The sequence below is a fragment of the Anabas testudineus genome, chromosome 23 (assembly GCF_900324465.2).
Source record: "Anabas testudineus chromosome 23, fAnaTes1.2, whole genome shotgun sequence".
Lineage (NCBI taxonomy): Eukaryota > Metazoa > Chordata > Actinopteri > Anabantiformes > Anabantidae > Anabas > Anabas testudineus.
This window is the reverse complement of record NC_046631.1, coordinates 3008763-3297120: the sequence shown is the minus strand read 5'-3', so window position 1 is coordinate 3297120 and position 288358 is coordinate 3008763. Positions and strand designations below refer to the sequence as shown.

The 288358-nt window shown below is 41.7% G+C and overlaps 14 protein-coding genes across 24 annotated transcripts; 6 read left to right on the top strand and 8 right to left on the bottom strand.

The window, feature by feature from the left end:
- The first annotated feature begins 24411 nt into the window (after positions 1-24411).
- On the top strand, positions 24412-46204 carry ntf3 (neurotrophin 3). The gene is made up of 2 exons (XM_026361413.1): positions 24412-24546; positions 44429-46204. Exons 1-2 carry the CDS (start codon positions 24529-24531, stop codon positions 45305-45307), a joined length of 897 nt encoding a protein of 298 aa, XP_026217198.1. The 5' UTR covers positions 24412-24528; the 3' UTR covers positions 45308-46204.
- A 23825-nt stretch (positions 46205-70029) lies between these two features.
- Positions 70030-106672, bottom strand: ano2b (anoctamin 2b). The gene is made up of 27 exons (XM_026363120.1): positions 106636-106672; positions 103784-103977; positions 102678-102719; positions 100748-101131; positions 94127-94225; positions 93887-94038; positions 93729-93783; positions 93599-93650; positions 91530-91585; positions 91351-91398; positions 91037-91101; positions 90717-90851; positions 90149-90309; positions 89760-89842; positions 89271-89357; positions 88157-88240; positions 81122-81196; positions 80781-80982; positions 79873-79984; positions 79710-79767; positions 79501-79601; positions 77555-77697; positions 76240-76392; positions 76095-76147; positions 75422-75600; positions 70779-70884; positions 70030-70419 (listed from the first exon to the last, which is right to left on the bottom strand). The coding sequence occupies exons 1-27, from the start codon at positions 106670-106672 to the stop codon at positions 70036-70038; spliced, it is 3300 nt and encodes a 1099-aa protein (XP_026218905.1). The 3' UTR covers positions 70030-70035.
- Positions 106673-110762: 4090 nt separating this feature from the next.
- On the bottom strand, positions 110763-122061 carry pik3cg (phosphatidylinositol-4,5-bisphosphate 3-kinase, catalytic subunit gamma). 2 transcript variants are annotated; one of them, XM_026362791.1, is made up of 24 exons: positions 121890-122061; positions 120731-120947; positions 120457-120628; positions 120109-120371; positions 119837-119923; positions 119642-119742; positions 119218-119387; positions 118916-119103; positions 118296-118403; positions 118035-118119; positions 117516-117945; positions 117334-117432; positions 117112-117247; positions 115577-115642; positions 115199-115342; positions 114982-115063; positions 114698-114801; positions 114388-114534; positions 114214-114304; positions 113999-114129; positions 113416-113527; positions 112864-113021; positions 112558-112639; positions 110763-112324 (listed from the first exon to the last, which is right to left on the bottom strand). In XM_026362791.1, the coding sequence occupies exons 2-24, from the start codon at positions 120938-120940 to the stop codon at positions 112125-112127; spliced, it is 3366 nt and encodes a 1121-aa protein (XP_026218576.1). In that variant the 5' UTR covers positions 120941-120947; positions 121890-122061; the 3' UTR covers positions 110763-112124. The 2 variants fall into 2 exon arrangements, with proteins under 2 accessions (XP_026218576.1, XP_026218577.1); XM_026362792.1 differs by having other exon boundaries at positions 120731-120943.
- An 842-nt stretch (positions 122062-122903) lies between these two features.
- On the top strand, positions 122904-128616 carry LOC113164749 (HMG box-containing protein 1-like). Its single transcript, XM_026364200.1, has 13 exons — positions 122904-122941; positions 123909-124001; positions 124266-124373; positions 124522-124732; positions 124936-125059; positions 125155-125266; positions 125388-125497; positions 125674-125830; positions 125913-126057; positions 126198-126316; positions 126529-126709; positions 126799-126940; positions 127032-128616. Exons 2-13 carry the CDS (start codon positions 123923-123925, stop codon positions 127047-127049), a joined length of 1506 nt encoding a protein of 501 aa, XP_026219985.1. The 5' UTR covers positions 122904-122941; positions 123909-123922; the 3' UTR covers positions 127050-128616.
- A 180-nt stretch (positions 128617-128796) lies between these two features.
- On the bottom strand, positions 128797-184705 carry ptprz1b (protein tyrosine phosphatase receptor type Z1b). Of its 5 annotated transcripts, XM_026363131.1 has the most exons (35): positions 184629-184705; positions 183766-183906; positions 181078-181132; positions 163500-163568; positions 148756-148935; positions 147604-147755; positions 147406-147501; positions 147230-147296; positions 146471-146628; positions 145352-145502; positions 143957-144141; positions 142911-143037; positions 142784-142836; positions 141865-142335; positions 141453-141639; positions 140389-140598; positions 138037-139596; positions 137018-137162; positions 136833-136924; positions 136655-136740; positions 135698-135718; positions 135071-135167; positions 134889-134971; positions 134650-134784; positions 134066-134197; positions 133767-133924; positions 133484-133619; positions 133242-133388; positions 133037-133130; positions 132851-132924; positions 132609-132737; positions 132281-132433; positions 132030-132172; positions 131768-131903; positions 128797-131346 (listed from the first exon to the last, which is right to left on the bottom strand). In XM_026363131.1, exons 2-35 carry the CDS (start codon positions 183871-183873, stop codon positions 131203-131205), a joined length of 5934 nt encoding a protein of 1977 aa, XP_026218916.1. In that variant the 5' UTR covers positions 183874-183906; positions 184629-184705; the 3' UTR covers positions 128797-131202. The 5 variants fall into 5 exon arrangements, with proteins under 5 accessions (XP_026218916.1, XP_026218917.1, XP_026218919.1 ...); XM_026363132.1 differs by lacking the exon at positions 135698-135718; XM_026363134.1 differs by lacking the exon at positions 138037-139596.
- Positions 184706-184746: 41 nt separating this feature from the next.
- LOC113164040 (cytochrome c oxidase assembly factor 6 homolog) lies at positions 184747-185942 on the top strand. Its single transcript, XM_026363137.1, has 3 exons — positions 184747-184937; positions 185071-185226; positions 185387-185942. Exons 2-3 carry the CDS (start codon positions 185083-185085, stop codon positions 185483-185485), a joined length of 243 nt encoding a protein of 80 aa, XP_026218922.1. The 5' UTR covers positions 184747-184937; positions 185071-185082; the 3' UTR covers positions 185486-185942.
- A 647-nt stretch (positions 185943-186589) lies between these two features.
- slc13a4 (solute carrier family 13 member 4) lies at positions 186590-201347 on the bottom strand. The gene is made up of 16 exons (XM_026363136.1): positions 201175-201347; positions 196722-196850; positions 194549-194685; positions 194237-194412; positions 193876-193939; positions 193565-193607; positions 193370-193444; positions 193094-193278; positions 191100-191219; positions 190752-190853; positions 190136-190237; positions 189721-189833; positions 189182-189303; positions 188744-188905; positions 188202-188339; positions 186590-188000 (listed from the first exon to the last, which is right to left on the bottom strand). The coding sequence occupies exons 1-16, from the start codon at positions 201295-201297 to the stop codon at positions 187863-187865; spliced, it is 1929 nt and encodes a 642-aa protein (XP_026218921.1). The 5' UTR covers positions 201298-201347; the 3' UTR covers positions 186590-187862.
- Positions 201348-207268: 5921 nt separating this feature from the next.
- On the top strand, positions 207269-213075 carry zgc:162331 (CCP domain-containing protein). Its single transcript, XM_026361083.1, has 5 exons — positions 207269-207521; positions 211734-211925; positions 212244-212397; positions 212482-212667; positions 212739-213075. The coding sequence occupies exons 1-5, from the start codon at positions 207269-207271 to the stop codon at positions 213073-213075; spliced, it is 1122 nt and encodes a 373-aa protein (XP_026216868.1).
- A 1780-nt stretch (positions 213076-214855) lies between these two features.
- Positions 214856-231383, bottom strand: LOC113163394 (aryl hydrocarbon receptor nuclear translocator-like protein 1). Of its 3 annotated transcripts, none has more exons than XM_026361968.1 (17): positions 231186-231383; positions 224161-224272; positions 224004-224042; positions 223885-223926; positions 223579-223736; positions 223424-223506; positions 223239-223331; positions 221834-221951; positions 221553-221705; positions 219372-219606; positions 218778-218884; positions 218495-218645; positions 218231-218289; positions 218028-218139; positions 217802-217886; positions 217175-217265; positions 214856-216981 (listed from the first exon to the last, which is right to left on the bottom strand). In XM_026361968.1, exons 1-17 carry the CDS (start codon positions 231226-231228, stop codon positions 216824-216826), a joined length of 1839 nt encoding a protein of 612 aa, XP_026217753.1. In that variant the 5' UTR covers positions 231229-231383; the 3' UTR covers positions 214856-216823. The 3 variants fall into 3 exon arrangements, with proteins under 3 accessions (XP_026217753.1, XP_026217754.1, XP_026217755.1); XM_026361969.1 differs by having other exon boundaries at positions 224179-224272; XM_026361970.1 differs by lacking the exon at positions 231186-231383 and having other exon boundaries at positions 224008-224042; positions 224161-224264.
- Positions 231384-235242: 3859 nt separating this feature from the next.
- Positions 235243-246334, bottom strand: LOC113164391 (serine/threonine-protein kinase 38-like). The gene is made up of 14 exons (XM_026363680.1): positions 245989-246334; positions 242442-242581; positions 241947-241998; positions 241724-241846; positions 241310-241393; positions 241077-241200; positions 240683-240837; positions 240438-240540; positions 240237-240298; positions 239949-240066; positions 238578-238701; positions 238370-238465; positions 238180-238271; positions 235243-238088 (listed from the first exon to the last, which is right to left on the bottom strand). The coding sequence occupies exons 2-14, from the start codon at positions 242573-242575 to the stop codon at positions 237964-237966; spliced, it is 1392 nt and encodes a 463-aa protein (XP_026219465.1). The 5' UTR covers positions 242576-242581; positions 245989-246334; the 3' UTR covers positions 235243-237963.
- A 1703-nt stretch (positions 246335-248037) lies between these two features.
- Positions 248038-251005, bottom strand: med21 (mediator complex subunit 21). The gene is made up of 4 exons (XM_026361318.1): positions 250945-251005; positions 250416-250530; positions 249979-250079; positions 248038-248940 (listed from the first exon to the last, which is right to left on the bottom strand). Exons 1-4 carry the CDS (start codon positions 250984-250986, stop codon positions 248761-248763), a joined length of 438 nt encoding a protein of 145 aa, XP_026217103.1. The 5' UTR covers positions 250987-251005; the 3' UTR covers positions 248038-248760.
- A 52-nt stretch (positions 251006-251057) lies between these two features.
- fgfr1op2 (FGFR1 oncogene partner 2) lies at positions 251058-255000 on the top strand. Of its 2 annotated transcripts, none has more exons than XM_026362382.1 (6): positions 251058-251333; positions 252024-252160; positions 252546-252663; positions 252869-253011; positions 253180-253293; positions 253938-254997. In XM_026362382.1, the coding sequence occupies exons 1-6, from the start codon at positions 251309-251311 to the stop codon at positions 254073-254075; spliced, it is 675 nt and encodes a 224-aa protein (XP_026218167.1). In that variant the 5' UTR covers positions 251058-251308; the 3' UTR covers positions 254076-254997. The 2 variants fall into 2 exon arrangements, with proteins under 2 accessions (XP_026218167.1, XP_026218168.1); XM_026362383.1 differs by lacking the exon at positions 251058-251333 and adding an exon at positions 251394-251414 and having other exon boundaries at positions 253938-255000.
- A 143-nt stretch (positions 255001-255143) lies between these two features.
- tm7sf3 (transmembrane 7 superfamily member 3) lies at positions 255144-265409 on the top strand. The gene is made up of 12 exons (XM_026362381.1): positions 255144-255424; positions 257466-257620; positions 259632-259782; positions 260069-260189; positions 261584-261755; positions 261852-262029; positions 262141-262227; positions 263063-263143; positions 263333-263485; positions 263617-263717; positions 263854-264016; positions 264112-265409. Exons 1-12 carry the CDS (start codon positions 255334-255336, stop codon positions 264363-264365), a joined length of 1707 nt encoding a protein of 568 aa, XP_026218166.1. The 5' UTR covers positions 255144-255333; the 3' UTR covers positions 264366-265409.
- A 957-nt stretch (positions 265410-266366) lies between these two features.
- Positions 266367-287392, bottom strand: gas2l3 (growth arrest-specific 2 like 3). 3 transcript variants are annotated; one of them, XM_026363839.1, is made up of 10 exons: positions 287274-287385; positions 286727-286740; positions 277738-277794; positions 272754-272940; positions 271728-271846; positions 271301-271442; positions 270217-270280; positions 269971-270112; positions 268845-268949; positions 266367-268281 (listed from the first exon to the last, which is right to left on the bottom strand). In XM_026363839.1, exons 3-10 carry the CDS (start codon positions 277759-277761, stop codon positions 266908-266910), a joined length of 2157 nt encoding a protein of 718 aa, XP_026219624.1. In that variant the 5' UTR covers positions 277762-277794; positions 286727-286740; positions 287274-287385; the 3' UTR covers positions 266367-266907. The 3 variants fall into 3 exon arrangements, with proteins under 3 accessions (XP_026219624.1, XP_026219622.1, XP_026219623.1); XM_026363837.1 differs by lacking the exon at positions 286727-286740 and having other exon boundaries at positions 287274-287392; XM_026363838.1 differs by lacking the exons at positions 286727-286740; positions 287274-287385 and adding an exon at positions 279567-279876.
- Positions 287393-288358: the final 966 nt, after the last annotated feature.

The following is a 288358-nucleotide window of genomic DNA, read 5'->3' as shown; positions in this document are numbered from 1 at the left end:
ACAAGCACCCAGAAACAAGGGTGACTGGGTTCATGAGGTTTGCACCTTGGCAGCGGACAGGTGTTTAAAAGAGGCAGAGGGGGAATTGTGCTGACTAATAGGATTATGGGTTTGCAGCGCAAAGGAGCACGGTACGCAGTGCTGTGCAGTGCAATATGTGCGTGTTGTTGTTGTTTGCTTGTCCATGTGACAGGACAGGACAGGTGAAGTGATGTTAATCTTTGCTGATGTGCCTTCGCTGTGTTTGTTTGTGGGTTGAAATCTGCAAAATAAAACACAAAATAAAGGAAATGTGCAAAATAAACATCCAGATTTCCTTCCAAAATGCCTGTAATGTGCTTACGATTGCTGCTCTGGACCCGTTTCTATTCACAGAACAACGCTGATCAGTGGACTGCAACATGACCTCAGTTGACCTGCTGCTGTGGTTTGGCTTTGTCCAACTTTACTACAATTACGCCACCTGCAGGACGCTTCCATTACTGCAAAAACACTATTTCACTATTCCCAGTGTGCAGTAATTCAGTACTTTTCCAATAATTTTTTAAATCAAATTACATCAAAATACACACTTCCAACTTTAGTGCTTGCACAATAATGAATTTGGATTAATGCTTATTTGGAGTAAAGAGAAGACAGTGAACCAAACCCACAGGAGGGGGAAATAAATGCATGAGTGGTACTTTCTGGGAATTTAGTTTAATCATGCTGATATAGCCAAAGATCTTTCGTGACATAAAACAATCTCTAACCTGTACAGGTACAACACCAGATGGTTTGGTTTAGAATAGGGATGACTGGAAAGATATGCCTGTGAAATCAGGAAACAAAAGCACCTGCACTTGACTAAGTGCGTCACCCAACTACATACATGATTATGATTTCTGAAAATACTCTTAATGTTAAAAACCAACTTGGATTCTGGAAAGAACGCTGTGCATGATGTAGATTGAAGCATGATTTGAAAGACAAGTGTTAAAGCCGCAGTTGATTTTTTAAATTAAGTCATTACTACCAGTGTTCACTAGATGGTAGTACAGGCTTAGGCATTTGAGCACAGTTTCCATTAAATAAACACATGTGTTGTACTGCCTGGATGTAACTTAAAACAGATTAGAGAAACAGATAACAGGAAATATCATTTACTTTAAAAATACTACTAAATAATCAAAGATGATTAATTCAAAGGTTTTGAATGTCAACATCTTAACGTCAACATAACGGTGGTGTCAGGAAAACTAATTTCCAGAGGCACTTGATTCGCTGTAAGCAAACGTTAAATCACTGTGACATGATCAAGAGGTTCATTTCCAGAGGGACAATGTCTTACACACACACACACACACACACACACACACACACACACACACAGCTCCGCCTCTCACTAGAATGAATGTGCTTGCTATTTTTTGCGGGGATTAGCGCACGTACTGTAAGTTCTGGGCTGGGACAACCGGCCTGTGTGACAGGTGTGGTCAGTGCGGTGTAATAAGGACAACAGCATAGGTGGAAGTCGGCAGTGGGAGAGGAGGTATTCAGATCTTTCCCTTAATCCCTTAGGAATAAACACAGTGATGCCGAATTCCACCTATTTTACTGTTTATAGTTAGACAAAGGAGTTAATGAAGGGTTTAGAGTGACAGATATGAGTAGTAGTAGTACAGTACAGTACATAGAGATCTGCAGTAGGCACAGTGTTGCTGCTCTGACCTTTCACCTTGTAAATGATAATAACTGCACAACATGTTACAGTACAGTGGGCTTTTACTTTAGTTTGGACTGTACCTTAATTTATAACTGATTATAAACCTGTCACTGCTCACTGGAAACTCCTCTGCCCTCCTAAGTATCACATTTGTTGATGTAACCCTGAGAATTTGTGCAGCCTGTCTCGGATCACGTCACACCGTAAAACTGCGACGGGGTCACAGGACTCATGCTGCTTAAATCATTGCTTTAAATGTGGGTATGCTGCTGAGAAATGAAGGGCCACTTCAGTCCTGGACATAAGAATATACCAATATCACTGTGATGCAGCATCAGTCAGGCTGGAAAAGTAGTGCCAATATGGATAATCCTCAGGAATTGCTCTCAGCTGATTAACTTAGCACAGCACAAACAGGGAGACAGCTAATAATGCTGCAGTTTTACTTAGTTTTCAAAACTAATCCTGCGCCATGCATACATCTGTAGATTCAAATTTTATTCATATAGCTCGGGGCCACACAGACCTGAGCCACATGACCTCCTCTTCGCCATGACGACCTGGAGAGAGGTCAGACATAAACAGGCAAAGTTCAAGCACACCGCTCACACATCTGGAAAAAGGAAACAAACACACAGACGGAGAGAGACACACACGAGGACAACGTGAACATAAGGGAAAGAGAGAGATAGAGAGACAAGGGAAAAGGCTAGGACTCCTGGAGGACAACAATCCAGATGCAAAACATCTGGAAATGAGGCACTGATAGCCAGGAGAGAGAGGGAGAGAGAGAGGTCCCAGAATTTGTGTTGTACTAGGCTGAACAGTACAGATGTAATAAAGTAGATACATGGTAGATTTGGCTTTAAGGTCTCTAACAGTGATTATTCACTGTTGTGTGTTGCTCGTCAATTCATTATCTTAACTAACGCTTGTCCTCTGCAGGGTCGTGGGAATGCTGGAGCCTATCCCAGCTGGCAGTGGGCAAGAGGCAGGGTACACCCTGTACAGGTTGCCAGATAGTTGATATACTATCTAATATTTTTCCTCTGGTCTTCCTGTTCTTCATTATCCACCTCCAGACTGACTGATCATTTGATTAGCATTTGAATTCGTGCAGTTCCTGTGAGCTAGGACAGGCTACAATGATGTGACGGTAAATATGCTCGATTGTGCGTGTGCATATTTGTCCTGACGGCCTTATTTTGATCTCTTTATGTGCTTTTATTTTGGCAGGTACTTCAAGTGAAATGCAGCATGAGCTTAAAGAGTAGTTTTCCTTATGTTCAGCATAAAGGATACGAAGAACAAGTGGCACAATGAGCCTGTACTACTGACGGACATGTTGCCTTTGGCTCATAGCCTGCAGCCTCTTACTACTGTATGTTCCCGTTCAGTAGTAATCACTCAAACATACTTGAACATCTTCCAGCAGAAATAGCTGGACTATCTTCCCTTCTCTTCACATCAGTTCCAAGGACAGGGACCCAAACAAATTTGGGAAAATAGATTACTATCTGTTATTTTCATTATTTGTGTCTGTGTACAGAAGAACCAAAAAAAGATATTTTCCATAACTGGGCCTTTAGGATTATGGAGCAGTAAATAAAGCACATGGAGAATAGCAACAGTGTGAAATGTGAACATGGCAGAAGTTAAAGCTAAATAAAGAGAGAGCGCACTATAATTGGAAGAGAGGTCATCGAATCTCATCACCTTTCTGACTAGTTTATGTTTGCCACCATCAGAGAGGTCGAAGGCTGTTGTGTTCACATGATGCACAAGGATGAGATGTGTCATTTCGTGTCGGCCACCGTGGATGAATTACTGTTTCGATGGCGTGGCCTCGGCTCGAGTGCGTCAGCTCTGCGCGGGCGACGTGGGAAAGCTACGCTGGCACCGCGGTGCACCAGCTGCACCAGGCGTAGGCCCCTGTCACTGCTGGACGGGCCACATGGCTGCAGGTTGGAGCCACGACTTCGATTTCTAGGTTAAAAGCAGATTATTCTTCCTGTTAAAGTGACAGTTTATATGTGAGCACTACACTCTACATCTCAACAGCGCAGTGAACAGACTACAGAGTCTTGCTTTATTAAAAATATATTAGAGTAACTTGGAAATCCCCCATCAACAACAACAGCTTCTGTCCTCGACTGTTCCCCTGGTCTGAGGCTGTCTCCTAAAGGAGACCACAGTAATATCTCCTGCACCTAAAACAGTTCGGAGAGTACTGCCATGAGACTCTTTTTATCAGCCGGTATAACCGCAAAGCCTCAAAAAGCATTCCAGAGAACAGTCTTTATTAGCAACTGAAACCTTCATTATGTAACTCAGCGCCGTGCACTGTCCTCTGCATGTCTTGCAGGCATTTAAAAACTATGACCACTTAATTACAGACATGTTGGAAGATCACCCCAGCTGATATCTCATCCTGACCAGCTCCAGGACTTCGAGAATCATCATTTCATTCATCGCCGTTTTGGACGCTGAGCCACATAACGTGTCCCGAAGTAATGATGCTCCAACTTGAACAAAACCACCCGCCACTGGTTTTCTCTGGAGTTTGATGCCAGATATTTCAGTTTCCTTCACTGTGTGCATTTGGTAAAGAACCAGAATGATGCATTAACTCCAAAATCCAACTACCTTTATTATAGGGGGCAACAGCCCGTCCAGTCTAGATGCATTGACGTCATGTTAGGTAGGCCTCTACTGGGACAAATGCTAGAGGATATTCCACTGACGTGCAAACTACTTAATGAATGAACGTCTGTTGTTCAGCAAATGAAAAGGCCCAATAATCCGCACATCAGATTTTAAAGAGATCTGCTATTAAACCTGTCTCCATCCACTTTATCTTCCGCTTCCTCCGTCCCGTTCACGCTCTATTCCTCTCACCGTGTTTCCCCCCCCCCCCTTCGCTGCCCAGTTTTCCACAGTCCCACTTCATCACCGTTAGTGACGTTCAGCGTAAAAGCCCAAACGGATGTGTTCACTCCAGCGGGGACCAGAAGGGAGGGCGGCCCGTGATGGCGGGAGCTTCCCTGATGATGTTGTAGGAGGATTAACAGCTCAGTCTGCCACCTCTCTGCTGGATTATGACCTTCGGATTATGTCTGCATTTACCCAGAGGAAACAGATTTTTAACAGATTTTTTAAGTTATTGTTTAAGCTGTGCTCATATGTTGATGGAAAGAGTCTGACTGTATTAAAGTCAGCTGTTTTTAGGAAACCTAGTTTGAATTTGTTAATAAGTTGAAATGCATGTATTGGTAATTGCACGATAAAGCAGAACATATGAATATGAAATAAAACCATGCGTAATCTGTGCGCGCTGTCAGATGAGCAGTGATTAACACTCTTCTCCACTTCCTGCTGGATTAGTCTCCGAGCATCGTGTGTATCGTCACGACGACGGCAGAAGGATGTGACCCATTATATGGACAGTATCCCACACCTCGTCCCGCGTCTCTCCAGATCAGCGTGGTCTGTCGTGGTTCTGGCTTTATCATAACAGGACATGCTCATTACCAGCATTTGAGTAAAATAGAATTGAGCCTGTTTTGTCACTCACTGTAAAACTGGCTCGTCACAAGGTTTGGTAATGGCAGCCAACAGAGTCTTATTGTAACAGCTTTGCAGTACACGCCTGCTGTTTCTGCTGAACAGAGGCCAGCTTTTATGTTTGCAAGGAAAATTTATATGTTGTCTTCGTCGTCGCCGCCATCTCTCTTTTTCTTCATATCATGCACCCTTTTATAAATAGGGTTTTTTGTTACTTCATTATATTGCTGTGTCCTACAGGACAGGCCCTTGAACCAACCACAGGCGAGGAGCCGAAGGTTAAAAAGTAATGGTGAAATGCAGATGCACGCGAGACGTGTTGGTTTCAGTGACACTCAAACCTCTCTTAGCTCTATTGAGCGTTTAAATTCATGTAAATGTATTGTTTTGATTTGATTGTTTTGATTTTACCTATATTTGCTGCTATATGCTATACTTTTTGGCGTCATGAACCTTAGATCACCTCCGTCAGTGGACAAGTCTTCACAGTGTCTTTATCTATATATGTGCATGAAAGAGATTCTCTATTAAAAACCTGGTTACATAATAGGGACCGGACTGGCCAGAAGCACTGAAGACTAAGTCTTAGGCCTCCTTTATTACCCAGATGTCACAGAACAACGAAACACTTGGTATCAGCAAATTTAACAGCAAACTAACTTTGACATCGCACAAGAGGCTCCACAGAAAGTGCTGCGAAATGGTATCACGCCGTTTCAGGAGGCTTGAGGTCACCAGATTGTGACTGTGGCAAACTCTGTCTTCCTACTACTGTATATGTTCTGTTTGGAGTGTGCAGTATGGTGTGTTCAACCAGCCTGTACAATGATATTATTGTTGCCCTGACTGGACGCCTTTTGTTGGACCTAAGATCAGAGAACGATTTGCAGAAAAGGGCAGAAATTCAAAGACTTGAAGGGCACAGATGCTGACTGGAACATGGACTTGGATATCTCAAGAAGCATCTCTACTCCAAACCAGCTGCACACACCTCTGGCTGCCGCATACATTTGTTCCCAGAGATACTGCAGCAGTTCAGAGCCACATGTTCTCCCACCGGCCCGGGACTGAATCCCACTTGTGATTTTCCTGCTGTGACTGCACTTGTTTGTCTCTCCCTCTCTTTCCTTTCCCACTATCTGTATAAACAAGACCGTAAAGCCCACCCTCACAAATCTTTGTGGAAACGTAAAAGGTTTTCTCACGTATATGTTTTTTGCTGTATGAACATTGAGGCTGGAGAAGCTGCCACCAAAAAACCTGCTGTTTGCTTTTGATTCTGCAGATCACTGCAACGTTTCTTACTTTTGGAAGTGGAAAACCTTGGCATTTCCGCACACAAATCAGCAGACATGCTTCAGTGGCATTAACATGTTGAGCTAGAAAACAACAGCACGGCTCCCCACCAGTCATCTACTGTACATGGGAAAGAATTTAGAGTCTCTTCCCAGCCATGGTATTCATTTTCCCATATGTCACAGCTTGGATTCACTTGTGACTGACAGGGGTGAACCAGGGTGACTTCATCAAAATACAAATGAGAAAACCTCCAGGATACGTCTGATATCATATCTGATGTGATATGATTATTGCTGTATTTGGTCGGGAAATGCTCAATACGTGAACTCTTGATCTAAAACAGTTCATCTGCTGTTTTATGTCAGGAAGGTTTTGATGCAGATTCCACATGACTTTGCAAATGTAGGAAGACTAAGTTTAGCTTTTGGTTCCAAAGCTTCGTCTTAAAAACGCACGCTGAAGCAGAATTTCTCTCGTGGGAAATCGCAGTTTATCATTTTCCCTGTAAAACCGATCCAAAGCAGCTACTGTTGTACACGCTCGCTACAGCAGAAGCACATGCTTATCGGAGGGTGTGCAGTGGCTACAAAAAGTATGTGAACCTCTTGGAATCTCATGGTTTTCTATCTTTATTAAGAACAATCATAAAAACCTCATAGTGTGAGTGGAAAAAATATGTGATCAGTCACTGCAGGTTTAATGGACCCTTTTCCAAATGACTCTATTGCTTAGAGCGCTCCTCAAAGCACCTTTAAACTGACCCATATAAAGCAGAACATGTGGGCTAAAATTTGATGCAGTGCAGTGAAGGTGCTGTAGAAAGAGTTATTTTTAATATCTGTCAGCTACTAAGTGAAAGGACAAGCTTCCAGCTGTGAGATGGAGGAGATGTGGAGTGGCCCTGCTGTCCTAAATCTTTCCTTTCCGTCTCTTCATACAGGACAGGGCCGTGGAAATAATTCATGTTGTGTGTGTCTGTCCTCCTTGGAGGGCGGAAAAAAAAAAATGCTGCCGACATGTCTGGGATTGGGAGGAGACGGTCTGAAAATAGAGGAAGGGACGATAGAGGGAGAGATGGATGACAGGAGTAAAAGAGTGAGGCAGAACGAAGCGTGTGTGAGACTTGTCAAAACTTGGCCTCGTCGCCAACTCGCTTTTAACAAGCCGCTCCCACTCAGAGCAGCATCTGTGCTCGCGTGCTTTTCCTGACCTCCAGACTAGCTCAACTCCTCACGTTCAACTTCAAGTCAGGAAAAGGAAGAAAATAAGCAGGTGAACTGTTTCCTGTGCTGAAAATGAGATCATCCTGCATCAGACATCAGAGCTGCTGCTGCTGCTGCAAAAAAAAAAGAGACGCAGGTCTGAGTTGATTCTCAGGAATCCCCTGGAAACTTTTCAGAAGTATTTGACCCTAGTGACTCTGTAGTTCTTCAAAAACCGCTCTTGTAATTTTCTTAAGAACTTCAGGGCGCCTCTCAAGTGGCGCAGCTCTAGGGATGATAATGTTTGGTCTCATCTTTGTTCCAGTTTGAAAGATTTCAATATCTCCCGAATTATATATTTTATTTATATCTCATAGCCAATGCCCTTATGAATTGCTGCTTTCCCTGACATAAGTGGTCAAGCACTTTAGGGGCATCTTGATAGCTATGGGGTGGTTTACCAATGGGAGGTACAGATGCAGCCACAAGACAGGAGATGTTAGGAAATAAAAGAAAGCTATGGTATTAAAAAAAAAAGTGCATCTACACTGGAAATGTAGGGGCCGGATACTAAAGGCAACAGGTTTGTGTCACTGTTACTGAAAAAGAATCGCCTGGCCCTGGATACAGGCCAGAGTGTAAATGTTAGTATATTCACACACGTGTGAAGCTATTAATGCAAATACAGGTTGGAGCAAAAGGTTTTTCCTGCACCCTGAATGGACATGAACGTTTTTAGCATTTGTCAAAGGAGCAGGTTGCATGTACAGTGTAAGGCGGGTTATTATGGCGAGGGAATTCACGAGGGAAACGATAATGGAAGAGGGAGAGAGAGAGAGAGAGAGAGAGAGAGAGAGAGAGAGAGAGAGAGAGAGAGAGAGAGATTGACAAAAAATATCTCCGTTGTTCTGTTGCTGGCACTCCAGTCTGAGATGCTAATTCAGTAATTGATCCTGAGACACTGCGCTGAGGTTACCCCGCGTCTGTGTCTGGGGTTACACGCTTTTCTTGTTCTGAATCAGGGATGTGGAAGAGGAGGAAGGGTCACCCCCCTGGGAAAATAGAGGTGGAAATTACAGAACGAGAGTGAAACTGAAGTTTCTGTGACGGAGAGCTGAGCGGCCGGGGTGAAAGATTTAAAGTGAGCTCCTGATTATGGGCGGGAGGGATGAAAGTGACTGTGGGGATTTAAAGTGCAGACAGTGACCTGAGATGTCCCTCTGGCTGGCGTAACTATACGTTTGATCCTGCGTTTCTTTCATAGAATCAATCCTATCAATCCCACATGACTTGGCAGAGCGGGTTTTCATGTCGAACTTAATGATTCCCAGTGGTTTCCTCAGATTTATTCTCCCTGTGTGGTTTGGTGTGCGAGCGACTCCATCTGAAAGCATTTAAAAAGTAAGAGGGACAACTGTCAATACTCGTTAAACGAACAGAGATAAGACAGCTCAGTAATTCTGCTTTCAATTTACCGACCCCGAAAAATGTGGTTCTAGTGTTGCCCAACAGCTGTGTGCAAATGTGTGTGTGTGTGTTTTTGACAGGGTGAGAGAGACAAAAGAAAGAGAGAAACTTGAATCTTGACAGACAGCCGGAGTCGTCATGGAGGTCAGAGTTGAAAAGTATCATTTGGCTTATTCATTCGCTCATATTCAAGTATTCACATGCACGCAGTGGGTCAAGAAACCAACGCCACACACACACACACACACACACACACACACACACACACACACAATGTTGAACCATTTATCATCCTATCAAATCATGTATTTTGCTTTTTTTTTTTTCCTACAGTGAAGTTTTTACCTGGACTAAGACTCATTGTATGACTGTTTAATTTCAAAGTTATTTTGAAACTGGGTTTAAGATAAGAGCAGAGAGGCCGACAGCAGGGAAATCTGAGGTGCCGGTGTTCCTGTATTTGGCCGATGAGCCCCCCCCAAGCTGGGAAAAGTCTGTTTTTCATCATCTCACCTCCATAGTCAAAGCTTTAGTGCAGGTCGGAGGGTATAAATGTCAGCACAAGGCAGCAGCCGGTCAAATCATGCGGGACATCTGAGGTCACAAACATACTTTTTGTTCTTCTATTAAAAATAAAGCTCGAACAAGCTTAAAGACTAGAAAGTGGGAAATGACATGTAACTAATGTAGCTAATGAGTTAGAACTTCTTTAAACAGAAACGCACAGAGGCAGGCATAAACCGGCTAATGACCTGCTGACTAGCTGCCAAATAAAATTCATCAAAACCATTTGATGAAACAGCATATAGCATTGTAAAATGAGAACGAAGCGAAACGACCATACCAGCGCTTTTACATGGTAAAGCCCTATAAAACCTAAATTGCAGGTTAGATGAGTTCCAGCCAAGTTTCCAAAGAACTAACCGTTTCCTACTTCCCACGAAAAAGAAAATCGATGACAATGAAGCTTTGTTTAGTTAGAGTTACCTTATGCAGCCGTAAAACAACTGATAACCACATTTACACTGACCTTTCAACACTATTGTGTTGAATTCCATAGATTCCATAGAAGTGCAACATGGTCTCACACATGCCTGATCTTTCTCATTTCAGGTCTAGCCAGCAAAACCCATCAGCAATAAGTGAGAAAACCCTTCCTGTGGTGTAAATCCCAGCGCAGATTATCAACTATAATCTAATTTCGGCGTAACAAAAAAAAAAAAAAGGTTCCGGGCGGCAGACACATCATGAGGCAGACTAACTGACCCCATACTGACCCCTTATTATGGGTTTTGTCTCGACAGAGCTGATCTAGTGTGTGTGTTGCATGGAGATTACTGGCTATTGTAACTCAGTGGGATGGCAGCCAACAGGTTCTGAGACAGAAGGAAACGAGGGAGTAATTTGTTTATTAATACTTAGGCAGGTAGTACAGTCCAGACAAGCGGAACGAGATGATGGATGCCTCCAGCCTATTTACTCCGAGCACCACTCCCCCCCCGTCTTTGTTCAGCAACAATGTCAAAGAAAGATGAAGAGCTGCTGCGCTGTAGAACGGTTCCCCTATAAATTAGAGTATTATCTTTATTTCTATAGCTCTTGTCAATGCTTCTACATGTTTACGAAGAGCTTCACAGCCCAGATAAACACAAAACAAACAAAAACACTCTTACTGTAGATGCTGAATGTGACAGGCCAGCTATTAGATCATCAGAAACTACTGGGTATCTAGACGAGCTCTCGGACGTCCGAGGTTGAGCTGAACAACAGCAGCACATTTGGACGCCAGCTACAGGTTTTGGTCTGCCAAGCTGAGCCAAACACTGGCTCGCTGGGGAAAATAAATAAATGTGTAGTGAATGATGCCAGGCTGAAATTCACTTACCTTGTCTTGTTAAATGGCTCAGAATACATTTACTGTTTTTAATTTGTTTAATGGCAGTGACTGTAAATTACAGAGAAAACAGCAAAGCAAGGAAAAGAAAAGAAAACTCTGATCAACTTTTAGAAAATAGTAACACATTTGTCTATAACGGACTGCCAGACTAGTGCGCTTTTATTTGCATTTTGACAAAACAATGGCAGAAAAGCTGAAACCTGGACTAACGGTGCACCACTCCTCACTGCGGATTTTAAATAAGGCTACGAGGAAGGCTCGTACAGAGTGACTAAAATAAAACAGAGCCTAACTTCATCCATCTCTTGTCATTCCCCTTTCATTCACTCGCAGGTTTTAAAGTAAACTCCCCTAAATGCACCTTTTCTCTCTCCTTATCAGCCTCTCTGCCAGTAAGGAACCACTTTCCTCTCTCTCTCCTTATCGTGCCTTCCCTCTCTCTGCCGACTGCAATGAAACATTACACAATGATGCATGCAGGTTGCAGTCGCCTTGCATTTATCCTCCATCAGTCCCACTTTATTATTCTGGGCAGGCGTTTTTATTACAACACAAACAGCCAGTTATCAAACAGCTTTATGTAACATCAGGCTCCTGGAGAGAGTGAAATTATGTGTTGTGCTCCAAACCTCTCATTTGGAGGCAACAGCAATATCTAACACTGGCTGCATCTGGTCTGGTGTTCGTAACCCAGTTTTTCCTGAGATAACCTCGTCGCTGCGCTCGTCACTCCTGGCCGATGGAGCAGCGCGAGCTGACACACAATCCGGTGCACAAAGGTTCAGTGTGGTTTCTCTCTTTCTGGCTTCAGGGCAACGTGCATCACAGAGGAGTTCATCGGACAGAGAGGAAGTCACTGGAATCAACCTCACTGTCCCACACACACACACACACACCATTTTCACTGAGTGTTGCCAGTAAGTGCATCTGGGTTTGTTGGAAACTACTGTGTGGGCAGAGAGAATGACAGCTGCAACTTCCCTTGATTAAAAAAAACAAAAAACAGAGAGAGACAGAGACTAACAGAAAAGAGGGAAGAGAGAGAGAGAGAGAAGGGGAAGATGATAATACACCTAAACCACAGTGCCTCATCGCCTTGATCACAGATGAGAACAAGTGCTTCAGCTGAGTGCGTGCATGGGCTCAAGGTTGATCACTCTCCGTCCGTTCGCCCTCCTGACTCTACGTCTTTATCTCTAATCTCTAATCAACTGACATCCAGATGTGTATCAATTAATGGAACCCATCAGCTATCTCCAGAGGCTGGAACAGTGACACCCCAACAGGTCACCTCATGTAACAGAGTGAGATCAAAGACGTTTTGCGGTCACATCCTTGTAGCAGTCATTAGAATTACTTTCACTTTCAGCGATTTAGCAACACGGCATGTTTAGACAGATATCACTTCCTCTCTTCTTTTTTTTTTTCCCCCCCTCTCTCATCTCTGTAGGTGCAACCACGCCTGCAGAGATTCGTGCTGCTTTTGCACGGCCTGATGAAACAAATGCTCAGTTGTGCTTGCTGTACAATGAAGACATTTTGGTTTATGATTAAAACATGATAAGAGACAAACGCTTTTCTCCACAGAATCCTGAATGTGTGTGTAAAACTAATTACTAGGGCATAAACACTGCCTAAAAAAAGGGATTAAAACAAATATGTAAACATCAAATGTCAGATAAAAGGAGACAAATCATGAAATATTTGGTCTGATAGGAAACACCAAAGTCAGTAGTTCTGATGTTAACTCAGTAATGCCTTCTGTTTGGATTGAATCCTTGATAAATGTCATGCTACATTTATTTGGCTTTTGGCAATGCTGCATTATTTTCAACCTATTTTCAGTTCCCAGCTTTCAGCTTCAATGGAACCAGTGCGGACAGTTGTAGAGCCTTCACATAAAGCAGCTCCATGGTGCTCATTAGCTGCTCACGCCCAGTGGAGGCTCTGTGTAAGAAGCAGGGCGGTGCTGGAAAAAGTTCACTGTGCAAATAATACTTGAAAAGATATTTGACATTGTGACACACTCAAAAAAAAAACAAAAAAAAAACGCTCCACTGAGTCAAACACAGCAGGGGAGGGGGGGGGGGGGGGGCAGCGCTGAATGTGAAGGACCGGCCGGCTCTTTTCAGTAGCTGGAGTACTGCGTGCATTCAAAGGAGAACTGCGATTAGAGGCAAGAATAGTGCAAAGAAAATAAACTCGGCACTGCAGATTATCTGTAGCCAAAACACAGCAGAGAACAGAAAGTGACAGAGAGGGAGCCACAAAGAAGCACAGCCTGGTCCGATGAAAGCAGCAGCGAGGATGCCTGTCGAAGCAGTCGCCAGGTGTTTCACAGTATGTGCTGAAGGAATTCCTCAAACGCTCACTCACACTCACACACACACACACAGAGTTGGCACCTGCAAAGTGCAATGGTTGCCTATGATTGTTTCGACCTCATCACAAATATCAGATGAGAAGTTAATTTAAACTCTCTTTTCCACAACCACTGGGTCAAAGGGAGTAAACATTAACACGTGCACACTAACAAGTGACTCTGAGTCATTGAGGCTATAAATAATCATTAGTATTAATACAGAAGCCTGCAAATCAGTTGTGTTACGAATAATCACAAGCCAATGGAGATACAGGATAAAAAAAAAAAGGGTGTGTTACGCAATACTCAGGGATTTGTCAATGAGGCCTCTTTATAATAAGCTCGATGATTGTCAAACTGCATAGAAGTCCAAGCACGGCAGACTGTAAACAACTGAAAGCGACGGCTCTTCACACAGGGTTTCGGGGTGGTATTGTTCATCAACAGATTCCTGAGGTCAGATTCGGTACGTAAGGGGGAAGAACTCTTCCCAGCAAGTGATACTTTGATTTGCTGGCGTGGATCAGAAATGCTCTGAGGCGGCAATTAATCAAACTTATTGCAAGTAAGACTTTGCCAAGTCTAAATAAAACACAAAAAAAAAAGTACAGATGCTATATGGATCCATGTCAACATTCATTCCAGAATTGCATACCACTCACTGGAAAACTAATAGTTGATCTAATATATCAAAGATATAGCAGTCTTTCTATTGAGTTGCACAACTTCCAGTCAAGTCGTGCCAGCTTTCAGTTCGAGGTTTAACACAACCAATATTTTTGATTAGAAACATAATATAATATATAATGAAGTTATAAAACCATCCATTCATGTATTTGTTTGAAAATATATATTAAATAATTGCGGAGAGTAATGGGCTTCCTTCACATGAATGCACATAGGAACATTACAGCTCCAACCACACTGTTTTAATAAGTGGTCTGCATGAAATGAAGAACAGGAACACCACAGCTATGAGCACTTTGCGACAACAAGAAATGTGCCGATTAATAATTCAGCTGTTTACACGCAGATGTATGCATCAACAAACGCCTCAGCAATAATACAATCTGGGCGTTGGCTTCAACTCTGTGACCCTCCCCCTATAGCCTGAGAGGAAACTTTGTGCTCCCTTTGACCCTCCGGCAGGTGAAAACACGCGCTGCCGTGAGAACAAGACGCAGAAAGTCAAGTCGACAATGAGAGCCTGTTCGTTTCTCTCTTCCGTTTTTTCCTCCAGGTTGATGTTCAGGGTAGAGACCTCTCTGTTTCTCTGCTGTATCACTTTACTCTGTTATCTGGGAAACGTGCATAGCTGTTGCAACCTTTTCCCTCTATATGTGCACTGTAACAGCTTTGTCACCTGTTCACCTTGGTTTCTGTCAAGGATTTGAAGGAAAATGACAAGATGCATCAGGAGTGAAGTGTCATCCTGTCACGCATCAAGTCCACTAAATGACCTTCTGCAGTCTTTAGCTTCCAGTACAGTGATACACATCTCAGGTGTATGAGATAACTGTAGGTCATCTGTGTTGTGTCTGTGCGAAGGCTACTTGAATGTATGTGGGCGAACGACGAGTTTCATAAAGGTATGGGCAGCTTACATTGCTAATGGTTGTTTGCCTACACTCCCTGTGTATACACTTGACAATTCAGGTATTACTCTCCCTGCAACACTATGTCTCATGTCAGGGAAAGCATCAAAAATATTTCCCCAAAAGATCTGAATGGGTTTAACACAAGAGCAGATCTTTTTCAACGGTTTGAATGACCAAACGTGTCACGCTCAACCGACATGAATGTTAAATGAGCAACATGATTAAAGGTTTTTTTTTTTTTTTTTTAAAACACAATGGCAGCACACCATCAAGCTCCCTCAGGGTGGCATCCCACCCAGCCACACCCTGGAACAAAACCCAGATGGCCAGCATCACTCACCCCGAGGTGGGACAGAGCGACAGGTGCTTTATGTGCAAGAGTGGTTCATGCACATAAAGAGACGTGGCTACCTTTAATTAACATTATCGCCTTTCGAACTTTGAGACAAAACCTGAGGACTGACTTAAGAAAGTTTATTTCAGAACTTAAAATGAGGATTTGATTTTCCCATATAGCATCAACCTTCTGTTCATTATGTACCACCTGCTGCCCTGCATGCTACAGATCAACGCAAGAAACGAAACACATTGTTAGGTTGGTGGGAGAGGATATCCAATAAATCCCTTTCTGTCTGCCGTAAAGGACCAAGACTACGCAACATACTTTGTCCTTGTGTATACACCCTTCCTGTCTGCGTTCACCTCCACTGCTGGTCGCCTACTGTTTTGTCACACTAAATTCCCACTTAATTCTCCACAGGCCAACACCCTTTTCCTTTCTATTGTATGTTTTCCCCTGTTCTCAGCATGCACTTTATGGTTGTTGCTTAATCAGAAGCAGTATCTTTGTATGAAAGCATGGCGCTGTTTAGTTACAGTAATAGTACACACGGATGTTAATTCCAGTGTGGATCCGGGGGGACGGTTTTACAGCTCTGTTCTTCCTGCACTTTACAAGCTGGGGCCTTCTGCTTCTGTTACCGTTTCATCATGCATTCCCTATGTTTTCTTGATTTACCCAATTCTGTTACTTGATCATTTAACAGATTTACATGCACAGTATAACAGAGTATGCATTCCATTCATTTACTTTTCATACTAGCAGTCCACACAATTTCCACATACATAGGCCTTAGACATTTTAGAAAACTGTGGTAAATTGTATAACCCGGCTTTCGTGGAAATGAACTCTGCCAACAGAATGAGTCATGTTACAACCAATATTTTATCTCTATAACAGAGAAAAACAGGACGGTTGTGATGATGAGTCAAATGCTAATGGTATCTTGTTGTGCCAATATCAAACAGAAATTGTGTGTAAAAAAAAAAGAAAAAGATGTGAGTGGGAATATTTGTTGATTTCTTGCAGTCACTGAAGCAGAGACCAATCAGCCATGTGCGGTGTCCGCCCAGCACTGAGTCTCTTCATCTCAATGATAATAAAGAGGGTGAACGATGCCAGAAGGTTCTTATAAATGACTATTATTATTATAAATATTAGGGTTTCCAGCGTATACACGATTGCATATAAAAAGATACTGTAATTAGTGGTCATACCAATAAAATTTATTTATTACAACAGCTTTTTCTAGGTAATTTCTAAAGAACAGAAACAGTTGCTGATGATCAAAGACTCTGTTTTCTGTGAATTGGTTATTATCCACAATATTTCATAGAGGCTAGGCACAAGTCCACAGTAGTAACATTTTCATAAGCTCTGTTTTTCTTGGTTAAGACTAATATGTCAGTTTTGGCCCTTACAAGAAATGGCAGAGGCGTATAAACATTTCCAAAGCTCACATGTTGTAGCTTGGTTTAGTTTGTCAAGACTCAGTTTAAAAGGTACTGTGCACTTTACCTCCCTGTCTAATAGTGGTCCAAAATCCGCCATGGCTCATCTCATCATGAAAAAACAACATTTCAAAACGTGGCAGCGGGATAACAAATCCCGGCCGTGCTTTCTTTTATCAGTCGTCACTCCGACTGTCAAACACTTAAAGAAGCCGAGCGATGAAACCTCAGCTGAACAAACCCTGCTCAGCCGTGACTTTGGTCTGACTGTCAAAAGAAGTGGAAGCAGGTGGCGCAGGTTTACCTGCTGCAGTAAATAAATCTTACAATATCCACAAATGTGTGTGCAGACATCTTTGGTGTTTTACCCCCTGCTGTTAACGTAGTATTCTGACATGTGTGTACACTCCTCTCTGACACCAGACATTTTAACAGATGCTACTTGTTTAGTGCCACTTGTTTAAACAAGTGCTAATTGCTACAGTGGTAAAGCCTCCAAACCATCAAACCACCACAAAACCACACCATGACTCCACCCATCAACTTCACCCACCTTTTTTATGTTTTATCTTACTAAATAATATTCCTCCGGGAGTGGTCCCACACCCATCATAATGTTTCCACAAATGGAGAAAATTAAACATGCATGTATTGAGTCTGGGAGTGACGTGGGGGCGGAAGAAGACGTGCAGCCCGTCCCGAGTCCAGGCAAAAACAAAAAAAAAAAGCTGCTCATTCAAGTCACGTTCCAGTTGAGCTTCTCTCTTCTTAGCTCTCGGGGAGCGGAAGACTGCGCCTGGCTTCTCTCAGCTGGACCATCGCCGTGTAAAGTATGTGTCAGAATGTGAGATCACGGGTTTTGGAAAGTTTTGGAAATGTCTGGACACACAGACCTGCATTTTTTGACATTGGAAAGGTGCTGTTCCCCCTCAGCAAGGAAAAGCTTTACTCGTCTGCCTTTATCTGCATGCCTTGAATGGTGTTTGCACAGCATGTCCATGTTAAAGCTGGAGATAATGGAACAATCTCCAGCAGGGATTAATAAAGTTTTTGGAATCTTGAATCACTGTAAACACAAATAAACTTTGCTTGGGCTCTCTATCGAATTTCAAGATGTCTGAACTCCTAAAACTACCGTAGAGGCTCACTCAGCAGCTCCCTTCAGCTCGGTAAACGTTTCAACTCCCTTCTCTTTTCACTTTTCAGAGAAGCCTTTATTTATTCCAGGAGGACCACTTATTCTAGTGTTACCCGTTGCCTTCCTACTCCCATATGGGCACTGCAGACATATCGCACTGGGCAATCTAACCCGACAACTCTCTTGTGCTCTTGTACACTTTTACACACACATACACACACAAATAGAAAACCCCTCTCTCTCTCTCTCTCTCTCCCTTTCTTTCCTTCCCTCTCTCTTCTATCTGGCAGGGTGATCTAATGCAGCAGCTCTCCTGCCGTCTGGCTGCCATGGCAGGTAAACTAAACCTGCGGCCTAGAATTACCCTCCTCCTCCTCCTCCTTCTTCTCCTCCTCTCGCTCCTCCCTCCTCAGCCCCCCTCTTTCTGCCTTCTCCTGTTTCTGTGAATTGCTACATGCTTGCTTATGCGTTGGGTTAGTGATCCGTGGTATTGGACTTACAACAGACGGCCTGTTTGTGTGTTCATGCAGATGAGTGAGGGAGAGCGAGGACCCCCGCTCGGATGTTCAAGTTCATCTCCAGCAGCTGTCACTCATCCCACTGAGCTGCCATTCAAATTGAACCTTATGCCTCCGTTACTGTTACTGTTACTTCACAATATCTCAGACCCAAACATATGATCCATACGCACCCATCCGAGCTGTGGATGTTCAAGCTGGAGAGCAGAGGTGACACCAGGAGATGAGACGCTGTGTTCAAACACGCACACCTGGAAGCCATAAACCCTCACAGATCATTCCCATATGATCATACCAGCTAGTTTGTGTGTGTGTGTGTGTGTGTGTGTGTGTGTGTGCGTGTGTTTCATGTGCACCTATACGTGTGTGAAACTGGGGTAAAAAGCAAAGCGACGACCCATGAAACTGGGTAGAAATGTGATCCAGACAGGAGTAAAAGCCGTTCTCCTCCTCCTCTCTCTCTCTGTCCTTGTCTCACCTGTTTTCTCATCCCTCATTGACCTCTTCTTATCACCTTCCCCTTGCCTCCTTTTCTATACTCCTTCTTCCAGTGTGCTTCTTTCTTTCTATTCTTTCCCCCCTCCCTGCCTCTCCACATCTCCTCATACCTTGCTCCTCCTGTCCTATTCAGCTCCAGGCCAAGGATCACTGTCACATACTCACACACACATAGACACAGAAGAATGCAGTAAGGGGAGAAGATGGTTGGGGGGGAAAGTGTAGACGAGGTTTTAAAAAAGCACAAATGCGTAACTGAAGTTAAAGCACCCCTCTGGGTGGTATTGTTGTTGGGAGGATTGATGGACATGGAGCGTCCTTCTGTTTCTACTCCGTCTGTTTTTGTGTGGACAGAAGCAGAAATGAAGTAAAGTGAAGTTTGTTTGGAATAAAAAGGAGAAATAAGCTGTGGTGCTCCGACCCTGCCGCCCTGTGCTTCCATAACTCTCACTTTCCATTAGTCCTGTAGTCAGGCCATTTTTCAAACAGCTCATAGCTTTCAGAGCAGTGTAATTATGCTGTTAAAGAAAGTACAGTGATTAAACTGAAATGTAGCTCGTCAATGATTTATTTAAATCAATCAGCATTAAAGGGGTAGTCCAAAAGATCCCAATCCATACTTGTGTGCAACAAGGGAGGCATGTGGTTCCCTTAAACCTTTCCAGTCCCCCAGCTGGAGCTAGCAGTGATAAGGGCGACAGCTCAGGGGAACGTGTGTTATGGAACATAACAACAGAGGAGGTACATCAGAAAATCACTTGTTCATGTTCACGTGCTTATTCTTCCCTAAGTGTATCAACTCTCTTTCCTATGTGAGCACAAAACATCTTCCATATCTTCTTCCCGTCATTCCCGTCCACCCACCACGTTCAAATTCCACCACGGCTCAATGGGAAAAAGTCGATGTATGAAACGGAGTCTCTTGTTGCTGTGTTAACTGGCTGCAGATGCTGACTGACACCAAACATCCAGCATTAAACGCAACATATTTCCCATAGTAGAAGAAGGAAAACTCCCACACAAATACTAAACTAAGGCTGGGCAGAGCACATCAGCGTCCACTTGGCTGTTAATAACACTAAATTGCGAGCACACCCGGTAAAATGCTGTCCCATGCTGTCTATGTGATCTCAAAACTCACTAGATATTTGTTAATAAAAGAAACTTTCCCGGAGGACACGGGCACATTTTCACTCGTGTGATTTGTGAGCAATCCTGAGCAAAAGGAAAGGAGATGGTTATTGTCTAGTGAGACAATATGCACAGTAATAAAAAGTGCACTTTCATGTCTCCGCCTGTACGTTCTCAGTGGCTCTGAATGCAGTTCAGTAAAGGAGCATTCGTCCACAGACCAAATAATGCTTTAGTGACATCTCACGAGAAACGGCCTGCTGCAGCTCACTCATCCACAAAAAAAAAAAAAAAAAAAGTTAAGGGGGTGGACTTTTAAAAAATTCAAAAGACTTCATTAACCTTGGCTAATTCTTAATGCACCAGTGCACACAGGCTCTTTTTCTTTTTAAAGGATGCACTGTAGCATTTTTGGAATTCATCCTGTGAGCTTTTCAGCCAAATTGAATTTTTAATTTACAGACGGTGGTGTGACTTGTCTCTGCATTTAAAAAGTGAATTTATTGAAGGGATGTTTGTGTAGAAATATTATACAGCAGTCCAACCATTATCCCTCTCTCTTTCAGCCACTGTACATTCCTTCTCTGTGCGTCCTCTCATTTAGCCACTGTAATAACAGGCTCAGACAGGACAGACCAGCCTTACATGCAAATCAGATCCCATGACATAAGTGTCAATGAGTCATTTCAGTGATTTCTCAGATTTCTCATCATCATGCGAGGAAGTGGCGTTTATGTTTTCTCTCGCCTTGCAGTTTGAATTACCACGTGCAAAATGCGGCATGTGCAGTGTGGAGATGTCCTCCAACGCGACAGACGGGATTGAGATTAGGAACTATTTCTGCAGGTTTCTGCACGTATGCAGAATGTTTGAGAAGCAATGCCTGTGTTTGGCATTTATGTTGTGAACAGATAGAGACACTGAAAACACATAATGTGCAATAATCTAATCTTTAAAGAAAAACTTCCAGGTGGAACTTCCTTTCCCCATCTCTCCCCAGCTTGACCTCCTGTCATGCTTCTTCCCCCCACCCCCCACCTTGTCCACTTGTTCCTCCTGCCTCCTCGTGCTCCATCATTTTTTCGTGCACTCCGCTCTTTCATCGCTCACCTACTTTCTCCCTTCTCACACTCCATCACTCTTCCTGCCGCTGTCTTTCTTCCCCAGAGAACGAGATGAATTATGCAGTGTTCTGCTCTGATAATCATCATCATTGGTCTTTCCCCTGATTTCTCTCTTTTTATTCTCTGTTTTTTTTTTTTTTCTTTGACCGTGCTTGTCGACAAAAATGACTTCAGACAAGCACAAATCGAGCCGAGGCAATAATAAAATACCACCCCACTGTATAATTAAACTAAAGTTTGTGCTGGGAGTTTATTTCCTTTCTGAATTGAAGGCCACAGCATAAAGTGTGTCACTGGATGTTTAGATTGTAAAGCCCTAAGAAACAAACTTGTAAATTTTTGGATATTTAAATAAGCATCTGCAGCTTAGGATGCTGCCATTTTCCCACTTATATCCAGAACCTTCCAGACAGGCCAGGAGGAACCAGGAATAGAACCACTAAGTCTTGGGTTCACAGCCGACTGCTCTACCAACTGAGCTACTGCGTCATCATTGCTGTCCACCATGGCATCATGATGGATGGCACAGCAGCTATTTCTAAGATGATGTCTGGGAACGAAGAATCGTTTATAAAACAACTTGGAATGTCCCGAAAAAGAAAGAAACCACTGGTGTACTGAGCTTTTTTGTGCAGACTATATATGTGGTGTACATATCAGATTACATATGGATTAACATTCACTCCCAAACTTCTACTCTAACTGTTAAAACCTAAACACACACACACGCACAGTGACAAAACACATGCACACATTCCAACAAGAAAACATGTCCTGTACACACGGACACGTACACACATCTCACGCACTAAACACACACAGGACCATTAGTCCACAGTCAACCCCCCCCCTGAGTTTGTGCCTGCATTGACACACATGCACTTTCTCCCAGTGCGGTCAGAGACGTGTTGCACGTTCCACTCTGTCACCTTCACTGGTTGCATGATCATTATCCCACAGACAAACACACACGCTTTAATACAACGTGTGTGTATGTGTGTGTGTGTGTCCGCACTCTCTCCTTCCTCTGCTTATTTGTCTTAACGTCTGGGAAGCTATACAGCAGATTGAAAAACCCCTCATGACATTTTCCCCCCTTGACGTTATCACTCCTTCTCTTGCACACTTTCTTTTTCTCTCCTCCTCAACTCCTTCTTTCCTTCCTTACCTCCTGTCTTTCTCGCTCAGGTGTGTGTGTATTTTTTTAACACCAGCATGCAGATGTTTTTATAATTACAAGACTGTGTGTGTGTGTTTATTGACGCTTGATCAAACATGCATGTGCTGCATTTACCTCTTCTTTAACGTGCGTCCATCACTGCTGCTGTTTTATATTCCAAGGAACAGAGGGAGGCGACTTATGCAGAACGATGTGACACAGTTATTGTCCCATCAATTACTTTCTGCAGCAGAGTTTGCTGTTGGCGCTTGGGACTGTTTGCTGATGCCTATCAAAGTGCAAACAAAAAAAAAAAAAAAAAGGGAGACGTTTGTAGTGTTATTGAACAGACGTGCTTGGATCCGAGCATAAAGCATGTGGAATTTACTGAGCAAACAAATGGAGTCCGTTTCATGTAATTTAGGATGCTGCTTGTGATCTCATGTGGATTTAGCCTGTTGGAGCTTCAGTGTCCTCGTAGTATCGCAACGTGGCATCGTGAAGCATCTCCACGCTTATTATCTGGAATCCAGTCAGGTCAACACAAGTCATATTTATTTGCAAGTGTGTTTAAACAAATATAAAGACAGTTAAAACAAAAACGACACAAGACAAATAAGCAAGAGCAGCAGCAAGAGGAGAGTGCATGCGGGGTTCCCACGGTGAGCTAGTTTTTCTCCCTGTGGCAACTTCACTGAGTATGTTTACATGGGTGCCAGTAAGTCAGCGTTGGATCTTATCCAGGTTTCTGATCACGTGTGGCCCCTCTACCATACACCAACAAAGACAATTCAGAAACCTGGATCAGCTGTTTTCATGCCAAAGAATAAGAAAATGTTTACATGTGCAGAACTTAATGGTCAGCACACCGGTGCACACAGAAGAATGCAACAGCACGACTCTGTGCAGCCACCACGGCTGTCGATTAGCTCCTCTATAACCTGTATTACCTGTCTTAATGGAAATATGAAGCTACTGTATTAGTGGATCTGACTGACAGATGCAAACACGTCACTGCATGACGTGACAACATGCAACTTTCTTTAGTTCAAGCTGATGCAGTGGTCTGCTGCCAGTCTTTCAGCGTGCTGCCCATCTCATTTGATCCTTTCCAACTCTCTTAGTCACCCTCCCCTCTCTCAGCTGACTCCTTTTCTTTCCTCCTCCTCCTCCTCTCTTCCCAACTCGTTACATATTTGATGACATTGCAGTGGTCCACGATAATAATTACAGTTATCACGTCATGTGGGAAGCCCGCGGGATCTGCAGGAGATGCGTGTTGCCATTGTGCAGATTAAAAATTGATCACGCCCTTCACAGGGATGATGCTAAATGAAGAGCTGCTCTGAGGGGACCTCTTATGATGTGTGACTAATGCTTAGTCATAGGAGGGGAGAATACAGTGCATTCCTGTGTAACATCAGTGACAAGTGAATGTGTCAGTGTCTCAGCAATGACAGGAAGTGTTTTACCTGTTCCCTGATGTTGCAATTTGAAAGTTCTTCAAAGTCCACATGTGAACTGTACAGTTTAAGAGTAAAGTGCAGTAACTAAAGCTGACACACACACACACACACACACACACACACACACACACACACACACACACACCAAGAAAAGATTAGAAATTTCCTCAACTACTGCATGCAAGTACCATTAACTACTAATTCGTTTGTGTACTTTTTTTCCCCACCTCTCTCATTTTAACGTTACGCGTGCCACGCAGACGCACGCACGCACGCTACTAATTCGGGTGTCCTAGTTTAATGTCAGCGGCAGCGTGCGTGCAGGGTCTTTGCAGCAATGTGCGCCAAGAGCCATCTGTCCTGTGACAGAAAAGAGCGGCGTAGATTATGTCGACGAGAGGAGAGAGAGAGGGAGGGAGAGAGGAGAGAGAGAGAGAGAGAGAGAGGGAGCATTACGCACACGCTGATCCTCTCCACTCAGAACCAGTGTGGCGCACAGACAGGCGACAGTCCTCACAAACTGGGAAGTGGGAAGTTTTCGCCAAAGGATTCTGTGTAAAAATTAATCACCTTCATGTCGACTGTGTTGGATACTAACCCACCGATGCTATGGTTACCTTTATTACGGTAGGGAAGGTTTTGTTTGGTTATGTGTGGCTTTTGTCTTGTACGTGCTGCCTTTATGTCGCTGTAGAAACGAGTTGGTGAATCTGACACTCAACTGGGGTTCAAGGAATCACCCTGGAAGTGCTGTATCATGTGCAAGAGACGTTTGAAGATGATCAGAACTCAGTTGTAAGTCGAGTGCATCAGTTTATCACCTGAATACCGCTGGAGGTGCTGGACTTACAACTTGCATAACACTTTAAGAAGTTTTGGAAAACTGCAACGCAAGTTGGTTCTAAGCTTCTTTTGGGCGACGCAGATGAACTATTTAGCTTTTTTTTGTACAGCAGAGTGGTCACGTTATATGTCCAGGGACTTATTTCCTCCTCTAAGCTTGAGCTCTGACAGGTAAAACAAGGCGCCATGCGCCTTCTCAAGGTAAACCAGTCCGGACAAAGTCGCTTCTCCTACCCGTCTCTTTCTCTTTGTGAGTGAGCACAGGTAGATAACAGGGTTGGGTCTTTCCAGATCTCGCCTATGCACGCTAACATAAGAGAGTCCTGCTCTTTTTTTTTATGTGCACTCGGGAGCTCTGCTCGTTTCAGAGGCGTGTTCCAGGGAGCGGGACCGGCTCAGTGCGCACGGTGTACGGTTTAGATGTGGTGTCTTTGGATTACCGACGCGCTAATTGTGCCCTGGCTCGCTCAGAGGGAGTGAAAGCGGATATGTCAGAGTTGACTCCCAACACAAGGGCGGACTATACGTTGCATCGCGCTTCTTTCCCTTCCTGCCCCGTGTGCATGACTATTTAATGTAATGCCGACTCGAGCCCGTGTGCGCACGAACTGGAGAAGCTGCACGGCCTCTGTGTGCGCCCTCTCCAACTCCTGCAGGTCCTCACCGTTACCAAACTTGTCTTTGTGGGTTGAGGCATTCATAATTAATTGTTTCTGCAACATGTGAGTTGATGTTATCGTGAATTAGGACACGTTAAGTTGCAAGGGGGGTAACTTTTGATAGAGTTTAGAGAGTAGAGTCAGTTTTTACTCATTTTCCAGAGCCGAACTTTTATGAGCAGATGTGGGATTAATGTGTGTTTTTTTTATTGTGAGGGTACAGTTCATTTCTAAGAACCACACATGGTCAGACACCAAATGAATGTGAGAAGGGGGATGAGAGCCAAATAGTCCAGTAACCCAAAAACACTCAAGCTGTGTGCCTGCGTGCCTCTGTGTGTGTGTGTGTGTGTGTGTTCAGCCTGATAAAATAATTCTGCTCTTACCGGTGCTGTGGTGCAGTTGCACATGTAATACATCATGTGGCTTGTGCAGCTTTGCGTAATGGCGCACATCAGTGGGTGTCCTGATCCTTGGGTGGATGCTTTCCGGCTGCAGTGGGAGTCAACTTTATGGCTGCGTGTGTGTGTGTGTGTGTGTGTGTGTGTGTCGGAGTGTGCCCGTGCGCGCAAAGGCCGCAGAAGCAGCTGTTGCAGCTCCGGATTTGACGCTGGGCCCCCCTCCCTGACATGCAAGGACACACAACAACGAAATGAGGACGCAGCTAAGGAGGCGAGGGAAGGAGAGACCAGATCAAGTGTGTAGTTCTCTTCATGGGCTCACCAGTCAAAAATGGCCTCGCTGGCACCATGACAGAAGCTTTGTACTACAGCTGTGCATGTCTCTGGGTGCAGTGAAGCTGCCATGACTCAGGTTGAGTGCAAAAGAAGAGAGATAGATGAGGAGAGGGGGGTATTATTGGTTAAGGGTACACATTATAGGCTATATTGCTGCTGCCTCCTTCATTTCTGCATTCCAACCGGCTTCATTTGTTCCCCTTAATTGTCTAGCAACAGCTGATGAGAGAATAGACAGCATTAATCTGAGAGAGAAGCTTTAACGAACAGGTTGGACCTAAGGTTGCTAGTTTAAAACCCAGCACAAACTGAGAATATGTGTCTGGAAGTAAGTATTAAAAAAAAAAACCCACTTGCCTAGTAAGTAGCTGAAACATCTCCTAAGGCACCAGATTAACCTGCACTCACTCGGGCAAACGACTGCAGCAGTTTTTTTTTTTTTTTTTTTTTTTTTGGGTGTTGAAATCGACTGCGGTCACGCTTTGAAGCTCGCAGGTGTAAATGTTCACCTGTCAAGCAGGGATTGTGGGAAAGCGTGCTTAGGCCAATTTATTTTTGTAAAACAAACAAACAGATGAAATGACGTGAGGTAACTTTCCCTCACCGCTGTTTAACTTGTGACTAATCTTGGCCATTGATGAATCTTCGCTGGGTTAAAACATCAGCCACACTTAGTTGTTTCCTCAACAGCTTAAATGGATGCTTCCGCTGTACACTATTCCAAACGAGGACACAATAAGACGGGTGAAACGGAGCCAGGCGAATCGCAAACAATTGAAAACCATGTGGAAAACTTGGATAGAAATACTTCAATGTGAGGACGGTTACAGCCTCAGCCCTGCTCCACACACATCCTCCATACAGCTCTGAAACTGAAGCAGCCAAACGGAATTTAGCTGCATCCAGCGCACATCACTCTACAGCTTCAGAAGCACTTCACCATGTTTCTTGCCGTTGTTTCTGCTGTTCAGACGTTAAAGGGGTTTTTCTAATTTATGTCAAGTGCAGCTCAAGTACACTTCTAATACATTGTGCCTGTAAGACCATTAAGGGGGTCAAGCACCTGAAGTGGTTTTCGGTCTTTGCAGCTGGTTTTCCTAGAGAGCCAGCTTGTTGAACATGAGTGTCCCCGTTTCCAGGTTTTTATGGAGACACTGAATTCTGCACAAAGAGACTTCACATGCTGCTGAGTTTCAACTGAAATATCCTGTACAGTGATGAGTACACTGCGGGTTTATAAGGCCTCATTCCACAGGGATGAGTGAGAGAGAGAGAGGGAGGATGTTGGCGAGTGCAGCCTGTGTTCAGGACAAAGTTTTGGATTTTTCTCTACTTCTGTGTGGATAAAGCTGTTCCACGCTGTTCCTATATGCTTGCAAGCTCCGAGTTGGTTTACACATTTAGCAGAGTGTTTATACACTGCACATTCTTATGGTTAGTTAGAGCAAAACATACTATATGGACGTGGATGAGATACAGGCTGTTTTGGCCTCACTGTGGAGCAGAGACACACAGACCTGTGTCAGGGAATTTATTCCTTTAACCTGTAACCTTAGCTCTTAGCCTAATGTAAATAAGCCTAAATTTAAAGTGGAATAAAACTTTCTCTCTGTGTCTGTTTTATTGCTTTTCCCACAATTCCCTGAGCGACAGAGCAGATAGAGATCAGGCGCTCTCAAGGTGAGGCTCGGCCTTCCCGGCACCTCGGTCACATGACACGTCAGCCTTCCTCTCGTGTTCATTTTGACCCGATAATCTACCTCTCTGTCTCAATAATTTTCTTTATCTGCCTCACAACCGCTCTGTGGATCTGTAGGTGCCTCTCTCACTTTACATCGCCCTCTTCACGTCTGACTCTGTCCACCTCCAGCTGTATAAAATTACTGGAATGGACACCGACTAGATAAACTAGTGTAATCTTATTATATTAAAAAAGTGGTATGTTGTTCTCATGTAAAATTTGAACTTGAAATTAAAGAATAGCTAGTAATTACTGCTACAGTGAAACAGGAATATAATATAGATAGAATTGTAAAAGCTCCCTGTGGTGTTGAAGATGTGTTCTCATTAGTCCCTTATTATGATTTAGTAGATCCAACTTGTAAGTGGATTATATTTGGTGATCCGATTAAGATCTTGGACTTTGTTTCTCATATTTTACTATGAAACTACAGCCAAAGTCAAGATAAGTGAATTTCAAATTTGACATTGGGCTCCTATGTGTGCCAAGCTTCTCACTAATCATCTCCCAAATCTGCTAAATGAACGGTCGCTTATTTCACTTATTTTAGACTTTGACTACACGGGGAAGCTGCAAATAGCAGCTCTAAAGTCCCACTCAGTTTGAAATGGAGGGAGGTTTTACCATTTGAGATGCATCTTTACTGTCTGGGAATCCATACGTCTATAGGTGACACCTGCGTTGATGGTTCGGGTTAGTGGCCACCTTTGATATCTGAGCTGGTAGATGTGGAGAAGGCTGGAGGGGGAAACCTGCTGTATAGCGTCTTAACCACAAACTCACACACATCACACACAAAACCAAAGCCAAAGTTCCCTCTTTTGGTTAAACTCTAACCCTAACATGAAACTGTTAGCCTTACCCTGAAGCCAGAATCCTAACCCTACCCTTTTACCTGGAACAAGTGAAGCTTGTTGGACAATTATGTGCCCTGATTAGTCATTTTAATCCCAATCCAGATTTGTGGGTACTTTTCATTCACAAAAGAGCTGCTTGACTCTCTTTATTCTTATAATTTATTTTTAATTTTTTTACTTAATGGGTAATGTTTATACTTTGCCCCCCTTGGTTTCGCCCTGTTGAATGCTCATAATCATAATCTGAATTATCCAGGATGGTGGTTTACAATCAGGCTTTAAACTGAGATCTCAACGGAGCACTGAGAAACGTTACATTAAGCTTTATAGTTAACATTAGATTTTATTATTATCAAAAGAAAACAGGTAAAATAATAAAGGCACACAGAAAGCTTCCATCACGATGACTGATTGATTCCACCAGGTTATTTTCTTTCCGTTTTGTGCCAATAAAGCATGAATTGTGTCGGGCATGAATGCAAAAGTCTGACTTAAAGATCAGAAGTGAAATCGAGCACAACGTCTTGCAACGGTCCACGTAAAAGACAGTAGGTGGTTTGTTTCTTTATATCTAAAAACCCACAAACCAGAATATGTAGGGATTAGACTTTGTAAACCATACTCTACTTCAAATGAAGCTTCATTGCAAAATCGAATAAAGCCAATCATGTAAATGGATACGGTAAAGAATAGTCTTTTGTCACGAGTGGTGAATTATAGGAAATGCCTTTAATTGTTTTAGCAAATATAATATATCGGACTTTACGAGCAACTTTCCTACTGGAAAATAATTGGTTTTAATGAGGAAGTTCCTGATGCTGTTCCAGTAACTACTCTAATTGGCAGTTGCTGTCTTCACTATTACTTCACCGTATTATTACTAAAGTACTTGCACTAACAAGAAGTATTGGCATGCACCCGGTCTATTCAACTACATTATTTGCATGAAATATGATAATCACAGTAGAATGTGTCCAACTTAGTGGCATGCAAGAGGTAATTCAACCATTGGCTGGAGTGGGAGTAAAAACCAGATCCTCCAGTGGAACAAGCCTGTTATGCTGAACATGCTGACATTGCTTTTGGTGTCTGAATATAAAGAATGCATTTAATGACTTTTTTATTGTAAGTGTACATGTAGATATTCAGCCTAAGGTGTTATTTTTACTTAATGTGTCTGTGTTTGCATTGAATTTGCAGTAGTGTCCACGTGTAGAAATAAAGGTAGAAAAGATGCTGCAAAACTGTACTTTCATTTATTTTATTTATTTTATTTAAGTAGATATCTTATATTTTTGCATCTTGTTCACTTTTATATTGCAGTTATATATCGTGTTGTGAGACATGATGCGTCCTGGCATGACCAGATAACAAAAGTCGGGCCCGTTTGTGTGATAAAGTGCTGTTTGGACATAGAACGCTGTTGTGTTTAGTGTGAAAACGCTACATAAAAAAAGTGTGTGAGAGGACATCCCCTCTTGTAAAGTAATCATTGGCTGAAATTCAGGCAAAACAGGCGCCTGCTCCTAACAGTGAGCTGGAGAAAACGTGTGGGCTTGACAAGAATGTTGCTGCATTGCCAAAAAAAAAATCCTCGAAAAAGTGTAACTTCAACATCCTCAAAGTGTGAACTATTATTTTTCAGGCCGATCCTGACAAAAGTTGCAGTAAGTTGCAGTTTTGACCTACTGTGTGGTGTCAGGTGTTCTCAGTAATATGTTTTTGGAATGTAACTTATGTCTTTTAACAACATCTCGTCAACACTCAGATATTATAGAAATTCATGTATTTGTCAAACCAATATCAGACCGAATCTGAAGCCAAACTCAAACTCAATATCCTTCACAAGGCCAGTGAAACGTTCTCCCTGTGGAGTCCAATAACGTGTTCGAAACTGTCCCGAGGCCACAAGTGATAATGACAGAATAATGGTCAATGGCTGTGTTGTGGTAGTTGCTAGTTTAGAAAAGTCAATAGGTATGTGAACAGATTGTGCAATATCGTTTATTCAGCAAGCTTCTATGCAAATATTGCTAATGAAAGCCAACATCAGCACCTGTAAACTGCTGACTGGATGGACTCAAGAAGAGTTAAAATCTGGAAAGTGTTATTTTCTTTAAGTATAAAAACTAAATAAAACTCATATCGTACCCGAACGCGGCTTTCGGAGATTATAGCATCATTTGAGTCAACGAGTACAAGAAATACTCAGAGCCTCACATAGTTGTTGGACCGTTTATGGGTCATTATGAGTTTACACAGGCAGTGAAAACCTCATTTTAGATTCTCAGTCAGATGACAGTGCCATGACTTTTGTTGCAGAAACTCAGTAATTGTCTGTTCTTGTTGTTGTTGTTGTTGATGATGACATTTGGAAATATAGTGGTTTATTCTTTTTTCCCCTCTGTGATCATGTGCACTGAATGTTGCACATTGTGCTAAGGACTCATTTTTAGCCTTATCAAATCCGTTAATTAATGGTAATTGGCCTACAACGAGGCGTAGGGCTTCCATTGCTCACACTTGGCATCAAGAACTTAAAAAAAGTCAGTTTAAACATTTAAAAAAAGTCAAATACCTCTCCTAAAGTCATATCTTCGACAAAAAGCCCCAGGTCGGCCACAGGCCCTGACCACAGTGTAACCCAGTTCTCAAGTCTACTTGTTTTTATTGTAGGAGTTTCATTGGTGTTTCGAATTATTGGTCTGTGGAAAAGTTGCCCACTTTAGTTTAATTTAATTTAGCCATGACTCCTGGGCTGCTAATCCAGGAAATACTACAAAACTACACACACAGACATTCACAGAAGCAAGGTCAAAGCCACCGCTGAGCCTACAGTCTATTCCTGTGTGTGTCACTGTATTAGGATTGATGCCGGATTAGCTCCCCTGATCTCGGAAACTGATTTGGATTGGTTATAATAACCTATTGCTGCTCTGCCTCTTTCTCTTCACAACCTGTGCCGTCAGTCCAGTCCATCTACCAGAGTATTTAGATCACACAGTGTCAACCTGCACCTGTATTCATTCTTCCTTCTACGTGATGGTGTCTTATGAAGTGCAGTTACTGTAAATGTAACTCTAGAGTGCTTTCAATAAACAAATGTGTATATCGTGTGTACAAGAAGCAGAAAATTAGAAAACTCAAAGAGAGAGAGCAGGAATCACTGCTCAGGGTGCAGTTGTGTTTGTGGGTGTAATCATAGGCAGATTGGACCTTGTAAGATGAAGGGCATAATGGAAACCACATCAGAGTAAGAAAGGATTCTTTCCTTCACTCTCTCAGCAAACCACAGACATCCAACACTGTGGGCAGCGTCCTGTTGTGTCTGCCTGGCCTGTTGTGTAAGAAGGAGGACGCTCTTGTTTTATCCCTCGGCCTCTCTTTCACACACAAGGACTGAATAGGTGTGCGTCAACACCGCTGCTCCTCTTTCTCCAGTAAACCGGGTAGAGGCAAACGTGCCACTGAGGGGTGGGAAGCCATAAATCCGTCCAACATTGTAGTAGCGGAACATCAAGTAATTATTCAAATAAAACAATACGTCTGTCAACTTGTAACACGACTGATGGAGATCTACTATGCCGAAATGTCTGATGATGGAGATCAAATGTCTTTTGATGGAAAGAGGCAGCTGCTTTTATTAAAGCTAATTCCAAACAGCCATCTAAACAATATAAAAATGTCCTGTGGTTTTGTAATTACATTCATCTCAGTCCCTGAAAACACACTGAATCCATTTCCTTCCTCATCTGCAAAACTGATTTTAGTTCATAACCCACATATATCTGCTGCCACTTATTATTATTCTTTTTGCTCTATTTTGGGAGGTGAAACTAGTAGTAGTATAAATGATTTATAATTTGCATACTTCCAACAGGAATCATCTCGCCCTGGTGGATGTTGTCGAACTCACAGGTGTGTTGTTTTTCTCCGTCAGGTGAAGGAATGTGTACCTGGACTCTTTTAAAAACACACAATACCTGCTAACATGTGTATACGAAGTCTGTCACATGTCAGATTGTATCAACACACACGCTTTCACGTCACTTTCCCTCTCTTAAATGCACACGCAGCCACACACACACACCACCCCAAAACCGCTCGCTTTTGCAACCGCGCTCGGACACAAACTAGTTTTCTCAAGGGATCATCACAATGAACACAGATGACTCACCTGGCTTGAGGCAGCGAAACATTCAGAGGGTAATTCACTGTTATGATAGGAATTCGGCCCTTCCCTGCACTTACCTCAACTCCCCCGGGGGTGAAAAGAGAACAAGGTGGGAGGTGGAGGAAGATAAGGAGGATAAGCCACCCGTCTTAACAGTCTAAATCACTCAGTGGGGTTTCAGATTCACTCTGTTGGCATTTGGGGAAATGATTCATTTTTTTGTTGAGAGCTAGATGAGAAGATTCACCACTGTCATGTTTGTATGTACTGTATGAGAGAGGCAGAGATCACAGTGACCTTGACCTCTGACCACTGATCACTAGAAGATAGAGCAGCTATGAGGTAGATTGTGTTGTAAACCTCCAGATCGATCAGCTACAATCAACTCTCAACAACTTGTACTGCTCATGTACGTCTTTGCATTCGGCTTTTCTCGAGCCACATAAAAACTCTCCCTCCTTGTAGTTTGCAGTCACTCATTTCAGGGCCCCAGGAGCCGGTAAATAGCTGTGTAATGTGTGAATGGAGCCATTTAGCATGCTCCTGAATCCGAGTACATCTGTCCTATTGTGATTTTCCTTGACATCGTTTCTGTTTATGTTAACACCTCCAGCAAATTGTCTCAACTTCTAATATTTCCATTTGTTTTTCCTCTGCTGATAGATTCTAATTTGCAGAACAAATACTCGGCTGGTAATTGAGTTACACACAGGACCTCTCGCTGTTCCGTAACATCTGGAGCCAATTGGACACCGTTAGTGCTCAAACATTGTTGGGTCAAAAACCCTTTGGAGGATTTGCTGGTTTGGCACCCTGCCCCCCCCCCCCGGCTCGGCTCCATCTTTAACCGCCCTGACTGCATTATCACTGTGGTCTCCACGGTGTCTGCAATGCACAGCATCTGCGCCATGGTCTCGGATACGGATACATTTGCGGTTTCCTCGACCGGCAGGTTTCTGTTTGGAGATACAGGGAGAGAGAAGCTCTAACAAATCACAGGCCTGGGTTTATTCTAGTCTCCGCATATCGTTTTTGTGCCCTCTAAGTTTAGACTCCAATAGTTTAAAGTATTCCAGTTAAAATAGAGACACTGTTGGTGGTCCAGAGTGGACAGTAGATGTATTTTAGAGTGTGTGTTTAACCTCGGGCACTGATATTTATCATTAGGGACAAAATAATATAATTTATATAATTTATTTTTAATTGCTAATGTTTAATATTTTTAAACATTAGCACCAGACTCATCACTCATCGGAGTAAAGCACACCCACAAAAGAATGTTCTCCAGTAGCTAAGGCAGGAGTTGGCATGAGCATTTATAGTTGTGCTTGAATTAGAGCACAGTGGGAACCTGTTTTACTAATCCGATTGCTTTGCTCAAAGTGTCTGTTGTGTAACTGAGTCAGTAGAACACCTCAACACTTGAAGACATACTATAGGGCCTTCCTTGTCTAAAGGTATGTTTGTTGTCGCGGCTGGGATTTGGAAGATCTCAGCGCTGTTCGCTGCAGCGTTGGTCCACTGTTCCGATCTCAGGTACCATCAAATAGGGATGACTCAATGAATTTTAGGAGGCTGGGGGTTAATGCATGTCTGTACCGCTCCTGCTCCACATGCAAAAGGTGAATCTCCGATTAGTTCAGAGCTGATGTCCGTACACTTTTAGCTTGGCAGCCAGCACAAAGGTTTAATCGCTTGGCCTCAGACTCGGGGTCAGGACAAACTTATCTGTTTTAGTCAACAGCAAAAATAGTCAAATGTCCCTTCTGCGAAGCTGTAAGATTAAGCGCAGTGACAGAAAAGTACTTTCCTACCTCTATTAGCAAATGTCAGGTTCACAGTGTGTCACAAGATACTTATTTGGTGCCAGGATAATTGGATCAAGTTCAGCCTTTAATAACATCCTCCACTCTGCCTTTATTTGTATTATTTATGTCCATTTGGACATTAAGGCTGAAGTCTGAGAGACTGGGTCAAAACTCAGACCGAGCCGAACGTCATGTGTGTTTTTTCTCCTCGTCTCCTTCCCTCTTTTGGCATTTGACAGCAGTTGTCTTTCCTTATTAAGCATTACTGCCAGCAGATTACCAGGCGGGCGTCCCACTTACAATGAGTTCAGAGGTTAGACAGTGATTTGCTGATCAGTGTCGTTTTCAACTACTTAAAACAGATTAATCTTCTTTTTCCCCCCTTTTGGCCTCTTTTTACCCCGATAACATCTACATTCTTCTCTTTTCTCCTCATCCATCATAACAGTGATTGATAAACTGCTGTGTGCGTCTGTGGTGCTTCACTGGCACTTCCCCGAGACTGGTGCAGGTTTGGATGCTCAACGTTTGTAAAGTCTGCTCAGTCAGCTGGAGTTTGCCTTGTGTTCAGCACCGTTGCCACTAGCTGGACCCCCCTGTTGGCAGCTTTACAGCTGATTTAGCATGTTGTATTGGCACCCAACACTGACTGGCTGTGCAGTTTAGTGATTCACCACACGAGAAGAAAAAATGGACCCCAGTGACATTTAAACTTCCTATTAGACATAATCTCAATTTGAAATAGCTAGAAACCGCCTGACGTGAGTTGGTCCAATCACTGACTTTTTTGGATTAGTCAACAAGGTCAAGAGTAGTTTTTGGGTTGACAAACCAAAACAAGCTAAAAAATGCAATAAGACTTCCCTCCGTCTCTGCCTCCCTGCCAAACGTTGGTCAGGCTGCTCCAGTCATTACGTTGTGTTAATCATACAGATGGGCCAGTGTGTGCGTCTTCTTTGCTCTTGCACGATGTTGCTCTACTGCTGGGAAACTGCACTGTCCTCTTTGTGCCCTTTATGATCCGGAGTTTAACCAGGATGGCGTAGGCGCGGGCACAATTATTTGTGCAACACACAGGAAGCACATCATCGCAATCACGCCCTGATGAGCCCACACATTACGTCGGCACTGTCGTGGACACACATGAACATGCACATGCACTTTACTTCTGACATGATCTTTTAAACCATAGTTTGTATTCTATGAGTGAATCTTATGTGCGGTGCGACTTCAACACACCATCTCACTACAGTAAATATTGAAGGGCGATCCATGATCCTCCAGGTGCCATGTAAAACTCAACACGTGCTGCTTTTGAGGTTCACTAAAACCTGTGTACACACTCATAGCAGAATAGTTTCTAATTCTGACCCTTTGTGTTACACAAACCAGTGTGTTTGAGGCTGATCTTGAGCCCGCGATAGGTTTACATTCCTCATGGTGAGCCACATCACTCACACACAGAAACAGAACAAACCCGGACATGATCTGACATACATTGCCAGGGGCTCCATTGACATTTGCACAGGAGAACAACACAGAAGCACAGGCATGTATACACACACACACACACACACACACACACACACACACACACACACACACGGACTGTATACACTCTCCCTCTCTCGCTCTCTGCTGCCATGCTGTTGTAAAAGGTTGATACTGAATGGATCAGTAATAATCATATTCTCACAAATATCTTTTGGCAGACTCCAAGTGGGCTGTCACGTAACTTTTACTCCAAGTGTCTTTCAGCTAGTCATCTCATAAATAGAGATGGAGTGCTGCTGAGATGGTCATCTCACTGTTTGAGCGACTATTTTAGGTCTCGTCTGTGTCGATGGTTCCAATGTCACTGGTTAGTGACTCAAGTTCAGACACTGATGCCCACACTCTGCTCCATTTGTACCATCACACTTTGTCATTTCAACAATGATATGTCTTGTATTTTTTTTGCAGCAAGGCTTTGTTTACTCTGAAACTCGTGTTTTTCTTGCTGGCATAAGTCGTGGAAAGCTTCTTTGACGCTTCATCACTGCTGCGGGGGACAAGATTTATTTATTTATTTTTTTTGTTTAGAGGAGGCATGTTTCATCTCTTTCATGTGCACCCTGCTTGCTCTGTCCTGCACCGAGTTTGGTTTTACATGCACTGGCTTGCATTTTCATTGGAATTTAGAACATACTGCAACGTTACATGCAAGCAAAACTGTGGCATTGGTTAAACCTGACCTCTGCTGCACATACACTCATGGAAAAGTCAACTAGTATTTTAGCCAGCCATCAGTACCATTCCGATGTGGGGGGTCTGTGTTGACCTTGAGAGGTCGTGTCAGAGGCACCTGTCTGACCATCAGGAAAGGGGCTCACTTAATTATCAACAATATGCAAGGCTTCTGTATAAAGAGGCCTAAAAACTAAGAAGGTACAAGTGAACAGTTTCTACCTGAGGCTCTCACAGACGTGTAAGAGACATGTCATTTTGCAGATATGTCCTAGAGACAGTTTTTCTACCTATCACTTTTCTCACATTTGTGTATGCTTACTTGTGTTTCTGTGTGCAGCAGCTCTAAGCTTCTACACAGGATTGTACCAGATTAACAGCTTCAGTGAGTGTGTAGAGCAGGTGACGTGGGGATCTTGGCAATTTACCCAGCTCTATTTTATAGTGAAGAAGTGTCAGATGATGACAAAGACATCATGTAAGAGGGAGAGAGGACAGAGCGACAGACATTGGCTGAACTCTGAGCTTTCTAAATTGAAGTTATGAAGGGAGCAAATGAAAGAAAGGTTCTCAGTCACCAGTTTTAATTATCATTTGTCACCAAAACAATGCTTCTGATTTATCTGTTTTATATAGCACAGGCCTTGTAATGCTCCTTTATCTGTGTGTGTAGACACTAGGAATTATTTACCTTCCTAGTTGATGGGATTAAAGTGACTGAATGATGGCATTAATGCATTAATAAGAAAAATACAGAAAATGTAACTGCGTAAGAAGAAGATTTATGAGTATATAGGAAAAACACCTCTTCGTCGAGGCTGCACTGTTACCAGTGCACTAAACAAATAGAGTTTCTGTCTCGTGTCCTGGCCGATGCACTACACTGTTCATCCATCAGGGGCCAGCAAAAGTCACTGAACACAGTCACGTCAGGGACCTGTGCGGCAGAAACGAGGATAGCTTCGGAAAATTGCGTCTGCTAAATCCTCTCTAGCAAAAGAAAATATCTTCATGTATAAATCCCAAAAGGTCTATGAATAAAATGAGTGAAAGTTAAGTGGCGGGAAAGTTTATGGACAGGTCAACATTGCCTTGTGTACCATACTTTTTTCCATGCAAGTATTTATTAAACTCTACTATCATAGCTCGAAACACTGGGAGCAGCTGGTGTAGAGTCTAAAAATGTTTTTGATTATAAAAGTAAAATTGAAAAAACATAAAAAAATACCCACAAATGACCATAGCTATGTAGATGCATTTTGGACTAATGACTTGGGTTAGCATTTGCAGTAACTTCATCTGGCTTTAAGAGGGACTGGAGTGCCATAACAGGAGGACTCTCCAGGTTAGGGACGTCTCACATAACCACGCTATGTTGAGTTTAATATAAGCGCCAGATTTTGACAAGAATGAAGGATACTTCGTAAAAGACAGAAACTCTAATTAATTGTCTGTTTTGTGTCTAAAGGTTTTATACTGTAAAGGTAATTCAGTTAAATACTCTATTATTTAACACTCAAACCTTTTCTGTTAATTCTTATTATTTTTACAGCTTTCACTTCACACCCTCCATCTCTCCTACTTCCCTTACTAATTTATCCACCCACTCCTCTTTTCAACTGCCTTCACTACCAGAAGAATATTATCCAAATAATCCTGACATTTAAGACACTTCTCCTGCCAACAACTGCCTCACGAAGCCGTGACCCGTCTTGCGTGTCAGTGACCGTAAATCAGCCTTAGTCATATAGTGACTAATGTGTTGTCATAAAATGAATAAAACATGTAAAAATGCCTCACTGTGTGGTTCAAGCTGCGGCTTGGATAAAGGTTAGTTTAGTTAGGCAACTTCAGGTAGAAGGAAGAGAGGAAGGCTAATGTCTCTCTATCATGATCACACGACCAGTGTTCACATACTTTTTCCACTAGCACTATGAGGTTTTTATGGATGATCTCTACACATAAAAGATAAGACTTTTTTTTTTTGGTGTTATTATTTTAGGCACATATTTGTTAATACTGTTGCCTTAGATGAAGATCAGATCATGTTTTATGACAAAAATGCAGAATACCACAAAATTCCACCTACTTTTTCTTGCCACTGTACGTCATACGTCAGATAAACTGTTAAAAAAACACTGCTAAATACCAGAGACGCAAAAACCAACAACAACAAAACAAATCACTGCTTAAGCGCAGGCGCAAAACTCACAGGATGAACACCAAAGTTCATGGTCCAAGGGGTCGATCCAAGGTTCAAGAGGGGAAACTAGATTCAAAAATTTGAGGGCAAAGTCCAGGGACAAATAAGGTGAGACTAAGAGCTACAAAGACACTGGAGAAAAACGGTTACTAGTGAACAGGAAGCAACAAACTGGCAACTGGCGTTGAGTGAGGGGGACTTAAAAAGGAGGCTGGTGAGACTAACATGTAGACTGAGAGCAGGAACATAATAAAAAAATCAACTAAAAGGGTCGAGACGATGCAGGAATCGTAACGCTATAGAGCTTTGACACTTAAACATGAAGATGTTGGATTGAGGGATTTTGCAGGAAAGATTGACACTATCTCACACAACTGCTAGACATCATTTAGGAATGCAACATTGCTGTGGGTCGTAATAAGCTGCCTGCACAAATCGCCTGTGGGGTCGTTTTTTTTTTTTTAAAGGAAAGTGTAACAGCTTTCCAAACAGAACATCCGTTTGCAACAGTTTAATTCTAGCATATTTATGAAGCATTGTTGATTATGCATTATAAAGGAGTAATAGAGGATACCTGGCAACAACACCTCAAACAAGGGCTATGTTTCAATGACTACAGAAGATACCAGTAAATACTGTACTGCTATTCCCGTCAAATTAACACTGTGGTGCTGTGGGGGTGACAAAGCCCCCAGATCCCTGCATTCCAGTTTCACCCAGTTCTGCGACTATTTTCGGGCCATCTCACCATCTGAATGTCACATGAAAAATATATTTTCCTTGAGCAATTATCCATTTAAGTGTGAAGCGCAGCGGAGTCACAGGCACACGGTGAATTTCTTGTAAACATGCTTTTCTGCAACCCACTCTTGTTTGTGCGGAAAAGCCCAGTTTAAGTTAAATAAATAAAGAAAATTAATGAATAAGAAGACATGTCTGTTTTGTAAGCTCACTCTGAAACAACTGGCTGGTAGTTGGCAGCAGTTACAAAATGTCATGTCCTGCACTGAGCACGACTGTACAGAAGAACATGCGAGGAATCCTCTGACAGTTCCCCGAGGCCTCAGATGTTTGTTCTTGCCCTAACCTGCTGCTTTAGTGATTTACAGTGTTTACACGGAGCATTTGCTCAGATGCACTGGGTGCGAGGCATCGGCAATCGTGCTTTCTTTTGCCGGGTGGGAAACTAGATCGTAAGAAATTAGGCATTTTGGAGGAACGCTGCTGTTGACTGTAGGTTGTAACCTCATCTGCCACTTTCAATTGACGGCACAGTAAACACGCAGAGAAAGTAACGCTGGAGGAAGCTTAAACAAACTGGTTCCAACAAACTGTATCCCGGCGTGTCTAAACATGTGTTTACTGTATACCTGTCTGGAACGGCCACATTTATATGCAAAGCGGAAATCATCATCCAAAAAGCCGTCATAGGAGTTAGAAGATGAGTTGGATTGCACGGATGGCAATGTGTGCATGTCCTTAACTACATGCAGACAGGTGGTCGAGTCCAGAGGATGGTGACAATGCTGTTTGCGAAATGATTCAACCAGACAGACAAGCAAACAGGCAAACAGACAGAGTTCATCATCCATTATCAGTTCATAATGAAACAATTAAAGAGTGCTTCTGAAAATAGATTCACCCTGATGACTTTCAAACAGGTGGACTCATAATATCCTGTCATGCACCAGTATATTTTATTGCATTTTATCTTGCGGGAGCATTAACATCTGTCCGTGTTGTTCCCGTTTTCCAGGTACTTTGACTTTCAGTAACTTCACTTATTATAAGCCTAAATGCTAGTGTGCGTCCTCAAAATAACTTCTTGCAGAGGTGAGGACGGACGGCGTGTCCTCACCAGGGAGGCGTTTCCTCATTTACCTCTCCTTGTGCGGACATTTCCTATGTTAATCAGCCCTCTGAGGAAGTTATCGCTCAACCGCCAAGCACTGTTAACCTCAATATCAATGTTATAAAGTATAACGACTGATTTTATGGTTTTGATTGTGGCAGCAGGAGAGGAAATTAATTTGTCTGACTGGACGCAGTTTCACGGACCAGGCGCCCGATTTACAAAGAGATCCTTATTTGCCAATTTGGATTTAATAACCAAAGCAGAGGGGAAAAAGTTAATGAAATGTCAGCAAAATGTCATAGTTGTTGACTTTTATAAACTGTCTCCTCCATTTAAAGGCAGGGAGATCAATCTTTGTTAATGTCGAAGGTACTTTTAGTAGAATCCAGCAGCAGCATGGGACAATATGGATTTCTGTCTATTTAAAGATAAACTATGTAAGTTTTAAAAACATTTTTTGTCTTTTGTCTGTAAAATCATAATGATGACTAACCTGAAGGGAGAAGGGAGAAGGGAGAAGGTGGGCTGGGTGGAGCAGGGCGGACCGACTTTGAATCTTTTGCAGCCCAGCAAGTTGCACATGGTATTCTTAAGCAGACTTTAGTGCTAATGCTGGTTTTCTATTGTAATCTTCTGGACCTTGCAATTAAAAAAAATGACATTTTAAAGGGGAACTGCACAAATTTGTTGCTGTTGGTCCTAATACTACTCTATATGTGAGATAAGACTGGATTTTGTTTCGACTTGTGACTTTGAGTTTTGACTGCTCCATCCATTTCTCTGGACGGAGACTATAAAGATGAGCAGGTATGATTCAGACTAAACAGTTAATGTTTGCACTGGCGATGTGGATGATGTGCCTCTAATTGTAAGGTGACATTGCTGCTAGACAGATGCCCTGCCCTCCCCCTCTCCAACAGCTGCACCATCCAGCCAGAACAATGCTGATGGGAACAAGTCACCTCCGTTTGTTCGCAGCAGTCTGTCAGTCCTTTACCCTACACCTCTTTTCTCCTTCTCCCAATAAAAGACATTTATACTTTTACTTCTCCATAAAAGTTTTACAGAACACGTGTGCGTGCACTTGATTGCAACAGCTGCTTATATATAGGAATACTATAATTACACTGGGTGACACAAAGGAAACATATATTGGTGTCTAATGCTGTTGTTCGGCTTTGTGATAGAATGTATTCAATTCTCTTAAAGGGAATAACTAGCGTCTATTAGCCAGGAATGCATGTTTAGGTGGAGTTTGACAGCTCATATCTTGGTTTGTATACTGGTGATGGGCATGTTACTTAAAGCAGGTAAATATTGTGACGTATACATATTTTTTATTTCAATAAACTTCACCTAGACTACAATCCTGTTGATGCTGTATTAAAGTTCAGCTGTCCACATTACACAAATCCCACAGGACCTGTTGGTCTTCATTTAGCCAATCACTAGACAGACAGTCTTGTAGAGTTGATGATTTAAGGTTTCCCCTAAGTCTAGCTTCACATGGGCTTTGCTGTGTGAATCTGAACATTCACATTAACACTTAAAGGTTAAGATTTGAAATCATTATAGTGTTATGTTGTGGCCCACTTCTCTGACTACATGTGAGCAGTGGTTACACAACAACGTAGAGCATCAAAGTATAAGTACATCTCATTTTTGAGGAATGTATAGTAGCTGAAAAGCTGAGATGGAAGGAGCATGTTTGCATTAAATGTTGAACTTTAAACTAACTACATGTACTATGGTTGATGATCTGTTGCCACTGACAGTGTTTGACTCATGCATCTAACTGCACTTTAATTGAAGTTCAACAAGGGGCCAAATGGTTCTGAAATACAATGTTTTCTCTTTTGGGTCTGCTGGCTGTACAGAGATGAGAGTGGATGTTTATCCAACTCTCAGAAAAAGTGAAAAGCTTCAGAGTTTGGCGGAATATTCTTAAAGTTTGAAAGAAGAAGTGAATTAAAACTCCCAACAAGTTATAGTAGCTGTTGGCCAATTAGTGGAAAACTGCAGTTGGAGGCTGTTAATATGCAGAACTGTATGAATGAGGGTTAGTCAGTCAGCTGAAAAACAGCTTTTCTGAGAATTAGGAAGTGGCAGTAACATTTCCCTAAAGCCAACACCGCTGCTAAATGACTATAAGCATGTGGTGTGCACATGCACACACATACATAAATAGTCAAAATAGTAAAATGCTCTCTGGCTTGATGTTAATGCATGTAATATACGGAAATCCTACAGATAACACACAGGGTTTTAAACACTTCTTAAAGAGGTCCTATTATGCTTTTTGTGTTGTGATGTTACATATATACTTTTGTGAAGTTAGGCGTCCACGAAGTCCCACAGTTCGAGGTGAACATGTGTTTGTACGCTGGCTGATGGCGAAACGCTCAGCTTTGACCAATTTATTTTTCCGAATGCTAGACCTTTTTATATCAAGTAGTGGGGAAATCCCTAAATTGCCCTCCGTTTTTGAGCCCTACATAAACTAAGTAGGAAAACGTACTTTGTTTACAGATCCCTAAGGACTATACCAAACCATAAAGCAACAATGGATACAGTTACTGGGCACATGCAGAGCAATGTTTTTATTTATACAAGAAGTCTTTAACAAGCTGTCAGATTGAGGCAAAGGAGGCTTCAAAACAAAGGAACTCGAAGAACAGAACACAAGCCAAAAAAGTAGTATATCTTCCTAATGCGTGCTGCGGCAGCATTTTCGACTTCTGATTGAGCGGCAGGCAGTACGGAAAGAAACGCCGCACGGCAGCTATAGGGTGCAATACAAGCTTTAATGCTGAAAACATTCCTCCTGCCTCCTTGACCAATTATTTAATTTCTCTGTGGATTCATTGTTCCAAAACTCAGTGGAAGTGATTTGGGGCGCTTTTATTTATCTATTGAAGGATCTGATTGATGTGTGTTCAGTTGTGTGCTAATTGAGCTCAAGCTGTGCTGACAGTATTAAATGCTAGTGATTTCAAAATGACCACATTATGTACACAATAAGAAATTAAGGGATTTGTGTGCAGAGTTCTGCTGTGACAGCTCAACAAATCTGACTCATGTGTTAAATCCGGGAGTAGTGTTTAGAGTTTAGGGAATAGTAGCAGTAGTTTAACAGATAGATCTCAAAACTTCCTTTCTACAAAGTAAACTATATACTTTACTACAAATCTACTGCAAAATCACTTTTGACAGCTGGAGGGTCCTGTTTTGTTGTTCACATGAAAGTAATTGACTTCATAAAAGTTCTAAAAGTACTGACGCACCTTCAGGGGAAACATGTGTCTGAACAAGGATTCACTCCAACACCCCTGTGCAGAGTGTGTCCACATAATACTCGAGACAAAATGATGGCTGTTAACCATCCCCTTCTTTTTCTTTTTTGCAGATCTTGCAGGTGAATCTAGTAATGTCCATCCTGCTGTATGTGATGGTCCTCGTGTACCTCTATGGTATCCAGGCAACCAACATGGACAGCAGTCACCAGGGGCAACAGCAGCAGCCGAGTCCAGACCCTCTAAACTCACTCATCATCCAGCTGCTTCAGGCTGACCTGACCAGGGGGAAAACCAGAGGGAACCAGAGCCACCAGGGGAAAAGCAGGACCGCAGAGCCCCAGCACACACTGCCCCCCCTCCTCAGCGCAAACTTTCCTGCAGAGGAGCAGCGTGATGCTGAGCAGTGGGCTATGGAGGGCCGCAGCGGTGGGAGCAGCAACGTGATGGGAGACCCGCAGGTGATGCTGTTAAACTCGGACTTACTCAGGCAGCACAAGCGGTACAACTCGCCTCGAGTGCTGCTGAGCGACCGGCCACCGCTGCAGCCGCCGCCACTCTATCTCGCAGACGATTTCGTGAGCAGTGGACTAGAGGGCGGGATGGCGGGAAACAAGACGCGAAAGAAACGCTATGCTGAACACAGGAGCTATCGTGGGGAATATTCTGTGTGCGACAGCGAGAGCCAATGGGTGACGGATAAAACCCAAGCAGTAGACACTAGAGGGGACGCTGTGACTGTTCTGGCCAAAATTAAAACCAGTGCCACGCAGGACATCAAACAGTACTTTTATGAGACACGATGTCGGACCGCGAGGCCCTTCAAGGGTGGCTGCAGGGGTATCGACGACAAGAACTGGAACTCACAGTGCAAGACGACACAGACATATGTCCGAGCACTGACGCAAGTTCGCAACTCAGTGGGCTGGAGGTGGATACGCATAGACACATCCTGCGTCTGCGCATTATCTAGGAAACGTCACAGGACGTAAACAAACAATCCACTACCTGTTTGGAATTCTGCTTCCTGTATAGGAGTTTTTTTGTTTTTTTTTCTCCTCTTGTTCACAAACCTCACCACCACTGGATGCGTCATTGTGGTGAAGAACAACACTCTGCTACAAAATGGTACTTCTACTGAAGAAACCCTGGGTCCATTTAAATATTTCACATGATTGTGCTGCAAATCCACGAGCCGCTGCAGCACTGCTGTTATAGGAAAAACTCACTTAAGAGGGTCTGGGGAGGGAGGGAGTGAGTGTGTGAGGGGGAACTGTACATATAAATTATTTAAATTATATGAAATGCATGTAGTTTATACATGTTTATCTATCTATATATGACGTATGAATATGTTTGTGTTATTTATTGAAAGAAGTCTTCTTCAAAAGGAAAAAACTATGTCTATAAAAAGGAAGGAAACAAGCTATTAACTCATTTTGAGACAATGATACAGAGCTTGGGCTGCAAAGGTGCTTCACAGTAAAATGACTTTACATGTGCCTTGACCAGTGTAGCTGCAGAGCACAGGTAGGACGTGGTAACTCACACACAGCAGTTACCGCGAATGTTTCCGGGGTGAACCTATAAAAGTCTGTCCTGTCCCGTGGACCAATGCGAGGCCCGAGTCCCTGGAATTACCACTTAACGACACAGATAGCTTTATGAGCAGGTGCAGGGCTTCCTGTGACCACAACACCGATTTGAGATTCGTCACCACAGTTACACTGTTGTCACAGCTGTCGTCATTTCATTCATTCCTCTGGGAGACAGTTTTGTCAAAATAAAAGCATAAAATCGTCTTGCTGGCAGTGACGGACAGAGATTCAGGAAAATGCTGTTCACCACGATTTACTCTCAACTGGTATCATGAGCTGTTTTTGTTTCTTCCTATTAATAAAAACCTATATTTCTTAAAGCTGTAATCTTTTTATTGAGAGTTTTTTCTCACAGACCTCACGTTTGAGAACAAAGGAGGAGATCAGCAAGTTCAGAACGACGTAAACGCAGAGAGACACGTCGGACAGAGCGGCAGAGACAAACTGAAAGATCTAATTAGGCAAATCCCCTGAATGTGCAGTGAGACAGAAACAGACCAGAGGCAATGTGATTGATGAAGATGAATCGGTTATGATCAAATTCCTTGGAGGTCATTGCAGACCACGGGCTTGTGTGTTCAGAAAAGAAGAATGTGTGTGTTAAGATGGTATGTGAGGAGACAGGCGGACAGCCAATCAGAAGACAATGAGACAGCTTCTAGTTATACACAACATTTGACAGCAGCACATGACCTGGGCTACTGCTAGAAATGAGTCATTATGCAGAAAGTTTCAGTAAGAGAACTAATACTTTTCAGAATAGATCACAGAGAGTGAAGTGTTTTTGGAATGAAGCAATCCCAGTGTCAGTGAAGGGGTCAGAAGACTGTTGGATTGAGCAGGGGAAGCACATATACTTTGTCCAAATCATTATCTAGGGAGGACGGACCTCCCGATGTCTCGTTGACATGTTTTGTGAGTGTTGCCAAAAAAAGCAGGCCTGTAAGTGCTAAAGCTGCTTTTGTGCCTCGGTTTTAGCAGAATACATGAGGGGAATATGTTGTGCAAAGGAAAAGAGGCCAGTGAGCAACGCAGCAACCTTGTTGGGTAAGATCTGACCACAAATACTTAATGACAACTTAACAAATACAAAACAAATTAATTCCAAGTAGATGACACAGTGCTACACTAACCATCACACTGAGCATCATCCTCATTCTTATCATTTTAACACTCGTCAGTCCTTGAATAACTTGTCACTTTGTTCAAATGAGACGGGTTCTTGATACTAAAGACTGGAATCACGGATCGAGACAGACAGGAAGCAGCTAAGTCCAAAAAATGTGAAATGGCCATGATCAAATCACGTTCATAATCAGCCTTACAGTTAAGTGTGTGCAGGCCTAAACTAAACTGCAAATGCGATTGCCAGAGAGGACTAAATGCCAAGGCGGATCTTAATAGTGATAGACATATTGCCTGATCCACAGGCAGGGTCTAACATAAAAGAAGTCCTTGGTGCAATTAACAACAAACACCACATCAAAAGTTGAATTTCACACATACTCTAGTTGCAATTTGTATTAATTTTCCTGACCCAGATTTTTTCCAGATGATGTGCCCTAGCCTACAAAGGGTGGGCCAAACTTTATAGTTTGGGACCTATAAAGTTTGGACTTTGTCTGTGAGGCAGCTTCTAGTTATATAGTTAATGTGGACCAAAACTCCAGCACTGGTTCCAGGCATTCTGAAGCCCTGAACGCGTACTTGTGAAAAAGAAATTAGAAATAATAAAAGTATGATGAAAATGTTCTTCTCAAAAAGCCTGACGATTTCATTATAATATATGCTGATGAGACTGCCCTCTTCTTAGACTTCTTAGAGCTTTTCTTTGCTAAATGTTGATGAAACATAAAGCTTGACCACCAAAGTCAACTCTTCAAACAGTCTAGATCAAGTCATGAGGTCACCCATTGCCAATTATCTCTCTCCAAAGCTCGTTACAAAATGCGACCACATCAATTAAACCTCCCGTGACTACCGACCAACTCTCTCTGCCTCAATGTAACTCCATCTTCCTCAGGCAACACGCACAGTAGTTTCTCCACACCGTTTACCCCCACCTGGAGGTGTGATCCAACCCGTATCAAACCCGTACCCCTTATGGAGGCGCTCTATTCGTAAGGAGAGAGCTGCAGAATGGGCCATCTCTAATGACCCAGGGGGTTTTACAGAGGCTGAAGCTGACCTAAGGAGATGTACATACATGCAGAGCTTGGATTTGATGGGGTAATCTCCTGTTCTAAGAGGGGCTTACCACTTGTCAGGCTGTGGAGGAGAGCAGCAATGCCTTCAATGTGCTGACTGCAGCAGTGAATGAAGGAAACTTAACCCTCAGGCAGCCTGGTGATTTCTGAGTAGAACCAAGCAGCACTAAACAAAAGAAACAAGAAAGATAGTTCTGAAGCTCACAGAAAGACTAAACAATTATTACTTTTGTCCTTGTAAGTATCCAATTATCCACACTTTAGCTATAGGTGTATAAATTGACTAATTATCATAGGAAAATATCCTCCAGCTCATTTTTCATATGCTCTGTTGTCTCTCTCTCCTGTCTCTTCTTCTTTCAGTCAGACCTGAAAGTGCAGACATGGCCAACCTCTCTAATCTGTGATGTCACACCAACGTGCAGATCCAGGCAGCATTAGCAGGAGCCCATGGCAAAGAGAGTTAGTAGTGAAACACTAACAGACGCACTCCTACAACTCTTTGACTCTTTGTTTTGTGTACGTCATATTTTATTTCATTTTCTTGCTGTTGTTGTTGTTGAGTCTCTTTTTGTGGGTTTGCATCAATACATGTAAGCAGATCATTCAAAGAGAGATGTCATGGCACATTTGGTAATAATGTGGGTCAGCCATTCGGTTTGAATGCTTTTAAACAGCATTACTGGTCTCAAACCTGCAAACATTCAAAGATTTTCATGGCGTGTGGGAATCGTGTAAAACATATAGTCCAGCCTGCACTCATGCCAAAGGCTTTGAGTTTCTGAGGATTAAACCACGATTTAGAGGGCCAGAGCAAGAGCTTCGTTCAACATCAGACATTCCACAAAATGGCTTTAAGGACCCACTAATACCGTGTTCTTCTACTCCCAACATTTGGAGACACAGGTCCTAATATGGTCCTAGGGGAGACCAGCACACGTTCATTTTTGCCATTAATAGTTATGTCCTGCAATATATTTTAAAAATGTTTATGCTCTGTGCAATTAAACATTTGCAGCACAAGTGTTTATTAATGTTCGCAAAGGCAAAAACAGAAATAGGTTTTAATAAATTATAAGAAAACGCATTTCAAGGCTGCAGACGACTGAAGTACTGTAAATGTAGAGTTTACAAAGCTGTGCAGTAAAATGTTTAGCATGTTTACAGTAGCATTTATATGACACATTTCAAAGATATGTAGAAAAGAAATAAATGGTTAAAGATAAGTAATCTAAAGAATCTGCACAATCAGAGAACAGGATCTACCTCATATGAGCATCAAACAAAACACGAACCACGTTTGTGCCCGGTGATCGGCCTGCAGTGTGTTTTCCTCTCAATCAGCATGTCACACGCTGCTGGTGCTGGCAGAGGTCCTTGACACTGACAGGCAAATGACAAAAGCACAGGCGCTGCCAAAAGCTTAAAATAAAAGTTTAAAATCTTAGGAGATTTAAGAAGCTACATATTGACACTGGCAGCAGCTGAAAGAAACCACATATAACTGATTGACAGTGCAAGGCCAATGTACACAGACACACACACACACGGGGCATCAGATAAAGAAAAGAGAGGAAACCAGAGGCTGCTGATCAACATTGTGAAAATTTAGAGTGAAATGCAGCACTGCCCACCTACGGCGTCCGTGTATTTATGTGCAAGCGTGTGTGTCTGTGTGTGTGTGTGTGTGTGAGCAGACAGATCATGTGGGCAAAGACACATTGCTCTGTAAAGGGGACCTCAGAGCTCATAGAGTGCTGTTGTTTTAACTACAAAGATTTCTTAATAGATGAGAGGTGGAGGAACACACCTACACTCCCACAGGTTTCTTTTACAGAATCTTCTTTTGTGTTGCAATTTGGAGCTGCAAGGTGTCATTCAAATGGACAAATGCTGTAAACATTTATTCACCGATATTCAGAGACCGATCTGAATACCCTGCTTGTCGGGTAAATCTGTAAATCAGGGTTTGTCTCCTAAAAACCAGTGATCGGTCACACTACTGGATAAATCCAGCCAAACGTGCTCCTAAGACATTCACAATTAAAGGAATGTTCCAAAAGGGAAAAAACTAATCAAAAGATGTCTTTGTGCATTCATCTCCTCACTGTTTCCTCACTGGCCCTGAGCCGTTTAGATTAGTAATTGGTGAAATCAATGTGACGGGTTTCTATTTTAGTAAAGCATGTTTGTCTGTAGTGTTTGTTGTTAAGTAAAGCTGGTGCTTGTTTGTCTGTGAAGCCTGCCGCCTGGTGATTCACACACATCCTAAAGCTTCTATGTGTTAGCACTGTGACAATATGAAGAAAGCAGCTTTAACTAATGGCCGCATGGACAAAGTAACATCAAAATATGAACCACGTGTCATAGCAATGCGTCTAATACCTGTAGGGATATTTCATTACAGCCTCAGCCTCAAGTTTGGATCTTAAGGTGGATTACCAAAGTCGCCAGAAACCATTAATGTCTGCAGAGAACTCAAACTCAAGACAAATCAGCACGTAGATGTTGCAATATTGCACAGGAGAAGTGCCAACTTTGACCCACTGCTGGCATTATAAAGTCAGGATACCACAGGATAGCAAACTTAGAGGCAGTATAACTTGTAACTATACATTTATAATACAAAACGCCTGTGTGTCAGTGAAAAAAGAGCACTGTGCGACAGCACTACTATTCGATAAATACAGGCTAACACTCTATATCAAGGGAGACATAACGCCTACTACTTTATGGTACATGGGGAATTTAATGGCTATCACTCTTGTTTTTATAATATCTCTTAAAGCCAGACCACTCATTCATCAGACATCTCAGATTGCCTTGAATAATTACATTACATGCTGTAAATAGTTTTCACTGAGTTTTTCCCCCTTCCCTTAAGCCCGTTATGATTTTAACCCTCTGTGGAGCCCTTTGCGTGCTTGTTGTTTTAATACGCTTGAATATCCATATTAAGATGTTTTTGCAGTTCGTCATGCACACACCTAAATCCCTCGTCTTTTTCCCATGTCTCATCACATCCTCCCTCACGACGAGAAGTGGAAACGCGAGCTCTGAAAGAGACAGATACACTCTCCTTAGCACTCCTGTTCCCATCCCACTCTCTGACATAATGTTATTTTAGTTCCCATTCAAGTGGAGTCACAACCCAGTCACTTTAATTCTCGTACAGCTTGAGTGCCCCACTTTTGGTCATAAAACCTCATGTTTATATTAGTTGATAATAAAAAAATGGTGAGTCCACAATCTCAGGCAGACAGATTATATGAGAAATGCCAATAATTTTACTGCTGTTCATGTAGGAATGGTGTCATTAATCACTAAGTCATACTGCCAAACACGGATATTCTTCTTCTTGCACACATCGAGTCAAATAAACACACTAATCGCATAAGTTGAGTTACATGTCAACAGCAAAATGCTAGATTAATCTGTATATTATTCACAGCACCTGTGTTATGAAGGTATGCTGGCAACATGGCACTTACAGTAAAACAGTTTGTTGGTAACTTCACTGATTCCATGACATTTCCATTAGCGCCACCATGAGGTGGACAGATGTTGGTGTTTTTTTTAATATCTCCTGGCCTGATGGTTAAGAAACATACCACATTACTACAACCATTCATGATTTCCAGTTGAGGGACCTTCTTTTGATGTCACACTGCTTTTTCTCTGCCCTTGTTTCCCGTCTCTATTTAGACTAAATCCAGACTAACCCTTCAAAAGATGATTAAACAGGAATTACAGCCCTCCAGTTGCATGCCTCTGCCAACCAGTCAAGTTTACATGGACAGTACATTTTTCCAGACTCATATTTTAACCAGTTCTCTCCAGGAGTTCATTAGATACTGCACTCCAGCCATGGCGGTCACCACTGGGACCAATAGTGAACATCATACCTGCTAAACATCACCGTCTTTTCATTGTTATTTTGGGAAATTCATCCCAAGCACCACTGTGCCAAAGTACAGCCTGTACTGGGTTTGTCTGGACAAAATTAAAAATACCCTTTTGATGCAAAATTCTAAGCTGAAGAAGACAAAATAAACATGTTCACGTTAGCTTAGTCTTGTGTTCCACCTCATAGTGTGAAAAAATAGATTAATATTTGAACTTTTCAGGTTGTGCAGGAAAAAAGGGCTCTTCAAACCCAGAATTTACACTCAGACTGTAATGAAATGTCTTGGATATAAATGCTTAGATACATGTTTGTTTGGTGCAACCCAAGTTTTTTTTTTTAGTAGGGTTGGGTACAGTGTTAGATGCAGCTTAATGCATCCAACACACACACACACACACACACACACACACACACACACACACACACACACACACACACACACACACACACACACACACACACACACACAAATGCATCCAAATACACATACACTCTCTTGCCCCAAGAGAGATTGAGGTCAGAGGATTGTCCAAACAGTGTCACTGCCAACAACGGTTTCCTACGGCACTTCACAACACTTCTCTGCCTCAAATAACATGGGCAAGATCTGCAGGCACAAACACACATTTGCCTAAAAAAGGCAAAGAAGGTCCAGACCCCATCTGCGGCCTCACACAAACACACGTACACTTGCACTACAATCAGTCTCCCATGGGTGGAGCTGCGTCTCATGAGGGCAGGAGCCGTGCCGGACAATGGGTACTGATGGGAAGTTAAGCCTCCTGCGACTTAGTGGCTGAGGGATCAAGCATTAGGACACAAAGCGTGTTAGGAATCCTTCATGATAAGAGCTTTCACAGAGTCACTCCAGGTCACCACACACCATGTCACTCATGTCGGATGTCAGGGAGTGAATTAGCTCCTTAAAATGAAATAGTTGTCAAACAGGCATCGCGTCACAGCTGAGATGTTCTTTGCATATGCTCTTTACTCAGTGAGTGTGTCTGCAGCTGTGGAGGAAGTGACAGGCCTTTAAAGTGTGGGTGATTTATAAAGTCTGTCAAAATGTACACGATTTAGGTACAGTCTGATCTTAGAATTTATTCAGGAGTACATTCTTGAGCCTCCCTCGGGTTATAAGATTAAGATGTGCTAGGAAAGGTTAGAACAAAGTGAAAATAGAATAAATCCAGTTTAGGCGTGATCTTAAGAACAAAGTCGTGTTTAACACTGTTGATTTTGGATGCTGCCTCCTGTTGCTGGAGACTTCCAGGAGACAGTAGCGTGTGTCCCATTTAGAGCGTTTAGATCAGCATCAGCAGCACCTTCATCAACCGTTCAATCTACCTTGAAAACCTTGTCTAGAGTCGTGAGCGTGGGTCGTGCGTCATGCCCAATAGAATGAGACCCACAACCTAACTAGACTCAGTTTGTAGGGTGGCTGCACTCACCTCAGAGATGGAGGATGAAGAGTTTAGCCATCCGAAACGGGGGCAGCAGCTCGTGGCAGTCCTAATACCATGGGGAAAGGAGTCACTCCAGGCCAGATTTCTGCACCATGTGTACTGAGGAAAGAAATTATATTTATATTATTTATTCAGTTTACATCAGCATAACTAACAAATTACCAATCATTTTGTTGTGGATGTGCACAAATGTTTTTTTCCAGTGGGGATCAGTGGGGTTCGGAACTTTTTCACTCAAATCATCATGAGAATGCAGCTGTCTGATTCCCACTGGGAGTCCGGGAGTCACACTGGGTACTTGGGCAGATGATTACCGTGAAATCAGTTATCTTTGTGTCACATGGCATTACATCAACAACAAGTGGGAGCTGACTGAAAGGAGTGGCCAGTAGCTGCATTTTGATGAAACAGGCAGGTTTTGAACTGGGTGAGAGACATTTATCAATGTGTGGGCTCAGGTCTGGATTTGATTTAGAGACTTTTGCAGGGAAAGGGTCATTTTAGGTTCAGGCATCGGGGGTAAGGATGCCTCCTGGATGGCTGCCTTTAGATGTTTTGCTGTTAAGGTAGGAGGAACTTCATGGTCACGGTCATGCGGTTAAGGTTATGGATCAGTTGTGGTCACAATAAAAAGAAACCCAACGTGACTGATGACTGAAAATGGTTGAACTTTATGCTTTGTTTTCCCGGAGGAGAAAATAAATGATGTGACTGAGTTGAAGGTAATGTTGGCTACCTTGAATAACCAGCTGTCAGTCTCACATTGCCGACCAAATAATTATAAATGGAAAAAAATCAGTGGCACTAGGAGATTCTGACTTGGAGCTAAGGTAATTTCCGTTTCTAAGAACACACCCAGCCTTGAGACCACAAACATCCTGAAAAGCCTCATGTGAACTCTTCACACTGGGACTCTCCCAATTGATGTAAGTTTGAGTACTGGGAATTCATCCTGTGGATGGGACTTGAATTTTGTCACGACAGCAGTGTGTGTCTTGTCTGCTCTTTGTCCCACATGCCCAAATAAGACTATGTGAAGACTTGTGTGATTAAAAACTGATTACAGTAGCATGAATGAGTCCAGCAGGGTAATAATGTCTGCGCCTGATACACATGCCATATATGGAGCTTAACACTATACTCTGTGCCATGTAAAGTAGTGACAAGTAGTGTCTAGAATAGAATAAACCCAAACAAATGCTCATTAATCACTGGAAATGAGCTGTATCACCTCTAATGCGTCACTTTAAATTTAAAACATCTACAACAAACCGTCACTGTTTGCTAAAGGGTTCATTCACATATTTAACAAGGGGACGTATTTGGAGGCTGAAGCTGTTTCCTGTTAACGAGCGAAGTGATGAGCGATGTCGGGGCTTGAGGGGTGTTCAGAGGTCAAAAGTCAACGGTCAAAGTTTGTTACTCACTCTAAGGGTGCTGAATGTGCAGGGGCCGTGCGATAGCCAAACGCGTCAGTGTGTGTGTTCTTGTCCGTTTCGGAGAACATGTGCAAGCCATAAGTCAACATGTCGGCTTTACTTCTCACTACCTTCTTACACATTTATATTTTCTGCTTATCGCTTCATACCACCTTTATATTCGGGTATTTAGAGCTCACAAAAACGCATGCATTCACACACAAAATGAACATAACATGTACAGTACATGTGGTTTCCAGGCGTACCTGGAGTTCTGAGATTGTTCACTTCTGGGGTTAAACCTGTTTAATCTGTGTTTATTCTGTTCCAAGTAATTTTAGAGTGAAAGGATCAAAACGTCAGACTTCATAAAGAACAAAGGGCAGAGATAATTTGATTTCCCTCACTAACCTCAGAATGTCCCAACAGAAATACTCTCTCACTCTTGTTGATGTATTATCTACAGTATAAATATTCAAGTATGTTGAGTGCATATTGTTTTATAACATGAAATAAGGTGATAACAAATCAGTTAGGTCTGCCTGTCATCAGAAATGTGCTGAGACTATATATATACACACACACAATCTGAAAAGGACATTGTCAGCACAAGGTTTACTCTGCTTTCACTTTTCTCGGTCAGTCCCCGCTCACCTGCTCTGATCCAGCAGCACCGCGACAGCTGTTTTTCATATAGCTGATGTGCCGACGCCGTGAGAGAACGAGTTCATTGTGCGTCCCTCACACAGCTGTTGACGTGGGTTTTCAGGCTCGATATTAGCAGCCAGTTAAAAAGGGCGATTGATTAAGACGAGAGGATGTGATCAACTTTTCTGATTCCACTTTAACTAAGTTAAACTTATTTTAGTATTAGCAACTCCACAGGTGACACACAACACCTTTGTTGCCTCTGACTAGTATCTGATATCAATTTTAAAAATATTCGGAACTATCCATTATGGTTTGACTTTTTATTAGTGTGGCTGTGGCACTTCTGTCACTGTACTGTGGAAATGACCCGCATGTACTCTGTGTGCCGTCACTATACAAGGGCCTCTATAACTGGGATCTGAAACTTTCTGTGGACACTTTCAGCTGGGGAGGGACGCCAGGAGTATAAGCGATTTTTATGAAACGTGAAAGGGAACAATTGCTGAACAATAGGTATTGATCTGCACACTGGACGTTGGGGAGTCAAAGAAAGACCTGATAAGACATAATTAGTGTTGACCTGGAGGTGAGTGTTACTCAAATACTTGGACTTATTTGCAGGATGTAAAATGCCACGATGGAGGATTGTCTCAATAAGATGTGTATAAAACTGTCTAAAAATCTGTATGTCACGAACAGCAGACCTGTGTTGGACCAAGATGACTCATGTGAAGCGGTTTCAAGGAATTCCCATGTCAAAGGTACGTTATAAACAGTTTTTACCAGTGGAGTGAAATGATAACTCAGGGAAATGCATGTCAATCAATGTACTGTAAAAGAATAGAAACTAATGAAAACCTCCAAGATACAGTTACAGCCTACCACTTATAATTGCACCCATACTGCCTGTGCTGGGTGGGACTATCACATCCACTGTCAACCGTGCAGTACATACCAAGCACTCAGAGTCTCCTTGGAAATATTCTAGTTTCAATATTGTTTTCTGCTGTTTGAGGTTTGAGTAGCACTTTATAAATCCAACACCATCTCCTAAATGGGACGTTATTATGCGATGTGTAGTGAACTGTATAATCCTTTTATTATGTTGTGATGCTACATAGTTTTTGAATGACTGAAGTGCAAGATTTATTAAAGGAAAGAGAGTTCCAAGGCGGGTGGTTGGGGTGTGTACTAACAAACCGCAGACTCAATGTTGAGTCCACACTCTCATGTGAGGTTGGGTTTTGGCAATTTTTTTTTTTTTAAACAGATATTGTGTGTGAAGCAACTGTTGGATCTTTCTCTATTAAGCCAGAACACTAATTGTCTCCGACCTCAACATTGGAGTCACAAGTCTGGATTTTATATTGTAAGATTAAATATTTTTGCACAAAAAAAAAAACTGGATGTTGTAGGTGAGATATTTTAGCGGACATACTGTAAACATGTTGCAGGTGTACATAGAAATAATATGTTAAGTGTCAACGTATTTGTGTAATTCAGTTGACATTAAAGGTATTTTCTGTTGATAAGTGACAAAAAGCAACAGTGGATCTACTTAGTCTGTGTTATACAACACTAAAATATGACCAGGGGGAACCCTTTTAATAGTTTCATTAAAATCAGAATCCATAGAGTGAGTTGATGCGTGCAGTACAGGAAGGCTTGGGGGCAATTTGGCGAATAAATATCACATCTGATGAATGTTCGTCTCTCTGGTTCCAGTCAATGAGAGGTTTGTGCAGAGAGGAGGACTATGAGTTTCTGGGAAACTCAGAGAAGACACAGAAAAGAGCTGAAGGAGCCGGCGTTCCGGAGGACGACTGGAGAGACAAGAAGGAGGAGAGGGTAAGAAAGGAGGAGCCGGCTTTTTTTTTTTTTTTTTTCTTGAAGTATTACAGAACGCACGCTCAAATTATTAAAGAACAACAAAAAACAAAAACAATGTGTGTGTGATTCAGGTCCGCAGGCAACTGGAGTGTGGGAACAGCAGGAAAAAGAGAGAGTCAGAGAAACGGAGGAGAGTAAGAAGGTGATGACTACACACACACACACACACACACACGTACAAGTCTTACTATGTTGGACGCCTCTTTACTTCCAAGCGACAACAGAAAACACACACACAGCTAGCTCAACAGTTCTCCACACTTGGCCGGCACGATTTCTCTTCACCAACACACCACACACGGAAATATATTGTACAAGTAGTAAACGAGGTCTCTTGACTTTAGGTTTGGAAGAATGACACTAATAACAACTCACTTAACGTGTTTTCCTCTCATCACACGCGGTTTTCTCCCCCCAAAAACACAACCACACACCATCATCATGGCTGTGACTGGTGCCTCTTCATCATCATAATTCAAATCATGTTTAGACATAAATTAAAATATTGGCATCAGATAACTTACACTGAACTTGAATAATAGATTTTCTATGTACAGTGTTTGTGGTAATAAATATTAGCAATTAGCACAAGTCAAACTCAGTTTACTTTCAGTTTGTGTTTGTGTTTCCTCCTGTTAATCTGTGCTCATTGCTCGTTTTTTGGTGCTTTTCACTACACGAGAACAGGCTGTTATAATTAGCCTAATGGAAAAAAGCAGTCTGAACAATCAGGCAGACAGGCAGCAGTGCGACTCTGGATCGATGAGTGTTAATTTGCAGTCGAGGTTCACTTCATCGCTCCTGGCAAAATCAGATACACTTCCATGGAAACCACAGAGCGGGGGGAAACACAACTTTGACACTCGCTCGGTGGCTGCCAGGCTTATCAGTCACTTCAAACCTCACTCACACTTCACAGCGGTAAACACAGGCGCACGGATTTAGCGATTTGGAAACACAAACTAGTTGTGTGTTCATGCTGGAGGTTCATTCAAAAACACGCAGTTGCCAAAACAGATGGACATCATCATGGACATGGAATGCACACACACACACACACACACACACACACACACACACACACAAAACAGCTGTGCTTTTTAGCAGCCGCCCCGTTTCTGACAAGAGGTCGACGAGGGACATGGGCTGTTGTTGTTGTCAGTGTTTCTGCTGCACATGCACACACACACACACACACACACACACACACAAAACAGGCAGGAAGCCGATGACAACATTCACCCTGATAGAAAGGACAGTCACTCTCACCTCGGTATGGAATGTACTTTCCTCTGAACCCTAACTTAACCCCAGACAGACACACAAACAGTGGACATGCACCCAGTCCGGGTTTTATGAGTATGACCCCGTAACACATGCATAGACGCACCCTAAATACACATGCGACGTGCAGATCAAGCAGACATGCTGCTTGAACATGAACACAAACACACAAATGCAGTGTTAGTTTTGGACAGCTGCTGAATGAGCATGACTCTGTGCACACACATACTGATGCCAAATCCCGTATAGCTCTCTTGGTAGAAAACACGTGAAACAAATCAAATAGTGAGTTCTCAAAATACCCTCCAGAGGCAAAATAGCTGGTTGTAATATGTTGACATTATTGACAGAGTGGAAAAAAACAAAACAGTGAGCAGAAAAAGCTTTTTTGTGTAAGTACTATAATTAAATTCTTACGTAAGTAGCTGGCATCGAAGTTAAGGATCATGTTACCAAAAGTTTCCAAATCTTCATCCTTTAATTCGTCTTAACTAAATTACATAGAGGCATTTTCTGTAAACTGAAGGTAGATAAGACTGTCTGTGGGTTTTTACAAATCCAGGCAGTGCAGTGCACTAGTCATGAACGTATTGCGTTACATAAACCACAAGATTTTTAAAAATAACTGCAATCGTCATGTACCTGAAGGTGGCACAAAGCAACTGCCCAAACAAAGCAGAAGTACAAACTTGCCAGAGGCCAGCTACTGTAAACAACTTTGTGTCAGTGAACGCACCATTAGTAATGAATACTTTCGTCACCCCCCCCCCCCCCCCCCCCCCCGACTTCACCTGTAGCACCAGGAGCAGGTCAGAGCTTTCACTACTCCAGTGAAATATCTCAACTCCAATGGTTGTATATTATATATACATACATATGTATATACATGTGTGTGTGTGTGTGTGTGTGTGTGTGTGTGTGTGTGTGTGTGTGTGTGTGTGTGTAGCATGTAATTGGGGAGGTAATGGTTTAACTGCTTTCACCTTCACTCCACATGTGTCAGCAAGGCTTCCTCTTTCCTCTGACTGACATTAAACTAAATGTCTCCCTTGCTCACGCCAGCTTCCTCCCGACATTGCTCCCTCGACACACACGCGCTCACACAGCGTGTCAGAAATGTTAATTGACGACAGGCGCTGTCCGCTGAGAGCAACTGGCCTTGGCCATCTCACATGTAGCCCATATGAAATGTTAAGCTTTCCATACACAATCACTTCTGCCTCTCTCTCTCACACACACACACACACACACACACACACACGGAAATCACATATGAAAACATACACAAACACACAGCGGGAAACTGGATCCAAGAGAATAATAGTGACCCAAGTCTGAGTTCAGGGATACAGAACCAGCAGGCCCAGCACTTTTCATCACACACACACGAACACGCCTACTCAAGGCTCCAGAGGTGCAGCTCCAGCACAATGTATGTACAGATACATCATTGTATCAAGGGAACTTTACGACCCTCAAAATTATTTTACACAGCTCAAAAGATATTAAAGAGGATCTAGTGTGAAGGATTGTGAATGTTTGCTTTGTCAGTTGAACGTTTTCCTGTCCAAAGATGGTTTGCAGCTGTGAAATTGAATTCCTGTATTTCTTTGTTCCTATGGAGAAGCATATGTGTGCTATACCGTGTGCAGGGAGGTGTATATTGCTAAATGATTGATGACAGGAGTATTTTATGATAAAACAGTGACACTAAGCATTTACAAACCAGCTCAGTCCTAGAGATTTATAGGTACCCTTAAGTAAAAGCTGCCCAACATACCATTACCATCTAATTCCAATCACCAGACACGTTCTGTACATGAATAGATAGCTGCAGATAGTCATCACCAGTGTGCAAAATGACAACATGGAACATGCCAAATGATGTTAAACTACTAGTTTAATTATGTGTACTGATGTTGATTTCTCCTCAGAACTGATCACAAAAGGATCATCTTCACTCCTAGCACATGTAAACCGCTTCTTTGCATCTCAGTTGCATTAATAACACTTTACAAACAAGTCATGGCAACCGGACTGTCTGAACATAGTTGGTGAGAGACAACGAGTTTATCCTCCAGACTGGTTTCACTTCATCAGCCTCAGATGCAGATAACAGAGCCTCATCCCGGTCAGCCAATGCTGCGTCCCACAGTAAGAAGCGACAGAGCAGACATGACCCTTCAGAGGGCACAAGAACATCTGCTTAATGAAAGGATAAGACAGGTCCATTTCCAGTGCACAACCACCAGATTCCAACTGCCCTGACATCACTTAGCAGGGATGAAACAACACCATCCTGCCTGCGGACAAAGGAAGATGCACCATCATCCTTAACGCTGCAGATTTCTGTGAAAAAGTCATCTCGCTTTTGGAGGACAAACACAAATATTAACTGAAAAGAGACCCCACCAGCAACTACATAAAGAAGGTAACGCTTACCTAATGCTGCTTAAAATTATCAATGGAAAGAGGGAAGAGAGACAGAGAAAGTGAAGAAGCGAATTGGATGAACAGTCAAACGTCTGGACCTCCAGCCGCTATGAGTCAACTTCCAAATAACTTCACCGGGATGACTCAGAATAGACATTAGACGTTCTTATAGGAAGGAAAGTCAACCCATCAAGTTAAACTATCACAAACCCCCCTATTCCTGATGAATAAAAACAAAAGGAAATTTAAGAATGAGTGTTGCCCTCGGGTTCCTTAACTTTAGAAGCACCATGTTTATCTGGGGAGGATCATGATGATGTGAATGCTGATTGATATAAAAAAGGTGCAAATGTGAAGGTTTATGGATCAGATGCCTTTTTCCAGATAATTCAACACCGGCCTTGTGTTTCAGGAGAAAAAGCTGCAGTGGCAGACTCACGTGGCAGAGCTGACCTCCGCTCAGGAGAAGGCTGTGCAGGACAGACTGGCTCGACTCAGGAGTTTCCGGGTGAGGATCGTAATTTGCGCCTGAGCTCGGGCCCAATAATTGATGTCAAATACACAGCTGGCAAATCAACCCAGCAGCTGCTGCCGTTTGACGCGTCTCACTCGCTAAGGGTCACTGTGACTGTGAAGATCCAACACCAATACGTGACAGCTTCAGCAGCCACAAGGCCTCTAATGTTTCAAAGCTCCTGTAGAGTAAAAAAAAAGCTTTTTAAAAAAAAATCAGAGACAAGCTATTTATCAGTGGGTTCCTGGACGTGATCATCAAGTTACACATCAGGTGATTGATCAGGCATCAGTTAAAGGGGCTTGTCAGGAGCTCTTCTGATGAATTTCTGCTTTGAAGCTACTCGAGCTGCTTTGGTAAAGCTGTCACCGTCTGGTGACAAACATTTCTCAGTGTTCTCTCCCACATGGGAGGCGGTGATGTTACCACTACACTAACCAGCCGCATGATAGATCGTTTAAAAAGGTTTAGTTCTCACTTTTTCTTTATCTTATAGGAGTTTCAGAGGAAGGTGCTGGTAGAGGAGCTTGGGAACGAGGGTGCGGCAGCCGACCTCGCAGTCAACCAACTCCTCACCAGGATGTAGATGGACGACACGAACAAGGCATGCTGCTCTCGCCATCACAAGTGTAATAGTAGTAAAACAATTAGCAATTTACTAACTCATGGTTACATCACTGTGTGGTAATAAAGGATCTGAGTATTTCTCCTTCTGCTGTCAGCTCCCTCTCTCCTCTGAAATATGGATCATAAACCGCCACCGATGTAGAACAGCCAAGATCCAAATGGATATTAAACTCATTTCAGATCTGGCAACAGGAAGAATTAATAAACGAGGCATTGTTTCTAATTTTAACAACGCAAAACGCAATCAAGGCTTAAATCTGCTTTAACGTCTTCAGCATTTTTACAGTGCATGTTGCACATCTGGGGGGGAAAAAGGGATTCCAGGACCAGACTATACACAACAAACATTAAAAAACTTCATACCAAACTGGCACAGAAGGAAAAACATTCTCGTCAACCATAAAAAAAAAAAGTTAGTTTCACTCAAATGGTTAAAAACATATCACCAAGATAATTGTATGATTATATTGGGTTGGAGAGAAATCGACGCGCGTCGTTCCGCCTCATTTCTCCTCTGCTCTGTGCAGCGGGGAAGCGGACGAGGCCTGCATCAACACTGTGGAATCTGTCTCTAAATGTTTTATAGACAGAGAGCACATAATGGATAGTGGTGCTCGGCTTGAGGTTCTGAGTGATTAACTCGGCCGCACTTACTGTAAATCTGCTGCCTGGGTGAGAACGAGCCACTTGACTGATGCATTCCAGCCGATGTTCACATCGGCGTGAAAGCTTGCGTGTCTTCGGGCAGGGTGTGTTTGTGTGTATTTACACTTGCAGCTATGTGACTACATGCAAATATTCGTATGGCAGAAATGCCTGTATGTCTAAACAAGATTTAGGAGCTTCCCGAGACGTCGGCTCGCTGTGGCCTTCTACGGTAAATGTGAGAGGAGACGAAGAAGAACAGGAACCAGCATTAATATGTGTGTGGGTGTATGGTACAGTTATGTGTGCACATTTCTACACATCAGTATGTTTGTGTGTGCAGATATGCATATTTCACCAATGTGTGTTTCAACTCTTGTTAAGTTTTTTCGTTGTTTGGCTGCTTGACTGCAGAAATACGACCTGTGTGTGTGTGTGTGTGTGTGTGTGTGTGTGTGTGTGTGTGTGTAAGGTGTGGCCTGGGGCATATTTCAGAGCGACACATGAAAGAATTCACATCATAGTTCTATAGATGTCTTTCATCTGTACGTTAAAGAGGGAGAAAGACAAAAGCTGTTGACAGAGATGAAAAGAGGGGGGTGGGGGGGGGGGGGGGGGTGGAGCAGAGGTGAGATGAGGCGGAACAGGAGTTTCCAGTGTGTCACATGGAGAATGAGGAGAAGAAAATGGAGGAGTGTATGGCTCACAATGCAAAGTGCAGGACTGCCCGAGGACACAGACGCACAGCAACATGAACTCCCTCTCCTGACGTGTCATCGTTCCTCCTCACCGGCTCTTTCAGAGCCTCAGTTGGTGCAGTAGTTAATCTAACCAACAAAATTATGAATGTATAAGAATCAAAAATGAGCAAATAAGTTTGTGGGAGAGGATTTGAAACACTTGGTGTTTACTCCTAATTTTTCTCCTCACTTTGAATTACGACCATTTTTACTGATACAGTTTACACAGATGTCTCAAATGATGACAGATGAGTCAACACTGGTTCGGTCTGAAGACTTGGTCACTTTCTTGTTGTTCTTGAGAATGTCTATACTGTAAAAAATGAATTCCTAAACTACAGGTAAAAACCACAACTCTATTGTGGATCATGCACTGGAATAATAAACTCTCCTTCATACACTCAGACCAAACACATCCACAATATTCAACCTAATGCAGCTTTCAGAGCATCAAAAATGAATGTGAAAAAAAAAAAAAAAAAAAGCATTTGGCACAGCTGACATGGATTCAACAAATCAATTATTAATTTAATAAGAGTACTACACACCTCACACACAGCATCAAACAACTGAGACTGTGTCAGAACCATACAGCCATTGAATTAGGAGTAGAGCACACTGCATGGTGCAGGTAGGCAGTTTAACATTAATATGGCATTTTTCCAATCTAATAGTGAGTGCGTTATTTGAGCTTTTGCCCCCAATATCATCTACTGTATTTACCTTTGTGGGAGAGTAGGGTAAGTAGAGGCAGGACAGTTAACAGATACTTGAGAGAAATGAGGGCAGGCCAGGAATTAGCCACAGGCACGGTACGAAACACATAAACAACGAGGTGTAAGCTATAGAAAGACACCGTGATACCATGTGAAATAGGTCTACCTGCACAGAGCTACAGAAAAAAGTATATGCATTTTTCTGGCTTTATAAATTGTCTTCATAAATAAACGACACTACCAAAGCAGCGGGAACCGTGAGGGTGTCTTCGCTTCAGTTGGTGGAGCATTTGTCTGTGAATCAAATCCAAAGCGAACCCATGAGCACGCATAAACATATACACAAGTCGGCAGTGATCTCAGGCCAGAGCCCAGCTGCACAAATTAAACATTCATCAACTGACAGCAACTGAGGTCTGCATGTGACATCATGTGTGAGGTCACCCGGTAGTGGATGACTCAGCGGTCTGTCTGCTCTGATCTTGAAGATATAGAAATTATAACAAGCGTTTTCTTTTACATTTTATAGATAAAACTACATTTCTGATAAAGAGATGAGAAAAATAATAATCTATAAGCCTATGCTATGTTTTGCCTTCATAGGAGAAAGTGGAGTTTGTCTCATGCCACACACACATTGGAGTAGAATCAATTATTAGCTTATGCTCTTAATGTGTCTCCTGCTAAAGTTGAACGTTTGGAAACCCAAATATTCATGTGCCTTTAGTCCCTGAGAGCAGGCTTTGTCAAATGGCCAGTCTACAGACTAATAGTATACGATCATTGATGAGCTGCGAGCCTACACAATCTTCTTTGAAAGCCCACATATGCTCAGCAGATCAGACAGATTTGACTGATGAATAGAAAAAAAAAAAAAAAGGTTTAAAATCTGCAGCACATCCGGATTTGGCCAAGTTGACAGGAAATTTCCACTCAGCATATCTGAGGTTATAACATCATCATCATCAGAGCACAGCAGCTTTTCCTAGAAAGACACGAAGTGAACCCACGGCCCGATTAACAGTGTTTAGTTGTTCTCCAATCCGGTAAAAGCCATTGTGACCATAATGTTTTCATCACATATGTAAGCAGCTTGTGATCGTACACAATTACATCAATGAATTGTAAACAGACACGTTATTTGTGTGTGTGTGTGTGTAGTGGATGGGATAAACCCAACAGAGATAACTTAGGAGCTGCACCTACAGTGGCAAGAAAAAGTATATATATATATATATATATATACATACACACACACAAATATAAAGTGCCTTAAATAATAACACAAAATATTTCATGTCAATAAATACATGGTGCAGATGGTACATTGTCTTGTAGCATCACTTGACTTCTACAGAGTTTTTTGATACACTTGGGAATTCATCTCTAATGCAAGCTGCCCTGATGCAGCAGTAGTTTCATCAGTCCACAAAACATTTTGCCAGTACTGCTGTGGAGTCTCAGTGTGCTCTTTGTCAAACTTCAGGCGTTCAGCAATGTTCTTTTTAGTAAGCAGAAGCTTACTGGTGAATTTCTAAAGTCTTTGACATCACTCTGAAACAATTCTCGATCGTGGATCCTCTGAAATGTTTCCTTCACATACACGTATTCTTCTTCAAAAAGTGTTTTTTGTCAGTTGAAGTAGTTCTAGTCCACCCCTCCAAACCAATTAACTTATGCCAACACCTGACTACAATTAATTTACACTATCAGGTTTTATGGTTGTTCTCAATAAAGACACGAAAGATCAACATTTTTTTTGTTTTATTACTTTAGGCACATTATATTTGTTAATAATCTTGACTTAGATGAAGATCAGATCAGATTGTAATTTAATCTGCCTTTTCTTGTTAGCAAAACTCTGGACCACTAGGCCTGAAAACTGCCTCATACAAACATTTTAATAACAAGCCAATTCTCCAATCCGCCAACCTCCCCCACCTTAACGATCATCATCTGGTACATAATCTGGACACATGTTGCAGTTTACAGTTTATTTCACTTACCCATCTTTGACCCCGATCACACAGCTTTCTTTTTCTTCACACCCACTCATCCACTGGAGCTGTTTGCACTGGCTGCCATTTTCTTTTTTATACATATATGAATATTCTTCTTCTTTGGGTTTTTTTGGCAGCTGGGATCCCTAATGTTGCACTGCTGCCATCCTCTGGATTCATAATTTTCCTACGATTTCCATTACAGCCATGTTTTTCAGGCCATGCTTCAGGCGTCTCCTTTTGAAACCTAACGCCACCAACATAGGCAGCTTTCGTGCTGCTTATTACGTTGCAACAAGAAAAGGAAAATCACCCTAAATGGAGTGCAGGAGGCACATGAGGCTGCTGATATGATGCTAATTTTCATCAGCTGATAAGTGTAATGTATAAATGCTGTTTTTCAGCATTAGTGAGCTCCTCATTCAATTAAGTCATCACTTTCGACCATTCATTTCCACTGGCTTTGATGACTGCAGTGAACTCTATCCACTGTGTGTATGTTCTTAAAGACATACAGCACTGTACTAATCACATAGTTAAAGTTAAAAATGCAATAAAGATATATATATATATATATATATATATATATATATATATATATATATATATATATATATATATATATGCAGATGAATTTAAAGCTGCATAAAAAATGTATATGACCACTAGGTGGCAGACATACTTTCACAAATGCAGTCCTGACAAACCATTTTAATATGTAATGTAAGTAAAGTTCAGGTTTCTTGTTTTATTTCAGTTTTGGTCACCAGTACATTTACGTAAATGTTGCAGGTTTATGGGCAGGTCACTTGCCTCTGTATTGGTTTTTTTTACAACCAATAGGGAAGCTGAGATTGGAGAAGGTGGGAGGGGGGGGAAACAGAAGATTTTGGCAGGATTCATCACTGGACCACCTGCCATTTTGGTGTACCAAAAAAAAAAAAAAAAAAAATCCAAGCAGGATCAACAAAACTCACAAAGAAACAATTCACCATCACCTCACCTGCTCTGGTTGCAAAAGACGATAAGGGTCCACAAGAAGAGAAACATACAAGAGGAAACAGATACCTGAGGCACAGACAATGTTTAAGTTCATTTAAGAAAGCACTTCCATATCATGTAGACATGTAGAATCATCGGAATATATTGCTGTTATGCTGGCTGCAATGTCGCAATCCAACATGCACAGAAACCTGCTTCAGCCGTTACATTTATTATTTTCTGAATATTTTTCTTTTGGTCAGGTAATCTCTACCTTGGACTACCTGGTCAAAAAGAACATAAAAAAAAAAAAAAGAAACAAACCAATGATGTAAAAGCAGATCACACGACATGTAAAAATAATTTCATAATCCATTTAAACCTCTACACCAGCTTAGGAAAAGGGAAGCATCGGGTAAGATTGAACAATTCACATCTTAAACAACAGAAACCAGTATAACACCACTATCACAATTGTCTTGTCCTAAAATCCATGTGAATACGTTTAAAGTTAACAGTCTGTCACTGAGCCCTAACTGAGCAGACACACGTTGCGCTGCAGCGGAAATACAAGAGCAGTCTGTAACAGCACTGAGAGTTTACAGCATGTCGACAAGTTAACGTCATACCAGAAACTGTACACGGTGTTCTGAGATGATGCCCATTCATTCCAATAAAAGTGTGTATCACCAAATGTCTGCACATCATAACCAGATGTTTTGACCCATCTGTAGTCAGAATTGAACTGAAGCTAAGAAATAAGCGTCCAGCATTTATTGTTTTTATTAATCTTTTGCACTTATTAGGTCAAACTTAGAAATACCTGAATAATGTTTCTGCTATGGTAGCAGCCTCTACATCACAATATATTACAAACGTGCTTACTGGTAATTTCAGTGGTCCAATATCTTGTGCAGGCACCAAAAATGGTTTGTAATATCACTTAAACGAATTTCAACAGCCTTACAGGAAACTAACATTAGTTGCTCCGTGCCGTGTTTCCTATCACATGCCTCATGTCACAACTGGACCAAAAAAAAAAAGAAAAGAAAGAAACATATTTCTGTAATTTAGAGAAAGAACAAAAAGGAAAATCAAGTGGAAAATGTTGCTAAAATCTAATTCGTTTCCACTGTGTGGGTAAAAAGCTAGTCAGGTTATTGTCCAGATTCCAAGTGAAATACAAACTTCACAGTACAGTAGGTCCATCCAAATATTGAACGTCGTAAACAGCCAGTACACAATCTATGCCACGTGGGCTTTCTAAGAAAGTAGGTAATTGTTTTGCTTCAACTTTAATAGTTGCACCCAATTGATAAAAGAACTGCTACTCCAAAATCCTAAAAAGCTCAACAAGTCCAAATACCTGCAGAACCAGTTCAGTTTATGTTTCATTTCACAAAAAGGAAGTCATTCAGCGTCACTCCAGTTTAGTTGGACTTTAACACAAAATAAGATTTTAATTAGTATGCTAATAAGATGCTATTACAGAATACAGAAATAGTTCAACCAGATGGCTAACAAGCTGAAATAATATAACACAAAACCATCCACACGTACCAATGTTGAAATCGCCCAGTTGTACAAAATAAAACATGTTTCTGATCAGCTGAAGACCTTTAAAATGCAGCTCTTCTATTGGGGCTGTAGGAACCCTGATTTAAGCCTCACCTGCAGGAATGTCGGAGTATACAGTGTGGTATTTCAGAATGAATGAATGCTGATGAAATATCTGTAAAGTTTTTATGTCATTCTACAGTCAGCTATAAAAGCCTTTAATGAACTAATTGTAAAACTAGAGTATGGACCAGAATCTACAGTATGAGTGGCGTATAACAGTGTGCCACATTGGCATATGCATCCATCCATCAATACATAGGGAAGGGGTGTGGAGAAACAACGAGCAGCAGCTGTGTATTGACCGACAATACAGTTCTTCAGAAAGTTGATGCGAAGCGATTCCTGAATAGAACGGATAATGACGAGCTTGAACACAGCAAATTGTGCCAGGAAGTGATTGCTCTTGCTCTCTCGCTGTGTGTGTGTGTGTGCTTTCGGTAACCTACCATGCATTGGTAGGTCCGGGATGTGTGGGATGTTGGAGCCGCTACAGATTGGGTTAATGACAAATACGCGTAAAGAGCATAAGCACATAAAGATTTTCTGAAAAGTCCCCAGCGCTAGAAGTGAGCCACACTGTCCGTCAGTCAGTTTATGATGATCAAGTGTCCATTACGGAATCTGTCCATGAGAATCGTAGTCCTTTCCTTATCGCCAGCATCTTCCCCAGTTCTTATAATATTTGATTGTTCAACCTAATATAGTAATTATTGCTCGTCTACGCTATGAAGCTATTGTGCCTCGCTAAATGATTTATTTTTACCAAAAAGTAAAAATGATAACACTTAATTAGGTGAACAGTCGGTGTGAATATAAACAGCGACACATCCGTTCAACCAGTGTGGACATACGGTAGCACGTTCAACCACACCGACACCAGTGAATTCCAATCTCATGTTCAATGTTAGGGCGTGTGCTTTTTTTTTTTTTTTAAAACACAGTACTGAAAAGACATACATGGACCGAATCGTCTGAGTAACACAGTCTTGAGGCCCCGTCGAAGCAGCCCTGCGGATGTGTGCGTCACACTGCCGTGTGTCTCGAATTCTCATTCTCATTCATGGGTGATGAGGGACTTTTCCGGGTGAACTGGCTGAAGCTGGCGGCCCTACACCTCGCCCTCGGCACTCCTCCTCCGTCTCCAACCAAGGCCTGAGTTTGGCCCGAGGGCAGAGTACTAGAGCGTCCCGGAGCTGCGATGCCCTGGGCTTGTTGGAGCAAGTGGCTCCCCGCTTGTAAGGGGTTGTCCTTGGAGAAGAGGCTCTGGATGAGCTGGAATTTTTCCTTCTCTTCCTGCAAGAAGACGTCAACCAGGAGCTTCTTCTCCCGTTTAAGCTGCTCCACAATGTTTTTGGGGACGTCCGGGATCACCCAGGCAACCACGAGGCTGAGGAACATCACCAGGTTCTGGAGGAAGGAGAACAGAGGAGAGGATGGTGATGAAGATGAATAAAGCGAGATGTATGAGAAAAGTGGCAGGTGAGAAACAATAAAACAATTGTAGGAATTCCTTGAATTCAGTTCATGTATTTGATATTAAAGAATCATATGTCCTCAGCAGTAATGAAGTGAAACGTTTCCAACAGCCCGGGTGCTGCAGGCAGACATTTATTAGACACACTTCAGTGAAGCATCTGACATGAAATGAGCTGTTTATGAGCTGGGTGCTATCTGCACACAGTCTGTCAAAAAATGATGTGTATGCACCTGTTAAAGAGCTCTAGTTATTTCCTTTGTACGATGCCTTTCTCTTTGTCTGAACATACCTGAAACAGTATGACGAAAGCCAGTCTTGCAGCCAGGACACACCAGTACTGTTTGGAGAACTGGTACGCATCTGTAGACCACGGAGGTTCCCTGTAGTCTTTGTACCTAGAACAAAAACACAGGTGTGAGGAAGAGTTAGAGGAGCGATGAGTCAGTGAGTGGGAAATGACAAAAAGAAGAAGAAGATGCTTTGTTTGTGGCTGGCTTCTCAGACACCACACAAGCACTTAAGAACTGGGCAGGTCGAGTGCTGTTGGTGCAGACAGCCTGAAGCCATAAAAATGAAAACCTGCAGTGGTAATGTAACCTGTGGCAGTGTGACAAATTCAGACGCCAAAAGGTGTTGCAGCTGAATCTGTTGGCTCGAGTGCAACAAGAAGGGATTAGAGAGCAAAGTGAAATGATGTCAAGCTGTTTGAGATTCTGATGTTTTATGAAAACAAGGGAGTGTCTCCATGGCCCCGCCACTCCGAGGGGCCGATGTAGAGCAAACCCTGGAGGATGGAGGAGCACATCTTTCATGCTCTTGTTGTTATTTTCTCTTAGTGTGTGCTCTACTGTGTACAAAGGAGTAAGGATATCCTGCCTGGGATCAGCTGCATTACTTACTGTTATTCCAGCTATGACATTGTGGTGATGCATTTAACTTCTATTCGTTTCCTGTCATGTGACGTGCTGAGACACAACCTACTGTAACAGCAGTAGTCAGTTGATGTTAGTTGCGCAGCGACAGGGAGTTACTCAGCTGTAGTCACTACACTCCCTATAGAAAGTACAGCACAGCATATATCATTCCTTTCAAGGCAAGCTGGGAGATCATCCATCTCACTGTCAACCTTAATAACATCTTTAAGCAAATGTGTCCTTCCAAACCACTGAATGTACAATAGACATTAAAGAGAATGTGATTTACAAACAGCAGTGAACGGAGCCATGGATCAGTCTTCCAGTCAGCATTAAGCCAGATTAGTAAATCATGACATTAAGATAGATATCAGACAGGCAAGTAAACCGATGCAGATACAGAAGAATTAAATCATTGTACGTCCCACCTTCTGTCAATCACAGCTCTGTCAGACAAACACAAATGTGACACTTCACAAGATAGAACCAGGAAAATAAAGTAAAACATCAGCATGTACAGTACGAGAAAACTAAAAAAACTAAAACCACTGTCGAGACTCAGCAGTGAAACGTGTTCGGTTAATGTGGTTGATCAAAGTTTTACACTGAGAGAGCTGACCCAACAAGCCTTTTCCATCTACACACACACTATCATTAAAAAAATTCCTCTGAAGCCAGAAGAGATTAAATGGCCTGATTGAGATGTTGTAAGTACTTGACTAGCGCTATAGAAATAACACAGAGGGAGGGTAAAATGTGTGTGTGCGTGTGTGTGTGTGTGTGTGTGTTGGAGGGGTCTATCGTGTCTGACTCCTTCTCCTTATACAGTCATGAGTGAGGAATGCTGCCTGTGAGAGTCAACTCATCTGGCCCTCCCTTTTGATCTATTCATCTCTCCCTCATTCACTCACCACCAATTTACACAAGTTCGATGTAGATCAACTTCCAAGCGTGAAGCAAACAGTCGAAGAAGACCTTCTGTCCTGTCATCCTCCACTCAGTGGGACTTTTCTGTGTGGAATTAAGGCTGTAAAACTATCCAAAGAACATTTTTCTCCCTGACTTTCTCGCCGCTTCCAGTGTGTGTGTGTGTGTGTGTGTGTGTGTGTGTGTGTGTGTGTGTTTTCTAGACACTCCATGTTTGGTTATAATAGAGCAGCTCAGCAGTAACTGGAGCATCTAACTCAATATTCTTTCATAAGACCTCAATGAGATTATGGTGAGTATGTGAGAGACTTCAGAACATCTTCAGCGTGTGTGTGTGTGTGTGTGTGTGTGTGTGTGTGTACTTCCCCAAGACTTACTTCTGCCAACATAGTGCCTCCTGGGATCCAGGAATACATTTTAAGACAAACGAGGGTCAGACCATTCCCATCCTCAACAAACACACAAACACCCTCCGACCCCTCGTTTACCAAAAACATGGGTGCTGCCAGGTAACATTATGGGAGGGGCCCAGTAGTTTGAAACAATAGCATCCCTCAGATACTCTTCCTGTCTCTGTGTTTCTCACTATTTCTATAAAATTGTTCTCATCATTAAAGGAACATGCTAGTTTCATGGGACATCTTTAGAACTGAGGGACGCGCTGGCACAGCATTTCAATCTGTCTCTGATATTTACATTTACTGGATTCCTGAAGTGTACGTCTGAACCAAGTGCACTGAAGAGTCTCCTATTGATGCACTAAAACGAAACAAGCAAACCTGAAATGACAATATAATCCGTGACATATAGCAACGCGCTGGCCCTCACTTAACCTTGTGGCGATAAGAGCGTAAGTGCAGCCAACTTCCTGTCAGCTCTGGAAACCAGCGCTGTCCTGACATGAAGCAGGTGGAGGCCACAAACTCACACTATTATAGGACTTTTTCAAATCAACAAACTGTGCGAAGAGACGCACAGTTTGTTGTTGACGCTCCCTGTTTTTATATTATTGGTGATTTATCTGTTTACGTTACACTATAGGTTTGGTCTTTGTAGATAACTATAAAAAAGCTCTCTGACTTTAATCTAATTTGATTTAATACTGACGTCAATAGATGGATGTCAGGACTGCAGAGAAATAAAGTGTACTCCTGTAGGGACGTTCTCTTTTCTCTTGACCCCCTCCACATGAAGAGCAGAGGTCAGCCAAATCACAGCGGGGACTGGTAAGGATTTAATAACTGACTCAATAGAAACTCTGCAGGGACTTGGAAATAAATCTACTCCTGTGAAAGACTAGATTTTGTGAGATCTGGTCTCTTGGTAAAATGATCATAAATCTATTTTGGGCACCTTACCCACTTGATTGGTCAGTTCAACTGGGTAACGTGCAATGTAAGAATGTTTTTTTTCTGCTACTTGTATCATATAACACATGGCGTGAGCACATTTTTATATAATGCTACTATAAGAGCTTCCAGGTGTCTGCTGACCTTACATGTATATGCAGCACTGCTGTAACTTTAAGAGACTATTTTTAGACCTGTTTCTCTTCAGATTATCATAACGTTTCATTGGCCCCTGGTGTGAAACTCACAAACCACTCAACAGCATGTAAAAGTATTGGATTGAAAACATATGATCATCCAAACAGTTGAAAAGATGTTAAAATGAGGTCACATTAATGCCTTAATAATCCAATGATGATGACTGCAGAGACGTACAGTGATGCTTCTCCCACCGATGCAGCAATTTCTCAGCTCACTGCTGTTTTTGAGCGTGCTGAAAGATTTAAAAACTCCGTCATACAGTACCATCCAACTACAGGGCCGCTCCTCTTTTACTCTTCTTCCTTTTTCCTCTTCTTGTTATTTCTAACATCCTTCCATGCTGCTCTTTTCTAACTTGTCTTGAACATTGTGACCCTTCCCCTTTCAGATTCTTGCGTCCTTATCTGATCATCTTGTCCAGTGACATCACCCCTCATCTCATCCATCCATTCATGCACTCCTGACCTCTTTTCTTCCATCCTGCGTGTATTCATTCATACGACTTTAGTCCCCAAATTAAGTGGGTCAACAAGAAAGACGGCAAGAAAAGAGGCAGAAGCGACCTGTCTGGAGCATCTGACATAATCAGAATCACATACTGAGTTGTATCGTTTGAGTAGAGCCCAGAGGCGTTGCCCACAACATCAGCAGTCTCTACATCCACCAGACACACTGCAGTCTCACACATACTTCTTGAAGCATCTTCGAGCTAATTTCACGCCTATACGCATTGAAGGCGTACATTATCCTGTCTCGGTTCGGACATGACGTACCACGCTCCGCTGGCACAAAGGCCGTATTCTTGCGTCGTAATTCTTTACTGGCTTATGTAACAGCAGGTCGGCCTCAGCTGTCTGTGGGCGCCGGCATCCATGACCTTTCCGTCTACAGCGCTTTATATTGATGTTATGAAAGAGATGTTTGCTACTGGCATGGGTGAAAAATCCACAGGAGATACAATAGCGCCTTTGACCATGAGCTTGTGGGGCTTGGTTGGCGTGACAGTATGTGTCATATCTGTGGACACTGACATTTTATGATTGCAAAATGTGTTTGAATCATGGTTCAGCGTACAGCACATGTGCACCTCAAACTAAAAACTACCTGATAGCTAGGAGAAAAAGTTAATATTGGGACACAAAGCCAGTTGCGCATTGGATTCTGCAGCCTTGCCTGTTTGTCGTTAAGTCTGTTATGACAAAATCAGAATCTCTTTGGTTAAATATAAAGGTCTGAAAGGAAAGGAGGGCTGGAAATGGGATATCATCTCCATGAACACAGAAACAGAGACATTCTTTTGTCAAGCCAAGTGGATAGTCTCCTTGAAATAAGCATGAAAATGCTAGTTATTCATTGTTGACACAGAGACTGAAGGGGAGATTATCTATTGTTACAGTCAGATCAAAGTTATAAGCTATGAAAAGTCCTACACTTTCATCCACTAACGCAGAACACCTCAAACTAAATTCCTCGGATATAAAAACGCATGAATCGCCAAGGCACGTTATAACTTTTCAGCACGTGCATGCCAGCGTCTTTACCTGCAGAAGCTGATGTCTTTGTGTGCGGAGCTGTGTGGTGCCGTGCCGGGCTTAAAATTGGACACGTTGAAGTAGGAGAGCGTGTGGTCGATGAAGCCGTGCATGGTGCCGTTCGGACTGTACATGTACTGGTAGACGAGCCGGGGGATGAAGTCTGACGTGAAGGAGATCACGAAGGCCTGCAGAGAGAAAGAGAGAATCAGATGGAGTGAGACATTTTTTAAAGAGGTGCACACTATTTCATATGTTCAACAGCACAGTTCTGGTAACTATCATTATGTTAATGCTTTATAGATTTATTTAGCAACACTGATAATGGTGCAGATTCAAGTTCTATGCACAAAAGGAGAAGTGTGATCCCAGTTTTCCGTTGCCTTGTCTTTCTCCCACGCCAGCTTAATTGCATGTATGTGTGTCCGGTGCCCCATTGCTCCTGAAAACATCAAAAATTCCTACCGCTTGTTTTTCTAAATCCTCCGCAAATCTGTTTAGTATTAAAAGTAAACGGAATAGGATTTTGTTACGCTACCCGAGGACAAATCTCAAGCAGAGCCTCCCTGTACTCCTACACATACACTTTGACCTTCAGATAAGTATGTTTGGCTTCTCGTAAAGTCACGTCATGCATGCATTTAATGAACATATATCACTAATTTAATATTTGAATACTTACATTTATAATGACTGAGAATTTCCCCATTCCACTCAGTATGTTGTACCATATACCTACAGAAAGAAAAACAGAAGTGATTAGACGGAAAAACTGAGATTGGATGAACAGGCTCATCCCTATTTTGCGTGTTCCTCTTTCATCTTACCGATGTCTTTCGCCCGTATGGCCACTGGCCTGCGTAGCTCTGTAACAAACTTCTTGGCATCCAGTCTGATCTCGATGACATTGTTGAGCAGGGCGAACAGAGGAGCGAGTGGGAACGAAGCCACAAACAGAGAGACGAAACCGAACTGGATAACTGCAGGACAGAGATATAATAATAATGAAAACTGGTGCATTAGTCTTGTTAAAGTCAACCAACAATATGGAAATGTACATTTGAGAGCATGATGTCAGATTGACAGGGGCAAACTGTAAGCAGTGTATAGGATGCTTCATCACTGAGATCTTCTGGTGAATGGACAAGGCAGTCTGCCTGACTGTGTCTGATCCGCAGCTCTAATCAGAGCAGTGGAACTTTAGCAGTGTGGGAACGGGGATTTCCAGCCAGCTGAGACGGACGGCTTCACCTCGGGATGCCGCACAGAGACAAAGAGCGGCAAGGACGAAAACACAATGGCGGAGTGGCAAACGCTGAGGGGCAAGCTCAGAATAACTTTGCTATGTACCTGTGCAGAGGTTGATGGGTTCAAGGCCACCTTACACACACAAAGAAGACACACACACCTCAACACAAGCAGGACGTCTTGCTGGCAAGCATGAAAACTAAATAATAAATGACTTAGCACAATCCCAAAACTACCAATTCACACACAACACTTATGTTTAAGTCTATGTTTCCATGTAGGACACACACATTTAGTCCGTAGTCGTGCCCTTCAGTGCCATCAGCCTGATCTACCACCTTCATCTGTTCTAATGCAAGTCATATCTCATGAAATCCCATCATTATTATATCACAACAAGTCTTTAATGACTGTTCTGAACTGAACCACTAGGTCCTATAGCAAATAATACAGTGAGCAGCTACAAATGAAGCAGTGAGACCGTGTTTCCAAAATCACTTTACAGTTTAATACTGTATGTTTATTCACAATATGATTTTGAGGCCTCCCAGCTCATTTGTTTGTGTGCAAGGACAGCACAGACATGACAACCCTACATCCTATCATGAATTTTCCATCACGTCTCATGTTGTCTCTCTTTTTCTGTCTCTTGTTGTTGCCAGTCTTTGTCAGGGTGAAATAGAATGAGCCTGACTTACCGACACATGATGTTTTTCCATCATGTGACAGTGACAGGACAGTAAAGACAGACTTGCCCATTCACCTGAAAGGGTCATATCAATACTCACCTGCCACAAACTGATGGCTTAACACCTCTCAGTGAAGTCATTTCGGTGCTTAAATAGCTAATCATTGTCCCCGTGACTATTATTCTGTATGTGCATGCGGACTCACTCATCTCCATGTATTCAGGCGTGAGGCCCTCAAAGGCAGCCAGTGCGTAGTCGAGGTTCCACTGCTGTGGAGGTTTCCCCTCCTCCTTCTCCTTCTCAGTTGATCCTTTATTCTTTATTGCACGCGCCAGCTTTTTCAGCTTCCTGTCAATATGGAGGAAGAGATGGATGAGATGGCGGTGGAGACAAATTACATGCGAATATAAACATATTAAAGTAAAGACATGTCCAAAAGGATAAATATAAATATTATATGTGACCCGGTGTTGAGAATTCCTATTTACAGCATCTTTGTGCACAGTATACATGTACAAAACATAATTAATGTGCACAGTGTGTACATGGATTTATATTCATGTGAGCGTGTGTACTGCTTGTAAACAACGTTAATAAAAGCAGCTAATTGCCTGACAGCATTTAATATGTGGTTACACAAACACAAGGGAGTTACAGTTTGTACAGTACAGTACATGCCGGGCAGCAGTGAACTCATAAAGGTTTACACGCACACACACACACTCACACACAGGTTAACCATATCGGTGTGAAAGCAGGTTAGATGTCTGGTATTAGTCAGAAAACGTCAATATATTTCTACATCTTTCATTATTGCTCGTTAGGTTGAATGTGAAACAGACCAAATCACCTATACAGACAATTATCAGCCCGCTCTGTAGCTCTGTGCTCTCCATGCAGATTTTGACCAACCCCGAGCTAAAGTTTCCAGAAGTTAGAAACATAACAACTGATTATTGAGACGCCAATTCCACATGACACTGCAAAAACACCGCCTTATTATTCCACAGAACATGACCGGTCTCTAAGGGTGGGAGCTCACAGTGACGCTCCTGTCAATTCTCTCTAGACCAGAATCCTCTTTGGGAGGATGTGCAGGTTCAGCCCACCATCCCTCAGTCCTCTTAAGGATACAGCCCCTGGGAGCCATCTAAGGCATGTTTTGGGGAGTAAGCCAACCTTAAAGAAAGTCGACCAGACAATGCATTCTCAGGTAATTAGCATAACTACCACACGTTGCAACTTCAAATCCATAAAGGAGCAATCGTTGAATTTTCATCAGTTACATATTTAGATAGGAAATAGGAAAGGGAGTCTGTCCAAAGAAAACTTTGATATCATTGAATAATATTAATATTTGAAGTTCACTGCCGTCACTCAGCAGCTCCTGAGCGTCCTCATAAAAGGCATACTGTACTGGCCCACAGTTTAAGACTGTGGTTTTACTGGTCTCCTCCCAGGTGTGAACTCTTTATAGTGGCTGAATGTGAAGCAGATGAGTGGCTGGTATGTAGATGGTATGATAGTATGTGTCGTGGCTCGCTGATCCCTCAGGATATTCTGGAGAATCAAAGCATTTGAGCGTGAGGCTCACCTCACGGGTCAAAAGGTCAAGCTGCGCTCACAGCAACAGTAACAGTTCAGCCTGAAGCTGAAGCTGAAACACAGGTGTTTTCTATGACACTTCAGCTGACCTCTGACCTTTATGATTTGAATGTATGTAAAAGAGGAGCTAATACACAAACTGGAGTACTGTTGTTCAGACATGTTAATAAATTGATGCGTTCCTTGATATTAGGATGCTACAAGAACAAAGGGGAGATGGAATTTTATGATCTCATGTCTAAACTGAAGGTGTCTCCGCTGTGTTTTTCAGTCTGACAGAACAGAAACATTCATCCACCCATTTTCAGCCGCTTATGGAAGCAGGTTCAGACCAGACGGCCCATACCAACTTCCCCAATACCCCATAGTCCTGCAGGACACAGTCTTCAAATCCATGTAAACTGGATTGGAAAACTCTCATGACCCCTCAAGTAGTCTTGTAAGAGTTGGTATGGGAAACATGGAAACCATCCTCAGTAAGGCTGTGTCTATATGTCTTGCTAAGTGAACACATACAGCTCAGACAGAAGAAGGTGGTGTACTTACGGGATGCCGATTTCAAAGATGTTGTTCTGAATTAGCTGTTTGCCCAGCATGATGATGCTGAGCTGAATGCACAGCTCAATGAGGCAGCCTCCTGGGGCACACTGAGGAAAAACACACACTTCATTTGTGCCGCTGATTTATTATCACACGATAATTCTACATATCCAGCCAACTAAAAAGAGTCACAGATATGAAGACGGATAACAAACCTCTTCCATCCTGTAGTTGTTGAAAACATACGTGTAATTTCCAGGTCGTCCCGCAAACCTGCAGAAACAAAAAGGTATCATGAGAATTCACCAATGATAACGACATTTATTTTGGTTGTAAGCAGGTTTTTCGCACCCCCACCTACTTAGACGCAGGACTTACCTTCCCTTGAAGAAAGCCACATAAAAGATTGGCGCATACGCATTCATGAACTTAAGCAAGAACGCTTTCAGGATGAGGCGCTCCTCGAAGTTAGTATCTGTTTTAGGAATCTCTGAAAAATAGGCAAAGTGAAAGAAAGACTTTGTTTAATGAGGTATGAGAACAGCAAGGCGGCTGGAGAGAGAAAAAACAAACAAACAACAAAGTAGAACGTATGTACATTATTTTAGGTTTGGCTAGGTTTAGAATTTTCCACAGCAAATCTGCTGATGAGAGTCTGACTCTTGATTTTGAGTTTTAACATGATCACTGTGCTGGAAGTAGGTCAAAATACTTTTTACATGTCACATCCCCTCTCTCTCTCTCACTTTTAGGAGGATTTTAATATGACTGTTACTGTGTCTGAAACCCTTTTGGGGTAAATGGATGGGATGATTGGGGCATGAAACATCAAAATTTCATTCAACCCTCCACAAAGAGACAGGAAGACTCTCTATTTCTCAAAGTCTTTCAACTGAGACATGCATGTGTAGATTTTTAAATATGTACACTATACTTATATTTATTACATTTTCATTGTTGGCTGCTTTTGAAACACATGTATGCTGTTCATATTTATCAAAAGTCAATATTGGAATGAATGAGAGCATGAGAAAGTTTCCATCTGCTTCTAGTCTTTGCACTAAACATGTCCTGATTCTAACTTCATATTTAGCAGGTGCTGGAGACTTGAATGTCTTATTATCTAAGCATTTTGAAGAAAACTAATAAAAAAAAAAAAGCCAAACTATTCCTTTAATTTTGCAGATAGAATGACATGAAACTGTAGCTCTTGATGTTCATGTTAAAATTGTTGATTGCACTATTTTATATATGTATATAAAATATATATGTATATAATTCTGTACCTAGCTCAGTCAACCAGACTGCAACATTCCCATAGATTTCATCAAGGATCAGAATAACCACGAGGTTGATGATGACTGCAGTGGCCGACACTGTCACCCGAACATTGGACTTGATCGCTGGGTCGGGGCTCATTGCCATGAGGGCCGAGATTGTGATGCGGTAGATAATGACACTGAAAACTGCAGAGAACGTCAGGCCAAACTAGGAGGAAAATGAAAAGAAGAAAAAAGTAGTCAACTACATCTGTTAATCTTTGAGGAACACACTGTGTTTCTATGTGAAGTGCTTTCATACATATGCAGAGAAAATGTGATTCCCAACCTGATTTTTATGTACTGACCATGAAGAGGATAGAGGAGATGTTGATGAAGTATCCAGGAAGACGGTCTTTCCAGGTCAACTTGTCTATGGGAGCCTGGCAGGAAGTATGAGGGCAACATGGGAGAAAAAGAGAGGAAAGGTTTGTCAGTCATTCAGATAACGGCTGATGCTTCATCAACTTTTATTAGGAAACCTGTGAGGCAGAACACAGAGCTTCCTACTGACACACCTCCAGAGAAGAGAATAGGAGCAGCTGACTGCTTACAGTTTATAACACATAACTAACATAATATCTTCAAAATAAAAGAGAAGTAAAGACTTTCAGAAAAACAGATCTGGAAAGAATCATCACAGCTCACGTGATTCATTTTTCACGGTTTGTAAAATGGAACTGGACATTTGGACCAGCAGCAACATTCTGGACTTGTTGCTTTAGTTTTAAAATGAAAAGTATCAATTAACACTAATTAAATTGAGTTGTTTTGCCACAGTGACTAAAAGGTTGTATATTTGAGTAAAGGTGAGATTTTCAAGCCCGAGAACACTGCAACAACTTAAGTACAGAGGAGGCGGCATCATGTCCAGGAGCTCTTTTGATGCCGGTGGAACTTGATACAGTTTCATCCAATGGAGGCCACAGAAAAGTGACAACTGAATGAAGCCGTACTTGGGGATACTTTCCTCTTTCCATCGTTTTCTGAATTTCCAATTCAAACATCCTTAGATCTAATTAAGAGTATTATTTCGGTGTATCTACTTTGGTGGCTGTGGCTCAAGAAGTAGAGCAATTGTCTGCCAATCATAGGATCGGTGGTTTGGTTCCCCGCTGCCATGTCACCTGCCGAAGTGTCCCGCTGAGTCAGATCAGCTGCACAGCAGCTCTGCCGTGAGTGTGTGTGTGTTTAAATGGGTGAATGAGGCGAAGTGTAAAGCGCTTTGAGTACCAGTTAGATAGTAAAGTGCTATATAAGTGCAGACCATTTACTATTTACTGTGCACTGCTCATTTAAAAAGACAACTCAGCCTCATCGTCTATTGTTGTTCATAAAATAACACTGAGATGAAACACAGGTGCCAGAGCAAGCATCTGATAACATTTGAACCTTTGCAGTCTTTGTGTAGGATCACACAGAGACAGACATCACACTGTGAAGCACAGAGAGTCTGAGAGCTGAGCTCATTCTCAGGACAATAGTGCCACCTAGTGAAAACTTCGACATAGTACATGCTGCAACACAAACTGCAATCTTGACTGCACTTGAACGCTGTTTGGTTTTAAACTGTTGTATATAATCTATTTTAAAATATCTTATATTAAATACAAATACACAGTATGTGCAGAGAACTGTCATTGAGGTTCATTTTCTGCAAAGTTTAAACACATTATAAAGTGGAAATGAGAACATGTCAATTAAATGGTGACATAGGAAGACAGATACACATAGTTTAATGAATATGTACAAGTGAATTTTAATGAGTTACTACAGGAAACATGTGCAGCTACATGTCTTCAGGATTCTGGTGCATGTTCTTTGCTCCAGTTGCTCCAGCTTCCTTGTAAAAGGATCTGTAAAGGAAGAAATTCATTTCAAAAATTAGAGAAAAAAGCAAACCACAAACATTTAAAAGCACACATTCCTGAGAAAGAAACACATCCAAATTCCAAACCTGTTTATGGAAACTCGAGATCCAGATCCGGTTGTGGCCACGCTCTTTTTCAGTCTGTGTGGGGAACACAAAGATGAAAATGTCTGAATCTCTAAATCTGAATGTTCTCAGTAAATCATCAGTACAAAGATGTTTTTTGACACTTACCGCGTGTTCACAGCCTTCCATCTCCTCCTATTTTGCGGGGCCTCCTCCTCTGTATGAGTCTTTGCGACCGTAGCCGCGGGATCTCTATTTGTGTCCCCATAGCAACTGGGGAGAATAGAGTCCCTCACAGAGGTGTTGTCCTTCTCCAGGGCCTCCAGTGGGATCTCCAGTGGCGAGCTCTGCTGGCCTTGGAGGGATCCACCTTCACCAGCCCTGGGGGAGCCAGGAATAAAGCCCTCGCTGGGAGAATCGTCCTTCTCCTTGGGGACGTCGGTCTCTGCCTTTGACACCTTGGCATCTTTAGGCAGGCTAGGATTCCTGGAAGGGTTGTCATCTTCCTGTTGGGCCATCAGTGGGTTCCCCACTGGCACAACTTTTCGAACTCTGAGACACACAGCTTCAGCTGGCCTGGAGGAACCAGCACTGAAGCTCCCGGCACAGGAATCCTTGTTCCTGTCGGCCGCCATGGATTTGCTCTTTGTCATGGAAATCCTGGCGTGTTCCTGCATGATCCATTTGAGCATGTTGGCAACTCGTTCTTCGTCGCTCAAGGATTTGGCAGGGCTGGGATTCGTCACTGGGATGTTTACCTCCTGCTGGACCTCTGGTGGGTTGTTACGTGGCAGACTTTCCTGAACTCTGGGAGATTTAGCTTCAGTAGCCTTAGAGAAACCAGCACTGAATGTCATCCCAGGCGAATCCCCTTTACCTTTGGCCTTGTAGCTCACCGTCAGTCTGGCATCATCCAGCCGACGCCGCTTGGATTTAGGGAGTTCAGTATCACTGGCTGCTAATAGACTAGCAGGCTCCCTTTTCCTTTTGCGCAAAGGTTTTTGTTGGTCTGCCACCTTCTTTTGGTCTTGAGTTGGTCTGGTACTGATGGTGCTTGTGGAGCATGTTGGAGGACTGGGACTCCTCATGTGGATATCCATGGTCTCTTGTGCTTCCACAGTTGTAGCACACAAGTTTCTTCTTTTTATAAGAGTCCGACCAACTCCGGTGGATTCTCTTTTAGTGCTTCTGGAGTATCTTGGAGGAGTGATACTCCTCATGTGGACATCTTGGATCTCTTTTGCCTCTGGCGCCTCAGAGATGTCCATTTCCTCTTCAGGCTCCAGTTGAATCCTCAAAGGCACAGTCTGCTGGACTTTGTAGGATTCTCCATCGACGTCCATCGGGGTCTCAGCAGTGCTCTCTGCACTTATACTGAGTCTGGAAATGGCTGCTGTGAGTTCAGCAACAACAGGATCCTCGGTGGGAACTTTCCAGTCAAGTGGACGGAGGTTTTCACCAATTTTGAGATTGGCCATGGAGGCTGTGAGTTCAATGATGTCAGGATCTTCTGTGGGAATTTCCCATCCAGGTGGATGTGTTTGGTCAATGTTGAATTTGGCCATGGTGACTTCTTTGACAACAGAATCGATGTCGCCTGTGTAACTCTGGTAGAAATAAAAGGACAGTCATTTAGATTGTCTGATGTATAACAACAAAAACACGTGAAATATATTTAAATATTTGAAATTGACATTGAAATATTGTTTCTTTACAGTAACCAAATAACATACATGTAGCATTAACAACTTTACTTTCACCAGTTACCATATTTCTTAGTGTAATTACTCTTCTGAGTTTACATAGGGGCTTATCAAGACACATTCAATTAATCTAATCTGTTATTTTACTAAAAACATTTAAATTAAACAACGTTTTCAGTAATTATCTACTTAATGGTCTTGTCTAGATTAAATGTAAGTGTTTAATGGATTAAGGGAACCATTTAAAACTGTTCACATTGCAACAGAAAGTGTATGATCATTTGCTTTTGAGAGGTGTTTCAGTCACTGTTGTGGCCAAACACTAGTGAATAATCACATTTAATCAACTTACCAGGTTGTCACTGTGCTGCTGCGAGGTGTTGAAGCTTGTTGAAAATGTCTTTGTTGAAGTAGAAACAATCGAAGGCTGTGTACGCTTTCTCTCTTTCTCTCTCTGTGTGTGTCTGCACTCGAACTGTGTAGATACTGAAATGATGAACTCGGTTCCGACGTTCTTCCCTCTACTTGTCTCTGATTCCAGAACCATTCTAGAATCATGGTGATGGATGGAACATTCTGACCACAACTACTAATGTTTACAGTGTTAATGGTGTATTAGATTTAATCCCTATAACTTTGCAAACAAGTATGATTCCTAGTATTTAGTTGAAAGAAAACTACAACACATTCATCTACACACATATTTTTCCAGTATTCCATCACGATTGACAGTTTTTATGTGTTTTCATAGACTACGTTTTAAATGACCAGTTGATTACATGACATGATCATGTAGCAACAAGTGGATAGAAACTATGACTTGGCCTTTCTAACCCCCTCAACCCAATTCACATCTGCATGTGGGTTAACAAGCCTGAGGGATCCACTTATTCAAGGACAAAAAGCCAGATTCACACCTACAATTTATGATCAAGCATCATAAGCACCAAGTGCGAGTGTGTGTGTGTATGTGGGCAAGTGGGAGGGGGGGTTAGTAGGGACAACCATCAGAGACAAGAGTAGTAGTAAATGGGTCAGGTTTTATATTTGGCTTGTAACCTCCGTTGAGGAAAGCCCAACATGGCTTCATCTTGTGACAGCGAGTCACTCGTAATCTTTATTTCTCTCTATGCTCCCTCTGTTCCCTCTCCCACCTTCCTAAGTGTCTGTCTCTCTCCACAAATTTGTCCTTGTGTCTAAATCATAGTTAGTACAACAGAGATTTCCTTATAATAATCTTTGACATACAATTTGGCAACAAGTGAGAATTTCTTCTATTATTGATCAAGTAATGATGAACGGAACATAAAGATTTAATATCCAGTCTCTCCTCTAAATGGATTACTGTATGTGTAGAAAATGAGTACATCATTTTTAACATCATTAATATTTGACTTCATTAAAAACTATTTTCATTTCACCTGCCATGGCAGAAAGGCTACACTATACAGTGTACTGAAGTATATTTACCCATTTTACTTGAGGGTATCATTAAAGCCCTATATAGTACCCCCTAAAATTTACAAGGGGACAAATAAATAACAGTGTTAATGGCATCAATGCAGCCACACAATAACAAACACTGCATTTCTTAGGTGTGAAAATTACTAATGTGTGACTAAGTGCCAGAAATTAAGTGTCACAATGTAAAATGTACAGTAAATTATGACACACAAATTGCAAAGGGACTGTTTCTATCTGTCTTTTACATGCACATACTATATAATTTGAGAGACTGTTAATAAAGATCTAATGATTTGTAACTGGAAAGAGTGGAAATCAAATGCAAAACTTTGTTTTTGTTTGTACATGTCTCCAGTCACCAGCATGTCATGGCCCTGGCATGTCCTAATTTAAAATTTTAAAAATGATTTGAGAGGCTTTGACAGAGAATTCTCTGTCACTCAGGATCAGTCATGGCCTCAGATAAAAGACAAACCAGCAAAAAAGTCGTCTCCATCAGATGATGTCAAGACACTTGAAGGATGTCAGGTGAATGATGTGTGGTTTGTACAATGAGGATTCTCAAACGCATGAAGGCCGTTCTGCTCAGTTTCCTGGATCTCTATTAATGACCAGTGCAACACACACTAATAAATAAATCAACCACCTCAGTTATAGTTTTGAAATATAATCTCTAGATTTGATTCTGCTGGACATTTCACTGTCTCAGGTAACAAATGAAACGGTTCAAGTAAGTGCGCCCGTGTGTGTGCGAAGTGAGAACGAGAGTCGATGTCGCCATAGTGATGGTCACTAATCTTACCCCTGGCTTTCTGCCCAGAATGCATCACTCCCACTCAGCCCTTTCTCTCCATCCCTCTACTTCTTCAAGTCTGTTTATTAGCATCTCTCTCCTCTCTTTTTGTCCAACGATTGCTTTAATTAACTTTCGTTTTTTTTTTAAGCAGATGATTGGTTTGACAGGGGGCGTTTGAGAAGAGAGGTGTATTAATAATGGTTACTGTACGCCGCTCAAAGCAGCTGTGTCACGGTGGACGTGTTGACTTGTCGTTGCAGAGAGGGCACAGGTGTATCTAATGACATTAATAACAGCTGTGTTCCTGCGGGCATCACCAGTGAGCAGCAAGCATAACAAGTCATTGTTGTTATTTGTTACACTAGCGCTGATGCAGCAGAATGGCCCCCAGTAAGAAAGTATGTGTTATTCTTATATGTTCTAAACAAGTCAGTTTCTTAGTAATTTCGGTCTGTCTCTATGTGTGTGTGTCTATTTTTTAACCTGAATGAAGTGAAGCAGTTAAGCTGAGTACACGGTTGGCAACACAATAAGACAGCCAGGATGATCCGACCACGTGGAACACATGATGAGAGCTAGTCGAGCTCCCTTGAGTTCAGGTAAGGTCTGAATCCTCACTTGCTGTTGACTCCCAGTCTATGTTGTTGCTTTGCTCATCTATGAGGATTAATAAAAATCAAATCTACTATATCCAAAACCAAATCCGTTTACCAGTGCTACCCGTCATATGACACCATAAAACATACCAGCATGTGTTACGGTGGAGGGCTATATTGAGCATTGGATTAATACACCTTTAGTTGTTAGTGAGTATTTTCGGTGGTTGGATGGTGAATGTGAGATTGACTCAAAATAAACTACAGCGCTCTCTCTCTCCAGTGTGAGATGAGTGTTATCCAGAAAAAGGAAGCCCAGAGACTGATAATCCCTCATTAGCATGGGCTGTTAACTATCAACAGGGCTTAATAAAGGATAGAAACAAACTGGTTGGACCGGTGAAACGTCCGACCTCTCGTTCGTTTTATGACCCACATTCTCTCTGCTTTGAAACACGCTGCTGACTGTATCTGTTAAAAAATAGTATAATAAAGTACCATAAGCACATTCTGTCCATTCTGTTTTTATTCCCACAGAGAGGCTTAAAAAGACCACTGAGACCATCAGAGGTCTGAAAGAACGTTAAAAAAAAAAAAAAAAGCGCAGAGAGTTGCACAAACGAATACCTGACGAGCTGAAACTGCAGCAGCCAGAGAATGGGACAGGAAGAGAAGAACAGATAGACAGCAGCCTGCAGGATAGGAAAAGGGAAAGGGAGGTGAGGAGGAGGAAGAAGAAGAAGAAGAAGAAAAGGGAAGAGGGAAAGGAAAAGGTGGGTGAAAGGAAGAGGAACAAGAAGGTGAGAGGAGGAGGGAGGAGAGGTGAAGGACAGGAAAGGAGGGGTTACCGGTACTCCTGCAGCCATGGCAGACAGTAGTTTTTGTCTCCATCTGTCCTTCCCTGTCACTGTCCCGTCCTCCTGCTTGTCTGGCTGCAAGACAGAGGGACAGGTTACACACAGACAGACAGACATACACACACACTGACACCCACAGAAACCACGTTCATGCAGACAAACAACACAATCATGCACAACAATGCCAACTGCATCCCATCTTCTTATCGAATAGACCATGAAGATGATTGTTGTACTGGATTTTTCATCAAAACTACTGCACAGCATGGCTTCGCCACCAGTTAACTGGTGTACTGCACAGTATTTACTGTTAATTAGTTTCGCCAAATCAGCAATCCACTTAAACGAATAGAGAGTTTAATGTAAGAGATCGATACGTTCATCTGTTCCGTCACCACTCAATCACTTAGACAATTTTATGACGCTGCCTTGTAATGTACCTTCATATTGCTAATTGTCTGATGTAAGACAGTCCAAGCTGTTTACGTAAGATGTCCCAGGACTGAAGTTGATACCCAGCTGCCAATCAGACGGGACTGTGAAGCCAATCAGATGGGAGACTTGGCCGTGGCCACTGTGTCAGCGTGTATAGCTATTTAAATCCCCTGTGTGAGACTGAATGGTGCCCTTTTCTTCAAACACAATGACCGCATGGTACACTGTATACCTTAAATCACCTAAAGGATGTTTCACGTTTCCTACTTTTAACACAGGATGGTGCAGCAGTGATCTTGTATCGGGTAAATTAGTTCCACTCAGTCTCACAGGCCGCTACACCACAGTGTACGTATGTGGGCCAACGGGACTCAGTGTGATTGACCCATTTTGCACAGGGAATCTAGATCATTCCCAATTATTAGACCGTCACACTAATGTTTGTAGCACACTTTAGAAATCAGATTAGTTCTGTGAGACACAATGAGAATGTATGGTGTCATCATCTACTGTATATTACTGTGAAATACCTTTCCATTAGCTTTGTTGGCAGTCCGGCCAAGCTAAGAGAATGAAATTCATATTTTGTTGACATTTTAAAATGCAGACATTCATGAGTTACGTAAATAGCCTTTATGGTTAAATTAAACGACACTGAATTGTTCCCTACCTCACTCTTTTTCTTCTTTTTCTTATTTTTTTGCTTCTTCTGTCTCTTCTGAAGGAGGATGGTCTCATATTTTGGCCTTGGATGCTCCTGAGGGAAAACCAAAGAACACTTGAATGCGAGGTTATTGTGCGCATGCTTGTGTGTGGATCTGTGCGCTTTCTGCAGCCGCTGTGCTGAAATTCTAAATTTCTGTGTTGTTATATGGTTAATTAGTTTAACACACTGTTAGTTATGAGTGTTCAGACTTTCATGCCTGTGCCTTTTTGTATTAGTGTGTACAAAAGGTCGACAGGGGTCAGAATGGCATGTGAGACCAGCCTATGGCTGTGATACATTGTGTGTTCTGACACCTATTGATCGTGGTTAAGCCCTGAGCTTTTCCTATGATGACCTCTGTTTACCACAACCAAACCACCAGGTGGTGTTAATGTTGTAACTGACTGATGTATGTTCAAGACTTTCTTTGTGTGTGTGTGTGTGCGCGCGCACCTCGTCGTCTTCTGTGCCCGTCAGACCCCAGTTGAAGCTCAAACTGATCTGGCGCCGCTTCCAGTGCTCCAGGAACAGCACCGCTACACAGATACACCAGGAAAAAAACACTGTCTTTAGGATTCACATCATCTTGAAATACATGAGCTTTTAGAACAGTTTTAATGTAAGATGCTAAATAAAGTAGATAGAATATGTGCATCGTGCTTTAAATAACCCTTTCATATTTTTCTATATGTATTTTCTGCACCTTTATTGCGTGCTGTTTCAGCCTGCTGCCCTTGGTGGAAGACATCATGAGATATTAATGAGCAGCTGCACATTCATCCCACCTGTTCACACACACACACACACACACAAATGCACGACCGAGCGCGCGTAAACCTCACCCCACAGAGACATGAAGATGGCGAAGAAGACGGTGGCGGGGTTGTCGAAGAGGTGCGAAGCTCTGGCCGTGCCACAGGCGGTGCTGAGGTGCCAGAAGTCACAGGCTCCGTCGCAAAGGGGACACATGGTGAAATTGAGGCTCTCGTCGCACATCTCCAGACTGAGGAGGGAGAAGATCAACATCTAAGTCACAGAGCACCTACATAAAATTGAATGGCTTGCATCTTAATAAGAGCAAAATGACATCGAGCTCTGCATTACCATCTGCTGAGTCAGATCCCTGTGTCTGTAACATTTAGAAATGAATGGAACTTTTAGCACATAACCACCAAGCTTTTCTGCTTTGACCCTATTCATAGTCAGCGTAGGCTGAATTAGCAACCTTTCGCTTCATGACACACTGCCAGCCGTACCTTCTGTGTTCCTCCCACAAATCTCTGACTAAAGCCAGATACAGCAGGTATCTGGGCAATCCCTGTCTGGTCTGTGCATGTGTGCACACATGTATGATTTGGGTATTCAGTTTGTTGCTCATCATTTCTCCACACAGTGGACTTGTGTGTGTACCTGGGTATGTTAGTGTCCACTGTCGCCACCCCATAGCCAAACACAATGATCCCCACTATGGAGGCTGGTATTAGCAGCTGAGTGTAAACACCAAGCCATGCAAAGTAGAGGCCGATCTTCTCTCCAAAGTACTTCCTGTGGGTGTCAGAGGTCAGAGATTAACATGGCATCATGGTCATGGCAAAGCAGACTTAAGTAGCATGCAACACAGGTGTGCAGTACTGTGTTTGTGCTTGAAATAGAGCGAGTAGAGTGTTAATGCTTTACTTAAAGCTTTCATTCATTGCAATTTTCCACTTTCAGTGCTGTGGTCCCATTACCTGACAAGATCAATGGGCTGGTACTTGTAAAAAGCTGAGTATCTGGCCCACTCTTCATGCAGAATCTGACCACAAACAGAAGAGAGAGACACTGTGGGTGAATAGTGTCTTGATGAAAGTTTACCAGTTGTAGAGGATGAAGGCAAAGAGTTGTAGTTTAAATTGAATTCCCGTGAACAGGGCAAGGATAATGTTATGAAGTCTTACACTCTTGATGCTGATAGATAATACAGCCACTAGTTTAACAGCCTGATGGATACAGAGAGAGAGGCAGAGAAAGGAGATGAATAAGAGATGATAAGGAGGTGGTCTACCTGTCTCTCATTCCTCTCCTCAGCCTGTCCGATGATCCTAAAGTCACCCTGAGGAGGGAGGGAAGAGGGAAACCATGAGTGGGCAAAATATATATGATTTATGTTTGACAAAAAAACAAGAAGATCCGACTGTGATCCACTCCCTGCAAATTCAATACTGCTGCTGAAAGCGCACTTACATCGTGAAGAGGGAAGGCAGCATCATACACGCCTTTAGCTATCAGTGTGCTGATGCCTGGAAAAGAGAGCGAGAGAGCAGAGAAGTAAGACAAACTCATGAGAGCATCACTGATTAGTATGATCCAACTAATCAACTGTTGATGAAATGATCAGGTTTGGTTTCTTTTTAAAACACTACAAATACTGTACACAGCAAATACATGGAACAGTCCCAGACTGTATGGAGAGACTGATATACAGTATACTGAAATACAAACAAACTGAAAGAATAGAAAGAAATCCCAGTCTTCTTCTCCCCCCCACTCTTCCCGGTGAATAGAACAGGAGAGTTTGTTTATTTTAATGAAAAAAAAAAAAAGTTGAAACCAAAAATTCTAGCAGCTGGTAACGTCTGAATTATTGGCGACGACAAACAACCGTGTTCACTTTTACACTCACACACAACTAAGAAATGAGTTTATGCCAAATGGCTCCAAGCTGTGGCATGGAATGAAGTGGATGAAGTGGTAGCCATTGTAAAAGAGCACCTTCTGTTATTTATTTAACATCGAGTGCTGCACGCTGCACTTCTAATGTGATATTCCTTTGATTCCTAAGAAGACGTCTTCTCATCACTTGCTCAGATTAAGTGAGTTATGGTGATGAGTGGGTTTGAACTTGGATCTAACTAAATCCTTTTTGTGTGTGTGTGTGTGTGTGTGTGTGTGTGTCCAAAAATGAAACTCAAAAGAAATTTGTCACGGAGGCTACAATTCAGCCACTGTATTGTCAATTGCTTTGTGTGTGCAGGACAGACTTTACCCTACAGCCTGCACCATTTATAATTCTGTTTTTCAGTGTCAGGCAGGCTGGGATTATGATAGGTGCCACTTTTAGTGTTTGGAAAATGTTATGTGGGACGTGGTGGCCGTGACCTGTCAAGGTCAGGGTGGACACTAACACATCAGATGACCTGGCACACACAACTGGCTCTTTCATCAAAGTAATGAATCAATTAATTATCAGCGCCTCAAAGGGGGCCGGGAACCATGTAGTGATTAGCTGGGCTATTAATGAGCGTCATGACCGACTCTCACACAAACTCAGAGAAACGCACACATGTCCAAATGCATGAACGCTCACTTAACCAGCCAGAAACGGCCACAACTCGCACAGGTCCCCTGCCTCCCCGGCTCAGCCTGACCCAGGAAGTGTGACCCACTTGTAGAGGAGATGGAGAAGGAGCGACAGAGAGAGTAAAGAGAAATCAGAGAAGTCAATCCACGCTTGCTTTATCTTTACCGCTATTTCCAAGGTTGTCAGGGGGCCTGGAGCTGATCCCAGCTGACATTGGGCGGGGACAAAGACAAAATAGAGGTTAAAAAGATGCTACTCTATTTTCTCCTCTCTTGTCGCCCTGCAGCTCCGTCAGCACCCGCTGGCTGAGACCTTCTGCCGTGACGGGGAAGCCAACCAGACATATGGTGGACGCTCGACATTGAACAAGCGTCAGCTCATTTCTATATAGGACCGATAGGTCTCGCAAACACAGAGGCAGGTGTTATCAGCATGTTGTTAAAATGTACCTAAGGTGAGACCTGCGCTAACCTGACACAGCATGCACTGGGTGACACGCTGTTCATGTAGAAAATCCCCAGGGTGGATCATTAGTGGGACATCTTTTTCTGAAAACACATGATGAAGTCTAATTGACACACTTATTTCTTGTACATATTGGGGGGAATTTGTTGTTGCCACTCCAATCAAGTGTGTACAGCTTTATGCACAAATATCATAAACAACTGACACGGCTGCTGAGGTAAGCTCGGACTTTTAATTGCTCATCGTCCCAATGGACACCCGTGTTAGCGAGTAGTCTCTTTCCAGGAACAGGCCACTGGGTACAGGGTGTTGCTAGAAAGCCCAAACAGCCTCTGTCAACCGTTCCCAAACAAATTAGAGTTTAAAAAGACGCTGGTCTCATCCAATCGCTGCATCACTTCACTTCACCTCTCTACTGACAGTTCACCTGGAGTGTCCCAAAACAAAAACTCAAACCACATTTGAGTGTAATAAACTCAATTCTCACCTATGGTTTGACAGGTTCGAACACACACTGTCCGTCTCAGGATCTCGTACACCTAAGAGATTAACAACGTTATTAAATCCTGGACAAACAGTACAGCATGAAGCAGATTAAGATCTCAGTGAGCACTTACTATTCGGCCCCTCGTAGTGTTGTCAAAGAATGTCTCCTTAGACGTGATGTTGTACCTGAAAGAAACATCTGTTAGAAGCTGAGTTCTGCATGTTCTAACAGAAAGAGAGCTCTGTAGTTGGGTTTGTGAGTGTGTGTGTGTGTGTGTGTGTGTCTCACAGGTGGAGTTTTTCCCTGGAGAAGGAGTGTGAGAGAAACTTGGTGCGTCCCTGGTCCTGACGTGGCACTTTGGGCTGGAAAGGTTGGTTCAGTTTCCTCCACACTGTGCTCATACTGGACCCAAAGCCGCTTTCCTCTTTAAGTTCATAACTCTGATGAAACACACAAGAAATCATTCAGAAGTTCTCAAATTTTAGTACACTGGGTCTCTCATGACGAGCGTGGGTGCTCTGATACTACCGTTTTGGTGGGGACCCTAATCTTGAGAAACTCAGCCTCTCGACACAATACTGGCCAGGGAGCGTGGAGGCGGGTGAAGCTGGGGCCGTGGGCCTTTATCTGCAAAACAAACAGCACATCTTGATGTATGTGAGCTCCAACAAGACACAATGCACACAGTTACACCCTGAGTCCTTGTACTTTGAAGTGTCTGAGATGAAGTTTACTTCTAAAAGTCTTTTTTTTTCATACCCAAAACTGTAATGTATTGGGAATTATATTACCAGATTGCTTGGCTGAAACTACCTGCTGCATGAAACTGGCTTAGCAGACCATCTGTCAGCACAGCTTTGCAAATCCAATATAGCCGACAGACTGTGTTTTAGCAAGAGAGACCTCAGTGTATGCTGGTCCTCACTGTAGTAAATGCTCCTCAGCTGCCTCCAGACTGGAAAGCTGGTGTGTTGCATTAGAGGTACATAAAACAGTGCTGAAATCTACAGCATATTAACTAAATGGCAGTGACACTGGCCTGCTGAACTAACTCTGGCTAAGCAATAAGGCCGGAAGCGTCACTCTGGTGTTCATAAAACATAGATGGAGCCTGTGTTCCTAAAGCAAAGCCCGGAGCTCTTTCCTTCACTCTCTGTTGTTGCAGCCTGTTCCTGACACGTACTGCAATCTTCTTGTTCCTATCATCGTCAACTCTACCCCAACAGATAGGTATGTAACAGCATTCAAATCAAATCCTGACTCATCTAGCTTGTGCTAATGAATCACGGCCCCAGTGCCCACACACTAAATTATTATTTTATATTGAGATGCATTAGTGAAATTTGATAATTGGCAGCATCAAGGTAAGCGACTGGATTCTGACAACGCTTCTTCTGAATTTATAGAAACAGAAAAGCTGCACATGTTGAGTTGTGCTGTCTTCCTAAACATGCACGCTATGCAGCCACTATGCAGGCAGGTTCTACCGTGAGTGCGACCAGAGCCAGCGGGGGACGACAGGACGGCAGCCAGGTAACCTTACCCTCCTCAGACCCCCCACCAGCTTCTGTAAGTGGGGGGAGTGAAATGAGAAAGGTGGCACGGCAAACAATGGAAACCTGAAACGCTTCCCCTTCTCCTCTCCTGGTTCCCACTCTCCTGAGATCTTTCAGTGCCTCTCACCTCCGCCCCTCTGCACATATATTACTGTACCTTCTGCTGCCCACTGGACACTGTTTCACTGACTGATTGATTGATCGGTCGACTCAATAACTGCCACTGTCCTTTGTCCTGCTCGGTGACACAGTGGAACACAGAGTCACCTGAACTTTACGGCTCTTTTAATAAAATATAGTCACCCTTCGGCTTACGTTAGACGCCTCCTGTGTTCAATGGAAAACTACTACCACTAAAATCCACAGCACAAACTCACCGATGCACACTTCTTATTACATCTGCAGTTCCTGAGTGATTATCGCGGCTGCATTGATTCCTGTTTTCTCAAAACTACTACGGCGTTACGACAAATGAAATTCTGGTAGATACAACAGCTGAGCTCTATGCCCAGCGGTATTGTTAGAGGGTGTTTCGCCAAATTAGAGTTCTCACATTGCCCGTAAGCCCTGGAGCTTGCTTTTCCATTTCTCACACCTTGAACGACATAAACATGTTGGAAATGATTGTTTTTAATTAAGAGGAACTCGCTGCAGACCTGATGTCTTTTTACACTTGGTCTTTGAGCTCTTGCACCATGTGCCATCACCAAAAACTCTTGTGCATGGTTTGTTCAGAACAATATAATGCTGCTGCCGCTTTCTTGTACCCACCTTTCATCGCCCTCCACTATGAATTATGTATAATAATTTTTCTGCTGCCTCTCCCCCACACCTCTCGTCCCTTCTTTTCTATCGCTCCATCAAAAAGCAGCGGATATAAATACCTTTCAGCCTGGAGAAGGTTAATTAGTGGAGGGATTTCCAATTAGCTCTTTATCTCTGTAGGGGTGGTAACTAGGACGCAGCCAGGGGCATCGTTTGCTAGGGGAGGGCATGGAGGATGAGGGGATGATTGGTTAGGTGATGCAATGGCTGGGTAGAGAGTGAGATGATGGGTGGAGAGATATCAAGTCAGTGTGAGTGAGAGGGAATCAGAAAAAAATGGTTCACACAAGACAAAGGTGGCTGTGAACTAGGGTCTTGACCTCCTGCAGGGGGCCACATGCAGGGATCAGGCTATATTGCCCAGCCAGACACTTGCCTTAGGTGCAGGTATTATGACAGATGGACGTGGATATGCAGCCGTGCTCCTTGTTTGCCTCACTGGACACTGACGGTCATGCTATGCTTTATGCTTTTATGTACTATAATCCATCCATAGCACTAGATCAAAATGAAAATGGATGACTGAGTGGACTAGAGTCAGATTTCATGACATAATGTTTGCTTACACAAAACTTTTCATGATGATATATGATTTTTTGTTAGTTTTCTTAGTTAAAGTAAATATATATAAATACTGTGAGAAGTTAAATGTAAAGCCTAATTTCTATGTCATGTATTTAAGCAATAAAGTGTAATAGAAAGTCATTCTTCAAAAGCTCCAGCTCTACAACGTGAATTAACATCTCACTCTGATTTAATTAAAACGCCCTGTAAGGGGATGCCCCCCCCCGAGAGATCAACGGTCAGCTCAATAATCCTCAGGCACAGTCAACAAGTTTGACATTTAAACCACACTTTTCTTTTTTTCAAGCATCCAATTACTCTGAAGTCACACAGGTTGGATAGGAGCAGGAGAATTTAGTTCAGCACCACGTTCTCATTCGTTTCAAAGTAAAAGGTTCAAATGTGGACGAGGATGTTAAGTCGTTAACTTGGATTAAAAATTTAGGGCAAGGTGATATTTGGGGTGGATTCAATACCCAAATAGTGTCAACCAAGATATTAGAATAACCTTAATCTCTCACAAAGTACTTTTGGTGCACATTTAATTCCCCATAAGCCAACGTGCCAACTGCATAAAATGTGTGGATTATAGTGTGACATCAAACAGCCTTACTTCATTATATTATGTTATATCTAAATAAATGACTCATGAAATGTTTTTAAACTGTCTCTAAGTGATTAAACGACCTGTAAAACCAGCGTTATCATCAGACAATGTTCCTTCTCTTCGCCAGCACCTCCTACAACCGCGTCTAGCTACACGCTGATGGACAGAGTGTAATTATGGTTGTCAGTCATTTTGTAAGAGTAGCCGTCACTATATTCAGATGCAGGGTAGTGGAATGCAACGCGCTCCTCTTTATGCCGGCTTCTCTCAGCAGCAGATTCCATCTACCCCTCGGTCCATGAGGAGGAGATAAGAAGCTATCAGTCAGTCAGCTAATCTCATCCTGGCTTAGGCTCTGTGGCCACACTGTCAACAATCTGATTAATACTATCCTGCAGGCCGCACACACTGCCAACTGGCCACCAGCCAAAACATGCACACCGTCACATGTATGTAGTTAAAAAGGTATCACACACTACTTTAATAGAGCTGCAGACACTTCTTCCTTTCTCCATATGAGAGACTAAAGTATGAGAAGCTGTGTGAGTGGCTGTTATTTTGTATTAGGGATGCAACAATTCATAAAACTCCAAGTTTTAGGAAACAGCTGAAGTGATCAACACTTAAATTAGCCAAATGATTTCACTTGTCGTTGGCAGTAAAGAGCAACAGTAGTTCATTTGGGAACTTTAACAATAACTACATTTGTCCAACTCTGTGGCAGTGAGCCTGCAGCGCGCGCGCACGCGCCGAGCCTGTGTTCAGCCAAGCGCCTACCAGACAACACACTGCACGCCCTGAACAAAAAACAGGACTCCACTGCGCACTCTCGCGCAAAGGAGCTTGGTTGCCATGGAACGCGCAGTCACAGAGTAAAGCGATTTTGTACATGTCAAAAACAAAATTACCCGTTTCAGGCTGAATCTGCAAATCGATACAAAGAGGTCAGCGCAGCAGCTGTGTCGGCTGACTAGAATTAAAGTCTGCCAGCACGGATGAAACAATCAGGCCCTGGATTCTGACTGTAAAATAAATAGAGAGTCTTAGTCATATACTGTGGCTTCAGAGACTATTCAGAGCACTTCCTTTTTTCCTTTTTACTGTATTGCAGATTTAATTATAAATGCATCTAACAGATATTTTCTCCAGCATTCTTCACTCTACGTCCCATAATGACATGAAAAGATGTTTTTATATATATGTTGACACGAAACAGCAGATTGTAGGTAACTAAATTGTGTCTAGCACTGAAGGAGTGTTCATGAAACCACTTCCTGTTATTTGCTCAGCTGTGTCATCAGGACAAATACTGTAGCTTAACATGTTCATTCTGCAGTGGACGTAAAGGCACCCATTAAAAAGCATACACTAAAGAATGTCAGGACACTATGAACAGACAAAGCATTATGTTTGATGTTGATGATTCTCCCAGTCATGTTTGAAAATGGTACTGCAAACAGGACTGGGAGAAAGGGTGACGTGAAGCCTGCTGTAAACTGAGAACTTAAACAACGAACGAGCAAACAATGAACAGAACTGTAATATAATAAAGCTGTGATATAACGTGGCAAGAAAAAGTTTGTGAACCTTTTGGAATTTCATGATTTTCTGCATTAATTTCTCATAAAATGTGAAATTGATCTGCATCTAAAGCTGGAAAGGGTTATAAAGTGATGTCAAAGACTTTCACCAGTCTAAGAAGTCAGTCAATGAGGTCAAGAAGCAACCTCGAGTGACAGCCAAAGATTTGAAGGCATCACTGGAACAAACAGGTCGTCTATGGCAGGACACCACGGAGGTACTAAACACTGCTGCACATCGCAAGTTTGCAAAGAGCATGTGGGTGGTTCTTGTCCTTGCTGGTATTGTTGTTAGCAGTTGTTCTTGTTGATGATTTATTAGCTTTTTTTATTATGACGTAATATTTACTTCAAGGTTTTAATCGATGGCTGAGAGATTCATCCACACTGGAAATCAGCTGAAAGTTCCTCAGTGTTTGAAAGTATTTCTGACGTCTGACTAAACTGACCTGACTGTTTTTGTTGTTGTTTGGCCGATCCTGGGAGGATCTATTTAAATAAATAATCGAAATGCCATTGTGATTTAAATTCAAGTGCGATACTGGAGTTCTGAAATGCGTTTTCAAATAATCTAATGTTCATGGAAACATTAACTGGTATTTGCTCAGCTGTGCGCACAGGAGACATACTGAGCAAATAGGTTGGCATGCTCGTCCTGTGTGGGCATATACGCAGCCATTAAAAACATATATTGAAGAATGTCAGGACACCATAGGACAGACAATAATCTTAAAAGCACTATCGTCGCTGACGCCTCCAGTCCTGTTTGCAAATGGCACTGCAAACAGGACTAGGAGAAAGGATGACTTGAATCATATTGTAATCTGAAAGCTCAAGTAACAAAGAAGTAAAAATATGCTTTTCTAATTAAAACTACAAGTGGTCCATGCACGACTCGTTCTGAACTATAACTATAGAGGAGCTAATGTCATCAGAGCAAATATGCACACGGAGTGAACAAACATGAAGTATATCCATTACAGAAAACCGTGACTAATGTAATAATAAGCTGAAAAGCATTAGGGTTGATAGACAGATGGAGATGTAGTGTAATAGTATTACAGGACTCATTCTTCAAACAAATTAAATGGCAATGTTTTCAATGAATTATTAAGAAAGTTAATAAATTGAGAAAAGGGAGGTCAATCACAGATTTGATATATTAAACAGATAACACGGATCCAGTCACAATCTTTGAATAAATATCGTTGTTTGAAGGCTTCTTTTGTGTTTCTAGATGAAAGGAGTAAGGCTAAATGACTCATCAGTGTTTATTCTTTCCATTACTCGGGTCTGCTGTAGTTTGTACCGTATTGTCTTATTTCAGTGAGTACACACTGTTTCTAAAACAGAAATATTTAAAAGATTCTTCTGAGGTTTCCGGTTCAATTATTCTGCAGCATTCGTTCGCATCAGCTGCTGCAGTTCGAATTGTAACTTACTTACTCTCTTTACGTGTCGAACAGCAGCTGATACATCAAACGGAAATGGGAAATAAAAGCCACATTTCAAAGTTTAATGGCGACCTCCTAATGATACTAGACTCTTGCTCTTTAAGAGACACCTTATATCCTTAACAACACACCGAGTCTCACACAGCTCTTCCCTCCGCCGTCTGAGCCGGGCTCCTATGTAGGCACTCATTGAAATAGCTCAAAACAGAGTTACATCAGATCCTGTGTCATGATTTCTCTTTAAAGACTACAACATATAGTCAATCGTTTTAAACTAACAATGGAAAAAAATGGGTCACTGTATGTGCAAAGTGAAAATCGTCTCTCAGAGGGGGTTAACCCACAGAGAATTACCACCTGACTCTGTACTTCCTCCTCGCTCCACAGTGACTGGCAGCATCTTTCAGCTTGTTGTTTTGGTTAACTCTGATTCTGTTCTTTTTCCAGCTGCAGCAGACTATTAAAACTTCTCGTATTAAGTGCACTTGCAGCCTTTTTAGGTGTCAGTATGATGGCGAGAAAGAGGACAACATGAACATTAGTACGGCCACACACACACTCACCTCTTTGTCTCGCTCTATCTCCAGGCCAGCCTCCTGCAGGTTGGCCTCGAATTCTTGCCTGATCAGGCGCATCTCATGGTCACCAGGCTCCATTGACTCATTCCCTCCAGCGTATCCAAGTTCCATGAACACCTCGCCAACACATGCCTCCCCGCCCGGCATGCCCCCTCCTCTTCCTGCTGCCAGATCCGAACCCGCCGAAGGGGGAAAGTTGCCATTGGAAACTACAGATAGGCGATCGTGTGAGACCGAGGTGCTGGCAGGAGAGCGTAAGGAGTTGTGGCGTCGCTGATGGAAGACCAGGACGTAGTCAACCTTCCGTCGGCCGTCTGAGAAGTAAAGGCCTTCACCGTAGCCGTGAGGGGTTGAAGGTGAATCCACGACCTGTAGTGAAATAAGAGAAATCAACAGGAATATTTACAGTACGCTCACAGTAACAGTGCAATGATCTCCATCATTGAATCATTTGTTTACACTGATCATCCAAAGGTAGCACACTTGGTGTTGGACGGCACCCAGAGCAGCTTTAAGCAGCAGTGGAGTTACGTAATAAGTATCTGAATGAACTTAACCATCTCCTGCACTGTCAGCGCACACAAACACAAGTGGGTTTTGGCAGGTTCTCAAAAACACTGAAGTGAAAAGCTTCAGCAGCAGAGTGGGCAGTCAGCTCACCTTTGACAGTTGGATTCTTTATTTAGACAGAGGGAAAGCAGAGAGGGAGACTAAACATGGAGGACACAAGAGGGAGCGAGCTATAGGGTTTATTACTTCCTACAAGCATGTGGTTTTATGCTTGTTGGACTTTAATAGAGAAGATGTTGTAACATATAAACCATTTGTATGACACTATGGCCTATCAGCTGCTATATAAATCATATTCATTATCACACTTTTAAGAGTGCAATGTACTGTTTCTCTGCTTTAAACCGCGGCGTGTTAATAGAGCGTTAATAGTTAATGAGCACCAGCAGTGATGTCAGACACAGCTCCAGGCTGGTGACCTCATGCTGGTACCAGCTGAGCCCCGCACACCTGTGTGAGTGTACGGGTGCTTTTTAAACAATGCGCCGTCCACGCCGACTAATTAACTGTCATATCATATTGTTCTCCATGTGTGTTTCAGATGCTGCTTTCTAGTATTCTCCCTTTTGTTTGTGTAGAGCCTGAGAAGCACTATGGGGCCAACACTGTTAAAAATTGATGCTGGGTGTCCGTTTACTTACTGTTTCATAATCACAATGTGTGTAGAAATAAAAGAATCCATAAATTCATAGTCAATTCAACAACACACACACACACACACACACACACACACACACACACACACACACACATATATATATATATATATATATATATATATATATATATATATATATATATATGTGTGTGTGTGTCCAGTAAAAGAAGATTACAAGCATATAGGAAGTTGGGTGTAGGGCCTACATGGACTGTACAACAGCTGCTAAGCTACCACCCAGCTCCTGGAAGCCTCCCTGTGGATTTCTGTTTGCTGACACTCCTCTACGAAGAGGACTGTTCTTAGAAGGTTCCCCTTTGGTTTGACACAGCTGATTCCAAGAAGCCTCCCCAGGAGCTCGACCAAGCCCAGGGCGACGGTCCCCGGAGGATGTCAACCTCCCTTTTACACCCTTTTAAGTTAAAGTGGAAAACATCTTGCCTTGCAGTGCAGAGTGCAGGTGTATTCAAATAATAGGAATAAAATGCTGCATGTTGCATGAACACTGAATCAAATAGAGTCCAACAAGTAGCTGCTGGGCAGCAATTCACAGTAAAGTCCCTGTGAAATGTAACATGACGACTGGAAACTATTGGCAGAGGTCGTGACACCCGTTGCTCACAGGTGTGTAAAACTAAACTCAAGGCGCAGAGGAGAGAAGCAACAGCTTGTTGCTGTGGTACTTACCGGGATCTTGTCCTCACTCGGGGAGATCTGCATGCTGTTGTGCTTCAGACACACACAGAGCAGTGGAAGGAGAAACGCAGGGGCGAAAGTTGGTTTTCAAAGCTCATCGACATCACCATGATCACCATCTCCATCCCCATCATCCCTACATGCCACCTGAGGTCACTCGGGTTAGTCCGCAGTTAGGAGCAAGAGAAGCGAGCCCTCATCTGCGCCACGTCGCATTGTCTTAGCTACAGAGAGGGGGGGATCTGTCAGGACAGAAGAGGCTGTCTGTTCGGTCTCAGCAGCCTGATCGCGCGCTGGTGAGACTCATCCATCCGACTGTGTGATCTGGAGGCTGCCTGCGCACCGACGGCGCTTTTTGGCACAGAGCGCGCCACACTGCAAAAGATGTCCGTGTGCGATGCGCGTCACCTGGACTCGGCTGCAGAGTCTTAGAAATGGATTAATATAAAGATAATCGGCACGTCTGCTTCCAAAAGAGCAGCACTGCATCGCTGGAGTTATGCACCCCCCCTCACAGGAAGCGCAGCTTGATTTAGTTTCATTGAAAACAGTCTTTGCAGTCGGCGGTTGGAGGTGGATATTTTTTGCAGTGTGGAGAGAGAGAGAGAGAGAGGAAGCAACCCTGGTTGCTTAGATGCAACTTGGAGAGAGAGAGCTGTGTTTTCCCAGTGTTTCTTTTATCCCTGTTAGAATTCTGTCTTTCCAGTGTTTCAAATAAAACTCAAATAAAACAGCTACTGGCTCATCACAATGTTAAGAGCACAGTGTATTTCAAGCTTCCTATTTTAGATTTGGAGAGGGATGAAGAGGAGGTTGTGAATGAAAACAGCAAAAATAGACTAGAAATAGATTTACCTAGAGACTCTTTGAGGAGGGGGGGGTACATATTTATTAGGAAGGAAGAATACTTCACATGCACAGCTTGAGAATGTTTCAGTGCAGTTTCTCAGTGTGAAATTGAATGTGTACAGTAAAATGGTGGAGTGTTAATAGTTAATGAGTAACACTAGGAGTGATGTCAGACACAGCTATAGAGGTTGGTGACCTCACCTGTTGGTTTTACACACACATATATATATATAAAACTCTTTATTCACCTGTAGCAGACTTTGGGATTCTTCAGGCCATGGTTCGAATTTGTAAGGTTCAGGTTCCAGGATACTGTAGGACATGGGATCTAGCCCCATCCCAGACATGTCCCTGGTGAGGTGGTACAGGGCGTCGCTGTGGATGGAGGAGGACTCGCTGAGCGCCGTGGCCACTCGCATGAAGCCCGCACCGTTCCATGACTCTGAAAGACATTTATGGTGGAAATGAAGTGGAAGTACGAACGAAGTGCAAATGAGACAACTTCAACCTGAGGTGTAAGAGTTTCTAGGTTTGCCAGAAACCTGGCAACTTCCAGGAAGTGAGTCCAGTTTACTCCCGCCCAGCACACACTATACACAAAAAGAGCTTCTTAGATGATTCAGTCGTACTGATTCAGGTGTATTTTTATTTTTTCTTTCATTTATCCAGGCAAAATTACTTTAAAAGAACTTAGCATACAGTAGCATGCACATTATTATGCATCATATTGTTTCTCTTAATACTCTTGACTTAGATGAAGATCAGATCACAATCTATAAAAACTAATGCAGAAACCCACAAAATTCCAAAATGTTCACATACTTTTTCTTGCCACTGTACATTCAGTCCAATAAGCCACCGAAATAAGCACAGTTGTGCACTTCTACCTACTGAACTGTTGCAGTTTTGTATTCTAGGGTCTTGTGGCGTACAATCACAAGCTCTCATTTCCAAGCTAAAACTGGGATTTAATCGGCCAGGGTGCATTCTCATAATTTGTGGAATTCATTTACCGCTCATCGCCATCTGGAGAGGCAAATATGCAAAGTGGCCTAGTGAAGCTTTGCGAATCGATGCACGTGTCAGTCACTTCACAAAAGGCAAAGCCTACGTCGAGCTGCCTTCTCAACAATTGGCCTCAAAACACAAAAAGAATTGGCTAGAACACACGAGGGAAACAAAAGAAATGCTGTAAACCATGTGAAAGTGTCATTTCTCACACAGCACACAGCACATCACCTGTTGATTTTCCCAAACACTCATTCTTCGGGAGTTTATGCGCAGCAGTGACAAAACAGAGATTTCCTCTTTTTATCAATGTGACTGCAGGAGTTGCAACAGATTGCCTTTTTTTTTTTGTAATAAGGTTACTGTGTGTGTATGTGTATATGGTTATTTTAGGCATAGAGACAGCTGTGGCCATAGTAACGCATGGGACCACGTGCTGCGCTCTCATTTCAGCACCACGGACAGCTCCCTCTCTGATCCACACATGGTTGTGTGACACAGAAACGTACTTCACTGTACGTCCACGGAAGCGGGGAAATGTTTTTTTTTTGATGGTGTGTCTCTTAACTGAATGTATGGCAACAGCCGTGTTTTCTGGTTCTCGCAGTTCCCTTGACAGCAGCACAGTTGCCTGGAGGTTAGAGAGGCAGGCCTGTATCTGGAAGGTCGCCAGAAGCTGGTAGGAGGGGAAATGAATGAGAAAATCCCTCTTGTATAAATATAAAGCATCAGATCACCGAGAGCCAAAATGAGGTTTGGCTGAACGTCTCCAGATGCTAAAATGGACGAGGTTCAGCTGATAAAATGGGTCTTAAATGCTATGTCAATGTAAAGACGTGGCTTTATGGAGCGTTTTGGAATCTCACCCACCTTCTGTTTGTCAGAATGACAACTCTCTCTATCTCCACACTAATTTCTACTGTCACAGACAAAGGGCATGTTGCAGGGGACAGTTAATGGGCAGCAGCACAGACTAAACGCTGATGCTCTTATCAGACGCCGCCTCAGCTCTGGCTCGCTCACTGTGTGGAACACACTCGGTTTCATGCTATTGTTATTATTGTTAGTTTGTGTTGCAGCTAGAAAGATTTTGCACACACACTGAGAATGGAGAGTCTTTAACCAGGTCATTGAATTTTACCAACTGTAATTCCAAGTATTTTTTCGTATTTCTACAAATACATGTAGGGGGGTCTTTAATTTCCAACACATCAGCACTAATTGAACTTTCCACATGTGCTATTTTTGGGCAACAGGCTACTTAGAAGCCTGGCTTCTAGTGGTACGTGCAACAGCCGGAACATCATTATTGGTTATCAATTGGCCATCTCCCATCATCAAGGATTCTGTGTTTTAATTACTTTGGAAAATAAAACCTCCTGGAGGTTCAATAGTGAATCCTGATGTCCCAGAATCGTCCAATCATTCCCCAGCTGCAGTCAATACTGTCCGGCTGCACCATTTCCAAAGGCTTTGCAGCCCGTTCCAGTGTTCCAACATGCCGTGGTGGATGTTTCCAAAGCTTCATTTTTAGCTTGAGTGTTTCAAGATTTATGAGTTTGTTAACAAAAGCAAAACAATCTTTTCAATTAGCCCCAACTCTTCGCTCGTCTCACTTACAGTAAAGCACAGCAGCAGTCAGCCATGCGGACTAACCCGGATTACTGCTCTGCCCGAGGCTTACTGAGCGCGAGAGCACACGTCTGCCATGAAGTCAACTTTAAAAAACGCACTGGTTGTGTTGGAGTGCGGTAAAACAGCTCCTCCAGGACACAAACAAGTACACGAAGACTATATTACCACAGAGAGAGAGGTCTGAATGCATAATCGAATTAAACTGCAGCAGCCTCGCATGCAACTGTACACCGTGCCTGCTGTAAAAAAGCTGCCTGTTGACTTTGGCCCCACGCAGCCTGCTGACACACACAAACGCACACTCTGGGGGAACAGTGAAGGGACAATAGGATGGTTATTCCACAGTGGTCCTGTCTAATGTGTCCTTTTTGTTGGGTGAGGATTTAGGAGGGACAGACCGGACAGGCCACACAAAGGAGCCAGAGGAGGGTTTCCTACAGGTATCTGTGACACTCACCTGCATAGGTGGAGGAGGGGGATCGGCGGAGAGCCATTTCACATCAACTCCGAGGCACGCCTTGTTTCCTCCGAGTTTCCACTCGGCCGGTCAGTCAGCCATGCCGGTTTGCTGAGAGCAGCAGGTGAGAGGAACAACAGCAACAGTCTGACTCAGTAGTACAGTCCTCAGCTCAGCAGAAGCTTAGCTCTGCTGGGATAATGCTCTTCTCCAACTGGTTGGCTGCAATACAGAAACTCCACAACTCAGCCTATTGTGTACACTCACTTAACTCACTTAATGCATTGCACAACAGGCTTGTGGGTAACAGACCGGCTGGCTGATTGGATGTTTGGCTAAGGAATTACAGAAGAGATTACTGGTTCCTCTAAATTGCATTAATTACTATACCTTCTGTTTAGGTTTAGCAGCAGACCTGTGGGCTGTTTAGGTCTTAGGAGCAGGGAATGGGCATCCCTCTACAAATGAATGTTATATAAAGAGGAGTACAATTCATGCAGAGCACATACGATGTATGGACTTCACAAGAGCAGGCTGAAGTGCAGCCTTATCAAGATATGAACTAAAAACAAGGCAAGAATAAGACAATTCACCTGGAAACAAATGGATTCCTTTATGTCTAAGAGGTTCCACTGGTGTAAAATGTTCTCCTCTGGACATTCATCTGATCTTAATCAGACAACAGACCTGGATCAGGTCTCACTACAGAATCATATACTGTTACTGGCTTATAAATCACTAAAACTTTCAAGATCAAAATCTATCTCTGATCTATTACCAATGACTTTGTGAACTAGAATTCAAAGAATCAACAAGTTTGCTCACTATAAGCAACCGAATCACTGTACAAAGGCAAATAAGCCCATCACTGCACGCCGTGATTTTCCGAACAGGCTTCTGACTCAGACTGTGACATTTTAAGCAGCAAGTTTGTGAGGGTTTCATCGTCTTAGCGAAGTATTAATGTGACAGCTGTGCTGGAAATGCTGAGGGGAGCTCTGATGCAAAAAAAAAACAAACAACCGATTTAGTCGGTGACGATGCAGCGTTGTGACTTCAGTGTCAAAGATTCCCGAGCAAGACAGTGTCAGTGTCACAGTGTTGCTATGACAATGTTTTGATGAGCCGGCCCCTATTGTTTGCATCTGGCGTTCTACTAGCCTCCGCATGAGGGCAAAACACAATGTACAATGTAATCCATTTAAATGTTCAGATGACGTCATTCGAAGGAGTTCACATTACAATGTTTGTATCTTCACGGCACACCTTTAAATACGGGAAAATGAAGCTGCTCTTCACACTCAAGGACCATCATAAACCTCCTTTAAAGCTAAAAAGTGATGTTTACCAATGTTTTAGTTAAAGCGTACACTATTTTTTGCTCTTTATTCATATAATCTTATTATAATAGGATATAATTCCATCACATTAATGACAACTTTGCATTTCTAATGCTAATAAAAATAGCATTAATAAAATAAAAAAAGGATCAAATTTGAGGCAGAGTTGCTGCACATTCTACTTCCTCCCTCTCTAATAGCTTGGCCAAATGTCCTCAGTGACTAATTGTCCTACCTGACGGTAACTGATGCTAAATACAGATAGAGTGTGAGAGGCAGCGTCAGGTTGCACACACATACACCAAAGCACACCCCAGTGTTCCTTCGAAATTCTGTCAGTAAAGGTATCTGATGTGGTGCACTGACTGACAGCACCCACGCACACACACACACACACACACACACACACGCACACACACACGTACGTACGAACACACCTCCACATTCGGGCTCCAGTTACAGCAGGTACAGATATGTTGAGGGTGTTAAATATTAAAGGCTGTAATCTTAACGGCTAGGTGTTGTAATCGAGGAAACCGCGAAAAGGTCAAGTTCAGAGTGCAAGCTGCTCTGTGGTCATGTCGTGTAGTTTTCCCGGCGAGCAACTGGGCGAAGGAGTCACACAAGTTGCATGTTAACACGAGAGAGGACGCACGTCCTCGCTCAGTGTCAAGCTATAGATGGTACACAGGTGGGATGCTTCTCCTCAGATTCAGGTTTCATTTAAGATGTGCAGATTCACTGAATCTAATTTTGTTTTTGGTGACAAAACCCTAAATAACACAGTTTTAGCAATTACAAGGATGTTGAATGGGGGGTCCAAGTCCCCTTCACAACCTGCTTAGTCTCCTATAACGCTGTTTTACATTTTGCTGCATTGAGACTGGATACAAAGCAGAATTTAGGGTTGCCGTGGTTCCATTCAGAGTCAATGCAGATAATGAGTGATCCAAATGGATGAATATAAGCTAAGATTCGTCTACACAGAATGCGTCAGCTTCACTTCTCAATCATGCATCTCACGCTTGTCTCATAGCACAAACACCGCATGCTTCCAACTACATCAGCTGTGCACGCTCCAAATACTTTTTCCTCCTTTACGCACGTGGCTACGTTTGTGCGTTGACCTCTGAGCCCTGTCCAAGCGTAGGCGGCCCGATGCAGCGGTGCTGCACCTGAACACATCCTGGAGAGGAACATCCTGTGGAGACAGCGTGCGTAGCAGAAATGGAGACAGAGTCAGATCCAACAACAGTGAAACTGAGGCGATGACTGATACATAACGTGACACATAGCACATCTGTACGTACGCTCTTCAATTCACTAAAAAGCAGCTGCCACAAACAGGATTTAGTGCATCACACCCACGCATCATAATCACATCCATGCACATTTAACATATGCATATCTGGCTACTGTATTTCAGGACTCTCTTTGTTTCCCCTAACTCCTAACCTGAACCCATGGCTTAATGAAAACTAATGAACTCAACCTGACTCCTGACCCTAAAACAACCCTCACCCTGCAGACCTAAAACCTGCACTGTTGTTCACACACAACTCCGATTCATACAGTACAGTACATATGAGCACACGCGGGCTGAGTGATTTCCCCTGTCGCGTGATCTGGTTCACGTCTTCCTGGAGAGGAATGCGAGTTAATAGGGAAAGAGAGCGATTTGTCGATTCTCAACGCTCCAGTTCAGTCCAGTTTCTTCCAGTTTCCTCCCACTGAGCTCACAGACCTGTCAGAGCTTAGGAGGTTATTCCATAAAACATACAGTGCAGTTACTCCAGTCACCACTTTGCTTTAATTCATCAGCCTGTCCATAAAGTTTAGATGGAGTTACTTATAGTTTGATGACATTTAAAATGTTTTCTATGTTCTATTGGGAATAAAATATGGGTTTATGTGATTTGATCATTGCATTTAATTTATATGTAGATTTTAGAGTCCTGACTTTTTGGAATTGGGGTTGTACTGTACCACTGAGCATGCAAAACACACAGGTCAATGAAAAACCCTGTTAAACATAATCTATGGATTTATTTCTTGCTGAGGACAAAGCCACCCTTCTTCTGTTTTTGGTTGTAAGCGGTTAAAGATGATGATGTTTTATACTGCATGTTCAGTTGGCAGAGAACAGATATGATAAACGAGGGGTATCCGTTCACATTTCACTGCAATGATGCAGTGGAACGAAGCCACCTGCACCTGTCAGATAAGCCTCCATTCAGTTTATAGACATGCTAAAAGATGGCAGCTAAATCCATTTAGATCCTCTGTGATGTACATGAAAACATAAACTGCAGCTTACAGCCACGAAACAGCCACAGAGGAAACATAATTATTATCTGTTGAATGTGTGTAAGGCGGAAAGTTAGTGAAGGAAGAAGATGAGCAGGAGAGAAAGAGAAAACATCAACAGCGTTGCGCCATCTTGTGGTCGGAGTTGAATATCACAAAGTTTCAAACTGGATGAGGCTCTGTGTATTTGTATTCATCTTTAATGCAGCACCTTTTTAAAACAAGCATGTTAAGATGGAAAATATGAGGGAGTGTGTGTGTGGGGGGGGGGTGTAAATCACATGAACTAACAAATTAAAGAGAAATTTCAAAAACTAAAAATATTTACAGTACAATAACTTTAACTGTGTGACACCATTACACACTGAAGCTAACACGCTCCAGTCATTTCACTTCCCAGAATCAATTAACATCAAAAATATTTTTTCTTTTTCCAACAAAATGTTACCAAATTTTTGAAAGAAATGGAAAGTTACCATAGTCAGTTTTTTTTTTTTTAATACTGACCCTTACATGAAAGGAGCTCATGAAATGTAACAAATATTGAAATCCACAATCTGTGATATTCAGTACACTCAACAGCGTAATTATGAGATGCTATTTTGTTTGGATACAAAAATAGGTTCAATTCAATATGTTTTGGTGATATTTCATGTTTGGTGAAATATTCCAAATCATTAGGTAGTAGTCAAAAAAAAAAAAAAACAATCACTTGTATGTTGCGTTATTCCCTCAGGATACTACAGTAGCACACTGTGATTGTAGCACTGACCAGCATGTGCTAAGTGTCATCAACAGGCCACTGGAGCAATATGATGACACATTTCTTTTACAATGATAATCTCATTTGACTTTTAATATATATACTTCATCTTGAACTCCAGGTTTTTAAGACATTTTATATTTCCGACCAATAGAATCCAACAGACTCTCTTGAAATGTCTTCCTTCATTAGATTAGTAGAGTAAAATTAAATGTCTTGAATATTAGATCATGTACTAGTATTTACCAGATTGATCCTTTAATATTAAAGATCTAAAGATGATGGGACAGTGCAGCATTTAGACAGACTGTGTTTTAAAATGCCAACAGTATGAAGGATATGTGAGTTCTAAGCAAAAAAGCACTTTGAACTAAACAGGAAGTGGTTTAAATCCAACTGTTCACTAATCTCATGAAGGTTTCTACTGTAAGTTGTCATTTTATTTTTAAATGAGCCCTTTTTATCTGACAAACTTGACAACACCACCCTCAGTTTCCCCTTCACATACCACAGTCCTTTGGAGAGAGAACACATTCTCCAAATGAAGCAGTCTGCATGTCACACATCGCTCTCATTCTGTGGCTTTTATAAGACTTTGGAAAAACTTTGGGCCCAATGCTGATTTAGGCAAAAGAAAAAACACTCTAAATGTTATTTGGTGTGTTTGTTTGACTTGGTTTGAGCACTGAAAACAGTGGCTGGACTTAATTTAGGCTCTTCAACATAGAATAGAGTTTATTCAATTCAGCACTAAAACATCTTGGTAACAAAAAAAATCTCAGGACTCTTGCAGGCCCAACATAGATTTGGTGTCAAAACTGTTCTGTGGTTTTGATGTGATGGGTGTTACAAAAGATTTATACTTACATCTCATCTTATGTGACTATTCACAATATTCTTCATTAAAATGTTTTCATGTGAGTTCTCTGAGAACTTTGAACAAAACAGGAAGTAGTTTAAGTCCAACTGCCTTCTGTCTGCAGAAACTCTGGTGTATGACTCTTATTTACAACAAAGGAAATTCCTTAGGACAACTATTAAGAGAAAAACCTTAAAACCTTGACTTATACTAATTTGTACTAAGTGGATCGTTTCTCCACACCCTGCTTGATCCCCAGCACCAAGTGCACAAACCAGTTGATCTGAACCATCCAGCCTTTCTCCCTGCAGATCTCTATCTGGTCCAGGAGGTGACGCTGTGCCTCGTCCTCACTGCGGCCAACAGTCAGAGCCTCACGGATGTATTCAATGTCCTCCTTACTCGTCAGCTGGGGCATGCCTGTTAATGGGCACAATAGACTCATGGTTCAGACAAAATATGATTCTTTGAGTATCTCTGTCGAAAGTCGGATTGAGGGGGGGGACTTAAACAAGCTCAAACAAGTCATTTTAGTCTCAAGGCCCGGGGAGCTGATTAAGCATAATATGGACACTCTTAAAGAGATATTGTTAACAAAGTTAGAAAGACACGAAACACAATAGCTTTGGGTTTTATGAGGACAGTAGTCATACCAGTCATCAGCATCATGGAGAAGAGAATGATGAGCAGGTTGGTGTGGTGCCGAAGGGCGAGGTAAGCCTTCACGCATACGTCCTGAGACACAGGTAAAGGATTTAAAATACGTACGTACTGTACATTAAGCAAAAGAGACATTTGAACTGTGGCTGTCACATCTTTGCAACACTAATTCTTGCAATCTGACTTGGTCACCAGCTGATTGCTGTAACTGTATCTCAGACTGATGATCTGTGATTAGCTTTCCTGCCAAAGAGCTTAATGTTCAGAAAACAGTAGAAATTGTTTTAAATTCTCTGCACCTGGAATTTTTGGAAGTGGGGGCTACTTTTCTTTCCCGACGTTCCCATGACATACAGGAAGTCTGGTGTGAGCACAAAAGGAACCCACTCCTTGCTGATTCCCATGAAGCTCTTATAATTCCCCAGGATGTGACCAAAGTCGATGTGGAAGAGATTCCCTGCAGCAACAAAAAGGAGACTAATATTTAGTTTTTCTGAATGCCATGTATCTATTTTTTTACTTAGATTGATCTTACTCTCACATTACCAACATCACAACAGCTGTTTTTTACATCTATTTTTTAACCTGCTATGAATGAAACAATATGAGAACTTTTTCTAAGCTGATGAAAACAAAATTAGGAACTCTTGTTCGTATGTTAGGTTTCATCATTCTTCAGTTCTTCTTGTTCTGCGTCACCAGCACAAATGAGGAAGTGATCATGAGAATGTGGGAATATCTAGGAGGTGCCCGACAACACTGGCCATGATATTTCCATAGTAGCACTTCACACTGCACACATAGTATTTGTCCTACAATCTGATAAATACACAGACAAAAGTTGCCACTACCAGATTCAGTGATCATGATGTTGTCATTGTGGCGGTCCCCAATTCCCAGGACATACGTAGCCACACAGTAGCCACCACAGGAATACAGAAACCTCTCCACAGCCTGTTGAAACTACAAAGAGAGGAAACGTGCAAATGTGTGAAACGAGACCACAACAAAAACACCGCCCCCTGTAGACGTCATGTGGAAACACAGTACTAAAGATGTGCTACAGGAAGACATAGTGAGACACAGTGTGGAGTCACCTTCCTGTAATTAAAGCTACAAGACGAACAGTTACATATTAGGATGTCAGGGCAGCGACATCTTTTAAAAATGAGACAGACACTGGGGGTGGAGGTGTCATGGCTAAAAGTAGTGAGTGTCTGTGTGATGTGGTGACAGGAAAAACCCTGAGGTTTGCTTCCTTCCTGTGTGTCACACTGCTACTTCCTCTAACGCGATAAACAGAGCAGCAGCTGGAGACAGTTGCCTCATCACACTGAACACATCGTAAACACAGCACGTCATCTGCAAATGGGAGTTTCTGTTGTTTGTTGAAGGATCTTGATCAACCAGAGAGCTATTTGCTGAATCATGTACCTTCTCCTCGCTGACACACTTGTCCCGCAGCCACTGATAAAGGATTTCATCTTTAAAAGCTCCAGTGCTTCCCACAACGCTTTGCTGGATGTTAGCGATGGTGGTGGCATCCTTCACAATCTCAATCATGCCTGCAGATACAAAGACAGAGATGGGTAAATGTCACACCACGCGTGGAGTGTCTGACTCATTTGTTGTCTAACTCGATAGCCAACCTATTCTGTTTCCTGTCGAGATGCAGCCATACGGCAACAGACAGAGATCTAATGACTCAGTCTCCCAGATCGACTCCATGATCAGCAGAATCTGAAAGAGACAAAAGAGGCAACTAAGTGCACAAAATCAGATTCAGTTGAGAGTCGTTCTTTCAAAGCTATGCTAACACTCACCTGCAGGATGAGCATATCCTGTCTGAGGTCATCGCCGTCTTTGAAGATGATGCCGATGGGGTCCTTGGACAGAGTGGTGGGGTCAGCCTTTTTAAACTGGAGCCACAGTGGTTTCTTCTTTGATGCCATTACTTTACACTGCTCAATCTGCACGCACACAAACAGCATTTTTTCTATTATCTAACGATTCACTGTGCGTATCACAGTGTTTCTGGTGAGAAGTCAGTCTATACATTTTAGCAACAGCAACCTGAGAACACTGGTTTACTACATCTAGACGTGTGTGTGTGTGTGTGTGTTTGTCCCTCACCATCAGGGCTCCAGCTCTCAGTCCAGGATCATAAGGAACTCTAAAATTATCGGGCAGGCCGGACGACTGCAAAATCTCGAGCTTCTGACGCAGCTGAAATACCACTGAAACACACCAAGTTCTAATTTCACCACTTCGATCAATTCTATTTGAATCTTCAAACCACAGTAAACTAAATAATTTCACACATTGCTATTTACTTTATATTGTTTCATGTGCTACATTTAAGGCAGGACCACTTGAGTTTGCCTGGATGATCTCAAAGTTACACTTCTCATCCTCACCTTGTGCAGTGACATCATATTTGTCAGCAGACATTGTCTTGATCTCTCTGGTGACTTTCTGCAAAGCCTCGGTCATCTCCACCTGCAGAGCATCAGTTCAACCTGCCAATTACTGATATTCTGCCAGTCTCACCAAAAGGTGACTTGTATTCACATAATGTATTTTGCACATTTGTTTGTGTAAGGAAGCATATAAATGACGTGACTTGTTGCTCACCTGTTTCCTGAAGTCCTGCAGCATGGCTTCGCCACAGCCTCTGAGGTAGGCCTCCAGCAGGACAGCATACCTCTGCTGGTAATGCATGGACTGGGCGATCTCGCTGCGCAGGAACCAAAAGAGGAAATGGCCTATTCTCTTGCTCTGAACAGGGAAAACAAAAGAAATACACAAGGATTAATAATTGTGAATGTTTATCACGACGGAATGAGATTATTATATCCGCGTGTTTTTTATTAATACTGAAACTTTTTTTGAATCTCTGGCAGGAAGACACAACCAAAACAAAAAATGGGAAGAAATAAATAAACCACAGGAATAAACACACACATCATTAACAGCATGACAAACCCACACACAGATGTTGGTCCTGCTTACCCGCAGAGCTCTCTTCAGCAGGAATCTGACCAGAGCACTGTCATGGTAGGGCTCAAACTTGACCGCCTGCAGGGAAAACACAGAGAATAAAGGTTTGATTAACAAGTGCATTCAAATATTAAATGACTTTCAGGATTTTCAGGTTTCACTGCAAAAATACAGTACAGAAGAAACTATTGCTGTTGTCATGTGAAACCCATTCAAAAATGAAAATAAGCTGGTCGCCTATTAACAATAATCCTTTGTAAAGGTTTTATGAGTTGTGAAATCCAAACTAAATGTTTCAGGGTCCCAGGACACACATGCAAAGCATTCTGGTACAAAACAGTGGATGTAAACACAACTGTTCACCATACAAACTTTAGTGTTTTGAACAGAATGTATTTGGTGGTGGCAGTGTGATAGAGTTCAAACTGGACTGTGGCAGTGAAGGAAGTGCAGTGAAAACACTGAGCTTATTGTTCTCCCACAGTGTACGACTGCAATTCAAATGTTAACTGTAAGAAGCACAGAGTGGTTTAGTAGGTCAGAGGATGTAAACGGACAGAGTGACGGACTGACAGCACACACGGGGGTACAGAATACAACCACGGTGAACTGAAAAAGTATAATAACGTGATCTGAGAAACAAAAAAAAGGCTCTATGAACAAGCTCAGAAATTGCACAATCCTCAAAACAGTCAGTTGCTCATTCCTGTGCCCGGTGGTGAAGATGAAATGCTACATCTAAGTGCAAAAAATGGACACACAAGAACTAACCATACCTAAATGAATCAGAGCCCAGTTCACGCTCAAAACAAGGCGACAGGCAACATTTTTCAGTAAAATGTTAAGTTTTGTTTGCCCAAAATGTGGAGACAGCCTCACTGATGTTAAAATCGATATAATAAAAGCTGAAATTCATTTTTTTCTCTACATGGTTTCGTTGTGTTTATTTCTAAAAAACAAAAAGAGTACGCAGAATCTAAGTCTGTATTACCAACATCAAATTTCAGAAAATAAAAACAGTATTTCTCTCTGTGTACACACTACAAAGAATTCCATAGACATATCTTAAAAAATACACTGGGATGACATCCTCCGCATACAGTACACAAAGTGGACACAGTGTGTGATAACAGCGGACAGAGTCATTTTCCTATCACAGCACGGAGGCTATGTTGGCCTCTGCTGATAACTCATATTGCTCATGCAAATTTGACCAAATAGTCAACTGAGGTGACACATCAGGAGACAAACATGTGGCGTGCCTGTGCTGACCAGCCTCTTTCCATGAGCTTGTGAAATATGCACGTGTCTAAAGTGGTACAGGGCATTTACTGGAAAAAGTGCTTTGTCATGTAAAGTTCATCCTATCCTGAAAGTTAAATTTGGAAATGTTAATCATCAGTATGCCAAAAAAGAACAACTAATTTCTGACTGTTGAACTAATGGCAAATTGTTACTGATGCATGTATACTGACTATATTCAAGCAAAGTACCTCCACATAATTATACTTACAACTTCAAAGGTAAGCATACAAAAGAAGACTCACCTGTACAAGCTGCAGAAGGTATCTGAGCACATCATCATCTTCCAGAGTCTCCAGCTTTCTGACAGCCATGGAGCGAACCTGGGCATCTGAGTAGTGACAATCCAGCAGCTGCATGGCCAGACCAACATCCAGACCACTGAACGAGAACAACAACAACAGGCGATGGTACACTGGACATGCTGAGGACAGATACACATGGTGGCTGTGTGAAAAGCCTTTTACCTGCTGTCCCACGCACTGCTGCGCTCCAACAGACGGTGTGTTGCCAAAACATCTTCCTGCTTGCCCCATTTGACTGAGCCTAGAAGCTTTGGGTATGCCCTGAAGCCAAGAAAAGATGGTGACAAAATAAATACTTGTACATCTGTGCTGTATTTTATAGTATTTAATAATATGACTACTACCTGGGGTCACGCATACACTCGTGTCTGAAGTGCCACAGCAGCTCTTTGTCTTCAGGACTGAGAGGATGCAGTGGATCAGTAGTCACAATAGCCTCAAACTGTTTCTTTAGGTGGTTTGGCATCTCTCTCTGACCTCGCTCTCCTCCCTCGGATTCCTCACCCACAGCTCCCACATCACGGCCCACGTCCCGGCTCTTGGGCAGCACCACAGGATAACAGTACTTGTCCAGTAGAATGGCAATGGCCATGGATGACTCCTTGTCTGGGTTGGTGGCTGATGTAAGCTTGTCCGCGTTGATGCTGCTGCTACTCTCCTCGCTCTTCTCTGGCATTTTCCACATGTGGAGGATGAACTCGCCCTGGCGGAGCAGAGAGCGATGGTCAATCAGGAGCAGGTTGACGTAGTACAGGAGACGACTTTTGGTCTTTCCTGAAAGATGGCCAGACAGACAGAATTAGTTAAGCTTCAATGTGGAGACTGTCTAACATAATATGAAACTAAATGGGAGTAAACCTTACCGTCATGGCTGCCTCCTCCTGCTGTATTATCCTGGTAGGAGCTTCCCTTGGAGTTTGGAGTCTGAGGTTGCTTTCCGCAGACCACCTACAAGTTAACAATAAAGTTCACAGCAATTATGTAATAGAGCAGAAAAGTCAACAATTCCAACTAATGTCATGAATACATCGCTGTGACATCACAGCACTTTGAAGCTCTTATCCTACTTCTTTGGAGAGTGGTTACAATGTTTACTCTGCCTTTAAATTAATGTTTGAGTTTACCTGGAGGCTGAGGCGTGCCCCCTTGGGCAGGTCCTTGATTTTAATGTTAAACTCCAACCAGCAGTTCCACAGCACTTCTTCGTTGAAAGTTTTGGAGGTCGTCCTCTCCTAAATACAAATATAATATAACAATAATAATATAATTCCATTGGCTATATACAGTAGTTGTTTTCATTGTTATTGTCAAAGTCAGCTACTCTCCTGCAAGATTCGAATGACCTTTACCTAAATGTAATCCAGCTTTAGTGTTTTTCATTTTATCTGACTGATATGAGCCATGTTCACTCTCTTGCAGCTCTATCAGAGCAGAATTATGTTACTGCTAATGGAAACTGAATATTTCCTGGTTCATTTAGCTTGTGAAACACCAGCTTGCTTTTATTGTGTTGTCTTTGTCACAGATGTTAGGGTTTACCAACATTATTCATCAATATTGTGTCTATCAAGGACAATTTCTGGCATTTTTAGTATGTTTTACAGAGATTAACGAAACCAAAGCAAATGTTGCAGCTTGGTATTTTGCTCTTTTAAAGTTATCGATTATTTCTTAACTGCCCTAGAATCAAGGTAAATCAAAGCTATTATCTTTAGTTCCACCAGTAAACATGTGTCTTCATTACCTGAGCTAAAAGTTGCTGGCCATGAAAGATGCTGGCCTCTATAAAGACAACAAACTCTGGGACTTTGGGAAGGGTTGGGATGTCGATACCCAGCACCTTCACTCTGAACTTCCTGTTACAGTCCCACATGGAGATGGTGAACACTCGTTCATGGTCCTTCTCATCGATGGTCAACTGCTCATGGGTACCTGGTCAAGAAAAGTCAGGGGGAATATATAAAGAAAATGGCCATAATATCACTAAAACCTGATACATACAGTAATTCACATGTAACACATTAACACAGGTACTCAAGTTGTTACCTGCAACTCCAGTGCAGTCATCCACTTGGGCCCAGTCCTCCTTCTGGACCAGATCTAGATCAGGATCAGGTGGTGTCTCCAGGACGAGATGGATCTCTTCACCATTCTTCAGACATTGACGGATCCAGTTAAAGTTTTGCAGTGGTTTATCCCCATACAGGTACTCCTCCCTTTGTAAAGAAACATTGAGAAAGTGTAAAGCATAAAAAAATGAAAATTATTTGTTTAAATTTGTCACAGTATCACAACTATTTTTGATTACATTGAGTTGTTATGTAAAATGCAAATATAATCAGAATGCAGACTTGCAAATCATTTAAAAGAGGATATGTAACACAGGAGTAAACACGCCCCAGTTTTCATTTACATTTCACACAACATCCCAACTTTTGTATAAGCAGATGTAGTTTAGCAGCTCACATACCTTCCACAAACACGTAGCACATAGTCTGTCTCACACACGTTGTCAGGGATGCCCAGTAAAACTCTTTTATTGGCTGTCTTGTTGAAGAAGCTAGCCAATACCTAATGAAGTTGGAAATTAGCCGGAAAATGATACATGAAATGGTACAGTTAAAGAACAGAAACATAAGTGTCATTTGTTGACAGATGTATCTACCTGTGCTGGTGTGTCGTCGATGGAGACCTTGATGGTGTGGCTGGCCGTGCTCATGTGGATCACCACCAATATGTGTCCGTTACTGACCTGAGAGGAGAAACAAATGGAACAAATGAAATGAAAATGCCTACTTAGTAATGGATCAAGAATGCTGTGAGAAAATGAACAAGCCTTGGACTGAAACTCAAACGTTGCAATATACACAGCTAAAATATGAGGTGAGATATCGGTGTTTTCTTAGGAAATACTTTCAAATCTATTTTAACACACACCTTGCTGAGCAGGTGCTCAGGCAGTGGCTTGCGGGTCACCCAGGGGTCCATGGAGTAGAGTTTTGGGTCACGGTCACACAATTCAATGCGACGCGGTGTCAGCAGCTTCCTGCGGGTGAACTCCAGCTCGTCATCGTGCACATTGCTGACATCAGTGACATCGTAGCCAATCAGGTAGTTTAGGTAGCGCTGGTACTGCAGGGACTCATCTGAAGGTTGGGGACGAGGGACCAGCTGGATCTTCCCCACATCTTTTTTCAAAGCTTTAAAAACACCACGAACACACTTGCAACATCACAACTGAACAACTGTGTTTATAACTCTATTGGCAGGTAACAGTTTTTGTACCTCTCCAGTAACGAATGCAGTCTAGTGTCTGGAAGACCTGGTGTTTGTCATAGATCTCACACAGGTTGCCTTTCTTCTGGTACAGCAGGATGCAGTGGTCAGGAGAAAACCGTTGGTAGAATTCAGGACAGAGATTTGAAGTCACTGCCTTCAGCCACACCTGAGCTTTCACCTTGGAAACAACAGACATAAGAATGTATTATAGTGAATCAATGTAATATATAATTCGCACATTAATATAATTGTTGCTTAAGAAATCAATAAATTAGGCAACCTGTTCCACAGTCCAGTTTCCAGCCACCTCCAGTTGCAGACTGTCAGGGTTGCTGCCCCACGTCGCAGTGGGGAGAACAAACTCAACTGTGATCTGATCCATGGAGATGCTGGAGGACGAGGTGATGGCCTTCTTTCTTCTCCTCCTTCGGATCTCTTCACGTAGGACAACGGGCTCTTCGTCGCTCACCTGGATCTGCTTCCTGTCCATCGCCTAGCTTGGGGGAGGATGAGAGATAGACAGAAAAGACCCACTCCTGCTGTTTACATCCAATCCTCAACACATGTTCTCCACCCCTTTAACAGGCAGATTAAGGAAAGGCAAGTTAATCATATGAGCCAGAACTACAAATAATCCACCTATATATTCAGAGAGATGGATATTTTGATCTTTAACCGTACTGGCAGTGGGTTATAATCTATAATCTTAGTACTTCTAGTCTTATTTCTGTAATCTAGTGTATTACTGCTACAGAAGATACTGCAGCAGAGGTGTAACCAATATTAACAAGCATGTGTGTGTGTGTGTGTGTGTGTGTGTGTGTGTGTGTGTGTGTGTGTGTGTGTGTGCGCACTTAGGAGATGCCTCATGTTGACATAATTAACAACAATGACAACTACTAGTGTATAGCCACTAATAAAGATGTGGATGATAGTATGTTTGGCTAATGTTTGACATGATGTAACATGTAATATAGGAATGGAACAGGCCATTGCAAACATAATTTGGCGGTCTGAACCTTTAAAAAAAATACTAATAATAAACCACGAGCCGCAGTAAAGTTAGATTCAGACGCATGATCTTTAATGAATCATACGATTAAATGGCTGGACTTTCCCTTCTGCTTCTTCCACTGCAGCAGAGGAAGTTTTTCAAAGCAGGAAGCAAAAGCCGAGCGAGCATGGATGTAACTAAAACTACAGACTTACAGTGTGCTGTTTTGACGACGGGGCCAAAAAAAAAAACACTAAGTTATTCCGTATATCTACTGTTAAAACTGACGGCGACAAAAGCTTCGAGGACTAAATAAAAGGACTCAAAGCACCAGAAGCGAAGCAGGCTCAGTGTGTGTGAATGTAACGGTACCGCTGCCATAATAATGACACGGAGAGGCGTCAATTTAGTACAACACATCAAAAAACTTCTTATTTGGACTCACCAATGAACGCAGAAAGCAACGAAACCCGGAGCTTTAGGCGAAAGTTTAGGCATTTATGCACCATGAACAGGCCACACACCAGGAGTAAAAAAAAAAAGTTATAACTCTGTGAGCAAAAAAGCTGGTTTGAGGAAATGCTGCGCTTCTACTGACGCTCGTCAAGTTCACCGGTGGACCTTTTCGAGTCAGCGTAACAGCGACGCTTCCGGCGTCTTTTCAAAGTAAAATACCACAATAGCGCACGTCAAAGTGGTTAAAGTGAACTTTGTGCAAAAATATGTAAAAGAGGCAAAGAAATTGCTAAAGAAGTGAATATTTCTGATTTAAAAAATATTTAAACAGGTTTAAAATGAGTAAGGGCGTGTTTGTTTCGATTTGCTCTCCGTTAAAAAGAAGTGACAGGAAATGTAAGCACGTATGTGTATGTAATCATGTCTACCTTGACGTATCCTGTACAGTACATGTACTGTAGTTCCGCACAATGACGATTGTATTTATGGCAACTTTGAGTTGCAATTGTTGTCTTAAGAATGCTTGTATCTATAAATACTGATGTGCACACACAAGTGATTTAGGCCAAATCAATAAGTATATTAAAATATTCAGTTGCTAATGTAATATCTAGCCAACATCATATTTACTGACACTAGATACTTTTTACTTGTATTAAAGTCACAAACTGACTACTTATTATAACAGTACACAGTTCGGCTGTACCCACTGCTAAAAACAGTATGATCCCAGTTTGCCCAGCTTGCTGCAGTTAATTATCTATAATTACACCCAAGAATGCACTTAAAAAATATAGCTTTATAAAGAAGTTTCACATGCATGTGTACCTATTAGACAGAAAACACAGATCTGTCACCACCTTCACACATCAAACTTATGTCATCAGTTGTTGTGGCGATGACAATGAAGACAACAAGTCTGAACTGAACTGACCAATGCGGACGAGAGAAGCTGCTGATTGACACGGAGCCTGGCCAATAGCATCGCTGGGCCAACTGCGTCTGCACCAGCCCTCTTCCCCGTACAAGGCGACTGTTTTGGTGAGTTAAGGAAAGTTCATTGAAATAAATTGTGGGTTTTAAAGCGTCGAATTTGACAAGCGATCACAGCATTTGGAAGATGCGTCATTTAATTAGCCGCACGAGTAATAATGTGAAGTTGACACGGTTTATTTCCCTGTCGTAAATGTAATTTCGCTGCTCGCTTCGTAAACCTTCATTGTTGACGTTAGTTGTTGTAACTATCTTTGCGTAATATGACGGCTGGTTCGTTTTATATGTACTTGATCATGTTTTGTACCCTTAGAAACTCCTTAGGTTGTATGATTTGCCCTCGATAACACATAAGATACGGGTTTTGTTCGTTTTCGTTGACGCAACTTCAGTATTTCAACGACACTTTTTGTTTCGTGACAACAAATGGCACTGCGTAGTCTGTAGTTTTACTGAGCGTAAACACGGTGACACCAGCAGCATATCCCAGCACTCGATAATGTCACAACAGGAGCTTTGTTGTAGATGGTTAGGTTCGTGTTTTTTACTCATTTTGGACTCTTTAATTCAAGTATTATTATCGCTGCCCTTCTCAGTACTGAATGAATGGGTTCCTTATGCGCATGCGCACAGAATCTCAAAGTTTATAAACAAGAGTGAGTCACATGATGGGAATATTGTGAAATGGATACAACAGAAACATGCTCTGATCATGTGTGTATATAGCTCAAAGGCACAATTTGTTCAGTTTACACAGTTATGTCCACATCTCTATTTAACATTATAATCTGGTCAATACGCTGGAGCTTTGAGAATGTGTCTAAATTTAGTGTAATGGCAGCTATGTCTGTGGTACCCTGTGTCTCCCCATGGCATCCTATACATTTATAGCCTACACATACAGTTCAGAGAAGGATTATGTTTCTCTCTGTGTGTGTGTGCCCATGGAGATCTTGGAAAATGGTCAATAGTGACACCAATAAATCTTTATCATTTGGCTCTCTACATCTGTCAGGGACTGTGGACATCATGGTGTGGGAGGTGGTGACCCCAGCTGTGCTGTCCAGCGACACCAAACATCACGAGGTCCACGAGCCGGAAAATACAGGTAACCACCTGAGCTTAGAGAGTGAAAATGGGTGCAGTTTTCCCTTAACTAACAACTAATTGCCAGACTAATCTCTGATCATAAACTGTGAAAGAGCTGTTGTTTTCATATCTTCTTATACTTGTGAATTAGTAATACATGTAGAAATACTAATGACACTATAATAAAAGTAGAAAAACACAGGAATATTTGCAAAATATAAACATTTTATCGAAGTTGTATGAAGTTGTAGAGAAGGGTTTATATTTTTGTTTTCTTCCTCAGGAGTGATGATGGATGCTGATAGAGGCCAGTCACATGACCCGCTCCGCTGCGAGGAACACTTTCCCTCCTCACCTGGCTTCCCCACCAGTGACAGTTATATGGAATATGGTAAGACATGAACATACAGCAGGTGTAATGTAGCTATTGGGGTAATAACACAAAGCCTGTGGGCTCCATTAGTTTTTTTATTTAAAAACGAAAAAGGAAGACTATTCAGAATCAAACCTTTTAGTTGGTGTTTATTTTCCCATTCTAGACGACCTGCCAGATCTACAGGAGGTTCAGGAGGAGATGGATCCAACAGCTGCACCTGTGTACCAGGTGGAGGTGGGCGTGTCGCATCAGGAGCGTCATGCAAACACAGAGCCACACAGCCCTCAGCTTCCTGACACACACTGGCTAACACAGCTGGCTCACATCGCCACTGGACCTCAGAGTCCACTGCTACAGGAAACTCCTCACAGCAGGTCGGTGTTTTTTATGCACCCAATGTGACATAAATGTTAATGTCATTGATAAAAGATCCATGGTGAATAGGAAATTAGGTTTCTTTTTTGTACCCAATTGTGTTCTAAGCGACATGGCTGCTGTGCTCAGTAGCTTTCCTGTAATAGCTACTACAAGTCAGTAAGTTCTTTAACCAGTACTTACAATCCCCTGTCATTTTCAGCTCATCAGTCTGCATCACGAGAACCAACAATGATCTACATTCCTACGCTCGGCCTCCTCCTCCTCTCCCCAGCAGCACCCTGTCACCCTGCCGAGGTCGTGGCAGGCAGCGCCGGCACAGCAGGGTAGAGCTAAGTTTACCTGCTTCCGCTCTATGTGGCTCACTTGATACATGGTGGCAGCTTTGTTCTGATGGTGCTTCTCCTTCCTGTCTTCACAGACTAGCAGCGAATGTGGCTCTGCAGTGTCAACCAGATCGTCTTTGTCTGACGATGAAGACATGGGCTGGAGCTTCTCCTGGCCTTCTACTGCTTGGCACTGTTTTCTCAAAGGTAAACACACACAGAGACAAATGCACTGTATACAACTACTGTTTGAAAGGTATTCCACTTCATCATTGTTCAGTTATTATCTGTGTTACAAATGTGAAGAGCTGCTCTTGTCTGTCATCAGGTACTCACCTGCATTTCCACAGCGGCTCCAATGTAGAGTGGCAGGATGTTGAGGACCTGGACTCTGCAGAGGAAGACTCTGGCGACAAAGAGCGATCCAGATCTCTGAAGGTACATAATACAAGCAGCTTGTCTGACCACTTAGTAGGTAGTGAGATACAAATGGATTTGTCTGCCATGTTTATTCTAAGCAGTGGTCTCATGGAGTCCGAACAAGCTCCTATAATCTTCAAGTGGACAAAATAAAATGTACATACTGAGAAGAAGATCTTCATGCTCTTTTACAGAGTTATGGCTCTGAGGGTCTGCAGCTGGTCGAGCATTCAGAGATTGTGTTGTCTGGTCAGGCTGTCCTACAACTGACCTTTGACCCTGGGGCTTTCGGGCATGCTCCCATGACTGCTCGATGCCAACTAGACCACCCTTTCTACGTGAAAAGCAAAGGTAGTAGAGTTGATCAGAAAACAGTGCAACTGTTCAAACTATGTGATACTGACTTTTTCACATGCCTCCTTCTTTCTGTTAGGGTGGTCGTCATTTTACCCGAGCTTGACCGTGGTGCATTTTGGGATACCGTGCTATGAAATGGAAGTAGGAGATGTGTGTCTGCCTCCAGGACACAGAGATGCCAAACACACTGATGATTCGGTGGTCTTTGACACATTCAGGAGGTAAGATAGACACAAAACAACAGAAAAGGCTAATAATTCAAGGTTAATACATGTAAATAAGACATGTATTGTAACCCCCCAACTCTATAAACTGGTTAGTGTCTGTGAAAGACCAGATTTTTTATGTGTGTCTTCCTCAGTTATGATTTCACTCCTCTGGACTCCTCTGCCGTTTACGTCTTGAGTAGTATGGCCAGACGACGGCACGCCTCCCAGTCCAGCAGTGGAGCTGTTTCTCCAGAGAGAGACACATTACAAAGTACTGGTCTTTAAATATGCATAATTTACCATATTTATGTACTGTACTTTTTTTTTAATTAAAGTGGAACTGTTGTGCAAGTCAAAAACATTAAAAGGACATAGCATTAGTAACATTTGGTTTTTGTTATCTTAGTACCACTCTGTATCTGTACAGTAAATATGTACAGATGCTACAGTTAAAAAACAGTCTTTTGTTAAAACTGTTCACAGATGTGCACAGTTCCTGCCACTCCCATTCTCCTTATCAAAAGCCAACCAAAAGCCAGCATGACAGCGCACCAGGAAGTAATGCCACAGCGAGTAAGTGCAAGCGACCAATGAACGCCTTCATGCTGTTTGCCAAGAAGTTCAGGGTGGAGTACACGCAGATGTACCCAGGCAAAGATAACAGGTACTGTAGCTGCACTTTGTCACGACCATCGTGAATCGGTATTGTGTATTCACGTGTGTTGAATAGAAACATGTGGTCTGTGCGTTTAGAGCGATCAGCGTCCTCCTCGGTGAGAGGTGGAAGAAAATGCGAAGTGAGGAGCGGCGAGCGTTTACTGTGCAGGCCAAAGCCCTCGCAGATGAACAGAAAAGACTCAACCCAGACTGCTGGAAACGCAAAAGAACCAATTCTGTAAGGACACACGCATGCGCACACAAACACACACACACTCATTCAACCTGTATTTTGTCCTGCTGGCTAATTCCTCATTTTTGTCTAACAGGGTTGTCAGGGAAATTAAGGCTACAGAAGAAAACAGGGCAACTGATGGACAAGAAAAAGAGAGCGACTCCTAATCTAATATTTAGCTTTAATACTATATTTTCTTACCAAGAGGCTTGTCTTGATTTTCCCGGAGTGAGGATTTGATTTAGTCTTTTAAAAATATGTCTCACAAAGCTTATCACTGAACAACATCATCTGCTTTCTTGAAAACACATCAGAAAAAACACGTCACTTCTCTTTCTCTCGCTTTTCAAAGGTGCTACATTCAACATGTCACAGCGGTATGGTAACTGTAACAAGGAATCAAACGTGACATTTTTATGCTGCAGGGCACTGTAGCGCCTCCCTCTAGAGAGGACATATTTCCAAATGAAATTAAGCAGCAGATCAGCAGGGTTATTATCTGTGACTGGAGTCAGTCTCCATAGGTGATTCAAAGCAATGTGAGTTTTGTGAGAAAAAAAAAAATTATGATCATAAATCAGGTGGAGGTTGTGGTGCTGTAGCATTTTAGATAAGTAGAGAATGTAGCTATTTTCTGAAACTATGTATTATATAACAAGAAATATACAAAGTACTTTCTTGCCTGTATTACTTTTTTTATTTGCGTGTGTTTTGCACAAGACAACATGTTTTCACTTAGCTTTCTTGTAATTTATCATGGTAATATTCAGTAATTAAACAATTTTATACAGTCAATTCTCAAGTAGAGGCCCAGGTTTTTATTTACATTGACTTGAGAAGAAAATCAGGCTTTTTATTAGAGACAGATTTAATTTGAAGGTGTTAAGTATTTTATTTTACGACGAAGCCTCCATCTGTCCGGCCTCAGTTTTTCAAATTAAAATTAAGCTGTTCAGTAGTGTGAGTTCTTTTAGGTTACTTAGAAGGCTCTTATTTTGAAAAAGAAAAAAAAGTTTGGAGTTTTACTTACTGCATTGTTACAGTAAGTTAATATGTTAAATTTACTATTTTACAAATTTGAGAATATTTATATTCGAGAACTTAAAGTATTTGATTAGTATTGTGACAATATAATAGGTTATTGCTTTAGTTTCTTACGTCTCTGTGTGCCATAATAAATTATTATAAACATTTTAACCAGTAATAAGTATATTTGTTTAGAATCAGAGAAACATAAATACAGGTGAGGCTTGATGAGAACTGAAGGGAATATCAGAAGAAATGACTTCGGCCGACCTACGGCTCAACTTTGTTCCCTGATTAAATCATCAGCAGGAAGTATCACTAAGTATAAATCCATTTGTCAGAAAGCATAATAATAAAAACTATTAATATTCCCAGGGATGGCAACTGTAGCCTTTCCACATTAACGAGGTTCATTTTTAATGCACTATATACACTTTATCTTTTGTGACTGCTACAGTATATTGTGTAATGACAAATATTATATGATTATACAGAAATACTTGTTTTTTGGTTTGACTTAATCTTTTTATGTTTTTGCTTTGATTATTTGACTCATGTTTGCCTTTACTCTCATGTCTCATGTCGTGTACAGATCAATCAGAGGAGACAAAACATTGTACTATACAGTAGTAATAAAAGCATGATGCATCTTATTGGTCCTGTATCTGTACTTATTTAAAACAAGAAAGGTTGGGGTCTAATGTAAACCACAACAATTTTCCCTACCAGACTAAATGAAAAACGAAGGAGGCTGCTTCTTCTGTCCTTGCTCTTAGACTATGACACCTACAATGAAGAAGACAAGTTTCAGTCAGAGTCAAGGTTTGAAACAAATCTTTAATCATGTTGCTTCAGGTTGTTGCTATATACATACTGCACCCATTTGGAGGTGTAGACATTAAGCTGCTACTAATCATAATAATCATAAAGATAAGAAGAGATACCATTTAATTAAAACTATAAACACATTTCCAGGCTAAAATTATCAAATAGAATCCCCACAGTTATACGTGTGTGTAAATGACTAGAAAATTGACTTTTATAGTAAAATAGAAAATATATAGAGATACAGTATAAACATACAGTAATTTGGCCTTTTGATGTATTCAGGGATATATACGCAAAGACGTCAAACATACGACAGATGTGGTTAAATCAGTCTGGTTTAGTGGCAGTTGCTGCTGTGATTAGTGCCATTTGGCATCCCCAGATGAGCTAAGGACAAAAAACAGGCACAGACACAAGCGCCAATATTGAAATATTCAATTAATCAAGGCTGATTAATCGTGTCTGACATAACTAATCAATAATGAAAACAGTCATAGCAAGTGACACAGATGCCGATACAAAGTCACAGGCTCAGCTTCTGAATAACATGTTCAGTCTGCAACACCGAGGTTTATAAGAAATAAAAATTTCCCAAAATACCAGTAAGTTCAGGTCTATTTCTTTCTTTCCACTGCTCATTGTCTCATTGTCTAAACACTGACTTTCTGCAACATTATGTGCCAGACTAATGATGTAGTGATCCTACAGTGGTTGAATATACTGACTGATGATTCTGCTATGAAACTGCTTTGAGAGAAAAGGATATTTTCCATCCACTGTGAAAACCAGCCACTACTGGAATCCTCACAGCCGCCCACAGGAGTGGAGGAGGAAATGCCAGACTGAATATTTTAAACATAGAATCTCACAATTTTTTCTTCTTCTCTTGACTTCTGGGTACAAAACAAACACAGCGGCACAGTAATCTCCCTTAAGAAAATAGATACAAATCACACATCATTATTTTGGCATATTAGTAACACAGCTGCGTCAAAGCAGGTTTAAAGTACAACAACACAAATGACAAAAGGCACAGGGCACCAGAGACCATGCAGCCAGTGGCAATGAGACATAAACAGAGAAATAAAACCGCAGTAAATACCAGCAGTCACTTTACTGTCACTAGTTAGGCCTTTGAGATTTTGGTTATTAGAAACGTTCTTCTAAATAGGAATACATTCTGCTGGTTAATGTGCAATGTATAAAATATTTAGTAAGAAAGACAGGGGTTAGTGAAAATGTAATTTGTTGCACTATTTCCCTTTCATTATATTTATTTCTATATTCATAAATCTTGCTTTGTCCATTTGACAAATGTGATTTTTATTACTATTTATTAGCTTTTAGAGAAAAGATGGAATACTGAGAGTAAAAGAAAAATTAAAAATAACAACGAATGAGGAGAGAGAGAGACCAGAAATTTAAAAACAAGTGTAAGAGGATAGAAAGATTAAAGTTTATTCAGTCTTTTTCCGGAAATGTTTGGCCTTCTCTCAGAAAGTACTGAAGCTCTGTGTCTTCAGGCTCCACACTGACCAGCAACAGACATAGTTGGGAAATGTACAGGTTTTTGCTAGTAAGGCAGTGAAGCTTTTTTTGGTATAAACTTTAAATAGCAAAACTATTTTAAAGGGCTTTTAAGTTGTAGCCAATGGCTTTAATAATGAGAAATGATATAGGGATTCTCTAAAAATCAGTTATCAAGTTGTCATGATCTCATTAATCAGAAAATCTATGGTTTTAAGAACATGTCTCTAACTGGATTTAGCTCCAGATAGTATTTAGCCCTTCTTTCCTTTCCCTTTTTTCTTAAGTGGTGAAAGATTTGAGTCAGATGGAGTTTACTCAGTCTGGATTGTTTTTACTAATGGACTATGAAGCATTAATAGAGAAACTAGTTAACTTAAAAAACGCTTATAAAGGATGCCTATTGGAAAGTGGCGCATTTTTCTCTTTTAAAGTAGAAATCATATTATGGCCTGTTGAATGTGAGCTGTGTTAGATTCTGCAGCTCTGTCTGCAGTGCATGCTAACACTGACACTATGATGAGTAAAGGCAGCCATTGTTAATGACCTGTTTGGTGAGTTTGTACAACAGAGAAGAAATATTCTGAAGAAACTCCTCAAATGGCAAAAACATTTTGGCTGTAGTACTAGTAGTTCATGTTTTATTTTGATCTTGAAACTGAAATCTGTGCTTACTAAACATTAAAGCATCAACGTGCTCAGTTGACAGAGCTAATCATTCACAAACACAGATTTGATGGAGCCGATTCTCATAATGGCCAAATCTCAGCTACCACATGCCTCGGGTTACGTTGGTCTGTGTATTCTCATAGGACACTTTTACTGTGTGTGTGTGTGTGTGTGTGTGTGCGTGTGTGCGCCTCCTCGTTTTTGTATGCATGTGTCTACATGAGTGACTCCAGGCTCTCTGCAATGTTGTTTTGTCCCAGTGGTACAGATCCATTGGTTTCTGGACTCTGCAGGGCTCTCTGGTCCTCCTGGCTGCTCACCAGACTCAGCACGCCTCGGTAGAGATACTGGTACTGCTCCTGAGTAAGACAAAACACAGCCTTGACTGCACTGTCCTTATCCTACTGTCATACCTTTTATAACATAGAATTTCTAAACCTGCTGACTAGGACAAGTTACCCACCTTAGTGTTACTGTAAAATTCATATAGTGTGTGTGTGTTTATATGGCTATCATTGTGAGGACCAGCATGAATTTTTAACCATTGGACTGAGCACATTTTTACAAAGTGAGGACATTTTAGTTTTTGTTAGGGTTAGGGTAAAGTTTAGGTTGAGGCAGTTAGTTGTGACGGTCAGGGTTAGGGTAAGGGAGTACACGTGATGAATTCAAAATTGGTACAGAGTAGATTAGCATGTCAATAAGTGTAAACACCATTCAAACGTGTGTGCATGGCGCTCATAATGATTACAAAAGCATGCAAATGACTCTTAGACTTACTACATCATTAAATACGCCAGGCCTCATTAGGTTGGTCATCCGTGCCACCTGGTAGACATCTACTGATCCCTCCTCCTCTAGTTGACTGGACAGTGTGGTGAGAGCGCAAAACAGCCCTGATGTAGCACCTCCCAACCTACACACACACACACACCAGCAAATACAGCAAATTGTGGTGGTCATGGCTTAGAAAACATATCTTTCTAAAGAAAGAAATAATCTTATCATTTAGTGATCCTGTCTTGTCGCGTGTTGCACTCACGGATCATGTACAACTGTAGGTCCACCAGCGTGTGTGCTGTGCTCTCTGACTTGGTTGATGAGATCAAAACTGTTCCTGATGGGACTGTCTGGGTTTGGCCAGCAGGGGGCGCTGTAATGACACACCTCCAACACATAATTGTTCTAGATGGATGCAGAAAAACAGGAGAGAGGAAATGAAGTGTGTAAGAGAGAGAGTAAATCTCCACTGGTTGTCTTTTAATGCATTTTTAAAAATACTACGTGTATAACCTGTGTAGAGGCCATGGTAAAATCCTGCACCAAAAGTCTCTCATCATTGGACAGAGACACGTGCTTCTCCCCAGAGTAAGTCACAGTGAAACCTTCACAGATCAGTGGTTTGTCTTTACTGGGCCAGTAGACACAACACTGCCCCTCTTCACTCTGAGTAAAACAAGAAAACACATTATTATTATTATTATTATTATTATTATTATTATTATTATTATTATTATTATTATTATTATATAACAGTGCTTGTTCTATACAGTACAGTTAGTGTAAGTATTACAGAGAGAAAGTGTGTATGTGTGTGTGTGTGTGTGTGTGTGTTTCATACCTGACAGTGTGGGTCTGGCAGGCAGACAACAGTGTGTGTATTATGTTCCCAGATCATTCTCCAGAAATCAGCAACGGTGCTGCTAAGAGGAGTCTGGGTCACTATGAACTCCTTACTATGTTGATATCCCTGTGGAAAACACAAGCAGCATCAAACTACCGCCACATGTTTCTTTAATGTATTAAACACAGCAAAGGTAGTCTTTGAAATTGAGACAAAGACACGATTTCCTGTTGTCTTACCATAACGTAGGAGGCATTGATGTAACCTGTGGAGTTTGTTTCTGAAGCCGTCAGGCAGACTCTCGATCTCTCCACTAAACAAAAACATTCAGACATAGAACAGCAATACAACATCAAATGCGTATTCACAAATTCACAACAGTTATGAAATTTCCACAACAGTTTCAGTAGTTGTCTAAGGTTTACCAGGCATCAGAGCTCTGGCTCTATTCCTCTCAGCGTTGCCATCTTTCAGAGCAGTGCTGTAGTCTGCGTGCTTCGCCTGACGCTGACTGATCAACTAAAACAAAAGGAGTGTGCACAGTTATGAGAATAATATGATCAAGTATTGCCTAAATTTCTTAAATGCAATGTTAAACTCATTAACATTAATGAGCAGAGGGTACTATACTTTGAACTGTTTGTCCATGCGTGTCCTGCCTGAAGCTCCAGGAGTCAGAAGATCAGACACATAAGTGTGGAGTAGGTCAGAGGTCACAGACGTGTCCCGGCTCAAGATGGCCTCCACCAGAACATCATGGATGAACACGTACTGCTCCTACAAGAAAGAGACAGGCAAATGTATTTTCATCAAACACTGGCTGAATGGCAAACTTTTACAGTGTGTGTGCATCGGCACGTCAGTTCATTTACCTCTGTCTGAACCAGGAAGTTCCTCTGAGTCCGGACATGTTTTAGGAAACCAAGAACGTTCACTGTCCCCTGATCCTGGATCTGCTGCAGCATGCTGTCTATCACTATGTAGGTTCCTGTCCTCCCTACACCAGCGCTGTGACACACACACACACACACGTGTTATGTCAAACACAGAGTACACTGCACATGACATATCTAGAGGTAGCTCTCTAGTTGCCTTCAATATTAAAGAGGACTCTGTACTCATACACATACACACACATACACAAACACTGTCTACCTGCAGTGAACAAGGACAGGTCCCATTTCCTGTGTCCGGGCCTGGGAAGATGCTCTGATGAAGGACAGGACAGGCAGGGTGTATTCTGGGACGCCCATGTCTGGCCACTGGGTGTAGTGGTAATGGAGGACTGTGTGTTCAGCTCTCTTCTGAGACGGCTGGAGGACAAGATAATGTCTTCTAATGCATATATGTGTGTTTGTGCACACTATTTCTGGACAGCTGACACATAACCTCAAGTTTCAAGTGAACTTCAAATCTGCTGTTGCAGCAACTGTAGTGTGATGTTTGTGATGTACCTTATTTGTGGCATCTCTGACAGTAAATATTCGCAGTGTGTAGTAGGCGAGGGTCTTGCTGCTTTTCAGGGTCACCTGGTATGGACCATATTCCTCCTGGTTCTCCTCGGGCCAGTACTGGTCACATTTTGTCTGTAGAAGGACGGAGGAGATATTAGAACAGAGGATGTGTGAGTTCTTTTGTCTGTGAGAGCAGTTCTTAATACTAGAAAATTAAATATTTGGTCTCCTTTCAGAAGGTAACAATTTATAATTGATGCTTTAGAGTACTGTAGATGAAACAGGTGATACAAACCCACGAGAACTGCTTGTACTGAAGCTAGGGGCTAGTGGACAAATAATTAATTAGTTAGTTTGCAATTTTTTTTTGTTTGTTTTGTTCATATTTTAGAATCTTCCAGGTTGCTCCTTTAGCAAGATAGCATTCACTTCTACAAAATTAGTTTGAGCAGGTTGTTGTTGGCATATGAAAAAATTTACTCTAAATGTATATATAGAAAAAGTATTTAAATAATTCACTGATCTTTTTGATGAGGTCAGACTGTCAAACTGGTGGATAAGGCAGTACCAGAGTGATCTCCTACCCGTCCTTTCTCCTTGAGGTTGGTGATCATGACAATAACTCCAACATTCTGCTGCCAAATCATCCTCCAGAAGTCTTCCCTGCCTGCTCTGAGAGGTCCTTGAGCTGCGATATAAGCCCTTGTTCGCTCATAACCCTGCAGAAGAAACAACTATTTAGCCAAACTTTGAATATAATGCAACAATACATACAGTAAAATTAAAACAAGACTTGTAAAATATACGTAGAAAATATACGTACATCAACAAAGTTAGCGTTAATGTAGTCGCCACATTTCCCATCTCTGTCTAAACTGTTGGACAGCTTTACTCTGCTGTGGTCATCTAGGTAAGAGAAACACGCATTAGCTTGATTGTTAATTTACTGTTAAATTTAAATTTTATGCAAATGTTGAACAATGAACAGATTGAGCAGTGACATACAAGCCAGTATGTTAATGTATCGGTTCTTGCTTTTGTTGTCAGGGTGATTGGAGCTGTCGGTGGTGATGCCCATGTCCACTGTGCAGACCTGCACCTCCTGAAATTCAACACAATGCATAGTGCAATGCAAATTAGGTTAAATGCTCAGAGGAAGCTATTATAATAGGAGGAAGTATTATAATATAATGTCTACTATGAAGACAAAACATAGAATTAAACACTTGAAACACTCAATTAAGTTGTCACTACAATTAAGAACACTTGTGTACGAAGGAATGAAAAATAATAGCTCATATTATAGTAGCATTAGTCTCTAGTTCATACATCATGTGTCAGCTTCAAATGTCAGCTTCAAAGACAAGAGTAAAATAATAATTCTTGAACTTCTGTATGCAGGAGACTATTATGCAATCCCTTCTGTAAACTGATTTCACTACAGCTGTGTGAGAGAAACACTGTAAATGCAAAGTGACCTCTTTTCAAATAAAACTTTATCATGCAGCAACAGACAAATTATTTCTAACGCAGTTGCAGGATGATAAGACAAATGCCATTTCTTTCTCATTTGAAAACAAAGGACAAGAGAACAACACTTCTGCAAGTGGAGAGGGGTGGTAGGTGTCTTACCTCATAGGATTCTTTGACAATCTAATGGAGGGTGGTGAGGATGCAGAAAGCACGACGATGGTGGTGGAGGTGGTGAAAGGAGAGTGGGAAGGGGGACAGGATGACAGACAGACAGACAGGGAGTCAGTGCAGGTACAATACAGGAACATGGGGTCCAGATACACACAGAGAGGCGGCGCCAGGTGTGAAATGCACTAATATTCCCATCTGAGCTCTTTTTCGATTTTAGTCGTTGTTTGGCATGTCCTTTTATTCTCCACAGTAAGAAATTAAGACATCAAACTGATTGAGCAAGTACCTAAAAGGCATGTGTTTATCTACACATCAAGGCTGTTTCTGCAGCTATAGTACGATTATGAAAATGCTGTTTCAAAATGGAAGAAAAACACAAATACACAGGAAAAGAATATATGTATTATGTGTGTGTGTGTGTGTGTGTGTGTGTTACTCAGAAGATTCATGCTTGGAAACAGAGGTGACTAATGCCATGCAATCAATCTTAAACATGATGACATTAAATTAACCCTTGTTTCAAGTTCAATACAAGCAGATCTACACCTTTGATCAACCTGAGAAACTGAGAAACATAGTTTTTTTTTCCTGTGTTATGTGCCTGAGTATTTGAATTATGAGTCTGGAATGTGAACCATGGCTAGTTCACAATGACTACCATACATACCGTTTGCATAGCATGTTGTACATGAAGGTTACACGTTAACACTGTGCCAAATGAATTTCCTAAAAAACATGATGTTAATAGAGATATGGAGGAGCATTAAGGAGCTATGATAAATGAGGTACTGAATACCTATACACTTGAACCACCAGTAAATGGTCTTTTTCTTTCTCCACTATCTTTGTCTAGTGGATTACTTCATGTGGCTGTGCCTCCTGATGAAGAAAGCCCACAGACATGTTTCTGGTCTCATGTACTGTCACTGTCAACATTCCACAAACCTCAAACTCTTTGGAGAAGGTGTTGGTGGAGTGGAGCTCCATGACGTGCTTCACAAACTGCTTCACTGTCATCGGTTCATGACCATCTGTAATATATGAGTAAAGAGAAAATTTTATTGCATCCTCTTAACACTGGCTCAGCAGTGATAAATAGTGTGTGTGTGTGTGTGTGTGTTACCTGTGGCCAGTAGCAGGGGTGTAGACGGAGCAGATATGACTTTAGGCGATGCACTATCATCTGGATAGAAATTTGCAGCTTGGAAACAGTTTCTGTAACACAAACAAATCAGAATCTAAAATAACTTTACAGATAAAATTGATGCTGACAGATATTGCACTTAGATACTGTGTGCATATCTGTACCTCCAGTAGATGAGTATGCCCACCAGTACCAGCAGACAGAGGATGGTCAGAGTAGAGACAACAGCTAGGGGAACGACTGTCCTCTTCTCCCTCTCCACACCTCCAACCAGCCCAACCTGAGACTCGTGGCTGCTGTTGCTGCCCTCTGGGAGAGGAGTGACAAGGATAGGATAGCTAATTAATCTGGCGGATCTTTGACATTTATAGTTAATCAGCATTGGCCGGTATTGGAGTTCATGCTGTCCAACTGATTAAAAATGTCTGCATAAACATCTGCGGCCTACACAGCCATCATTTTACTCACACATGCAACTGGAAGTCTCTGGGACTGGTGCTGGTGGTCCTCACAACAGTAGTGCCGGTAAGGCATTCATGCACAATATGCTGTTTGTATGTATGTTTCTGAAACTTGTACGTGAAATACCTTTTGAACAATTCTAGTGTTTTCATAATTTATGCTTATTTAAGTTAATCATATTTCTCTCTTATTTGTAATTCTTCAATTGATGTATTCCACTGGTGGAGACCTGTTTACCACTGGTCTCCACCACCTCCTGAGGAAGAAATAGTCTCTTTAACTACTAAAGTCTCCACTGTGTGCAACCACCTAATTACTAGCTTTTGCCTTTTTCGTGCTCAGCAGGTAGCATACAACGAGTTGTCAGAATCTTTTCCACTGAAATGACACTGATGAGAGCAGCAAAGCAAAAAAGTAATATAACAGGCTGGAAAACCAAAGCAAGAAGCTGAAAGATGCTTATGTAATCCATGGAGCTGAGAGGAAGTGCAGAATAAGGCGACAGTTCTTAATGGGTTTACAAGACACTCACTTCACATTTATTTTAAAACATTTTAATACATCCTACATACATGTGCAGGTTGAAGTAAGTCTGGACATAGAGAAAGTATTTGTTTTGGAAAGATTCAGTATGTTAGAATTAAAAAAACTAAACTGCCATGTTCACATTTAGTCACTAAGAGGCAGAGCTGAGAAAAGTTGAACAATATTTCACATTTACCTTCCTTTTGCTCGTCCATTCCCTTGTTGGCATCTGCCAGTCTCAGCACAGGGACTAGACGTCCCAGTACAGGACTTCCTGCAGCATCAAACAATAACCCGTCCACACTTGAGAACTGCTGCAACCTGTCTCCAGTTACTGCTGCATCACTCTGCTGTCTTCCACCTTCTTCAATATGCTCCTTACTCTCTACTGCTACGCTGCCTTTACTGTGGCCGTCTCCCTCAATGTTGTCCTTGAGAGAAGAGTTACGGCCAGGAACTGAATGGTCAAAACTTTTGTTTTGTTCATCATGTTCATTACCACCATCACTACTATTTTCTTTTTTACTATCAAACAGTGGGGGGTCTGCTTTCATTTTATCCTCACAAACAGACAACTGGAGACCATCTTGTCTTCCATCTTCTTTGCCGACTTTGCCATCACCTGCCTTTCCAGCTACAGCTTTGATATATTCCCTGTGATCGCTGACTTTCTTTCCTTTGCCTTTACCATCTTCCCCTCTATCTCCACTTCCCTCTCCAGAACCACTCATGTCTCCAGACCAGCTAAAAACCTTAACATTGGAGTCAGTTTCAGGCCCACTGCTGATTTCAGTGAATATTGTCTGTGCTGTTATAGTTACACTTTCAGTTTCTCTCTCTTTTTCTTTCAGCATGTCCCAGCCTGCTGCGCTATTGAGGTGTTGGACACCATCACTGGTTTCTTTATCAACTATCTTCACTCTCTGTTTTCCACTGTCTTGTACTCTCATTTTACCTTCTTCCTCACCACTTAATTCACTTTCATTCTCCTCTATCCCTTTGTCTACCTCTGCATCCCACTCTTTTCTGCCACCTTCTGTCGTGCTTGTCCACTCAGTATCATTATCCGTTTCAGTGACCATCTTAGCTGCAGTTGTATCATCTTCAGTATCATTCACTAAAGTCAGGAAAAGGTCAGTCCAGACTGTAGTAACTTTGTCAAAGTCCTGACTCAGCCCGTTGCGATCAGGGCCAGAGCCTGATCCACTGCCCTCAGATAAATCTTTAGACATAAAGAAAGATGTGACTGAACTGGCATTGTGGTCATCTTTATGAAAATCTGTTCTTGCTTCTTCTTCATTGTTCTGACGCATTAAGATGTTCCAGCCATCTTGAATCCTACTATCGGTCTGAGCATGATAAGTGTTTGGGGTAGTTCCTTTACCAGTGATTGTTTCTGATACTTTAGTACTCAAGTCATAATCAGGAGGCTGATGATGAGAATACGCTCTTAAATTATCATTAGAGTCCAAAGTGGTAGATATCTGAGACTGTTCTAAATCCATTTGTAGTTGAAGAATAGAGGGCTCTTCAGGGGACTTGTCATGAAAGAAAACACCACTCCTCTGATCTTCAGGAAGGGCATGAGGAGGACTAAAATGGCTGGTGTATTCATTAAAGGAGTTGACTGATTGAGGAGTGACACCAGGTAAATCTCCTTCAGCTAAGAGGTCCCCTTCTGAGACAGATACTGCAGTGTTTGTAGGGCTGATGAACACTCCTCCAGGGGAGGACAACCGGGACATGAGTTTATTTGCTGCAAGAAAAGTCAAAGTCTGAAAATAACCAAAGCATCGACTTAAATCCTTTAAAAATGCTTTCTATTAGAGAAAACATGGAAAAAAGTTCAAAATAAGACAGAGGTACAGAGTGCTGATTCAACAGAGGTAGAGGCAGAGGAGAAGATGGAGATCTCTGTTGGAGAAGATGACTAAATGAGGCAACTATTAAGCAAAGCTTCTACTCTTTGGGGAGAATAGAAATAAAATAACCACCACCAGGGGGCATCCTTGAACTATTGTGAAGAATGCAAAAAAAGTGTGAGCAGACAAGTCACAGTCCCAACAAGATGCAAATTACCAAGCTTGAACGGATTTAAGAAGACTAAACAAACCCAGAAAAATATGACCTCATGTAGAGTGGTAATAGGATAAAAGATTTAAGGAAGAGTCATTTCTTTCAAATAGTTCAAAGAGTAAGGAAGCTGCTGATTAGCACTATAATCATCATCAACATCACCTTATTCTTTTAAGCCATCACCATTACCACCACCATTACTGCCATTATCAACATCATGCCACTATATAAAATGCCTCCATGATCACAGAGCAAAGGAGTGATTACTGCAGCTGAACAGCAGTGGGCCATTAGAAGAGAAAGGCAACCAATCACCACAATTACTATGTCCACCTCTCAACCCACCACCAAAGAACATATATTTATACCATTCTGTAGTTGGGTAAATCTCTCACATTCAGATACTTTCAAAGGAAATTGAACTTGGTGTGAGATCTATCTAGAGCAGGTGTTCTGGGTTATTTTGTCTTACCATTGAACATGGGCTGGGTTGTATGCATCAGCACCCTGAGAAGAGAGGAGGTGGTAAATGTTTTGTAGACTGAATCAGCGAGGCTGTTGCTGGCTGTTGCAGTCCTTCCTGTGATCCAGAGGGAGGAAGGAGTGGAGGAAACTGAAGTGATGGTTTCTGGTAGAGGTTTGTTTACAGGGACACTGCTGGACAGCAGGGAGTGTTTATTATCTGTAAGACAAAATGTACATAAAGATGATATGATGTGATGCGGCATAATATGATCTGTTGTGTGATGTCACAACATGACAAGTCATATACTGTAGTACAGGGCCCTCCCTTATTATTCCAATGGCAAGGTCACTTACATTTAGGATAAAAAGATGAATAAAGTTCAGAATTTCTTTTTTTATAGTACTTATATCAAGATATATTAAAGAGCACTGACATAGCACATCATAACACCAGATACCTTGATTATGTTCTCATACAACTAAGGAGAAGAATCAAAAAGCCAGGTTGGAGCTGCAGAAGAGCACAGAGCCAAAAAAGTTCTGGAACAAAGTGATTTGGGTTGATGGAAAGGCCAAAGTGTGGAGGTAGAAAAGATATGGTCATGATTCAAATCATACACATTTTTCTGTGAAGTATGGTACATGGTGAAAGTATTGTGTTTCCATGGTGCTCATTACTCGTTATCGATGATATAACTCACGATGGCAGAATGGTAAAAAAAAGGCATGAATTCTGGACCGTGGTCTCATATTCATCTTTTGATCTCAAACCTAAATGTCTTCAATGTGCATCAAAAACGGACTTGCTGTTCCAATACTTTTGGAGGGGAATGCACATGACAAGTCACAGGCTATTTAGCAACATTATGTGATGACATATCAACATAATGACATCATGGCCTGTCTTGATTTATCATCTCATCAGACACAGTGCTGGTGTGACTAGCTAGTGACTGTCTCTCCTGACCCAATAGGTGGAATGTATCCTATTTAAACATTTATAAGCCTAAATACCTCCCTGACACTGCACAAAAACCTGATGTAGCAGTGCCACCTCAGGACAAAGGTTACCTGGCACCATAGTAGCAGCAGACACAGCTGCAGCAGAGGTGGTGGTTTCCAGTGGCGAGCTGATGACTGTGTCTTCATAGAAGATATCTGTAACTTGAATGCCCGTCACAGGAGGGGTGTAGAGGTCCGACTGGGGAGATGGGAAGCCACTTTCACCAGCTTGGTCTGGTGGACTGAGATCTGTTGACTGCAAATAGAAAAGACAGAGGACAAAAACAAACACAGTGGCCGTTATTTGAGTTCTTGGTTAAAGGAACATGAGACAAATCTTTAGACAACACTGAATGAGAACATAGAATTAAGGTATTTTGAACTTACTAAAAACTGCACTACATTCTGTATCCACAGTTTTTTAGGCCCTCAGCTTAATAAAGTTTAAAAGATGAAAAAGGGAGGAAACAAACTCAAATACCTGATGTGATAAGACTGACAAGGAAGCCTCTTCTGTGATTTGTCTGCGAATCGTTGGCTGGGTGGTGGTCCGAACAACTGGAAACAGGAAGCCTGGCTGTTCAGTTATGTCACTTACCCAGATTGCACTATTCCTATCAAAACCTGCACTTGTAAATGGTCGAGTTGGGATCTTCCTGTCCTCGTCAATCCAGTTCTGATTCATATCATCGGGTTTAGTCCAGTTTTGACCCACTTTCTTTTTTACATTCTGGTTTAGTTGAGTTTTCCGTAGAACAGAAGAGTCAGATTTAGTCTTTGAGGTTGGAGGGGAGCGCGTTTGGTTTCTCGGCTGGTTCTGGTTGTGTGTAGGTTGGTTCTGGTAAACTCTGGTCTGCTCTACTGGGACTTCCTCCACTGGGCTGTGGTCCTCTAAAGATGAATCCACCTGATTTTGGTTGTCAGGTTTCTCCCATTTGGCTTTAGGTGGCACCTACCAGAAAGGAAAAAAGTACTACTGTGTAGAACTGTGTTGATAGATGTGTGGTTATATACAGTAAGGTTTATGAACTGTATGTGATTATGAAACAGAAGCAACATAACAATAAGGATTTTCAGCCATTGTAAACACCCTGCATTTACAGTATTCAGCCCTCAAACTGATATTAAGACATCCAGAGTAGAATAGAACAGGCTGCACTGGTTCTATCATTAAGAAACACATGCTAGTGGAAAATAACTTTTTTGTCTGGCTGTCCACACACTCAATGACAAGCCTCTACTGACATAATTACACTAATTTACATAATAATTAGAGTTAGGTTCACTGGTATGATTTAATGCAGGTCAAACTTCAGCTCCACTAAGTATTTCAGCAAAATGAATGCCAACATGCAGAGAGGTGGCAGGTGAAACAGCAGACACAATGTGTTGTACTGTACCTCCCGGTTGACTTCAGAGTTTTTTGTGACCTTGTCAGGATCTGAATCACTTTCTAGAGAAAAGAAACAAAAACTTACTTACAATGGTTATGAACATAACATTTCAAATGCAAAAGAGTTTGTGTACCTGGGTCTTCTAATGGCATGTCCACTATAATCTGGTCGCTCCAACGCCCTCGGAGTCCATTTGTACAAACAGCGATCACCTGAACCACATAGCTGCTGTTGGACAACAGGTTGGGGATGATGGCACCCTGTAAAGTCACATATAGTACTGTAGGTGAGCCAAATTAATTTAATTAACCTTTCCTTTGTCTGATGAGTTTAAGTACCCATCATTTATCAGCAGCACTCCTCGTGTCACAAATGTTAATTTGAATCAATGTCAAACTGGATGGTTATGGTTATTATATATTGTTGCTGATCTTTTTTTTTTCTTTTGGTCAGTGTAGTTTCTCTACATATTTTTACAACTGTGAATGGCCGTATTCACTGCAGATTACTCCTTTAAAACATCATTCTGGCACTTCAGTATCTGTATCTATTTCTATGCTTGACTTGCTAATCAGTTTTGATGCACTCTCAATCACAGTCAGTGATGTCAAGGGCTGTGTCCTGTGAAGTTGGCTCATCATAGCCAATACATGATCACAGAGCTATAAATATCCTTGCATAATTACTGTCATTTGTAGTCCTATTTATTTGTTTATATTGTTCTCAAATGCAATTGATCATTTGATCATCACTTAGATTTTTCTTTTATGTTAAGAACCCCCTTTGGTACAATTAATTGGGAATCACAAATTTACACATCTAGTACACACAGTCAGTCTCACACAGACAAATATGTAAGTACACATACACATATGCTGCTGGTCACATTGAAGCACACTGAGTAATCACAGTTGATCACTCTGATCAATCCAAATCCCAGATTCCCACTATGTGAGCAACAGAGGATGAGTGTGAGTGAATAGATTAGTACAATTCTAACAAATTATATCAAACTTAAATGGGTTTACTGTAAGTTATACCTATTATTTGTAACTGTAGATAACTGTGGGTGGACTATAGATAATGGAGCAAAACCTTAGTAGAAATGACATTCATTCAAAGGTGTAATGTACACATGGATGGTGTTTTTTTGGAAAGACATGAGGAGATCTTTCATACCACATCCTGGTCTCCATCTGTCCTGTACTCCTGCTTGCTTTGGTCCCTGCCCTGGAGTCTCTGGTAGGTGACTGTGTACCAGTCGATGGTTGTGTCATAAACCACGCGTGGACGCTCCCATGTCACTACGATGGTTGTGTCATTCTGGGCATCAGCCTGAACATTTTCTGGCTCTGAGCTGCAGGCTGTAGATGATAGAAAGAAAGAAAGACTGGTAAAATAGTTTATTATTTAGACTATACATCGAAATCTAAACAGTAAAGGACTTTACACGAAGTAAAGGCTTTTTTTCTAATCAACCATATAGAAAATAGAAGATGATTTTATGAAGCCCAATCTGTGGGAGTGGGAGGTGTGTGTGTGTACAGCTGCATAAATTTGTTTGCAAAAAAAGGCCCTTTCCTGAATTTCTGAATACTTTATTTCAATTTCAAAAAGAGCTGCAAAATAAATTGCCTGTTCTCAGAGGAGCAGATGCACTGAACTACAAAGCAGAGCTCCCTGGCAACCCAAAAGGCCCACTTTACTTGAGGGTCGACTTTATGAAGATGGAGAGCATCGTAAATTATATCTTTCAATGATGATGATGCTGACCTTGGAGGAGAGAGTTACAGTTACAGAGGAAGTAAAAAAAGAAAATATATATAAAATATATAAAAATATTTCTAGCCATGGAAAAGATTAAAAATATAATATTTATGTAGGCAGATTTGGGTGTGATGTGATGGGGGTTTCTCCATCATGAAGCCCAAAATATGGCATAAATTAAACATATTTAGAGCTTTGGATAACTGGAGATTCTGGGATAACTTCAAGACTAATACAGAAGAACCAAACAGGAAAAATTGTGCTTATTAGTGACGTTGATGTGGCTGAACAGGGCAGATGGTTGGGATTGGGGGGAGGGTCATGAACTAGGTGAAAGGTAACTGGTAACCAAATTTGACATAAATCTATAAATAAGATTTTGAAACAAATTGGTCTGAGAACAGGCTCAGCTTAGCAGTATGGCAAGAACAGAGACTACAGAATTATATTTAATAGTCTACAAGATGCTTTTTGACTTCGTCATTTTGATATTCTTTAGACAGAGTTGGCCAGGATGTGTACATTACTGTACATAACATCACATGCTCAAGTCTAACCTATGATTAGACTGTGACTGATCAGAAAACATCAAAGAATTATGAAAAAGTACTCCATTACAAGTGAAGCTCCAAAATTCAAAACTATACATGAGTAAAAGTATTCATTATACAAACTATTACCTTTTATTACTACTGCATTAAAAGCAGAATTTACAGCTGGTCAGGACGAAGCAAATTTTTCTTGGCTACTTTAACCTAGATTTTGTTGCTAACTAACTTAATGAATTGAGTTTGTTTGATGACGTACTGGGCGTGAGCACATCCTCCACTCCGGTGTATGAGGCAAACACCTGACCCATGAACTGCTGCTGCTGCTCCCTGAAGTTGTTCTGCAGGTAGTCTGTCAGCATCACATATCCAGCCTGCTCCATGGTCATCACCTCACAAAACACCTCCAACTGGTCACACAGAGCAACAGACAGAGAAGAAAAACGACAGGGTGAACACAAATAAATGTCAAATGCAATAAAAACAAGAGCTGTGTCTGGTGATTCGTCCTCCAGTTTCTATTCATTATGTGTTTTTGTGTGGTACGTGGTACCAGGCTGAGCAGAAACAGCACTGCTCTATTTTTGGTGAGCTAAACATGCCCATGTCACGCCTTGCCACCCCTGTTACAATCACACCAAGATAGCCGCACATAGAAATATACAAACACTGGCTCCACTTCATTTGCTCTCCATTATTCTGCTACATAATTCATGATTATTACACAAATGATTTCATTCAAAAAACGCCATTTCTCGTTGGTCTTGAAACATTTTTAGTCTGGAATAAAACTGCAGTAACCTTAAAGTGTCAGCTTGTGTTGTTGTTGCATGACAGGCCTTTTTATTACCAGATCATGCCATTACAAAAGCCCTATTCTGTAAGTTCACATTTTCACTCAACCTGTCACACTGCATCACTTCAACGTAACGTTTTATTTTTATTTTGTGCACACATGTCAAAGACAGTTGACCTGACACCAGCCAAAAACTGCCAGACACAACTCCAGGCACCAACGAGGTGAACTTTTTGACACATGTTAGGCCATTAAAATTATGTTGTTTCAAACTGAATACTGAAGCCGATGCTTTTTAGAATATTTTAACATGTGCAAATACATAAAAAAATGTTTTGGAATTTAAAAGCAGTATGACAGCATGTGCCCGATATTAAAAATGCAACTTTTTCATAAAGCTTTCAGGCACAGACACAAAGCTTTTTCATGACTGTTGGTCAGTATGTCACTAATCTAGTTTAATCTAAGTCTAATGTTTATTCTAAAACTTAAGTCAAGCTAAACATTATTATGTCTACTAAGATGTACAAAATGAACATTAGTGACAATAAACGTGTGTGTTCTGTAAAAAAATGTACTGACCTGTGTTTCTGAAATGGTCACAGTGTGTTTAAAGACAATCCATTCCACCATTTCAGAGCAAGGGGGAGCAGTCAGTGAGCCATTGTAGATATAATATTTATCTGTGTTATTAGGCAGCAAGGACCGCAAAGTGAAAGCCTCCATCAACCTGCTTTTACCTGGTTTAAAAAAAAGTCCAATCAGTAAGAAAATGACACAACAAATAACACTTACAACTATATTTCTGTCTGAAACTGTAACATAACCAAGTAGTTAGTATTTTAAAAACTGTGTGTTAATAATAAGGTTCAGGATTATGAGTTTCAGATTTAGGAGAGAAATAATTTTTCACTGGAACACTTCACACAAAATTCTAGGACATAAATTTGCTTCATAGAATTGTTGTGTTGTTTTTTTAAGTGACTAGCGTTAATTTATGGAATTTCTTGATTTGTCTTGTTAGCTGCCTGCCTTATTTGATTATTTGTTTTTCGAATAACATCCTCTGCTCTGTTATGTTGATTAAACAAACACATTCTCCTGGATACATGAGTTATAGCCTGTGAATAGAAAATCTAATTTACTAGTCTACTAGTTTCTTCTTAGATAAAACAAATCTGTACAGTGTTCAGTGTGTGGCTCACATGAACTACAATAGGGTTACCTTTGCCAGAAAAGATGATGTTAAACCAGGACCAGTTGATAGGATTTTTATATTACTGCACCCAGCTACATGCTAATTTCTGAGTAATGACTCACAGAAATATCAAAGTGACGTACCAAACCTGCTCACAGTGCTGACGGCCTCTATAACATGAATCAAGTTTTCATTGTCGTCCAGGCTGATCTGCAGACATAAAACCAATGCTTGTGTTGAGGATTTCATAGACAGGCGCCAACTATAATACTTTTAGGGGAAAACCCGCCATTGGCGCACAAATCACACATTGAGCTACCTCAAAGAGCACAGCCACAGCAGAGATCCTCCCTCCTTCCCTGACTGCCTCGTCCAGACTTTGAAATTCATCTGGATCGTAACAGTAAATCTGCATCTGAAGAAACAACAAACAGGTAGGTTAGTGGAATTTAGAGTTCAGTGGTAGACAAGCATAGTAACGTAAAGGTGTTGAAACAGATGCTATGAATGTCTTTACTTCCAGAGGGTACTTCATCCCATTCAGGCTGTGTTCAGACCCATCTGATGTGGCGTTGCAACGTCCCCAGTGGAAGGTGATTCTGCCAACACGAAACCTGGAGCTCAGTCCTCCTCCACTCACAAAGAACTCCCCTTCCACATCAATGGCCACTAAAACACACACATGCTTAAGTTTAACTGTTAATGTATTGTATGTAACCCTGATAAAAGGTTAGAGAACGACTGTAGACTAGCCTAAACTAAAATTGTGTGTCAGGAGCCAACTTTTCTTGACTGATAGGACATACAAAATTCAGCTTGGTCATTCATGGCTTTTCCTGTGAGTTTTTATATGTTACATATTCAGCGTGGCTGTCCAGGCAATCTATTTCACTTTGGTATCTGTTATAATGCAATTTCCCCAGTGACTTCAGAGATAAAGAGATTCATTCTAACACCATTAACATACAGCGGTGCACAAACACACAGCTCCGGCAGTGTTAGAAAGATGGTGATGAAAGCGCAGACAGCTTTTCATCTGTTTATCAGGCCAGACATCTCTTCACATCGCCCTTATTTCTTTCACCTGCTCAGTCTTTCTTTCTATACAAGTCTTCCTCTTGCGCTTTTGTTGAATCTTTTCTGTTGCTCAGTTTCATCTCTGGCTCTTGACATTGATCTTCTTCTCCCTCCACATGATCTCTCTGTACAGCTCTCCCTCTGGGTGCTTCTCTCTCAATTACCTGCTTTCTCGCTCCTTTTATCCATTGTCTGACTCGTTCTCCATTAAATCCCCACTGCTTCTCTCCTTCATTAACCCCGTGAGTTGCAAATGCATTTTTTTTTTCTGCATCGGAAAGGTTAAGCCTCTTTCCACATCTTGGGATTCAGATGCTGTGTTTTACAGTACCAGAATAATTTCAGTCATTTTCGTAGATCAGATTTGCTACAGTTTTCCTCCTTGGCTTGCTGTTTTAATATGCTCCTGGCTTGGATTGAAAACCCATGAAAGAGCTTGTGGTTTGATTTCCTGAGGCACAAACATAGCACTGTAACTGTTTAGGCAAGTAAACAAAATTGGTTAAAGTTGAATCCTGGCAGACATTTCATGCTTAAGAACAAATAGGCATTGCAGGTGAGATATATAAAGAAGAGAACCATAAGGACATACCAGTCTTCCCGTTGTTGTGGATGGTGCTGGACTCTGCCGTGAGTTTGTCCCAGCCCTCTAGCTGTAGGTTTTGGTACTGCAGTCGAACCTGGGTAAACGTCTCATCGATGTCCACAGGAGACTGTCGGGCTCCATTACAGAATGGGTACTTCTTGCCCCAGTTACGCTGATTCAAGGTACCTGTGTATGAGAGTGAGTGGCAGATAAATGAAAGAAGAGAAAATGTGTCATAAAAACATTAATTCACTTCCTCCACCACGTGCTGTCATCAATGGGTCTTACCACTGGATAAACAGCACCATCTGTTTTGTAACAAAAGCAACCAAGGATACAATTATACTATGTATGTATACTATACAATTGTCAGACTGATGAGACTGAGAGAATCTACCAGCTATCCCACTCACTCAGAAAACCTTGAAACGTAGTCAAGATTTATGGATGATAAACATTGTGACTCTAATGTACCTGTGCAGTACATTGTAGAAGGTGCTCTTTACTAACAGTGCGCCATCTGTTACAGTAAACGAGTAAAGCTGTAATGAGGGCAGATGGTCAAACAGTAGGTCAAACATGACTGGTTGGCCTCGGGTCACACGTGTGCATCCTCAGTGCATGAGTGCACATCTTATGCTGTATTCTGTTAACATTTACTGATGTCTTATGTGTATGGATATGTTGGGATTGCACAGCGTGAATCCTGGTTAAATGTGATACTATGTTTGTGTGTGGGGGTGAGAATTGTGAGTTTTAACAAGGTTGTGCTTTTCACATTAATAATTCAGAACGATATGAACAGCATTAGGACAGGCAAAGTTTACAGCCAAGCATGCAGCTCAAAAGAATCTAATCAAGGAGACATAAAAGGAAAAACCAGACTGGCATTTTTCTGTGTCAGTGATTCGTAACAGATTCATTTAACACAAACGCCCCGCTAAAATGCCTCAAAATATGAGTGTAAGTGAATTGATTATTTATGAGATGTCGGAATATAAAATTGGTGTTTCAGTTTAAGAACATGTAGTGTTAGTGTGTATGCTTGTGTGTGATTTTATTCATGACACCAAGCATCACTCGCTGCACGTATTGCTACTGACATAATATGTATATGCTTATGTTTTTGTATACATTACACACACACACACACACACACACACACACACACACACACACACACACACACAGTACAACACATTTAATGACATGCATGTGTAAAATATTGATTCACACAAATAAACTGAACCGCAATAATATTCTTGTGCAGGCACAAATACTGTTCACCCAGGCAGGTATAAGAGAGTAAATCAATTTATTTATAAGGCGTTATGGATTTTTTACTAAAAGCAAAGTTCTCATTCTTAGTCAACATGCTGTCATGTCATTAGTGTATGTGTGCATGTGTGTGCTTTATAGAAGACAATGAGTCTAATGAGGTCAGAGCACATGGTTTAACTGTAACTGGTCACACATGACTTAACAGGTATTAGGTTTACATTTCTGTTTGAGGGTATCTGCTTGTCTGTGAGTGAGAGAGGTTGAACCATGTTCAACCAAATTAATTTGTTATATTGCAAACAATATTTAGTATTTACTATATTACAACCATAAGAATATAAAACATACATATACAGTGTATTTGTATAAAAGATTTGTCCTGTGAAAATGTAGTGTGGTTAGAATATTCACAAAAGTTAATTGGTTAGACAACTTCCAGCTAAACTTTTATATTTTTTATTTTAAGTTGTTTACCTGATAAATCTACAAAAGTTCATGGGTGTGATATGAAAATTTCAACATTATTTCTCTATTAAAATCTACTATATACTATACTAAGAGTCGCTATTAAATCAATAATCAACCACCAAGCTGCACAAAAATGACAGAACACAAATATAATAAAGAGCGAGAGACTCTAAACTTCAGCTGAAATGCAAATGTAAATTGCATCAAGGACTACTGCACACATTTAAGACATTTATACTGGTATTAACATTTCTGATTCTCTTGGAATGGAGAAAAAAGATCTGTTAATGGAAAATGCTGACTTTTTAAAAATATCTATAATCAGTTTCTTGCAAAGACTTATCTTAAAAGAACAATCCAACAATCCCACTCTCACATCTGTGCATCACCTATGGAGCTACAGCTCAGAGTCAATTAGTATAGCTCAGCATAAAAGACCAGAAAGCAGGAGGACACTAACCTGATTATCAGACTGTAGCACCATTTTGTGTCACTTAATTTGCCCCTTTCTCTCCAAATTGTATGCAAATTGTAGATATGGCTGCAGACTTTTTTTTTAACTAATCAGTTGCCAGGTAGAATCCTGCTCATCAAGACATAACACAAACACATCTAACTATATTTGAATAGTGACAAAATATTTTTTGCTCCGTACACAAGGGGTTCAAAAGTAATTAGACAAACTAATAATCACAAATTAAACTCATCAGTTTGAAACCATGCACTTTGTTGGAAATCCATTGTCGTCAATCTTTGCCTGAGGTCTGTACGCTCACAGATATAACAGATGCTGTGCTCTTCTGGGTCTTTACTGCAGCTGTCTTTGCTTCCTGCTTGTTCTTGCAATCAAATACAAGCCGCTGTTAGATTCAGTTTAGGTGACTGCCTTACAAAGCAACATCCAATGAGATGTGGAGATTTTAACTGAATCCAAGCGGACAATATTGCCCCAAACACTTTAGAATGAATTCTGCAGTTTTTCTTAGCAGTTCCATCATCGGTAAAAATAAGGGAACAAGTTCTTTTGGCAGTCTTAGACATCCATGCCAGAACACTACATTCACCATGCTTACAGATGAGGTGGAATCATTCAGATCCTGAGCAGTACTTCTCCAATCTCTTCCCTTCCCATCATTCTGGCACAAGGTGAGTCTCTTTTGCCCATAGGCTGATCCAGAACACAAAACTCTACACGTGGATTATATCTTGTAGTAAAGCCTGTGTATTTAGGCCTACTCTGTTGAAGTAAAATTATGATTGTGAACCTTTACACAGACATGCCGACCTCCCTGCATGGTATTTTCGATCTGGCCAAATGTAAGAAGAAATCTTCTGTCATCCACCACAGCTGTTTCTATGGTCTTACAGGTTTCTTAGCTCAGTCTGTGCTTTCTTTGTAAGAATGTATCAAGCACTTGACTGACAATAGCTATTGTTTTTGCCATTTCTCCAGTGAGCTTGCCTTACAATAGCTTGTTTCACTGGCTGTGAAAGCTCTTTGGACATTGACAGTTAAAAACAACAAATATTTTGTTTATTTAGTAGATCGCAAATGCCCGTTAAAATAAACTTTTATAAGTTTATTTTTTATTTTAAATAAGATTTTAACACATAACTGGCCTTTAACAGTTGTACAGACATGTACCCTAAGAAAACGAGGCATTTCTAAAAGTGGTATGTATAAAATGGTTAAATCCATTGGTTAGATTAGAGCTGACAGTCTACGCTTAATAAGACAGTAAGGCAAGTAATTAATTTCAAATCTTTTTTGATTGTGTACAGAGCAATGATAAAAAATGGTGTTACTGTCCAAATGTATATGGAGGAGAATGTCTGTATTACTGAGGATATTCTCTGTTCCCAACATCCCTCCTTTCCTATATTTTGAATGAAAGTGCCAATAGAACACATTTATGTGTTTGTCTGTGGAATGACAGGGGGTGTTAGTGCGTCAGTGACCATATCTGGCCCCAGACGTCTCATCCATCAACATCATAATACACATACACATAAACACACACATACATCGAGTTATTATTCTGACATAACGCTACCATGGCAACAAGTAGCTGACAGGTTGGAGAAAGAAACTAAAAAAATAAAACAACAACCCTGAAGCAAGACTCCTCTCTCCATCTAAATCTATGAACACACATACACACACACACCCACAGCCTTCAGTCAAGGAGTAAAATTTAGTGATTAAATATGGAAATTACATTTCCTATCTCTGAGTTCCACTTGGTTTTTCACTATATTTCCCAAATAAAGACTGCTGATGCTGCCAGTGTTCCTATTTCTGTCAAATTCACAAGGGAGACTTTTACAGCAGAGAGTCTGTAATTTCAATAAGAAAAATATAATTCATATCCTTATCTACTTGTTTTGTCTTTTCTCCCCTCTCACTCTCTCTCTCCCATCTGAATAATAATACATGCAAGCAACAGACAGTTATATAGGAGGAATAATAAGGCATTTGGTCAATCATTTCCTTAATAGATGCATTCCTTTGTACAATATTTAGATGGTATTCATGTCTTTCTGTAAAATGGTCAAGATGATAGTAGCCTAGTTAGACATCAATGGTTAATTTACAAAATGTTCATATATGAACTAAAGCTGCAACACATCAAAAGATAAAAAGAGTAAAGAGGAACTTTATGAAGAACCTCTGCAGTAGCCAAAAGAGCAGTCACATGTTAAAGTGGTCAGGACAGAAACCATTGACACCCACTGGTGCTGCTCTTTTACCACAACAACCCAATCATTTCTTATCCTTCACTCTCAAGGGAGGAGAGGTGAGACAAGAGAGGAGGAGAGTGCACAGAGGACAAAGAGAAGAAAGGAGATATAGCAGCAGAGGGCACAAAGGCAAGAGTGAAATGAGAAGCAGAAAGAAGGTGACAAAGAAAAGACAGAAGAGAAGGGGTGGCTAAGGTAAGACAGAGATGAAGGTGGATTGAAGGAAATTTTGATACTGTATGTGTGTGTACATGCACTAATGGGCTGTACAGATGTGTTTTATGCAGAATTAGAAAGAAGTGCACAGGCACACAAACATGTTTGTGTGCCTGTGTGCTTCTCTCCTGCCTACGCCTACCCCAATTAGGTTTCCTTGGACGATACAGACACAAATGCATCAAGCTGATTTTACCCTCTGTGAAAAGGTTCTGCTCTGCTGAGTGAGGTAACTGCTCAGAAAACATGCAGGATTATTAAATTCAATAGGTAGGGCTTGACTTTTTGGGGGACTGTCTGTTCTTGTTGCATCACTGATGCTAAAAATAGCTGAATATGTATCAAATATTAAAAGAAAAAAAAAAAAAATAAAATAAAAAAGAGCTTATGATTTAGTTTAACCCACACTGGGGCATCTAAATTTGCATTTGAGAAGCAGATGAATAGTTTTCATTTCAAGCACTGATATCCCATGACGGCACTGATATTTGCTAAACATTCTAGATATGGACTTTTTATTATCCATTTATCTCACAACTATTTTACTTGACATAAAATATACAGTCTTCAAAATTGCACAAATCAGCAAGGAAGATGCTTACAGATTCCAAGTTTCAGAGCTATGCATGCAGCTATCATGATGCATCTTGATTCATCAAATCTATAAAAGTATTTTTTTTAATGCAAAAATCTAAATGCCCTATAAAAAAAATTACTAAGGTCAATATTTATTTATATTTATCATTTTTTAAAGATTTTAAAACAATTCCAGAGCAGATTTCTACATAAATCCACTGTGCAGACTTCCAAGAACCCAACATACAGTGAACCTTTGCCTCTTCTCTCTTAATCTCAGTATGACTCTACCCAACCCATAATTAAAGACCCTAAGTTGCTGTTGGACAGTGAAGGATAAAGCTCAGGGCGCAGGATCCTGACAGAATACACTAAACACGGAAACAAATCAATAACTTTAGCGAATAAAGTCCACTTGTTTTGAGGTTATTGTACCAATGGTTCACATACTTTTTAGACTAGGACTATGAAGTTGTTATGGTTGTTCTTGATAAAGACATGAATGATCAGTATTTTTTTCTATTATTTTAGGCACATTATATTTGTTAATACTTTTGACTTAGATGAAGATCAGATTATGACAAAATAATGCAGAAATTCTTAGCTCTTGAATTCCCCATTTTTCATAAGGATGAACTTTCTCTTCAAAACCTATCCTCCACCTGCTCATAAAGAATTCCTCCCACTAATAATGTATTCTGTCTATCTCTCACATTGCCCCTGGTTTCCCCCTGTAATGCCTTCACACAGAGAGATTAGACTAACATCGGGTAACACCTGGCTTAGGAAAATCGAGCCCATGCTCGTATTGGGTAATATACCAATACTATGGCAATATAATGAGTATGTTGGGTTTATTTCAAGTTGCACAACACAGACCATATATATACTTGTACAAAACGCAATTCCAAAAAAGTTGGGACACTGGGTAACATCTACATAAAAAAGAATGAAAGTTTAGCAAATCTCATAAATCCACATTTTTCCGCAATAGAACACAGAAAACATATCACATGTTTGAACTGAGAAAATATGCCCTTTCAAAAAAAGAAAAAATGGTACATAACAGCATCAAAAGAGTCAGAGAATCTAGAACTGTCTGTGTGCAAGGGAAAATACTAGATGCATGTGATCTTTGGGCCCTCAGATGGCACTGCATTAAAAACAGAGATGATTCTTTGGTGGACATGACTGTATGGGCTCTGGAATAATTCCAAATATCTGTCAGTGAACACAGGTCACTGTGCCATCTTAAAATTAAAGTTAAAGCCCTATCATACAAATATGAAGCCAAATATGAACAGGATCCAGAAATGCTGCCGTCTTCTGTGAATCAAACCTCACTTAAAATGGTCTGTGGCCAAGTGGAAAACTGGTCTGTGGTCAGACAGATTGACATTTGACATTCTTTTTGTAAACCATGGGCGCCGCATACTCAGGACAAAAAGGGGAAGGGACTTTCCAGCTTGTTATCAGCACTGAGTTCAAAAGTGTGCATGTCTGTCTCCGGTATGGGGGTGCATTAGTGCCTAAGGAATGGGACAATATTCCTCTTCCAAAACTCCAGCAACTGGTCAACTCAGTTCCCAGTCATTTACAGGCTGTTGTTAAAAGAAGAGGGGATGCTGAAGAGTGGTAAACATGGCCTTGTCCTAACTTTTAGAAGATGTGTTGTTACCATCAATTTCCAAAATTACCTTATTTGTTTTTCTTGAATTAGTACATTTTTTCAGTTTAAACATTTGATATACAGTGAGGGAAAAAATTATTTGAACCCCAGCTGATTTTGTAAGTTTGCCCACAAATGATCAGTCTATAATTTCAATGGTAGGTTTATTTGAACAGTGAGACACAACAATGACAAAAAAAATCCAGAAAAATGCGTTTCAAAAAGAGTTATAAATTAATTTGCATTTCCATGAAGGAAATAAGTATTTGATCCCCTATCCGTCAGCAAGATCTCGAGCTCCCAGGTGGATCTTATACAGGTAACGAGCTGACATTGGCAGCCCTCTCAGCTCGTTACCTGTATAAAAGAGACCTGTCCACAGAAGCAATCAATCAATCCAGATTCCAAACTCTTCACCATGGCCAAGACCAAAGAGCTTTCCAAGGATGTCAGGGACAAGATTGTGGACCTACACAAGGCTGGAATGGGCTACAAGACCATCGCCAAGCAGCTGGGTGAGAAGGTGACAACAGTTGGTGCAATTATTCGCAAATGGAAGAAACATAAATTAACTGCCAATCTCCCTTGGTCTGGAGCTCCATGCAAGATCTCACCTCGTGGAGTTTCAATGATAATGAGAACGGTGAGGAATCAGCCAAGAACCACTGGGGAGGAACTTGTCAATCATCTCAAGGCAGCTGGGACCATAGTCACCAAAAAAACAGTTGGTAACACACTACGCCGTGAAGGACTGAAATCCTGCTGTGCCCGCAAGGTCCCCCTGCTCAAGAAAGCCCATCTACAGGCCCGTTTGAAGTTTGCCACTGAACATCTGACTGATTCAGAGGAAGACTGGGTGAAAGTGTTGTGGTCAGATGAGACCAAAATCGAGCTCTTTGGCATCAACTCAACTTGCTGTGTTTGGAGGAGGAGGAAGGCTGCCTATGACTCCAAAAACACCATCCCCACTGTCAAATATGGAGGTGGAAACATTATGCTTTGGGGGTGTTTTTCTGCCAAGGGGACAGGACAATTGCACCGCATCAAAGGGAGGATGGATGGGGCCATGTACCGTCAAATGTTGGGTGAGAACCTCCTTCCCTCAGTCAGGGCATTGAAAAGGGTCGTGGTTGGGTACTCCAGCATGACAATGATCCAAAACACACGGCCAAGGCAACAAATGACTGGCTCAAGAAGAAGCATATTAAGGTCATGGAGTGGCCTAGTCAGTCTCCAGACCTTAATCCCATAGAAAATCTGTGGAGGGAGCTGAAGGTTCGAGTTGCCAAACATTGGAGAGGATCTGCAAAGAGGAGTGGGCCAAAATCCCCCCTGAGATGTGTGCAAACCTTGTGGCCAACTACAAGAAACGGCTGACCTCTGTGATTGCCAACAAAGGTTTTGCCACCAAGTACTAAAGCACGTTTTTCAAAGGGATCAAATACTTATTTCCTTCGTGGAAATGCAAATTAATTTATAACTCTTTTTGAAACGAATTTTTCTGGATTTTTTTTGTCATTGTTGTGTCTCACTGTTCAAATAAACCTACCATTGAAATTATAGACTGATCATTTCTTTGTTAGTGGGCAAACTTACAAAATCAGCTGGGGTTCAAATAATTTTTTCCCTCACTGTACATTTTATGTTCTATTTTGAATAAATTGTGGGTTTATGGGATTTGCAAATCATTAAATCATTGCATTCTGTTTTCATGTACAGTTTTTGGAATTGGGGTTGTATGTAGAGGCACTTTGGAAAAGCTGTTTCCATATGTCATAGTGAATTATTACTATTAGATGGCCATAGCTGGTCTTAACTGTTTCAACCAGTATCTCAGGAAGTCCAAGTTGAGAAATAAGAATTGTTCCTTTGTGTGAAAGGAGGTTTCAGTCATTTTTATTCAGCAGAATCAGTGTCTATGAATGCATTCATGGATGCACGCGCACACACACACTGACTGACATAAAGAAGGGAGCCTGATGCTGACAAGATCTAAGCTGCTAAATGAATCTATTATGAATGGCAGAGAAAGGCCTGCACACAGAGCACTCAAACGGGATCTACTGAATGATAATAACTGTCATACATATCACTGTGCCACCGTATCTGACAATCAGATCAGTCAGAATATTAAAAGAAAAACTTCAAGTATGAACCAGTGTCCCCATACGCACTTCATGTGATCTCTGAGGCTCTGTCTAGACGCATGAACATGAAAAAAAATCTCTGGAGCGAGAGACAACAAGGAGAAGACTCTGCTAGAAAGCTATGCAGTTAAATATTTAACAGTGGCAGGGTGCCTCTCTGAACTGATTAGTTTCTCTATGTACAGAATTAAGTTTAAAAATATATATATATCTATATATATAAAACTAACAAAAAATATGTGCTACTTCATCTTCACCTCTAGGTTTCTCTTAACAAATGACATTACTACTGCCAAAGTGTGTATATCTTCCAATTTGCCAACCTGTAAATTGGGCTGGTCTGGTTGAAGTCTCAGGTTACAGCTACCTCACACGGACATTTTGGGCCGCCAACATGCAAAAGTTACAGCCACTGAACTCATTAGCCCAGCTGTGTACTGGTGCAAGCAAGGAATAAGGAACTGGGGAGCTGGGAGTGTGTACTTGTGAATAAAGGAAACCCAAGCATACACACCTCTGCATCATTACCTCATGTCTCCCACAAGGCTCCAGGAGCAGCCACAAACGCAGAGCAACAACTGGAGCAGAAGAGAAGCCAGCCTAAAGTATTTGATGACTAAGGGAGCAGTTGAAAACATAGTGGGTGGTGAACATACATGCATGTACTGTACACAGTTAGAGAGACAACAGATTCATGAGATGAGAGAAGGAAAATTTGTAGCTGGCTGGCTGAAAGACACTCAAATAACCAAAATAAAAATTTAATCAAAATCAAAGTTTTAATGTTCTCTGCAAATCATAGAGTAACAGCCTCTTCCACAGTTTTACACTATCATGGGGCGCTAAAATCCTCCAATTAAAAATGTGGTTCTTAGTAAGATTAGAATGAATTCAGGTTAGAGACTTCCAACAGATAAACAGTAATAAAGAATTCAATAAATATGTATGAAAACAAACTATCGTACCCACACAAGGATGCAGATGGGCTGATCTGACTTTCAAATGACTGCAGAACCCTGAGACTGTGGGAGTATAAAAGTATGTTAAGTAATCACAAATGATTAGCATTAAATATTATGATAAACCAATTAGTCATCCAAAGTTGGTAGTGATTTTATTCTCTGACCAGAAGATTCATACATTGAAATTTGGAGGTGGAATCTGTATTTGTCCACTAGGAATAGTTTTAGTTATGCGATTATGAGAATAGTTAATGACTGCAAAGGTAATGACTGCACAAACAGCAAACCCAAACGTTTAACAATTAAATTGCAGTAGAGCCTGCAGAACTGAAGGCAACTGCACAATTGGATCAGGACACACTGGAATGTAGCTGATCCAATGCTAAGATAAAAATCTCAACTAGAGTAGTAGAGTAGTCTCTTTAAGTTTACATTTTAGATAATCATCACATTTAATCATCATTACCTCTTTATTTAGGATTGTTTAACATAATTAGTTATCATATTATTTGCAAAAGTAAAAATTGGTACATACAGTGTAAAAGACCTACAGTATTTAGACAGAGCTACAAGGACATCGTTGTCCTTTTTATCACATAGGTGGCAAACATGCTTAACCAGCTGTTCACTGAAAATGGCACTGTATGAAAAAATATGAGTGGCTGCATTTGAAGGTTTCTGTGGCACCAAAAGCTGCACAGCATCGTTTAATTCTATGAGCCAGGATTCTAAAACCAAGTGAAGTTAACTCAGCAATAATCATTTTATCCTCCGTCTCCATAATTGTGACATAAACAGAATTCAATTCAATTTTATTTGTATAGCGCCAAATCACAACAGAAGTCATCTCGAGGCACTTTACAGCGTAAGGTTTAAGACCTTACAGAGTATAATTATATAAAAACTGATATAAAAAAACCCAGCAATCAGAAGAATTATGTCTTCCACAAGCACAGTGTGTTGTTTTAGTTTTTTTCTGCTTCTTAGTGTCTTAGAAATGTCTCGCTTTGTGTTATCTGTCCTTAATTTTCAATGAATGATATGTACACAAATATTTAGATACTAGTGAGTGTGTGACTAAACGGCTCACACAATGACCCAAATTTGTATTATGAGCACGAATTTTACATTCTTCTAGGGTTTGGCATGATGGAGCTGTCACACAGCCGCTCATGTTGTCCACATTAGTGAAATCCCACTGATTGTGGTGTAGCATGAAATGTTGCCTGCACTGACAGAACACACTAACTTACTGTGCCATGTAAGGAATCTACATGAAAGCTAGAGCACAATTTAATGAACCACTGCGAACATATGCAGTATATCATTTGTAACGGCCCACTTCTCTTTCCAACCAGATTATTTACAACATATCAAAACAGTCTGACAGAATTTTAGGAATTTATGTGGACCAGCTTAAGTAGACATGTTCATAATCTGGACTGTACATGTGCGCACGCGCGTGTCTGTGTGTTGCCCGGAAAAAGCACTAGGGGAGTACTGAAGCTTGCATCGCCCTCGGCTATGACTTAGTTGGATCAAGAACAGAGATGAGACAGAGACGTAAATGCAGCGAGCAGAGGCAGTGAGGAGGAGACGCAGATACATAGGTACAGAAAAAAATCACAGGAAATACTGAGCTTAATGATTTCGACATTTAGCTTAAATTAAATTCTGTTCTTTTATCTCCTAAAGACAATTCCTCTTAATGTCGATGCCTCAATAACAGGAATCAGTTTCATCTTAATGTATCTGGATCTGGATGGTTTAATCTGAAATCTCATGTGCTCTGATGGTTCATAACTCTTTGAAGTCTTTGAAGTAACTCTTTGGAAATAGCTGTCTATAATTATAATGTCACTTAAAAAACGTGAAACTGAAATTGTAAAAATTCTTTTGAAAGCCATCAGCCATAAGCAGCACTAGCATAAAATCTTAATGTTAGTCCTGTAACTACATGTGGTTTAGTTGTAACATTTGACTACTGTCCTTTGAAAAATGTATTGCATCCCATTGCATTTTAATAGAAGAGGAAACTCTGGGTTATCCAAGTGCACAGTTTCACACAAACACCCATATACACACATAACAGATGGGGCCCTGGGGGGTGTCTTCCAGGCAGAAGGAACCCAGGGACCCCCTGGAGACAAACCAGAAAAGAATGAACAGTGCAACATTGAAGAGAAGGAGTGACTCTTTCATGCAACACAAACACAAATACATCTACCTGCAGGTTCATTGTTAATCCTTTTATACATCTTAAAGGTACCAAGCTTTAAATTAGACTGAATTAAAGCCCACAATGAAGCAAGCAAGCATTCATGGGAATCAGAGATAAAATCTATCTAAACAGTTAGTTCAAATTAAAAGCACTGGACATAGCAATGATTATTGTCAAGCAGCTATAGAAAACAAATGTTAGCACCACAATAATCATAAAAGACCGGATCATTTCACTGCCTTTTTAATGCTTCTGTGGTGGCAAAAGCCATGGCCAGAGGAGTCATGTGTATACAATGTTTGAACTACTGCAAGGAACATAACCAAAGGAGCGCTCATAGTGACCAGTCTGACAAAGGCAGCTAAAACTAAAACAATTGTTTGCAACATAACACCAGATTGTGGTCTCATGCTGCAAACCAGCTGTAAACAGACAACTTCTCTTCAAAGAAGCTGCTTAAGGAGTGTTTGCAGTATTTAGGGATATGCAGCATTTACTGAAATCACATCAATTGTGAGCGTAAGGGGCAGCAGGCAATCTAGCCAACAAACCGTATACTGTATATGTGAAACCTGTTTTAATATCTAAGTAAACAACCTTAGTTGGTTTGATGCAAGTGCTTTGAAAAGGTATATTGTGATTCTAATGTAGCCTAATTTTAAACTTTCCTCTTCTGCCTCTCGTCCTTTCACTTGAGTTCTTGAGTTCTTTTTCTCCACTCTCCTCCTCTCTGTCATTCATTCTCTCACTCTCCTGCCCCCCTTCTTTCTTTTGTCCCCCTTGCTTCTGACCTAACTAAAAAGCTGTGCACGGCGCCTCACAATGAAGTGTGTTTTTTTTCACATGTTAATGCTTTTACACACGGCTCAGTGCACAGCACAAGGCACGAAACAGAGCTGGTCAAAAAAAAAAGATTGTGTATACACACACACAGACACACACACAGACACACACAGACACACACACACACACACACACACACACACACACACACACACACACACACACAGACTGGAGGAATGGCTAAAGTTACAGCAGATCTAAATTAACTGCCTCTGAGTCGTGATGATGAACTTTCAAACCCAGCAGAGAAGAAAATGAGAAGTGCATTAAATACTATGACGTATATAGAAGAGAGAGAGAGAGAATTCATATTTTTCATGACCACCTCAATTTATCTGCAAATATGGGAAAAACTATGACAATTTGACAAATGGTGTGTGTTTGTTTTAGAATTGATTGCACAAATTTGACAGATGAAAGAAAACAATCGGCGAGATGAAAACTGCTTGATATTCATGCTGCTTTGACAAATATGAGCAGGAACAAATCAAATAAACCAAAGTCATTGCAGCACTGGCTGCATGTATGTGAATCTGGTCTGAACATTAAAGACTAAGTGCAAAGCTTCTTTAACTGTATGTTCAGACCCATGAAACCATTTAAGAAGTTAGCATAATTAAGTAAGTATAATGGTATGAACATTTACCAAGCCCTGCATTATTTCAATACACATTAATCATAAATCATTTCACAGAGACAGAATGGCAATTTCTGTAAAATGATTTCTTTCTATATGCTTTCCTTTCAAGCATCTGAGAGACAGAGCTTCAAAAAACAGATGCAGACACTGGATGTAGTGTACGGGATAGCAGCAGATAGAGGTCTTCCCAAAAAAATGTTACTTGCTCCTCAAAATGTCACTACAGGTCCTGTTATGCCAGGTTGATGCATAAAGACTAAACCCCACTGTCACCACCAACAAATTAAAAAAAAAAATTAAGTCAGACTGAACCTCTAATCAGATTATCTGTCATTTGATATTAAGTTTTGGGAAGGCTTATTTATTACAACGTCCTTGTTATATTCACCGGACATGAAGGTCTAGCCAACTACCTGTTAATCAATGACTATCCTGATTGACAAGTACAAAAGCCTAAGTTTGTCTGACTAACTCTGGAGACGTGATTTGCCCACATTTGCCTTCAGTGTAATGCATCATATGACTCAAATACCCTGTGTTTCTTATCAGTAGCAATCCATATGGGGTGCAGCTTAATAAGTCTAATGGCTTTGCATTTAGCCTGCTTACGGCCTGTTGAGCTTGGTCGCTCTTCCTGCTTCCCTCTGACTAATAGGAAGCTAATCTCCCCCTCTGGGATCATTATTGTCTGTCTGTGTCTAACGTGTGTTTCTGTTTTGACCGGAGCTTAGCTCAACACGGGGGCTCTCTTCTGAGTTAGCTGATGTGTTCTAACCATATGGTCCGAGGCAGATCAACAGACTTCAGTTCATGTTGATTGATGAGTCTGATGTAACACTCTCTTGCACTGTTTTAGGAAGTGGGATTTTGAAAGATGAACATAGGGCAACTTGATATTTGAAAGCGGAAGCATGTCACTGGTTAAACATACAATAGAATTAAACTGAATTTAATTTAAGTTACTTTTTAACAGTGTCAGACTAACCAGAGTAAGACCAGTTGATATCTTCAGGGAGTTTCCTCAAGCCTCGGACCAGCGGTTCAGCTGCCACCACTACAGGATAGAGGGAGATATTATTAGAGTCATTTTGCATTTAAAAAAAAACATTGGTTTCATTTTTATTTCATGTTAGGGGGTACATGCAACACCTCTTCTTTTAAAACCCATATAAATACAATTGTGATTCCTGCTCAGACTACAAAGCACGCAAACACTTTATTGCAGGTGGAAAAGGATTTTTGTGCAACAAATTAATGTGTCTGACAGACAGAATACTAACATTTGGTCTCTCTCCACACCCACACACATCACCTTACACTACACAGCTTCACATGGCTCAGGAGGGAACTACATCAACATTAACTATGCTCATTATTCTCAGCACAAACACATATTGCACACATAGTCATCTATTTCACAGTGGTAATTTTCACACAGGGAAAGTAGAGGTCATAGTTAGAGGCTTCAGTGAGGGTATCTGTGTGAGTGCTTTTTGTCTCACTCACGCTTACATTTGTTTGTATTTATTTATACACTTTGGTTCCATCTTCTCTTGCTTGTTGACATATCAGGACACAGAATGACACATCATCATGATACCTACACTGACAGTGACTATTTTTAATTCTTTTGTAGTTGGTGTGGTGTATTGGTGGGCACAGTAGTTGACAGCAGACTAATGTTAGCTAGATAATGTAAGCAATGTTTTCAGTTTTACACCCTAACCACAACTCCTAACATTAATGTATCAATGTCTACTACAGAACTGGCACAGACAATCTGTCAAAGACTGTTGCTGAGCTTCCTCCTGTATAGTGAGCAAGAAGAATGAGTCACATGTAAATAAAATTACAAACACAAAAAGACATCATGAAGGGGAGGAAAGGGCACTTTTGTTACACACAGAGATAGCAAAGACCTGTCCTGCAAGAAGATGAAAGCCCTGTGCTGAGTCAGATTTAGGTCACAGACCACCACAACAATATCCACAACATTTAGTCTGTCTGCAATGCAGGGAAATGTGATGTGTATTTATTGATGTTCTGCATCAATGAATATTTAACAAAAGCAGTCACAGGAGATTTTGATACCATTGTTCTCACTTATTTAACTTGATTCTTTGTATGTTTCCCATTTCCATGATTTAGATGATAAAAAAAAAGATTTTTGCCTGGGAAATGATAGATGGAGTCCAGGACACATGATCAGAGTTCTGCAGTATTTTGTGCCATACAGTACTGACAGGAAGGCGAAATACTAGACCAATATATTATAAAGTGTCAACACTTATTACTGGAGCAGACTGGCTTGACCATGTGCAGTTTTTCTTCTTTTATCTCTATGTAATACTAGCAGACGATGAAAAGAGAGAAGAAAGCGTGAAGAGCAAGTGAAATGAGAGATGAAGCAAAAACAAAGGAGAAAAAAGTATGAAGAAATAAATACATTACAGTTAGCAACAATCTGATAAAGAATGCACCAGATTTTTGTAAGTAGTCTTTGATTTTATTTATATGCTAGTTGTTAAATATTTTAGGTCATACAGGTGAGATTCAGTCACTGGAGGCAGCACAATGAGGCAATATGATGATAAAGTGCACATGCACAATGCCAGGAGCAAAGAGACACCGGTGCTCAGCTTTAGGAGCACAGTAGATAGTGATGAGTCTTTATTGCTTCAGACATTCCACTCCACTCACTACATTTTCCTGAAGGCCTTAGAGACCTGACACTAAAGGTGTAGCTGACTGAAATGGCAACAAGACATTTCTGTGGTTTGTGTTTTCTTCATATAGGAAAGGTCAACAGCCAAACAGTTTTCAACAATGCCCCAGTTTATCCTCACACATTAATATGTCTAAAAGATGATGGAATAAACGGACTTCAGTATTTGAACTATGCCCCACGTTTTAGCAAGAGTGACGACGGCTGTCAGTGTGAGACAGAATAATGAAGTGAAATGAAATGCCAAATGAGGATATGTGTTAGCCAGACACCTGATACTCTCACTACAAGCTTCTCTCATACTGAAGTGCCAGTCGCTGTGCATAGTTTACTACAAGAGTACCACTCATAAACATGTAATATAAGCAAAACATGTTGAGGCAACGCACAACTAAAGATCATTAATTTTCACTTGTCAATCAGGTGGATGTTAAAATGCCTATCACAGCAAAGCATTTTGAGCCATTTTCCATAAATGATTTAACCTATTATGAGTGGTTGTAGCCATAATGTAAGAAAAGGTAATTTATTGGAGTAACTACAATTTTAATTTCTAGATGCATAACTGCATATCAAACTATTACTAACATTGGGTATTGGGCACTACAATTGTAACTTGAACTGAATATAGGAAGTGATGCTATGAATAAACTAGCTATTATCCTAGGAAGTTATTATCAACTTAAACTACTCACATTAAATGGTACTTATCTGAGTCGAAGGGTAAAAGTGAAGGTAGTTCTTGGTATTTCAACTAAAGTATCTCTATAATTACTAACCTATTACTTGAGGTACTTACCCATCAACCTATAATTTTTCCATATATTTAGCAGGTAAATGCTAAGTTATTAGGAGACAGTTTACCAAATCACTGCCTGATACAGTCAGGTAACTAGTCTTCGGTTTGATTTTTTGAACACCCCAATGTATATGGCCACCTGGGATGAAGACAGTGCAGGGAGGATTCACTGAAGCGGACTGTAAGTCCTTGTGTTGGAATATGTGTGCCTGTCCCAGCTGAACTATAATGAACAGTACTGTGTTGGATTACAGGACTCCTGGGGCTGATTCAGCCCAAATCCCTGAGACAAGGGATTGTTCATTGGCTACATTTACACCACTATAAACTGATTCTTAACAGTAGATGTGATTGTTATTGTCTTAATAAATGAGTCCCTGTGTTCCTTAAGGAACAGAAAGCTGTGTGGGGTGTACAACACCTACTGCATAAAGTGCCTATTTTTGTCGCTAAAACATAAAGGCCAAACTGCCTACTTAAGAATGGTGATCTTGTTGAGTGAAATTTGTAATTTGTTTTAAAATGACAAGACAACATTCAGTTTCAGTAGGAGTTAGTAAAATGTAACATATAACGCAGTAAAAACAAAGAGTGTGGAGGATTTGAGTGGGTAGTGGGACATACTAGTCAAAACATTGTTATCAATAATATGATCCTGATGTAAATCAGTTATTATTTCCTGCACCTACTTAATGATATGCTGGAACATATTGATGTTATCTGCTGTACAGACTGAAACTGCAGGCAGTCAATATCTCACACTAGATTTTGTTTTACCATTGCAGTCTCACCATTTAACAGTTTTATGCTATCAAATATTTGAAAACTATTAATTTACCTAAGCATTTTAGTTGGAGAACTAAAATACAGTAGTATTTAGAGACAATCAGACTTTCAACTAATAAATTCAGATAACATATTGATGGCATCTCACTCTAAACTGGAGGACATATTTAATGTTCACTTCTTGTTTTCAAAGGAGATAAACTAACCCTTTTAACCAGACTCAATGTAAACTACAGCTTCTCATTCTTGATGTCAATGTTTTGCCATTATTTTAAGGCTTTATAAGGTATAAACTAAATTACATATTACTGAACATCAACAGGTTTTTGCCCTAACAGCCACAGCATGTTTCCCTTTAAGTACCTCTTAGTGTACAGTAAACTATACTAAACTACTAAACTATGATTCAAATCATATCTCAACTATTTTTCTAGTGAAAGCAGTCTGAAACAACAACTGTTACTTAGGCAATAAGTCTATGTCACCTAAAATATGACACCTGTTTGACCTTGGAGTCACACACACACACTCTGGCTCCTGCACATGCCTGCAGCGACCAGACTATAACTTATATAGCATTCAGCTGTGTTGAGTGTCAGCTGGTTAAATTAATGCGCTTGACTTCTTTCTCATTCACTGTCGCACTGTTTCTGTCACCTTATCTTACTGTGTCAGCGGCTGTCTGATGTGCTGTGTGTCACATTAGAAACCATGTAGGACCATTAGCACGATGGTACAAATACATACCAGCCGGCATCACCATTATTTACCCATCTAATTAAAAGACCTAAGAATAAATCAGCCATTTAACTACTCATTTCATTATATCCTGACCATTAAATGAACTATGGAGGAGAAGAAGGTGTTTGGTTTCACGTTCTCTCTCAATTTTGTATTTTGTACGAAATGTATAGAATATAATGTGTTTTAATCTAGTGTAGCTTTAAAAGCCACAAATGTTGTCTACATAAATATTAGCTGTGCTATTTTAGCAGTCTTTTTAATCCTTTCATGACCTACTGTTAATGCTGCAGCAAGGGAGACGTCTCACAGACTCACAGTGAAGGCCAGCAGCACAGGTTATGAGTTAATGAGATTAGGCTCCATATTAAATGCAGGATATTGTCTCTGAGTGCTAAACAAACCAAGCATTGTTCCACTGGGACACGACTGCATCAAAACCGCAATATAAAACCTTATCAGACAAGTCTATCATTGGAATCTGTGTGTGTGTCTGTGTAACAGAGCCTGGAGTCTCTTACACTGTGTGTGCATGTTAAGAGGTGACCGTGGGAATTTGGGGCCCTGTGATGGAGGTGGTAATACAGTTGAACAGCTGGGGGGTTAAAAAACACACGCATGCGAACACACATACTGTGTAAGGTAACACCCCACCATGTCCAGCCAGATGGGGTATCACATGGTCCTCTGCAGACCCTTGGCTCCACAAATGTCTAATGAAACCAAACTGTTCCGATATTTAAAAGGCTGCTCAGCTTCTCCAGACACACACACACACACACACACACACACAGGTGACAACTAAAATGTGTCTGCAACGTTTCTGCTACATCGCCACAGGACAAAAGGTTTAGTATATTTCAGACTGCAGATCATTGCTTTATTCTAACTTGTAGTAGAGACTTAAAGTACAAAACAAACCTAGAGCTCTGTGAAGGCACTCTTAATCCTAAACAAACAGAATGTGTCAGTGAGTTATTTTCACCTATGCTTGGGTAAAAAGCATGTCTTAATTGCTGCAAATGACCTTTAATGAAAATAGGCTTCGCAGGCCCTGTGCACACCACAGAAAATCTGTTTAAGCCTTGATTTTCTTCTTCTTTTTTTCTAAGCTGTCCTTTTACAATTCAAACCCAGAGCCTGGGTTAAAGCCAGATGTTGATGCTATGAATTAGCCTCTTTCCCTACATTGTACCCTGTAACTGACATATTTCTGATCAGCTGTGAGTGGTTGATGCTCTGCAGGGGGCTGACCTCAAATCTTTGCTTTGAGTTGCAAATCAACCACCCAGGCAGGACATATCTTATAAAGACGCTATTAATAAAAAATGCACATAGACACAGAGATATATGTGACACACAAGTGCAGGGATTCACACATGAGCATACACACATCAGTGCCTCCTCTTTCAAATGAGGTGAAAACATGGTTATTCAAGACGATTAATTAAACATTAAAGCAGGATACATTTGTGAACACTAAGGAGTGCGTGATGTAAAATGACATTTAGGCCAAACACACACATAGGAGGGAGAAAACTCAGGGGAATGAAGGAAACCAGTAAGCTGGCATGTGTGTGCATATGTGTGCAATGCTATAAACCAACTGCACGTTCTCCAATGGTTGTCATGTGTTTCTGTGCATGAAGCTGATGATGTACTGTATGATTGCACGTCCACCTCAGTTATGAGCGACTATGAGTGTGTGCGTGTCTCACTAATCTGCCTGCCTAGTTAGAGCAATGACATGCACCATTTCCATCTGCTTGGCACAAATTGAGAAAGTACTGCACTGTGTGTGTGTGTGTGTGTGTGTGTGTTTGCGCACGCGCATGTGGACCATACGTGTATGTGATTAGTAATCCTGTAGCAGTTCAGCAGAGCAGAGATGCAAACTAACACAGCAGCTTCTGTCGAAGAAGAAATATTTTTTGTGTGTGTGTCTGAAAGCATTGACCACTTGTGAGGAGAGTGTGTGTGAAGTCTGCTGCTGTTTCCACTTCAAAAACAGAAAAAAAAAATACATTTCCTCTACAAGATAGGTTTCCTGTCCTAGCATGTTTAACATCTGAATTTGAGCTAAGACAGGAAATGTTGTTTATAGATTTCAAGTTAAAGTTTAATTCATCTGGATGTGGATTATTTTCTTCTTTTTGAAAAAAAGGGGTCAACATGTTTTCCATCAGTATTCAGCCTCAATCAGCAAAGTTGCCATGACGACAGTTCACAGCGTCATGACAACGGAAGAGGACTCGATGGCGTGTGGAACACCCTGACTTCCTGTCGGCTTCCTGCTCCTACTCTCTCCATTGCTATGGATACAAAACCATCCCATCTTCTCTCCATCTCTCAGTGCGTGGTCACGCTCCCCAATTCGTCACTTGTCTGGCAGACACCACACACACACGCAGATTACAACCGAAGGAATTATATATTCAGTAAAGCATATATGCACCAAGACTTAACACTTACACCAGAAAAAGCATGTATGTTTGCACACTCACACTTACACATTAGTGTATGTGTGTGTATGTGTGAGTGCTTGACATATTGCTATATTACTCCAAGCAGCCAAAGATTTTCACTGAAATGTGTGTGTGTGTGTGTGTGTGTGTGTGTGTGTGTGTGTGTGTGTGTGTGTGTGTGTGTGTGTGTGTGTGTGTCTAGGGCGGGTGGTCGACGGGTGGGGGTAGGGGTTAATCAACTTTTAGCCAACCAATTGGTCACAGCCCCAGCCCCCTGATGAACTTTCTCACTGGGAAAAGAATTTGTCCTTTGCTCAATTCACTCCACTAGCTTCTTGACAAAAGTGATAGATAGACAGGCTTCCATTAACTTTACTCCAGTAAATGGTTTCAGTTCCCCCTTAACTTCATCACCACAAAAAATAATAAACCTATTTGCAGCTTAGCAGATGAAAACTGCAACAAGATGTCATCTTATTATTTCTTTCGTCTTTATTCGTCTTTCTTTGAACTTGCAGCAATTCTCTGAAAAGTAAAGGAGATGTTTGTCAGCACTTCAAGAAGAGAATGTTCTTATACTCACTGTGCATTTCTCTTATTCTTTCAGTCATTAGTTGACTTATCAACTAATTGTTGCAGCATTAAAAACCATTACAATCCATCCTTTATGTAGGAGTCAAGTACAACACAGTGAATAAAAATATTATACAGTATTATTTCGATTCTTTTCAATGAAATAAAATGAAAAGAGAGAGTATGATTGAATTAAGACATGAAGAATTATGCTTTGTTCCACTGATGATATTTAGACATGTATGATTAACTTACTTCTCCTTACTTTATCCTAAGATATCCAGATTTGGGGAATGTGCTTTAGGTCCAGGTGGCATGACAGTCAACAGTTCACAGCGTAAGCAACATTATACAATAGCACAAGCCAAAATTACACGAGTTGTGTTTATAAATGTCGAACTAAGCCTGAGCCACCATGACGCATTGGAACAATACTACACTACCCCAAGAGAAACCCCAAGGTTGTGGCACACTGTGGAGCGAGCAGGCCTAATCCACAGTACAGACCCATGAATATGAATGAAAGTATCAAGTTCTTATTTAGATCATGGTCAATATTCTAATTACTACTTTAGCACTTCTCAAACTTTGCCCAAATAGTTAAGCCCCAAAGTCTGTGCGTGTACATTCACGGTTGTATGCGTTAAAGTCTCACATGCCCATTAGCTGGCCAGCTGAGTGGTAGCAAGGTGCTTTTCCTCTCCAGTAGCCTCAGTTCTTGGTGCCAGCCTTTTAAAAACAACAGTAGCTTTTGTGCGTGAGCACTGACAGAGACAGACGCCCATTGTCAGCTGCTGTAACTTCAGACAGGCCTCCTCAACTGGAGATACTGCAGAAAGAGCATTGGCATTTTTAGGTTTCGGTGACATAGTTTCACTCTTCCTCTCCTTTTCACCTTCTGTTCTCTATGCTCCTGACATCCTCTGTTTCTGCCTCAAGCTCTCCGCTGGGCATCCCTCTCTGCTTTGTCTTTCCTAAATGTATCTAAATCTATCCTTCAGTAATTTTTCCATGTAACATTTTGACTAGGTCTCTGGACAGGAAGCACTTGAAGGTCAAGATACCATCTCATGTGCAAAGCAGCCATTACACCAACAGCATGGTGCAGCCAATGTGTATGTCAAATTAACAATGGAGAAGTAGTTTATACTGCAGAAGCTGTTTCTAAAGTGGCTGCGTGCCTTCTATTTTGCAGTGATTCATTCCATCCTCCACGAATGAAAAAGCTCTAAATGTGTCAGAGCTACATTGCAAATCTCTATTTGACACTGAAAGGCAAGATTTTCAGATTTTCTTTTAAGTATTCCTTTAAGGGTAAAATCAGGATGAAATGAATTAAGTGAGGAAGAAGACAGTATTTCTCAATGTTACACCAAAGCAAGGAACCTTTAGAGCCGGGACATACAAAGCTAAAAAGTCGGCAGTCGGGCCAATCGGTGAGAATCTGTGAGTGCATGTTGATTACCACTGATGAGAGCAACCACAGTAACTACTTAAAAAACTTTTGAGTGACATAAGTGTTTCACAGAGCTGAGTTTCCTGTCCAGGCTGCTAAGCATCAAAGGGATCCAGGCGCCCTCGTGGCACAGACTGGCTCTAAAATAACTGTGACCGTACACTGCCACAGTAAGAGCAGACTGCAGCTAAGTGGATTAAAGAAGAAGCACTTATGAATAAAATGCTTTAGATGGAGGCCAGACAAAAAAAAAAAAAAAAAAAAAAAACGAGCAAAGAGGAGGGAGAGAGACAGAGGGAAGGAAGACAAAATATCACAGAAGAAAGCAGGCAATCAATTATTCAATGTAACATCTGTGGTTTTTAGCAATGCCAACGCTGTGGTGACTTTAATAGTGCAACCCACTTCTATCATCACTCTGAATACGTTCAAGATTTGTCACACGCAGTCTGCACAGAACTCAACTCTACAAATTACAAACATTTTGTCTCATTCTGTGGATGTAACTATCCATATTAGGACATTTTTCATTACAATATCATCATCAGCCAAATTTAAATGCTAAAAGAATAAATCTGATGATACTTTTTCCACTAAAACCAGACAGTTAAGAAGGCTTTGGAAAATCTTGCTAACAAGATTTATTTCGCTCAGCGAAGACTTTTATTTGGCCTGACTGTATGTCTGTGTATGAGAGTGTGTCTGTGTGTGTGTATGTGTGTGTGTATGAGCATATGTGTAAGTTAGGTCACACATAATCTCATTTCAAGAGTGGAACTGAAGCTAGATGGAGGAAAACAATTATGTCCCACACACAAAATGCAGACTGAATAGAAATAATGAGCTGTGAATAGAAATAATTAAATGAACTGTGGTGATTTATGAACTACAGTATAAGTCAGCACGTTGACACCAACAGCACTGAATGTGTCTTAAAGCTGCACTCATATACAATGTTAGTCCTAATGTCCCTATTCAAGTTAAAGCAGAAGTTGATTCTACCAAAAAGTTGCCTGTAATGCAGCTCTAAAGTGGTAATCAGTACAAACCCTCAATACGGTTGTAAATGATTCACATGTAGAGCTAATTAAAACAACATTTGAGTTTAGGACTCATCAGATCAATATCAGCCCATTACTGGCCTTGTTAAACAGACTGCTTATAGTCCAGATAAGACAAATCCACATTAAACACAGCTTCTTTGTCAATGTCATTATAAAATGTGCAGTTTTCTCAGTCAGTCAGTCACTGTGGTCTAACTTTTGGTCGTAGGTCTTCAGAGAATCTGCTTGTAAATAGCACACTGATTCTGGATACTTTTATAACCATTCTGTATTCGCATTTCATTGACTGGACTCCCACTTACTTATTTTCACCATGGCATGTATGTTTCATGTGCTTTCATAGACATTTCATGACCAACTTATGCATAAAATAATGAAATTGCAAATAGTTGATGCATGCCAGTATTGTAGTACAATATTACTACTAAACCACCTGGGATCCTATTATGCCACCGGATGCAACCCCTCTGGCTCAAATGCTGTGAGTGTACTAGACGGCCAGATGGTACCACGCAAGGAGAACATATGATTCCTGAACTCACATTAACCATTACACATTAACTAGTTCCTAATGTACGGTGCTATGTTGACCTAGGGAATGTGCAGCAGGTTTGTGGCACAGTTTTAATTAATCACTGGATGATTTTAATAAGATTAGTGGGTTTAAATGTAAAGACTTAATGTGTACACTGAGCTGTCACAGGAACATACATATACACACACATATATATACACATTTATGTATGTATATATATATATATATATACATACACACACACACACACACACACGCACAAACACACAAAATGATTAGTGCCAAAACTCCAGTATAGATCACAGTGTGCTGTTCAATGTCATGCAGGCTGTTGTTGTGTCACTCCATCTAGTCCTGCAGTGAATCTGCAGCTACTTCCAATACTCTGGCTAAATAGATCACAAAAACTAATGTACTTGTTATTTAAGGTGTTCTGGTGGTAATATAGTCTCCTAAAAAAATCCTGTTTCTATATACAGTGCATAAAGTTAATAGCATCACTAAAACAGAAATACATTCCCATAGTCTTCCTTTCCTGTCTGAATGACAGGCAGCAGGTGTGATTACTACTGAGAGATTGCATGTATGATGTATAGAGGGAACCATGCTGTTAAAAAGCATATGGCATAGTGATGGCCTGTGTTCACTGGCAGAAGTGGTTGAACAGACAAGGCCACAATGAGAGCACTTACAATGTCACAGGGATTTTGTATGTGTGTGTTTGCTTGTAAAAGTGTGAGTGAAAGGGCCAAGAAAGAAAATGTGTTTGGTGTAATTCTGAGTTGTGTCCAGGCATATTGTGGGACAGATGGCTAGAGCATGCTCTATCTTCTTTCCCTAAAGGAAAGAATATTTTTCTCTCTATGCATCATAACAGATGAAAATGCTTCACTTAAATATTGCAAAGAAAATGAACCAACTTGCATCAGATTGTTGCATTCAATACATATATACCAGCTGCCATAGCACATGAACAAGCTTAGGTTGACATGCAAACATCTAGCACAGCCAAACTTTAAATCTGCAAAAGTATTTTCTTAAAATTAGCATTATGATATGTGGAAAGCAAAGACAACTGAGAGCTTTTAAAATATGCCACAATTGATTTTAGTCATTTATGGGATCCAGAGATCCCTTGATTCAAAGGATCTCCAATTGGACTGGGTAATTAGGTGGAGGAAGAAGAATCTAAAAGAATATGATGTTATTATTCCTAAACACAAGCAGCAGTAACAACGTTTAATTGGTTGCTATTACAATGAACTTATCAAAAAAGAATCTATCTATTTCTGTATCAAGTCACAGAATGAATATATAAATAAAAAATGTCATGGGCTCTTCTGACTTAATCTGATCACACAAAATCTCATCAAACAGGAACATGCAGTTTAGTGTTCAGGGCACGAAAGCACTTGGAAACTCAACCTCTGATTTTGGCTTCTACAACTGAATGTCAGAGTCATCTCCAGCACGTCATCTGAACAATCAATGGAACAAAGACAATCTGATAACCATGCTAAACATTTTGACATCAGATTTGATTTCTTAAATGTCAAATCTAAGCCTCAAGCGAAGCGCTACTGAAGTTGAGTGAATGTGAACAACCAGGGCTTCTGCATGTGGTTAAAGAGAGTCTTTAAATTTAAATTTAAATTTAAATTTGGGAATTTTCATTTTCATTTTAACCTTTAGTACTGAAACTGGAAAAGCTTGTGATACTGTACACATGGAACTGTTCCATGCTTATTTTTAGTCAAAACTTTTTTAAGCCAAAAACAGTATGAGTATTGGAACATTTTGATGCAATAACCTTGAACTTGTTTAAATAACAGTGAACATAAGCACAGGATTTTGGGACATTTTACTTTCAGAAATAAATCTGCTTGTGAGCCCTCTGGTGGACAAACAATATAATTAGTTATGTCATAAGTGATTGTTTCAAAACTACTTCATGCCTACATAAAGTGAATAAAGTGCTATAGAACTGAAAAGCCCATACGTGTTTACCTGGAATTTGATTCGTCACGTTAGAATATATAGTGTCTTTGTGCATAATACTGTAGTGTTACATTGCACTGATTGACTTGACTGGAATGTAAAGTGCTCCACTGTTTTGGGTAAATCTTGAAGTCGTGCCTCATCTTTTTACTGACTGTGGGATACCAATTTTATTTGTGTCTTATGTACTATAACAAACTGGTCTGTTCTGTCTTACTTCCCATCTACAACACTCAAATCAACACTAAGTCCTACTCTCAGATGTCTATAAGAGGATCTGTGATTTTAGGTTTGCTTCGCTTTGGACTCAGCACAGTGATAGTTTTTATCCTTTTTGATTTAAATATAATCTGTACTGTACACTGAGAGTAACGTGATTATCTAAAGTAGACAACACAGAAAAAGAATGAATCAGGTGAAAAGTTTTGTACATGTGATGTAGGCTGATAGTGCCACATTTTCTTTACACAGGAATAGTTCAAATGCAGTCAAATTAAAATGCATATTTAGTATTTCAGTTGAAAAAAAAAAAATATATGCTTCACATTTAACTTACAAGTGTGGTATTAAACCATCAAGTAAATAAAATCACAGCATCAGGCCATCATGTTTGTAATATCTCTAAAATGATAATAGAGTTTATAAATAAGGAAACTCGCAGCTCGTCAGTGAACGACACATTTACACTAAACGCAGCTATTAAATAAGTTCAACAACCGCGGTGGGAGCAGTGGATGAGAGCACAGTCAGAGGAATCCATGCATGCCCTGCGTATTACCCACGAGAAAAATATTTAAATAATCAGCGCTAAACAACACATTTCCGAGGTGAAAATTTGTGCTTTAACAAATGAATCGAACATGTACAATTCATATTTACTTAGCACTTAGTGCAGGTTCTGAAGATGAAGCAGAAGCAGCAGAAGTGTGCAAAATATCCGAGCCAGCGGCTGCACCAGACGCACCGCTCAATCTTTGACAGCGTTCAAACCGTCCACAGCATCACATGTCAAATCAGGATTTTTAGCATCACAGTTTCTTACCGATTTGGCTGAAAAGGAGCAGCTGGGAAATAATAATGTCGGTCCTGGGAACTGGAGCCTCCATGGTGTCGGTGAGAGGGTTAAACGTAAAGAGGCTGAATGAGGCTTTCTAAGGTGCGGGCGGCGGGTCGAGTGCGTAAAGATGCGCTACCAGATCATCCTTCCTCCTCGGCTGCCTCTGTGTGGGGCGACAAGAACAAATGCTCGTATCGGTTAAGCTCGGCTCGGCGCGTCTCGGCTCGGTTTGGTTTAAGGAGAGCGGGCTCGCGGGCTGGTTGGATGATTACAGACGCGCACTCACGTAGATCGCAACGAGAGACGGGCTGTGAGCGTGCGCCGCCCACTGCCCTTAATTGACGCCGCTGTATCACTCCTATAACATCCAGATAACATTACTACAGGGGCATGGTGCGTCTGCAGCTTCTAACGGGGATTTAGTGTTTTTTTTTTATTTTTAGGGCAACTTGTAGCAACATGCATAAATCACTGGCCATTTGGTGAATTAGTTATCTCATTGCGTCACTGCCATGGCAACATACACTGCCCGTCCAAAAAAGAAGTCACCACCTTCATTTAACTAAGCAAATAAGTAAGAGTCTCTGATTGGATAATTATTCCATGAATGATTATTCTTCAGCTGGCATTAAGTTCTTTCCCCCTAACTGATGCAGCCAGTAGCTTCTCCTTTCCTAAACAACCATGTCTGAAGACACCTCCTTTTAATCTGTTTCAGAAGGGTCAAATTATTGGCATGAAAGAAGCAAAGGAAACATCTAAGGAGATTGATGAAACTACTAAAACTGGGTTAAGAACTGTCCAGTGGAAGAAGGTCATGTGGTCTGATGAGTCCAGATTTACCCTGTTCCAGAGTGATGGGAGCATCAGGGTAAGAAGAGAGGAGGGTGAAGTGGTGCACCCATCATGCCTAGTGGCTACTGTACAAGCCTGTGGGGGCAGTGCTATGATCTGGGGTTGCTGCAGTTGATCAGGTCTAGCTTCAACATTATTTGTCCAAAGAATGAGGCCAGCTGACTACCTGAATATACTGAATGACCAGGTTATTCCATCAATGGATTTTTTTTTTCCCTGATGACACGGGCATATTCCAAGATGACAATGCCAGGACTCATCAGGCTCAAATTGTGAAAGAGTGGTTCAGGGAGCATGACACATCATTTTCACACATGGATTGACCACAGAGTCCTGACCTTAACCCCATTGAGAATTTTGGGATCTGCTGGAGAAGACTTTGTGTAGTGGTCCAACTCTCCAATAATCAATACAAGATCTTATATAGATTAAATAACTGCAACTCTGGACGGGAATAAATGTTGTGACTTTTATTTTGGACTGGCAGTGTAATACTGTGTTATTTGGAGTATGAGTATTATAATTATAACAAATAATTATGGAGTATTATTTGTCATGCATACACCATAGCCAATACATTAAGTTTTTTACTGTCTATCACTGTTAAGTTTCACTGCTGAGCTGCAGAGAGAGATACATCACTTATACAGAAACTGGTTAATAAGTGCTTGATAGAAAAAAGGATAACTAACTATCGACTTAACAACAAATAGGACAGACATCGGTGACATCGTAGTACCACAGACCGACTCTATCTTAGAATATCACAGTGACTTTTCTAAGAGGTTTTATTTGAGTAACTCAGAAAACATTTAACAATAACAGCAACATTAGGGAGCCTTACAATACCTACTTGTAGTTTTCGTATAAAGAAGTGAAAGGCGGTTTGGTTTGCAGCACATGACAAAACAAGAATGTGTATCCAACCAACCAAGGACTGTCCCACAGTGGAACCAGTGTGTATTTGCAATGATGCTGAGATTTGGCAGTGGTGGAACTACAAGATTCCCATGAAGTACACAATGGCATGGCACTAAGTGTGTGTGCTTCTGTGCGTGTGTCTTGTGAGAAAAGAATGAGTGCAGCTCCACAAGCAACAGGCTTCAGTGGTGCAATAACACACAACTGTGGAAAGCTTTTAAATGTTTGTAAGAGTATGTATGTGTGTCAGAGAGAGACAGGATTCAGTCACACAATAACACGCTGCTCTCGTTACTCTTTGTGCATTCATTAGCATAAATTAAGAGAGATAATCCTCTTTAATTCAGGCGGGAGCCTTGTCTCACTTGTTGGACCAACATTTTTTTCAGATGCTTGTTACAATATCTTCTCCGCCTCTGTGCTTCCGGGATGTAAGCCTATGTACATGTATGTGTGTTTATGGGAAAAAGGTTGTATGGCTTGTGAAATAATAACGTTGATTGTGGCATCAGTTGGCTTAATCACAAAAATAGAGCATAGCACATAGCGCAATGGATTTGACAGCAAAGCACTTGAGTGTTATATAAAAATAAAAAAAAATGCAGACACAAACAGGTCTTTTTTCTTACTAAAAGCCAAATGATATAGTGTGCAGGCATAAAAAGAAAGAAAACCAAAGCAACACCATGTCAACAAAACACACATGTTCATACACACAGTTACTCTTTGTTGTGACAGGTGTAAAGACCCAAGCTGTATGATGCGTTATCATAACGCGCTGCCACCTCCTGCACAATATCCTGAGCTCTTTCAGATCCTGTGTGGAAAGCTGGCAGCTATGGATTATGGATTATGTGTTTGCTCTCTCTTTCCTCTCTCTGTGCATCCATCCACCATGAGTGGAACAAAATCAGCAGCCCAACAAGAGTTCATTTAGGTCAACTGCATTAGGCCCTGCTTAGTTCATCACCCAAAGTATCTTAGGAGGTCAATGATCAGATTTTAATGATGCTTTGAAATAAACTAGGTGTATCTGAATTGAGTTTGACATAGTCACAGTTACTGCTCAGAGGACCAAAAACACTAAATTCCAAGGCTATTGAGCACAAGTTGTTTTGACATTTTGTCCTAAATTTAGGTCCTACAGAAAGAATATGCATGTAAAAAAATAACAGTGATATAGACCACTTAATATTACTCTGGTTACTAAAAGCTGAGAACCAATTGATTCTGTATTTTTCCCCAAAAAGTTAAAGTGAAGACCTCATCAGTGCAGCAGGTGCTGCAGAAAAAAGTGACAAAAATGCTACAACTGTCCTTTAAAAACTATATTAATCATCGTATCCACCTGATGTTTTGTTTACATGCATGTGTGAGTGGGCGTGCCTGAACCTGTGTTGCCATGACATTGGATTTCCGAGTTGACAGTGATATTGACTTCCAGCCGTGGCAATTGGAGGTCAGCATCCTGGACACCACTGAGCTGACAAATACTGGTCGATGTGTGTGCATGAGAGAGATGCCATCAGTGGTCGATGTCTGCCAGTGAGCAAAATAGTGTGGCCTCATAGAGGTGCTGGATGAATATGGTAGTTAATGCCATAATATTGTGTGCAAGTAAATGTGAACAAGCAGAAATTACTTAAAGTCAACATAGTGTCATTTTACAATGTTTAAATAAAATTACTATGTTTAAATATTAGCTTTCTTAGCATCTGCTGATACCACATTTAATAAACATTAGTATGTGCTGTCATATATGAAGAGACAGACCTATGTGTCACTGAAAGAAGACAATGCTCCTTCAATGAGAATCTCCTCCCTCTAGTATTCAACAAACGCTTAATCGTATAGACGGATCAAAGGCAAGAAAAAAGAAATCAAGGAGCCTGGAATCTGACATGTTGTGGAAAGTGGAGTAATGTCATGGTTGTCATTTGTCATCAGCATCAGCAGGGTTCACAAAACTGTGCGAGCAGCCTGCCAGTATCTGTATGTTCCTGAGAGTGAAACTGAAAGAGACCAAGAGTGTGTGTTTTGGCCTTTTGGCAGAATATGTGTGTCTGATCTGACATTTACCTTCCTGGCATACTAAAGGTTCCACAGACCTTAAAGTCATATGACTCATTTCACACTCTCTTTAGCATGGGAAGAATGAGGATTATCACCTTGTACAACTTCCAGCCAGCTTGCACTCGATTATACTCTGTACAGTATCACAGTAGCTAGCACATGCTGTGAAATGGAAGGACTAAGACGTTTAGGTCCCATTCACATTAACTTCCCTCCAACTAACTGTACTCAAGTGAATCAAATTAAAGTGTTACCTGGCAGTCTATGAGTCATCAGGAAAAGGTGCAATAAAGTCCACTGCCACATCGTTACTAAAGCACCAGCAGTTGTTGACTTGCATTCAACTTTTACAGATCTAGTACACCTTAGGTCTCTGTGCATTGACTCTGACAGATAACAAAAAAAAAAATCAACTACAGATTTGGTAATTTTTTTTAAGCCAACAAAATTAAATTTAAAATAAAGCTCGGCATCACATATGAATCTGCATACATTTTGTGTATTTCCATACTTACTGTGTGGGAGCTGTGTGATGGTCAGGAGACAGCGATAACCAGAAGAAGCCAAAGCCTGCATCAAACAGAAAGAACAATAAGGACTGCAGTCAAAATTAGGTCAGTAGCTAAGACTGCTGAAACTACACCATGTTTAATTTGTAATGTGAAAGAGGGGTAAAAAAGATATTAAAAACAGATGATGGGAAGTGTGTTTATCCTATAGGCTTGGAAATATCCATATAATCTCCAATATATTATTTGTGTCATAGGTAAGTACTGATAAGAACAGTAAATGTATGTTGCTATCTAAGCTTCATTTACAATTAGTGACTATTCTACTGTATGAATGTGACAACCCTCTGCAACTATTTCTTCACCGTTTTATACTGCACCTCACTGTTCTATGTCAAGTACTGTCAACCTCCTCTTGACAAGCTGGCTGGATTGACAGAGATTGACAGGTTACAGAGGTTACAGCAGGCTCATGTCCATCCATTATCCTAACCACTTTCCTGTTAATGGCAAGGGGTGGGCTACACCCTGGACAGGTTGCCACTCTATCACTTGGCTGACATATAGATACAGACAACCACTCACACCTGAGCAATTTAGAGTCACCAGTTAACTGTCTCTAGGCTGTGGAAGAAAGCCAGAGTACCAAGGGGAAACCCAGGAAGGCACAGGGAGAACATGCAAATTCCACATAGAAGGTAACAGGCCAACCTGTGGATTCAAAACCAGTTCCTTCTAGCTGTGAGTTGACAGAGCAAACCACTACACCACTGAACCCGCCACCGATGGATTCATAACACTGTTACTGAGAAGGAGTTAAGCTCTAGCTCCTAACTGTGATACCTACTTCTTTATTATGGAACAGGCATACTGGAAAGTCTCACTTCACTATTGCAATTATTTCTCTTGCTATCTAACATTGTGTAAGGATTTAGAGTTTTAAAGGACATGATTATAATGCCAGACACAATGTGAATAAGTTAAGGGGTTTATTATGACAAGGGAATGGTAACAAGGCAGGGGAGAGGGAAACAATGAGACCAGAAAACAAACTTAAAACTAGAACAACCAGAAACACGACAAGGCTCAAAGTAACAAGGTGGTGGCTGGAAAGCAGTATCAATGCTGATGTTGAAGTTAGTGAAGAGGAGCTTAAAAAAGGAGGCTTGTGCACAGGTGAGGCTGATCAGGGTGAACAGCGGCAGGAAGAACAGGTGCACTCCATGAGGGATGGTGAAGTGTGGCTAGAGAAGTGAGGACAGGGCTAGGAAAGGAAATGAAAGTCAAAATAAAAGCATGGGCCATGAAGTGATGACACAATGACTAAAATGTGCCATGATGACTGTGAATGGATACTACATTATACTCCTACGTTGTAATTGCCCCCTTCATGTTTCTAGTCATCTTTACATGTCATTGCAGTTTCACATAACCTGATGACAGCTCAGATGGCTACTGTTGTGAGTATTACATTAAGAGGATGACAAAATACTTCAGTGGCTTTTGATAGCTTCAAATTGATACTGTGGCTAACTGCAACCTCATTTACAGAAACAAAAAAAGAATCAAGAGTAAGAAATCAAGAAAAGAGTTTTAGGTATTTGTTGTTTTTTTTTTAAATGGGAGAATAACTTCAAAAGCTTTCACATTCTAATAAGCCTCTTTTACACAGCTTGTAAATCAGCAACCTGCTGTCTGAGAGCTACAGTATGTGGTAGAGACAGCCTCTAACACTGCCGGGATTAAATTTCAAATCCCACTGGTCTCTATGTTTAGTGTGCAAAAATTACATAAAAACGTGCTATCAAGCAACTTGGTGAACCTCAACAGACTAAGTAGACAGTCATGTGTGCATGTCTGAAAAGGAAAATATGATTTTAGAGGTTTTAAGATAAGCTGGAGAAGAGAGGAGAGACCAACTGCACTCTACAAGACTTACTAGAAAAATACCTGGTGTCCTTCTCATATCACAACACATATTTTAACCTTGAATGTTTATGGTGCTGGAGAAAAGAAGTTTAAACTTTAATCTACAGAAATCTCAATGGACACCAAGCAAGTGCATCACATAATTATTTTTTCTAGAGAAAAACATGGTTAACTGAAACTGAATAAACTCAAGACATAAAAGCTGATTCCCTTGTAATAAACTTGAATTTAGAACAGGACATTTAAATAACCGTAGATATAATTATGTATCATGTTAACTGTCAAAAGCTCAGATACAGAAGAAACAGATACAGTCTTGTGGTTTCTTGTTGATCATCCACTAATTGTGGTGAGGAAAAAACAAATCTAATTGCTGCTGACACTTTTGACAAGTTTTTGAAAGCTGCATTTGATCAGTATTTTCTGAGTATTTATGCAGCTTATGAAAACGCTGCCATCCTCTACTTTAAGTAATTTTTTAAACTATTGTTGTTCTTTTGCAGCAGAGAACACGTAGAACTATGCGTAAATACCACTTAAACTTTCTTTTGTGAATTTGTGCTCTCATTTATAAGGGCACATATTTTCAAAATGCTTTCAGACAGGAACTTTGGCCTTAAATCTCTACAGCGGAACCGAGTAAAGTGAAAACACTTACTGACAGAAAATAGTATGTGACATACAGGAGCTGAGTTCTGCCTCTCAAGAAGCAAAAGAGACACGATCAAGTCACACAGACACACAGACCGGGTGACAAACACTTACTTTCCTAAGAAGAGGGCGTGCACCTCGCCCCTGCATCAGCGAGCTTTGTTTTATTCCCTTCAGTCCACACAAGCACACGTATTGAGATGGATTTCTGCTGGGCACCATGGAAACCAGTGGGGCTATTCTCCTTCACCATGTCTGAGGGAGGGAGGAAAGGAGAAAGAGAGAGTTAATCAACAACAACACACATTCTCATTCTGCCTCCTCTCACTGCCAAGCTGCACACACACACACACAAAATGTTTTATACATTCACGTAGATCTGGACGGTTTTTGTTCAGGTTCAGATTGAAAGGCGTTTCCACAGGAGGAAAAATACAAGTTTACCAAATTGATTATTCTCCTTTTTAGCATCTACTGGAGACTGCGTTGGGGAAGAAAAGTGTATAAAAATGAGTCCAAATGTAAATGTACTATACTAATATCATCATAACGAGTTGTTGCTGTCATTATAAATAAATCCACTCCTCCATGCTGTGATGTAAATATTTCCAAAGTAAAAATCTCTTATACTACATATAATCTTAACCACACAAAGACTTTAAAGACAGGCAAAGAAGCTAAATATTTTTTTGCGATACTAATAAAGTAAAACTATTATTCCTCAGCTTTGTGTGTTGCCAGCTTAACCTTAAAAACAATTATTATGTATATTATATGTATATATATAGATAGATACATAAGTAAATACATAGATTGCTAATGCTAATGATAGATTAGCTAGCGTTAATACATTACCCCTCCACACCTGTTGCGTCCATTTTAGTCGAATTTATCATTGAGGAAAACTGTAACATGACTTGGCTACATAAGACACTTTGAAAGATGGATAAACAACATTACAGAGTTAAATGTTTTACCTGTTTTAGTCACAATTAACCTTAAAAAAAGTTGTATCGCTTTGCGTTGAATTCTGATCAAACTGCGCCATCACCTGGTACGTTCCGTTTATCACGCCTAGACGTCATCACGCAGCGACAAGGAAGTGCTACTGTGCGTGTCCTTCACTGAGCTTGGTGCTACGGGATCCAAACACGTTACACAAGTTTCCTATCAGCAATTTGTTACCTGAATTATGCGGATTTGTCATTTTATATGAACTGACAGGAGTAAACAGAAGCGGTGGTTGGAACGAAAAAAATCAGTGAGAGGTTTTAACCTTTCCTTCAGTAAGTGACTGTGGCAGCTAGCCTCAAGCTATTGCAAGTTGCTGTGTAGCATCAAACTGAACCCTTTTTGGTTGAGCTACTGGAGCTCCTGTGTTAACAGATCTTGCCCTTTTGTTCCTGAAATTTCTCCTAGGGTCAAGTAGCAATGTCGGCTCCAAATTTAGCAGAAAGAAAGGCCTGCTGGGATGCCAGAGACCAGCTGTGGAAATGTCTGGATGATAGTGATGACAAAGCTGCACTCTGCCAGAACTTCCAAAAGGAGTTTGAGGCAAAATGCCCTGCTCAGTGGGTAAGCTATGCCTTCCTTTTATCTTTGCAATCAGAAAGATCTGGGATCTGTATTAGTAGAGATCAAAATGTTAGACTTTAAGCAGGCACGCTTCACTGAGCTGAACTCTAAATCGAACACTGAATGGTTGTTGTTTATCTTTTTCATTTTTTTCTTACAGGTGAAATATTTCACCAAGAGGAGAGACTTTTTGAAATATAAAGAAAGGATGCAGACAGAAGGATTCACGCCCGCTGAAGGCCCCCAGAAGCCATCATAACCTTCACTCGACAGCAGACAGTGAGAATCTGTAGTATGACTTTTCGTCTTATTCAGAAAAGTGGCAAGCGCAGGACTTGGAGAGGAGTTTTCTTTCTTCATCGAGGACTCTGACTACCTGAACTTCATTCTAATTTATTTTGTAAAGAGATTTCAAGCTGCTTCAAGACACCATCCATGTTAGCAGATTCAACGTGCAGGACACAACACTTTCTTTGTTCGTATGAGTGTTGTATAGATCACCTCATCATGTGTGAACAGAGTGTTGTTCTACCCTCACATGGGGTTTGAGGGATCTTAATAAAGGTTTGTATTAAAAGTGTAAATGTAATACACAGATAAAATCACATTAAGGTGACTAATGTATGGCTTTTATTAACTGAATATATTTTCTAATTCAAGGAAAGTACTATTTAGTAAGTAAAATCCCCCAAGTGGGACTGACACCATATGTTAGATGAAAATAAAAGAAAGAATACATACTCTGTGGTTTTAGTGGTTTTATTATTGTACATGTGTAATGCATTATCCTTATTCTAGTGTTGTCTTAGATGGATATGACTGAGACGTCAATACATAATTCAGCAATATTACAGCTCATTTGGAGACAGGCTAAGGCACATTATATTACAAGTCTGTATGTATTTACAAAGAAGTGTGGCCCCTAAGTCAAAGGTCACCTCTGCAACACCAGAAGGTCTATAAGGCCTATAAATTGGAATGCAGACATTTAAAAAGCCACAAATTACATTTCAAATTTGTGTAAAAATATAATGTGTATCCTTTCCATCTTTGCACAGTACGGTGTTATGTGCAAACCTTTTCACCAACAAACAATTGTGATTTGACAGTTGATTGAACAGATTACAACCCTGTACTCGCTCACTCTTCCTGCCTTAAATGCTTTGGATGCTGCCTTCAGCAATAAATCATGAAGGGACTTTGTAGCCTTCCACATCTGTGATCACATGCCACGAGAAAAGTCACGCTTCCACGATAACAAATTAACATGATCATCCTGTTGCTTAATTTTACCTCAGGTTGTAAATTTTTTTTTTTTTCAGATGTTATGATTTCATCATCTTATTCTGAGGTTGTCAGATGTACTCAATATGAAAAGTGCAACAGGCTGAAAACAAGGCAAGTAATTAAGGAGGCCTTGCTCCCCACTGGGAGCATGACCTTGGCTGTAAAATCAAAAGCATCCAGCTGGCAGCTCAGAAATCAAGTCAGTAGAAAGGGAGACATACAGTACGGTTTACATTCTTGATATTGTGATAGTAGTGATAGTAGTGAACCTGGGTCCTGCACTGCTGAGGTACAGTAAGGCAAAAACACTGTTGGGGTTACAGATTTGATTCCCATAGGAAACTGTGTAGTTCATGACAGGCACTAACATGTTAAAGGCACTAGTTGTACTGCAAGGTACTAAAAGTTCACAGTATAATATGGCACACAGTCAGCTTCAGAAACTTTGGTAAAGACATCAGTCAAACAATAAAAGGCCTAAATTTCCAAAACAACACAGATAGCACCTAGGAATAACTATGGAAGTATATAAGCTTTACTTACACACACCTCTTTAGAAACAGTTTATATAGACTCCTATGAAGAAAGAATACTGGGTACATCTGAAAAGCTTAATAATAAGAAGTTTTATGGATACAGTACATTAGCAACCATAGTAGAAGCCTCGTTTTAAGCATTTATCTTGCTTTACAACAGCAGCCAGCTCTGTTTTACACCATTAAGTGTAAGGTCTCAGCAAACAATTCATCAGCACACCATGTTGCAATGTAAGTGAGTTAAAGATCAATGTGTAGCATGTGCTGCAGAGGTTCAGCAAGCATGCAGTAAAAAGAGGCTTGTCTACAATGGCCACGTAGCTTATTTCTATCAAAGTATCAACTAACCCACAAAAGAGCGCATGATTCGGCTCTCAAACACTTCTACAGACATGTCACAAATTGAAAAAATAAAATATCAGCTCTCGATCACACTGTGTGTTGCTTTTAGTGACATTTCCAGTGATTCAGTGAAAACAGAATCTTTGTTAACAGAGGTAAAAAAAAAAAAAAAACAACGAAAATTTGTGGCTGGAGGTCAGAGATCATATGGTGGATAAAAATAGAATTTAAATCTTAAGTCTAAGCAACAGGTTGTCCCTCTCTTCTTTTTCTCCTCTTTCCCTCATCCAGCTTTCTCATTCATGTGCAGTCTAATCAGTCCGGTATAAACTCTGAGCAAGACCATCCTTTTTGAGACACCATATATCATTTTCTCCATGTCTGTCCTCACGGAATCGTTTGCCCAGCCTCTCATTCTCTTTCTGTCTCATTCATCATGTCTTCTTTCCAGGGGTCTCACTCAGCCGGTGGTTATAAGCTCCCTGTGACGTTCCTTGCCACTGCCCAGGCTGGGAATTCGGTCAGGCTAAACAGGGGAACACCCCATGTGGTGATGGCCAGCATGACCACTGCCACGCCAATTAGGTTCACCCCAAAACCTGCCTTCACCTGTACAAGAAGAAGTGAAAAAGGAAATATGTTAAAGCACTGAGTTGCAGGCATCTAGTGAAGAAACAGTTAAGACATAAAAAGCTAACTCCATTCTTCTGATTTCGTAAGACATTTTTGACACACTGTACTCTCAGACCCTTTGATGCTGCAGGTGCAGAAAGAGCATGTGACTTTGTGCGAATGTGTGTGTGTACGTACCATGTCGCTGATCTGCACGTGGCCGTAGCTGAAGACAATGGCGTTGGGGGGGTTCCCCACTGGGAGCATGACCCCGAATGACACACACATGGTGGAAGGGATCAAAGTGTGGAGAGGGTTGATCTGCAGAGTCTCTGACTGGAAGCAGGGAGAGGGGTGTTGAGGAGACACGGAGGAAGATAAAAGAAGAAGAAGAAGATACAGAAGGTGAGACAAGAGAGAGAGGTGTGGGAGATGATGGAGTGGGGGCGTAAGGCAAGAACGTATGTAAGATAAGTACAGGAAAGAAGAGATGACGAGTCGGGGGGGGATAGCAAGAACAGGGGAGAGATCAAAAGTCACATGAGTTTTACTGCATAACTTTTAAAAAAAAACATTAGATGACATACACCTAGACAAACAAAATATAAGTCCAACAGGAACTTTGTTCTGTGTCCATCTGAACACCACCATGGGTTACCATGGGACACGTGTGTGTCATATTTTTCAGAATCATTGCTCATAAAAAACTGCCACTGTGTGTGAAGTCGTGTGTGTCGTACCAGAGCAGACAAGATGGGCAGAAAGACGGTGAGAGTTGCCGGGTTGGAGGCAAACTCTGTGACTGCTGACACCAGCAGGCAGGCCAGCAGTGTGACAGCCCAGGGAGGAAGACCACTCATTGGCTCCAGCTGCCTGCCGATCCAGACCGACAAGCCCGACACCTGCACACACACGTACAGAAAAGTAGACACGTGAGCATCCTCAGAGGGCATCGTCAGTCTCTCACCTCTATACTGGATCCTCCTTCTTTTAAACCAAGGATGGGACTACAGTCTCTTCTCAACACCAGATTAAATTTGATTAGATGCATGTAAATGATAAAACTGCATATTAAAAACTTAGAAGTTCCCCTGACGTTTATAAGATAACCTGAAGCTAATCAAAAATGCGTTTACAGATTTTACACTCCTGCAATAGAACAACACACACACACACACCTTACAACCAGCAGCAAGAGCATAGCCTCCTCCAACGAGGATGACGATCTCCCACGGCATCAGTCTCTGGAAGTCCTTCCAAGTGATCATGGGAGCCAGTGGGTCAGATTCTGAACTTTCATCTGCTGATTAAAAACCACAGAAAATGACAATAGAGCAGCATGGTGACAGCTGGGCTGTGAGTTCTCATAGGATTTAATTAACATGGTATTTTGGTTTTTAAGGGTAATTTATTCTTTAATTAGCGAAAGTGTGCATTTTAAAACATGGTTTGGTATTTCTTGTGGTGATGATAAATTATTATATGATACTGTATGTGTATAAAAACAATCAATAAATATTGTCAGACTTTTGCAGTGTTTTTTATTAACTGCTGTCAAATTTTAATAGCCTGAACTGTGAATCTATAAAACAACTTGACTGACACCCTAGATATTGTTGCATATGTTAAACAGCATCTATATGATACCTAAAGTACATAAACCAAATGTTGTTTAGTCTGATGAGAAACTGTCTGATGAAGAGTATATTGTCCTGACCTGTGTCTTTACAGCAGGAAGATGAAGAGGAGGAGAATGGCCGCCTGGCAGGGATGAGGAAGAGCAGGAAGCCAAGGAGGACAGAAACTGTTGCATCAGTCCTGTAGCCTTTCCTAAAGGGGGAAGAGGCAGCAGAAATTGAAAAGCAGAAAAGTAACAAGAGATTCCTCTTAGTGTCTTTTATACTCTGTAGGCCTAACCTAGTGCAACCTAGCGCAGAGCCTTTCTGTGTGTTTCATGATATAAATTGTGAATTGTATGTATACATGGACATATACTACAGTCACTGACATACTCTTGCATCAGTGTGTATTTTTCCTGGCACTGCCATAGCCACTGGTCACTGTCTGATCACTGACGCTCGTTAGTGATAACACCGTCTGCGGTTGTGTGGCGCAACATTATGAGCACTTACTTTTCAAACAGAGACGTCCAGCCGGGCACAAAACCCGGCTCTCTGGTGAACCACAGCAGAGTCATCAGGATGAAGAAAACACCAGTCACCACCTCTGGGTAGCTGCGACACACACACACACACAGAAGCCGCAAGAGATTATGAGCAACAATGAAGGATAATATAATTGTACCATAGTCATACTGACTTAATGCATTCACCAACCTGACGTTAAACATCATAACTATTGTTTTAGTGCAACCCATAACCAAAATCTAATTCTAAGAGGCTAGGTGAAAAATCAATTCTCAATGTTCGGACAGCAGTGAGGACAAATCAAAATTTCCTCAAAATGCAGAAATACACTTCATGCAATTGCTAACCAATACAAAACCTCCACATATCTTTAAATCGTGAGTGGAGCTGGACATTTTTGCAGTTTTTGAGGTAAAACACCAGAATTTGACCATTAATTTCTGTGGCTAAGATAACATCTGTTTAATGTTCAAACAGGTTTCCACTGTGGGTGGATTGAAAGTCCTCTAACAAAAATAAAAATCCCTTACATAAAGCTTCAAGGGTGATCCATTCAGGGCAGCTAAGAAAAAGAAACTACACAGACAGACAGAAGTCCCACCTGATGGGTCCCAGTTTAGCATACTCTTCATGGATCCTCCTTTCTGACAGCATCTCTCTCTTGGTTTTGCGTTTCTTACTCAGCGAGCATGTCTCTCTGAAGCTGGACACACAAGAACAACAACATCAGCCATACAGTGATCTGACAGACACTGTTTTCTAACCTGAAACCACAGGATGCCTAATTGTGCAGCGGTTTACACTGTACTACAGGTGCGGGGATCATCATGAGTCTATAATGATAGCATGGGATAAAGAGCAGACATACCATAATCGCACATGGGAATGACAGTGAGCTGAGCAACTTCCAGTGCATTATACAATCACACCAAAACACATATGCACTCACTTGCAGCCTAGGAAGAGGAAATGTAGCCACAGCCAGGTGAGGACCAGCATGATGATGGCGATGGGGAAGCTGAAGATGAACCAGGTGCCGAAGTTTATCACCTTTGCATCTGGATAACGACTGGTAGGATAAAGGCAAAGGCAAAGAGAAGCAGAGAGTTCATTCAGGATATTTGTGTGTAGCACTAGTAGCACTAGTGCAATAGTGGCACAGGGTCACCAGTGACACCCAACAATTCAATTGTTTGATAAGAGCCACAGTGATTTCATGTTAATGTGTGATATACTGATGTTTCCATACGTCACAGTCTCTGTAAAGGCTGAACCTGATGACCAAAGAGAGCACTTGTAGTGATAAAAATAGAATATTATCAGGATGAACAAACAACAACTTAACCCCCATCAGCCACCTACACTGACCCTGTCTCAGCCATTTGTGTTTGCTTTGACTGACAACTGCTGTCCTTCCCATCTAGCTATCTGTGCAGCAGCACAGCTGACTGTCCACGCTGATAAGAGGTGAGTCCCTGAAACAGGAGCCACAGTTTATCACTGAAATTCTCTAGACAAACCTCTCTTTAATCACTGATGTAAAAATGATTTGGTCATTTCTGCATTGCAGCCTAGATTTCAGACATTTACCTCATCCTGAGTCAATACTCAAATTCATATGATTTGATTTGCAAAGGCAGCAAATTCCTCTCAACCTTGTTGCCATCCTGATGTAAGATGTAGGGAAAGTCAGGGGGATAATGGCTTTTAGCTGAGCTTGTGGACTTTATTCTCTAACAGGGCACTTCTTGGCCAATCAAGTCAAACTTTATTTGTATAGCACTATTATTTCGCATAGGTTATACAATTCGAAACGCCAGCCAGTGTCTCCACAGTTGAGTCATTCAAAGCTGTGTGGATGATAAAGCGTGTTTGCTCAGACATGCTTCACTGCGGCCTCGGCTGTATGGACGCTAAGCAGGGTAAAGGTGATGTTCAGAGATGATCGTGCATGTGCTGCAGACACAGCTCTGCCATCTTGGCGGGAGCCCCCAGGCACCCATCAAATGAATACCGGTCTAAGTTTATTTTATTCATCATTCGAATAATGTCAAGTTAATTGAATCACATTTGATCTAAATCCAATTAAAATAGTGATACAAAACCAGTGATACACTAGTGAACTAAAACAGTCAAATTCTCAATATCATGCTGACAACACCACTGGCTGCCTACCTTGTTTTGTTGGTTTTCTGATAAGAGGTACATTTCCTGTTTGCAATCAAGAGGATAAGCCAATTTCTTCAATTTCAAAACCTGAAAAAGGAAACTGGCCTCAGCTGATAACCTGTAAACATCGGAGCCTGTTTCCCTACTAGAACTGTCAAACAGCCTAAGCTCAGTTTGTATGAAGACACGAGCCTCCTAAAATAATGAAAAGATCAGATCTGCTGGCAGTTTCACAGTTGTTCACACTTTGACTCACATGAGCCTAATGACACACGAGAACACAGAACTGACAGTTTGATTAATTTTAAGCTCACAATCATATACATTTGGGCAGGTAATGTTTTGGAAAGCTGGGGTTGGACTGGTTACAGTTACTGCTGATATTACCCTACTGCAACTGACCCACACACACAGAATTAAAACCTGTGCTTTGTCCAACTGCGACATAAAGGAAACCATTCTGCCAGGCTTAGTGCCATGGCTAGAGGAAATCAGCTCTGTTAGGACTGTAGAGGCTGAGTAGCTTGATCTCAGACCTTGGTGTACCCCCTTCCCTCCCAGACGCTAAGCTAACATTACTGTGAGTGTCTCAGTCCAGCCAGCACAGCAGCCAAGATAACAACAAAGTTTTAAATGTGCTGGAAAGTTGAGATGGTGTCTGCAATCATCCTGAGTTAACACTGGATTAAATCAGACCAGAGGGCAAGAGCTTTAAAGCAATCAGACAAGTGTGTGTGTGTGTGTGTGTGTGTGTGTGTGTGTGTGTGTACCCACGTGTTAAACTGCTCAGCAAAGATGAGGTTGGTGGATGTGCCAGTGATGGTGATGAGTCCGCCGATGGTCGCGGCGTAGGTGATGCTGAGGGACAGGCACTTACAGATCATGTGATCCCTCTTGGTGGGATACTGGGAGTCTCTCCTGGCCTTCACCCGCTTCACATTCGGGATTTCGATTTCAACCTAAAAGACAGACATTAACTGACTAAAACAGGTCAAGAAAGGGTGAATGTTTGTCACCCCTGTTTCGTTCACAAACCTATATAGTCCTAACCTGTGGCAGGTGTCCGTTGGAGCCCTGGTTAGAGACTGGTTTCAGACAAAAACCATTTACCTCCCCAGTTTGTACCTGTGAAGAAGAGAAAGAGACCTGACTTACAGTACAGCATGGTTACAGATTTTTCTGTTGCTCTGATGTTAATTATTTGTGTACAGCTAAAAACAGCTGTAAAAATCATTACAGTCTCACCTCATTCACCTCTAACATAGAGAGTTCCTGCTTGGTGCAGTCACTGTTGGAGAGAGATAGGGAAAGGAAATCAAGGTAATGAGAATTCACAATAACAAAATATTTTTTGGAATTAGAGTTTTGATTAATACTGATAAGCAAATGAATGTGATGTATTGTTGGTGCTTGTAAATCCGCTCTTTTGTCAATGTGCATACAATGTTTTATTGCTATTCCTATAATAAACAGGGTTAAAACTATAACAGTAAAAGACCCTGCAGTACACAGTATACACAAAAACACATTTGACATGTCATCATAAATGCACATACCTGTCATTGCGATAGAGCAGCTCTAACTGGTTTTTCTCCTGGTTCTCTTCTTTGTCAGAAACAGCTGCAGACAATAACAGTCATAGTCAAAGTTTAACAGGACAACTGTAAAAACACTGGATTTTGAAATAGTGTTTGTTCACAAGTGATTTTTTTCTGCTACTGTACTGTGGGTTGACAAACTTCTTACTTAACCTGTTTTTGTTTTCCTTTGATTATGATAAAGTACTGCTGGACTACGCCCGTTATCTATCTACACAGTCTGTGGGTTGATGCAGACATTGCATAAAAAATAGTTTAATGTTGGAAGGCTTTATTATGGTTTAGCGATCTCCCCCTGTAGCGACAGAACCAGACGTACCAGTGTCTTCCTCAGGGGCCTCAGTGGTTTCAGAGTCATCATGGCTGTCGGCCAAACCAGTGCAGATGAGCTGCTGTAGGACGGCCTCGGCTATGGGCATCACCATGGCCGTGGTGGACGTGTTGCTGAGCCACATGGACAGAAACACTGTGCAGCACATGAAGCCCAGCACCAACCTGGAAGGAAGAAAGGGACTCTGACGGATTTGTGTTTGCCTCGGTCTAACTGTGTGTCATTGTTTCTTACACATTCCAGTACATTTTATTGAATCTGTGGTGTATCTGTGGTGAATCTGAAGTGTGTGCTGCTTACATGCCAGGCTTGGCCCCTGCGATCATCACCATGCGCAGTGCGATGCGTTTGTGCAGGTTCCACTTCTCTATGGAAGCGGCCAGGCAGATGACCCCCATCAGCAACAAAGTGGTGTCCTTACAGTACTCTGCGGCAACCTGAACACACACACACACACACACACACACACACACACACGCATGCACATGAAACATTTAAGTGTTTCAGATTTACTAAGAAAATCAGCTAAATTATGAGAGAAGACTGTAACTTGTGATGCCTCTTGCTTTTCCCTACTTTACCCACTTCCCTATTTCATCTTCCTTTGTTTGGATCAACACAGTGTGCCACTTGTTCTCTTTTAATCTGCTCCATTTCCCACCTGCAGGGTTCATAGCCTCAGCAGTGCCTCCTCACCTCTCACCTAAAACCTGCTGCACTTCCTCTCCATTTCTATGCATGTACTCATGGATAAAGGCCAGAAAAAAGGGGAAATCTCGGTAGCTTGACCACTTGTTGTATGCCGAATAGTGTAAAAACATTCAGTGTAAAAAATGGCCATCACAATTTCCCAGAACCTACGTGGCATCTTCAAATTACTTGTTTCATCTGACCAATAATCTAATAGTACCATTACAAATAAAGACTGTAAGAGCTGTAACACTGTAATTTGTAAAATATATAGATATACCAGCACAGTAAAAGGCAGTCACAACACAATATTCAGATGGCTTAACTCACTAACACTCACTGCTGACTAATACAAGTTGAGACATGTGCTCCAGTTTTGAAAAGAACACAACAAATGCCACATGGGCTTGTGTATGAGATGTAGGTTAGCTCCGCTCATTTAAAAACAGTTAATCAGTTCCACTTTAGATTAACAGCCAACAATCAAATGTCATAGGACTGGGGTGATTTACAATCAATGAGGTGTAGATAGCAGATAACAACCCGATAACGTGTTGCTGCTGCTGAACTGTGAATAGCACTTGTAAGGAATAAACATGAATAACACTCAACAGACCTACTGTACATCCCTATTGTGACTTAAAAGTACTGAGCGGCCAACAGAAATGAGCATTAATATTTTAAGAAAGCAAGATCTCGAGTATGTACTTTAACGCTACATGCAGGCACCCTGCCAGGGGTCACTAGTAGGTTCATGTGGGACATTCAGGGTATCAGGGGAGACTGGGAGTACCAAGATAGACTGGAAATGTTGCATAAAGCTCTCTGCTGGCATGTTTGCCGAACACCACCACAAGAGGCTTACAGCAGTGTTAACAGGCAGCTTTGTCACTGTTTGTCAATGCGATTTGGTCACATGAGGCCTACAGCTCATATTTTATGTAATGCTGATAATAAAATGAAGGGGTGAGTTGAATGGAGGAAAAAAACGGTGTAGCTAGTATAGAAGCACTGAAAACGCAGGCTGTGATCATCAAGTGAAACCCATAACACTTTAACAGGGCCGGGCAGTGGTAATGGTGCTTTATCTGAGTGGGTGGGTGTGGGCACGTGTGAACGCATGTACTGTACTCACAGATGAAAGAACGGGATTATGATGCGGACTGCCAGGTTAATGGGCGGCTGATAAAACCTTAACAGCTGAGTGACTCCTCGATAAGTACCGCTGCATTGTAAAAGCCCTCACTGAAACTTAAATGTATCCAAGAAGCCTTTCATTCTGTACATAAAAGCAAGTGTACAGCTGGATCTGAGGTCCTGACACATACTCACTCAGTTCACAGCCGAGAAAAGCCTTTCACCTGATCTGGAATTACTCTATATTTCCATATACAGCAATCTGATCAGCTGACTCTTAGCTGATTCATGGTTCTCTCGTTGATTCCCTGCATTGATGTTAAGCCACACACAGTTTACTACAAGTGTTTCTTTTACTTTTCCCCTAAGAGAGACAAAGCCTGGCACACGCTAATATTTACTTCTATTTACTGAGATGATTTGATGAACAGTATAAGGGGCAACCTGTGTTGTGTTCTGCCTCATGTGAGTCTTTGTGTGTCAGTTTGATTATATTTACTCTAATTATGTCCTTATTTAGGCTGAAACTAGTGGGTAGAGATAACAAATTAGCTCTCAATAATGTTTTAACCACCCAAACAGAATAAGAGAACTCATTTCAGCTCTTGCCAAAAGACCGTAAAGTTCAAAACAAAGGTAGACTCACCTCACTCGACTTGAGCACCCCAAAAAGCGGGTAGAGGAAGGCTGGGACCAGAGCTGCAGCACCCAAGGGAACAGCCTCCGACACCCAGTAGACCGCTGTCACGATCAGCACGTATGCACAGCATGCCTCCTGCAAGCAGGGGAGAAAAAAACATCATCAACAACCAGCAAAGGTTTGTGATCATCGATCCAGTGAACTGTTTAGAACTACTGTTTTGAACTATGGTTTCGAGTTTATTATCTGGATAGTGTTTTATTTGTTTTTTGCTTTTACATAAGAACATTCAGTGTAACATCTTCCATTCACCGGCCAGTTAATCTGTAATTAATAAACCCAGGGGGTGAAGAATGAGCCACAGGGCTCCAGCATGAAGCATGCCCAGACCTGGTCAGACCGTGAAGCCATATAAATCCTGGACTTTAAAGAAATTACTCTAATGTGATAAATCCCTTTCTTAGTGCTGCAAGTCTGTTGCTGGTAATAGACACTTATGGATCAAAATGTAAAGATGAAGGATTTGTTTGTATTCTGTCAGGTAGATGGATCAAGCAAAGTCAAATGAATTCCCTTAGGAAATGTACCCATCACCCCAAGGCAACATGCAAACAAATAAATGCACACATTCACAGCTGACATGAAACAATGAAATCACACTGGAACAAAAACAATCTGATGTTAACCAGTCGATGTATTGCTTCGCTTATCTGGAGTGATACCGCGAGCGGTTTACAGTCTTGTGAGCCACTGACACGGTAACAGACAGCTGTCGAAAAATACCAAGAAATCCTGCTAAGTGAACGATGAACTGAGCGTGATGCATGTTTATGCCTGATATATAGAAAAGAGATAAAAGTTTAATTAGTTAATTTAATTCAGTGAATTACAGTTAAACATATGATGTCTGATTCTACAGCTAATTGTGCAATTGATATTATTTTGGCTGTCGTGGCATGGACTGTCACTCTAAAGGCACAAGCTGCACTCCACTTTTGAGAAAGAGGCATTTCCAGGCTTTAGGCACCGCCACCGGATTAGGCTGAGAACAGAACAAGGCGTTTGAGTTCGTAATCAAAGTGGGCCTTGCCAAAGAAAATATCACAATTTAAATCCCCCTGACAACACACACTAACTGTGTAAAGCAAGAAAACGTGTAAAAAAAAAAAAAAAAAAAAAGGTTTTGCTCATTAGCAGCTCAGTTAACAGTCCTTTAATCAGTGTGTGTGTGTGTGTTTTCAAAGGGATCGTCACATTTAGGAAACATGACGTCATCAGGCAACCTGACTGATAACAGGATTAAAGCCCCACTTCACGGTGTGACGGTTGATCTGTCAGAGAGGAATGTAAAGAGGAAAACACATAAAGGAAGAAGCACATATCCAGTTAAAAAGAGACACACATGGATGGGTAAGTAAACACACAGGGCAGTGAGATATGCAACACTGATTCAGCAGTCACTGGTCATTGATTATTGGTGTCGCTCATATATTTATCTGTGCTTCTTTTTCTAGTTTTGCAAGTTAAAGCCAAAGTGCTGGGTAAGCAAAGAGGTGAGAAGCAAGGCGACAGCCAGACTTTATACTGAGACGTGTCAGGGAGCAGACGTCAATACTGTTATTTTAATCAAGGCTTTCTGGCTTCTATTAGAGTTTACTTCCAAATGAATGCAGGTGAAACAGATGGATGAAGATGCATGTTTGTTTTTTTTTCCCCCACCGCCCCTGCAGAATACTTTCCGGCTGGCTGGCATGTTTAATAAAACGGGGAATGACAGACAACAGGCGTCGTGACGAGCATGGAAATGGAGGTGTTTTTAAAAAAAAAATCCAGGCGAAAGTTCACTTGATTCTCTGAGGCTGCGAAAGAATGTGATGCTGGAGTGCCTGAGGTGAAATGGACAATGTTTGTGTGTGACTGCATGTATGTGAGCGTGTGTCTGAGCAGCAGCCTGCACCACATTATCACCACCATCACCTGAATGAGACAGTTCAGTACTGATAGGTTTAAAGGAAAATAGGACCCATGCCGGACTCGGGGGGGCTTCGGTGGGTGTGAGGCTGAGTGCATTACGTCCTGTGTCCTGAGGAAATGTATACTGTCTCTGCACTGGAGTGTATAATGTCTATGTCTGAGTTCACTGAAGCAGCAGTAGGTTTGATTTGTGGGGATTCAAACCGGCACGAGCATAACTGTACAGCACCGAGCACATCTACCCCTGCCTTCGCATGTCCTCTCTCTCTCTCTCTCTGACCTGGTCTGACTGCATCCAACAGATGTTCTGTCCTGCTGCAGCTGGACAAAGAACTGCTCTGAGCACGCGCACACACACACACACACACACAGTCACTCTGAACCCCTGTCGCATTCCAGACACAGTCTGGGGTCCCTAGTGTCGTAAGTAAGCCACGTGGGGTCAAAATCCAGCATGGTGGTAGGTTGATTATATAACTTAATTGCTTGGACTGTTTCTTTTTTTTTCTTTCTAGCAAAAGTTTTTGTTCTTTTGTTCTTTCTTGGCCTCATCCTGGGCCGCCTACTTGTGCCAAACATCCACCGGTCCTGACATAACAGCAAGGGTCCTGGGTGACAGAGCTGACTGGCCGGCTGATGGCTGAACTTGTGATCGCATAAAGGTTTCCTTGAATATTAACGGCAGTGGAAGAACATCTGTGACACAGAAGAGCTCATGTATAACACATGCAGTACGTACACACACACACCTGTTTCCACTTAATACCATTGTAACATGCTGTGTGGCTACTGCCATTTTTAGCAAGCGCTGAAAAACTATATGTCTAAGTGTTAATATTAACACTGTGATAAAGAAGTCATCACTGTATTATTATTTATTAGAATAGGAGCCATAGATAAACACACTGTGAGGTGTCAGTCCACTTGAATGTGTTGTAAACTTGTCCATGTCCTATATAAGATCATATTTAATTCATAATTACAGTAAAGCCCAGTGCGGCTCGATCGTCTACTAAAGAGTGCTTGATCAAGTTCCCTCCTATGGAACAAAACAACATGGTGATGTGACCTGTAGGATGTACTGTGAAGACCATCCTTTTTCTGAATGGTTGCATTTGGATCAGTGCAGTCCGAGCTAACAATGCAAAAGGAATCTACAAAACGCAGCTAGATGCAGTTCTTTATGAAAAGGCTGGTTCCGAAGCTGCAAAAGCAAGAAGGGAGATGAGATGAAAGACGATTGTGAACATCTGGCGAGACACGTTTAAGTGTTTTTTCATGTGTATCCTGTCAGGAACGTGTTCCGAACGTTTGAGTAACCCTGCCAGCAGATAAATAAATGAAGAGGAGTGGAAAGATAACTGTCTTGGTAGGGGTGGAAACATATACGACGAAGGCACAGTGAGAGGGCTGGAGACACACTGTCCAACGCGTTTTCCGCCTCTCATCTCCTTCCAATTCCTGTCTTTCCATTCCTTTTTACTTTTAATTTAATCACGCTTTGTTGTTCAGGTGACCTTTACTTTTTTTTCTGCCCCTGGCTCTCAGGCAGCCTGAGTCCGCCACTGGACGCACACGTCTCATCCACCAAGCAAGTAGCAACAACACTCTGCTCAAGATGTGACTGACTGCATCTTTACAGACACACGTTTTCAATAATTGGATTTATGCCGATCGAGATAATTCTATTGTTTGAATATTCACTGATCTGATAAAAAGAAAATCTCAAAACAAGCAAGTGATACAAGACAGAAAAAAACTCCTGATCCTACATGAGTATCAAGTTGTTCTCCCCCCCTGCTCTCTCTCTCTCTCTCTCTCTGCTTCTTTGTTCCCCTCACTCTTGGCTTTTAAGCAAAACACTGATCTTCATCTCATCAACATGTCGCGACATCTCCTCTCCACACACACACACACACACACACACACACACACACAATGCTCAGCTGATGATCGGGACAAGCACTCATCGAAACAGAGCACAGTGCGCCTTTTGATTGATTCTCTCTCTGCCTCTCTTTCACACACACACACACATAAAAAAAAAATCCCATCAGGACACTACAGACATCAGCAGCAACCAAGGAGGAACATCAGCTCATTAACTGGATGTGTTGTTCGGATGGTTTCTAGGTATTTAATAAAACTATATAGTTTTCTGATACATTTAAAAACGATTCTAAGTCATTTTAAAGTGTGGTACTGTAAATTCATGTATACTGTAGCTTTTGCTCTTGTTGTCTTGTCATTTCACTTTGGTAACATCTTTGTTGTATACTCATGTTAAAGAATAATATTACTGTGATTTTGTCTTACAAATCACACAAATGCAGACCTCCCTATATTTTTGAAATATAGGAGGAAATACTCAGTTTGGAGAATAAACTGATTTTGTCAACTCATGCGCAAAAAAAAAAATCATGATGCATTTGTGGTTAAACTAGTTTAGATTAGTTTCTTTTGTGTTTTTTGTTTTTTTACTCACACTGGTGGGGTGGATGAGCGGTAAGGGAAGCAGGGACAGCGGGATGAACACCACAAGGATCAGCTTTCTCGCCTTCCACAGCTTCCTGAACAGATCCATCCTGGCTGCGGCTTCCAGCCTCATGGGTGACCCGGGGCTCTGGATCGGACCGGCCACAACTCAGCAGTAACGGGCGTGAGAGTCTGGAGCCGGAAGGCGGGAGAGTCTTAAACCACCTTGGAAGAGCTGGAGGCAAGAGGAGGGCGAGGGAAGCCGTCTGCTGTTGTGCGTAAAATTCTGCTTTGGCACTGCGCTTTTACGCACAGTGTGCCGGAGCTGTGCGCGCTTCTCTCAGGTGAGTGAACTTGCTCAGACTTGATTTTTCTAACCCGAGATTTGCTTCCACCGCGTCCGACTCCCGCGCCACGCACTGCACTCGGCGGCCCTCTCCTCCTCTGTGTGCGCGATGCTGCCAGAGGTTGCAGGTGAGTGTGCCGCCACATTTATGAGTCTTGATAGGTATGCTAATTAACCACGACTATGCCCACACCCTCTGAGGCTCTGAGTGGACCAATCAGGGCTCAGTCAAGTTTGCACAAGGGGGAGTTCGAGTTAGGGGGGTTCACAGAGGAAGGGGTGGGGGTGGGAGGGTAAAGTGACTGATGGACGTGTTGAAATGTACTATATCCCACATCATGGCTGAAATGACAGTTTTCTTTACACCAATAGTGTGGGACTTAAAATATTATTAGAACAGAGGAGCTATAAAGGGAATCATGCAGGAATATTAAACATTGATTAACAGGCTACATAATAATTCACACATACATATGGTTTTAAAATCTAGATTTGAATCATAAACATAAAACAGGGTGAACACATGGAGCCCAGAAGAGCCAGGATGGGAACCACTGAGGTCACACTACCCTCTAGAGGATTCTGTGAGCCAGTGCCAGCAGCAGTAACCCTTCCAGACAGGAGCCAGCCCTCGATAGCTTCAGATTCATAAGACAGCAGATAAACACAAATGAACCTGTCTTAACCTGTACATACATTTAAAGCAGCCCCATCTTGACCAGCTGCAATATGAAACCGGTGTACACATCAATGCATCTTTAAAGTTACTCAAATAGTTACTGCTACAGAAAACTCTACATCTGTTTTTCACAAACATGGTATCATGTGACCAGAGAACTGGGCAGGGCTTCAGCACAGAACTGATGTAAGGCTTCCTGTTGGCATAATATGGTTTCAGGTTGTATTTCTGATGCAGTGGTGACAACAGTATATATAAAACCACTGGAGAAAGGAAAAGGTTGCATAAGTCGGTGAATAAAGTGGCACTTTGGTGGCAGGAACGAACCCCAGTCAGCTGTAACAAAGCTCCTCAAGCCAATGTGAGGAGTCAGACATTAAAGAAGTGTATTTTAAAACCCGGTGGAGGGCAGTCACATGACCAAAGTTCATAAGCAGCATTTCAATTCACCGAACGACCAAGCAGCTTTTTCTCCATTGTGCAATGAGGATTAATTCTTAGCTTCAGCCCCCAAACCCCCAAAGGAGACATTTATAGGGATTATCCCGCCCAGTCTACTGACATACATGATATGGAGAAGAAGAAATGAGATTTATTGAAATGACAACAATGTGTGAGCACAGGAAGTGTAACGTTTAATGCCAGGTTATTGTCTGTTGTTACTGAACTCTGACAACATGCACATCGTTTTAGCACTGCAGGCTTCTGGCTCATCTGGATAGGACCTACTGAGTTACATTCATTCTGTGTGTGTGTGTGTGTGTGTGTGTCCTCTACATTGGATCTCTGAGCTTACATAACCCAATCACTGTTGGCTAATTCTCACTAAACCTCTTTCAGCTTTAAACAGTGTAAAACTTTGTCAATGGCTTCACACGAGTAGAGTTCCCATTGAGTGTGAGTGTGTGTGTGTGTGTGTGTGTGCGTGAGAGAGAGATCGGTGAAGCTGATGACACTGTGCTTATCTGTTGTCACACGCACACACACACACATACAACCAGTGTTTGTCCAAAGTGGAAGTCACACCGGGTCACCGTCTCTAGACTGGCAGGGGCCTGCGGAGCATCCTCAGCGGGAGTAAGTGGTTCCTTCATTTGGCTCCGCCCTCTGGTTTGGATTGGATTAGCAGTGCACCTGCTCCGTGTTTGGACTGCTTGTGTCCTAGTGGGAGTTGCTGCAGGGTTACGGTTGCCGCCAGATACGCATGAGACAGTTTATTTATGTGTTAGTGTGCAGAGCTGCAGCTGGTGTTTCACTATTACACCGTGCTTTGTTTCTCAGAAACCATGATCAGCCTGAGGAGGAGCTGTCCAGCTCACTGTGGTGCTGAAAACTGTACATACACTTCCTCACTAATTAAAGTCACATGTACCATTTTCTCCACTACTAGATACATGTTGACTAAAAGTGATGCCTTACTTCCCACGCATGTCTGTTTCAACCTCACCGTTCCCTCACTTGGTTCCCTCTCATTCACACACATGCGTTCTGCTTTCCAGAGCACACCTCCACCTCTCTAGATTTCCCTCCACCTGCTCCCTGCTCCGGCCGCAGATCTCAGTGTCATCTGTGAATCATAGTCCATGGAGATTCCTGTGTGACCTCATCTGTCAGGATGCTCATCACCACATAATATACAACATGAGTTACATGCAGTAGCGGGTGATCACCACAAGATGGTGCTGTATCTGTGTCAAGTTAAAATAGTTAAAACCCTTAATTTAAGCAAATTGGTTCTTTTATTTTGTTTTTGTTTTCTTTATGAGGGCTCTCTGCTGGTCATCTGTGGCGCTGCAGATGGAAAAGAGGAGGCTGTTTCCCTCTGGATTACGGCTTAGCGAAAGACCTGAAATGTAAATAGAAACGCGGTGCCAGACTGCAGCAAACTCTAACCTCAGATTAGGAATGGCATCCAAAACACATCAAGTACACACACACACACACACACATGCACGAGCAGACACGGCAACAGTTCAGATTGGGAATCAAATCTAAATCCATCTCATTCTGATGTTGGCGAGCTCCACGGCCCCTTAAATCTACCTTTTAACCTTCAGCCTCGACTGAAACGTGATTTTAGAAGTCGTCTGTTTTTACTCTTTATGTCGTTTTTTTTGGGCGTCACTTCCATATCGACTCTGCACATTTCCATCTTCATCTGTCTCACTTGTCATTTCTAATCTTCCGCTCCAGGTTGCCTCTAAAATGAACATGTGTTCTAATGAGTCCCCCAAAGCTCAAATCTTCACTTAAAATCCCAGGACAGATTTACAACCAGGCGAGAGCGGGTTGACCTAAACGTGCATAAACCAGAGAACCATGAAAGTGGAGGCCTAGAGACACCACTAAGCAAATGTAGAACAACTTTTATTAAAGTAGGAGAAAACAGGAATCCAATCAGTGATAATCCTTCAATCCAGTACCCCACTGTGCTGCAGTCAGCTGTTTACTGATGCTGTGATGATGTTGTGGCTGGGAGAGCTCACTTGATGTGCTGTGCAGATGTACTGAAAGTAATGAGTCAACTTAGTTTGGGGAACAGAAAGGTCTGGAGGAGAAAGAGGCAGGAGGGTAGTAAGAATCTACTGGTAGGATATGAACAAACTAGTGGGATCATAGTTTAGAGTGTAAACACAGCGAGGCATCAAGGCGAACTAGTGACTAGATGTGTCTCTGTGTTTTGCTGTGGTGATGTTCAGTGTTCCCGACAACCTCTGGAGTCTCATTTAGCCACTTGTTAGAAACGGTTAAGGCCCACACGAACTGGAAAAAAAACATCCCGAGTCTCTCGACCTTCAGGAGCTGTGGGCTGTGAACTAGGGGGGGGTGGTGGAGCCTATCACAACTTCACAGTTAGTGTCTCGCCTTCTGTGAGGGTGCATTAACACGAAGTAACAGCACTGACGGGAATGCAAACACTCTCACTGACAGGGAACTGGGTTCAAGTGTGCACGCGTGCACGTGTGCGACGGCGTACCGTGTTGCCGTATTATATAACAGCATTTAATGTGCTCTAAGATGTCGGATTAGGGATTAGGGCTGATAGTGACGGCCACCGCCTGCGAGTGTGTGATTGTGTGTGACAGAGGGAGACATACAGACAGAGCTCCAATGTCATAGTAGTCCTACTATACTATTTTCTTGGAGGACTTTCAGCTTCACATGGCAGAGCGACTAAGAAAGGAGAGTGATGGGTATGAATGTGAGTTTCATCCGTCTCATCCAGCTGCTCCCTTAATCCTCATAATCCCTTCCACAACTCCAATCCACTCAACTTGCACTAATGGTGGAAGAGAGAGGGGGGGGGGTTTCACATGATATAAACAGCCCCCCCGCCACTAAACACTTTGCTCTTAAAAGTGTGAACGTGCCACGAACATCTGCAAACACCAGCTGCTTCTCATATGCCCGCCTTTTTACTTGCTCAACCAGTGGAGCCCGTCTTCTCCGCCGGGCGCCGTAAAGCAGCGTCCAGAGGTGACTCACGATGTAAAGCAGGGTAGAGGCAGACAGTCTGCTCGTTTGTTTGCACTATTTATACATATAGCATGTTTCATAATTAATGTGGGAATGATTTATTGATGTTAGGATGCTGCTGGTAGCATATTAAGCACACCGACGCATCACTTGGAGCAGAGACACTTTAAACATCATGTTTGGATGTTGTGCTGTATGTTTAAGATGATTTATCCACACTTCTAAAATGAAATCAGCGATCGGGCCTTTGACCTTTTTCCTGTGTCCACTTTGGCAAAGCCTTTTTTTCAGTCACTGATGTAGTTTGTGGCAGCGGAGCCCACTGCGCTCCCCGTTTACTGACCCAACAACAGTTGATGGATGGCCGTCTTCCCGGGCTAAGAGCGCCGGATCTCGCTTCATCTGTCTTTCCGTTCCAATCTCTTGCTGTCTTTCCTCCTCCCTGATTGTTTTGCTCCTGCTCTCCTGTCATCGCTCACAGCGTCTGCTCTTACCTCGCTCTTTAATCACTCTCCAGTCCTACCTCTTCTCCCTTCTGTCTCTCTCTCTCTCTCTCTCTCTCCTATTTTTGGTCCCAGATGCATCAATTATTCACATCTGTGCGCGGACTTTCTGACTGGAGAGCTATCAGCAAGAACTATCAGGGTCATCATATTACACCTGAGAGTCCACCTGTGACACATAGAGCATGCACGCGCACACACACACACACACACACACACACACACACACACACACACACACACACATTACTTAGAGCTGCAACAAAGATGGGATTGTGCACAGATTTGGGGATATAAGCAGGTACTAAAGTCACGTTTTTCATCACATGGATGCAGTAAAAGAAGAAACACGGGACATTTAACAACAGTAACAGTGAATTTAAATAAGCAGCAGAGAAAAATCTTTTTTTATTATTGTAAACTCACTGTTACAAGCAACCAAACCTACTAAATGCACAGTGGGGATGTTTATCTGAGTGGCTGGTCAGCTATCTATTTATTTATATAGAGGGAAACAGAGTGCAGGGGGCAGAGAGGGAGAGGGCAGCCACCAGGAATATCAGGACTTAAGGCTGCATGAGTTACAGCTCAGCACAGCTCAGCGAACGAGTTGCTGTTATGCAAGAGCTCAGTCAGCCCAGCTGGAGATCAGAGGGAGAGGGAGAGGGAGAGGGAGAGAGCGGCGGACTCCAGTAAGTGAGCAGCAGCGAGAGCACGAGCGGGCGAAGCTGAGGGGCAGCGAGGGAGGAGGCTGGAGGGGCGAGACAGCAAGTGAGCCGAGAGGAGAGCAGGACACAGCTGGATCCGCTGCGTTTACACACACATGCACAGTTCCCTCACTTCTTCCCCTCTGTCTCCACGCAGCACGGCAGCATCATGAGCGGCGACGCAGAGAGGGTTTACCTCTCTCCACCGGAGCTGTGAAGAGGAGGAGAGACGAGAAGTAGAAAGGGGAGGAAGAAGGATGCTGCAAACTTTCCCCTTAAGGATCTTTACTTCTCATTCAGAGCCATAACACCTGACCATGGGACTGTGAAGCCCTCTTTCTATCCTCCCTCAGAGTTTGTCTTTGTTATTACTTAAAGCCATGTCTCCAAACATGGGACCCACTGGTCAAAGTACCAGCAGCCACCTCTGGATGCTGCTGTACCCACTGCTCTCTGCTCTGGTGCTGGCTACAGGCTCCGCAGTGGCCACGGAGGACATGGAGAGCACTACGGCCACATCGGTGCTGGAGGAATGGACCGGCACACCGATCCAGCTGCAGCCGGACCTGCAGACTGAAGCCCAGACACCAACGGAGACGCAGACGGAGACACAAACACCTCTACCAGCCACAAGAAACTACACAGGTTAGTCTTTATGTCACTGACACTGTCCCAAAGCTCCACTTTGGAAGAAATCTTTAGTGCAATGAGGACTTTGAACTATAGGAGGTACAAAGAATGTGCAGATTACTTAAGTACGACCAGGCCGTGCCCTATGACCTTTCTGACTTGATCAGGAATTACAGCTAAATAGCCACAAGCAAAGTTTCTGTCATGTCCACTACAGGTTGATTGAGCCAGAGTGAGAGGTTTAGAGAAAACATACGTTCACGCACTTCCCCCAAAGGTTCGTGCAGCTGCATCAGTTTAACCTGAACCCCCACACGGAACCTCGTAAACACTTTGTTTGTCACAAGACCCGGATTTCTTCCAGCGTTGTCAACGCTTTGACAAATAATTCCCTGGCTGCTCAGGTTAGAACTAGTTGAGTTTAGTTATCCAGTAGATTTAAAAGCCTGGTTCTGCATGAGTACAAATGCATAAGCTTCAGTTGCCTGTGCACATGTCGTATGTTTCAGTCTGTATTTGTTGACGTGTGTGTGTGTGTGTGTGTGTGTGTGTGTGTGAGGCGGCAGGTGATGCAGCTAAAGACCAGGTTTGTTCTGCCCGGGCTGGAGCCTGCTCAGCCTGAAGAGAAAGCTGCAGCGCTCGCTTGCATGACTTCACCCTCCGCTGGAGCATGAGCTGCCTTTTCTCTTCTCCCCCCTGTCTATTTGTCTATTTGTTGCACTATTCCTTTACTTCCTGTCTTAAGTGCCTCTTCAGCCCCTTCTCTCTTACAGACTGCATATCCTCACATCCTCCACATCCCCCCCCCCCCCCCCCCTCACTGATGACAAAATACAAACCTCACGTGCCCAACACACACAGACCCACATGAGAAATGGACGCACTCGGCCCAAACGACACCGATCTTCTTAAAGGTTTAGAGAATAAACAACACAGTTGCTCGTTTCATAACGGCAGCTCTGTGTCTGACAGAGCAAGAATAAGCACTTTATACTTTAATAACACACACACACACACACACACACACACGACAAAAGCTCACAGTGCACACAGGTGATCAGCTGGCTTGCCACATCACACCACACCACACGCATGAATTACACCAGAGCAGAGTCTTGATGTGAAGCAGCTTTTTTTTATTTCTCGCTCGTCATTAACGGGACAAAAAAAAGAAAGAAAGAAAGAAAGAAATCTGGTTAAATATAGACGGCTCTTGTGCGTGCAGAGCTTTTGAACACATATTCATAAAGCAGCCAAATCAAAGACCAAGTGGCCAAATCTACTTCCCAATCAAACCCTTAACCCTCGTTCTAGCCACAGCTTCCTGCCGACACCAAGCTGCCCTGCTCATCACTCTGACTCTCTTTAAACCAGACTGTCAGCCGAGCGTCTCGAAGCGTAAATGCGAAACGTGACGATGGCCTTTTATCTGCTTAACTTAACGAGCTGAACCAATTACCTTTATCTATTTCTGGTGCCTGACAGGTCTCGTCAATGACACGCTAACACACACGAATGCAGATGTACGTGAAGCGCTGGCAGCAGGTCCACTAAGCCAGTTGCTCAGGTCTGTTGTTTTGAGGACGCTTTTCTTTCAGGAGGGCAATTGGCAGCCGTGCTTCTTCATCTGTTCTTTCACATAGCAGCAGATACACTGCCCGTCTATAACGTGACACTGATCTCATGCACAGTGGGAACACTTCATATCTCAGAGCTTTTCTTTTGGGGTACGTCTTGGGGACACACTCTACTGTCACTCCCTCACTCCCGAGCCCTGCAGGATTGGCGTGCTTCAGACAAACAGTCCACTTTTGTCTTTTGCCGTCTGTCAATCCAGCTGCTGGCAATGCCTCAGCTTCATTATTACCTTCCCACGGCTTAAAGCTAGAACCACTACAGGCTGAACAAAGACTCAGAGGGAGAGTCTGAAATGAGCCTTCCTCTTGCCATGGTGGTTGAAGGAAGACAGCAACAGCTAAAGGGCAGAGCGTGGAGGAATGAAAGCGGAGAGGGCAAACACAGACACATGAGAAATCTCCCTCAAAGACGTTTTCTTGTGCGATATGTCATTTAGCTTTTAAGCATATCCGTTTCCAACAACCTGCCGTGTGCACTTCCATATGAAGACTACCAGGAAGAGTTTAGTCGACTTATTCCAAGTGACAGCCGCTGAGGAAAGAAAGTGGAATTTAAGATCTCTTCTCTCTTTGTCATGTAACTTTGATGAACACTCTCAGTTTGAATTTGCTGCCTTTCCGTCCCTGTAATTACACTTTTTGTTATCGTGGCATCTATTAAGGGTCAGCTCCTTGTCGGTTTCAGTTTAAAACCCCACCACCTTCCGCCTTTTTCCTCTCTCAAATGTGACTATTCAGACGTAAAGTAAGTAATAGACCAACAAAACTAAACAGGACAAGCATTTGGGGGACACAAGCAGTAATGCACGAGTGAGGCCAACACATGTTTTTGTACAGGAACACAGCTCTCGCTCTGCCGTGGGGATTAGATAATCAGACGCGATATTGGGACGTGATGCGAGAGGAGAGAGAGAGAGAGAGGCGTGTTTGTTTGAGGTCAGATCACATAAAGAGCAGCTGGAGTAAAAATAAAGAAGAGGAAGAAGAAGAAGAATCAGGCAGGAAAACAGGGATGAATGGGATGAAGCAAGTCAGCCGTCAGCCACGAGTGGCATGACTCATTAGCTTCAAGTCAGACGTTCAGCATCTGACTCAGATGAAATATATTTTTAACCAATGTTTATCCAGGGAAAACTGGCCCAGCATGGACGCCTGTCCCTCTGTCAGCTTCACTAACATCCAATTTACACAAGCAGGTTTTCCCCTCTTGTTTCATTCTCCATTACATTCCTATTTATCCATCCACCCATGCTGGTGTTGCTGCTCGTCCATCCCGTGCATGTGTGTGTGTGAACGTTTGAGTGTTTGATGCAGACGGCCTAATCTTTATTTAATCACCAAACCATTCCAAGTGCTTGCCCCAGCAGAGACGGGCGAGGAGGGTTTTTTTTTTTAGAGAAGAATACAGCGGAGGGGATGTTTGGTCGGTGGTGTCAGGTTGCCAGGTTGGAAGGTCCAGAGGTGGATAAGCACCCTGCTGGCAGCTAAACTCTGTGATTGGCAACTCGCAGTTTCCACAATAACAGAGAAACCCCATCACAGCTAGAGTTGTACAACACACACTGTCACGTAATATGTTCAATATTTCATCCCCCTTTATAGAGGTAGAGGCTTTTTCTCTAGCAGGGAAGTGGTGGGATGTGTAAGTTAGAATAGAGTTGTCTTTGTTGCCACTTCAGCTTTTTGGTCACATACATACACACAGAGTGACGGCATCAATAGAAGGTCTCTTATGGGAAACAGAACGGCTTTTAGTTTCCCCTTTAAAAAAAAAAAAAAACAGAGTCAGTTTGTCCTTGTTTCTCTGTACTGTACCCATTACACGTGCACGTGTCCGCTGTGTGTGTGTGTGTGTGTGTGTGTGTGTGTGTGTGTGTGTGAGAGAGAGAGGGAGAGGATGCTGTCATCTTCACGCAGGATCACGGGATCCTCTCTGCCTCTCTCTGTGTCTACCGCTGCAGAAAATCCTCCCATCTGTCGTTCCTCATCAGCTTGCACGTTCACAGGGTCTTATGCTAAGATGACCCCGTCTCTTTCTCTCCCATTCACACACACACACACACTTACACGTACGCACATGGACACACTAACTGCACTAACACTGACGCAGCAGCATCGCGTGCCCTTCTTCCCCGTCGCTCGTCATACGTCGTATTCGTGAACCCAGCAGTTTGTTCTGCTTCAGAAAAAAGGTGGGATCTCTTGTGAGGCGCTGCAGGTTTACATGAGATTTTCCCGAGAGCCTCAAAAGTCCCTGCAGCACCATCTAACAATAGCTGCTGCATCACGAGACCTCTGAGGTATTTGTGTATTGTAGCATAAGGAAGACAAAAATAGTTCTTCTCTGTCTCACTGTGTCTCTCTATTGGGTGTAACTGCTAATCGTATTCTCTCAGTGTGGTTGACAGACACTGTGGCCCACACTGAGCTCAAGAAAGTGGAAGACAAGAGAGAAGAGAAGGGAAATAAACACAAGAAAGTCCAGGATAGAGAAATAGAAAGACGCAGACACAGATAAAGGGGGAGAACGAGGTGATAGAGGCGAAAATCTTGACGTAACTGCGTGTGCCTGTGTCCCTTCTCTTGCCAGGTCGGTCCTGCGTCCCCGTCCTACCGCCACGTCGGGGTTCCTTCTACGTGGAGAGCGGCACAGGCGTGTCAGTGGGCAGCGTGCTGGCCTTCTGGTGCAGAGAAGGCTACCAGCTGGTTGGCAGCGACAAAATCTACTGCAACATCAGGAATGGCAAAGCGCAGTGGAGCAACTACCTGCCCGTCTGTGAAGGTGAGCACGTTTCGATTTGAGGAGACATGAAGCAAGTGAGTTGCTCTTTTCTGTGTTTGGACTAACTCTGGTTTCTCACTGTGCTTCAAATCTCGTTCGATGCAGCTTGCACGTAAAGCATCACTGATGAACTTGCACAGCACATTTTTAAACTCAGGCAACTTTTCCACCTTCTCACCTCAACATGCAAACTTTCTGTGTGAAATCAACACCTTGCTGGCTGGAGAGAGAGAGGAAGTAGGAGTTGTGCTGCACTTGATAAAGCAAGAGGAAGGCTGGTGAAAGTTTGTAACGCGGTGTCATTTCCTCCCCCTAAAGCGATCCCCAGGCCGGAGGACCGCGGACTGAGAGTGGCTGTGTTGGCCTCGGTGGTGAGTGGCATCGTCATCCTCGCCATGTCCCTGTCCTTCCTCATCTGCTGTCTGCAGGAGCGATCCAGCCGGGACCGAGCAAAGAAGGAGGGAAGGAGCAGGTAGGATTAGGGAGAGATGCCACCCGGTGTTTGTTACTATGGTTTTGTTAGGGAGCAGTAAAGTGACAGTCCTCTCCTCCACAGGCGCAGAGAGAAGCGCTCAGCACGTCGCAGTGAGTGTTGGCTAGAGAGGGAAGAGTGTGAGTGGGAAGCTTTCCCTCCTCCGAAGATCTTCCACCTCTCCCAGAGGATGAACCCCCGCCTGGCGCCCGACAGCCCCCTCTACCTGACAGGAGGCCTCAGTGGATATGAGAACAGAGGCTACCAGAGGTAAACTGGCACCTGAAACACAAATCACGTTGACAGTGCTTCCAGCTGATCAGCTTCTCTCTTCCTCTCAGGAGTCAGGAGAGTTTGCTGAAGGCCTCCCTGCCCGGACTCTACCGCTCCGACTCCCAGCTGTACCCGCACGTCGTCCTGCAGAGGGTCCCGACTCCGACGGCGCCCTCGGCTCCTTCTGCTCCATCCGCCCCCCTCTACCTTCATCTGCCCCCCGCCTCCTCCGCTGCCTCCTCGCCCGCCCACACTGGCCCCCACAGTCCGCCTCACATGATGGCGCAGTACCCCACTCCGACGTACCCGCCCAACCCCAACACAGCTGTGCCAGCTTACCCGCACCCAACACCGGCGCCCATCTACCCCAACCCCAACCCGACGCCTCAGCGGCCATGGCAGTAGTCTTTCACTTTCCTTATTTATCTGGTGCTGTGAACACACAGAGAAAACATCACAGGCATGTTTTAGAGGCACTTTTTGCTCTTCTTTGTCCATCTTTTTTTCCCACTGAAGGCTTTGGATGCAAAGACATGAAAGAAAACTGTAGAAATGGACGTGCCACCTGAGTGGGAGCATCCCATTTTACTGCATGTTTACTCAACTCCTCCTGCTGGTTGGATGAAACAGGAAGTGAACACTTAAGATTTCTTTTCCTTACTTCTTGCAGAACCGCTGCACTTTTTGCACCTGGAGTTCTTGAGACAAAGCCCTGCTTTTTTTTAGCTGCCAGAAATTACAGGGAAGCTTTGAGTAGCAAAGTCAGATGAGAGACGTGGGGAGCTGTATTCGAAAAGAACAAGGACAAAGGACAATGGCTGTTCAGGCAGCTCTCAGAAATGTCGATTTTTAAAAACAGCCTCCATTTATTATTCCTATCCCAATCCCTATCAGACCTCCTAGGGTCCAGTTAAATAAAAACAACAGATATATATATATTTTTGCTTTAATGCTAAATGCTGAAATGAGATCTCACTTCTTTTTTATGTGACTTTACAGCTCTGTTAATATGTCCTAGAATAATAGCGATGATTTATGGGTAGCTGCTACACTGTGATTAAATTGCTACTGTTGCTGCAACCACCGAATGGAGCCAATTGCGTGCTGTGTGTGTTTATATGGATTCAGTAACACTGTGGGCACTTTAAATTGATCCTTTCTATCTCAACATAACTGTTAAATGAAACTTTTTTTCTATATGTATGTGTTTTATTTTCTCTGTTTGTGCTGCAGCAACTCGCACTGTTACATAACTATGAGTAACAAAAGGTTGTTCTATATCTTTGTAGCAGCCAGAAACTTTGTGGCAGTGTCATTCAGGGTCTCAGATGGATTTAAGAACAAACAATGCACCGTGCATGACTCCGATACTAACTGGAAATCAACCCAGGCTGGAATAAGACACATAATCATTCCATCATGTATTAAAGTCTGGTCTTAGCCACAGAAAAGTTTTAAAGGTCATCTGCATTTGCAGGAACTGTGTGCAAATATGATAATAACATGCCCTTGATGCACTGGAAGCGGCACAGAAACGTGAAGCTGAGCAGGAAAATGACAGAAACTCCTGACCCATGTCGACCTAGAAACTAACTTGAAGTCTTTAAATCTCAGCCGCAGACGTGAGTTCTCCTCTTAACTGAATTTTCTTACTGAATTATTCACCTTAAACCTCTGTTATCCTCTTGAATTATGGAAATGCATTTAAATCAAGGCCCCTTTTCCGTGGCTTTAATCGGTTTGCACACTCGATTTGGAGCTTTTGTGTTTAATAGAAGGACTTGAGTAGAAACACTAATAAATCTGCACTTTACATTTTCTGATGGGCTGGGGAGAGGGGGGATATTTCATTTAAAATCTAATATCTAATAATCAGACTGCCATTAAAGCAGAATAAAAAGATTTCTGTTTCCCTCAAACGATTTCATCTTGTGTGTTCTATTTCTGAAAGAGGAGGGGAAGAAGAGGAAGAGAGGAGTGGGTACTTGAAGGAAAGAGAGAGTATCAGGAAACACAGAGGAACCTGGAAATGAATTAATGAATGTAAAAGTGAGCAGACAACGCTCTAAACTGACATTTTCACCTTCATGAAAATAGGATTTATTGGTTCTAGCTGTATTAGACTGCATCAGTTTTAGTTTAGCATATTGAATAAACTACCAATCAGACAAAGGACAATACAGACCCCTTGTGAAAAACAGTTTTACTGTCAAATACCTCAACCCAGGTTCCTTGTTACAGCAGATACATCAACAACAATTTGCACATACGAATATCAGACAGTTTCTCTTTTGACGGCGGGGGTGAGCTCGACTTTCTTTTAGCGTCCACTTAAAATGGCACCAATGACACGAGCAACAATTGTCCAGTTCCGACGGTTTGGACTTTGATGAGAACGCGATTTTCATGGGTCAGAAACAGCACGTGTTCAAGGCAACAGAATCACATCATGCTTTCAAGATCAGAGGAACCAGTGATATAACCAGAGTTTACATGTGCTGAATGAAGGCCGGTCACTGAGTTTGAAAGTAAAATCCACCCTCACATACTTGCACTGTTGATGTTGGTATACAGAAACCTTTTGGGGGTGGTTTGAATTTACTTTTCGTCAGCCTGCCAGACTCCGATGTTACTTCTGACCAGTTGATGTTGAAGACTTTTGCTCAAACTGTCTTAAGGTCATATTGCATTTGGCCTTTTAGGTTAATAAGCGTCTTTCTATCCACTGATCAAATGCAGATGAAACTATTTCTGGTGGAGATGCTTCAAGGTGGAGTTTTCTTTTATAAGAGGCTGTTGTGGTAATGGAACATTCAGAAATAGATTAACTGCAATACTGCTGTCTCCCTATAGTAACACAAGTAAGCTGGATCATTTTGTGCAGTGGTAAGCGGCTCGAATACAAACTTGGGGGCAGTGGAAAATAGGTACAAAAGACATGACACAACAGCATTGAACTCCTAAACGTTCCTCCTAAAACATGTTGGCTTGTCCCTTGTTAACACTGGAAAACACTCTGCCACCCATGGAGGAGTTCAGTGTACAATAAGGTATCTTCACAGAACTGTCTGGAGTACAGTATAAGCGATATGTGAACACTCAGTATAGGCATAAAGGGCTCAGTCCTTTAGTGGACATTCAATATGAAAGACGGACTTTACAAACTTTACGGAGAAACCGTCCACTGGAAAAGGTTGTTGTCCCCTCTACGGATGCTTAGATGTACACTTGGACTTTCATGTGTGGCTGGCAGAGAGATGAGTTTTGCTCAAAAGATGAATAAAAGAATGAATATCCTGGGACCTAAATTGTAAACAGCAATCCACATTCAAGTATATATTTCATTAAAAACAATATCGTTTCCTCACATGAAACACCGTGACATGTTTCCTTGGTAACTTGTTGCAGTTAGCTGCAGTTAAAGCTAGCTAGTATAAATCAGACAGTGTGTACTGGTCTCTTAAAAAAAGAAGAAGAAGTTTGGCCACAATCATTGTCTAATGTCTTAACTGTGCATACACCTAGAACACGTTTTTAGACTTAACATGGCTTATGTCTTGCTTGGACAGAGTGTAGTAGTAGTAGTAGTGTACTCTACAGTTTTTATATGATTTGTGTCCAAGGGGGATATTTGGAGAAAAAACAAAACAAAAACAAACAAAAAACTAAGACAAATAAGACCACACTATGAGAAACATGTCCATCCTCATTGTACCCAAGCTTTAGCAAATGTCAAAGGTTTCAGGAGTTTCTCTAGCAGCACATAGCAGACGTCCGATCGTTGTCCAGACCTTGGTCACTCATTGGGGGCAGCAGTGTGAATACTGCTGTTGAGAGTCTTTGAGCATGTTTAAGTGTCACTGAGGAAGACACTGAGTCACCACAGGCTCCAGAAACGCTTTACCTTACTTTCCCTTAGACAAGAGCCAGGCAACCAACAGGTGCACAGTCACATTTCCTATTAACTTTAACGCCCATCCAGCCACATGGCTCCCTCAAGTATGATGTGTTGTGGCCTTTGGTAGGTAAGGCCAGTGGATTCAACTATGCAAGACCAGTCGGTCAAACAATGAGTGACTGCACTGACGTTCTCGTCAAACAGCAAGAAAGCGGCACAAGGGCATGTGAGAGGGGCTGCAAGTCTTTCCGTCTTCTAAAAAGGCCAGTGTAAGTCCTCAAAGTCACCTGATTGACCCATGTTTACATCCGTCTCCAGCAAGCTCATGATGACCGCCATAGCTGCCTCGTCAGTGCTGAAGCTGCTGAGGCCTTGCACCACCATGCTGTCCAAGTCCAGCTGGGACGACTCACCTTGGTGAAACACAGCAAAGAAAACAAGGGCTCAGGAAAAATCACCATCTGCTGTGACTTCTGTTTTTTGGTGGTGAACTGTTTGAGACTGCTGATTTACTGAAAGGGGCCCAATTCCTTCCTTCCCCAGAGGCTCAAAATAACACATCAAGCATAGATTCAAACTGTTTATGCCTTGGATTCTGTACTGTACCTGCACTTTGAGGAGCTGCACTGCTCACCGCTGTACTCGAGTCAGACTGGGACTGTGATGAACTGCCTGCCGTATCCTCTCTGCTGGAGGCCTGGAACAAGCCGCTTCATTTACTTTACAAGACTGCACAGGGCCACATGTTTCACCTTTCTCCACTAACGCGTGTAATTAAACTTGGGAAAACAAGTTGTAGAAGTAGCCCGTGACATTCGCCACATGCATTTCCTCTCACATCTGAGTAAAACTTTGAGGTTTACAGATACAAGCAGATAAGAACATGTGAGTTTATAATGGTGCGATGGTAACTCTAGGGTAATTATAGGTAGGATAATGAAGTAATTTAATTATAAGTAAGAGTACTTGATATTATAAGATGAGGTTGTGAACTCAATCCATTGTCTGGTTATGTCCTACACAGGTCGCTTCCAGATGCCACAAGTAATTTGCTTAAAATGTCTAATGACACTGAGATAAAAGTTCCATGAATTAAAATGTACATACTCAAACTCTAAAATCAGTATTTAGGTCAAATGAGCAGGATGACATGACTGGAGCTTTATGTTAAATGCTAACCAAAGAAGGTGTTATACACCTGCAGTTCAATGTGGTAGGATGTAGGTCACTTACACTCCTGCTGGTTGGTGGAGAAACCAGCTTCTCCTGGGTCGCGCCAAATGGACTCAAAGCTTCACTTGACGGAGAGGAGTTCACCCTGCTCAAAAACAGATAAACAACAATAACTACAGTGACTTTCGGAAAAGTTGAAGTCATAATCCATATTCTCCTTCATTTATCACAGATGTTTATATATTTAAAGTAAAGTACAGTAGATACATGATGAAACACAACAAACCTGTAGGAGTCGATTAGCTCGTTTGCAATTTGGGTCCCTATGCTGCCTGCATAGATCATTGTACCTACTCCACTGGAGAGGCCAGGAATTATGGGTATTTGCTTTGTGTCGTCTGTGGGAGAAACAACAATTAAATCCAAAATTACACAGAAGATTCACACACAGGAGATACACGTCTAAAGTCTAAAGATATATTTTGTTACCCTGAAATACTTTAGAGCTGCCTGCCTCGTCGTCAACCTTTGTGTGACCAGGCCCCCTGCTGGAGCAAAGGAGCATGTGTAAATTATGAATCAATAAACTGTGTGCATTGTGGAAATATTACTGGGCCTCAACATCCGAAACAAAGGTTCTGGAAAGTCAGTGTTAAAAAGACTTTTTTAGAGGTGTTCCAAAAACGTAGACATCTTAAATATCTAAAAACACCTCCCTTAACATCATGGTGAATAAACAAATACGATACTCACGAGTTAACCCTGTTTAAAGACACGATGAACTCAACTTCTTTGGTCCATGGATTTGTGAAACTAAACCACTGACTTTGGAGCGAAACGTAGGAGCCATGTTTCGTTTTGAATCGGTAGCACTGTGTCTCAATCTTCTCTTTGCTTCGAAGAACTGCCGAGAGATTTGGGACATGGGTGTCATGAGGCAGCACGGTAGAAAGCGACCCAGTTAGTTGTGCACTGTGTAAATTTTAAATCATATATGGAGTTCAATTTGCCATCTGCTCTGGCTCTGCTTCATCACCTTGCCTATGTTTCTCTGAGAGGTGCTGCAGGTCATCCTGGTGGAAGTACTCATAACACGATGTGCCTAAAACCTCCTGCGGCAGATAACCAATGACAGTCGTGGCTCTAGGAAAGACAGAAGACAAACAGGGAGTTTAGGTTTGCAGCCTTTCTCCACTTGGCCCGCCGCCTTCTCAGGACTGTGCCGATCACAAAAAGTGACCAGTGAAAAAGAAACGAAAACAAAAACAGTATAAACGAGCCTCTCCACATGTATCATTCAGCACTCACACATATAGGAAATTTGAGGGAATGATTCACTATACTTGTGTTGTGAAATTACTTTCCAAAAATTGAGAAGAGATTTTCATGTGATGCCATCAAGTTGCACAGCTCCTTCTGAGAAACAAGGGCAAAGACAGAAAGGATTATCTCCACTGACAGTTGAACGGACAAAATTCATCCTGTACGCTCAGCGGCCTCCTCATCACAACACACCTCTGCCACTTCTTTCTCAGCGGAACTGCTTATTTCAGAAAAAATCCACGACTCACAACAGGAAGATAAATAATAACTCGTGCAGGTGGAGGTAATTTAGAATCTGGAAACTCACTGTTGGTCTATAAAAGTGAACTTGCCGTCGATTGCATAGCGAGTGACAAACTCAGTGGGCTTGATGTTGACGTCTTTGGAGGCCAGGTAGGACAGGTGAGGGTGGAGGCGGCACACGGTCACCAGGCAAGTAAGGTTTGAGGCTTCCTTCTCGGCGTCGCCTTCAGAGTCCAGCTGGCTGCCCGGCCAACTCCGCATGTATCCAGTGCAGTGGAGGGTACAGTATCTGTAAGTGTCTGCAGCCATAAAAGAAAAAACTTTGTATAATTTGCAAAACAATAAAAATAAATAAAGGCTCAATATATAGTCGAATCATAAACCACCCCTTATTAGAATTAAAAGGGGCTCCTCCCTCTAATCAGGGTTCTGCACAGTGTTGACTTGCTGTGGTGGAGTACATTGACAGGTTTCAAAGTACATTTACCCACAATGCTTGAGCATTTTTATTACATTTTAATACTTTAATATACTTGTGCTTGATCCAATTCATGGAGTTAAGAGCTGCAGTAAAAAGACATAATGGCCTTATAAAGATTTAACTAGTGGTTGCCAACTTTTTAGGTTTGTGTCCCACTTACAGAGGTGAAATTATTCTACATTTTAGGAGAAGTTTGTCCATAAATGGGTACAATTTTGCATAGCAGACAATTTTTTTTGCTAAGCACTTAAATTATTATGCCCTTAAATGAGCACTAACATGAAATGGGGAATTATTCCACTCTTTGCCACCCCACCCACCATCGCCTTGCTCTGTTGTGCTCCACCACAATCTCCCACTAATGTATGAATCCTTGGTACTAAAATGTAGGATTTGGCTATTTCTTCCACACTGACTTCTTTTAAAGGATAGGGCATGATTGTAATAGACCTTCACAGAGTCCAGATGTTAGCCCTCTGTTGAGAATCTTTGGGATGGGCTGGAGAAGACTTAACACAAAGCAAAAGACGGTACAATAAATATTATACTGGGTATTGGCCAGGATGATGTACTGTATGTGGAACTCACTCAATATTAATAAAATAAATGATGTATGTTTTTAAGAAACATGTCCATCCATTAGTTTTTGGATAGCAAACATAGCAAAGCTAATGACTTTAATAAGGGCGTTAAAATATGGCATTCTTCGATAGTGTTTGTGCTCCTATGCAGTTGCTGAGATATACCACCAAGTGGCGCTACATTACTTGTTTCTATCACAACAATGAGGTTTACAGTCAGTGGGGTTTGGACCATCTTCATACTCTGTGGTTACACAATGTAACAATGACCTACTTCCTGTGCAGGACAACAGTTCGTCTGTTTGGTTTTTTTTATAGTGCCATCTATTTATGAAAAAAAAGTCTCAGTCAAACACTTCATTCTTTCCACCAAACAGTAAAATCCACCACTGTGAAAGATTTTGGAAAATATTTTGTGTCTGTATCGTTACATCTGTGTTTCATCAATCACTGTGTGCATGCATAGGCACAACAAAAAGCAGCATTTATACGCTAAATAGAAAAAAACTGAGGTCAGAACTTGTCATAGACCAACAGGTTTAGGCCCACCTAATCCCCATCCATCTCTCCACCACATCCTCAGCTGAATTTGGATCATTATTTCCTCCTAGACAGAGGCACACATTTCTCCCTGCATTTGTTTATTGTTGTTTGTTCCCCGGCTGCCTAAACCCCAAACTCATTTCCTAGAAACACATTTAAAGGTCGTACTAATCTTTTAGTACACATCTTCAATCCTCCTCGTCTGTTTTGGGCTAAAAAGCTCCACAGGTCAAGGACTGAACATGACAAAAGTGTTTACAAAAGCCACAGTGTTCCTCTGAGCCAAGTCACTTCAAATGCTCTGAAAGAAGCGAAATAACAGAAATGAAATGATCCAAAATAGCGCTGATCCACAGGAGCTCTGGATTTGAAAGGGTCAGTGTGTTCCTGTGTGTTTGTTTACTGTATGTTCTGTGTGTCTAGCTACTGCCATGCTCTGTTGTAGATGAAATCTCTCTCTCTCTGACATTCTGAGCTCCTACTAGTTTGATCTACGACTCGTTTCTGCTTTTCTGAACTGAAGGGGAGTCAATGTGTTATGCTCCTTACATGCTTTATTAGACTATTCTTAAACATGTTTGGATAAATGGTTGATTTTTTGATGTTAGCGTCTCTGAACGGAGCAGAATGCTAAACGCACCTTTCTTTTTCGATGTACTAAGCAGTGGAAGTTTGTCCTCATGCCTCCCTGCCACAGCCCCACTGTGCTTCATGCGGCAGAAGAACGACCTCCGGGCTCCAGTGGACAAGTGGGACGGCTTGGCAGGGGCATCTGCCTGGACCTGAACTCCACCTGCACACAGAAAGGCAGCATTAGAGGTGGTGGAATATAAAAAGTCAAAATAAAATAGATAATATAATTGATTGTATTTAAGTTCAGCTACCTTTCATGTTGATCAACTGTCTTCAATGGTGACTTACTTGCAGCATCAATGAGGCGCTGACGAGGGTTCAACTCTGAAGACGACAGCTGCTCCTTTACCTTGTTTATGTCTTTGGGGTGGATGAAATCAAACAAGCTCTTCCCTGTCAGCTCCAACTGTGAATTCAAAAGAAATACTGTAATTGTAATACATGTTTTCCGTATTTGTTCATGTCATACTCTCATACTCTCATACTTGTTTAGTATCTGAACCACATTAATGTGACCTACAAGCTACAACTCCAGAGCCATCAGATGTCTACATATTGTGCTGTCTGTGCAGTTTTATAGCACTCATTCTCACTGTACTGTCCCAAAACTTTAAGAAATATGGTAACAGTTCATCCATTTTATTAGCTTTGTTTGCAGTAAACGTATCTGGACTGTAACTGAGAACTGAAACTGACAGTAAAATTACTGCAGCATGTATCCAGCCGTGGTCCTCCAATTTTCTCCTGCAACCCTCCAAAGCTCCATTCCTTGTTGTTTGCCTCCAATCTATCTCAAAGCTTAAAAATGTGGTCAAGAATGTGGAGCATGTGTGATTATCATTCTGGCTGCCAAACATTATAAACTGACTTTCACAAAACTGCATAAATGCTCAGACTGTTGGCGCTGTAGAAATATTTGACCTTGACACATTTTTCTTGCAGTAATCTCAGACTTTTACTTAAATGACTTCTGTGTTTTCTTATAACATCTTCAGACATAGACAATTTTGTGTCTGCAACAACTATTGTGAGGACTGAAGTGTAAAGATATAGTTCCTCAACCATCAAACCACGAAACAGCAGGGGCAAAAACTGATGCACATGAAGTGCAGGCTATTGTAGGGAGCCCAGAAAATAACAAGATTAACCTTAAAAGGTTTTAGCTGAGTGAATATTATTGTTAGATGCATAATTAAAACAAAATGTTTGGCTAATGGCTAAAGTACATAATGCATCACTGCAGCATCCACAGTTCAGTTCCAACAGTTCATACCCAAATCCTGTTTCCTGTCTCTCTCATATCTCTCTACTGTGTATTTCTCAAAACTTGCAACTTATTTGGCCACTGGGAGTCAGTGAAAACAAGTTTGGGGAGTACTTGTTAATGAACGGTTTACTTTTTTTTTTTTTCTTTTCCTTTGCTTTCCCTTATTAAAATATGTCTCAGCTTCTAGCTCTAGGAGAGTAGGTCAACCAAGAGTATGAGAAGCCAGATGACATCAACTTCAGCTCATAAAAGCATTAGCTAGCATAATAAGCAAGTTATTGTTAGAAGCATTAAACTTCCTTTATCAAGCTACACCAGCTGTATCAGTTTCAAGTATCAGTTTTAGTGTAATCGTTGATAAGGATAAAATGTTTGTATAGTAGCGGATGACTACAAACAATGTGTGTGTGAGACAGTAAAACACACCTGGTTAAAGTTGAGGATCTTGGAGACGGACTCTGAGATGAACAGGATTTTCGCCCTGTCACAACTCACAACTAACAGGAAACCATCTGCAGCCTGGTAGATACGCAGACAAATATCTGTTACTGCACAGACAGATAAATATACAATCAAGTCCGAGTAGGGGTTTGCCCATTAGCAGCGCTTACCTTCAACAGCAGGTGCCTGAGGTCTTCATGAGGCAGGATGGAAGGCTTGTCGGTGGTGTCTGTAAAGGCGCTGCTCGACCCAGCTGAAAAGACACGTCACAAAGGTTTTGAAACATCCCCTGATATTCGGAATTACCGTGCGGGTTAGGAGTTACCTTTGAGGGCCTTCAGGTGTTGTACAGCCTTCCGCAGAACAGTGAGTTTGTCAAGTTTTCGAGCCATGGGCTGACAGGCAGGGATCATGGCAGCTAGTTCATCAATGAGATTGTTCATTTTATCCCTCCGTCGCTTTTCAATCTGACGGTGAGGCTCCCTGTGGGTACATTCAGCTATCAGACAATTCGTACCACATAACTGGAAAGGTATTTGTTTATCTGAATATTAAAACTGGCAAGGTAAGTTTTAAGTAATTATTCACATCACAAAGGCTTTGGAAGACTCTGATTTAAAAAAATAATCACCTGAAGCATTTCATCTTGACTTGCTGATCCTCTTCTTCAGACCTGCAAAATGGGGACCAAAAATCAGTCAGTCACTATTCTCTTATAGGTGTGAGAACAAAGCTAAAAAGTCAGCGTACCTACTGAGGTCATCATCCATTTGACAGTCAGTGCTTTGCCTGTAATTACAAACATACATGCAATAAGGAGAATGTAGATATAGTAAACACACTTACACCAGAAAACATAAAGCTAACTGTTTGTTTTTCGTCATAAACAACATGGCACGTCTCTTACTGCACATGGGTGTCTGACCTCTCCCCCACATCTCCCTTTCGTTTCCTTGGCAGCTCGACAGCTGGCACCGAGGAGCCGGCCTGGCTTGGCCCTTCCTCCTCTGCAGCGGGATCTGATATATGAAAACAGCAACAGTCAACCAACACAGTGATGTGAGACACTGCAAATAAACCCATCAACCTTGAGGTTTCTGTAGCACAGACTTGTCAAATGCTCTTTTAATAATTCACCATGAATAAATGAGTAGGACTTGCTCTGCCAGTAGGGTTTATTGGGTTTGTGCAACATATTGAGCAGCAAATCATCAAAGCAGCAAAAAAGACCAACATGAATAGTGAAGATAAGACTTCTTTTTAAACACAATGGCTTCGTAAAATAACAGCTTAGTTTGATTTTAACTTTTGCATAGTATTAAAAAAGCAGAAGTGAATGAAGAAACAACATCTAAAAACTACCTAAATTCTGTTCAATAATAAATTGCTCATATGAGCAATTTATTAACAGCTTAACCGCTTGTCCTCTAAAAGGTCACAGGAGTATTACAGTATGGGCAATTTAGAGTCACCAATCAATCTAACATGCATGTCTTTGAAGGTGAAAGGAAGTCGTAGTACCCAGAGAGAACCCACGCAGATACGGGAAGAACATAGAAACTGGACACAGAAAGGGACCCAGGCGACCTGTGCATTCAAACCCGGGTCCTTCTTGTTGTGAACCAACCATACTATTGCTAATTATTGTTGCTTCCATATAAGTTCCTCTCAAACATGTGCATAGATTTGTATTTGCCAATCATTAAACAGCCTATTTTGTGTGTTGGTGTGTGTAGTTTTTTAGTTAGTTTTTAGGTCACACCAATTAAACTTTTATTTTGAAAACAAGTATTTTTGGCACAGTATTGTTGAAAAGACTCAATCAATATTAAAAGACCGACTTTTTTGTGATAAGCTAATAAAGATGCCTCATAAATGGGTTTGCAGTGGCAATTGGAAATTATTTTTTGAAAAGCTGGTATCTTATTCAGGAATTCTGGTCTTACTGTGGAAAAAAAAAAGGCATGTGCCACTTTAAAAGCTGGTCCGTGTCTGCATAACCACATTTCGGAGTGCAGGACTACCAAAATTCCTGTCTTTCATCTTTTCCATTCTGCTTAGTCTCTCGCCAAACCAAGACCCTCTCCTCTTGCAGCCGCGCGCGTACACACACACACTTAAAACGCCTTGGCTCAGTCCTGCTTTCTAATCATCTGTTTCTAGGTGAACTCTCTGCAGTGGCCCAAGATTGCCATTGAAGGGCGCTAAACATCCAGCTATGCTCAGAGTTTGTCAGTTTAAAAGGCACGTGAGAGTAAATGGGGTTTGGGCTATCTTCTTACCTAATGCTTATATAATGCTGTAACACTGACCTAGTTCCCTCGCAGGACTCCCACACTTTAAATTGTGACATCCATTTGCAGAAAAAGTGTTCATAAAAGTGAAGTCAGCTTTTCAACGTGACTGTTGACCGTGACTGACCCATATTCTCTTGCTGGCGTCTCTAAAGGAGTTAAAGTAATTAATAGTAATGGCAAACCTTTAATAATTAACCCAGTAGTTTTCTACTACTTTGATAATATAAGCTTGGACACTCGAAAGCATGTCATTTTTTAACCTTTAAATTTCTTACCCTTAACTTTTGTTAAAGTGTATATAAACAAAACTTTATTTTATGATTCCTGGAGGAAAACCTAGAGGTTATTCTGTGAGGAAAGTGTGCCTGAAGCCATATTAATGATAAAAAATGGTAAAAAAAAAGAAAAAAGAAAAGAGGAAACAGTGAAACATCAAAAACAAAGACAAACTTATATATTTCAACCAGCAGTAGAGTAAACATTTCATTTAACATTTTCTTTAATCCCTCCAGAGGAGTTTAGTGGGTCATCACTGACGCAAATGAGGAATGTGGGAGGGAGCGCTTGTCGGCTCTCCCTTCCACACACCACAGCTCTATATCACTAATGCTGCTGTTTCCTTATTAGTCAGGCAATTTTCCCTGGGTACCTGTGCAAGGCCTTCCAGCTGACTGGCTAAAATGTGCCATATAGGAAGCGACAGCGCCTGCTTTGAGCTGTGCTGAGTGCACATATTGACAACATGAGTCACGCCAGAGCCAAAAATCGTGAGAAGCCTGCTGATGAGAAGCTGAGCCTGCAAGGCAGCAGGTGACAAAACTATATTACTGAAACACAGAGAACAAACCAGCACATACTCTGAAGTATGTGGTGATGGAAAGTGCAGTCTTGAGTATGGCATGATAGGCATGACAGCCACTCTATTGGAGCACCAGTAAACACAATGCAATGACCCAATTTAATGCAATATATATATGCCAATTCAGAAATTAGCAACAAGAACAATAACCAAAGAATGAAGTCATACGTGTCTGACGAACGTCTAAACTACAGGCAACAAACATTGTAAATGTGCTGTTCATCTCCTAACCAGCTGTTGACACACTTTAAGGCTGTTAGATGATACAACTAAACAAAACGTGTGTATTCCATAAAGCTAATTAAAGCCCGTTCTCAATTGCTATGTTTCTTGCGATAAAATACCACGAAAGCAAAGCTGTTCTCCATCTCCAACACAGATTTATAACAGATACAAAGCCACACACACACAGAATACACGTCATGAAAGCTAAGCAATGTTGTACAGAGTAGCCAAACGCCATAAATTATAGTGCAGCTTAACAGTCAGTCTACAAATATTTTGTACACTTTAAAATGTTAATGTTGGTATTATATCCTAATATCAATCCTAATACTAAAAATGCAAGTAACTGCAACTGCTACTTGAAAAACTAACTTTTCCCCTGAGACAAACAGATTAATTAACAATGAATCTACCAAAAACACACTAAAAACAAGTCTCGAAGGCTGGATAGTCTGTTTTCACACAGCTATTTTGAAAAAAACGTTCAGACTTGGGCACATAAGAGCACTTCCTTTTGTTAATATTCAACATGATCGGCTGTTTCATGGCCACTATTTCATGATCCATCTACCACACCTGGGTTGGTACCTATTTGCGATTTTAGCAATCTATTAGTTCTCCATGTTCATGTTCAGGTGTGTGTAAACAGTGTCTTGTTTGCTCTACCTCACCTGATGCACCGGCATAAGCCGTAAGACTGTTTTTCTCATACATAATGCACGTTTCTGTGGCTTACAAGAGCTCCTATTAATTTTGTTGCAGTTTCTTACGTTTCTTCGGATTTATTTGACAGTTTGGGACAGTCAACAATTGTTCTCACGAGTGACTGATTAACCTTAAAGCTACAGTATGTAACTTTTATTGACACACAATTACTACAAAGATATACAAAATAATCGCAAAAAGACATTTATGTACTATAAAGAAATGCAAAACAACCTCAAAGACACACATAAAGAAACACAGGAAATACTGTATACAACATAGACCTCACTGCCTGTGGCTCACTGTCCATATACTAGGTTGTGTTTCCAACATAGGCCACATACAGGAAATAACCAAGTTAAATACTTCTAAGCATCTTTTCCCATCGTCTTGAGATCAGTGGTGTAATTTTAACAGTGCTATTTTAGTCACCTGAGCACAATTCCCATTATGCCACAGTTCATTGCTCCGACTCTGTGGAACATACAGTACCGCGGTTATGGGTGGATGCAGAAACAGTCAAGCCTTAACTAATTCTATAAAGACTGTCAATGTTCTTGACAGTTTCTGGTTGAGCTAACAACAATACCCGTAACTCCTGAAACCTGTATGTGCCTGCATGCAGGATGTTTCGCAACAAGAGGAGGCTTCATTCCTTTATTTAAAATGTTGTAATAGTCAACAGTTAAACTTTGGACTTAAATATTTGCGCTAAGAGAGACAATTTTGTTTGTCTGCATATCAGGGTTTTTCTTTTCACCCTCAACTACTTGTAGGTGTTACCAGAGATGTAGCCTTATCATGAAAAACAGAATTAAAAAAGGGCAGATGCTTTGTTGAATTTACCACTTTGAACACTCGGAATGCTTTGAAATGCTATATACCAAAGATCCTTTCACTGAAAGGGTTTAAATACTGATTTAATATCTTTTTTTCTACTTTAACAGAAACACTCGGTTTGTTCTTGGCTTTTATTTACTGCTTAGGCAGGGAGGTGACGAACAACCCGATGATCACTCTGAAAGAGTTCCAGCTTTTCTCTGTGGAAAGAGGCAAATGTTCCAGAAGAACAACACTTCACAATCAGGGCTGTTTGGTAGAGTGGCCAGACTGAAAACCAAAATGCACCTGAACAACTCTCAACCCATGAGAAACAAGCCGATGGTTCACCTTTCAACAGGACAATGACCCAAAGCAAGCAGCCAAGTTAACAAAGGAGTGGCTACAGGACAAGTCTGTGAATGTCCTTCAGTGGCCCAGTCAGAGCCCTGTACTTATGTACATGAGATTTATATAAGAGGTATTGTTTGTAGAAATTTGAGGATAATTAGGAATTAAATCCATTTTGGAATAAGACTGTAGGATAACAAAATGTGGAGAAAGTTGTGAATACTTTCTGGATGCAATATACATTAGCTAATAAAACACAATTTTAGTGGAGGCTATAGGTTTTTACTGCGTATGATAATTAATCACAGCAATACCATATGTTTAATAGGCTAACTAGAGGATATATTAGTAGCTGTTGTTATTTACTATTCACTATTTCGCTGCGGCTAAATGAATGGTTTTAACCACATTATTACACCTTATAATAACTTATAAGCCCCTGTTATATTAATATATATATTGTTATATATCATTTAACACAACAATCTGGTGCTATGCCCCTGATAACAGGCCAATTTTATGTATTTTCTAGAGCTCTTGTGATATTTAATAGATTAATTAATTTAGATTTTAGTTAGTTTGGATAGTTAAAATCAGTGCGCTACATCTTGTTCTGGTTTACATGCGGCAGGGAGAGCCTGCCTCCCTCTGCTGCACAGCGAAGGCAGCGCTGCTCTACTGATCTACTGACCCAGTTTTATAAGAAACTGAAGTACACACAGATATATGGAAGACCTTTAATGCCTAAATAAAATCTACTCAAACGCAGGAATAAAGTGAAATACAATACACAGTGTTATTTATATTTGATTTCTGTATATGCATTTAAAACATTATAATTCAATTTAAAATCTCTTTAGATGACAATTATTTTGCCTTTTATCTTTAGTAACAATGATTTATTTTTTATTGTAACAACACAGTTAATAAATTGCAGTTTGCACATCTCACCTGCTATTTAATCCACAGAGGCTATGCACTTGTTGCAAATCATTGACTAGAACAGAATAAAAGTGCAACAGTGCTGGCATATTTAGTCGTTTTCATTGTAACATTAATTTTCTATTCCACATTAAAATAAAAATCACAATAAAGCGAAGAGGTGTGCTTCATTACAGTGTTGTCCAGCAAAGGGTAGCATAGACCTGCCAAAATTTAATACAAAGCACTGTCATTAATTTTCATGGCGAGGTTAAATAGGCTTTTCCTTTTTAAGAGGAAGACACATTATCATGGCAACACTCAACAACAATGAAGTGTCTTTCACAGCCATGAGTAGGGTTTATCTGTAGCAGCACAAGCTGGCAACCATTAAAACAGTTTCCTGTGGATCAACCATCTGGAGGTCTACGACTGAGTGTAAATACGTCTATAACTTACTGTATTTTTAAGAGACTGACTGACAAAATAGTATCTTCTTGGCAAAATTCTCTAATTGTTGATGGCTAAGTTAACAGACGACTGACTTTTAGCCAGTTGAACAAATGTCTGACACATTAATGTTGCAATTTATCCACCATATCATCTTGGCATGTCACCTCATTGCGTTTTGGACTTTAGTAGCATATCTATTTGGCATATTTTTTAACAGCAGCTTATACATTTCAGTATTTAAGTAAAAAGTAAAGCAGAAATATTCTCTCACTCTGACCGCCGCCAGGTATCTTTCTCTTTTGCACTCAACATTGGAACATCATCTTATGCGGTGATATTTTGTAATAGCCTGTATTATTCTCTACACTCATTTCTCATTGTTGTCCCCTTTACCACGTATAAGTCATGCACTACTTTGCTTTAGAAATATGTTGTTGTTTTTTTTTTAGCATCAAGCTATATCTTTTTTTTTTCTGTCACAGTTGAGCACTCGGATTATGTGACACTGACATTTATTGTTGGTCTTTTAAGACGACTACTGACTTTTTTCATCTCTTTTTATGAATAAAACTTTTTATTGACCAGAAATCAGAACAAGTAGCCTTTAACAGGGTTGTAATGCGATGTGTATGATGCAGTCTCACAGATGCCACAGTCTGTGGAGCACTAAAACATTCATTTCATTTCCTTACGTTTGGACTTTGTGTGTTTGGCACTAAAGATCTTCCATACTCAGACACCTTAAGTAGACCCTGAGAAGTTGGGTGTAGATGAAGCAAACACAAACTTTGACAGTGAGGGAGCAGGTGGTGTCTATTAGACGATCCACGGCTAAGATTAGCTTAATAAAAATATTTTTTGTGGTTGGCATGACTACACTCCCGTGGCTCCGTGAGGTTGTCCGAGTCTTCCCCGTGGACACCACCCCCCCTCCCCGGTAGTGAACGCAGCGCCTCCCTCCGCGGAGACGAGCACGTAGTGCGGAACAATGAATGGACAGCTCTCCTCCACTCTACTACAACATGGCACGGCTGTTTACCGGCGGCCACTCGGTGTTTGAGCCACAGTGTGCCGCCGGGCCTGACAGGCTAGCTGCTGCACTGACGTTAACGAAGAAGTCAGCCTCCACGGTCGGGCTGTGAGCGCATTAAACAAGTTAATTACTACTTCCTGGAGCTGGTACTTTTGTTTTGCAATTCACACACAAATGATAAGGACACAAGAGTGAAACTGGAGCCCCCTCTTAATAAAAGCAGGAAGAAGTCGCTAATTGAACACTGTACAGCACCGCCGAGCACTTACCTGCCGCCCTGTCCGCCGTCCCATCACAGCCCCCGGCCGACATGCCTACGGACTGGAGCCGGTGTGCCCGGTGAAGGCTACGCAGCGCTGCGGCGCATGTGGAGCCACCACTTTTAGTAGTAGGCTGGAGGAGGGAGCTGCGAAAAGCCGGGCGGTTGTATAATTGACTTCATTTTTTCCCTCACCCTCCTCCTACCGTATATTTTTTTTTTTTACAGAGGAGGCGGAGTGGGAGGGTGGGGGGTGAGAAACGTGAGGAGTGAGTGAGAGCGGAACACCCGGGTCCTTTAGGAAACAAGGAAAAGAGGGAAGGGTGCACACTTGTCTCCTCCTTCATCGCCTTCTCGGTCCATTCACCAGCTCGTATCTGTTTTTATGCATTTATCCGCATCAGTACTGCACTTCCTACTGCTATCTAGGAGTGCCCTCTTATAAATACCATTAAAGCCTATTTAGTTTGACTGTTTGGAGCATGTTCTCGTGTGATGTCACGTATGTAAATATGAGCCGCTCGCCTGTTGCGTGCAGGGATTGTTCCCGTCACGGACCATGATCAGGAGCCCTTATGATGTGATGTTTGTTTCAAAGTGCACGGACTGACAGGACGCGCGATCAATGAGATTATGACCGCCGCTAATAAAATATCATTTTTGATTCATATCAGGCTGATCCGGAACAGCCTTGATAGATCGGGGGTGCGATTGATTCCTCCGGTGATACGCACGTTTTCGTGACCTAAAAACAACAACAACAAAAAAAAAGGTCGTCTGAGCGTCACCGAACAACGATCTCGCTTTCCTCCAGACGACCGGCGGCAGGAAAGAGGTCTCACTCTGTTCTTTTTTCCTGGTAGAGAACCTGGAATGAACCATATGGTATTTGACACCTTATGAAGCCACTATAAATATGTTTACATCTTTCCGTCGTGGAAGAGGGATACTTCTTCTTTTGCTATTCCTGAAGTTTATTCCTGTTTTATTTTTTGTTTGGGAGGTGGAGGGGGGTCAAATGACAGAGGGTTTTTATTCACTGGATTTAATGCTTGCTTGGGTCAATGTTTGGTATTGTAGGGCGAATTCTTGTTACTCTCTGAATTTGTGTACTGTATTTTGGTAATTTGGCTCAGGTCTGTCTTGTAAAAGCGATACTGATGATCAACGAATATTCCAGATGAAATAAAGCCGAGCGATCCTTTTTTGTTAAACTCAGAGTGATACATCATATTCAATGATGACGATCTTCGTCTCTCACCTACATAGTGTTATTTGAGAACTTCGCACGAGACTTTACGTAAGAGGGAAGGCTGCACGTGCCAGCGAGAAACGTGTTCACTGAACAAGAACTTGTAGTTCTAGTATTTGTTCCATAGGTTTAATCTATCTCACGAATTTAAAACATGTGGATATATGATTTAATCGATTAAGCATCTATCTTTATATATATATATATATATATTTATTATTTCTGTAGTATACAAAGTTTTCGTAATTAATTGTTTGCTACATCTTTATATGAATGTGAACACTTTTGTAATCATATCTCAAATTTATCAAACAGATAAGGGAAGATATCATTTTTCTCTTTAAAAAATAGAAAGAAAATCATGTTGACCTACATAAATATATACGGTGTAGCAAGGGCTTCGGCTCATTGTAGTGATGCGTCAGCGCGGCCGCCATATTGGTACGGGGACGCTCCGATCACTCATGGCTACAAAGCTCTATTAATTCAAAACAGGCAAACTCACGAGTTTCTGGTTACTTACTAATGACAGACACGTGTTTATGACTCAGGGAACCTGGTAAAATAAAAAACAATGCTGCTTTTCATACTAAGCATGTATAATAGCATGGTTTCAATATAACCAAGATTAACTTCTTACTTTAAGAATTTAGTTTCGAAGTGTGTCATGTGATTGTCTAACTACAACACATAATGCACGTTCAAAGTAGCACACAACTCTTACACGTTCTACAATGTGACCTCAGGATGTATTGAGTCCTTAACCAGAACCCCGCAGCAATATGGCGGCGAGAGCGTATGTGTGTGTGTGTATATATCTACGGCTGACCTACATATTATATAACCAGACGGTCACGTGTTGTCTGTTGGCTCGTTAATCCGTTAAAGGCCCATCTGCATAGAAAGTAAAAATCCGTGCAGTTAACCGCGCTATTAACTCAAGATTACAAGAAGACGGGAAACACGGAAACTTAACCGTGAACTTTAAGCGGAAGCAGTAATCGCAGACACGTTAGGGTGATCTAGACTGAGCAGACATGTGGGAGCAGGTAGATCTGCTGACCTTTGCGAGAGGAACACCGTTGTTTCCTCCTGTGTAGATGTCACAATCTGTGCTAAGTACTCTTCGTTCCCTGTGGGAGCTGAGCCTGCACGTGGTTCATCACTGATGTGCTGGTGTGTTAAAACACACACACATCAGCTTCACATGAAGCAACACTTCTCTTTACATTCAGGTCACTTCGACACCTATTTGCACTAAAGGTTGGATCATCTGAGCAGGATGCATATTGAGCTATTTTTAATGGGTGCTCTTGCTAATAACTGGGTCATGACATGCATCAGCTACGTTTACAGCCACTTTCTGCTGTAACCTAACCTCATTTCTTGATGTAAACCAGAAACCCGGTTTCCTTAATCGGGGTAAGGGATTAAGAGAAACCCGGTTAACACAACTAGATGTTTGCTGGAAGGAAAACAACTTGTCTTCTTGGCCGTTCACCCTCTAAACCAGGCTAACCACGTAACGGGGGAGTCCCACACGTGAAAGCGTGTGGGTCGCTCACACTTCAGAGGGAGGAAGGTGAGGTTGAACAGGTAGTGCTGCGACCTCCAGTGCACGCCATTCAAATCCTATTCAAACATGTCGTTTATATCTGAATAGGACATTTGATTTGTAAACCATCTGTGTGCGATCACCTAAAGGTGCGCACTAACTTCCCTACCTCTGCGCTAAAAACACATTTTAGCTCGATCACCAAGCTTTTAACGGTGCTGCGTCTCTGTTTGTCTTGAAAAAAAAAAAAAAAACTCGTATTCAAGGAATTATGAATTAAACTTGAGAGTCGCTCACATGTCGCCCATTCATAAGAGCCCGATCAGCTGGAGAACAGCTGAGATGTGTACCGCCGGCTCCCCTCTAGCGACCAGTGGGAGTCACAGCAACAGCTGCTTTGAAAACCAAGCTCGATGTTTTCACAGGTGGTACAAGTACACAGTGAGTTTTTTATTGTTTGAATACCCATTATTAAAGCACTTTGCTTTGTTGTTCTCGCTTTGCATAAATGTAATTATAAGAGTAATAAAATGTGATTTGCCTCATCTATATGTCACATTGCTCTGAGGCCACTTCATCCTCCTGTTTAGATTTTCTTTTCTCCTTTGCCCATGTATTTGTGGTGGCCCTCCCACCCTCCATAAAACCACTAAAACAATGAGCACGTACGTTTAGAACTAGATTATTTTATTAAGCATTTTGTCAACATAAAAACTCATCAGTGTGAATGAATATATTAACGAGCACTGTCCTCCTTTACTCTATAGGCAGCTTCCTTCAAGTGTCTACAACAATATGTACACATCATTACACAAAAAACTTCACTACATAGTCCTGGCCTGTGGAAACCTTTATAAGATCACGAGGAAGCAGAGTTACTGCTCTAAAAAAAAAATGGGGGGGAATGACACATTATTAGCAAAGTCTCTGGGCTTTGGGGTTTCTGAGGCAGAGAAGTCGACCACATACATCTAGTGATAGATGGTGGATGCTCTAGATTGTGGACCTCTAGATAAAGTGGCACAGTAATGATTCAAGTCATCTTGTGTGTACATCTACAGAATTGTACGGATCCCATACACAGTATTTACCTTTCTTTTAACTTTCCCTGTGCGTGTGTTTTTTGATGAAAGTAAAAGTAATCATTTCCTGTTTTACGACACAGAAACGCGGGTTTGACGAAAAGCACTGAGTCCCCCGCTGTGTCGGTGTGCTCCAGTGATCAGACACAACAAGGAATCTACAGCGAGAACCGTCAGCAAAACCAAGACCGCAGCTCCGAGCAGCCCGGTCTTAGCTTTAAAATCACAAAAAAAGAAACAGGTCAGACGAGGTTTTCTATCTGATATGATCCAGAACGTTTGAATATATGTTTCCAGACATTTCCTGTCGGTAATTAAAGGCGCACTCCACATATTTTACACCTCAGAGTGGGCTACACCCCCCGGTGACACATTTGGAAGACGTCTTCTGCAGCTCTGTAGGGAGTGCTCCAATATTACCCTGATGACATCATAATAATGTGGAGGACCAGAAACAGGTACACAAAGTCCGAACATCACGGTCTTGACTAATATTTTTAAAATGTGTTTCTCGTGATTTTGCTAACTTTACAGAAGTGCAGTACTAAATTGCTGTTGATAAACCAAACAGCATGAAAATCCATCCAATTTAAATACACTAAATATACAAACTAATTCCTCAACAACTTAAGAAAAATAATAAATAATGTAAAAATATACATGTCAAGCATCTGTAGACTATGATTTTTTGTCAGTCTTGATGGTGCATTCTTTTTTCCATTCAGATTTGAAACAGGACTACCTGGATGAGTTGAACTGATCCACTAGAAGACACAGAATGGCCAAACTGCCAGATCACATTTCCTACATGAAATTCTCAGAAATAGCACCACAAACGGTTTAATATGGGATTTCTGTGACAGCTGCAGCTGAACTTCGTCCTCAGTCTATTTTCCCTGTTGACACCTACCAGATGTTCTAACTTAAAAAAAAAAAAACACCACCCCCGTCTCCACACACTCAATTTAACAAGTGTAGGAACAGAAATGGCAAATTATTCCATAACCAAGGTTAGCTCTCTTGGAAAGTTTTTTTTTTTTTCAATTTGTTTTAAAAGGTAGTTTTACGTCAAGTGCAGTAAGCGATAGCTACATCTGAATACGGGTTCAGATCACAGGCATGTGATGATCACTTCTTTGGTAACTATGTTTAGCGCTGTGTCGCTGACACGATGGTTAAAGAATTAGTTTTGCTGAGGCCTTGTAATTCATGTGTATGAGGCTGGATTTTGTTTGTTTGTTTTTTTGTTTTGTTTGCATTAAAAACAACGAGTGGGAAGTTAACTCAAACTGAGGAGACATATAGAAACCATACACATGTCTAGGATATTGTCACATCTAATATTCTATTCTTGTTTACGTTCTATTTGAGTTTAATATTTACCTGACAAACAAAGACACTTTATTCACTGTTTACTTTGAAACAATAGCTCTTTATAAGCCCCTCTTTTACTATCTAACCTCTAGACACCTGCTTTTTACACTGCCCTTGCTTTATCACTCCATTTTATTACTCTGCACACACTCTAAATATGACTCATCCAAGGTTATATTTGTTTCAAGAGACCATTGATGCTTCCATACAAGTTGACTAAGGAAGTCAACTTGTACGAAAGCATAATGCTTTAATTCTTACAACCCTTGTAATCCTTCAATCAGTAACATTATTATTATCATGTATTCAATAGGCTTCTGTTTAATGTCTGATAATGATACCATCTGGTTAAATATTTATCAGCTGTTTAAAGGCACTTTGCATGTCTTGTCTATCTAAGAAGAAAGGGGGTTGACCTTTGGACTGCTTGGAATTAAAATCAGGGGAAATGTCAATTAGTGAAGCGCTGAACTGAACAAAACAAGTGTTTCTAAAGGGAAGTGACACACTCTGCAGTTTGTTTGGCAATGTGAACAGGCAATGCTCCACAGTAACGGATGTCAAGCACAGGGTAATCTACACTCAGATGTTTCCTGGCAACAAGTTGTTCCTCCGTGTGAGAAAAGCACTGGTGCTGAAGCAATGCTACAGGAAGAGTTGCCCCACTGAGCTGACACAGAGTCGCACTGTGTGCCGCCACCATTAGAGACCAAGGAGGATTCCAGCATGATTTGTGTTTTTACTCACATGTTTTACATTATATAGCCTTTTAAAATGCTAATGCTAGCATGCTAACTTACTGTTCTGACAGGTTTTATATTGGTTTTGTATAAGTTCGTACATTCATTCGCCTACAAATAACGCACAGGCGTATTTGGATAAAATACTCCTGGTGCTAAATCCTGGGTGAATTTCTTGATATTATTATTAGTTTCGTTTCTGTGATGTGGAGCATTAGCAAAACACTGGGAATCATGCTGGAACTTTCCTTTACAAGCATAAAGAGAGTGTAGGTGAGACGAGGTGACGCAGCCCTGTTCTTACTCATAATCCAGAGTCTGACTACAGTGTATGCAGCACATCTTCTGTATGAACAATTCGCTCAGATCTAATTTAGCCGCCAGTGTTGAACCTTCACAAATCACAAAGCAGTGATTTAAATTCAAGCCTCAATTGCACAGCTGTCTTTAGAAAAATAAAAGAAATAAAAAATCCTCTCCAGAAGCAATATGCTGCTGAACATGCAGATGTGCTGATTTAGTGTCCTAGTTAGTGAGTTGGCCTGAGAGCTATGGCTGAAGACGGCACGTGTACATGATATGAACAACAGAGGTAATGCGGTAACGCTCCTTAATTTCCGAGCTCTTGGCGTTCTAGCGGAGGTTGAGGAGACCTAATGTTGAAGTTGCGATGAGGGTTAAATTTAGACTGAGAGGCTGACTGCGCAGCCTTCAGCACCAGCGGGGCTCCGAGGCCCGACCCTGTGTCCGTAAACGTCTGTTTGCTTTCTCCCCATTGGAGCATGTCAGGCCTTCCCTGCCTTCATGTATGTGGGGATGGTGCCTCGCTGAGTCAGCCCCTCGAAGCGTTTGTAAGTGTAGTTGAGGAACACCCAGTCCTTCGACTTGAAGTCTGGCTCCGTCGCATTGGCTGTTCACAAACACAAAGTCAGTTATTGTTATTGTAAGTGCCACTTGGGGGTGCTATGGGTGCAGCTAACACAATATTTCATAAGACAAACCTGGCTGAAGGATGTCTGATTCAGGGAAATCATCAAAGTTGGAGGTGTCGTCAATGCTCTTGATTTCAATGGAGATGGCTGCTGGCCGCTCTCTGCGGAGGCAAGACAGAGGGAGTCATGGACAAACTGAGGGAGGAAAAACTAAAGAGCGTAGTGGTTCTGTAAAAGGGGTTAAGAATGCTTCCTGTACCTGATGTGCTCCCAGTCCACCGACTCAAAGAACGGATGACTTTTGATCTCCTCCACACTCACAGCTCCAATCCTGTTCTCAGCGTCAGTGCAATACCTGAAACACACAAACGGCACACTGACACCATAAACCTTTATATAAACAAATATTCACTGGAAATCTCAACATTTTTGGCATGTGGCCTCCATATGAGCTCATCTTCACAAACCTTAATATCAGGTCTTTGGCCCTCTCTGAGATGGGGACTTCAGGTGGGAAGACCAGGGTTTCCTTCCAGTTCATAACCTTCCTGTATGTCTCCTGTGGCGTCTCAGAGCAGAAGGGTGGATAACCTGAACAGAGTCAGCGAGAATTGAGAAGGGTTATTATAAATATCTACTGCAATCTGACTGGTTGTACTATTCCCAAGTATAGCAAATATTAAGCCAATTTGAGCACCCAACATGTAATTTTTCATAATCCAATGTGGAAAACAAAAAGACAAATACTAAATGCGATAAAACGCAAAAGGGTTCACCCACAACAGGAAGCGTTTAGGGTGCAGGTTAGCTTAGGTCATCTTTAACGTGCCCTCACTAGAGCTCAGTGTTCATGACTGACTCAGGGATTCCACTGATAAAAAGAGTGACATGATCAGCCTGGATTTTCCTAAAGATCCTCAGCGACCGTCTATGTTTTGTCAACATTCAGCACCATTAGGTCATCTGCAAACTTTAAAATAATTTTTTCTACACACCACTTGCACAGTGGTTTCTACTGCAACATGTACAATGCCATGATGATTTGGGAAATGTTCTTACCAACTCATAGTGGCTGGGGCCTATTTGTCAGAAAGTCCAGTTTCCACTTAAACAATGTGTTGTGCTAAGATCCCATGGATGCAATCTGATTACCAGGTGTTGAGGGAATGCACATTTGCGTATGTTCTATGTAAGTAATCAAAAGTTGAACAAGATCCAAATTTTTTACTACTGCATCATTTTGGGAAACAAAAGGAATGAGTAAGGCTGTTTTTTTTTCCACACTGGGTGAATATGTACAAGGCTCATGTGGACTTCAGAGGATATGGCATCATCGGTGGAGCATTTCGGGTGGTGTGCTAACTGTGTGGATTGGGTTTAGTGCAGCGGAAAGTCTGGATGTTATGTGGTCTTTGACCAACCACTAGACACACTTATGATGAGTGTGAGTGCTACAGGGTGGTACTCGCTCAGACTTGACACTGTAGACTACTTTGGCCGTGGTATTATAGGCCTGAAAGCATGAAGGGAAAAAAAGCCTGGCTCAGGAAGAGATTAAAAATGTCTGTGAGGACAAGGGGTAGTGGATCAGCATATTCTCTGAGCACACAACCTAGTATACTGCTGTTTTTTTAATGCAGTTTTCTTTGGACTGTCTGTTCAGGGTCCTCCAGACAGCAGCTGTGTCAACAGGAGTATGTGGCCATCGTGGTAAGAGGTGGTTTTCCTTAAAGGCACATTCAAATCGCCCATAATAACCAGTGAGTTTGTTGAGGGTCAACCCTGATCTGCTTCATCTGTGACTGCATCTGTCTCAATACACATGAAAGAATGCTTACCAATGAGCATTTCATACATGATGACACCCAGAGACCACCAGTCACACAGCTTGTTGTATCCTGTCTGCATGAAGACTTCAGGAGCGATGTAATCAGGCGTTCCCACGGTGGAGTAAGCCTGACAATCACAAAGAGAGCTAGAAGATGAGCACTCTAGATATGAACCAAATCATATAGTGGACCCAAAATATACACATTTTCATTTCAGCCAGCACACACCATTAACGTAAATAACGTAACACTAAGTTGCTCTGGAATACCAGTACCTGTCAAATCTTAAAACCTTACCAGCTGCCTCCGATTCTTCTTCCAGGTTTCTGCTTTCCGCTTTGAGTTCATATTTTGAAAAGCTGCAGCGTGCATGATAGGGAACACAGGAGAAGGATATGATTATTCAACCAACTATAATACACACAAATATACATCTGGTTTTACATCTGCTTACATTACTACTTGACTTTTATTGTGGATGTTAGATTTTTAACTCACAGAAATCACTGGGCGGGTTGTGTGTCAGGTTCCTGTAAAATTCTGTGCGATGAGCCTTTTTCAGCCCTGTGCACAGGCCAAAATCTGACAGCTTCACATGTCCCTGTGAGTAGAGAGACATTTGACAAACTGTAAAAACTCACCATGCACATGCTCCACACAGTGTATGCTTTCCCAGCAGTCAGAAAGTATGGCAGAAATTAAAAGAATACACGTCTGGTGTGTTTGTGTGGGTGAGTTCGCACCCTAGAGTCCAGCAGCAGGTTGTCTGGTTTGATGTCTCTGTGGATGAAGCCCAGCTGGTGGATGGAGTCGATGGCCAAAACCGTCTCTGCGATGTAGAACTGGGTGGCTTCTTCAGACAGAGTGTCCTTCTTCATCAGCAGGGTCATCATGTCGCCTGGCAACAAGCTCACTGGTCAGAACTTTTGAAAAATGATAATACACAAGATTTTTCTACTAATATGTCTTGCTTAGGTTGGATGCATCATTATGTGAAATCCATAATAGCGGCCATACTCAAAAACACCATTATGGTAATCTAAGTATTGTTTTACTGGAACCACATTTTTATCTGCGTGTACCGCAGCAGGTGTGTGTTTAGAGGGTTTTCATCAATTGTAATGTCTCAGTGCAAACCTCCAGGCAGGAACTCCATGATGAGGTAGAGGTTCCTCTTGTCCTGGAAGCTGTAGAACATCTTCACCACCCAGGCGCCATCTGCCTCCACCAGAATGTCCCTCTCTGCTCGGATATGAGCAACCTGTTGGGAGAGAGTGATCAAGTTAAGACACATACAGCACCATGACTGCAGCAGCTTTACAGAAACTTTACAGTACCTCCTGGTGTACTTGAGGATTGTGAGGCCTTACCTGTTCCTTTTCCAGCATGTCTGCTTTTCTCAAAATCTTCATGGCATAAATGTGTCCTGTGTCTTTTTTCTGCACCAAACGAACCTGAAGGAGAAGACATCATAGTTAAAGTCAGAAGCTATGTGAATACAAATGCCAGCAAAAAAAAAAAAAAAAAAAAAAAAAACACTCGACAGCAGTAACGTATGTAATGTAAAGGAAATTGTAATCACTGTGGTAGCACTATGATTGTTCACAGATCTAGTGTTCTGGTTAAGGTCCTTACCACTGAAACCACATACACTAGTCAAGTGTTTTTCATCTAGACTTGACTTTTAACACCTCTTGCAATATTTCTAGCAATCCAAAGTAGAAATTGCAATGAAATCTAAAATTCTCAAGAGTCTCAGTTTTTCCACTCTTTTAATAACATACCTCTCCAAAAGCACCTCGTCCAATAACTTTAAGGGACTCAAAATCATCCAAGCCCAGTCTCGTCCTCTTTAGTCGCAAAAACTCTGTCTCCTTGCGAGCATGCTGCGAGCGCCGCATTACTTTCTGCAAAACGCAGAGACTCTTAGTGATTCAAAAAAACAATGATGTGGAAAATGTACATATTTGTTACGTTTTAAAGCTTGCGAGTGTAAGCACACTGTACCTCCTCGTCTGGTAAACCCTCTTCTTCCATAGCCTTCTCCAGCTTTTTCTGCCTGTATTTAAAAAACACATATAAAGTGTAAGATATGGCAGAAATTTAGTTAATATACAATACCTAAGAGAGAGGTTCTGAAGTACAGTAATATAAAAAGGGAGTAGGAGACCTAAAACATGGTAGAACTTTAAAAATTAATCCCCTCACAGTTTACGCATTGATGTAAACAGAGAGTTAGCTGTCTTTTACAGGAAGCACAAAACCATGTTACCTGGACTAGAGATCAACTTGTGTAAGGTGAGACCACAGGAGGCACACTTTGTGATGCCCTTTGTTGTACTCACACCTGAGATAAAACACCTCCCCACTGTTACCTTTCCCAGCAGCAGTGGAGTGACACTTGATGCTTTAAACAACAGCTACATTTACATGCAGAGAGTAAATGAGGTAATTGGCTGCCTGGTTGGGTGTGTTCTTATACAGCTGCCTGGGTTGTTGTACCTCATCTCGCGCTCTTCGTGCTGGGTGAGCAAGGTGCTATAGAAGTTTTCCAGCGTCAGCTTGGCCACAGTCACCCTCTCTCGGGTGTGGTTGCTCATGGGAAGGGCAGCTGCAGTCCCTCCCGTCATGGCCATACTATCCTGTAAGTAAAACACAACAAGTATATTGCTAAATATCAGCACTGACAGCAGCTGACAACCCATCAAAAATCCATACAGAGAAAGCAGAAGGAGGCTATGATGACTGACAGCACTGGCATGTGCTCTACACTGCGTGCACAATGATGTGCTGATAAACATTGCTAGAACACTTTCTGGTGCGACTGGTCCTTTAACCTGTAATATGGTTGCTGTTCAGCAAACATTACATGACTTTAAATATGTGGAAGGTTCACACAACATCCTCTGTGCAAGCTTCCCAACAGAACAATATAAATCACTGCTACAGAGACAATGACAAGAAGCTCCACGGGCTTCACACCCAGTAACGACAGACAGACAGCTGTGAGTCTAATGTGGTGGCTGATACAGTCGATGCACACTATTCCAAACACAGCAATCAACTAACAAACCACTAACTGTGGCACTCAGGTTACATGCATGTGTCCTTTTAAAGGTTACCGCTATCTAGAATGGTACATCTAGAATGATAGGGGACTATCAGTAATCAAGATAGATTTCCAAAATGAAAACCTACTTTGTATTTACGATGTGGACGTCGCCAAGTGTAAAGTCTGCTTTTTATTTCAGTTTTGACTGTGAGGCCAAGCAGGGTAAAGGTTAATGACTGGGACATACCCATTTTTACTTTTCAAAGAGTGCAGCTCTGGAAAACATCCCATGTGCCCATGTCAAATCCCAACCCAACCACCTTCACATGGCTGAGATGAAAACCACAGACATCAGAAGAAACACACACATACTCGTGAAGTACAGGTTGAAGGTGGCTGTAACTGCTTTAATGATAATGCCAAACAATGCAAGTCTACGATGGGAACTTTAATTTTCTCCTTCTTAAACTGTGGAAAATTAATGAGCAGATTTTGAGTGAACCGTGTAATAGAGGTAGAGAGGAAGAGGGTGGATGTGTACATCATCAAAACACTTCAGCAGTAATGTATGAATAGACCTAATTAGCTCACACTGAGATAAAACAACCCTGCAGCCTGGAGATAGGATCCGTGTTTCGTCTGGTCACTGGTTCTTTTCCCGTCTTGGCCCCAAGAATCCCACAACAACAAGACACTTCCTGACTTCTGAGAAAAATCACAGAATCGCTGCTGCAAAGTGCTCTCTTTGGAAAATGTCTGATGGGAATGGGGGTGAACAGGAACACTGACAAACAAGAGTGCTGAGTTAGAGACGTCTGTAAAGGTTTACCTAGGCACAACACAACCCCTACATCTGGGAACGTTTATTCATGCACAGAACCAGCTCATTTTGGTACCACACATTGAGGCAGGTGCACTTATTCAGGGACACAGTTCGCCACAGACATTAATTTCTATGACAGACATGATATTGAAAAGTGTTATTTCCCAGCGCTAGTACCAATTAGAAGCTGAGCAATGTGAGACTTTCTTTACTCATAGATAAAACTACATTTTTTAACAATGGCTCAGTTACTTTTAGTAAACCAGCAGTGACAGCAGAAGCTTTCAGCTCAGCTAAATGGAATGTAATCATTTTGAATGTTATTTTGAACATGCCCTTTTCCTACGGTGACATGTGAACATGTCTTAATTGTATAAGGCTTACTGATACACGCACTTGTTCTTTTTTTTTTCCCCCCATCACTGTGGAAAATGAAGCATCATTCATACAGAATCGGTTGCATCACAGTTCAGTCAGACTGAAAGGATTCAGTTTAGCCTGAAGTTAACCAAAATCCACCCAACAGCTAAACAAACAGGGCTACACCACTCAGCCACTTATAAGGAAGGCATTATGCAAGAAAGCTCTAGAGCACACAGCCTAAAACAGATGCTTGCACAGGGCCAAATCTGGTCATCATAACTATAATCTGCACATGCTCAGAACAAATAAAACTCCTTCTGACTTTAGTAAAACTATTAAATGTTCAGTCCACCCAAACAACATACAACATACAGTCATGTCCTAGATGTTACAGTGAGGTCATGTCACATATTTCATATCAAAAGAAGTGAAAGGGGTTTTGTTATTGGTGCTTAAGCATTGAGTATTTATTTAAGCAACAGCCGTATCTTATTACAAAAAACAGTGGCAGAGCAACTGAGTCTGCACAATAAACTATACATGGAAACTTAAAAACATAAGTATGTCTCAATAAAAACTTCTGACAGCAATGAATGTGAGCTATGTGAAGTTTATCTGCATGGGTGGATACTACATAGCCAACACCAACAACAAAAACCAAACAAGACAACAATAATCCTGTTGCCAAACTGAAGTTTGTTATCCGACCTGACAGATAGTGAGCTGACAGACTGGTTCATGTGTGCAGCAAAATATTCTCCCTCTAGTGATTTTTCATTTAAAATAAATAAAAAACTAAGGAGAAAACCTTTTCCACAGATGGGTTTCTCAGTGTGGTTTTAAGTTCTTCTGTTTGTACTGTGTGTGTGTGTGTGTGTGTTCCTACACACAGACACTCTCCACTCTCAAGTAGTGTAAGTGACTGGACAGAAAACTCCTTTCCGCTCTGAATAAAGGGCCTCAGTCATGATGCCAGAGAGGAATGAGGCATACATGTGTGCTTCCACACATCCATACACACGTACACAATAATTAAAAGCCTGTCACAAATGTAACACGTGTTGGCTAATATTTCTACTTCTTTCAAAGTGCACAACCGCTTTTTTGTATTGAAAGGTCACTTTAACATTCCACTAATGGGAATAGTGGGAGTAATTAGCGCATCAGGGATTCAATTACTCCCACCATTATGCAATATTTATTTTCTATGGCAACATGTTGGAATATATCCAGATTAAATTACACAGTTTGTTTTTCTAATGGCACTATAAGCTGCATTAAGAGAATATGCTGGTATACACTTGGGGGTATGGCTATGCTGTAATCCAAACAAGAGATCATTTGAAATATTTCTCTGTCAAGACTGAGGCCAAAGGAAATAAATGTGTTACCATGTACAACTAGTTTTAGTGTATAACATTAAGATCTGCCTGTGTACCTGCACTGAGCATACGCATACACTATATACATACATTACTATTTAGTCTGCTTGATGTTTTCCCAACTCACCTCAACTCACACTTCTGTGGCACCCTGTCAATCCTCTACCATCTACCACTCTAGATTCGCAACTGCCGCTCTCCACATGACGATGGTGATGCTAGATAATAGGAACTGTGAGGATACTAATAAGTTTGAATGATGGGAGGTTGTTCGATAGAGATGTTCACTCGGTTGAGTCGGCTAATGCTAACTATTAGCTATAGCTATTCCCTTTGCGTCTCCATCTGGCAGGTACCATTCCAGCAATAAATAAAAAAAACCGACAGTATAAAAATAAACAGCATTTTAAAAGAAGTATCTTCGCCTACCTCCGTGTCCTGCTCCAGAGTCAACTGTTGGCTTGCCGCCACCCCACGTTTCAGTTGAAAAAAAAAAACAGATAATAGCTTATTTCGTCTATTTCTGCCTAATATTTAGGCAGCTGAAGGCTGAAGCCTCCTGTTATTGACTACCCTTTAGAGGAAAACCGCCTGTATCAACGCCAAATCATAACAGAAGCCCCCCACAGGTTGACGACGAGCTAACATGAAATAATTAGAGAATATTTAGCTGCCTTCATTTAGCAGCTTTAACCTCTACATGCATCGTTTCTGCGTCTTTATCGCTGTAGAAAAATGAAATAAGCGGCGGAGCTTCCTGGGACCGTCGGGCTCGTCAGACACTCTGGCAACGCAACAACGTAGCACTTGATTGACGTTACTGCGAGCCAATCACGGAGGAAGGAGATGTCCCGTCGTTTCCCCTCGCCAATCACATGTGGAATATACACGAAAATGACAGGCCCACGAACCAATAAGAAGCCCCGACCCCTCCCACTAGGGTTGTGGTCCAGGTTAATTTGGTTAGCAAGTACTTGCAGCTATGAAAGAATACAGTGTAGTAGCAGTAGTTGTAAGCTTTGTTACACAATTAAATGGATATGTGCAAAGTCTTACTAAAAAGAACTAGTATTATTGTGATATCTATAAAAAGCATATTACATATACATAACTGCAGAATAATATGCTGCTTACATAAATAGCAATGAGAGGGTATCTAAGGTCAATGAAAGGTCATGTGATAAGGATACAAGAACATACATGTTAATGAACATTTCATAAAAGCTGTTATCTATACCCTATGGACATTGTATTAAACTACACATAGGAGCTGAAAACACCATAAAATATGATAACAACAGTCCACATCTACATTCTAGCACTATTCTCATGGATTGTTCTATGACGATTATTGGTGTAAGAGCTCGACATAACTACAACTTGCTTTGGCTATTGTTTAAACTATGTTTTCATATTTCACCACTATTTCAATGTAGGAAAATTCCAAAGGAAACAGACTTGTTTCCTCCTGTCATCGCAGCAAGGGTGCTTTAAAAATGGGTTCACCCAACGTGGGATATTTCATTTTCTTGCATACTGTATGTATGTCTCTATACAGCAAGGGTTAGGTAAGAGAAAACAAAAACAGCTACACGTGATGAGGACGTCTGATTACTCCTCATGGGATAAGATAATAAAACTGTAACTCCAATAATAAAGTCTTGTTGACCATAACACAGAGAAAAGCAGCACTGTCACCCAAAGCTTCTCTGCTATAAATGTCCTTATTTGGAGGGTTGAGTGCTTTTACTGTTAGAGTCATGGTGTCAACACGTACATAGGTGGGTGTAGTCTGCTAACACGTCTGGGTGTGGCGCCCAGCAGACAAGGCTGTTTTTATATTTCTCAAATCACCAGAGCCCACTGAGCTGTGACACAGCACCTATATTTAGATCTGGGCTATAAACCCTCTGGCCTGCAGCTTTAAGCACTCAGACCACTGGGGCACATCTTTAATGGAAGCAAGGCTGCACATCTTGATGGTGATTTAAACACCTTAACAATTAAACAAATGGGTTTTTGCATGTTGAATGTCTACTGTACCAGGGCTTGTAAAAATCACAAAAATGACTTGTTAATATATAAATGACCAGGTGGGTCATTGCAGATTGCTTCAGCCTTTGAAATGTATGAGTGCTAATGTCATGCTCCCTTAAAAAGTTGTTTTTCTAAACACTTAAAATTTCCTGATTTCTCATAGTGAAACTTACATATTCTAAGATTCTCATGGAACTATATATTAAGTCATCAGCAGCTTCCTTATTTCACCCCTTTTTCAGTGTAACCTTAGTTCCCATGCTATTTCTATCTTACTTATGAAATCCTCAGATCTTTAGTTTACTTTATCATTTTAAATATGACTTTAGTGACATTACCAGACCTTGTGTCAGTTTATCTTCTGCTCATGTTTAGACTGTCAGAAAATAGCTGAAAACATTATAGACTCACACTAAATGATAATGTTAACACAAACCACCCTTTCCTCAAAGCAGAAGTTTAGTCATATTGAAAATGAGATCATTTCAACAAAAACACCAAGTGCGTCATTCATTACATCATTTGAAAGACATAATTTCCACCAAACACATATCCGCCTTAATGCTGAGAATAAAACAGTTCTACTAAATTATTATTATTCTGTGAAGGTAAAAATCACTTTGATGTGTCCGTATGACTTTGAACAAATTAGATGCCCAAAGAGTTTGTTGATGTTTTATTTTACAAGAAAAATCTGACTCAAAAAACTAAGAACTAAGAAATAATTTTGTTAAAGCAGTACGCAAAAATGAGAATTATGATCTTTTCATTCATAAATATCTAGAAAAACAAACAGACAATAATGATCAACATATATATACTGTACATAAAACTTACAAAACCCAACAGATGGTTTTGGAACATAACCAATAGCAAAAAAGGTCCAACTCAAGGTGTATGTGAAGCTAACTCCTCTCCAGTTATGGCTCAGACCAAGACTCTTTCTGTGCCAAATTACTTAAAAGGGCACAAGACAACATTTAAATATCATCTTGGGTTTTCTGTACATAGCCAGACCTGTTCTTATATGGTCATCATTGAATTTTCGCCACATTCAGCGGTTTAAATGTTTTGAGGCTTGAAGTCGGTGTCCGAGGGTAAAAAATAAAGTAAAAATCAAAATGTGAATGAAAGTGTCCAAAGCTGAGTTGTGTATTTTGCAGGTCAGGACTCGGCTGGTGATGTCTGGCTGGGTGCCCCGTTACGGGTGCGAAGCTGAGATTGGGCGATGTCGGCCAAGGCGCTCTGGATCTTCTCCAGTAGCATATCGCCACGATAAACCACTTCCTCCAGACGAGCTGCCGCCTCATGGTTCTCGTCTTCCAGCTGCCGAAGACTGGCCGCCTGGCAACAGGTCATAGTGACTCAGTATTTTCCAATAAATCACCTGTGAATAAGCCCTGTTCTTCAGCCTCCATACTAATCCATCATGGCCCATTCTTTATATCAGGAGGTTACCAACCTCTAACGTACATGATGATGATCTGACAATAGCTGCATCCCTCAACAACAGCAACAGAAAACCATTGATTTCTCACTTAAACCAAGTTCAGATCAAATATTTGTACAATAAATACTGGTGTGACAAAAAATATCACTGGGTGTAAGGGAGAGAACCTTTTACATGTTTATTATGTATAATAAATATCACACTATATATTTGATGAGAGGAGCATCTGTGTAATTTAATCTTTTACTGATGAACAGCTGTCAAGTTGTTGAGAAATTAAGCATTTAGCTAGTAGTTAGCTGTAATTCAGGTTTTATAGAGAAGTATCTTGATGTGGCCCTGCAGCTAAAAAAAAAGTCTTTTATTAAATCCTGTTTTGACAAAGTTAATAGGTGCCTGTATACATTAAAATTTATTTTTATACTGGAGCTACTGAGCTACTTGAGAGTGTGCACTGGGGGGAATTTGCATTTTTGTTTACATGTACCTCATTCAAAACTGCATTAATGAGTTTGAGAGCTGGCATACTTACAGCATGTTTCCAGAACAGTCAGATCTGACTACACTGAATTATTACGTTTCTGTTTTAGTCATTTAAAACAATTTATCACAGTGTACATTCACAGCCTCTGGGCATCTTTTGATAAATATTCCAAAACAGGCTATAAGCATTCCATTATCTTGAACTGTCAGTGTAAACAGCAGCTGTTCAAGCAATCACATGGCTCCCTCTTTTGGCTGAAAACTAGAACTACTAAATAGGCTTTAGTTCGTTCATATTTTCAATGTTTTCTATGACTCAGTTCAAGCAGGACATTCAAGCACTGGTAATGTAGAAAATGTTAAGGAAGCTATATATTCAGATTGCCATTCTAACATCAAGGTAAATACTATAGTTCAAATGTCTGAAAAATGCTTCTGTGTGTTCTGACCTGCAGAGCTGCTGTGGACTCCTCACTGGGCAGAGAGTCGATTAGTACATCCACATCTTTGGCTGTTCTGGCAATCAGTGCTGCAAATAGCTGGGCATATTCTGAACAAATATGAAAATACAAGATGATATCATCCAAATTTGTACATGGTACTTCAGATGCTTTGAAGGCAGACTGAATAGTAAAATTCTCGAAAACAAACAACTGAAGGAGAAAGCAGTAAATACTTTGGTCACTTAAGATCTGGTTCATTTGAGCCAACAGATGCTATGTTGTTTTATATGCATAAAAGTAAAGTTTAGTCACATGTTCCCCTTTCAATCTGTCTTACAACAGGAAAGTGTTGGGGGGCAGGATGTATTAAATTAGCAGAGTACTGTAACTAACAAGGATTATAGAATAAGGCCTTTAATTTAGAATATAAACAGAAAAAGCACCTTCAGTTGGGTTTGCAGGCTGATCCTTGTTGATAGCCGTCTGGATGTTACTGAAGGAGGCAGGAGGAGCACACTGTTGCAGGACTCCGATGGCATTACAAAACTGGTCTGCAAGCTGGTAGGACAAATACAAACATAGTGGGTTACACTTTGATTGAGTGAAGCTAATTGTTGGCACTGCCAATAAACCACCAGTTTGCTACGTTGTAGTTATGCGTAACTATGGATTCCCCATATTTGACCATTGCAACACTGTAGCAAATGTTTCTGTGTGATATATAACGTTAAACTATAACCTGAAGTCTAAATTGTTCCCTGAGATACATTTGCTAACTTAACGTTACAGGCCTTATTGTCGTTAGCTACTCAGTGATGTAGTTAACGTTAGCAACGTTAACAAGTCATTAAAACAATGGAGTTGCTGCCTCACAATAACTACTTCATTCAAATTAAAAAACATTTAAGTTTCACATTTACATCGCCGGTTATTTAACTACATTAACATTTAAAACTGTAATATTTGCCTCACCGAATTGACTGCATCTTGAAGTTGCGTTAGCCTGTCCGCCATGTTTTCTGTAACAAGACAAGATCTCACTGTCGTTCTCGCGAGAATGCCATGACAGTATAAAGTCTCGCGGAATTGGGCGATATTTTGGGAGCTGTTGTTGGCATATTATCGTTAAGTTGGCTCTAACGTAATCTTAAGATTCTTTATAGATAATCAGGGAGGTGTTCAGCTCAATGAATCATTTGAGCTATTCTATCTGTGTTTCAACCAGAAATAGCGCTGTTTCCGAATTACTAACTTGTTGCTCTTAGATGGGGACTAATGTTAGCTTGTAGCTAATTTAGCTACCAAACATCAACAGGAAGTAACGGACTAAATCTTAATGTCTTGCGCTTTCAGTTCTCCAGGTACAACTGTTTATTCTTAATTATTTTCAAGATTAAATAGGAGGAACTATTTCGAATTCTTGTCGATCACATAACCAAGAGGTTTGTAATATTGAAGTGGATAAATGAATAGGTGGATTTGCATGATTGCTTTAGTGTTAGGAGAGCAGCTAGCTTAATAAGTTAGCTTTGGTAATGAATGTTACCCCTAGGTTAGTCATTAAATATAACCGGAACAAGTTGTGGCATAATTGTCTTCACGTTTACCAGAGCAAGAAAGATAAGTATAGAACATCGGTAACTAAATATATCACTTACGACAAGGTAATGTTAGCTAGACGAGTTAGCTGACACAGCAGCTGTCATCCAAAGTCTGACGAGGAGGGTAGGGTTACTACATTGTTAGTATACAAACTGTGTCTACCTACTTTATTTTCTTCATTATTCCAAGCAGTCACTTGAAGTTATTTTGCAGCTAGTGAGCATTAGCTGTCTGGGTATAAACTTCAGAAATACACATGAAAATATATAGAAGATTCTATTAAATAGTCTAACATTTTATTAGTGACATAAAATATAATACATGGATTTACTCTGGGCTAACCTGATATTTATTACACTGAATTATCCACACACTCCTGTCTATGTAATGTTAAGTGCTGTTGTCATCAAACCTTCAGTTCCTAATAATTGTAACTTGTGCTTCCTCAGGCATGAACTGTACCTTAGAGAAGGTCCTGGCAGATGCCAAGTCATTAGTGGAACGGCTCCGTAACCACGACAATGCTGCTGAGATGTTGATCGAACAGACAACATCCCTCAACAAACGAGTGGATGCCATGAAACAGGTAGGGCGTAGCAAGGTGTTGGTTATGCCTAAATATAAATGTTAATTGATTTCTTGGTCATTAGGATTTTTACTGATGCTTTTTTGCCAAGGATTCTTGCAAATTTGAATAAGGAAAGACACTTTGTGAAATGAGCTAATGATCCTAACATACTGACAAAAATCTGAAAGTATAAACCAGTTACATCTTTTAATAAAACAATGTTTGACATTTGTGAAGCATGCCTATAGGTATATACACAGGCTATTAAAAATAGATCGTCTGCAAAGTAGAAGTATTTAATATTTTGATTTTCACAGTAACTTTCGTTTGAAGCTTTTTTTTTCCCCATTTCAAAGTGAGGCCTTTAAGTTGTATAATGGCCGGGGTTATTTCTCTTTCACAGTACCAGGAGGAGATAGACACACTGAACCAGGTTGCACGACATCGGCCTCGTTCAAGTCTGGTCCTGGGAATCCAGCAGGAGAATCGTCAGATCAGGGAGCTCCAGCAGGAAAACAAAGGTAAACTGTTAATTTGCAGATTTTTTTTTAATGTTTATTCTGTTCTAACAGGTGTTTGTTGTTGAATCAGTGAAGCTGTTTTTGGAGCCTAATCACACTGCTCACTATCATCCATCCAGAAAAATATTAGAGGTTTGGTTTTCTGAATCAACAGTAAAGCATCAATGACAAAAAAAAAAACAAAACAAACCTTTCTTCATTTTAGAGCTACGGACATCCCTGGAGGAACACCAGTCTGCATTAGAGCTGATTATGACCAAATACAGGGAGCAGGTGTTCAGGCTTCTGATGGCCAGCAAGAGGGACGACCCAGCCATCGTGACCCAGCTGAAGGAGCAGCACACCACAGTCAGTCAAGCTCATTTACTTTTTGTGTGTGTGTATGTTTGTAAGAATTACCAAATGCTATGCTTAAGAGTAACTTAAAAATATGTATAGCATGTCACAATGTTTAGTAGGTGCACTATATTTTGATATAGTATAGTACATACTGTATGTATTTGTTTTTCATCGTAGGAAATGCAGGCACACATAGACAAGATCAACGAGATGGCCTCCGTGATGAGGAAGGCGATAGAGGTGGACGAGGGTCGGATATGTGAAGACGAGGAGAGGATTAAACAGCTAGAGGCAAGAGATTTTCCTGACCTTACATGACGAGCATAGAATATACACAGATTTAAGGGCACATTATAAACGCATGAGACACTGATCATTTCTCCAGTATAGTAAGTCACATAGCCAAAAGCTGAAAAATAGGAATTTGAGATGAAGCAAGCAAGGACATGCTGTAATTTAATATCCAGAACATACCATGTGTCCTTTTGCCTCTAGTGAATTTTCATGTACAGTAGATCACACTTTGCACACAGAAGGAAGGAGTGTCTTAAATTGTATCTGTCTGCATCCGTCTGTATCCATCAAATTCCAAATCATAAATGAAACTTCACTAAGTCAGTTGACTTCTTAAACTATCAATTAAATCACTCCACTCAATCACTACATAATGGTAGTAACCAGTAACCAGGTCTTCCATTTATTTGACGGTAGAGAATTTAGCTAGTGGAGAAAGCCGATTGTACAGTGCCAATAAAAAGTATTCACCCCCTTGGATGTTTTTTTATAGGCGCTGTAAGTTAACAGGAACTTAAACATGTATGAACACACTTGATAGGGAACAACAAGACTATAATATTGGTTAGTATCAGATACATTAGTACTAGTAGTGGTGGTATTAGTCCATCTCAGAGTGTACATTTCTGTATCTGTTTTAGCTGGAAAACAGGGGACTTCGAGAGCTGCTCGGAATCAGTCGTGAGGCTTTCTTGGTTCTGAAGAGAGACGACGCATCAGAGAGCACATCGCTATCGCCGTTGCTGACCAGCGCTGACGTCAGCTTACGAAAGAGTTAGAGACCAGGGTGATTGGCAGCCCCCCCTCTGGGCACTGCTGCTACAGTGTACAGTGTATTGCCACATACAACTTCACCTTTCACCCTACAGACTGCTCCAGTGATCCTCGCCCTTCCACCTGGTGCATTTACAGCATGATTGTCCTGCAGCTGCACCCCGGTGTGGTGATTCAGAGACAAGCAGTGTGCGCACTCTTTTTTTTGTTTTGTTTTGTTTTCTCAAATTTTCTCGTTCTATTGTGTTTCTTGATTTTGCCAGCATGCACGAGCCTGCAGTGCCTGCAAGGTTTTAAAGTGTGGATGAATAAAAAGAAGGGCTTGAGGTAAAAATAAATCCCTGAACATGAAATTGTTTCTGCTGAGTTGATACGGGTGCATTTTTGCTTTCAAATACCTGAGAGAACAGAGTCACATGTATCTGGTTGCTGTTGGGAGGCCAGTACATGGTACCAGACTTCTCGCTTTCACTGTTTTTGTTGTTGTTGTTACATACTGTCACCAGCAGCTTAAAAAGCAGGAATAGAAACAGGATGTGCTGTAATATCCCACTACCCCTTCTGCTGCAGAGCTGCAGCCTGCAATTAAAGTTGTTTTAGAAACATGTCCCCTCACAGATTACATGTGAAAAGCTAAAGAGCATTTCTGTAATGTGACATATCAAACGCAGCTCTTTGTACTACTTCAAAATAATTAATGTAAACACGAAACTGTAGTAGCTTGTTAGTATAAATTACTTTGACATGATTAGTTATGATCTGAGAATAGATATTAGGAAAGAGGTCCGACTCTGCTACTCTTTCTAAGCACCACAAACGTCATATTAAAGCCTATGTAGAGTACACATTTGTAAACACATGGACTTTGTTTATGAATGGCGTCACTACAAAACACCTCGGACCAATTATGAATGGAGACACAAACGTACAATTAAAGAAAATAAGACGCAGTACGAGGGTTTATTCTTTTGTAATTTACGCTGCACAGTGATTCATCCCTACTGAGATTACGATCTCAGAGCGGAGAGGGCAGGAGGAGTTATCGCGGGACCGCGGACACGACTCTCGCGGAAGCGCGTCCGTCCGTCAGAGCGGCGGATGCTGCCACAGACGGCAGTTCAGCTGGATGTGTCGTTTCAGTCAAGCATGTTGCTTTTGCGTTTGCAGGGACTCCTACTACCCAAACACAGGAAACTGCGAGGTTACCAGTGACTTTACTGAGGGGCAAACAGAACCACTTTCCTGTGGGAGTAGTTAAATAAAATGCATCGTTGGATCTGGTGCCCGCTCCCGCCGCTGCTGCCGCTGCTGTTGCTGCTTCTCTCGATGCGTGAAGTTCAGGCTCAAGAAGAAAGTGAGTTTTTAAGAGCTATTAATGTAATTATTTCAGTTTTCAACCCACATTTGCTTTGCTCAATCTTTTAAACAGAGAGTTGTGATTTTATATAGGCAGGAAAGGAAGGTTAGCAATTGTTTGTGGCTCTCTAGACGCTGCAAACTGTAAATCACTGAAGTGCTAAACCTGCCATTGTTGTGTAGCTTTAGCTAGCTAAATATTTTATTTTCTCATGTCATGTGTGTCATATTTAACCTCTTTAAGCGTCTTAAAACCCCACATATCGACTTTAAATCGAGCTATAGAGGCGATTTGAGAAGCAATGTAATTATCTAAACATGTTATATGTTAAATAGTAGCTACTGTAGTGGAGGGAGACTGTAACATTATATCCCTGTAATGTAACTAAGTTATATGATAAAGTTATAGGACATCATTCATTTTGTTAACATGTATTACAGTACTACATGTGTTATAGTAGTATTACATGACCTGTTGTGTGGAACAGTGCAATCCAGCTTAAGTATGATACATCAGGAAAAAGGTTAATCTAAAAATGTAAAAGTTCAAGCTATCACAATTAAATAAATAAACTTAGATTATAGTTTCTGCCTCACTCCAGCCTCACATGCTCTCGCTTGTCTTCATGAGAAATCAGGGCAGCTGGACATCAGTGCTGGACTCTGACCTGCAAACAGAGCATCTGGACAAGTCAGCATGTGTACCCAGCAACACATGTAATGCATTAGCTATACTACTTGACAGTTGTTTTGGGAGACAAATATACGTCTCGCAACAGACAAACATGCAGGTACAGGTCCTGGGTATTTCGAAAACATCATACAGTAGGTCATGCCGAGGCGTGCGTTTGGCGAATGAGGAAAACTCTGCATTAAAAGCAGCTGCCAGGCACCTCGATCTTAGACTTTGAGACACACTGAAATTAATCAGACTGATCAGTAGGAGATAAGCAGCGAGGAAAGTTCACTCTCACAGTGGCAGCACGCAGTGTGCAAATAGGACTAAATGTGTCTTTCCGTTAAGGTTGCACTCATTGTGAAACATTTGCTTTTAGCAAACCTAATTATCCCCTCTCTTCTTAATGTTGTCTACTATTGACAAATGTATGTATGTAATGACACTGCGTATCATAGATTTTTGTATTCGTTATTACCATTTTAATAAAATAGAAAAGAACATTAGAAAAAAAGATCAGCCTTGATGTAATCATATGATCAGAGGAAGGTAAAACATTGTTGATACAAGTGGCCGATGGCAAATTATCTTCAGAATATTACAATTCTATAAAAAACTGCAGGGCTATAAAGAGTCTAGGGGTTTTAAAGCGTTTTTTAAATAAACAATAAACATCTTGAATGAACAGCTGACATGTTGCTTTAGGGTAAAGTTTGAAATTATAAGGCTATTATAAAACACAATTTATTTTTATATTATACTGCAAGCAGTTACCACTCTGATAAAGTAGCTGTCTGCAAATTGGCTGATAAAGAAGTTTATGTTGCAGTATTAGATTTCTCTCAAGCTGTGATAGCACGCTTCAGGATTTCAGCAAGGAGCCTCATTAGTCAACCATTAGTCAACACACTACACTTCTTCATTCTGTCTTTTTTGGAACATCCCTCTGTGATGTGCTGCTGGCCTGGTTCACGCCGCCTACTTGGCACAAACAGTCAAGCTGCTGTTGGGATGCTGGGGTGGTTACTGTACAAGTTGTCTTGTGCATGTCACGGCTGTTGTAATTTACAGAAACTTAACCTCAGACTTAATCTCTTTAACCTATTACTACATGCCATGCATCCATAGGCTGTAGCCCCTGTAGACTCTGACAGATCATGTGAGAGAAGGAGAGTGGAAAAAAAAAACATAAACCTTTACATCTGGTCCTTAACCTGCCTGCTCAGTCAAGTTTGTAACTTTTATGAAAGTTATTTTGTCATGTTTTTATGCTTCAGTTTGCACGTGTATTGGGTGGTTTACAACCATGTGATTTATGGACATAAATCCCACTTTTCTCTCTCTCTCTCTCTCTCTGTTACAGATCGTGTGATTTTCCTGCCGGGAACTTTCCAGAACGTGAGCGTCTCGCAGAATGAGACGGTGCAGGTCGAGGTGTTCGGCATTCCCTCTGAGGTCGCTTTCATCACTCTGCAGTTCCACACACAGTATCGCAATGCCACGCTCTCCTACGCCAGGGTGAGAAAGAGTTGACTTGCTTCAAGTTTGTCACGCTCTTGATGTAGGGGTGCGTTTTCGTCTACCCTTTACAGAAACCTTACAGATGTAGTTCTGTGAAACTGTGATGAGATTTACACTACTGCAGGTACAGGGACACTCTCTGCAACTCATAGTACTGTAGCCCCATATTTTGAATCTTGTTAAGATTTGCTTTTTCCACATCCTTCATGTGAGTGGTGGTTTGAGACACGGTTACATCAGACAGTAAAAGGCAAAATTAAACGTGAAATGTAAGCGATGAAGATGGAGTTAGTTATACCTCTGATTGATGAATGAGGCCTTGTGAGCGAGGTCGTCTGACCCACTGGGAAAAAAAGTGGCAGTCAGGTGACGTACAGTCCACTGGTCATGAGCGGGCAGACAGGGCGGCCCCGAGGGAAAATCTCCTGGCCTCTGTCCCAGACGTCTCAGGGGACAGCTCGGTTTGGGTCCAAGCAGCACAGGCATGTCGCCCGATTTAACTTTGTTTTTTCTGGTGATATAAACAGCTGACAAGCAGACTAATCCATATGACTGAAGATTTTCATGTCTGCATGGCGAATTTTATGCTATAATAAAGCAGATTATTAGCATGAAAAGGGTCTTAAAAGAAAATTCACTGGAAAGAAAGAGGAAGTGTGCTCTCATACAGAAGCAGGCAAAGGTTAATAATTAGTATACTATACTCTCAAGTGTCCTTTATTTTGTTATCTTTATTTTACTCATTTCCCTTTTTACTTATTTTTATCTCTCTCTGCACTTACTCAAGAGTAAACCACAAGATTTCAGTTTGTTTGTGTGCGTTTTAGCATCCATTATTACTTGCTGACTGTTTCTTTCTTTCTTTTGAAGCACAAAACTAAACTCAGCTCTGTAAACCATTTTCAAGTTCAGAAAAGTTTACTACATAAACGCTAGCGCACCAAGAATAGAAATTAAAACTGCTCTCATAAACTGAATTAGGTTGAACCACTGTTTCCTGTAACTATCAAGCAGTCATATTAAGCTATAAACCCACTTGTGAAGTTGCTCTACCAACCACATCGAATGGAGTATCCCTCCAGCACTGTCTGAACAAGACCAGTGTTACACAATAGAGTGATTGTAGTACATAGAGTCATACTTTGTTGGCACAGTACTTCGGTGGTGCCAGGCTCATCATGCAACAGTAACTTAGTATTTGTACACAAAATATGCAGTATCTGGAAGTACGTTCTAAGAATGGCGTCTTGTCATCTGCTGTCTGCTGCAGTGTCACCATTGTGAATCTGATACCGCATCTCTGTGTCACATTGTTGTCCTTGGCACATCCCAAATCCTTCCTTTCTGTGAGGTTTGACAACAGAATGAGCCCAGTATGAAAGACAGTCAGTGTGCCTATAACCACAACTTTAGCATGCAGGTTTTATTGTATCAAGCATGGCGGTCATCAGTTGCATTGTTGAAGCATTAGAGCAAATACATGAGAGAGAGTAGGCAGTGGTGACACATATTGGTCAGATTTCATTTTCTTTCTTTCATTTCATTGTCTTTAGTCCGTAGTAATCAACATATTAAGTATTTAAGATTTATAAGTACATTTATCACTAAGGCCAGAAGGCCCATCATTTCTTCTCTTCCTGGCGATGCACAACCCAACGCTTAGTAACTAGTTCGTGTGGTCTGGGAGGTTAATCGCTTCAGGATGTGGCGGACCCAGTGGCACAGTTGACGTACTCGAGTTAGTAAAGGAAGAGGTTGGTATTAGTCTCTCCTGTCTTTCAGTGCTCTCATCCTCTCCACCTCACCCCTCAGTGTCAAATGTGTTAGTTCCAACTAAAGCACTCTGATTTATCAGCGTCAGCTTGCTACTGCTGACGTTAGCATGCTAAGATGGTAAACATTATACCTGCCACGCGTTAGCATGTTGGAATTGTACTTCTGCTCATACTTTAGGTGCACTTCTGCATGTTGTTTGTACATATATATATCTGGTTTCTATGTGGTTCAGGTGCCGAGCCTGGGTCTTGCTCTGACTGCAGCGGATTCTGGGCTCCTATCGGCGCTTCAGCCGGGCCAAACATCCCTCTCCTTGTTTCTGTCTTCTCCTGGTGCTGACCCTGTGACAGGCACAGGGGTCATCCTCCCATACTCCAGCACTGGTAAGTCTTAAGTACTTCTCTGGGCATCAAGTCTGATAGTCAGAAATGAGGAAGTTGCATTATATTGTTTGTGACAGTCATTTCTGCAAAACCCAGATTTCTGCACCACAAAACACTGGAGGAAGCTATTGCAGGCCACGTTTGAGTGCTGTCATTGATTGTGCATTGTGATTCATTTGGCACCCTGCTGTACAGGAAGTCAGGGCTTTTTTTGTCTTCTCCTGGCCCAACGTGCCTGATAACAATTGCCTAATAATACCTTTATTGATGTCATTTCGTGTTGCAGACCCGGTCCCTGGAGCTTGTAACATAGAGTCCAACCTGGACATTGACCCAAACGTCTACATCCACTACAACATCTACGAGACGACGGTCCGTTTTGCACCGGCGAACTTAGGATATGAGAGGTAACACTCCACTCCCTGTTGAGTCTTTTTGGCCGTGGGCAGCAACACCTCTGTTTTCATATCACGTCTGCCAGCACCTGTTGTCAAACCGCCTCACAGGTTGTTCGCTCTGACATGATCACGCGCTCTCTCTCTCACATGCTGCAGTCTCGCCTCCTCCTCGACTGTGGCTGATAGTACCAGTTTCATTTTCAGCAGCACGTGTCACAAAGCCATCCTGAAGCAGACAACACAGGACTTAAATAAGTTCCTGTTCTGCCATGTTTACTTGTTGCGTTTAGTTCTTTGCATCCGTCCATGCTGTTATAAATTTAGTGCAAGCAGTATCCTACTGCAGTTTCTCGTGGAGATGGGTTATTCTGCAGGTTTCGATTCGGCTGCTGTGCAGTTCACTCACGTTGCTTTTGGTAAAACTCAACTTGATGGACGTGTTCATCAGGTTTATTTCAGTAACATGAGGTGAGGACAAAATTTGAGCTATGTTATGTTTACATAGTAGACAGCTCCCGGGTTTACTTTCACATTCAACAGCCCACTGCACACCCTCTTTAGCATTTCCCGCCTTGTCTCCATGCATTCAGTGGACAAACTCTGCACAGGGACATAAAACAAATCAAATCAAATGAATGGAAATTAGGCTTATTTACAAAGCCTGATTCCTGTACAAAACCAACATCCTCTGTCCTTCCCTGGCATCTTTCTAATGATTATAACAAATAAGCAAAAATAATTAACCACTAATAACTAAACATGTACCAATGCTGTGGGTGAGCGTGCGATTTTCTCATCCTCTCCACAATCTAAACGGTGCCATGAAGATTTGTCCAGTATGAGCTGCTACTTGACATCCAACCTGATCGAGTCTGCTCATAGTACCCACTGTTGAATGATGTTTGTTTGCTCATATAAGACACATGTAAACCCGCGTCCTGTCTCGTAAAGCAGGGTGACACCTCGCTAGAGCAAGACCACCTGCACAGCTAAAGCTCTCACACGTTCTAAAGCCGCAATCACAGTTTGCACAACAGACCACTGAATTACAGAGAATGACATTATGTAAGTGCCAGCTTAGGTTAGGTTTCACTTTAAGTGTTCTTACACACATTCTGTGACTCCTGCTTGTTCTCTCTCATTCTGTCACCATTCTGTGGTTTGGTTAAATGACATCTTAACATCGATAAAGTTTCCATTGGAAATAGTGACAGTTCACCAGAACTATCAACCATTATCTTCTCACCTTATTCAGTTAAAAATAAATTTCCTTTTGCAAAGCTGAAGTGCATATGAGCTGCACGGTACGCTGGAGAAGAGCTGCGGCTAGAACTGTGTAAAAGCGAATCCAGCCTTGCAGATAGCCAGTTTGCTTAGTCCTGACTGTGCCCACTCTCTGGCAGAGGCGAAACTCCTCCAGTCTGCGACGAATCAACAGGATCCAGCACACGCTGGCGACTGCAGTATGATGTCTACCAGTACTTCCTGCCTGAGAACGACTTATCAGAGCGCAGCCTGTTCAGTGGCTTTCAGGTCGTGGCTGACATCCAGGGCATTATGGAGAACGGCAAACGGGTAGGCTGCATGTGTTAATAATAATAAGAAGAAGAACAACAACAACACATATCAAGGTGGTACAAGCTGTGTCATCACTGTTCTCTCTACCTGCAGGTGATGACACTGTCGTCAACTGATGTGACCACAGCGGTGTTCAACTCCATCCCCGGCCAGGGCGTCATCTACACGGTCATTGTCAGAGACCCTCTGCTGAACACCTCCGCCTCCTACGTCCCCGTCCACACCTACGCCTGCAGCTTCGCTTCCACTCTGGATGGCTGTGAAACACTGGGTGAGCTCCTGCTCCATTTGTAACTGGTTTATGAACGCATTGTTTGGATTTGCCTCTATTCTGCGTACACTAACTCTTGATTTACTGTTTTACTTTTCCTGTTATCTTCAGGAAAGATATCGACAAAGGTTTTTTTCACCATCGCCGGCTTAGCAGGCCTGTTTGTCTGCTTCTTCGGCCATCGATTCTTCAAATGTGGTGAGTAGTGCGACTTTTGCTTTACTCTCTGAGGTGTTATTATTGTTTACTTGTTGTTTTTTTGGGAGATTTGAACTTTAAGTCAAAGTGACCAACTAAGTGACCATAGACGTTCTGCTTGTTCAATGTTTTATGTTTATTTCATAAAAAACACAAAACATTTTTCAGTTTGAGGTTGTATTTCTGGATGCAGCTGTGTGCTGTCGTACTATATTAAACATGGCAGCATGATGTTTCTCATACAGTGCTGCCTTAGAACTCAAAGGTCACGTACATTCAACTGTGATTTCCGCCCTTGTCCTTTACACACTAAGATTTCCTCAGACTTCCTGACTCTTAATAATAACTGTAGACTTAATTGTTTTGCAATGTTGCATTGAGAAATTTAGTTTTTGACATTTGTGTGATGAGCCACAGCCCATCTTTGCGTGCAGAGACTGAGCCTTTGGTGGATGCTTCAGTCGTGATCTGTTGACCTTCTAACATTAGTATCTTGATTCAACTCTGATCCAACTTTTTTTGAAGTATGTTGCGTCAGTGGAGTCGAACTAAAGAGTCAAGCTCAACAGGTGGTGCTGACTCAGTACAGCAAAGAGGTGTGGATGCCTTTACTCATTCCCATGTGTGTACTTCCAGCAGCAGCCCGTCTCTCATGTGCTCTCTTTTGCATGTGATGCAGGAATCTATTCGTTCCACTGCATCTAGCAGCTGTGATCGTACAGTATGCCGCCCTGTTAAAAAGACTCTCTATCATAGATCATGTGTTTTCATCCAGCTCCAGCTGGATTTTCAGATGTTTGTCATTGAGTCTATCCACCATTTCCTCTCTGTACAGAGTTGTTCTGCATGGGATTTAGCTTCGCAGCGTTTTTCTTCTTCGTGCTCATCACTCGGACCACAGAGCTGGACTATGACAGTGAGTTTTTTTCCACTTGGATCAGTTGCAAACCGTTTTGTCTGTTTACATGGTTAAAAGCCACAATGTGTAGAATTCAAAATGTTCTGACACCAGTGACATGGTAAAATAAAGAAGCAGAGTGGCTGCTGCATTTTATCTCAAATGAAAAATCCTCAACTCTTTCTGTCTTCCTGTGCCTCCCTGCAGTTCGCCTCACTCTCTCGGAGGTGATCGGCGTGTTGGGCGGGGTTATCCTGGTGATGAGCTGGTGGCGCTTTGGTTCAGTCATGGCCTGCGTCATCGTGGTCGGCCTGATGCTTGGCTTCCTTATCGCCTCCACCGTCCTCTTCACTCCTCTCGGTAGGAAAAAACGCTGAAGCCCCGAGATGATTAAACTGTTTTTTAACAGTGTGAAAGAGTTCAAAGAAGTGGCTTCACTTGTGGTTCACACATCATTACTGCTTCATTCTGTGCGTTGTGCCTTTCCTCAGGCGACCTTGATGTGTTCAGGCGTTCAGACGTAGTTTTCTGGCTGACCTTCTCCTGCATCACCATCATAGTTCCACTCTTCTTTGTGCGCTGGCCCAGAGAGGTAACTGATCAAACACCTTAACCCAGGCACTCTGGAAGTCCCTCAGTATGGCACCTTTTAGTGGTAGTATCAGGAATGACCCTTTTACGTTAGTGTTTTATTGTTGAAAATCTGTTTCTCTGTTTCTGGGTTTCAGGGTAACATCACCACCTGCGGCATTGTGGGTGCCTACGCTGTCGTTTTGGCCGTCAACGCCTACATTTACACCAGCCTGTCTTACATCACCTTAAACATCCTCAAACGCTTCCTCAACACCAACTTCAGCGCCATGTTTACCGACGTACCGTTCCAAACCATAGGTGAGTTCACAGCTGTGCAGAGCTGAGCTCAGCAACGCTAACTCTGACGACGTCTAACCTTACGACACTTGTATCTCTTCGTGTCCCTCAACTAGACTACGTCATGATCACAGTGTGGGTGGTGCTCGGCGCCAGCGGTATCGCCCTGCAGCTGTACCGCGAGCGCTCCCGGCCGTTCTTCCCTCCAAGCCCGTACCTCCTGTGGCTGCAAGAACGAGAGCGCCGCAAGACCAACGTCCTGGACCCGAGCCACCACTTTCCCTCTCTGCCCAGCCGTCTCCTGGCCAGAATACAGCAGCTGACCAAACGCATGGAGCCAGCGGGAGAACACACACCTCTGCTCCTGTAAACCTGGGACAATACAGTCAGGATCTGAAGCAGAGAGGAAAAGATCCACATGGTACATTATTTAACCCGTAAAGGACCTGAATGCCAGGTTGCAAGAAAGCCAGAGAGATGTTGATCCCAAAGACTGGCGCACGGTTTTGACCCCAGATCATTTTCAGAATAAGTGATCTACAGGTTTATTAAGACTTTTTTTTGTACAAAGACAGTGATTGATTTTGTCCTGACAACTAACGCCACTTTTATTAAACACTTGAATGACATTTGAAGTCACTGAAAATGGTTAAAAAAAGAAAGAAAAAAACATTGTGAACTCTTTAAGTGTCTTTTAATGAAGAAGATGTAGCTGTTGGTGCTTTACGGTGTCTGTCGATTCTGCTCTGTTTGCACTGAATTCATAAACCACTAATGATTTACGCAGCAGCCAGTTTATCCCTAAAGAGGCTGAGTGACGATGCCAATGTTGTTTTTTTAATTTGTTAAAACATGTTATATATTTTAGTATTGGATCTATGATGATTCCCAATTGGTAGCTGAAAAACTACATCTACTTGTTTTTATAGTTTGGTTTTAAACTACAAAGTGAATAAAGGTCACACAAGCGTAAACTGACAAATCCTAAGTAAATCCTGCATCTCTGCAATCGCTCTATCAGAGGAAACTCCTGTATACTTGTGTTCTTGTTTGGACTAAACTTGGCGGTTTGATTAGTCTCTTTGTACTTTGCACACTGGATTTCAATACATTTAATTTTTCTTGTTGATTCGTTATCTTGTTCATCTGTGTGCCATTACTCTTACTCTCAGGGTTTCACACTCAGTTTTTAGACTAACATTTGCTGATACAGCTGATGAAACCTTCGTCTTTAAGCCTGCACACGTCTGTCAGTATTTCATTTAGTTACTGAGTGAAACTTTGTGGTCGAATGTCCTTTTAGACAAAAAAATCTTAAACAGTATGCAGGCACATCTTTGGAAAAGTGAGGTCAGTTGTCATTTGTAATTTGACATGTTTTGATATTTAATAAATGGCTACAGCTAGGAACTTGCTTTTCTGTGTTTTTGCTTAAATGTATTCAAAGATGTGTCACATAGCCCGACTGAAATTAATCACAAACGCCCCGCATGGGAAAGTCATACAATATTCTAAACTAAAATAGTGCTGCAGCGTCTCACTAGAACCACTAGAGTGCAGAAAAGTGCAAGAGGAGAGCTTTGGAAGAACAGATGCCACAAACCAAACATGAGAGCGAGGGACATGTCGGCTTTCCTCAGTCTGCACATGCTTAAAATGACATCAACTCACTTGGAGCCCAGTGATAATATCATCTATAGCAACTTGTTTGTATGCCCACAACTTTGTTGAGTATTCAGGCTAAGATGTGTTTTGAGATTTTAGAGGGGAAAACCACAGCCTGAAAAAAAATTCACACACACTACCACACACAGCCGAGATGATGTTTAAAACACTTTTAAAACACATTTATTAATCCAAACGACCAAAAGTAGCCGGAACAAGAGACACAATCAACAGAATCAACATTCAAACTGTGACAAACACAAGTTTCTGTAAAGTGCCAAACAAGAAAAAAGCCTCACTGATAATATATATACTTTATAAACGTATCTATACACACACATATACACACATAGAAACACCACATAGAAAACTAGATTTTTAATACACACAAAAATTAGAAATCATACAAAAGCTAGTCTGTAAGTAGATTCTGCTTTGAAAGGATTCAGGCCGTTGAAAGGCCTGGTGAGCGTGTTCTGTTAAAAACAAACGAGGCGTTTGATCAGTAGTTCATCTGAGTGTTGAGCTTTTCTCTGAGAAACCGAAATCACGAGTGCTTGTACACATTGTGCAATTTTAAAACAAGTAAAAACCATTAACCCCCGCATCCCCACCCCAAGCCCACCCACCACCTCCGGTGATCTAATACATTCTAATGCCGCTCAGAAACTAGATTTCTTCTCTGATGAAGGCACACGGTGACGCTTTGCTGGACGTCACTGAGACAAACCTACCACCTAGATATCATTTATACCAACAATAAAAATCAGACGAGTATTACACGTGATCATCCTCCAGTGGAGAGTAAGTTCTCACTAGGGAAGAACCAGGATTAGTGTTACTGAAACTTGTAAAAACCCACAGCTTCTGTAACGTGTGGGAGCAGAACGGACAAAGAAGCTGCTGGTTCATAATTATTCAGCGCTTTGTCCTTTAAAAGCCAGTTCAGACACATGATGAGTAACGGCTGTACAAGTAACGAGGGTGGAGATGTAAACATCGTGCACATTTTAGTGTTGATGGAGCTGAACTCTCTCTGAAAATTAAGAAAAGACTAAATAAAGCACAACGTCTTTGACCCTTTTGGATTAAAAAAATAAAAGACTATTAAATAACATATAAAAATCAACAACTAAAATAAATTTGTGGACAAACAACCTTTTTTACGAGGGTTAGTGACGTTTATTTGTTTGAAGCTCCAACAAGTGCTTGTTGGGAAGCTGTGTCGCCAGCCTGCTGGTTTCCAGTTACGTCCTCTGTCTCCTCTTAGTGTTCATTTCAAAATAAGGCTCCTCACTTTTGCTTTTGCACTGTTGGGTTTTCTTGCCGACGCCAGGCTCAGTTTTAGCAGCTCTGACGTTGGGGCTGGTTGTCTGCGGGGAGAGGGCTGGAGTTGGAGCGGGTTGAGGTTTAAGAGTTGACTTCATGTTGATGGGGTTAGTCATGGTGGCTTGTTTCCTCCCCACCCTCTGTGCTGTGGCTGGTGTTTTCTGATTAGCTTTTCTGGTGGGGGGAGGACCTGTGTTGCCCCCTGGGACCCGCCCGGGGACGTCGGTACCTCTTGCAGGGACAGTAGCAGCCTTGGTTGGGGCTGGCCCCTTAGCTTTGGCTGTGACTTCTTTGGCTTTGGGCAGGGAGCAGGGAGGTTTTGGCAGTGCTGGGGAAGCTGTCCGTGAGCTGGGAGTGGGGGTCCGGGTCTGGGGAGTCGTTGCTTTTGGAGATGGTGTCACTGCAGCACGTGTGGCCGTCCGCGCCCGCCTGGCTGCCTCTAGACGGAGGCGAGAGGCTGGGGAGCCGGGGCGGCGTTGTGCAAGGCGAGAGCGCTGGTTGGCACCCGATGGGGGCCGTGCATCTTTAGGGGCGGGTGTCTGTGCTAGGGCAGAGACAGGGCGGGGCACAGAGGTAGCGGTGGGAGAGGTGCAGGGGCTGGAGGGTTTGGCACACTTGGAAGACGGCTCAGGGCAGACAGGGCTCCTGGGCTGAGAGGTTGGGCCACGTTGTGGGGGTCTGAGCTTCAGCTTGGAGGCTGGGCTTGGATCTACAGGGGCAGGTGATGGAGCTGCAGATGGAGTCAGAGCTCTACGCTGGAGCTGCCCAGCATGGCCCCCTGGGCTGGGAGACTGTCTGGAGGAGCCTCCTATAGGGGTGGAGGGCAGAGAGGAGGAACCTTTGGTGGTTACGGGCAGAGGAAGCTGGGTGGGCTTCCTAGGAGAGGAAGGCATCATGTGGAGGTTCTTCTTGGGTGCTGTGGCGGTACCTTTCCTGGGCAGCGTGGGCGTGGAGGCTGGGGAGGCGGTGTACGACCGACATGTCAGACTAGCCACAGGTGGCCTACAGGCAGAGCTGGAGGAAGAGGAAGACGATGAGGTGGAGGAGGAAGAGGACGACGAAGAGGACATGAGGTCGTTAACAGCGGCCAGGGGGTCCATGTCAGGAGGAGGAGGCGGCGCTGCGTTGGTGTTGTGACCTCCCAGGCCGGGAGGGCCTTTCTGAAAGGCGAGGATCTTCTGCTCCAGAGTGGTGAACTGCAGCACTCGCAGAGGGTCGTATTTTGTCAGGAAGCCACGCAGAGTGTCCCAGCCTCCACCCACACGCACCATCACATGTTTACCATGGAGCATCTGCGGACAGCAAGCAGCATTTATTAAGTGAAGTCTTTCTCCTTGAGACACTGAAGCCTGGTGTAAAACCACAGATCTTTACAGACATTTGTTAAAATGAACTGTGACATATTCCCTGAAATTCTCAAAATAGTCTGCAGAGCTGCAAATAAGCCTGTCTCTCCGAGGCTCGGCTCAGTGGGCAGCAGCGCAACTGTGATGTAATCGCAATCCACCGCCATCGGGTAACGAGCTTACATGTGTCCAGTCGCAGCCTCCAGTAGTAGTAGTGACGACTCCTGCACATCTCTGCCAACTCACACGCACAAGCCTGTGTTGTCAGAGTGTGTCTTACTAGTGTATATACTCTTAATTGGATACAAACAGTATTTATAGTACTACTGTATATGCTGTACTGCACCAATACTACAGTTGCTACTACTCAAATAAACAGTTGATGTTAAGTGCTGCTGCTTTTTTGCTGTAACACTGTGTTGCAATACAAATATTTTATTGCATGTTCCGAATAGTTTATTTAGCACTTGTCAGAGTGTGTGTGATGTGTGTGTGTGCAGAGCTCTCACTCTAATAAAGATGGTCTTATCTCCCAGTCTGTAGCGCCCCTCAGACAGGTACTCGATGGAAACTCTGTTGGAGCAGTTGCAGGGTGGGTCATCCATGCCATGCTCCTACAGTGAGGGGGATCAGAGAACCATGAGGTGTAAATAATAATTGCATTTATGAAACACAGATAGCACAGCGTTGCCTCAGAAGCACTATGAGAGACAAACATACAGTCTGTCTCTCATAGTGCTTCACCCACTAAATCAAGCTGTCACACACATTTCTTTTTTATAACTTCTCTCTGATGATGAGAAACAACTGATGAGACAGAATTTGCTTTAACCTGCTGATTTGTTGCTACGTCAGTGCATTAAGTCAGATCCATATTGTAAATATATAAATAATAATATACTGAATAAATGTACTGGTTGGTGGATCATACCTTCCATTTCAATGAATGCAGTTATTTTTAGCCCAGCTGTCTCTTCTGGGAATAACCCCCTCTAACACTGACAGTTTTAGCCACTGACCTGGACAGGGGAAGAAACCCCCTAACAAGTATCACACTCTCATCAGCTACGGTTTGTAAAGCATTAAAACCACAGTGAGTTGAATAGTGAGTATTTACACTAATTTGTGAGCTGCGAGTTGAAGGCTATGTGCTATAGATATGTGGCTGTATGACGGCACATATCTGTAGCCTGGAGGTCACGTGTGCGAGCATCACGTGGTCAGCTGCGATGTGTCATGTACCCTGTGGGGTGCTGATGAAGCGGCACAAAGCAGAGCTGCCTGGCACCATTGTGGCTCTGATTCAACTGGGTCGCACATGTACCACCTATGTGATGCTAACGTGATCATCTGTAGCAACATGGTGACGACACAGGAACAAGGGACACAGTGCGCATGTGAAGAGGCATCAACTCCCACATTAACATAAACCCTTTAAACAAAGCAATATCATCTGTCATATGTTTGTGTTCTTCAAATTATTTTAACTATATACTACATATAAGCCACAAACCTGTACATTATGCTCTTATGTGACTATATGGATGCTGTTAATCGTCTTTTAGAGTGACAGCATGTTTTGGGGGCAGTATTTAGTGTGTGGAGCTCATTGATTGGTTGTCAGTCACAACGTACCCCAGGCTGGTAGAGGCCACCGTGCTGGCAGCACACACTAAAGGTTTTGACAGCCGGAGGCGGCTCCTCCGTCATCAACAGGGTCTCCTCCAGCTCAATTTCCTTCTCCAGCTTCACCAGCACAGGAGGCTCCACGCCGTACCTGAGAAACACACACAAACACAGAGTGCAGTTTACAGTATGAAATGTCAAACTATTGCTAAGTTACCGAAAACCTACTCACGTCTTCTGTTCTGAAACACTTACTTGGACACGATGCGGCCAATCTCCAGCAGACAGAGACAAACCTGACGAGGCTCCTTGTGCAGCACTGAGGGAGGAAACAAACTATTAGATAAACTAATAGGTTAAATAATGAGAAGAAGCAGCTGCCACCTTTGCTCCCGTCAAACAACGCATAGTGGGCAGAACAAGAGGAAAGGGATGTGACAAAAAGTATGTGTTAAAATCAAAAACGTGACATTGTGAGCACATAGGATAAAGTTAATTATTCCCTGAAGGGTGATTCATGCAGAATGGGTGATTCATGCAGAAGAGAACAGAGGTTGGAGAGCACAACTTGTCTACATGCTCTGCTCCCACTGTTATATCTCTCGATGCCTTGTTTTTGGAGAGCCATTAGACATTGTAAGGATCTGATCCCCCCCTACAGAGTACTCAGCGTGATTGCGCTCCTCAAAAGATCCTATTAAACCATTAAGAAGTAAGGTTTAAACAAATGGTTCAGCTGTCCAGCTCAGTAAAGTTATTAGGATTAATCAGTTTCATCCAGATAACCTTGTCCATATGAAGCCAAACATGGGAGAGCAACTTTTCGCTTGTTATCAGAGTTATTAGGACTCTTGGTGTGCTTGGAATAAAAAGATTAAGGAGTCGTTCTTTGTTGAAAATCTCTGCTTCGCTTGGACAAACATAAAAATTGAACTTTGAGTCCTTCAACTCTGTAGCACTTTCACATTTCTGGGAATTTCATATGTGGTGGCTTCATGACAAACTATCCTAATCTTTGCCAGAGTGTCAGAAGCAGCACTTTAATAAGTTACTGCATTAGTGTGCAGCAGCCGTGACTCAGACGCTACAACTAGGAAAGGGCTGCCACATCATATGTAGCTGAAAACAAACAATGTTGTTGTTTCTAAAAACTCAAAGGTCGGATTTACTCAGAGTCATGTTTACTTTTTAGATGGATGGATTTTAACAGAGCTTAGGCGTCTGTGTATGTGATTCAGTATCTGTGATGGGAGAGCACAGATACTGAATCCATTTGAAGAAAGAGTAGAAGTACAATTTATTTTCCTGTAACTGCTGATTTTCTTGTTGCAATTCTTACCGAGGCCCTCTGATTCAAACAGGTATGTCTCCTCTACACCGATGTGTCGACACCAGGCCAGGAAGTTGGCTGTGTTGTCGCGGGCGAAGAAGGAACCCGGAGAGGCGTCCTGCTTACATGCGACCTTCCTTGTAGGGAACAGCTGTGAGGGAAATTAATGAAGCATGAACTGTATGGACAAAATCAACTCATAACCTAAGTAACATTAAAGTAACTACAGTGTATTGAAATGTTACTTTAGCTGCAGGATATAGCAGCTAAAGCTATATGTATATGTTCTTTGTTATATACCAAACATATGGGAGAAATCTATTTTATACTCAACAAATTCAGAGAGCTGTCCATACTGTGACCTGCAGAGCTCTCCCATGTGTGAGCATGAAAGCTGCCCTTTGAATGCTATTTTCATCGCTGCTGCCTGACTCACCTTGCTGAGCACGGAGGGGCAGCTCTGGGCGATCTTGGTGTGCAGTACACCGATAAGCTGACAGAGCTTCACGCCGTTATTCAGCTCCTCCATGAAAAACTCTGCTCGCACCTCCTCTCCTAAAAAAAACAAAGTAAAAAGACAGAGTGACAGTTTGTAGGTCAAAACAGCATCTCCGGTAAGTGCAGCACAAGTGTATTGTTCCAAGACTAGACTTTCTTTTTGAAAGCAGACTCCCACGACCCCTTCTTGTAAATCACTGCCCTGGGGAACACAACAAAAGGCCACTGAGTCTGACTTCACATTAGGACCAAAATCCACAATAGCCCTAACGCTAAGTGACAAAGATTGTACAACAAAAGTTTACTTTCCACATCATAACAGCTGAAGCCTGAGGCTGAAAACATTAGCCGCTGCACGCCACCTGTTTCTGCAGGGTTGCTGGTCAGATGGGTCAAACTGTTTCAAAAGTCTAAAAATGTGGGATGCAGGTCATAACGGGCACAGTGCTACTAACTCATGTTGAGAGTCTGGTACCTGCCCACATTCCACGAGAAACACTGAATGTCTGCTTTTGAAAGAGCGATTTCAGCAGTGAACAATAGAGTCAGTTTACAGTCAGCTTCAATTTCCTCGCTGCTCTGTTGTATAGAAAGGGACAATAGATGCGAGTAAAATAGAAAAGATGAATGAAATGAGGGATTTAGTTCCACTGGTCTTCCTGTGGTTTGTAAAGGTCCGTTTGGAAATAGCAGCATACAAATCCAATTACATAGGAGGCCCATGTCAATTGTACTTTAGCATTTTCCTAGCCTCAAGGGGGAAACTGTTAGCAGCTGTAACAGCTGAGCATACTGTAGATTCAAATATGAACAGGTTTGGGATTCATTCTTTCTGCATCATCCTAATGCTTCACAGGACACAACATCCAAATTAAAACTAACCAACGTTTTTCCCAGGAGGCTTCAAAACACAGGTCTCCAGCGAGATAAGAGCAAAAGCTCTCAGCTGGCTCACAGCACCTACCCAGCATTCCAGTGAGCCAAATGGCCAGATCTTCCTGCATGGGCACCAGGGTGGCCTCATGTCGCACGGCCAGCCACTGGTCGTACTGGAAGACGTCTGCAAGGCCGGGGCCGTGCCGCTGAGCTAACGGGCTGCGAGGGCTCCTGGGGCTCAGCAAGGGGGCATCGAATTTCTCACCGAACCACACCTGGAGACCGGGGAGGGAAAATAGGAGGGAGGATTAAACAACAGATGTCCTCTAACTGTAACTTGATAATTTTTTAAATAAAATATGTTAATTTAACTTTAGACATACTGTGTGGCCAGATTTGATACTTTTAGGCAAAACCAGGTTAGGTGTTTTTACCAACTGGTTATGGCCTTACATTTAACAGACACTTAATGGACATGAGCATATCACTGGCTTTTTAATAGACATTAGTCAAACCTCCAGTACCAGCTCCTGAGTGCTATAGAGTACAATGTTGCCTGTTTCAATACTTAACTTTCTTTCCTGACCTAATGAAAGCTCAGGTTTGCTTTTGTTATTCAGATATAAAAACAAAAAAACTTGCAGTACCTGTAAACCGATAGACCCTACCTGCTTTTAATTCTGAATATAGGTTAGCAGTTTCTCCACAGACAAAACTACAGCACAATCATACACTAGTCACTGTTCAGCTTTGCACTGTGAGGAGTTTGTGTGTCCTGTCTATGCCGGGAGGAAGAGTCAGAGGTGCCGTCACAACACACTTCACTGGAGCTCACAGCAGGAGAGCACACAGTGACACTGACTCTGCAGCTCAGCCTGGTAACAACTGTGGTTTTACTCAGTTTTTAAAACCACGTAATCGCAGAAGGCCAACATTACTTGAAACTATTTTGTAGCCAACTGAAAAGACATTTTACAGCTTCTTGTTACCTATCCAAAAATTAAAATACGTACAACTGAACACTGCTGCACTTGACTGCTTAAATGAGCGTGTAGCACAGGGCTTAGTGCCTGGAGCGAGCTGCTGATTCCATCTCGACCCGATGTCCCATCATATCCATCTCTGCTGTACTGTCACAGACTCACTCCTATTCCCCTCTTTCTCATACTTCATCTCTGTACTGTCTTTTGCCCTGATAATTCACTATAAGTCTCTAATAAAATGGTGAGATGAAAAATATTTGTATTGTTGGTTTTACAGCTACATGTAAATTCATTATTATTAGGGAAATGTATTTCTACTACATAAAATGGGGACAGTTGACTATAATATTAGAACAAAAAATTAAAGTAACCCAAGCGCTCTCTTAATTATTATTTATATTTATAAAATGGGCCTCAACTGTTGTTCAAATGTAGAAGGAGTGGTAAACTAGATACCAGCACCATATTTACACTATGGCAACTTCCAGTCCAGACATTGCATAACTCACTTGTTGCTGACCTCCTTCTCCCCACCGTCCAGTTTGTTGACATCTGTTTAAGATACAGCCTTTAATCTTGTCCATCACATGTCAATAATGGGACATTGCGTCCGCTGTGGTGAAGGGGTCATTGTGTTTAAAACAAGGGAGAGTCTTGTTGAAACCTTCTGGGCAGCTGAACAGAGAGTCTGTTATTTACTAATGTACTTCTGCTGATGCCATGAACTGCCCCAGCAACAACGGAAAGGACACTTTCACTGTGTGCACACATATTGGCCAGTGTGGCATGGCTTTAGAAGCATTGGTTCCAACAGACTATGTGGAACATAGTTGTACTGATCAACATTTTGTTGTATAAAACTACAAGATTCACAAATCACAGAGTTTTATTCCCTAGTAAAAATCAAATTTGGAAAACCTGTTCCAGAAGCGTACACAGGCTGAGCAGCAGTCTAGTGACACATAATCTATGTGTAATGTGTGAAATCAGTGCAACGTCCCTTTAAAATTTTGACTTCAGAAAACTTAAGCTTACTTTGTAATTTAATAAAGTCTATGTTCAATTTTATTGTTAATAAATCAACAGACTATAAGGATTTAAAGCAAGCTCCACGCCATCTGAACCCTAACACATGAGACTAGCAAACAGACATATACACGTGCACACGCGTACTCGCGCACTCGCAAACGCACACACACACACCATTTTCGCTGACACCACAATTGGGTTAAAGTATCAAAAACACCTGATGTTCAGAAGCAAAAATGTTGCCTCACATCAAAGGGAAAGATCCAACACACACACACATTATATAACACAAGTCCAGGCAGCCTGAGGACATCTGCAGGTTCACTACAACATATGCGTCTTTCCCGACATCCAGCTAATTAGAAAATACGTTAAGTTAATGTAACATTTACAAGTTACGTAAAGGCCACAGTACGACGACTGTAAGACGGCTGAACAGTGGGGTTAATCCCATCTTGTACTGTAATACAGATTCACAGCGAGCATTCAGGTTTTAAAGCCGACTAATGCTGTAAACTACAATCTGCATTAGAAGCAGTGTAGAACCATTCTCAGTTAATCTTTCTTTTCTTACACCACCTTTGTCCTTATTGGCTGCAGGAATGTGGACTGGTAAAGAAATGCAACCTACTGAGATATTAAAGCAGATTGTTCTTGTAATATGTTACCATTTAGGAATTTATGCTCTTAGCCTGAGCCACTAAACCTTCTGAAACAATCGATAGATGGAAGGTCAAAGGTAAAATGTGTGAGTGTACATAGACAAACAAGCTTTAAGTTACAGTTAAATGATATAAAGTTTTAAAAAGTATTTCTTCGCCATCTTCACAAGTACTTTGGCCATCCAAAACTTCCCATGGTCTGGTTGCTGACCTCTGACCCTTTAAGAGCACAACTGAACATGGAGCTGTTGGTTTGCCCAAGCTGAACTAACAATGTCACACTGCTCTTTTTAAATACTAACAGTTACTCTGGGATTTTCATCTCACATTTTTCTTGTGAAGGAAAAAGAAGTAGCGTTGTTATAATGAATAATTTCAGGAGAACTAACAAAGACATTCCTGGGAACTGAGATGTTACCATATGAACACCGCTTCTCCGAGAGTACAATCCATTCACGTTTGTGAGTTTAGCAAAGTCTTTCTTTGACTTTGCTCTAGTAGGTTTTTTCTTGTGGGTCTGTTTGAACACGATAGCCATCTATGTTCATGCTTACTCCTCCGGTACAAATACACCCTCCTAAACCTTCTGCAGTGGTTACAGTCGCTGTTGACAATAGCGAATACAAAAGCAGCACCACATCTGTCTGTAGCAGGAATCACCAAAATAAAAATAATTTCCCTCAGGAGTTGGTGCAGACCAAAAACAGAGCTAAATAGAGACTGAATATTGGACTAACTCCAAATGAATAACCCTGCTCCATGTGTCCATAGATTTGCCAACAATCTGCTCACCATACTGTATCAGCTTTGTGAGATAATATAGTTTACTTTTGATAAATATGTCTGCCAAATGACTAAATGTGATTTTTCTGATTGTTGATATGCTGTGTGTAAGTTTCTGTTGCTACAAAGATAACAAAATGCCTACCTTGCTTTACAAATTGTTATTAACATCTGTATAATGCTAAACTGTTTCTGCCTAACTTAACTAACCCATTACACGCTGGGTATTTCTTTTATCTTTGCATTGGCACAGTTTAAACCTCACAGTAACGTCTGTGGCTACAAAAAGATTCTAAAATGTGTTCAAACATCCACAGAATAAAACCAAATCCTGCAGTCGTTATATTTTACATTAGTTGAGTTTTACTGTTACTGTGCATTAATAGATGTGCGCATATGCTACTTATACTTCCATGAGTGGAGACATTTTCAGCATGGATGAACGAAGCAGTCAGAGGGAGACTAGTTATTGAATGTGACTGTGCTCTACATGGGCAGTCAAGCCATGAACTGAGCTTTGCAGTGTTACAGTCTCTGCAGCATCACTAGAGCCTGATATGGATCAATATCCTCACAGGGTGCCTTAGATTACACTGGATGAGCCATGGACTGCCCTCTTATGTCCTATAAACAAAACCAATGATTAGTCATGTTTAAGTAAACTTCTTTACCCATGTTGTAGACAGAGCTGCAATGATTTAGAGGGAACTGTGCCATAAATCAATCTAAATATTGCCTGGCACAGACAAACCTTCTAATTAACACAATCTTCTGGGTTAATCTGGTGCGTCTCAAGCGGCACTGTCTAACCACAAGTCATCAACAACAACTGAGGAGACTCTTCACTGTCGTCAACACATCCGCATCAGTCTGAAAAGTCTCCTGCGGCATTTTATGTGCACATTGCTGGGATACATAGTTTACTCATATCCATAGTCCAAGACGGGTGGATAAGAGCCAGGACTCTCCCAACCAGATGACAGAGAAAAGCCCTTCAGTGTGAGGTGCTGCCATGTGACAGATCCGTAAGACGATCCGTTTGTTGTTTTGAGTTTTGGGATGTCTGACACTTCGTTGCTGGGAGGGGAAGGGGGAAAAAAGAGTTGTGCACGTTCCAACCACTCCCTCTAAAAAATGTGCAGAGAAACTCCTCCTATTCCTCTGAGCAGTGGAACGTCAGACATCCGTAACAACAAGAAGAAAGCATGCTGCAACACAGGTGGGCTCACCACAGTTGTTGTGTGGTGAAGCAGATGCCTGCGATGTTTTTATTTAATCTGAATAACTCTGGCAGCGTCTGGGAACCTCTCCCACAGTTTGGCACACAGATGGTCTTAGTGACTCACTGCTTGGACAGTTAGTGTAGTGCTGATTTGTCTAAAGAGGGAACAATAACAGACTCTGGTCTCTGTCCCACTGCAATGTAGAGATTTTAAATTTAATCCAGACACGTAACACAAACATCATTTTAGTAATATCTGCAAACAAACACAGATGTGTTGAGACATCATATGTGTCATCATTTATTTTTCTCCATCTCCAGCGTCGATTGGACTGGCGGAACCAATCAAAGTACAACCCCCCCTCCACCCCACTTACATAGTGATGAGCCTACCTGGATGCCAGTCTGGACAGCCATGACTGTGACGACAAGATGATTCACTTCTTCATTCTGTGGAAAGAAAATACAGATATGTGAAAAAAGTGTCATTCACACTAGTGTCATAATGACACTAGTGTGAATAAGGAAATCCAGATGGTTCTTTTTAAAGACTGTGGACATTTTGGAAACAAGCTTATTCACTTTCTTGCTACACTACAAGAAAAATCAATACCACTTTCTCCTCATGATTGTCTGTACCTCAAGTGGAGCCAGCTTCATTTAATATTAACACTGGAAGAAAAGGGAAATGGTGATAATGGGAGTAAATGGAAAATAAACTACTGTAGTCTTGTTGCTAGCTTGGTCCAAGCAGAATGGACATTTTATCTCTATATTTCTGCCCTGATGTCTTGTAAAATGCATTCTGAAAAACATTTAACACTTAAAATGCACTTTAAGTTGCATATGGTTTAACACACACACTATTGCTATTGAACTCATTATCTCAATAATCATCACAATCATCTTCTAGTACATACATTTTTCTCACATACCGACTTTACTTCGTCTGGTTTATTTATAGTTAAAGATGGTTGATTACAAACTGTAGTGGCTGTTGGAGCTATTCTGTATTTTTATTAATATTTGCTGAACTCCTAAATGCAAAATAACATAACAATAGGCAAATTATGCAGTAACAAAAATAAATGCAAGCTGTAGCCCAAAGCTCAGTAACAAAAAAAAAAAAAAAAAAAGATTTGGTGTATTATCCTACACCACACTGGATCCTTCTGCCTCTTGGGACAAACAGAGTCATGAGAAGACCCTGTGAATGACCTGCAAGCTTAACTGGCTCCATACCCTGATTATCCCATCAAGTCCATTCAGTCTTTTAAACTAATTTCACGCGTGGAGCTTGCATATAATTCTACCTTAATATTTGCCCTGATTATCAGAATCATTCCACAAAACAACAGCTCATTGCTGGTCTTCAAATTCAACATGTGATGTCATCATGTTTTAAGACATAAATACAAATGTTGGGTGCATTAGCTGTGAAGGTAGCTGCAAAGCTGTAAATAGTAATGAAGGAAAATGACAACTGAACAGCATATAAGCTGCAAACAATCAAGATGCGTTCAAGGCAGAAACGCAGCTGGGATGTTGTTTTTACTGGCTACAGTGACAGTTTCAGTGGACCAGACTTTCTCATGAGGAAGTGATGGGGTTAGTCTAAGTGCTCCTCTCTGCCCTTTCCCACACAGGATGTGAAGGATTACCCCGATGCTCTACCAGTCCCGAGGGTGGGTGTGTGACAAAGAAATGCAGTGGGTGTGGGGGAGAAAGCTATCACAGGAACATAGGAACATAGATCCTAATAACACTGATAATTTGGTCAACACAGCTGAGGCTTTAGTGCACCACCATCCACACACCCCCCATTCCCTGCAGACACATAAAAATTACCATATAGAAAGCCAAAATGATGATGGGTTTGTGAAACTTCTACATTGCACTGTGTGTACAGTGCAATGTAGTGTGTATATACACACACACACACAAACACACACAGTGTTTCCCACTGATGTCATCATGCACAGAGTAGCGCAACCGAGATAAGAAACTGAAAATCTCCTGCATCCTAATCTAGAAAGGTCCTAGTTTTTGAGGACATAACCACAAACACTAAATTCAAATCCTGAGTTGCACATCAAAGCACCGCCAGAGAGTACCTTTTCCAGTCATTTAAAACCAAAACTGCAGCTCAGAGGACAGAGGATGCAAGTCAGCTGGCCAAGTATGTGATGGGACAAGAGAGATGACAACACAGAAGGACTTACCTCGGTACAATGACAGCACGATATCAAGTGAGGAAACTGCACCACACAACTCCGATCAGTCTCAAAAGCACATTTTTAATCAGCGCTGAGGCAGAAATAAAACTAACCCCACGCGTGCCACACTCAGCGCTGTTCGTCCAGAGCAGCTCCTGCCTCTCTGTGGTTCCACGAGTGAGTGGGGAGGGGTTGGCAGTGAGAGACTGACAGGGAGAGAGGATGGATGGGAGCAGGAGGAGGTGCAAATGGAGAGCCCTGACTAATGAAGTGGCTACGCTTCGGTAAGCCCTGACCTCCCCTCTGCGCACCCCTCCCCAAACAATCCTGTCACGGCGGGACCCTCTCACAAAGCCTCTATTGTCTTGATAGCTTGCCACCCTCCCCTCACACACATGCACGCACGCAGGCACACACACACACACACACACACACACACACACACACGCACGCACGCAGGCACACACACACACACATTCACACACCCCTCCTTCTCATCTGAAAATCACAAAACCAAACTAGGAACTCCCCAACCAGGATGCAATGAAATGGAATAAGATGGGATAGAGGAGGTGAGGTGGTAGGTGGCCTCCACTTCCTTTTTATCCCCCCACCTCCATGCTAGTCTCACCATAACACTCCCTGAAGCTCCCAAATCCTAGTCAACAGACAGTTTGGGGTGGGAAAGAGGAAAACAAATGCAGATCTTAGCTCTCTGGTGCTTTGTGCTGGTTTGCTTTTAAGCTGTGGGTGTGAATTAGAAATGGACAATTGCACCCAAGTGGAAAGTGTTCTAACTAAAATATTCTGAGAGAGAGCAAAGCCTGAGAAACAAACAACAAAACATTACGTTATAGTGTTGAGTCGGATGTCCAGATGTTGGTATTCCACAGCTGTTTAAGCCAGCTTTGTTCATTTGACTGTGCTCTAACAAGGCGTGCTGATCACCCCTGCATCCTTTTTCCAATTTTGGAAAGATTACGTCAAATATCGTGAGCCATACAGATATGCACAGGCCTGAATACTGAAATGAGCCCGACAGCTTTACTGTACCCTTGACATTTGGACAATCCAGAATGGCTCCATTTCTTTTCAGCACGCTAGAGTTTCCAAAGGGTCACCCTCAACAACACAGCACAAAGGGCAAATCTTTGGCTCTGGACTCCAGTTGTGTGCATCTGGGGCCTCAGCAAAGCCTGAGAGCGTGACTCCCTACAGGGACCAAATGCACCCACACATAGTCAAATGTCAAGCACAGAGGAGGGTGAGAGGAAAAAAAGGAGGCGAAAACAAAACATGTTTTATATGTGGTGAACTTGGGAGCAGCATGCTAGAAAGGGTCCAGCTCGACACCATGATGCTGGTCAATACCACGCACATTCCCCAACGGTCGCTGGAGAAAAATGCCCAACAGTGTTGGCACTCTTCTACCATCCATCTGTCTTTTCCTTCTCTTACCTAGCTGCTTCGCTCAGAAAACAAGATTTCAGGTTTGGAAGATGTCCACCTTTTCAAGATTATGTTCTTAGATTTCTTTGGGGCCAAATATGCATCTGAGCCTCCTTGTGGATCAACTTACATCGTTGGTTGTTGGGCTCGTGACGAACAGGCTGTGCTTCGTATGAACAATGTTGTTTTTGGCCTTTCGGCAAGCAACCTGTTCACAGAGCAGTGTGGGAATTTACAGATTACAAAGAATGCAACAAACATTAGCTTTTGTTTAGGTGCACGTGAGCCATTCCTATAATTCAAAACCACATCAGGTAGAAAACAAGGCACAGAAACCTGCAACACAAAAGACCCTGGTCAGGTTTGGGTTGACTAAACCTGTATTTCTTGTTATGGGAGGCTAAAAAAGCCTCCCATGAGAATCAATAAAAACTGGGTTTAAATTCTCACTTTACATAGGTCGTGACAGTGTTTGTATTTGTATTTCAAGGTGATTGTAAAGGCTATGAAGTATTTGGCCCGGGGCCATGTGCATTAACACTGAGGCTGGAAAATAATGAAATGATCATAGTCAATCTAGTCAATGACCTAGTGTACACACAAAGACAGGGGGACTTTTAAGAGGAGTGTCTCCATGTAAACAAACAACCACAGCTAATTCGGCTTACTTTCCTCATTAAAAGGCCTTTACTCGCCATTCTCCTCAAAACACAATCCACTTCCTGCCAGCAAAAGGTGCTGAATAAATTAGTGGATTTGCCTTTATACAGGCACAAATAGGCAGTATAATAGACTCTATGAAGTCTATGAAGTAAAGAGGTCTCATCAGAGCTACCAAGGAGCTTGAACTACCCATAGATCGTGAATGTGTGTGTTCTATAGAGGATGGAGATGAGACATCTGTCTGTATGCTCCCCACACAGGTCGTCTCTCTCTCTCTCTCTCTCTCTCTCTCTCTCTGGTCGCAGCCAGTAATCATTTAAGAGGATCAGCACTATTCCAGACAGCAGAGCGCATCCAGCTCCACGACGCTCCGTCATCACACACAGCACGTGGCACTCGCATGAAGCTTGCAGCGCTTCGGTCATGCATGCGAGCACCCGTGCATACGTGCAAAATAGAAATGAGAGCGCATTATGTAATGAGTTAAAAGCACAAGGTTCAGGCGGTGATGTCATTTTGATTCTCTACCACACAGTGTGTGTGTGGGTGTCAGGGGGATAAAAACAAAGTAAACAGGAATAAAAATAACACCACAGTCAGCCACGTGCGCACTGAAGGGCCTTTAGGGGTCTTGGAAGGTCTTTTGTGTCAGTCCCCAAAAAACTATGTTTTACTTCAACATTTAATTCTCTGGAAATCAACACAATTAGAGCATGTGTTCAACTCTCCTGCCTTGTTTGTATGCCTAACCAGTACCTCTGAGCCTAGAGGCTTGGACATCCAAAGAGAGACTGAATAAAAATTGTTCTACTGCACATATTTTTCATGATGTTATCTTATTTTATAAGAAAGCTGATTTTTTATTTTTTATTTTTTTAAGCTCTGATAGTTTAGAAGTAGGAAAATACTGTTCCTCACTCAGCTTGCGAGGGTAAGCTCATGTTTGAACATTATTTTTTACAACCCCATATATAAAAATCATGCTTAAAACTCCTGCATTGTCTGATGTCTATCTGAAATTTCAGAATAACCCCAGACAACAACAGGACGGGGGATTTTAACCTCATCCCATTCTCAATACAAACATTTCTATGATTTTGTTCAGCAACATGAAGGGCTTTGAGAAAAAACAGAGCAGGTTTGTACTGTTATACGTTATAGTTTAGGGGTAAAGCTGTTTTAGATGTGAAAGAGTGCAGCTCTATTTTTAGACATTAAAATTGACAACTTGAGCACACAGAAACCAATGAGTAATATCTTTGTGTGTGTCTCCAGAGTACACGAGATATGAAGTGGCGTGGGGCCAGCTCTCTGGACCAGTGAGCCTCCTGCGCCCTGTTCTGTTCTGCTGGACTCGAGCTGCCCCCGGAGAATTCAAACTGCTCCTCTATTAAACTTCTTCCTGCTGAGCCCTTTGTGTCTGGACTTAATTACCCTGTTGGAGGAGCGTTTAATTTAGAGCCCAGCCTCCCCTTTTCATTACAGATGGGGCCCGGTTCCATTTTGTCGAGAGCAAGACTCATTCAGTAGAGGAGAATAAAAAAAAAAAGCAAATACACCTCAACAGTCAGTTGACAAAGTAAGCCCAACGTCTTCAATACAACTTTAGTTTCTAAGGCAAATTCAGTCCCCCGGGGCCTGTACAAGCTTGACTATCATTATTTTCAATGTAAAGACTACTCCCCTTTCAAGCAGGATTAAAACATTTCTTGGCCTCCAGTCCCATGTCCTTGCTGGAGCGGTCTTTCCTTAGGTGAGACGCTGTGAGTAAAGCCCATCTTAAAAGCTTGAATGAGTGGGAGCCACCTGCCAATCCCATTTTGATTTGTTGACGCTAATCCACAGCTCAATACATGCGGGTCAGCTCTGGGATTTCAAAGCCCCTCGGTGCTGACTCAGGATCAGGCTCCGTGTCCTGCTTCATATAACCTTGACAAACAGAGGAGCAATACAGGCTGATTCCAGGACAGTAAAAAGGAACTAGTACACTACCTCCTACAGGTAAGCTGCCACATAAGTCTTCCCACTAGAAGAAGATTTAATCAGTCATGTATTCACCTAAAATGTTGACTTGACATCATATCTTTCTCAGACTATTAACGTTGAGAGATACAAACAAACTTCAATGAATTATTTTTCTATGAGGTTCTACTGTAACACAATCTGGGACAGCTGCTGATTCCTAAAAACAAAAAAATATATAATTTCAGAGTCTCCTTCCTGTTTTGTTAAATTCGCTCCCTACATTATGTCATCAATCAGTTGGCTGAGTCAATTAACAGTGCTCAACACAAGCACAGCATCCTCTAAGCTGCAGCGGGTCTGGCAAAATGCCCACTCTGAGTAGTTTCTGCTGACCTCACACACATACGCGCACACGCCAGCTAACTGCAGTGACATCACTGCTTCAGTCACAGAGCAGGCTGGCAGTTTGAAATACCTGCGCACACAACCAAACCCAGCCTGACCGTTGATCTTTCCTAAGCTGTTATTTTAAATGATTCAAACGGCTCATGCCATGATGAACACACAGTTTGTGCCTCAGATTGTGTGCTCAGTAAATTAATAGAACAAACTGTCATAATAAGAGTCATAATAAGTGCCCGCTATGGAAAACTTAGTGTACATACAGATAGTAAAGCATGTCTGGGCTCCTTTTTTACTGTTAACATGTTAGTTTATTATAACAACGCTATTTCCTTTAATAATGACACTTTATGTGGAGAGATTCAGTCAAACTAAATAAACAACCAAATATTATGTCAAAGATCGGCCAATATCTAAGGAATTTTCTCCCCACCCCAATGTCGTAATGTAACCAACTTTAATCGAAGTCAGTTTAGATAAGACTGTGTTGCCCAAACAGCAGCATCACCCCTTCCCAACTCTTCACAGACGGCCAGTCGAGGGAGATATGAAAGGTCAAAGGGTCTTCGAGTTTAACTTAATTACCCATGTTTGCAAAGCAATAATCCTGGTTTGTGTTTGTTTGTGTGTGTGTATGTGTGGAGGTGAGAGCTTGTTAAACAATTTCTATTATTTTCTAATTAGTGTTAAGAAAATAAATTGTCTTCCTAAAAGAATCACTTTGATACAGAACTTGTGATTTGAAACTGATATATGTTTTTATCTAAAAAGATTTTATGGGAGCTGGACTGAATCCTTAAATTAAAGGTGACATTATTCATAAACATGAGTTAGTCGACTGAAACAGACCACCAAAACATAAACGAGAAAGTTTCACTTAGGACAAAAACATCCCAGGATGCTGTCTTTCTAAAATCACTGCCTGCTCCAACATAATGCTGATACTGTATCTTTGAAGAACAGCAGTGGGTGACAAAATGGTAACAGTCTATTCTCTGTCATAATCAAAATACACGTACACGTGAAGTATTTAGCTAATAAACCAATAACAGTCAATATACATTTCACAGTGTATGAATAATATATGGTGTCAATTCTGCTGTGCTACTATTTACAGGATCTACACTGACCAACTGAAAAACAACCAGTCTATAAACACACTGTAAGCTGCACCCTAAATAAATTAGGGGTAATCCAAGATTTCATTATCATCTCCATTGTGTCCACACATGCTGCATCACAGCCCATATGTACCCACATGCATTTTTAATTCATTAAGCCTTCTTTGTCTTATCCGGTGTGTGTGTGTGTGTGTGTGTGTGTGTGTGTGTGTGTCACTATCTTAACTTCTTTTGGGAGGCCCAGAACGTGAGGCCTGATGCCAAAGATCAAGCAGATGGTGATTATGAGGATAGTTGGAATTGGGGTTGCTACTCATGTGCCTACTCATTCATTAAGTGCTGGGCAGTGACAGCTTTGTCTAAAACACAGTAACGTACTCTAATGTAAGTGATCTGGTAACCATTCATTGTACAGTCTGAAGTCCAACAACATCTTCAGGTTGACGCAGCAAAAGGCTCTATTATCTGCTCTCCACCAGCTCCTGAGGGACAATAGATGACTCAGCCCATCAAACCAAAACAATGAGCTTATTGATGGAAAATTGTAAAACTAAGGGCAACTACAGAGTTTGGAGATTATTTTCTATGGGTTTGTCAGACTGCGTCACACTTTTCACACTATTCAGAGCAGGTATTAAGGCTGTGCATTGGCAAGAATCTGGCTACATGATACCCTTCACGATACAAGGGCTCTGTTTGCAATATACTGCGATATACTGCCAATCAGGAGGGTCATTAACACATCAGCGAACTGGTGTGGGGATCAATATAGAAGTTGGAAAACTGTTGAACACGAGGTTGATTAGAGACATAGGTTTGGGATGTCACAACATTAGGGTTGTTAAGTGTAGCACAGCAACAATAGTTTTTCAACGGCATGCGGCAATGAATAATAATCACCTCCTTCCTTTTTCTCAAGTAAGTTATAATTAGATCCCATTTTGTTTTAATGCTAATATCCAAAAACGCACCCAAGAAACCACAGGAAAAAATGATTCACACCCTTAATCAGAAGTAACAAGGCACCAGACCTCTATTTAGAAATGACTATTTACATGAATGGCCATTCAACCTTATAATCAGGCTGCATTACAAGGTCAAGAGGTGTTGTTTCTGTGAGGACAAAAATAAACTTTGACATACTGTAAACTCATCACAAGCATCTGAACTGCACCATGTGTACGGAGCCCCTCTGGAGTGTCCCTCTTTACAGGAAGCACCTGCCAAGCCTCAAGTCCATCCTTTTTCCTCCAACAGGAAACAAGGATTGTCACATGCAGAGCGCTTCATATTAACACATCCCTCCTCATTGTCCAGGCACAATGGAAACACCAGCAAGACGAAACATGTCAGCGAGGGTGTTCTTCGATCCAAAAAACAGCAGCCTGTGCCTGTTACTTTCTCACCCCAGAGGAAACCGCACCTCCCAACATGTACACACCACAAACACAGCATTCACTTAATCCTATCATCAGCCACTGCAACCTGACATTACTATCATGCAACAGCTCAGCAGACACCTTCTCCCAGGTTAGATATGCACCAGCAAACTGCTGATCCTCTTACCTTTTTATTCCCACCTGCCAATCACAGGCACAGACCTGTCAGTTACTATTACTTTCCATTATGTAGCTAACTAGTGAAGTGCAGGGCTGTGAGTTGGTTTAAATGTCACCCTCGTCGTTTAAACTGGATTATGGCTCATGTAAAAGGGAAAACGTTAGCTTAATTAAGTTAGCTACGACTATGAAGAGAAATGCAGCTATTAGGTGACAGTGAGTGGCACTACAAAAAGGAAAAGCTTGCTGTGTGGAACCTTTTAAGCTAAAACAAAAACAAATATCCAATGTAATTGCCTTTTTTTATTGCTAATACAGCATTCTTTTGGAACCATTAGAAGACAATACCTTATATTTTATGAGACGTAATGTTTAAAAACAACACAAGACTTTTTTTTTTTATGACACCTAAAAAGAACTCGCGAGACTTCGTTTTTCCCAAATTAACGATATTTGCAGAATTTGCTTCCACGAGGAGAAACTTTAGGATGAACTTTCCCTAATATATCCCATAGTAAGATAAAGCATGATGACAAGAGTGGCTTCAGACTTACCAGAGACTCTCAGGACATACGGCTCTTCGAGCAGAACCTCTGCACAGCCTGTTACAGACTTTAAAGCGTGTTTTTTTTTCCGTGTGGAAATCTTGCGCCGCTTCTCCAGCTGTCGGGATCTACTCTCGCTCTGCGCTGCTGCGTGTTCGTGGGCAGCGCTGTTCGAACCGGCCAATCACGGCGCTCGACTCGCTGGGGGCGGGGCTACGGGCTCACCTGCGCGTTATTCTACTGGCTGGTTAGACGTCATTGACAGAGGGAGAGGAAGAAGATGCTGTGGCAGTGTGGACTTCTGTGTTTACTCCTCTACTTCAAAGGCTATTAGGGATGCTACCAATCGTACCTTCTTCTTTTAATTGCACTTATTAGTTTCCATTATAAACCTTCAAAAAATGCATTTAATGGGGAACCATTACCCACCATAATTGTGCAATAGGAAAAAAAAATCAATCCAAACCATAGCACTCATTAGCAGTTCTTTAAAGAACCCTTTCTATCTAAACATCAAGAAGTCATCAAGTAGAAAAAAAGAAGAACACTGGCCCCCTTAATGGCGAACAGGGCGTAGAATGAATCCATTTACATCCAGCTATATCTTTAGGGGTTATTCAGAGCTGGTTTGTCTCGTGAGAGGGAAGGAGGACTGGTTGTGTTTCAGCTGCACCCTTGCTGCTATAGAGTAAAACCATGGGAGCTTCTACTACAACCTGTTTTTTGTTTTGTTTTTTTTTGTTAGAAATGCTTCAGGAAACAGTATCCCAGCTGCCGAGCAAGCCTCTTTGCAAGCTGACCCTCTTAAGCTTCCTGAATTAATGACACCTCTATTTTGTGCAGAATCTAAAATATAATGTTCCTGATACTACAAAGTGAGATTAGAGTTGTAGTGCAGATTAAAAATATGTCCTTACTATTCCTGATTTCATAAATGTTTCTGTTGTTCAATCTCTGATAAGCTCAGTATGTCAGCTCAGCATGACGTGCGACTTCAACAACACAATGCATGAAAACATTATATGACTGGGAAACTGGCTTTTCTATGAGCTTCGGTGTGGCCTAGGGTGTTGTAATCAAATGAAACCAACAAC

What these genes read in the sequence shown, in the direction of transcription:
- zgc:162331 (XM_026361083.1), top strand. Translation starts at nt 207,269, where the DNA reads ATGGGACCCACTGGTCAAAGTACCAGCAGCCACCTCTGGATGCTGCTG. An exon ending in AAGAAGGAGGGAAGGAGCAG is followed by an intron (nt 212,398 to 212,481) that starts GTAGGATTAGGG and finishes TCTCCTCCACAG; the next exon opens with GCGCAGAGAGAAGCGCTCAG. An exon ending in GAGAACAGAGGCTACCAGAG is followed by an intron (nt 212,668 to 212,738) that starts GTAAACTGGCAC and finishes TCTTCCTCTCAG; the next exon opens with GAGTCAGGAGAGTTTGCTGA.
- slc13a4 (XM_026363136.1), bottom strand. Translation starts at nt 201,297, where the DNA reads ATGAGGCTGGAAGCCGCAGCCAGGATGGATCTGTTCAGGAAGCTGTGG. An exon ending in CTGCTCTATCGCAATGACAG is followed by an intron (nt 193,608 to 193,875) that starts GTATGTGCATTT and finishes TCTCTCCAACAG; the next exon opens with TGACTGCACCAAGCAGGAAC. An exon ending in TGCCCATCTTGTCTGCTCTG is followed by an intron (nt 188,340 to 188,743) that starts GTACGACACACA and finishes CCCTGCTTCCAG; the next exon opens with TCAGAGACTCTGCAGATCAA.
- LOC113164749 (XM_026364200.1), top strand. Translation starts at nt 123,923, where the DNA reads ATGGTGTGGGAGGTGGTGACCCCAGCTGTGCTGTCCAGCGACACCAAA. An exon ending in GTCTTTGACACATTCAGGAG is followed by an intron (nt 126,058 to 126,197) that starts GTAAGATAGACA and finishes TGTCTTCCTCAG; the next exon opens with TTATGATTTCACTCCTCTGG. An exon ending in TACCCAGGCAAAGATAACAG is followed by an intron (nt 126,710 to 126,798) that starts GTACTGTAGCTG and finishes CTGTGCGTTTAG; the next exon opens with AGCGATCAGCGTCCTCCTCG.
- LOC113164391 (XM_026363680.1), bottom strand. Translation starts at nt 242,575, where the DNA reads ATGGCCATGACGGGAGGGACTGCAGCTGCCCTTCCCATGAGCAACCAC. An exon ending in GCCAAAGACCTGATATTAAG is followed by an intron (nt 238,466 to 238,577) that starts GTTTGTGAAGAT and finishes TGTGTGTTTCAG; the next exon opens with GTATTGCACTGACGCTGAGA. An exon ending in GTGGACTGGGAGCACATCAG is followed by an intron (nt 238,272 to 238,369) that starts GTACAGGAAGCA and finishes TTGCCTCCGCAG; the next exon opens with AGAGCGGCCAGCAGCCATCT.
- LOC113163394 (XM_026361968.1), bottom strand. Translation starts at nt 231,228, where the DNA reads ATGTCGGCCGGGGGCTGTGATGGGACGGCGGACAGGGCGGCAG. An exon ending in GACGGCGGACAGGGCGGCAG is followed by an intron (nt 224,273 to 231,185) that starts GTAAGTGCTCGG and finishes TTCATATATCAG; the next exon opens with ATCCCGCTGCAGAGGAGGAA. An exon ending in ACACCTGAAGGCCCTCAAAG is followed by an intron (nt 223,507 to 223,578) that starts GTAACTCCTAAC and finishes GTGTCTTTTCAG; the next exon opens with CTGGGTCGAGCAGCGCCTTT.
- fgfr1op2 (XM_026362382.1), top strand. Translation starts at nt 251,309, where the DNA reads ATGTCTTGCGCTTTCAGTTCTCCAG. An exon ending in TTGCGCTTTCAGTTCTCCAG is followed by an intron (nt 251,334 to 252,023) that starts GTACAACTGTTT and finishes GTGCTTCCTCAG; the next exon opens with GCATGAACTGTACCTTAGAG. An exon ending in GAGTGGATGCCATGAAACAG is followed by an intron (nt 252,161 to 252,545) that starts GTAGGGCGTAGC and finishes TCTCTTTCACAG; the next exon opens with TACCAGGAGGAGATAGACAC.
- LOC113164040 (XM_026363137.1), top strand. Translation starts at nt 185,083, where the DNA reads ATGTCGGCTCCAAATTTAGCAGAAAGAAAGGCCTGCTGGGATGCCAGA. An exon ending in CAAAATGCCCTGCTCAGTGG is followed by an intron (nt 185,227 to 185,386) that starts GTAAGCTATGCC and finishes TTTTTCTTACAG; the next exon opens with GTGAAATATTTCACCAAGAG.
- pik3cg (XM_026362791.1), bottom strand. Translation starts at nt 120,940, where the DNA reads ATGGACAGGAAGCAGATCCAGGTGAGCGACGAAGAGCCCGTTGTCCTA. An exon ending in CTGCATTCGTTACTGGAGAG is followed by an intron (nt 120,372 to 120,456) that starts GTACAAAAACTG and finishes GTGTTTTTAAAG; the next exon opens with CTTTGAAAAAAGATGTGGGG. An exon ending in AGTGTGTCAGCGAGGAGAAG is followed by an intron (nt 113,528 to 113,998) that starts GTACATGATTCA and finishes CTCTCTTTGTAG; the next exon opens with TTTCAACAGGCTGTGGAGAG.
- med21 (XM_026361318.1), bottom strand. Translation starts at nt 250,986, where the DNA reads ATGGCGGACAGGCTAACGCAACTTCAAGATGCAGTCAATTCG. An exon ending in TTCAAGATGCAGTCAATTCG is followed by an intron (nt 250,531 to 250,944) that starts GTGAGGCAAATA and finishes TTGTCCTACCAG; the next exon opens with CTTGCAGACCAGTTTTGTAA. An exon ending in AGTCCACAGCAGCTCTGCAG is followed by an intron (nt 248,941 to 249,978) that starts GTCAGAACACAC and finishes ACCTGTTGCCAG; the next exon opens with GCGGCCAGTCTTCGGCAGCT.
- ptprz1b (XM_026363131.1), bottom strand. Translation starts at nt 183,873, where the DNA reads ATGGTGCCCAGCAGAAATCCATCTCAATACGTGTGCTTGTGTGGACTG. An exon ending in ATACATTAACATACTGGCTT is followed by an intron (nt 134,972 to 135,070) that starts GTATGTCACTGC and finishes TCTCTTACCTAG; the next exon opens with ATGACCACAGCAGAGTAAAG. An exon ending in ACTTCCTGGTTCAGACAGAG is followed by an intron (nt 133,389 to 133,483) that starts GTAAATGAACTG and finishes TCTTTCTTGTAG; the next exon opens with GAGCAGTACGTGTTCATCCA.
- ano2b (XM_026363120.1), bottom strand. Translation starts at nt 106,672, where the DNA reads ATGGCTCTCCGCCGATCCCCCTCCTCCACCTATGCAG. An exon ending in ACACTACGAGGGGCCGAATA is followed by an intron (nt 93,651 to 93,728) that starts GTAAGTGCTCAC and finishes TTAATCTCTTAG; the next exon opens with GTGTACGAGATCCTGAGACG. An exon ending in AGGAGAGGAATGAGAGACAG is followed by an intron (nt 91,102 to 91,350) that starts GTAGACCACCTC and finishes GTTTGTGGTCAG; the next exon opens with ATTCTGCATGAAGAGTGGGC.
- tm7sf3 (XM_026362381.1), top strand. Translation starts at nt 255,334, where the DNA reads ATGCATCGTTGGATCTGGTGCCCGCTCCCGCCGCTGCTGCCGCTGCTG. An exon ending in CCACGCTCTCCTACGCCAGG is followed by an intron (nt 257,621 to 259,631) that starts GTGAGAAAGAGT and finishes TATGTGGTTCAG; the next exon opens with GTGCCGAGCCTGGGTCTTGC. An exon ending in CACAGAGCTGGACTATGACA is followed by an intron (nt 263,144 to 263,332) that starts GTGAGTTTTTTT and finishes GCCTCCCTGCAG; the next exon opens with TTCGCCTCACTCTCTCGGAG.
- gas2l3 (XM_026363837.1), bottom strand. Translation starts at nt 277,761, where the DNA reads ATGGCTGTCCAGACTGGCATCCAG. An exon ending in CTGTCCAGACTGGCATCCAG is followed by an intron (nt 272,941 to 277,737) that starts GTAGGCTCATCA and finishes CCCGGTCTCCAG; the next exon opens with GTGTGGTTCGGTGAGAAATT. An exon ending in ATTGGCCGCATCGTGTCCAA is followed by an intron (nt 270,113 to 270,216) that starts GTAAGTGTTTCA and finishes TGTGTTTCTCAG; the next exon opens with GTACGGCGTGGAGCCTCCTG.